Below are 288,358 nucleotides of genomic sequence, written 5' to 3' on the forward strand. Positions count from 1 at the left end.
GGTCTGCAAGTGCGTTGCTGTTGTTTCAGTAAGACTTAAGAAAAAGCACAGCAGATTGTATGTAAGCTTTTCTTGGTGCCAGACCTCTGTGTACTTCTTGTTAGTTTCACATTGTGAGGCTGAAATCTTGGCCCATGCCATACTTGTTACAACAATAAAGGCATTTAATAGTCACAAGTCAATAATATAATACTTACATAAAATGTAACCAAAGTTAACTAACGGAGAGTCTGTAAAGACAGTCAGATTTTCTTACAGCAGTATTTTTCTTGATTTTGCACTCGGGTTTTAGATACTTCAAGACTTCAAGTCCGTGCTACAAAGACTTCTGCTATTGTACTTTTTGGATTTATTCCATTCTCAAATCATTGATTGTGCAATCTTTTAAGTGTGCGATTCCTCTGGTGGGTCTCAATAAGCATTTCTAGTTTTGCCAAACGGTTGGATTTATCATTTCCTAAAATTCCACAATGGGATGGAATCCATTGCATCGTTCCTTTAGGCGCTCCTCGTATATCATTGCCTTTACCATTTGGATTACCCACGTCATGGAGCCATCGAAGGGTTTGTGATCATGTATTGGGACCCCTCAACTCAAGAAAACATTAAGAAACTGGAACAGACAAAAAATAGAGCAGTGAGATTCATAACAAACGAATATTCACATTTGACTAGAGTAACACCTTTAGTAAAATCACTAAATTTAGAAAGCCTTCAGGACAGAAGACTCAAAAGTAAAGTAGCAATAATACATAAAACACTGAACCATAATCTTCAAATACAAAAACAAAATTTAATAAAAATACTCTGAAAGACACAAAGATAAAGGCACATTCCTCGTCCCATATGCTAGGACAAATTTGTACAAATACTCCTTCTTCCCTAGTGCTATTAGAGCATGGAATGGGTTGCCTCAGCTAGCCAGGAAAACCAGTGACTTGGCAGAATTTAAGTCATTGGTTAATATGCATGACTCACAATGCATGACGCGTAGGACGTAATCATCTTCTTTTTTTGAAGTAACGTCTGTATATTATAAGATAAGATAAGATGTAACCATTGAAAGTGAGTCTGTGAAGAGGATGAGATTTGGTTGGCATTGGCCATCAACGCTGACACCTTTTCGATGTTATCGCAGCGCCTTAAGCCTATATTTTGTTTGTTAACAGCGCCCTATTATTATGCTAGAAACGAACTAGTATTCATTCTCTGGCGCTGTTTCGTTAAAAAGAAACAAAATTCATCGTAGGCCTATTATAAGTAGTATCATCATTATTATTTTAAAGCGTTCCTAACTCCTTCCATTTTTGCAACGTAGTTGCTTCCGTCTGCACATGCTTTCATTAACTAATTCGTCACTTTCAGTTGCAACGGGAATCTGAACAATGCTTCCTAACCCGACGACGTTATAATGCCTTGTTGGACTTCTGTCGTATACTCTTCCGTATGAGACGATGTTGGATCCTTCGGGGTATCGGGCTATGTCGCTTTAGTTACAAGAACTACATCTGCAGTTTATTTTCTCCCACTTCACATTCTCGGATCAAGTTGAAACTTATGACAACACATAAATCAATTTTTAAAAAATATAATTAGTTAATCTCTGTGGTATTTTACGTCTCGAGAGACGATCTTTTCCCTTTGCAACTTCTTGTGTGACTAAAGAGGCCAATCCTTGATACACAGCTACGATCGCAGGGGGGCATATATAATCATCAGGCGCCGTTGCATTTTCACCCTTCTTTCTGCTTCTGTTGTGTATGACATCTGCAATCTGTGACCCTTCCTTTATAATAATTAGTTAATAATTTATTACTAATTAATTAATTTGGTTTTATGTAGAAAAATTAGAGAAAATGCACTAAGCTAAGAGGCGATAAACCTTGTTTAGAATCAACCAATCGCACAACTAAAGAATTTATTAGGCCTATTGTTAATCTATATTTATTTTAAAAAGACCTATAAGCTTTTTTATTTTTATATTTTGTTTGTTTATTTTTAATTAAGAGATAATATAAATATAATTGTTTAATTCTTGACTAGATGTTGATCTTTTTTTTTTTAAAAAAAGACTTAAAATCTATTTCGACCTGTGTTAGTGTTACAGTGTTAGATCTTGACAATGTTGAATGTTTTTCATAGGTCATGGATATAAATTGTAATTAACTTTCGGTTGTCATTCATCTGCCAGGCTGGCTATTTATCTTGATCTAGATATCCTCTGTCCTGCACTGCCTGCAGACATCGGTCTAAAAAGGTCTTATAAAATAAAATAAAATGGTTTTTTTTTTTTTGGCTGAATCAGAATGGTAAAGAAAGCGCTATGGTGGTATGTAAAAAGTGTGGGAGCACTATCCCCCCCCCCCCGAGCAATACCTTCCTCTCCCCCCTCCCCGAGCAATACCTTCCTCCCCCCCCCCGGAGAAATACCTTCCTTCCCCATCCCCTCCCCCAAAGTAAAAAAATTCCGAATGTTTCAATTATCGTTTTGCCAAAGTTAACCTAATTTAACTTTACATCAACATTGCTTTAGGAAATATAACTCATACAAATGAAATGGAAATAATTTACGGCAAGAAACAAAGCATGAATGTAGATCTAATTGTTGATTACACAATAATTAGCACATTGATGTACCTTCTTAGAATGGTCTAATAATGTCTCTACTTGAAAAACTAAAATGCTTTTTTTTAACACTTGTTCGTTATATTATTAGCTTATGACTTCCAAGTCCGGTAGATACATCACAAACTTTTAAGTCATTAGTGTTTTAAAATGAAATATTAGTCCAGGAATGCAGATGAGAATATCGACATTTGTTTCTACAACCATAAAAAATAAAGCATATAATCTGTATACTACAATAACCATAAAGCAAAGAGAACAATCAAATTCTTCTTAGATATGTTAATTCGTTTATACCTTTGAAGTACAAAATCAGTATGGACTTTATAATGGACAATGCCAAGTTCACTAATCGGGTGAATGAGCCAGGAAATCCAGAAGCGCGTCTTTTGAGCCCCACGCAGCTCACGTTGCCAAGTTTTGAAATATTTATAAATAAATTCTATGTTAGACACGCAAAACGAGGACATCCCCAGTAACCGCATAGCTTTCAAAACTTAAGATTATTTTTAGATGAGATGGTTCACCACCACGCAGAGCCCTTTTCATGGGGCTGTAGAGAGATACCTATTCTGTAAACACATTCCCATCCACAATATAACGCATGTAAAAGTGACATTGGCTTTTATATTATTTTAATTAAATTACTAAAATCAGAAAGCGACATTTAAAATACTGACTCATTGAAGTCTGTAGGCCTATCATTGGAAAAAAATAAGCAACTAACAAATATTATTAGTTCGGAGGATATTATTAATATTTGTATACATCAGCTGGGTGGAGAGGAAGATCACAGCTAATGCCTAGACATTCATCTCATTTCTATCAGATGATTGTTATGTAGTGTGTGTATGTTTCTATCAGATGATTGTTATGTAGTGTGTGTATGTCTCTATCAGATGGTTGTTATGTAGTGTGTGTATGTTTCTATCAGATGATTGTTATGTAGTGTGTGTAAGTTTCTATAAGATGATTGTTATGTAGTGTGTGTATGTTTCTATCAGATGATTGTTATGTAGTGTGTGTATGTTTCTATCAGATGATTGTTATATAGTGTGTTGTTGATGGTCTATTTTGTTGATGAGTATATATATGTTACTGGTGCATGCGAGTCCATATGACACAACAACAGAATGAATCAAGAATATACTTAATAACGCAGGCTGATAACTTCAACAATTTAATAAACAATAAAAAGGGCACAGTCCTCTGTAGTCGCTAGCCTAGCGTCGTCCTCTTAGGCGTCTTGTCCGTTATTCTTCTTGTTCATCAACCTACTCTGTTCTTACTCGTCACATTACTTAGGAAAAACCCGATTCACATCAACTTCTACGCATCTTGTGTCATTACATATTTCCTCCCCCCTTTATCAAAAAAAAAATTTTGTCAATTTTTTTTTTTCAGTCTAAAACACTATCCCTACTGTCATATCTGTACAATATATATGGCCAAAATTTTGGGGAAAGACAAAACAAACATATATCTTGATCTTGATGGACATCATCATGTTTCCCATCTTCATCAGTTCCCTGGTGAAATTGTCCATGTTCCTATGTCACAAAGTTCACACTGTAGTTGAATGTTGACACCAAGAAAACAATACAGTTCCAATACAGTTATTAGTAAGAAAATATCTGGTATGCGGTGTTCTAATCATCACTCATTGACGATAAAATAGTATAGTATAGTGTAATAGTTTCACCAACCAATAGTACTAAGTCCATCAAGACATGTATACAGTCCCCATACGATGATGCCTTTGTCGATTCCACAGACATAAAACAGTTTTTCAGAGTAAATACACATGTATATAGTCCACATACGAAGATGTCTTTGCTGACTCCATAGGCATAAATCAGAGTTTTTCAGAGTAAATACTGTCATTGGCTGTATGTACGTTGGTGGTTGCCTCATATCACACCAAACCCCTCCTGTCAGACAAAATGTAATATTTGTGTCAAAACAACTTTCCAAATTATTCTACCTAACTTTTTTGTTGGGTACCAATAAGTATATTTTCTCTCCACTTACCATTTCCAAACTGACCTAGCCTTTTACTAATGGATGATAATGATTATATAAAAAAAATAATGACTGTAGATGATCATACTTACTTTAATTTACACCTTTGACTTCAATTATTGAAATTTTATAATTATCTCCCTTGATTTAATAAAATTCCCAATTTATATTTTACTGAGTTATCTTCCTTTAAAGGAAATAAAATATATATAGTCCATATATAAACAACTTATTCATACCCATTGACTAGAACATATACATATATATACATGCATAAACAAATCAAAATGAATAATCATTATTTACAACAGTTTATCTCACTGTAACTCTTGACAACATGTCAGCTACAATATTAATTTCTCCCCTAATAGCCTCCAATTGAAAATTATATTCTTGTAAAATTAGAAACCACCTGTATAATCTACCATTTTTAATACTTTTTTCTTGCATAAACTTAAGAGGCCTGTGATCAGATAACAATATGAATTTGTTTCCCAGTAAATAGCTTTCCAACTTAGTTACAACCCAAACAACAGCTAAAGCCTCCTTCTCTATGACACTGTATCTCTTCTCAGTATCAGATAATTTCCTACTTACATAAATTATTGGGTGTAATTTATCATACTGTTGCATCAAACAACCTCCTATAGCACTACCAGAAGCATCAGTAGTGACATAGAATATTTTAGAAACATCCGGTAATCTCAATATCAAATTTGTAGAAAAAATATGCTTAACTTTCTCTATAGCTTCTACACACTTTCTATTACAAGTCACTTTTCTAGGCTGTCCTTTCTTTAATAACTGGTTTAATGGATCAACTATCTCTGCTAAATTTGGTATGTATTTTCTATAATAGTTTATCATCCCTAGTATTGATTTAATCTGTTTTTGTGTTGTTGGTATTTCTATTTCTAATATCTTCTTTACATTATCTTCAATGGGACTGATAGTATTATTTTTAACTCTATGTCCTAAAAATGTGATTTCTTCTAAGCCTATCTCTACCTTTTCTGCTTGAACTGTTAGACCATTTTGTTTAATTAACTCAAAAATCTCCCTAATTCCTTTTAAATGTTCTTTCCAATCCTCATGAAAAATGCATATATCATCTAAGTAACAGATTACATTTTTTCTATAACCTATAACCGACATCATCATCCTATTAAAGGTAGCTGGAGCATTTATAAGCCCAAAACTCATAAAGTTCCATTGGAATATTCCATAAGGAGTGATAAATGCAGTATAAGGTTTAGCTTTATTGGTTAAAGGAATTTGCCAATATCCTTTTGTCAGATCCAATTTTGTAAATACTTTAGCATTGGACAATTTGTGTAATATGTCATCAATGTTAGGCATAGGGTAAGGATCAAATTCAGTTATTTTATTTAACTGTCTATAATCTATGCATAACCTTATATCCCCATTCTTTTTCTTTGCTATAACTATTGGTGAAGCATAAGCTGAATTGGATGGTTCTATTATTCCTAGTTTTAATAAGTTGTCTATTTCATCTTTAACTTTTCCCTGTAAGTGTAATGGAATCCTATAAGGCTTCATGAAAATAGGTTTGTCACTAGTTAACTTTATGTCATGCTTTATGATATTTGTTTTTCCTGGCAAACTGGAAAAAATTTCTTTAAAATCACTGATTACATTTATTATGTCTTTTGTTTTTTCTGGAGATAAATTTTCTAAATTCAGTTTTTCCCATGTTTGGTTATCTTTAGTTTCTAGTATAGGAATATTTTTAATATCATTTTCATTAGTTTCCTCATTGATTAAAACAATTAAACATTCATCTACTTGATTTTCATTTTCCACAGTTTCTGTATCTAACTTTTGAGTTTGATTTTCATTGTTTACTTCTGTATCCAAATTTTGAAATTGATTTTCATTTCTCTCATTGTATAACTTCAAATTATTTATATGATATGTTTTTATTTTTCCATTCATATTAATCTTATAGTTTACTTCACTTGTTTTATTTGTAACAACAAATGGACCCTTCCACTGTTTTCCTAATTTGTTTTTTAAGTCAATTACCAAAAGTAATACCTTGTCTCCTACCTCCAATGTTCTTAATTTTCTTTTTTCATTTAAGTTCTCATCTTTCTGTTTTTCTGCTTGCGTTTCGTCTTGTTTTTGACCTTGTATTTCAACCTCTTTCTCTTTATCTTCTTCACCATTAACTATTTCATCATTCATATCAATAAGTTCCTGAGTTTCTTGTTTTGGCTTGTTCTTAGATCTGGTTATTACCATATTACTAATGTAATTATCTGTTTCAGTATTCCTATTCTGCTGTAACCTTTCATATTTCTTTTCCCATGCTTCAATTTCCTGTCTTGAACATTCCTTCAAACCTGTTAAGTTTCCAATTAACATATCATGTCTCATGTTAGGCATGGCTACTCCTTCACAATGGCCAGTGTAAAAAGGTGTCTCAATAAACACTTTAAATACTTTAAATTCCTTTATACTGCCATCTGCCAACTCCACTTTCCTTGTATATCCCCTATAATATTGCGCCTCAATGAGATCAGCCCGAACCACGAGTGTGTTACAGCCACTATCTCGGATTGCCTTTATTGGAACATTGTTAATAAAAGCTGGGTAGAAAGCAAAATTGTTTTTATTTTCCCTAACAAAAAACACTCTGTCAGAATCTCTATTTTTATATTCCCTGCTTTTACTCCTATTGTATGTGTTATTATTGTAATTGTTGTTGTAATTGCTGTACCTATTCCTACTGTCTGCTCTGTAATTATTTCTACTATCTGTCCTATTGTAATTATGTGTACTACTTGATCTATTATAATTATTCCTACTGTTTGACCTGTTTTGTGTTCCCCTGCATCTCATAGCCATATGTCCTTTTTTCCCACATCTATAACATGTAACCTCCCTGTTGTTTGACCTATCTCTACTGTTGCTATATCTGAAATGTTGGCTATCCCTACTTCTATTTCTACTTCTTTCATTGTTTTCCTGTGTATATCCCACTAGATCAATATTCTTTTTATCTTTACATGAAAAAAGGTTGTTGGGATAGGCATTTTTATATGTTCTTATTATCTCAGTAACATCATCCAAAACTTTGGGATTCCTTTCTTTGATAAATGATTGTAATTGCGGGTCACACTTAGCTACAAAATTATCAAGTAATATAAAATTTTTTAATCCCTCAAAGGTACTGTCAATCTTCTCAAATCCCAGCCATTTATTAAAATAGTCTTTTTCCAAATTTATAGTGGTTTGTGGTTCTATCTGATTGGAAGGTGTGTTTTCAAAATATTTTTTTCTGAATGTGCTGGCATTGTGTCCATATGCATTCAGCAATTCCTTTTTTAAAATTTGGTAGCTATTTTGTACAGTATGATTATGGTTTTGACAAATTGTAAGAGCTTGCCCTTGTACAAAGTCTAACAAAATTTGAGACCACTCTTCCCCCCTTATATTGCAATTAACCATTTTAATTTCATATCTCTTTAGGTAGTCTGAAATACAATCTCTAGCCTCCTGAAAGGGTTGTAGTTTTTTCCTCAACCAATGGTTGTTATCACTTGAAATATTAGTGTTGTTTGTGTGATTATTACTATTATTGGTTTCAATGTGATTGTCTGGGGCATTGGTAGTATTAGTATTAGATCTATCATTAGTATTATTGCTATTAACTTTTTGTTTATTTTGTTCAGCTTCAATTCTCAATTTCTCAAGATCATATTGTAATTTCCTATCTGCTTCTTCTTTTATTAATTGTGCATCTAGTTTATTCTTTTCCATTTCTATCTTATCTATTCTATCTCTCTCTATTGTCACCATTTGCTGTACATAGCTAGTTAGGTCCTTTCCTTTAAGTTCTAGCTGTTTAGCCTCAGCAATAATTTGCTGGCGAAAAGTCTCCATATAATCAAAGTTTGGAGCTGTTGCCATTATGCTTATTTTATTTTAAACAATGTCTCGATATAGTTTTGATATGGCCTCCCTATTGGCCTAAATATCCCAATTTAGTTTTCACAAAAACTCACTTTCAAATACTTCTTGTAATATATATATATTTAAATACCTTTGCTCAATGTTATATTAACAAATATTACCTCAGTGGACTTACTCACAGCCACAATACTTGAATACAACTCAAAATTTTATATCACCTTAATTCAGTGGACTTACTTTAGACCACATAAACAAATATCAATACCTCAATACTTAATTCAATGGACTTACTTCTTGCCAATAAATACCCCTAGGACTATTCTAGTCACTAGTCTAGATTCAATACAACTTCAATACAACCTCAAATAGATAAATCAATATTATACCTCCAACAGTAAATCTCAATCCAGTGATACTGACAAAAATTATTATTCTGACCAATTAGACTGTGTTTAAACACATCTATAAAATAATGTCAACCGATTAATCGGGACAAAAGATCTATATATAAATAATTACTCCTTAGACTCAGTTGTCCTCAGGATAAAATAGATCTAAGGCTCTCATAGGTATAACAATTTAGTTAATACCTGGAAACAATCTAGAATTTATAATCTAGATTAAACGTGGCTTACCTTATCTACTTAAGATAAAATTACTAATATATAATAAGAATAGTGTAAAATAAACGTAATAAGACACAAAAAAAATAAATCTATTCTAATGAGATGAGACTTTTTAGAGGAAGTATACACTGAAAGAGACAAATAAAGATAACTTCACTTGACTTCTAAAAAAAATAAAATGTACGTGGATACGAACAAAACAAGACAATCTAAACAATCATCGAGACTTTATTAAATGGAGCAGGTCCACTTTCTAATGTGCCCTATAATGACGCCCTTATCAGGCAACCTGCTCTTAACAAAGATCTACTGTCCCTAATAGACTTAATTTAATAATAATGGAGAGAAAAAATAAACTTATCTTTAGTTAGATCCCCTTTGTTCAGTCCACGGAGCTACAACGGTCAGTTCCACACAAGTTCCCCACTGTCTTAGTCTTAGGCAAGGCAAGGTGTGCTCCCACAAAGGCTATTCGACAGGCAGTACTGAGTTAGGCCAATCTCTCCTGGTGCTGCCACGGTATGGTACGAATCTCAGATAAAGTCCTCTGGTCAGGTTCCAAGGTTCCGGTTCCACTTGATGATCTGTTGGTGCTGGCTTCTGTCTTCAGGTCAGGAACATAAGTCAATACTGAGACAAGCTGGTGGTGCTGTCTCAAGAGAGGTAAAAAAAATGACTAAGTCTAACTCTCTCTTTTGATGAATATAAATTAGTCAACTTTACAAGTTGAATAGATGGTCACGCAGTGTGGTAGTAGGGTATACCATCACTCGTGTGTAGATTAGATTGTAAGCTCAGCAACACTGCAACAGTCAATTAATAGCTTGAAAAACAAACCTGACAAGGTGACTCGATCCAACGGTCAGCTTGTAGATACTAGATATGTAGACTCAGGTGACTTCCCGTACTCACAATAAACAAATAAACCTGACAAAATGAGGTATCTTCACTCTTGAGGTATAGCCTATAGATAGAGGTATACTGACGACGGACTGCCCTAGATCACTTCAACGGACGAAATAGTTCTGGATTCAGACACAATAGATATACTCAATATAGATCTATATATAGATCCAGGTTCAATCTAAAAATATCTAACCTGGCTGACAAAGCTAGACGCTGGTAACGGTTTCGAATTTTCTCTAATAGAAAGTCTAGATCCACTGGAACAAAGATGCCAAAATCCAGCTGCAGTCCAGATAATTAGCACAGACGTAGGGTAGATCTAGTAGAAATAAACGAATGTTAATCCAGTACTTCTCCAGTGTACTTCGCCAAGTGTAGAATTGTAGATAGATATATCCAGAACACGAAGTTAACTAGATTGTAGATCAAAATGACGCCCTGGCCGTCGTGGGTCGCCACATCTGTTGATGGTCTATTTTGTTGATGAGTATATATATGTTACTGGTGCATGCGAGTCCATATGACACAACAACAGAATGAATCAAGAATATACTTAATAACGCAGGCTGATAACTTCAACAATTTAATAAACAATAAAAAGGGCACAGTCCTCTGTCGTCGCTAGCCTAGCGTCGTCCTCTTAGGCGTCTTGTCCGTTATTCTCCTTGTTCATAATCCTACTCTGTTCTTACTCGTCACATTACTTAGGAAAAACCCGATTCACATCAACTTCTACGCATCTTGTGTCATTACAGTGTGTATGTTTCTATAAGATGATTGTTATATAGTGTGTGTATGTTTCTAAAAGATGGTTGTTATGTAGTGTGTGTATGTTTCTATCAGATGATTGTTATGTAGTGTGTGTATGTTTCTATCAGATGATTGTTATATAGTGTGTGTATGTTTCTATAAGATGATTGTTATATAGTGTGTGTATGTTTCAAAAAGATGGTTGTTATGTAGTGTGTGTATGTTTCTATCAGATGATTGTTATGTAGTGTGTGTATGTTTCTATAAGATGATTGTTATGTAGTGTGTGTATGTTTCTATCAGATGATTGTTATGTAGTATGTGTATGTTACTATCAGATGATTGTTAAGTAGTGTGTGTATGTTTCTATCAGATGATTGTTATGTAGTGTGTGTATGTTTCTATCAGATGATTGTTATATAGTGTGTGTATGTTTGTATCAGATGATTGTTATATAGTGTGTGTATGTTTGTATCAGATGATTGTTATATAGTGTGTGTATGTTTTTCTATCAGATGATTGTTATGTAGTGTGTGTATGTTTCTATCAGATGATTGTTATGTAGTGTGTGTATGTTTATATCAGATGATTGTTATGTAGTGTGTGTATGTTTCTATCAGATTATTGTTATGTAGTGTGTGTATGTTTCTATAAGATGATTGTTATGTAGTGTGTGTATGTTTTTCTATCAGATGATTGTTATGTAGTGTGTGTATGTTTTTCTATCAGATGATTGTTATGTAGTGTGTGTATGTTTCTATAAGATGATTGTTATGTAGTGTGTGTATGTTTCTATCAGATGATTGTTATGTAGTGTGTGTATGTTACTATCAGATGATTGTTTAGTAGTGTGTGTATGTTTCTATCAGATGATTGTTATGTAGTGTGTGTATGTTTCTATCAGATGATTGTTATGTAGTGTGTGTATGTTTGTATCAGATGATTGTTATATAGTGTGTGTATGTTTCTAAAAGATGGTTGTTATGTAGTGTGTGTGTGTTTCTATCAGATGATTGTTATGTAGTGTGTGTATGTTTCTATAAGATGATTGTTATGTAGTGTGTGTATGTTTCTATCAGATGATTGTTATGTAGTGTGTGTATGTTACTATCAGATGATTGTTAAGTAGTGTGTGTATGTTTCTATCAGATGATTGTTATGTAGTGTGTGTATGTTTCTATCAGATGATTGTTATGTAGTGTGTGTATGTTTTTATAAGATGATTGTTATGTAATGTGTGTATGTTTCTATCAGAAGTTTGTTATGTAGTGTGTGTGTGTTTCTATGAGAAGTTTGTTATGTAGTGTGTGTATGTTTCTATCATATGATTGTTATGTAGTGTGTGTATGTTTCTATAAGATGATTGTTATGTAATGTGTGTATGTTTCTATGAGAAGTTTGTTATGTAGTGTGTGTGTGTGTTTCTATGAGATGTTTGTTATGTAGTGTGTTTATGTTTCTATGTAGACGGTGGGAGGATGTTAGCGATTGGTTGAAGCTTGTGACTGATGCAGCATAGGTGACATTGTCATTTGGTCTTAGGACAGACGACTCCAGAACGTGAGACTGAAAGGTTGCGTTATTGTCGTGAGTTAAATTTTGTTAAAGAATATTATTACTAAAGTCTAGTACATTTATTTTATCTCATATATTAACTTAAGACTAAGACTAGTTAAAGAATATTATTACTTAAGTCTAGTACATTTATTTTATCTCATATATTAACTTAAGACTAAGACTAGTTAAAGAATATTATTACTAAAGTCTATTACATTTATTTTATCTCATATCTTAACTTAAGACTAAGACTAAGACTGCTTTATTGATCCATATGGAAATTTGTTGTGATTACAAGGACGCTTTCTCATACAGCTTCTAGCACCCTTAAAACTCCCGCGGAAGAACTTCTCTTTCAGGTCGTAATTTGTAGGAAGCTGATTCAACTTCTGTACTAAATGGTGAAGTCTTGCTCTTTTCAACCATTTTACTAGAAATAGTTTCACCTTTCAGCAAAGGAAAATGGTAAAACCTGTTTTCACTTGCTTGCCTGGAGAAATGAAAAAGCTTGAAAAGATGCTCATAAATTTCATGATGTGCAAGTAGCCCACAGCAACACTTCATGAGAAACATTAGTAAGAAAGCCACTGTCAATGTCCCCTAAGGAAAAAAAATCTTCCTTGAGACCCCATATTCTTTTCATTCCCTTGCCCATGTGGTACTTCTCTGAACTGTCTGTGGCTCTGATAAGTTTGATCGCTGAGATGATAAGGTCAATAATATGTCTGATATTCAATGCAACCTCTACGTGTAGAATTTAACGTTGGGATATTGTTCTTTATTAAAAAAAAACAACTTTTTCTCAGTCAAAGCATGGGCTCCATCAGTTGTTACTCTTGACATCTTGTTCCAAGCCAACCCAACACTTTCAACATAGTTCTTCATAGAATTTATTAAATACTGGAACATGAAGAGACAATGTTTATTTAGCTTCTTCATCATAATTGATAAGAAGATATTTAAAATTATTTATTTTTAATATATTAGCATTTTTATATGTTTAATCTGTGGGCTCACCTGAATTCTGTAGGTTTCTGCAGGCCGCATGTGGCCCGCGGTCTGTAATTTGCCCACCCCTGATCTAAATGAATCAAGTTATTTTGATTCTACACAATCTTCTACTACTAAAAGTAATATCAGGACTACCAATGTACCTTAGTGTTTAACTAAATATTTATTTGTGCAGCAGTTTCAGATTTATTGTGACATTCCAAAAAGTTTAAATAAATTGTGCCTCTTATACATTGATTTGATTGACTCATTTTGATGTATATGTAGGCCTATACCTTGTAATCAAAGTGGCATTCATTTTTTGTTTAAATTGTAACTGGTCTGTGCTAAATTACTGAATTCGTATTAAGAGATAACTATTAATGTATTTGAAAGTTAATGGTAAAGGGAAGTAACTGCAACCAATACACCTTCAAATGTACAGTAATTACTTCAATCAACAAGAAGAATTTTAATCAGCAATGAAATTACCAAAAAAAGTCATGGCAGGAAATGCTATTAAGATCTAGTCAGTGATTACCCTCTACAAACTCTTATTCAACTAATCTAATTGACTTCAATATTCAATCATTATCAAAAAGAAACCATTCCAAAGACAAAGTGCATGAAAGACAAAAAACGGGAGAAGCTTTTTGATGTAGAGCTAAATAGTATATTCAAGTTAAAGTAAAGTTCCCTTTGCAGACTTTGCAATGATAGTCAAGTAGTCTTATTTCCTCTGTGTTTAGTACTGATGTATAGTACCCATGTCTCAGATCCATATAGAAAGGTTGAGAGAACGAATGCTTGGAAGAAACTGATTTTTGTAGGCAGGAGCGGAGTGATTTATTTCCCAACACTCTCGCTTGGTGACGTATAAAAGCGAGACGTCATTTGATACTATGCTTCCCAGATAAGTGGTCTACCACGGAAAGATACTTCCCAGGTAAGTGGTCTACCACGGAAAGATACTTCCCAGATAAGTGGTCTACCACGGAAAGATGCTGTTCATTCACAGTGATCTTTGGGGCTGAGTAGATTTTATTGCATGACCTCTGAAACATGACTCCTGTCTTTCCGAGGTTTACAATAAAATGAAAAGAGGCAGCGGTGTACGCAAGTCGTTGACCGCACGCTGGAAATAATTTTCAGTGTGAGCCAATAGGGCGCAACGTTCAAATGTCTTTTTTTTTTCACTGGCGCTCCATTGACATTTTTTTTTTTCTGAATATTTGAATTTCATTTCTGTCCTAGTTTTCCTGTACAGTTCAGATGTTGTACTTGTTACTTCAGTTGTGTACGATAAAAAGATAAGTTGTTACTTTAGTTGTTACTACAGTTGTTAAATCAGTTTTTACTTCAATTAGTTTCGTTTATGTTATTTGTTTTTTTAATAATTAATGAATGTTTAAAAAAAATGGAAGATTTCTTTTAAACCTTTGCAGAGAGTGTTTGATGATACACTGATACACAATTCTAAGTTGATTAAAATGTAATCGTCTCAAATTCAGTTCAAAGAAATATAATAAAACTCGATGAAATAAATCTTAATGATAAACACAGAGATAGAAACCTTAATACTAATCACAGCAAGTGATTTCACCCAAGGCAAAAGATAGGAAAGAATTGATAAAGACGGTCGGTCAACAGATCACATGTGGTTCCCTAGTGGTTCAAAAGACTTCGGGATAGGTGAATGTGACAGGTTGGCACGCGGCGTGGTTCCATCCGCCCGCCGAAATGCCGGCACAAATTGTTGAAAGTCACCCTTCAAAATAAAAAGTTTTCAAATGTAACTTGACCTACGTTGGGGCGTTAATTTTTCTCTGACGAATTTTTAACAACATTTAACATTTGTACGTTCCTGAAATGGGACTCTGAATGTAGAATCTACCAAGAAAAGTGAACGGGTCTTGCCTTTTTTTAGTGGAACATGATAATAAAGCAGTATGTTTGATTTGTAAAGAAAGTGTGGCTGTCGATATCTAAAGGGCATTACATTGAGCCACGTATAAAAGATTGTTAAACTACCCCTTGAGATTGGAGGATTGATGGGAATATTCTCCTAAAAGAGACACAAAAATGGGTCGGTGGTAAAGCTAGCTACAATGTTGCTCACATTATAAGTAGAGAAATGAAGCCTTTTTTTTTGAAGCTTAAAAGAGGGTTAACTTCAAATATCCCATTAAATTAATGTAAGAACTAGATCCACAAGTTGCTATTTTAATCAAATAGCATTTCATTTGTGTACCTTTTCAAGTGGCCCGGACACGAGTGTCGGAAATTAAAATGGCCAGCAGGTCGAATTAGGTAGGCTGGACATCATTGTGATAAGTCATGATCATCTTTTCTTTGCGTTCCTCGTGGAACATAGGGCCTCGAATGAGATAAGTAGACTTAAAGTATTAATGCAATAAAGAGATAATACAGTGAGGACTTAATGTACGAACTGATCAGCAATGACCAACAATGAACATTAAACCCCAATATCTTGCTCTGTCCTTCTTATAAACTTTAAAAAAGAAAACTTTAAAAAAACTGAAATAATTCTTGACCTTATTTTGTTGAATTCTCTTTTTAATATTCTTTTCTGCTGGTCAATACATTTGTTTTCACTGCAAGTGGTCAAGGTCTTAACAAGTTGTTTTTTCTGACCTACTTTGTTGAATGAACTGAATGTGCAATGGAGCGTGATCGTCAGAATTGTCATTGTGTCTTCCGTGTGTTCCAAACAGAGAGAACCAGAGAACGACGGTCAACCGATCTTGTGTGGTGCCCCAAATCTCAAAATAAACCATTCAACAGTCCTAACTAGATCTATAGATCATCTCAATATATCAAGCCAGATAGCCCGTTGTTTATCCTTTTTGTTATTTCTAATGTAATGTACTTTTCTTGTGTCTTCATTTTGATTTTTTTGAGTATGTTTTTTTTTATACTGTTATTATGTGTAATGACTGCCTTTGTAGTACTTGTGCTTTGTGGCAAAACAAATAAAATTGGTCAAGAAACTAAAGCGAAGGCTCACAACTTAATGAATCTTTTCAAACTGCAGATTTTTTTTTTCAATCTTGCAATCTAGCTGAACTGGGTGGTGAGGTCGTATTTTTATTCATATTTTAAGTCGCTGTTGCCCAAGAGAGCAGTTTTACACTTAAGTCTTGGTGGATACCAGGGCGTTTAGTCTAATTTAATATTTTTTTGTCCACAAATGTTTTGTTTGTGAAATGTTTTAAATGTTTCAGAGTTGAATTGAAGATAATCTACATTCTAGTCCAAACCTCCAAAAGGACGAAGCGGTATGGCAGCGGACAGGTTTGAACCCGGGGGCATCGAGTCAACTGTACGACAATCCAGAGCGCATACCGCATGACCTGGCTGCCAAGTATAATATGGAGATGACAATCAACTGATGGTTGCCGTGTTGTTATGTGTGTGTGTGTTAGGATCCTCCTCTCTAGTTCTGCAGCCAGAGTCCACCAAACACTAGTGACTTTAGTTTGGGGGGGGGGGAGTAAAGGTGGTTGGTCTTTGTGCAGGCCACATGACACTCTCGTAAACCGTTGGCCAAAGAAACAGATGACCTAAACATCATCTGCCCTATAGACCGCATGGTCTGAAAGAGTAACTTTACTTTTTAGTATGGCTGATCAACTAAGTTATTACAGCGTCATGCTATAGCGCGTGGGTTCTATCCTCGTACTGTTTAATTATTTTTCTCTTTTTTTTTTTATTCAATGAAAAGAACACATTAAAAATGCGTGACATCATTTATTAAAATTTCTGAGAAATTTTATTGTTTTTCAAAATGTAAACAAAAATTATTAACAGTTACTGTACAGTGTGTCATCTGAACATCAATAGCAACATCAGCTACTGTACAGTGTGTCATCTGAACATCAATAGCAACATCAGCTACTGTACAGTGTGTCATCTGAACATCAAAAGCAACATCAGCTACTGTACAGTGTGTCATCTGAACATCAATAGCAACATCAGCTACTGTACAGTGTGTCATCTGAACATCAATAGCAACATCAGCTACTGTACAGTGTGTCATCTGAACATCAATAGCAACATCAGCTTCCTAAAGACGAAGAAAGTAAGAAGTGATTTGAAACAAAGTTATTCTAAAATTGAAAAAAACAACAACTTTTCCCTTGTTAAATAATCTCTCGCATATTAGTCTTCAAACGATGGAGATTAGTAAATAGACAAGGTAAATAATCCACAAATTAACCATTTCTATGTACTGATTCTAGTATCCTCCCTTCTATAAACCTTTGGTGGAAAAATCATAAATATATGTATACCGGTATTACATTTATTTTTCATATTTAAAAATTTAAGATTGCATTACTACAAGAAAAAATTATTAATTTAATTGAACAATATAATAATTGTATTAATTATTTATTTTATCTTACAAGAATAAATAATCAATTTAATTGAACAGTTTAATAATGCTATTTGTTTTTTCACAAATTTAGTGATTTTACTAAAGGTGTTACTCTAGTCAAATGTTAATATTCATTTGTTATAAATCTCACTGCTCTATTTTTTGTCTGTTCAAGTTTCTTTATATTTTCTTGAGGGGTCACTAACAGAGGATGCATATTCCATAATTAGCCTAACAAAGGTTTAAAAAAAAAATAATTTTACATTCTTATTTGGAAAAAAGATGTGGCTGACCTGTCAACTCGGGCTCCAAATAACGAGACATTTTATATAAATAAACAATACATAAACAATGAATCTTTAAAGTTGGCATACCTATATTAAACATAAATGAACAGCAGCACGAGGGACCAAGTTTTTAAATGAAAGTAGCAACGAAAATAAGGGACTGCGCCGATCAAGGCTCGAACCAGTGACCCTGGAAACGACAACACCGCCTAAGCAAATTATTAACCTCTAAACCAGTGATGCCCAACCTAATTTGACCCGCGGGCCATTATATTTTATAACACTCATCTCGCGGGCCACATGAACGAAAAGTTATTAAATGAAATGAAATTGTTCTGAAACTTTTTTTGGTAGAAACCCAAGGATTTGATACTTAATTAATAGGTTATTTGACATTTATATATATTTTTTACTCGTCGGACAATATCTTCATTTCTCTACTTAAATGTGAGCAACACCGACTCCAATAGCTAAGCATAGTTTAACAATCTTTTATTCGCGACTCAAACCAAGAATGCCACCGTATTTATTTTATAATGCCGTTTTTATGTTGTTGTTTAATTTAACAGTCACACTTTCTTTACAAAATAAATATGTCGGCTTATTATCATGTTCAACCAAAAAAAAAAAAAGTAAAGAACTGCTAACTTTTCCTGGTAGATTCTACATTCAGAGTCCCATTTCATAAACACACAAATGTTAAAGATCGTGATACCAATCCATCAGAGAAAAAGTGAGTGCCCAAACGAAGTTAAAGGTACATTTTTTTCAACCTTTTTTTTTTTATTGGAACGTAGATTTCTACACATATTGCCGACGTTTCGGCGGGCCGGATGGAACCACGTCGCGGGTCGGATCTGGCCCGCGGGCCGTAGTTTGGGCATCACTGCTCTAAACCATCGGAATGTCCAAAAAACATTCTTCTGGTCCAGAGTCATTTCGCTCGTATGCAAATTACCACCCCATTGGTCAATAGTCACATGCCCTAGCTAGACCCTCCCCCCACCTCGCCACAACCGTTCACCAACAACTTCAATAGAGCCGACACAGACAGCCGTTAGGCATATATTAGACAAACAATGGCTCTATCTAATTGTGTCTCTCTCATAATGACAAGTGGACAACATAAATACATTACATATAGAAGCTTCACTATGAACGTTGGCCAAATATAGAGTTGAAGCAAGGTGCTGAAACTAATGTGATATTTACTTTTGGGCAGGGAGGGTGTGAAACTATTTTAGTGTAAAGATATATCTACGGACATGCTTGACCAGCCACGCCAGTGTGTTATTTTCTTTTCTGACCACTCCACATTAAGCAAACACTATTGCATAACGCGCAATGAAAACAAAAACGCAGGGTAGTCTTAAAGTATCATCGACTAAACACGTACAGTACACTAGGCCTAAATGTGTATGTCTAGCTGACCAGGTTGTTAAAATCAGTTGGACACAGTCTATTTACTTTATTGTCAGAGAGGGTATCGATAAAGATTTTTTTTTCTAGAGATGGTTTTCCTAATGATTTTAGATCTATATAGACCTAGCTCTTGATTTAGACTTTTAATATTAGATCTAATAGCTGCTAGAAAGAAAGACAAAACAGCAACAGAAAAAAGTTGGCAAGTAATTCAAGGGAGATAGTCTTAAAACCAAAATGGCGTATTTCAAATGACAATTTATGAATTATTATATATCCATAATATCGTAATAAGAAATAAAACTTAAAAATATATATTTTAAAAAATATTTATCTCCGAGGAAATCAAATTACATATTTGTAATCTGCATTTTTTTCTGCATATTCTTACAATATAAGAGAAACTTAATTTAGCGTGTACGTTTCAGAATCCTCACATCTCTAACCCGTGCGGTTTGCGCGCTGGACTGTCGTTCAGATTTATCAATGGTCCAGGGTTCAAACCCTGCCCGCTCCCATCCCCCGTCGTCCTGCGGGAGGTTTGGACTAGGAAGTAATTATCTTCAACTTTGAAGGAACATCCGAAACATGTAAAACATTTTACAAACATTAATGTAGTAATGATCTTATCAGTCTTATATAATACAGACGTTACTTCAAAAAAGAAGATGATTACGTCCTACGCGTCATGCATTTAGTAACTTAGTGACTTAATTCACTTAAGAGTCTAGTCTAACTCTAACTTACTCTGACTCTACTCTAACCATATGATAAACACTGTTTAAAACAGGAAAGTTTGAACAAACATCAACATATTATTGATCAGCATATTGTAGTGATCAAACTTATCGTCTTATCAGAGCTAGGGGTCTTAACCATAGGCAGTACCGAAAAGTACTTAAGATTTAGATATTCCGATACATCTGCTGGCTTAGCATGGGTAAGGACTACTAAGGTAATATGAAATCTCGATGGAAAAAAAAATTCCTTGGAGGACATTGACCATGACTTTGTTACTCTATAACCTGAAAGAGAAGTTCCAGTCATTACTTCCGCGGGTGTTTTTATGGGTGCCAGAAGCTGTATTTTTGCACTTCAAAAAAAACTCCGCTGCTAAATTTTCACATTGTTTGGGTCCACATACAATATCTGTAAACAAGTGTTTCTTTTTGTAAAAACTAAAGTGTAATCACAGGTTGATGCTGAGTAAATGTAATTTGACAGCAGTCACAATGATAACAATTAGTAAGATAGTTCCATAGTTCCAGAACATTATATGCTCAAGTGCAAAGTTAAATATGTCACATTAAGTAAAACGGTACATTCCTGGTGAAATGTTGTGATGTAAAAAGACAAAGGCAACTATTTTAAAATAGTAAAATTGGTTTCAGAAATGGCTGACTCTTATGGTAGTTCTTCAACAAGGAGTGTGAAATAAAACCCCCAAAAAATGGAATGCATAATACAGGATAAATATGAATCAAAAGACATTATAAATACACAGTTAGCTAGCGTATCTTTCTAAGTCGTAAGTACAAACACACAGACACATATATATATATAAGCGGCCCCCTATTTCCAAAATTTGTAAAATGCGTCCCTCAATACAAAAAGGTTGCCCAACCCTGATATATATAAAAGCTTGAAGAATGATTGACTTGACATTGGTTAGTTTGCCATCAGTCAATAAAATAAAAACACACACAGCATCAACTACTTTGCTATACATTTTGACAGGCAACACCACAATATTTTGGCACCTCTAAACATTTTTTTTAATCATAACTGAAATACTGATACTTCTGCTCTGTAAGGGACTGCATGTCATTTGTCAGCTCCATGTATTCCTATTTCCTTACACTACCTCTATTTACATTGGCCTAGTAATGTCCAGTTTTGTTGAGTCTTTTGTTAATTCAAATTGTTTTTAAGTAGGCCAGTGTTGTTGATCAGTTGTTGGATTGTAGCACCAAGTTGCTAGTACAACTAAGCCAATGTAGGCATATTATATTTTTAATTTTAGAACTTGAAATTACTTGAACAAACTTCTTTTGGGAACAAAACTTAATGAAATAAACTGATGTTTTTTTAAAAATCTTATGGTAGTTCTTCAATAAGGAGTGTGAAAAAACAAACAAAGAAAATGGAATGCATAACACAGGATAAATACACACACACACACTATGCAAAAACATATTTTCTCTTTCTAACCTCTGGGTCGAGTCCTGTTCAAATCTCACCCACATAATTACTTAACATAAACTGACAGAAAAGTTTATGGTTTCATCATTCCACACGACCAAAAATCAATCCTCAGTTTCTTCATTACCTTGGAAACACACATACAGATATCAACCAGTTAATAATCTCTTTTGAAGTAACATCTCTGTAATTTATAAGATAAGTTTATCAAAATATATAATATTATATATAATATTGATTTTTTTTTTCTATATTATAGATTCTTTGAATTTTACATTATGGAAATCAAGATTCAGAGTGCTTCTACAAGAACTTCTTTTATAGCTGTGTTCTTAGTGTGTTTTATGCACATCAGCTCACATGCTAATGGGGAAACTTCAAGAAGTTCAGACATAGACTTTTACACTTTTGAAGCTTATGATATTAACAATGAAAGAGTATCTCTGGAAAAATTTAGAGGCAAGGTATTTGACCAATAGTACAATTATCTTAAAAATTATCGTTTGAGCTGAGGATTTTACTTCTAAAAGAAATGGTTATTATGACCTATATCTCAAACCTTCTTCAGGTTATTAATGTAATCACTTGCTTATAATGTAGAAAATTACATGATCAGTACTGGTTATGTCATGATTCATATTAGTAACATTAATTTCTTTCAAAAACAAAATGTTAATCTAGCTTTTTAGCAGTTTGGTATAAAATAAATTGTGGTATTTAAAATACTTTAGTTCATTTATTTCAAACAGAAAGTTGAATCATCATTTTTTTTTTTAATTTATATTTCAACTGTAGATTTTTTATTTAGTTTAATGAAAGGATTTTCAAATGTTTGTTAATAGAAATTTAAGTGATAGACCAAACATGGACACAGAAAACTGCATAGTTTGGATCTTGCCAATGATTTATAGTATTTCTACTGTACATAGAAATCTGCATAGCTTTGATGTAACAAATGACTTTTTAGTGAGGATATAAAATATTACATTTTTTAAAATGAATATATTATAATTCTTTTTGCTTTATTGAACCCCTATTCTGGTTTGCAGGTTTCATTAGTTGTAAATGTTGCTAGCGAATGTGGCTACACTGATGGTCACTACACAGGCCTGAATTTTCTGCAAGATACTTTCAAAGACACTCAACTATTTAATGTTTTGGCCTTTCCTTGCAACCAGTTTGGCCAGCAAGAACCTGGGGTAATAACAGAATTTAAACCTGAGACTCATTTATTCGTTGGCTAACAGATTAAACAATATTATACTTTTTTTTTTTCATTATCTTATAAACTTTTTTTCTAAATATTAAGTCTTCAGAAGCTATCTACAACTTTGTCTATGAAAGGAAAGGAGCCAAGTTTCCTCTTTTTGCTAAGATTAATGTCATTAATAACAATGTGCACCCAGCTTGGAGTTTTTTGATAAGTAAGTATGGCACATCAATGTAAACATTATGAGTTTATTTTTTAAATTTGTATTATTTAAAATAAAACTACTATTTATATTTACAATCTTTTTTTTTTCAGTAATTTCAAAGTGCTTTGCTTGTTAAATTTAGCCTGGCATTGCCTGGTTTCAAAAAGAAAAAAAGCATAGTTAAAAGCCTAATTGCTATATAAATGAATGAATTTACATGCTTCTAATGTGTCATAGAAAAGTTTTGAGAAGTAAAATTTTCATTCTGTAGTAATATTTGAGTGTCACATTAGATATTGTGTATTAGGTATCCTTCTATCCACATTGGTTTAACTTTTGTTCAACATCAGGCTAGTAGATCTATGATAGAGTCTAGCTTTAACCAAATGTCCAATAAAATTTTAGTTTGATTAAATCTCAAGTCTCAAGTTTTATTCTTTATGTTGCTTTTATTAAACATATTTTTATGGAAATAAAATGACAAAAAAAATTACCCTTAAGGTAAAAGTGATATTAGAAAGTGTTTTATTTTGTTTACTTTTTTTTTTAGTCTTGATTTTTTTCAATAATTCATTATGATAGGTGCCTAATATTGATATTCTTGCATTGCACATTGTGAATTTCAGAACTTTAGTGCATTCTATGTAACACAGAAAAGAATCCTCTTATGTAATATTAATGGCAAAAATTATTCAGTTTCTTTTCTTTGAAATTATATTTGGTGTAACCTACATGAACTAATAAAATTTGTTTTTTCTTCTACTACAGATAATTCTGGTCATGCTCCAAATTGGAATTTTTGGAAATATTTAGTTGACCACAATGGACAAGTCATTGGTGCATGGGGTCCTCACACTAGCCCAGAAGATCTATTGGATATTATTAAGTTAGCAATACAAAACATTCCCTCAGTTAAGAAAAATTCTGCCCAATTTAGTCGAGGAGATGAATTTTAAGTATGTAAAATATTATATTTGATGCAAATTGTAACTCAATTCAGTTATAAAAATATTAAGTTTATTTTTTAGCATTACAGTGCAATACAGCATTAATCATCTGTATTCTGACATAACTTATTTCTTAAAAAAAATTCACAATAATTATGTCCAAAGTTTCCTGTAGTCAACTGCTTGTTTAATTTTTAACTTGTAGAGATAATTATTTAAAGTCCTAGTTTGTATTTTTTAAATTTCATATAACTATCATAAAATAGCTTTAAAGTGTAACATCTGACTTAAAGTGTAAAAAAAAAACAGCATTAAAAAAATCTTTTTTTTTAATATCCTGAATCTATATAAAGATTGAAAATTCAAACATATGTGCAATTAACACAATTGAAATGTAATGTTTTTTTTATTCATTGTTTTATTGATATATGGATGCCAGTACTTATACAATCTTGGTACTATTTATACAATGTTGCAATTCTTTTTTAAATGTAATAACTATTTTTATGGTTGATATTAGTTAACATATATCTTTTATATTTTATGTAATTAAATACTTGCATGAATGTGGGAAAATTCTATACAATAAAATACAATATTTACTTATTTCATTAAGCAATTTGTTTTTGAACTCAAAGACTTCCTATTTTGAATAACGGCAATAGTCATTTTTTGGTCCTATTAGTAGGTTTATACATTTCCTTTTTTAAAAAATCTCTTTCTTTTTTTTAACATTTTTTTATTTGATTATGTTTGTAAAAGTTTTGAAAAACATACCATAATGGTATAGAGGTAGCAATTGACAATCCTAAAAATTTAATATGCTCCCCTGAAATGTAGCTTGAAATTGTTTTTTCCATAAGCAAGTGAAGATTAATTGTATAAAAATAATGCTTATATACTCTTAATAATGTTATAATAAGAACATTGCATTGAAATAAATATTTCTTTGTTTACTTAAACATAGACAAAGCTGTAAAATATTACAATGCTGAAACAATTTTAATCCAAATTAATTTTGTAAAAGTAGCAATATCAACTTGCTTGGCTATCTGAACATGTGTACACATACAAAAGACCATGCAGTATCTGTATATCATTTATCGGTAGAGGCTTTGAGACAAAATGTCATCATCTTTTCATCCCCATGGTAGGCTGACTTACTTCATCTTTTCATATTTATTTTATCCTTGTCAATCATAATCAGGATTTAATCCACGAAAGTGGAGACATTTTTTGTAACCACCAGTTTAGAGCCCACAAATCTTAATGGCTTGACCCTTCACTAGTCTCGGCAGCTGATCAGTTCAGCATAAGCTATAGACACCGACAGACACAGTCTCTACACCAGACGAGCGTGCAGGGGCAATTTCAATCAGAGCTTAGCATTTTCCCCAAACCTCATCGGCTGAGCTCTGCACCAGGAGAGTGTGAGAGTCTGCTATGAAAGTTAAATCCCTCGCAACGTTAGCCCTTTTCGGAACACCCCTAGAGCAAGGGGGTGAACTTACTCCAGTTACCAGAGGACACCACGAGGAGGTCGGCGGGCACTATCCTCCAATCCTTTTCAGTTAATCTCTACAATTTACAAACAAGATAATAAACTCAGACAGAGCGACAACGTAACTATAATCATTATTCATAACCTTATTTAATAGGGTCTTAAAGCATGAGAAAACAGCTTAGAGAATGGGAGTAAATAGGGTCTAATATTTGAGTTCAACAGATGAACAAATATCACACTTTCAGTGTTTCGTCATGAGTAAGTGTTGTTGCTTGGACGTTGGCTTGTACCAGCTGCTTGCCTACATTCTGAACGTCATGCTCCTGACGTCTACAATGCCCACTAGTTCTCCTAGTAAGAGCATGGAAACATTTTATACTGGATTTGATTGTTGTTAGATCATCCTTGATCTGCAAGACGTCACACCGAAGAAATTAGATCCTTGTGGTGTTTATAAAAAGAAGGGATACTCCTAGAATCGCTTTTGGAGACTGCCGTCCTGGTCTGTCTGGTCGAAAGAAGAGATTGACAAATCCTTACCCAGTTCACCAAAACGGAAAACTTGGGCACCCGCTCAAAACCAAAATTCATAGTCTGACACTAACAACCGTCGGGCTCATTTTATTTAGGAATCTCTGAACCTCAAAAGGAAGTACCAATTAGGAAATACAAATATGGAATTAGATAAACAATACACACCTCCCTTCCTTCTATAAAAGACGGTATTAAAAACGACAAATAAATATGATTTATATGATTAAAATCAAACAGAGCTCAAGGAATCAGTGAACTTTGTTTTCTACAAAACCATTACCCCAACAACCAAATGGGTTGAGTTTTTGAGTTTACACGGATGGCTCATCTTACACAAACGAAGGAACTGAAAGAAACATTTAATGTCCCAATGAAGAAAAACTAGAAAAGTCCATTGCAACTGGTGAGTTCTCTGACAGCCACATATCAGAAAGGAAAGCACTAGAGCTAGCAGCAACCACGCTAGCTATCATCCAAATACGTTGAACATTTGATTGTCTGCCTCCTTTGTGAAAAAACTTAGATGCTCTTGTAAAGCTCAAGAAAGACGACGCTTGTTATAGTCTATCCCAACAGGACCAACGTATATTTTTTTTTTTGTTCAGAACCGGACACAGAAAAAGACAACGTATTTTGCGGAAGATGAAAATCGGGGCTAATGAAATTTGCATTTGCCCTTATAAAGTGTCACCAGAGAATGCCGACCATGTCCTTCAAAACGTCTCCATGAAGAGATCCGAACAAGACACTGGACCCATAACACCTCTATGGATGAAAAACTATATGGATCGAGAGCTGCCTGATCAGAGAAAGTGGAAACTACTAAAAATGAGAATGCAGAAGTGGGGGAAGACATATTGGGAACATCTGTTTCTATAATAACCAATACTGTGTAGTACTATTGTGCACAGCTCCACATAGTGATATGATAATTAAGATGTCGTTTTTTTACTTCTCAAATCTGTATAAATGTTTCAGGGAGGTGTCGACCTACCTTTTTTAAAAAAAAATACATCCGTTTTGTTCCAGCTTAATAAGCTAGGCTTACCAGACAATGTAAGCCCTACTGCCATAGAAGGACTAAAAGGAGAACAAAGTCTTAAAAGAAGCTTAAGTAGGCATATAAACTTTAAGAAATGATGTTCAAATGTGTTTGTTGAAAAACTCAAAAAACAAAGATTTACTGCTGCAGGGGTAAACGACTATATAAAATACGAAAAACATGCATATATGTAACCCTGCTGGAAAAATATCAGCAAATCAATTAATCAAATAGTAAATCATATAGGCTATAGGGCATTTAAAACTATTCTTGTTGGATGGTAGGCCTATATTTCTCGAGCAGTTGAAGCGGGTGTTTTGACATCCGCATGGACATGCATGTACATCTTCTTCAGATAATAGGCCCACTTAGGAACTTATTCCGCATAGGAGACGACAGCTTGCCAAAGGCGATCTTTTTTGGCGAGCTTAAAGGAGAACGAGGTAACAGAGATGTCCGCCGTAAGCGCTATAAAGATCCCCTCAGGTGCCATTCAACTCTTGGTGACATAAAGGAAAGTAGTTGGCAACAGATAGCCTCTGAAAAAGACAGTTGGAGAGCTTTCACAAAGGCCACGGCCAAAATAAAAGTCCTTGTAGAAGACAAAGCACAGAAGAAGTTAAGAAAACGTATACCTATAATATAGACCCATTTAGGACAACGGATTTGTTTGCATCAGATGTAAAAAGGTATGCAGGTCGAAACTGGGTTTGCGTGTTTCGGCCTGTGTGAAATACTTCTCTCATCCTTAGGCTAATCTTCGGAATCGAAAACATTGCCATACTTTGTGAAGAAAAATGCTTCTCGCTGGGCAGCGATCATGAGAAGTGAAGTTTGGCCTTGGACTGTAAACTCTATGGGTTGTTGGACGCCTTTATCTTGAACATAAAAAAAAATTCTTTGCAATTTTTCTACATATCATATGTAGGCCTATATAGATCTCTCACTATATATATATGATATTACAATTTCTAGCTATCTTTTATATATAGGTCTGTGGCAACAACTTTGCATTTGTGAATCAATCATGAATCAATGAGTGTCTTTGTCTTGTTTGGAACTGGAGCTTTCTTGCGTTTAGAGAATATTTTTGTCTATGACATTTAGAGCTACAGATCAATATTATTATTGTTATCGATCAAAAGACAAAAATTTACAGTTGTGTGACCCAGCTTAGAATCTTTTTAAGGAATTACATTAGGTTTTAGAAAACAAAGTAAGATCTAGATCGAAATTTCAACTAGATTTCTAGTCTATATCTACTGATCTTAGAATCTAAAAAATCTATATTTTTTCTAGGGCTCTAACTGAACTAACTCTATCTGAGTATCTCTAGACTCTAGACCTTGTCTAGGCACTCTGCTGACTCTAGGACTAGACTCTAGATTCTAGATCTAGGAATCTAGGCCTAGTTAGTAAAGTGACTTAGTAAAGTAATAGAATTATTAACTTAAGAATAATTCTAGATAGTTATACTAGGCCCCTCTCTAGGCCTCTGCTCTACTCTTAGTCTTAGCACTCTAGGAGTGAGGGCAGTCTCATCATCATGTCATGAGTCTGAGACTAGGGCACTCTACTCTAGGCCTAGGGCTTAGGTTAGTTTAGCTAGGAGTAGGAACACTAGAAAGTTAAAGTAGAAAGTGGCTAGGGCTAGGGTAAATTTCCGCAAATTTCTTTCGTCACTTGAACTAAAACTAAAGTTGAACTTGACTTACTGAGTAAGTTACTCACTCACTAGTCACTACTTACTGACACTGTCAGTGACTGACAGTGTCAATGACTGACTAGTGACTTAGGCTCTGGACTCTGGTCTTTGGACACTTGTCTTTGGTGTTGTAAATTCACTCTAAACTACTGAGTCTAGAGAGATTTATTATCTTTCTAGATCTAGATATATTATTTCTATATTGACTCTATATAATATATAATATAGATCTAGTCAATGTAGTCTACATATCTACTAGATTTAGATTCTAAAATGTATCTATAATTGTATAATCTAGATCTAGACTCTAGTCTAGTAGTCTACTCTGTAACAGATCTAGACTACTTTAAGAGATCAACTTTATAAGGGCTATACTCTATATACTATTAGTAGTACGAGTCTATGTAGAATAATTATAAAAGTTACTAAGCTAGATATCTATATTCTATAAATCTAGATCTATTCAATCTAGTATAGACCTAGACTTTTTTATTCTCATATTGACGAAACGTCATTTAACAGAAATTGAAAGGTGACATGAAACATAGTCTAGATTCTAATGCCAATAGTGATAGATCTAGTAGTAGTAGATACTACATACTTCATATTACTAATACTAGATTATATGTATATAGATCTCTAAGTTAACTTAAGATATTTATTTGAAAGCTTTTATTTATCCATATTCATGATATTGTATTATTGCTAATCTAGTTCTTATGGTGTTTTATATTTATTCATACAGAGCAGTTAGAGTGAGAGTTTATTTGATATTATTATATATTTACACATTTTATGCTAATGTAGAGTCTCTCTTAACTCATTAATTAATTGATGACTATTAATAGGTGAAGTTCTAATTTTATAATCTCTAAACTAACCCAAAGATAATTCTATCACATCAGATGCAGGTAAAGCTCATTTCACAGAAAGTCCTAAAGTTAGAATGATTAATTGACAGCCATGTTGCATTGGGAAAGTAGAGGAGACAGCAAGTTAAAAGTGCTGGTTCTTTTGATTCCTTTTAGTCTCCTCTGTCTCACCCCCGCTGAAACTGGTAAGATTTAAATAAGTGCATTAGTTTATACAACCATTGATTTCATTCTTTTTCATAAATAGAATGTTAGATCTATAGTGGTGAAATTCTCTTTATTCAGAATGTAAGGGAACTGGTTACTGACTTAGATTTACCATACAAGTCGAAAAAACTGAATTTTATGGATATCGGACAAAGTTACTTCTTTGTTAGAGATCTTTATTCTGTGTAGGGTGATAGTATTGCATGTTTTATGTTTGATATTTGTATTTTCTTTTCAAAGGACTTAGAATGGTAAAACTAGATAATGCATTTCTGTTTAGAATTTTAAAAGTATAGATATTGAAAGTGATGGGGATCACACTGTCTTGAAGTAAACAGTGAAGTAGTGGTTTGATTGAGTTGACTCAGTGATTACCATACATTGCAGGTGTGCAGTCACAAAGAGAGGGGATATACCCTAGACTGTGTGAGATGGACATAAGGAAAATAATACAACCCCTAAATAGCATTGTTTATTGTCATGTGTATGCATGATGGTGTGAGACAGGAGGGTGGAGATGGGTTATTTTTCCTCACTGGGCACACCTACCCAGGCAATGCCACTCATGAGGTGTGAACATACCTTAGATCATGCACAGAATGCAAAGTTAGAAGTTTATCAACAGCAGTGTGTTGAAGGACTGGAGAACACTACAGGTGACTGCTGGCTTGTTAATGAAAGTTGAAAAAGGCGTGCAGCATACAAATAATTCTTGTAGTGAGCTGAATTTCAATTATGCGAGTTTGAAATATATACACATGCCCACACACACACTTTCCGATAAAACAAAATCCTTATTAAAGGTCTTTTAAAAATTGTTTAAAAAATTTTTTTCAGCTATTAATTTCCCACGAACATTGGAATATTCAGAAGGGAAATATCACAGAAACTTATATGACTACAGATCTTATGGAGCCATTACTCTGGAAAGGATAAATATTCCACAGCACTCTATTGAGGCGGCTTTATCCATCAATATACTTACTAGTAGTGATGACTGTGATCAAAAGAAAGTTAAAATGTAAGTGCATTTTCTTTTTCTTTTGTTCCATTGTAAAGTAACTCTAAATACTTTGCATAGTAGATTATTATTATTATTATAAAACTTGTGAATGTAACTTTTCTTGATTTAAAGTGTTTGACTATAAATGTTTTTGCTGTTTTCTTAGCTACACCAATCAACATGGGCTACCTATGGTCAGTAGAGATGGCGAGGCCTTCCCAAGTAATTCCTATATCAGAGACAAAGACTTGAGAAATGTGACAGTCACTAATTCTAATGTAACTCTAGTGTTGACCAATCTGAAACAAGGTTACCTTTTCCTTATGGCTGTCATGCCGCCACCAGAATCTCGCATCAAACAGCAGGTTATTTTGTTTTTTTTCATTAATTCAAACCATAATATTAGCCCATGATTTCAAGAGATTGCTTATATTTATTATTTTTTTCATTGTATTTCTTAACTTTTTAGGGCCTGGGTATGAACTGTGATTATTTCTTAACCGCCCATTGTAAGATTAAGTATCTTTTGGATGAAGACATACCGCAGTTGATGTTCAATGCAACCAGAGTGTTTTCTTTCAATGATACAACCACATTCCTTTTAAGGTAAAGAATAGTATAAGCTTAATAGCCTTCAAATTTAATTTAATAAGTTTCTGGTATTCTTGTTAGATATGTGTGTGTGTGTGTAAATATGTATTGCTACTGAAAGTGGTTCTGTAGGTGTGTAGAGATGTGTCATTGTTAGATCTATTGTGATTCAGGAATTCTTGAGTTGTCATTCTTGACATTCTTAGCACAAGAAGACATAAATCATTTCATAATTTTGATTGTGTATTTTTAACTGAATAATTAATCCATTTGAGCAAGCAAATGAATAAAACATAAAGCAATGCACCAAACTTAAAGTAGGATGGATAATGATTAGACTCACAAACTGGCTGTCTAGTCTTTATTTACTCTCCTGTTTATTTACTATCAAAGTTGGTTCCCAAATTTTCAAGTATATTTTTTGGATGCATATTTGTTTTACAACCAATCTGTCTGGTTGTACAGTTTATTTACATAACTTAAGATCAGCCAATCAGAAATGCCTAACTTGATCATTTGTGAGGTTGCATTTTTTTTAGAAAAAATTTTATAGGGTATACAAATTATTTTTTTTTGAGATCTAATCTGCATGCAAGGAGTGAATTTGCATTTTATCCATCTAAGTTAGATAAAATTAATATATTCATAATAAATTTCCAAATGAAGATTTTTATTTTATTTTATCATTGATATATAGAGTATATACTTGTTAGGTTTCTCTTTGTCTGTGTCTGATTTGAAACATTAGTGAGGCAGTGTTGAATGTACTTTCCGGTAATTTAATATTTTAAATCTTTGAACACAAAGCTTGTGATATTCAAGTGAAACTTTTTTCTTAAATGATTCATATCATTAACTAACACATTTTTTGTTTTTAAAACTCCTCCTCATGCTGTTGAATACATACAGATTACAAGTTCCTGTTGATGTGGTGAGCTACACAGTCAAGTTGGAAGGATGTCGCCAAAGCTTATGTCCTGTGAATGTGTCTATCATGGAAAGCTTGAGCAGCGATGTATATAACAGTAGTATAAGCCAGTGTGAATGGGCCAACTTCTCTTGTATACTACAGGTATTGTTTGTTTTCTTTCTCACTTGCTAGTCTTTAAAAAAACCCATATTGTTCATTTTTGTTAACTAAATTTGTGTTTGTTTTAAGCATCAAAATATTTTTCATTTGATTTAAAATGTATTCTAGTGCCTATAAACTAGGAATAATATAAACATTTTAATTCCCTTAACTGTAGAAATTAGATGTTGAACTTTTAGTAAAATATTATTATCTATGATTTGGTGAAATATATCCGAATAAAACTTGTTTAGCAATTTGTATCTTACAGTGTTTATTTTTTTACATTCCAAAGTTATCAACCTTTTTCCCTTCAGGTGAATTATCCAGTTGTCAATTCTTTCAACTATATTTTAATGAAGTCATTAGTCAGAGAGGATATAAATATATCAATAACAACTGTACCCCACTGTAAGTATTTTAAAAGTGTCATGGCAAAATGTAATTTTTAAACCTTAGTATTACAAAATGATGTCAAACTACCAAAAAAATAAAAGAGATCTTGATAAGGAATTGCTCAAAATGTGCTTGTTTTGTTGGCTACTTTGAACAGATTTTGAAATAGCCTTTAAGAGGAAAGTTCCTTTAACAAAGGCTGATGGTTTGACAGAAGAATTTATTTTGGCCAGTGATTTAGGAAGAGAAACACCTTCCACTGCAGAGGAAGGCTCAAATTTCTATGATTACTTTGTTGACTGGGATGACAAAACTCTGCAGCCACACCCCACTGTTAACATAAAAGTTCTAGACACTGCAACAGTAGTCGCCAGGTTCAAACTGAGGACTTCTGACACTGGAAGTACTTTCAAGCTAATAGCACACGCCCCTCTAACAGTGGTGAGTGTTATTGTAGAAACTTTGCTGAGCACTAAATTATATAATTTTGTGTAATCAATAAATAGTTTTATGCTTACATAATAATATTGGCATTTTTGTTTTAAGCCTGAACCACTTGTTGTTATTTGTTAATTTTTTACTGTTCCATGATTTGTAGTGCTCCTCAAAACTCCTTAAATCTTCTAAAATAAAATTTAAAAAATCTATCCAAACTTTGTCATTAAAAGTTGATCCCTGTTAATTAATTAATCTTTACTATATTTCTGACTATAGATCTTTACCAGTTCTGTATGTTATTGCTGAGTTGGGTGGGGGGATTTCATTATATCATATTCTGTGTTTGGCACAGTAGATAGACACATCAACCTAGACACATCAACTTAAACTGAATGATTTAATTTTCAGCCATCCACCAGTGCCAGCATACAAATCTGTCTTAGCGCTCACCATCTCTCCCCTGTAGCCCATTGCGATGGCCCTTCTTTCAATATTACCACCAAGAAAGAGGCCAACAAACATTTTGTTTATGTGCCATATCCTCAGAGTGGACTTTGGTTTATCTCATTAAAGAGCCAGTGTTATCAAATACATGAAAACACAAGGTATTGGGCACAAAATATTTCTACATTCCTTAATGAATGAGTTATGTTTCTATATTTTATTTTTTAATGTGATGGCTTTTAGTTCTGTTAAATCTTCACATTCTTAAATTTAATAAAGCAGATAACATGGTCAGGATGCCTCATTTTTTATTATAAGAAACATGTTTTTTAAGTCCTTCTGGTTTATTAATAGATGTAACAGCTTGTTGAAATATTTTGTGAAAAAAAAACTTTTATAACATTCTGACATTTTGAAGAAAAACCTACATTGTTTTTTTTTTCTGCAATGTGTGTGTGTGTGTGTTTTCATATGTGCATGTCACTGTTTATGTTCATCATATTGATAATAGTTTTCTTTAGATTCTTTATAATTTATATATTTCTTATCAATATTTTTTTTGTAGTAAAGAAATCCCAGTCGTCTGTACTCAGTATCCTATTGTTAATCTGACCATCCACCTGTCACCTTGTCTTGATGGTGGTTGCGGAGCTTATGGTGGTTGTAAGCTTTACTTTGGAGCTGACCTACTTTACTCAGCATGTAACTGCTTTTCTGGTATGTTTTCAATGAAGTCTTATTTGAAACACATTAAGCTCCTAATGGGTACATTATTAAAACATGCAGGAATATAGAAATACTTGAAGAAGTGTAGGTCTTAAAAAGATGTTTCATTTTAATTATGTTTTATGATCATAGTGCTACTTTATTACATGTAAAATGTTTTGATTTGATACAGGACAAAGGTGTAATTTAGTACATATAATGTAGTATTTTAAGTACTACAGTATTGCTGTCATGAATGTGACTAAGAGGTATTGATTACCTTACTGCTATTGTAAATGATGTGTTAGAAATTATTTATAGGTTTGATCAGTTCACTTCCCTATCATTATCTGACTCACTAATGATTGTGCATTCATAGAAATTATATGAGCTAAGAATTTAAACATCATAAAGGCTGAAAGTTGTTTTTGACAAGACTATTTCCTCCTCTTGAACAGGCTGGCGAGGCTATGGGTGCAATGATGGGAGTGAGGCTGACTCCTCCTCCACAGAAAGAGTATCAGTCTACCTTCTCACTTTGTCCAATCTAGGGTTTATGCCAGGAATAATTCTGGCCATTTACAGGAAGTTCTATGTGGAAGCTTTAGTCTATGCTTACAATATGTTTTTCTCTACAGTAAGTAATTAATTTATTTTGTAATCATACATTTGGGTGTGTTGAAGGTTAGCAGCTAGTGTACATCTACTTTTAACAAAAAATTAAGTCAAAGAAAAAAGTTTTAAATTATGAATGCGCTGCAAGGACTAACCATATTTTTCTGCATTTTCTGTTATTAAACATTATTATAATATTTTTTGTTTATTTTTGTAAATTAATTCTTTTTCTTTTTATATATAGTAAGCTTTTTAAATATTCGTCTTTTTAAAATCTCTAAATAATTTAATGTCTCAATCTAAATCAATAATTGGGATAATTAAGCTCAGGAGGAAAGTTTAATTTTTACCATAAATTTGATACATTATCAGCATTAAAATGTGTTTGCAATACCAAAGAGCTGCTTAACTCTGTATGTTTTTCAGTTCTATCATGCCTGTGATACAAGTGAGGTCTATAAGCTGTGCATCATGCCATACAATGCCCTAAGCTTTGCTGATTTCTTTGCTTCTCTGCTGTCATTCTGGGTCACCTTGATGGCTATGGCTCGAATCCCTGGAGGGCTGCGATCATTCTTCCACATGTTGAGTGCTCTTCTCATCTCCCTTGGAGAGGTTTACGACAGACATGGGCTGGTTGAACAGTTGCTTCCCATAGTTGGGGGTGTAACTATAGTATTATTTTCATGGGTAAGTTAGGATTTTTTTTTTCAATCAGATTTTCTTTATTAAAATAAATATATGTAAGAGCCAAATTTAGAACAATGTTGGGATATTGACATTAAAGTAAATATTTTCTGATTATTATATAAGTTAGGTTAATCACAACTTAAATCTAGATAGAGAGGCATTATTAAAATGATTTAATTATTAACATATGATTCACTTTAAATGTATGTCTCCTTTTTTTTTCTTAGTTTGCCAAACCTTGTTTTTATGCAAGGGATACTAGTATTCATGGGCCAAAAGTACATAGCAAAACACCAGTATCAGCTTGTAATGAAATAAAGACAAGCTTATTTTCAACATCTAACCATATTTTAGTGATGATCTCTTTTTGGTGTTTGTAGATTTTCTCCGACTAGCTACAGCTCTTGTAGTTTTGTGTCAAGTCCCTCTTTACATACTTATTTCTGTTTCTCTTTTGTTATAGTTCTTGAGAAATGTGGGATCTGCCACATTGTCTTTATCAAAAACAGAGATATACTTAAGCTACATCTATTTTTATTTCAAGAAAGGATGAAAAATTTGAAAAAAAAAATTTTCCACAGGGCTATCAGTGCTACAAAAAGAAATCCATTTATCCTTCCAAAAGGAGACTGCTGTACTTCATATTTCCTGGTGTCTGCTTAGCTTGTCTTGGGCTCATATTGAATCTAGCCGTGGAAACAGTAGAAAATTATAAATATGTACATAGTGTGTGGCATATAGTGGAGTCTGCCTCCATTTTGTTTTTGCTACCACCAAAGAGAGGTCAAAAAGGTAAGTACATAATTATTTGGTATTCTTTAAGACTTCTTAGACATTGTTTCTTGTTAAAGTATATTAATGCTTTTAAATTAGAAATATCATTCTCATGGACAAGCTTGTTATATTTCAAAAAAATGTCTTCTGCAAGTTCATTTTTATGTTAGGAGGGCTCAGATAACTAGTCCTGTATCTGAGATGAACTGCATGTATTTTGGGGCCAGTGTCTTGTTTGGGCCTCTCAATAGAGTTTGCGCTTTGAAAAAAATACAAACTTTAAAGTATTAACCATATTTGAAGTTGTAACCTAACTGAAGGCGTATTATCTATATAACTATTTTAATAAAAATGTTTTATAGATTTTTGTTGTAAAAAAATAGCTTTGAGAAAATAATGAAATATTTTAAATTTAACCCAACTCAACTTATGGTTTTGAAAACCATCACCTAATTCTTTAGCAAATGCAGATTATTGTGTACACAATTTTTATTCAGTTTGTTTTATTACAAAAATATTAAGAAATAGAAGAGCAAGCTACAATTAAATTTTTTTTTCTAACTAAAGAACACACATAACCTTTTTCACTTTTCATATTCCTGGCTACTTTATACACTGACCTGTGGGTAGACTTAGTTTTAAAAAAAGCAAAGTATTGCTTTATTTTTATGTTCTGTTTGAGAGCAGTGTATAACAAATTGTCATTCAGCAATAAAAATAAACACATTATAGCGCATTAGGAGTCTGGCATAACATATTTGCATTCTTAGCTATTGGATGAGTAGAGTACCTCTTACAGTAATTTCCATCAATGACGCAGATGATATAAAGGTCATCTGTTTCTGTTGCGCACAGTTAATGAGGGTATCATGTGACCAGCACAAGGTTTAACCACCATTACTTTTCCCCAACTAGTTTCAAGAACCCATTAGAGTTTGGTGGACCCTAAAAAATCATGAAACCACAGTGTTGACCAGGATTTGACCTTGAGACTCCTCAGTTTTGAAGCCAAGTGATTTACCTCGGCCACAATGTCCCGAGCTATTGAATTACATCAAGAGTATTTCTAGTAATAATAAAAATGTTGAAAGTAAGCAAATAGCATTTTTTTTTTGTTCAATGAAACTGTTCTTGATACTTATTATTCCTCTGATAGATGAAATGAATACTTTGTCAGTTCAATCTGGAGACATCACACGACAGAGATTGCTTGACAATGATGAGCTGTCTGCCAACCTTCACAGAGCTGATGAAACTGAGCCAGGTGTTGCCTCAGAACCATCATCCCCTCCTGAAACACCAAGGGGAGCTCGAGGCTTCAAGCTTAGGAAAGTTCTCCACAAACCCAGCCAGAATTTGGTGCTGTAGCAATGTGTAGGGTGTTCTCACAAAGATACTAACACAAATGGCTTTTAGTAGGCTTTGAGGGATATCTATGCTTTTTCTTTTTTTCTAATAAGAATTTTATTGGTGATAACAAAGCATACTATTGATGATTTCATGTATGGTAATATTTGTGACAACACTGTGAAACAAATCCAGCTCTAACTTACCGAATCAAAATCAATAAGAGTTAAACAAGTTTAACAAATTTTTGTATTTGTTGGTACCATCTTTGTACCTTGTTGCTGTTTATAATCAAGACGCTTTTAGCACAAAAATAATATGCATCCTCTAAGTGGATTATTGTGTGTTTTGTTGAATGTTAGAGACTTTGTAATTTTGGTACTCTTTGCTTGCTTGATCGTGTCCTAGTGATGTAATGGCTCATAGTGTAGTTTTCTTGTGCTTTCAGCTCATCACATTTTGAACAGATATGTAATCTATGTGTAATATGTAATAGTAGTCTGTTTGGTCACAGCTCATCACATTTTGAACAGGTATGTAATATATGTGTAATATGTAATAGTAGTCTGTTTGGTCACAGCTCATCACATTTTGAACAGATATGTAATCTATGTGTAATATGTAATTGTAGTCTGTTTGGTCACAGCTCATTTTGGATTGCTTGTTAAGTAAGAGAATCATCTACTGTTTTTTGTTTTACTAACCATATCCACTATATTTATGAATCCATATTTTTGGTATTACTGTTGTTGGTTGGCCTCCTTCAGCCATAACGACTATGGATCGTGTGACTGTGTTATTTATTAGTTTTACTATATTGATAGTTATGTTGATGTGGACTTGCTCACTTCTTTCAGCATTGATGTGCAATTTTTTTTTTCATTATTTTTTTTTTTTTTAAATTTATTCTTCAGTCTAAGGAATAAGCTCAAAAAGCTTGTTGCTCACTGTGTTCAGTTTGCAACATGCCAAATGTGGGCACATCATTGTATCTTTTAGTGAAAGATAATCCGGACAGCAAAGTCATGCTCCTTGTTTATCTATGAACATTTGGCTCAGGGGATGTTCAAAACCATTTTAATATGTTTCCAAATTTCTGAATGTTTTGATGACATAACTAAAAACCACTGTAGTTTTATTTAAAAGCAATACATAAAAAAATACGATTTAGAATTGTGAGCATGATTGAGCTTACTTGAGCATAGTCAGAATTACTGATTTAACCAATGGAAATTATCATAATTTACAAAAACATCTGTGCACTAATGATGAATGTTGAAAAAACTTGATTAAATTTAAACAATGTATGCTTAATGTTCAATGTATTAGAAAAATGCACACTGTATATATTTATTTGTGCTTTATTATCAGTGTCAAATCTTTCAGAGAAAATAGAAAAAGTGATAAGACTAACAAAAAAAACTAGAACAAAAATACTTTTTTTTTGTACACATTTAAGGATACAAGTTTCTTTCCTTTAAAATTTAAGTTGACATAATTCTTTGATTTACTTTTATGTCATTGATTTACTTGTTTTCTTAGTGTGCTATGCAACAGCTGTACTAAATGGTAAAATGCAGACACTATGAATCGCAATGGCTAAGTATATATATATATAACTTTTTTAAAAAATCTGCATTTATGGCATTCAGAAAGAGCCATCAAAACAATCAAAACAACTTATGATGAATGTAGTTCTAGTTTCCTACCAAACTACCTTGAAAGAAATATTCATTAATAAATGGATTGTTCTTTAAAATAATAGTGAACTAGGTTGCTCTCAATCTTGAGGTTTGACTGTAGAGTACCATTGACTTTCTATTCACTGATATGATTGTTATACAGTTGTTCAAGCATAATAAAACTTAAATAGATGTTTATGTTTGTTATCATATTTACTTGTTTTTTCATTGGAAATCAAATGGAATAATTCTGTGTGTACATAATTCAGTTGAAATTTGTTTTGCATTTTCTCTGGACTTATTTCTTTGAAGTATCATTTGCTGGCTGTGATGTTGTTGTTTTTTTACTTTCTTACTGACCACAGAGTGACTTGAACTAGGATGTTGGCTGTCTTTGAAAGTATAGTTGCTAGCATTGTGGAATAGCACTGAAAGATGCAGTTCAGAATGTCATTCCTAGTTTCAGTTATGGTGTACTACAATTTGAAATGCTCTTAGAATCAAATTGTTGGATTGACGACATCAACTAAAAACAAATTATAGTATTTCCTTTTTTTGTTTGTTTCAGTTTTCCTGCACTTGTTTTCTATTTTCTGTCTTCATTACAAAAGAATCACTTTGTATTACTTTAGAAAGTAGATCTGTCTAGTTCAATCAAATTACACCAGTCTGTATGGTCATGAGCGTTGTAGTAGGGATGCAAAGAAGAAAAATGACCATTTTTTAGTTTTCAAAATTCAATGTTTCCCAAGTGAAGCATATCATAGTTACAAATATCAATTTTAGTTGTAAGCAAAACTATTAGCCTTTAGCTTTTTTGGTTGGTAAATTGTATACGGTGGATGTTTAATTTTAAAATAACATAAAAAAATATCTTGACAACTTTCTTAAGATTTTAGCTTTGATTGCCAATAGCCAATGTAGTAGCTACATCATTATATAATAAATGAAATATTTGTGCATTATTTTTATAAAATCAATTGTTAGTCTTATTGTTTTGGTGTCTTATTTCATTTCATTTATTTTCTTTTTGATGAAAATAAGTTCTTGTATATTTGCCAGAAATATTTTTCTCTTCACATGTACAAAACAGTAACAATACATGCTTTAAGTATATATGAAAACAGGAATAAAAAAAAAGATTGTATATATGAAAACAGGAATAAAAAAAAAGATCAATCTCATCACTGAGCTGTATTGGATTAGTTAAGGACACAGCTATGGTAAAAAAAATAAAAGTATTTTTAGTTTCTTTAAGGAGGCAAGGAGTTTTTTTGTCTTAAGTTGAGTTTTAATTTTCCAGGCACTGAACTGTCATGTAAAATTTTTCATTTTCTTACAAGTCCTATAATGATGTTTCGTCAACCATTTGGAAAACTTTGGAGAGTTTAATTGCTTTATAATTACTAGAAACATTGAAAAGTATAAAAAATCTAAATAATATAGACAACTAAATTAACAGTGTCAAAGGGAATAATTATCTTTTATATTTAAAAAAAAATGTCCTAAAACTGTATTTAATCAAATATTTACATGGCTTAAGAGTCAACTTCTGAAAATATATCTTTGTTGCAAGAAAGCATTGACTGTGCATACTTTCAATCCCTGAGTTGATGCATTATTTATCTCAGATTTCATTATTTTTTTTTTTACCATTTGTTACATTAATCAAGGGACCATATTTTTTTTTCCTAAGATTGATTTGATTTGTAATACAAATGTTTCATGCTTTTCATTGAAAATAGATATTTAAATACCAATACGCATTTCAAAACACTGGTGTGAATGTTGATTTGTTTTGACATGAGGTAATTGAAAATAGTGGTGTGAATGTTGATTCATCTTGAATACTGTTAGGTCTTTAAAAACACATGAATATTAAGACAAAAGTTCTATGTACCAGCACAGACATGTCTTAGTGTTTGAATGGCTTTGTTCTACCATAGTTGCCAGGATCTGACCAATGTTCTGATATCTGCTTTGACTTTAGATCTATTGTAAATTTCTCAAACAGTGGTCCTAAAACCTGTATCCACCTGGGGCTATTCCAATGACTAGTTAGGTATTTTGAAATACACCTGAATTCTCCTATTGTGTAATTTAGATTCTAGTTTATTTTAAAAAGTGACACGTTTTAGTAATGATTTGATTTCATAGACCACTTCTCGTTTAGAAAGCAATCATAAATTTGCTCTATAATAGACACTCACATACTATATTACGATGTTTAATTGTACAGTAATTTTTTAAAATTAAAACAATATGCATTTAAAATAAATATTTTTCAGTTGATGCTTTAAAAAATTAACTCTCTCCATATTGGGTTTGAAAGGAAAAGTGTTTATGTCTGGATATAACAAAACAAATGGTCCCCCTAGTATAATAGAAATAAAATGGGCAAAAGACAACAGCTGTGGTTGTGATCCCCTCTCTCTGCCCACTAAGGGTTTGTATCCATGTCATTTTTCCTTTTTAATACTACTGGTAATTAGACAATATCATGAAATGATATTAAAAACTGGATTCACCAATCAATATACTGCATGTTGTATTTACATAAGCATTAAAAGTCATGTTTTTTACTTGCATTTTCCTCCAAAGAGTGTCTAGAGTTATGTCTTCATTTATTCTAGAATTCATTTTGTACATTTCACTTACAAAATTGTATAATAAATATATGTATTGATGTTTCTAAAAATAAAAAAAGTCAGTCTAATGTTTTGTCTAATTAAACATGTTCTTAGTGTTACATGGCGAACTTTACCCTCTAGAGGATTGGGATTATTTCATTATGGAGCTTCTGTTTGTGCTGTCTTACTGTTCAACTCAAGTGAAAGACAAATGTTACCATTTTTTAAAGGGCAAATAATTTTTTTCTTATAATTAAATCATATCTAAAGAGTTTTGCATGAACTCTTCTTAAAACCTAAATAAAATATTTTAAAATTAGATCCTTATCATCATCTTGCTTAAAATAGGTGAAAACACATTGTTAAAATATTCAAACATCAATATTTATTGTTGCAGTAAAAAAAAAACATAAGATATACAATCAAAATGATTCACATCAACAGCTAAACCCCCACCCTCCCCACTTATATGACAAATACTTCATTGTAAACATTGAGGTCTTGTATCAATTAAACACTAAATACTATACATATACAATGTCAATTGATGAAGTCTTTTCACTAAATTGCAATGGGATGATGGTATTGATAGCAACCAATTAATCCAATTTCAAATCTTTGGTTACAAATAAGTTAGAAACAATATACAAATATAAAGAATGTATATAAAAATATTCTCAATACTTTGGGATTTGTTTTTGTAGTCCTATTGATAGTCCTATATTTCATGATCTAGCCATCAATTTACTTGTGGTAACCTGATAGTTGCAATTATTAAGGTTGTTATGTTACTACTTTTAAAATATTAAGAAAAAGGCTTCAATGTCATCATCACAAATATCTAGACTGAGACAAGAGTTATTTCACTGACAATAGTTCACCATCTGTAAATAATTGGCAGGTTATTGTTTCCCTTTTTTTTTTAAAAAAGACCAATTGTTTTCTGAACAGTTACACTTTCTACTACCATCACTAACTATTTCACTAAGCTATGTTTATAAATGATATAAAGAGTATTGAGAAATCACTAAAAAGTATAGATATTTATTTACACATGAGTAGGTTCTGTATATTTAATCAAATATTGAACTTTTTTTCATTTGAGCTTCAATTTCTTAGAAACAATTTTGGTGCTAAGGTGTGAAACAATTCATTTACATGTTCATTTCAAGCAGTGAACCAAATAAAACTGAAGGATTTACAGAATGAACAAAAGTGTTTTGGCTCTAAAATAAATAAAGCATTTTTGTTTTATGCATTAGCTTGGTATTGTGCTGCCATATGAAAGCAAGAAGGTCAACTAACCTGCGTGGTTTACTCCTAAAAATTTAATAAGACCACTTACAGTAGTTGGGGAGGAAATATTCTTGAATATATAGTGGTGTACAGGTATAGGGAAAATGTTCACTAAATGTATAACCAGGGTGGGGGTTGAAAAATGGTCTAGGAGGTAGAATAGATAATAAATCAGAAAAGGTTTCTTTTTAGAGATTGTCAGGCTCAAACATTATCTCTGAAGATTTATAATGCCGTTACTAGTTCAAGGTGGAGATGAGACTAAAAAAACTAGCATAAATGTATTGCCGTGTGACAAGATGGAGGGACCACCAGCAGATCATTCAATAAAACTTAAATATACTGGCATGAGACATCCTGCTATAAGAAATAGTTCTTCATAAATGGCAAAAAATATATATGTAATACTTTGGACTAGAGTTATCTACTAAAAATAAATAAAACAAAGTTAACAGTACAAGTCTATGTACTAGATGTACAAGCATCATTAATCCATGTCCTAGTGATCTTTTGTACAGTAAACTTACACAAATAATACTTTTTTTTTGTGTTAAAAACAAAAATTGGAGAAGGATCAATTACCACCAAATGTTGATAAAATCTTGACAAAAGTCATTACAAAATAATGGGATCAAATAGTAAGTAAACACAGTTTGACTGATCAATAATAACATTTTAAATGTAGAAAAAAAAAAAGAAAAAAAAAATGAAATGGCAAGTCCAGACTATAAAAAGTAGTGGTGCAGTAAATTACTAAAACAAACAAGACTTTGCTTATACATAGCAACACAGTAATTACCTCCCACCTCACCAGACATACTTAAGGTTGGATAAAAACATATATATACAAAAATACAGTTTTAAAAATGAGTTAACATGTGGTCTTAATAGAAGTGAGTTTTGTGCTATGTTTAGATTTTGCTGGACTAATAAGAAACAATAATCTTGATATTATATCACAATTATGTACTTGCAGTACAAACTAAGAGAAATCTTGAAATACTATACATTTTTTTCCCTAAAAACAAAATGTAAGGTTAGGGCAGTGACAACCCGAATTCCATCCAAAACCTAACAATTTCACATTAAAAAAAATGTTTAAGGTTTGGCTATCATTTTTTTAAAATACTAGTTATGAAAGAAATGAGTGTCGTCAGCATTAATTATAATAATTTTTATATTATAAATCCTAATATGACTAAACAGTATTTTAGTTTTTGAAGATGTGATAATCTGAAAAGTCTTCTTACAATGGAATTAATTGAATATCACCTACGATAACTTTATTAGAGCTAACTGCTACTGACTGTCTCCTGGAAAGCATTTGTTTCCATTTGACTGACTTGCTTGACCTACACAATCAAGAAAGAAATGAAAATAATTAGCAAAAATAATGAAAAAAAAAATTTAATTGACAATAAATAAAAGAGTAATGCTTTAACAAAAAAGGTGTTTTTTTTTAATCAATTCCTCCTTTATACAGATGACCGAACGTTTGTAAGAGCAATTATTTTGCTTTTAATAACTAAAAAAACATCCCCCTCCTAACATTCCTGGTTAAGTGAATGTATACATCTTAAAAGACTTATAAAAAAAAGATTTATGTTAGGGAAATTAAAATCCAACATATTCACATAATGTATACTTGAGTTGAGCCTTACCTCTGTCATACAAACATCTCCTTCAAAGTGGGTTAATGAAGTTCTTTCATATTTCCTCCGGTGCATATTATCTACTTCTGTCAAATACCAAGTGCCAGGGAAGAGTACAGATGTAGAACCAACTGGGTTATATGGGGCTGAAAACAATCATTAATTCAGTTAAACTACACTGGTTTAACAAAAAAAATAAGCAATTCAAGTTATAACAATAGTTAGATACATTGACTAAGTAATATTTCTTAAGACTCAAAAATCAAATCCAAATTCAAGATAATTAGTCAAACATAGTTTCATAAGTTATATTGAATGTGCTCCTGGATCTACTAAACATAGTAATGGCACTGATTAATGAAATTTAGTTTACAAAGTTAAGATTAAGATTGTGCTCCCCAACAAGTGTATTTGTCAGGTGCCTAAAAAAAAAGGTTCCTTAATGCTAACAAAAGTTTACAAATCAAATGACAAAATCAGACCTACCAAGATGGTGTGTTTGTTCTCTAAGTTTCATGTTCCTGTCAAAGTCCTCTGGGACGACACACTGCCGACTATCTAACCTAAGCTTCAGATCTGACAAACTATTAACTAGCCTCTCCAGGGCACCACCAGCACTTTTATTGTCAGTGAACTTCATAGAAAACATTGAGGATGCTAGACCAGATCCATAGGAAAACAGTACAACCCTCTTACCAGCTATAAGGTCCAAAGTGTGCCTGCAGAAAACAATCATTTGCAAATAAAATTAGGTTACCAAAACAAAATGTATTAGTGACATTACTGTAATGTTGTCCACATAATAATATAAAAACAAAAGTGAGTTTTTGTGTTTACATCAAATGTCAATTTGATAAGACAACTTTTAAAAGTAAAAAAATAATATTGATATTACTATATTTTGTTAGAGCACTAAGATTATTTCTGAAAAAAAAAACTAATAACTTGTCTCAGACAATCTAAATAATCTATATTTCAATCTATTTCACATAAAGCACTGATAATATTTTATGGGATAATCTAATGAATTAGATCTAAATTTGTTAAAATATTCTGTTTGAAATGGAGTTTATTAAGCTATTAATGGCAATTATGATAAAAGGATTAGCTAAACCCACACCAGAAGGAAATGAAAAACTATAAATTAAATTTACATTCATTATTTTCATTATGCATTTTAAAACAACTAAAGAAAATAATTAGAGAAATTTGACGTCAGCATTTAGTGCGGAATGGTGAAACTAATCAGAATTTTGTATGATTTCGCAGATCAGCACCACAAAATGTAGGAAGGTAAGTATGTCTGGGCAGATGCTGGGTCATCTTAAAAAAAATATACAAATTCTTTATAATTCTGTATCAATCAGACATGGTTATATTTTTCACATTACATTAGTACTAGCTAGAACATACATTTTAAAACTTCCTTACCCTTCTGTTTTCATTGCTATCTTAAAAGCACTAAGACTTCAGTTAGTGCACAGGCTAACAAATCCACATCATCATGTAACTACTGACTGTGCCAAGCTAGAAACACCATCAAGTGCATGATATTCATATTAAATAAAACTAGTCACAGCTATTGACTTACTGACTAATGTAGCTAGCTAGCCCACCATACAGTGATGGTGTGTACATATTCCCAACTTGATTCGCCACTAGAAGTGTTGGTTTAGTCTTCAGTTCAAACAGCTCTTTACTTGATGCCATCACAGCATTCTCAACAGATCTATCAAAGTAAGTCTCTTCCAGCTTTATGTCTCTGGGAAATCACAAATAGTTCAACTATAAATATCATACTCATTATCTTTTTTTTTTTTAATTAGTAAAAATAAATCAATGCTTCATCATTTAATCAAGAAGAAATGAAATATTCAAAATAATATTCACATATAGATAAATTTGACAATTTTAAACAAATAAGCAGAAGAGTGAATTAGTTTTCACAAATACAAAAGTTTTAACATATATATATAAATTCTTAAAAATGTTTTATTACAAGACCGATAAACACTAGTGATCTACTAAAAAAAACAATATTTACTTAAAGGCTTCTAAACCAGCATATCTGCCTTTGAAATCTGGAGTTTCATCTCTTAAGAAATCATTCAGAAGAAGTCTGGCAAAGGATTTCTGAACCAGTTTACAATATGGAGAATGAAATAGGAATCCATCAGCCATGTCTAGTGTGCTCTTACCAGCTAGAGACATTTTAAAAACAAAGTAAAATATAAATATAATATAATAAATATAAAATATAGATAATACAAGTATTCTTTGATTTCATATAAAACACTCTAACATTTTAAAACAAGCTAGCAACTGTTTTCTTTGTGTGGTGCTCATAAACATTAAATATCTTATGAATTTGACTTATGGATATTACACTATAAATAGTATCTATTTCTGGTTGATGAGGCTAACATCAACATTCCCTTGACAGTAATACAAATAGATAGGGTAAACCATGAATTGTGGGAAAGAAAACTTACTTCTAATTCCAGCAGCAATAGCTTTGTTGGTGTACCTTTCAAAACATTTATCAAGGGCATGAAGGTAACACTGGATGCTTAGCTTCCCATCAACAGTTGGGTATTCAGATGCCATGTCAGGTTTGTAGAAGTCATAGACATGCTGCATGTGTGAGCTGCGCACTCCTAGCACACACAAAAGCAGGACATTAAAACCATGCAAGTTTCAAGTAGAATTGTAAATTAATAACAAAAAAAAAAAAAATTAAGTGCAACAGGATAAATTAAATTTATTCACTTAAAAGTCTAATATCTATATATAGGCGTTACAAAATAAGGAGTAATATTGACACAAGTGCACTTCACCCCACTATATATATTACCTATCCACAGACCGTTGAAAAGCAATTAAATTACACTTGGATCAATTTACTAATCAATCTTAAAACGTCTTGAGAACACAAGAAAGTCATTTTCAATAACATTGTTGCTGTACCTCTATCTATAACAAGTGGAGCATCTGATCCAACAAGCATAGCAACTGCCCCAGCTCCTCCAGTACATCTGGCGTTACCTGTAGCATATACTGCTATATCACCAGCTACAACCAATGCATAGCGACCTGAGGAAAAAATACTGGTATTTTAAAAAATTAAACTTATGAAGTCCAATAATATTAAGCCTAGAAAATAATTAGTCTTTACATTGACTTTTTAATTGCAATGCAAAAGCTGTCAATTTAACATGTAAATGATGTTGATTAGAAGAAACTTAACAAGTTTGATCTACCCAAAAAATTAACTTTTAGGCTGAACAGTGATTCTACACTAATCTAAAGTGATGTGGAATCCATTTAATTTGCTAAATAAAATAACAGATGAAACTGCATAGCAAATAGTTTTATACTTAAACTTCATAGTTAATCACTTACAGGTTAAAGAGCTGGGCAACCAATAGCAAATGATGCCTCATTACAGAACATCTACAAGCTAAGTATTGTGCAAAACATTTCATACACACACACACACACTCTAAATAAAAGTTATACGCTTTCAATGTTGTATATTTTTAAAGAATGTAATTGAGACTAGAAAATTTTAAGTCAAGATTTAACTTTCAAGCTAAATTGTCAATCTAGTCATGCATGTTAACCAATGACTTAAATTCTGCCAAGTCTCGTTTTCCTGGCTGGCCCAGACAACCCATTCCATGTTCTAATAGCACTAGGGAAGAAGGAGCATTAGTACAAATTTGTTTGTGAGGATGGGGTCTAGTGAAGTCAATGCAAAATTTTAGAACTCACTGATCAGCTTTAAAATGGAAGAGACAAAGAAAAGCATTAAGTGGACTCAATGAATGGTGTAGTAAGATTCAAGTATGTCTTTTATAAAAAAAGACTTATTCAGATGTGGACTAAATGTGTAATTTTTAATTCTTTAGAGTGTTTTGCTTTTTGGTCTCATCCATGGGAAAAGTCTCAATTGGTTTAGATTGTTTGTCACATTTAGATTTCATGGGCACTTTATTTTTGTCACAATGACAATCACAATTGAAAATCTATCCATTCAATTTGTCTTTGACAAACCCTCTACCCTGTTAGTCCTGGTTTAGACACCAGTAGCAATGCCAGTCAGCAAAAATACTGTAGCAACAAAAGAGATAAGAGAAAGCAAGATGAACTTTAAAACATGAAAGAGAAATAAGAGCAAAATATAGAAAGTGTGAGAAGATGGAAAATTATATACATACACATACGTACAGCCTTCTGTGTAATCCAAAACTATTATGTGATATAGTTAATATGTGTATAAATACGTTTGTCTGACCCACAGTGGCCACCCACAGAAAGTCACTGTTACTTTGCCAATTTAAAAAAAAATTAAATACTAGATTACGGGTAACATTTAAATTTGTTTTTAATTAATTTTTTTTATTTTCAGGGGAAAAAATATCCCTATATTTACATTAATGCTAATTTGCCTACAAAAAGTCACTTGGTTATTTAATAAAGTTTTGATTTTTTTTATTAAAAACTAGATTAACTTTTTATACTTATTTGTAATGTTATTCATAAAAAAAAAAAAAAAGTATTTTCCTTACCATCCCAGGAACTTGATTCTATCCAATTGACAGCATTAAAAAGTGCAGCCGTGCCACCATAGCAGGCATTTGTTGTGTCAACACCTTCTATATCTGTGTTACCACTGTCTTCAAACAGCTGCATTAACACTGTCTTAGCACTTTTAGATTTGTCTATGATAGTCTCAGTGCCAACCTCCAGGCGACCAATGTCATTGTAGTCTATACTGTTCCTCTCCATCAGTCTTTGCACCACAGTTAGACATAATGTGTTGATGTCTTCTCTGTCAGAACAAAATCCCATCTTGTTCTGTCCTAGCCCGACTGTGTACTTTCCTTCAGAGACTCCGTCAAACTTTTCCAGCTGGGTCTGGTCAACATACTGTGATGGGAAGTAAATCTCAAGGGCAATAATCCCAACATCCTGTGGCCAGCCGAGGGATTTAGTTGCTGAGGGTCCAGGCATCATGAAGATGTGTAATAGTCTGAAAAGAAAATGCTCCTTTAGTTTGTTACATAATAATTAATAGTTTAATTTGTTTATGGAAACATTGTGAGATTTAATACAATTGTTGGCACTTATGCATGGTAACACTTGTTTTCAAAGTATTTCAGCAACCTTTTTTTTCTACCAGAGAGGCTAGATTCTAGATCTATAGATTGTCTAATAGAATGCTAATATGTTAGATCTTCATCTAGATCTAGATACAAGTTGAAGTTACCATTCAAAAGAATACAATACTTAGTGAGTTGGTACAAAACTCAAAAACACTTAACTAGATCTAAGGACTAGATTTAGAATCTATATATATACACATATACTGGGTATATAAATATATAGATCTAGGAATCTAGATTATATATAATAGATCTATATAGTAAATATACAGTCGTTTATCCCAGCAGCAGTAAATATTTGTTGTTTTTTTTTAAATATAATATAGAATATAGATCTATCTCTATTATTCTCTATAGACTATAGACACTATAGTACTATAGTCTAGTATAGTTATAAGTTAATTAGATAAAGTACAGTTATAAATCTAGATCTAGTATTGAGTATTGTCATACTCATAGTATGGTCCAAGATTATTTTCCAGGTTCTATCTAGATACACTGATACTAGATCTAGTAGGCCTATAAAAATCTATATAATATTACAAATGTATCTTCTAGATCTAGAAAAACTGGAGACTGGAGCTAGATCTAGATATTAGTAGAATGCTTGATTAAGACTACTAGATTCTAGATCTAGAATCTAGTGACAATCTAGTCATAATCTACTCTTCAGACTCTTGACTTGAGTCTTAGTTAAACAGAGATCTGGAATCTTATTATACTTAAGACTTAAATACTAGTTTAGTAGTTATAGATAGTCTAGATTCTCAGTCTAGATCTACTTATACTACTGTATTAGTTTACATAACTAGATACAACTAGATACCCAGAATCAGGTTTCTCTTATATTTATATTTTTAATTGTAAGAATATGCAGTGAAGTCTACTACTATGACTGATTGTCACTATGTAAGTAAGTATGTTATTTATATAAAGTTAAGTTATGTATGTTACTATGTTAGTATGTAATTTAATTAACTATCATTACTATGACTATGAGTATGATCTCTATGTCGACTATGTCTATGGACTCTATGCATGGCCTCCAGTCTCGAAGCACTGACTATGGATCATCTCATGGAAATGAGATGAATGCCTGGGCATTAGCTGTGGTCGGAACGATGTCGCCCAAACATCAGTTCCCCCCTCTCCACGCAGCTGATGTATTCAAAGGAACGGCAGTGCCGATACAGTTTGGGGTCAGCGGTGTCGCAGGTTCTGCCAGAGTGTAGCACTGGGTGCTGCTAACTGCCTATGACGCCTATGTCTATGATGATAATGATCTAGACTAGATATAGACTAGATAGATCTGGACATTCTGGAATCTAGATCTAGAATCTGAGAGTAGTGAGACAGTCTATATTATTAGTATGTATACTAGATATCTAGCCTGGAATCTAAAGTAAGTGCTATTAATACTTACCAAGAACTTAAGTTTAATTAGATACGGCAATAATGATAATAGAACTACAAGACAAGTTAATTCGCCGGTTCCTTAGTAGACACAGACTAGCAGAGTATTCCACACAAAGCATCAAAGAAATTCGTAGTGAATAAATAATGCACATAAACGAATATGCGCATGCGTGAAGGAAACCTCCACCAATGAACAACTTCTTTCATAAAGTTTTGGGTCATCCAACAGTCGTACGATGTTCCGGTCCAATGAGGATATCACCGATTTTACGCGTATTTATCGAATGTCTAAAATATCCGCTTAGACAAAAAAATAACATTTTAAATAACATTTTGATCGTAAATAGACGTAAAGAGAATCTATTTTTGGTATAAATTTAGTACTCAATCGACCTGACAGCTTCACTTCGTCACAGCCAAAGTCGTATAGTACATAAGGGGTAGGGTTAAAAAGTTGAACTGAGCTTAGAAGGTGCGGACGTGAAAGTGAGTCGTAAAAAAGTTGTCCTTATATCTATTTCAGCATTTCGGTGTAGGGGGAGGATTTTAAACCCCCTACGCAATATATATATATATATATATATATATATATATATATATATATATATATATATATATATATATTAGTGTGTGTATATGTAATTAATCTTCATTACATTCTTATCTTTCATTATTCTAAACGTTTTTTCTACCCTAGAATACTCTCTTCCTATAATTAGTGAAAGGCAGTACACACCGCCAAGGGACAGCTAGGGAGTCTGGGGGAGCGCTATAAGCTCCCCCAGTCGCCCAGGACCCAAGCATTATTTCCGTTATTTTAAGCTTTAAAAAATGCTTATTTTAAGGTATCTACAGTGCAATTAGCCTGCTACTCTTCCGCTAAAAAGATCAAAAACTAAATCTTCTATTCACTGGAGTTCAGCGACTGGTAGAAAATGGTAAAATGCTTTTAGTTTTGTATTGGAAAGGGGGGGGGGAGGGAAACCACAAACCCCCTTTTGGCTACGTTCATGAAATTTGGTGACTGTAGTTTGCTTAAGTTGGCTGCACTCAGGAAGTAAGTAAAGTTTCCCTTTCAGACAATGAGATCTGAGGCCAGTGATGGTTTGAACTCCTCCCCTCTCGTCTACGCCCGTGTGTTTTATCATAGGTGTAAGCCTAATGCTATTCAAAACATATAAAGTTTGATAACGCATCGAAAACTGAATGTATGCTTTCGTAGGCTTATATAATGTATTCTTTTTATACATGTATGTAGTCTGAAAACTATAAACACTACATCAGCAGCCTTAATGAGTTTCAAACTTTTTGGTATTACTTATAGATTACATACGTTTCTTCAAAAAAATAAAATAATTAGGTCCTATGCATTTCACGTGTCAATCTTGTCATGCATGTTGATCTGTGACTTAAAATATGCTAAATCATTGGTTTTCAAGGCTGACTCAGGCAACCCATTCCTTTAAAGTGGTATCACCACAAATACAAAACTATGGGTCTATCGAGCCGTCATCCTCCCTACATTGCTCTACGCCCCAGAAACATTCATTGGAACCACCAAAAGACGGGTGAGGGAAGGAGCAAAACAAAAACGGCAGTGCCATCAAAGGCCCATGCCGACCAGCAAAATGATCAGGCCAAACACAGTCTTGAAGACATCAAAGTAGTGTTGAAGCCAGTTGAAGGCCATGCCGCTCATGCATAGCAGAAAGTACGGTCTAACGTTTTACAAATGATAATACGTGCAGTGTATTGTGTAATTCTTAAAATTTCAAACAAAATTAATTGTAACAATAATTTACAAAAAAAAAACCCAAGAAAACTTGTTCGGGCCTTTGTGTCTTGCTGCTGTCACTTTTGTTTTTAAGTTGTCTGCATTGAGTTTTTTTTTTCTTTGGTCGCGACCAGACCGGCCCATTTGGCACCGGCCCACCGGGCATTTGCCCGTTTGCCCATATAGCCAGTCCGCCCCTGCTCGAACTGTCACAGCACCCCACCTTATCTTATAAAATACAGACGTTACTTCAAAAAAACAAAAAAATGATTACGTCCTACGCGTGTCCCCAGTTCAATCTAGTCATGCATGTTAAACAATGACCTAGATCTAAATTCTGCCAAGAATTACAAACTGTTAGTTTCGATTTTAGAAGAGCTTCATGTCGCTAAAATACAGATGGAGTTTGAGTTTTAAGTTTTTGGCACATCGGCACAATTTAGGCCATGTCGTGGAACTGAAATTGAAATTTGATGGAACTTTCCTCTTTATCTTATCTTATAATTGGCCTACAGACGTTACTTCAAAAAAGATGATTACGTCCTACGCGTCATGCATTCAGTCATGCATATTAACCAATGACCTAAATTCTGCCAAGTCACTGGTTTTCTTGGCTAACCCAGGCAACCCATGTTAAAAAAAAAATGTTTTACATGTTTCGGATGTTCCTTCAGAGTTGAAGATAATTACTTCCTAGTCCAAACCTCCCGCAGGACGACGGGGGATGGGAGCGGGCAGGGTTTGAACCCGGGACCATCGATAAATCTGAACGACAGTCCAGCGTGCAAACCGCACGACCAGGCAGCCATCCATTCTATGCTCTAATAGCACTAGGGAAGAAGGAGCATTTGTAAACATGCATGTTTCTTCAATACTAGTTCTAGATCTAATAAAATATAAGTTGAACCCAAACATTTTGAAACTTTGCTAAACAGTAACAGAGAGATTATAGGTAATCTTGGCTAGCCTACAGCACTTTGATGCCTTCAATAGTTTTATCTTCAAACATTGGCGGATTCAGTTGGAGGGGGGGGGGCGGAGAGGGCGTAACGGGAGATTCTCTTTCTATACATATAGGCTTATTATTTGTGTTGCACCCCCCCCCCCAATCTAGTGGGTAGCTGCAGATATATCTTTAAGCAATCTAAAAAGATCATTAGTAAGCCTTAATGCAATAAAAAAAATGGGAAAGGGGGGAACCGATTTTAACACTACTTCTCGATAGCTCCTAGCCTTCAAGCGCTAAAAAAAATATATAAAAAAAAAAAAACAAATAGATGGGGGTTGGTCGTGGGGCATATATATTCCTCAAATATTTTTAATCATGACGATAAGGAGATTTTAGGGCTATACTTTTTATGCCGGTATGTTTAATATTATTACTATATTTAATTAACGCTATATATATCCCCACGCCCATACATAGAATTCGACAAACTATTGAGTTACTAACTTTAGGCCTACTATATAACAGGTAGGCCTATGTATACATAATTTGCCTTAGCTTCGAAATGACCTTTTGACATTTTTTTTGAAAATTAAGATCCGCACATATGCACTACTTTAGATAAGATGTGGTGTGTGTACCAAGGTACGCATTGTTGAAAGCACAATCTTGTCATGACTAAATGGAAGGCTCCAAGCAAGAGAAGTCAACGACATTGAGATACACATTGGTTTGAAACTCAGGTGAACATGCTATACTACTGCCGGATTATTGATTGTTTTTTGAATCGAGGTCGTGATTGTTTGGACTCTGTACCGACTACCGAGAGACCCCCACCCTCCCTTTAACTAGGCTGTATGAAAGATGACTTTCTGTATGAGACGCTCCAAAGCATGAGCAAACTCCCCCCCCCCCCCCCCACCAAGACTTTTAACCCCGACTCCTAAGACTGGAGAGCGATACTAAAATGTCGAGAAACCATCATATTTTCCTCCAATGTACCACCACCAGTGCTGGATTTATCTATAGGCAGGGTATTTTTTTTTTGTGTGTGATGGTACGCACCGGTACGGCGTACCGGCACCTTTTTGAATGTGGGGAAAAATTATTACTTTTCTTGTATTTTAACGTATAGGCCTATTATTAATTTATTAGTAGGCTACTTAACATGACTTCTGTTTTCCCGAGGTTTATAGACAGACCGAAAGTGGCAGCATCGTATGCAAATTCGTTTGCCGCGTTCTGGAGATCATGTTCATTGTGAGCTAGCAGGGCGCAATCATCGGCATAAAGAAGATCCGTTATGACCATCTCCTTTGTTTTTTGTATGGGATAATAGACGTCGAAGATTGAACACATTGTCGTCTGAACGAAACCGGATGTAGATGCATTCGTGTAATCGCTGCCTCATTTGACCCACCATTACGCCAAAGAAGATAGCGAATAGACTAGGAGTAAGTACACAACCCTGCTTCACTCCATTTTCTATTGGGAAGTGATCAGAAAGGGCACTATTGTGTCTGATCTGGCCTTTTTGGTCCACGTGAAACTGCTTGAGAATGGATAGGAACGTAGGTGGGCATCCCAGCCTAGCCAAAATCCTCCACAAACCATCGCGACTGACCGTGTCGAAAGCCTTGGTGAGGTCCACAAAGGCAGCGTACACGTTTAGGTTCTGCTCTTTGCATTTTTCTTGTAGTTGTCGCAGAACAAATATCATGTCAGATGTACCTCTACAGGCTCTGACACCACATTGGCTTTCCGATAAGACCTCGTCCACTAAAGAGTGGGTTAGTCGGTCGAGCAACACTCGAGCAAAGATCTTTCCTGCTACTGAAGTGTAATGCCTCGATAGTTGGAGCAGTTAGATTTGTCAGCCTTTTTGTTTAGGGATATACTTACGGAATCTCGAAGTTTAGGTGGGACCACGCACTTCTACAAGCATAGAGCGAACAAGTCTGTTAGCCTCTCGGTTAGGGCGACACCACCCGTTTTAAATATTTCAGCAGGAGGTCCATCAGAGCCAGGTGCCTTGTGTTTTTTGAGTTTAGATATTGAGCTTTATCAAGTATAAGTCCGGCCAGGGGCGGACTGGCTATATGGGCAAACGGGCAAATGCCCGGTGGGCCGGTACCAAATGGGCCGGTCTGATCGCGACCAAAGAAAAAAAAATTCAATGCAGACAACTTTTTAAAAAAAGTGACAGCATCAAGACACAAAGTTTTTTTTTTTTAAAATTATTATTACAATTAATTTTGTTTGAAATTCATCAAGAATATAATTTTAAGAATTACACTATACAGTGTACGTATTATCATTTGTAAAAACGTTAGACCGTACTTTCTGCTATGCACGAGCGGCATGGCTTTCAACACTACTTTGATGTCTTCGAGACTGTGTTTGGCCTGATCATTTTGCTGGTCGGCATGGGTCTTTGATGGCACTCCTATTTTTGTTTTGCTCCTTCCCTCACCCGTTTTATAATGGTTCCATTGAAAGTTAACGAAAAAGAGGGATGGGAGATGTTAAATTAGAAAACATTGATATAACGCGGCAAAAGGGGGGACAATTAGCTCGTTAACAATACTTAATAGAAGTTAACTTAAACACATACACACAACCTCGAAATTGCAAACCACCCAACTTATTCATAACTCAATAAGGGTAAAAAGTTCTACTTTCTGCTATTTGAAAAGAAAAAGTAAGATTCTTGTTGTTTATTTGTAATAACATAGATCTAAGAATACTACACTTAAGGCTTACAAAAAAAAAAAATTTAATTAAAACATAAATCTAGATCTAAATCAGTAGTATACAGTTATGATTAATGGCAGACTAATGCTTAGTAGGCTATAAAGTCATTAATAATGAAAATAATTACAATAATTTATATAGAGCTGTCACATCCAATATTTAATGAAATGATATTTAGAATCATGTATATTTTAAATAATATTAGTCGACCGGCTGCGTAGCATACGAAGCTATTTTGCAGGGCCGGCCTTAGGCCACTGCAACCTATGCGACCGCAGTGGGGCCCGCACTTTCATAGGACCCGCACTTTCATAGGACCCGCTCTAATTCAAGGTGTATATATCTTTATTAAATTAAACAATTTTATAACAAAACAGATTTCCAGCGCCCTCCTGTCGTGCTCCTGGAAATCTCCCGAAATCGCAAAATATACGAAAAAGTCCTTAAAATATACGGAAATATATACACAAAAATCGTCATTTTGGGGTGTCATTCAATATGAAAAACGCCAATCTTACGCTCGGCATTATGCATCAGCCGTAATTGTGTAATCTGGTGAAAGAAGCTTCTCGCGTCTCAAACTAATGAAGAATTAATTGAGGTCAACAATTTTGAAAGATACATTGAAACATTCGGTAATTCTTGCTATTGAGCGTGATCTATGCAGGTAACAGAATTATTATGATATACTGTATGACTTTGCTACACGCAAGGCTCGTAAAGTAATTCTGTACGTAGTTTTTAAATAATATATTCGTATACAAATCGCGTTTTTGAGAATGTACTAGGACGAAGCAAGAACTTTTCACATTTAGAATTACCTCTCTAACCGTTCTGCTTTCTTTTATCTTTTAAAGGAATATATATAGATCTCTCTCTCTCTCTCTCTCTCTCTCTCTCCATCGTAGTTCGATTATGACCACTTTGTCATCCAGGGGGCTGAGGGCTATGCACTGGGGTTTGGTTTTATGTCTCCTTGTGTGGCTGGTGAGACCTATGTGACTATGTGAGCCTGGAATGTTCGGCCGCGCACTAGGCAGGTTATTCCAGCTGGAGCTAGTGTCATTGGCCTTGCTTTTCTTCTCTGGAGTTTTTCTTCTGCCAGCTTTGTTCTCTTTTCCTCAGCAACATGTGCGCCGGTTTTCACAGCGTCATGATGCTCTGTCATGTGCCTCTGTCTTCCAGGTGGCTGGGTCTATGTTGAACGCCTTCAGAGAAATTTTGAGGGTGTCCCTGAAGCGCTTTCTTTGACAACCTTGCGAGCGCTTTCCTTCGCTTAGTTGGCCATACAACAGTCGTTTATGAATGCGGTGGTCTTCCATTCTGCATACTTGTCCTGCCCATCGCAGCTGGGACTGCATCAGGATTGTGTGGATGCTTTGCAGATCCGCTCTTTGAAGGACTTCAGTATCTGGTATTTTGTCTTGCCATTTGACATTCAGTATTTTTCACAGACATGTCATGTGGAAGTGATTCAGTTTCTTTGCATGTTAACTGTACACTATCCATGTTTCTGAGGCATAGAGCAATGTAGGGAGGATGACGGCTCGATAGACCCCTAGTTTTGTATTTGTGATGATACCACTTTAAAGGAATGGGTTGCCTGAGTCAGTCAGGAAAACCAATGATTTAGCATATTTTAAGTCACATGCTTGACTAGATTGACACGTGAAATGCGAAGGACCTAATTATTTTGTTTTTTTGAAGAAACGTCTGTAATCTAAAATAAATAACAAAAAGTTTGAAACTCATTAAGGCTGCTATTGTAGTGTCTATAGTTTTTAGACTACATACATGTATTAATAGAATACATTATGTAGGCCAACGAAAGCACACATCCAGTTTTCGATGCGTTATCAAACTTTATATATTTTGAATAGAATTAGGCTTACACCTATGATAAAACACATGGGCGTAACCGAGAGGGGAGGAGTTCAAACCATCACTGGCCTCAGATCTCATTGTCTGAAAGGGAAACTTTACTTACTTCCTCAGTTTTGCCAACTTAAGCAAACTACAGTCACCTAATTTCATCAGCGAAGCCAAAGGTGGTTTTGTGGTTTCCCTCTCCCTCTCCAATACAAAACTAAAGCATTTTACCATTTTCTACCAGTCGCTAGACTCCAGTGAATAGAAGATTTAGTTTTTGATTTTTTTAGCGCTACTCGTGCACTGTAGATACCTCAAAATATGCATTTTTTAAAGCTTAAAATAACGGAAATAATGCTTGGATTACTGCGCTCCCCCAGACTCCCAAGCTGTCCCTTGGCGGTGTGTACTGCCTTTCACTAATTATAGGAAGAGAGTATTCTAGAGTAGAAAAAACGTTTAAAATAACGAAAGATAAGAATGTAATGAAGATTAATTACATATACACACACTAATATATATATAAATTGCGGAGGGGGGTCAAAATCCCCCCCCCCCCCGAAAATATATGACATGCCATTTGTGGGCCGGTTTATATGATAATGCCCGGGCCGATTTTGATACCCAGTCCGCCCCTGAGTCCGGCTCTGGCTACCACTATAACTGAAAAACGATCCCACCAAGAAACGTTGAGGTGGATAGTGATTTGGTGACGCTTTCTTTCATCTCGCCAGCCTCAATTGCTGTTAACTTGATAGGTTATCGTCCTTTTCCTTAAAATACATTGTTAACCTAAGGAACAGCAGCAGGGATGATCTTGCGCTATGCGCGCTGGGCTGTCTTTCGGACGTTCCGATGGTCCCGGGTTCATTCCCCATTCGGACCGGGAGATTTAGATTCTTTCTGAAGGAACATCCGAAACCATCAAACATGTCAAACATTTTACAAACATACAAAGCAATGGCGGCTATCGTGTGTCAAATATAGACATCTGAGATCATTTCTTAATTTATTTTTGGAGATTATTCTTTTAAACTTAAATCTATCATTATATCTACATACATAGTATTATAATTTTGGGGGTTTAATCCGGTCTTGGATTAATTTAAAACTCTTAGGCCTAATATTAGCATGGACTATGAAGTAATTAAAATAAACCTATCCAGTATAATGAGTTTATCAAACCTTCTGTTTACAATACATAGTAACGTCTGTAATATACAAGATAAGATATCGATTCCGAAGATGATTCGAGTGCTGTGTTTCACATAACTACACGCAAACCCAGTTGTGTGACCTGCATATTTTTCCACATCTCGCTCAGACAAGGTAAAAAGTAGAGCAGAAGATAAAAAAACATTTATGTACTTTATAGACGATAACTAGATCAAGAAAATAATAAGATAAGAATAAAAAGACATTAAAATATTAAAAAGAAACATTTCTAGATTTTCTCCACTGGTAAAGTTGACAACCATGGCCAGTTTTCTTAGAAATAATTATTATAATCTAAAAATAGATTTCCATTTAAACTTTCAGTTAAGTTTCGATGTGATCATAAAAAGGATAAGCCGATTTGGTATCTAGAAAATCTAGCTCTAAACTAAAAGGCTTAACACTAAAGGATAGCCGATATACCTATAGTTCTAGAATCTAGTAAGTAATTTAGTATAGTGGCCAAACACTAGATCTTATATACATCTAGTATCATCTAGTGAATCTAGTCAATCTAGAATGATAAGAATGTCTAGATCTAGTTAATATAGAATAGAGTCAAAATCTAGATCTAGTCTAGATAGATTATTCTAGATCTAACTAATCTAACTAGACTACTACTACTAGACTAATGTTAGTATAATAATAGTTAGTACTAGTAGTAGTAGCTAGTTAAGTTAGTAGTAGTAGGCCTACTCAAGAGGTCTATACAACTTATACTTTATACTCATTTACTGTCTATACTAGTCTATACTAGTCTATAGACTATAGGGACTTACTATAGTACGATAGTAGTCTAGTATAATTCTAATAGCTTAGTAAGTAATAGTATTACTATTACTAGATATTACTCATTTACTTAGTCACTAATGTATTAGTATTAATTTAGTTAAATAATTGAGTATTAAATAGTATTAATAATAATTAGTAGATATATCAAATAAATGAATTATAAATATGAATAATAATCAAATTTAGATCTAGAATCTATATATAATATTATCTCAACCCTTCTATATGGTTCTGAGACATGGAAACTATATAAAAAACAACTAAGACTTCTTGTGCGCTTTCACCAAAGATGCTTGCGCTCCATCATGGACATACGGTGGCAGGACTGCACTACAAACAGCGATGTCCTAGCGTACGCTGGTATGGACAGTATAGAGGGACTTCTTATGGTCCAACAGCTACGCTGGGCAGGGCACGTATCCCGTATGGGAGACGAACGTATGCCAAAGGCAGTCTTTTTTTGGTGAGCTAAAAGGTGGAGACAGCTGGAGGTCACTCACGAAGGCCCCGGTATACACATTTGAGACCAAAAGAAAATATGCTGCCAAGGACAAACGCAGACGACGAAAAGAAAATTATATAAATCGACCAACTGCAGACAATGGTTATGCTTGCCCTGGATGTGGCAAAATATGCAGGTCACAGCTGGGGCTGCGCAGCCATGGGAAATACTGTACTCCTCACTAATCTTCGGACTTGAAGACAAGCCTTATTATTATTATCTAGATCTCTAGACTAAAGTCAAAGACTATCAATATTCAATACTATCAAATAGATCTTGTCAGTAGGGCTATAGAGTATAGACATAGAGTCTAACTGTACGTAGGCCTATATCTTATTATCTAGACTCCTAGATCTACCTAGATATAGATCTATATCATTATATGTAGACCTTCCATCTCCCTGTACTAAATAATAAGACTCAAAAGTAAAGTAGCAATTATATATAAAACACTGAACCATAATCTTCAAATACAAAAACAAAATTTAATAAAATACTCTGAAAGACACAAAGATAAAGGCACATTCCTCGTCCCATATGCTAGGACAAATTTGTACAAATGCTCCTTCTTCCCTAGTGCTATTAGAGCATGGAATGGGTTGCCTGAGCTAGCCAGGAAAACCAGTGACTTGGCAGAATTTAAGTCATTGGTTAATATGCATGACTAAATGCATGACACGCAGGACGTAATCATCTTCTTTTTTGAAGTAACGTCGGTATTATATAAGATAAGAAGATTAGATATATCTAGTATAGTATAGCATGTATACTGGGGCTTTCGTGCTCCAATTTTTTTCACCTGTTATTTCGATGTGCCACACTCATTTTTACCCTCTTTCAGTCTGTAAAAGTATTTGATTTTAATTATTATCTAAATAATAATAAGGCTTGTCTTCAGATTATTTCTAAATATACTGCTAATAATATATGATATTTTTTATTTTGGCACAGTAATAATATATAAACACTGTTAGCAGTTTTTATACAGGCAAGATAACATTAGTAGCTTTAATAAGACTTTACTTTTTTCTTTCAACAAATCTTTCTTTCAACATACAATTCTTTAAATATGACAGTTGTGACTTCAGTTTGTTCTTCATCATTTTCATGGATAAAATGCTTGCTTGCATCTGTATGTTGATTGGAAATGACAGGCATAACTTGAAGAAAATTTTGTTAGTTCTGCAAAATGTTCACATAGTAATTATCGTCAAAAGTTAATAATTTCAGATGCATTTGGGAGTGAGAAAAGTTCCATCAAATTTCAATTTCAGTTCCATCTTATCTTATCTTATATAATACAGACGTTACTTCAAAAAAGAAGATGATTACGTCCTACGCGTCATGCATTTAGTCATGCATATTAACCAATGACTTAAATTCTGCCAAGTCACTGGTTTTCCTGGCTAGCTCAGGCAACCCATTCCATGCTCTAATAGCACTAGGGAAGAAGGAGTATTTGTACAAATTTGTCCTAGCATATGGGACGAGGAATGTGCCTTTATCTTTGTGTCTTTCAGAGTATTTTATTAAATTTTGTTTTTGTATTTGAAGATTATGGTTCAGTGTTTTATGTATGATTGCTACTTTACTTTTGAGCCTTCTGTCCTGAAGGCTTTCTAAATTTAGTGATTTTACTAAAGGTGTTACTCTAGTCAAATGTGAATATTCGTTTGTTATGAATCTCACTGCTCTATTTTGTGTCTGTTCCAGTTTCTTAATGTTTTCTTGAGTTGAGGGGTCCCAAACGGAGGATGCATATTCTATTATTGGCCTAACCAAGGTTAAATAACATTTTAGTTTTATGTTCTTATTTGATTTATAGAAATTTCTTTTAATAAATCCTAATGCTTTGTTTGATTTTTTTGTAGTTTCATCAATATGTGGATTCCATGATAGTTTTTCATTTATTATAACACCTAGGTATTTTGCGTTTTTAGTCTGTGTTACTGGTTTGCCATGAATAAGATAAGTGGAATTAATTTGTTTTAGTTTTTTTGTTACTCTTAACAACTGACATTTTTCTGGGTGGAAAGACATGCTCCAATTTGATTCCCATTTCTGTAATTCATCTAATTCTCTTTGTAAAATATCTGTGTCTTGTGTTGTTTTTATTGTTCTATATATTATGCAATCGTCTGCAAATAATCTGACTTTTGTTCCTGAACTAATGCAATTTGGTAAATCATTTATGTAAATTAAAAATAGTAGTGGACCCAAGACTGTTCCTTGAGGTACACCTGAGTTTACTGTTATCGGTGTTGATTTAGAGCCATTTATTATTACAGTTTGTTCTCTCCCTATCAGAAAATCTTTAATCCACTGATGCAGTGGACCATTAATGCCGAAATATTTTAATTTTTTAAGCAAACTATGGTGGTGAACTTTGTCAAAAGCCTTAGAAAAATCTAGTAAGATAGCATCTATTTGTTCACTATTATCTAAACCTTTTGAAAAATCATCAATTAGTCCTATTAGTTGTGTTTCACATGATCTATATTTCCTAAAGCCATGTTGGTATGGTGTGAGGACATTATGTTTGTCTAAGTGGTTTATGATGTTGCTACATATTATGTGTTCTAGGATTTTACATGTGATGCTGGTAAGCGATACTGGTCTGTAGTTTCCTGGGTCAGATTTTTCTCCTTTTTTAAATAGGGGGGTGACATTAGCTTCTTTCCAGTCCTTTGGTACTCTGCCCTGGTTAAGTGAAGCCTGAAAGAGTATTTTGAACACTGGGGCTAGCTCATTGCTTAGTTCTTTGAGTAATCTAGCTGGAATACCATCAGGTCCAGAAGCTTTATTTGGTTTGGTGTTGGCTAATAGTTTTTGAATTCCATTTTCTTGTACTACTATATCTTCTATGTTGTTTACTTGGTTCAAATTCAGTAATATGTCTTTGTCTCCTGGGGCTGAGAATGCTGATGCAAAGTATTTGTTTAGGATGTTTGCTTTAGTTTTATTATCATTATGTATTATGTTATGTTCATCTTTTAATGGCGCTATGCCTGTTGTTTCCATTTTCTTAGACTTAATGTATGACCATAGGTTTTTGTTGTTATCTTTAGATATTACATTGTTTATGTATTCACTCTGCAGCTGTCTGCTTACTTTTTGGGTTAAGTGTTTAATTTTTATATACTTTTTGTAAACTCTTTCTGCATTAGTTTCTTTAAATTTTTTATATAGGTTTACCTTCTGTTTACAAAGCTTCTTTAGTCTATAATTAAACCAGCATTTATTTATTTTGTTTGATGTGTATTTAGTTGGTATATGATTTTCTATAATGCTTTTAAGATGATTTTTAATGAAATTCCAGAGGTCATTGACTGGTTGGTTAATGTCTTTTTCTAATAAGAATGTTTGTTGAAAGTTTAGTGCAGCTTGGTGTAGTTGTGTCAGGTTACATTTATTCCAGAGTAAGATTTTTCTTTTGGGTTTTGTATTGGCTACTGCTTTTATCTGACTGTGTATTTTTATGATCTCATGGTCTGATAGACCAGGGATAATTTCATAATCAACTACTAATCCAGGTCTGTTGGTTAAGAAGAGATCTAATGTGTTGTTTAATCTAGTTGGCTTTTTAATGATTTGATCTAAACTTAGGTTGTGTAAAGTTTCTATGAAAAGCTCATTTATGTCCTTAAGGTTTTGGTGTTTATCTATGGTTAGTGTTTTCCAATTTATATCAGGTAGGTTGAAATCACCCATAATCCAAAAAACTGCATTTTTATTTGTCTCTTTAAGTGTAGTAATCTGATTACATAGTTCCTGCATGTATTCTAAACTAGAATTTGGTGGTCTGTAAATGCTGCCTATTATTAGGGATGTTGAGGTGGTATTAATTTTACAAAATGTTGATTCTACATTTTCTGAGTTAGGTAAGGTAATTTCTTCTGCTATAAGAGTGTTTTTTATTGCTAAAAGAACTCCTCCATGATTATCAGCCCTATCTTTTCTAAAAATTTCATAATTACTATTGAAAATTTCTGCATTATAAATTTCAGGATGCAGCCAAGTTTCTGTTCCTGCAATTATGTCTGGTTTCTCACATTCTAATAAAATTTCTAAGTCTGCTGTTTTGTTTCTAATGCTTTGAAAATTTATAACTAAGGTTTTAAGGTATTTTGGTATTACTTCTTTAGTAGGTTTGTTTAGTGAGGCTGTTGTATTAATTTTAGTAGATTTAGGTTTAACAGGAGTGGATCTGGCTAGTGGTTGGTGAGTTTGGTTCGGGATGGTGTTTAGGATGTTGTATGGGTTAGAAGTGTCCGCATCAAAGGAATCAAACAGTCCTGATGTAAACTGAGGTAACCCACACGGTACACAGTGCCATGATGCGTCTTTGTTGCCTAAGGCATAATACACAGGTGTATTCATATGGAGACATGATGCATGGTACCATTCATCGCAGGTGTCACATTGAATGGCTTTCTGTTTCAGGGTGCATATTTTTTTGCAGATGTTGCATCTATCTTTAGATCTAGGCCCTGGATTTGACTCTACATCTCCTGCTATTAATATTAACAGTGATAGGTATTTATTTCTGTTGTGTCTGATTGAGAACTTCCATTTGTGATGGGTAATCTTCTTTAATGTTATAGATGTGTATGTTAGGTTATTTTTGAAGTTGCATTGTTCTAAAGTGTGATGATTGATTATGACTGTTGTTTCCTTTTTAAGTATATATTACTAGACATCATCAGAATATTGCCTTCAGTAAGTGAAAATGGATTTATAAATGCAAGCATGAAGTTTTTTTTTCTTCAGCCAAAGCTTAAAACAATTAGTAAAGCCCTCTTGTAATAATTTGATTGACTTGATCTTGAAACACATTCACTTTGTTCTTTTAAATGTGGACATTGACTCATATATTTGTTGTTGTTTTCTTTTGCAGTTATATTTAATTTTTAAACCACTGATCATTTACTAAACTAGGAATCAATGTATTCTTACCTTGCAGTTTTAAATTTAGGTCTTTGAGATGTTTCAATGGTTGTTATATCTACTAAAAATACTAAATCAAATATCCTCTTTTTTCATCACATAAATTGTGCTTTCCTTTTGCAGCTCATCTTTCTTTTTCTTGTTTAATGTTTTTCCTTTTCCAGAATCTTCTGAGAACTTGTAGTCTAGAAAACCAATGTACCCCGCAATAAAGATGACATCATCATAATCTGTATCTAACAGTTCACAATATTCTCTGCATTGTTCTTCTTTTAATTTACATTTTTTTATTTGGATCAGATCTATACTTCAAATCAAATCAATCAATATTTCAGATCAAAGATTTATTAAAAGAGGTAAGAAACAGTGACCACTCACATGCAGTTGAGGTCATATCAGTTTATCAACATACATTTTCACAGTATTTTATATTTGATATGAAAATGTCGACTAAACAGTTCAACCCATTTTCACACTCTACTTTTTTCTTGGCAAAATAAAAAATGTGAAGGGAACATTTGTCATGCTTAACATAGATCTAAATCCAATCAAGTTGATCAGTTATACCCAAACTGAGGCATCCAGGCCGCAGGTTATATCCGGCTAGTATTATAATATATTAATTATAAGACATTTTAATTGATTCTTACAGTGACCAACATGGATGCTGCAAATCCACCACCAAAGACTAAAAGAAAGAGAAACAGACGATCCAGAAAGAAGACAAATCAGAATACAATTGGAGATACCAACCGAAATAGTGATCCTGAAAATGTAGACAAAACAGCATCTAAAAAGAAAGGGAGAAGGAGAAGGCGGCGGCATGATGACAGATATTATTGGAGATTCCATTGCAAGAAATGTAACAGACACTGGGACAGTGCTCATGTTTACACTGTTGCAGGTACAAAAAAGGTTGGTTGGAAAGTTGAATGCTCATTTAGTTGTTTTTTTTTTTGTTCTTTCCCAAAGGTGAAGTTCTAAGACATAATTTCATAGTCAAATTTATATCTCAGAAAAGGTCATCAGAAGAGAAGAATGGAAATATTTTATTTTCACACATATTTTCTTCATCTGTTTTCTATGTTTTCATATGTTCCTTCGGAAATGAAGGTTATTTCATCCTGCAAGTTGGCAGGGAATGAAAACCTTAAGGGTTTGAATTCGGCACCATTGTGATGAAAGACAGTCTGAAGCGCATAACACATGACCAGGCAACCATTTTTTTAAATTGACCCAAATACATTTATATGCATCTAAGAGAATGATCTATATATACTGTAATTGAAAGAAGAATCTTAATAAGTTTAATAGTTTTTATAGTTAAGAGATGCAAGCACAATGTCATATGTCTCTTTACATGTTTAAAAGCTCAGTGTTATTGAGGCATATATATATATATATATATATACAGTGCTTTTTTTTTTTGTAAAACAAAATAGGTGCCGGTACTCAGTGATTAGGTGTCGGTACTCAGTGATTAGGTGTCGGTACTCAGTGATTGATTGCCTAACTTTTAACTACTACTAAATTAATAATATACGTTACAATAAAAGAAAAGTAATATATATATATATATATATATATATATATATATATATATATATATATATATGCCTTAGTCATGCAAAGGATATGAGAGGTGTTTTATTTTGTTGAAGTTATAAAGAAAAAAAAAAGAATATCTGAAAAAGGATAAAATGCAGAACAAACAGATTTGGGAGTTAAAATTTCCCTAGTTTTATCAAGAGATTGCTTAATACTTTAAAATAATATGTCCAAAGTGCATAATTATTTTGATTATTAAGGGCACAACTAAATACGTTCATTAAAAAAGAATGTACATTATGATGAAACTAATGAATTTATAACAATATTTTTATACAAGATTAATGTAACTAAGCTAAGTTACATAATAAGTCATAAAACTATGAATTAACATAATATGTCAGTTGATTTTAACATTGATAGAACTAATAATATTCATTTCTATACAAAAGTTTGTTATTATGCTTATTTTGTTTATTTAAAAAAAATATTTAAAAAATGAATTAATTAAAACTGACATACATTTTTTATTTTGTTGTTGACCTAAATAAATTGGCCTACATTATCTTTCAGGTGAAATTCAGACAGAGGTGTAAGGATTGTGAAGATTCTTGGTTGTTTCCATACAGTCTACAAATGTTACAATGTAGTGTATGTGGTGAGAGTCAATGCACATGCAAATGTGAAGATTGTGGAAAACTGAGACACAAAAGGTTTATTGAAAATGACCAAGGTGAACTAGTTGGTAAGAAATCTTTTGTTTCTATGAGAAAAAAACAGCTTTGGTCAATATGTGACATTATATAATGTGAAAGTGAATACTGAGTGGAAAAAGATGTATGAAACATGTATATTAGTGTTTCTTAACACCCCTCCCCCCTCCCTCAGGGCACATTGTACTGACAAGAAGGGATCAAAACTGTTTTGTTTTCAAAGGAAAATAATCTTGATCAAGTAAAAAACTATACTCGCTGTTACCAATGTCTAAAAAAAATTCAATAATTAAATTTTGTTAAATCTTCAAAGTAGGACCTTTTATATAGTTTTATGTGAGCGTCTCATGTCTTTGTCAACCTGATTATACCCATCTTTCTCACAACACAATTTCATTTCTCTGCACCATTATTCTGTGTTGATATCTTTAATATGATAAAAACACAATTGCTACAATATGTCTTGCTTAACACACAAATAATCTTACTCCATAATGGCTAAAAAAATATTTAAATGATTCATGTTTAGATTTAAATATTTAAAGTGTGAAATGAAAAACTTATTGACAAGTTTAATAACTATTAGTATCATTTTGCCTTCTTGATCCCTTGGGTAGTCCTTTCTTTATTTACTTATTATCTTTAATTCATAAGAAAATACTAAAGCAAAATGTAAACATTAATCTTTAATCATTTATTTCACCCTAAACCATCTAACAATCATTCAACCTTACACAGCATTGTTGTCCAATTTTCTTATTCTTGTTATCTAATAAATGTAGTTTTTTCTTCTCTGCGGCAGTGGGACAGTGACACTTGAATTGGACTTTAAATCACTTGGGGGTTTTGATCAGTTTCATCCTCCTCCTTTTAGCTCTCCAAAAATAACCAACTTTGGTTTACGGTCATCTCCCATTCAGGGGGAAATCTAACATTTAGAATGAGAGAGTAGAATATATTGGTATTGGTGCACACTAAGGTATTCCCATGCAGTGGCTGCCTCATTTGATTCAGCTTTACTCTAAAGAAAATTTCTAAGAAAGCTGGAGCAATTATACACCTCTGCTAAACACCATTCTCTATAGTGAAATTTGCCTAACTTAACATTTGTTGACATGTATTTTTTTTAAATAAAAAGGGAACATAGACGTGTGATATTGTTACCAAATTTATGTGTCACAATATAAAATTCTTAGCTTTGAAGACTAACTGATTATCATTAATTCTTCCACTTGCCTTGAATGATAAAATGAAAAAAAAACTTGACCATTATTATTGAACAACTAGTTCATTTTCAAGATCGAAATTGCAGCAGTTAAATTTACCAAAAACAATTTTTATTTGCAGTTTAACCCCCTAATATGTTTTTTTAAAGCTGACACTTATATGTCTAAAGTATAAAATTGTATTTCCTTCTGCTTTAAGCACTTATTAACACTTTATTGGTGCGTAACTTTCTTTTGTTCGATTTTTTAAAAATTTAAGTTTATTTCTACATAGATCTAGATCTGAATCTTATTCTCCTCTAGATCTAAATGATTGTCAGAGTGAATGTGAAGGATTATCCTTAGATCAGCCTGATAATCAAATGTGTTTTTACAAAGAACATGAAACATCTGTATGAATGTGTGTGTGTGTGTGATTATAGAAAATTGCTACAATTGGAAATGTAAAGACTGTAGTTCATGCGGGTCATTTCAATGAAACGTAACATATACTAGACTACACTGGCCAAAAGGGAGACTATTGAAATACGGGCAGTTTTATTGACATTTGGGCAGCCTAAATTGTTGTGGTTGGGAATATGTGATTTTATTGCAATGCTGGCTGTTCCACTGAATATACAAGGGCCTAAAATGTGTTGGGGGAGTGGCGTTTCATTTAAAAGTGTGTGTGGCATTAAATTGCAGGCAGATGAGAAAACTACAACTGCTGGACCTAAGAAGTGTTTGTACAAAATCTTTATTATGGGATTTCAACCGTAGCATAGCATGGGTATCTGCTTGTGTATATTTTTTTTAAATTTTATGTATAACTTTTTATATTTACCTGTATAGAAAAATAATTTTGTTTATTTTGTTTCAGTAAATACAGAATTTGAATATTGTCGGTGTGAGAAAAGCAGAAATATCCCAGTGGGACAATACATTGATCGTAAGAAAAATCATCGTTCTGACCTGTGTCAGAAGGGTAGACCTTGCATTTATGTGCAATCACATGACTCAGCAGAAGATAATGAACCTTAAAAACTAGTATGTGCAATATTTTATTACAGTAGGAGCAGTCCAAGTTTGTATCCTTTGAATAAATCTGAAGCTAAATGTATTGATACATTATAAGCAGAATACCACACTTATTTTTGCAGCTCGATTAATCAAATAAGCAGAGCTTGTACGGAACCTATGCAGTTATGTATTTCCATTACCCTTTATACTGTTTTCATTTTATTGTGATCATTACTAAATCCAAAAAAAAATTTATACAAAATTTGGTGACTGTGATGGTTTTTAAGGTTCTATTTCTCTTCATGACTTGTTCATAAAATAATTCATTGATAATTATTTATTATTACTTTTTTTGAATAATAATTTTTATTATTTGAAATTTTTAAATTTTTTTTAATACAAAAATCTGATAATGTCTGCTACACAATATAAATATATTTCAATGTTTAAATATGTCTAAAGTAGGGTGCAAGATAAAAGGTTGCTGTGGCATTATATGTCTCGAGAGACAATCTTTTCCTTTTGCAACTTCTTGTATGACTAAAGAGGCCAATCCTTGATAGACAGAACTAGCACTCTCCATGTTTTTTCAGAGACATTACTGTCATAGATGGAGTGACTTCTCCATATAAAGAATCATTTATATAATATTTATTGGGTATTAAGAATTTTTGGTTTATATTCTTTTGTTTTATTTTGTTAGACAATTTATTGATGTAGTTGAATGTTATATCTTTTTTATTTCCCATATCAAAAAGCACTGTGATGTTTACTTTGTATTTTTTTTTTAAGAAAATTAATTTTGAAATTACTTTTAAATGAGTATTTTCAATGCAATTTCCTTTCTGTGATACATCAAAGTGTAACTATTTTATTCATTGGGATAAGATTATGAGTTGTACCTAATACATTTATTATACTTTTAGATATTTCCTCTAATTTTGTAAGAACGTTTATTATATGGTAAATCTGATACATTATTGGTACATGTATATAAAATCTCCTCAATTAAAATTTTCACAGAACAGTACACAATTCTGTCATGTTGATAGCTTGTTGTTATTCTACATGTTTTGTTTTGATTAATTTTTTTTTAATGGAAAACATAACTAACAATTGTTTTGGAGAAGGGAGATAATTACAACTACACTTAATAAATAGGTATACTTTTGAAATCATTTGTTTTGTTGTTTTTTTCCCCCAATTATTTAAAGACCAATTAGTTTTTGATTGGATTCAAGTTTACAAATGTTGCATCGTGATATTTATATTGATTCTTATCTTTGTACACCTAACCTGGGAACTCCATAGAGCTCCGACGGTAGGAGAGAGATTGCTTATAGTGTGAGCTTGTCCCTCTAATTCCAAACCCACCATCCTTGGTAAAGTTAATGACACCAAACAGAGATGAGCAAGTAGTATAGGGCAAGTAGATATACTTTATCAACATATATCCTTTAAAGTAAAATTATGATTGTTAGATTATTTCCTATCTGTACTTTAAATCATAAATAACTTGATTACTTCCCATGTAGTGCCTCTGTTTAGGTTCTCTAAAGCCAAAGCCCTGAGTCTCAATACAAATATAAATAAAATTGTATTAATAATTTTATTAAAGCTGATTGATAAAAAATCTACAAATTCCACAAGTTAGTTTGTATTGTACTGTTACAGGCACAATGTTTCAACGCCTAAACAAATAGGTCTGCATATTCCATTATCTTTTATCCTTTTTATTTCTGAATTACCTCCCTTCTATCATACTTTGCAAAATTACAACTGTAAATACATCTATTTAAACCAAACAGCCATGTCCACTGTTTCGATCCAGGTACTATTAGGACTAAGTATACTGAAATCTGTATTGTTAAATTTTTTAGCAGAAGAAATTCGCGATACAAGTGGTGAAATGAACGCGATAAAATATTTACTAGAAGTAATAATAATACCATCTTCTGCGTAGCCCTCTGACCTATTTCCTTTAATCATCGCTGCCGTTTACAGATGTAAGATTAAAAAGTGTGGTGGGTAGAGCGCTTGTCTTCCTAATCGAGAGGTCTCGGGTTCGAATCCCATTGAAGACTGAAATTTTGTTTTTCGTTATTCTTAGAGCGTACTTTTGAGCAGTGGCGTCACTGGGGGGTGCGGTCCCCACTCTAGCCAAGATGAAGGAAATGTTACAATGAATCAGTCTAATGATATAGACTTCAATATTTTAGGGGATAGTTTCTTTTTGTCGTGGGCCAATGTCACAAATAAAAGGTAAGCCAATTGTTAAAAGAATGGTGCTGATGCATGCTATTGAGGATGATTTAGTCACTTTCATGTCGACTGGTACATTGGCTTTGTGCCTGCTTTTCAGATTGTGTCCTATCCTCTACCAAAATAAGGAAGACAGGCATGACGGTACAGCACCTTAGTGACTGGGGGCTGCCCAGCTAAAGGCGCGCGGTAGCTGTCCATTGGGATCCTAGCATTTTTCCCACCGACGAAAGTGGGCCCCTGGCGCTCTGCACTACGTCAATAAAGCATTTAGTCACTTAATAGCAAGATGCTATAGAAATGAAGTACAAATTAGTAACTTAATAAGTGGTGGAAATAAAGTCCGCAATTGGAATATCAAAAGACGTATGAAGAATAGTCATCAGGATTGGAAAATCTGAAAACAAGGACATACGGCTACTAATACAATTAACATGGAAGTCGTTGCTATGATTGGTGTAAAGAAGAAAAACAATGGAAGGATAAATTGCACAGATTGTTTTCTATAAAATAAGAATCTTGGACATTTCGTGACCGCATTAACAAGTTTTTATTTCTTCTTTTTCTTTGTTCTCATTTTACACGTCGAAGGGTTCAGAATCAGATCAGTAATCCTATATCTGAGATGAACCGCGCGCAGGACATGGTCAGCATTCTCTGGTGATGCGCCATAGGGGCAGGTTTCGCTAGTCCCGACTTTGAGCTTCCGGAACATATGTTGTCTTATTCTGTTGTGTCCGGTTCGGAGTAGAAAAATTATGCGTTGGTCATATCGAGATAGCTTAGAATAGGCGTCCTTCCTTTTTCTTGTAATTGGGATGTGAACTGGTCCAATTCTCATTTATTTAGTCTTTATTGAATATAGAATGTCCATAAGATGATGGAAATGTTGTGTGGATAAAACCCCTAACTGAAAGTGTATCTATCATGGTGAAAAGTGTATACACGTTTGAGAAAACCACGTCAAAGTTATATTTATAAGAGTCAGCACATTTGTATTTTGTTTGACAGCACACATGACATAGCAGATACTGATCAGATTCATAAGTTACAAGATTTTAAGGGAGAAAAAAGCTGGTGATGTTTACTTAGTTACATTCGATATGTCTAGCAAGGGGGTTAACTTGAATTTATGTCGAGCTCAGGAAGATAAAAAATGCAGCTTCGGTGTATGGAGGCATAAAGGAGTACAAGAAATTTTAAGAACCAACAGAAAAGCAATTTAATAGATGTGTATAATATTCACTTAATCTACGTGGTCAACATTCTTTTCAGAAAATGCTTCTTGCCTAAAATTTTTGGTACAATGGAAATATTTTTTTTCGTTCTAAAATTATAGCCTTTAGAGGCGCAACTTAAGATCTATTGCCAGATGTCTTTTATTTTGCAGGGAAGATGTACTAGAAGGCCAAAGATACATACCTTTAAACTATTGACAAATTGGTGGCTAATTAAACGTTTTCTTTACCAAAAGCATAACTCATTCGACAATGATCAGACGACACTTTCACAACGGGCACATTGATTACAAATGAAATCGTTAAATACATTAATTGCAAGTGGTTGATACGTTTTCAAGTTTGAAATCCAGAAAAGAAAAAATCTTTGTAATTTACTTAAGGTTGCATTGTTGCAAAATTGAACTATAGATAAATTGTCATTTATACTTGTTTAACAATCAATAAATGTAGTTAATTATAAATCATGAGTATTATGTCACAACAGACAAATGAAAAACACGAAATTTTGTTGAGTGGGGGGTCTCGGAAATTACTAGCGATAGATATAAATGTAAGTGTCACGTAGCATAAAGCAGCTGTTACACTAAGTTTATTTTTAGTTTTCTGCGACTAAGACTAAGACGGCTTTATTGATCCTTACGGAAATTTGTTGTGATTACAGGGACTCTTTTCTCGTATAAAGACAACACAACAGAAAAATACACATAAATACAACAGACACAACATAAAGAGTTCATTCAACGACTACACACAGGTATCTTGGTGCATTGCATGTTCCCTGATCAATGAGTGGCGGATAGTTGATTGTCGACGGGTTCTTGGAACGAGAATGCTTTCTTGAAACAGAAGCGAAGTTAATTTCCTAAAAGGAGCGAGATTTGTTTTTGGTTTCTAGTTGGTTGTTGCTAAACCTAGTATAAGGGAGATAATAATTGGTTTTGGTAAGGACGGGGAAAGTCAGCTGTAGTTATGAACTTCAACGAAGAGACTTAACTGGTTTCATTATATTGTACTGTGTGTATACTTTTATGAAAGTGATTCCTAGTTCCAGTATTTAAAGCTTTGTATTATCTACAACCGACCTATGTTATTTGAATTAATATTTTGCATTTGAATCTCCGGGCATAACGATATTATTTGAGTGTTCAGTCATTGTTTCAAATAGACATCTACACGCATCAACACAATCTCATCGTAACTTGGAGACATCTTCACATCTAGCACGTTTCAGCAAGAAACCAACCTGCCCTATTGGCCCACTAATCTCTGACTCGAATTGTAGCCCACAGAGCTTTGTCTCGTTATTAGAGTTAAAAAAAAAATAATTAGTTCTTTTTATATTTAAGTCAATGAAATAAGTTAGCGCATCAAAGCCACGGAATGTACTCAAGGACTTTTCCCCTCTTTAAGTGTTTTCTGTTGATTTTTTAAGGGAATCCCTAACACCTGCTTCTAAACTAAAAGGAAAAAATGGGAAGGGAATGTTCCCCCGTGTAACGCCGCTGCTTTGTTGGTGAACGTACAAAGTCCCACAATCTGTCACACAAAACACAACAAATTCAATACACACATTCTCTCCCCTTGTCACGGAGGTGCAAAATCCTTGAGACCGCTCAGGCGTGCTGTTAAAGAGAAAAAGAAAACATTTTAAATCTCTCTCTCTCTCGCTCTCTCTCTCCTTCTCTCTCTCTTTCTCTCTCTCTCTCTCTCTCTCTCTCTCTCTCTCACTATGTTCCTAGATTTCCTTTTTTTTTATAAATGTAATGACGTGTAAAATAAACACGTAACCACATGTGGTCGAGGCGCGAGCTGAACTCCACATTTATTTCTATCGCCTGCGAGGCCGTATGTCGAGTGTCACTAGACGGTTAGTGTTTTCTTTTCATTTGATCCCAAAAGGTGACACGTTGACGGACACAGAAGACCTCGCACATATCAACGTCCCAGCTGACCCTTACACCGCTACTCCGTTGTGCTGAAGGCCTGGCTACAAACTTTCCAGAACTAATCTAGATCTATTTTTTTTATATTTTAATTTTTATACCTTTTAAAAATATAAAATTTACAAATTCTGAACCGTCGTAAGACATTTGGGACTCTATTGTTTTTTGAGGCATTTTTTGTTCTTTGAGGCATTTATTGTTCTTTGAGGCATTTATTGTTCTTTGAGGCATTTATTGTTCTTTGAAGCATTTATTGTTCTTTGCAGCATTTATTGTTCTTTGCAGCATTTATTGTTCTTTGAGGTATTTTTTTTTTGAGGCATTTATTGTTCTTTGAGGCATTTATTGTTCTTTGAAGCTTTTATTGTTCTTTGCACCATTTATTGTTCTTTGAGGCATTTATTGTTCTTTGATGCTTTTATTGTTCTTTGAGGCATTTATTGTTCTTTGCAGCATTTATTGTTTTTTTTGAGGCATTTATTGTTCTTTGAGGCATTTATTGTTCTTTGAGGCATTTATTGTTCTTTGAAGCATTTATTGTTCTTTGCAGCATTTATTGTTCTTTGCAGCATTTATTGTTCTTTGAGGTATTTATTTTTTTTGAGGCATTTATTGTTCTTTGAGGCATTTATTGTTCTTTGAAGCATTTATTGTTCTTTACACCATTTATTGTTCTTTGAGGCATTTATTGTTCTTTGAGGTATTTATTTTTTTTGAGGCATTTATTGTTCTTTGAGGCATTTATTGTTCTTTGAAGCATTTATTGTTCTTTGCACCATTTATTGTTCTTTGAGGCATTTATTGTTCTTTGAGTCATTTATTGTTCTTTGAGGCATTTATTGTTCTTTGAGGCATTTATTGTTCTTTGCAGCATTTATTCTGAAATGGAATTTTAAAAGGGTGTCAAAAAAATATCGTGGATGGTATTTGACTTGGACCATCGTCAGTATGGTCCGGAATTTGAAGCTAAAAAATCCAACCAAGTACTCTCTTCTAATAGAAGTAATAGCTTCTCAATAGTTCATCCATTTTTCATGACCAATGTATGCCTGTGTGTGAGACAGCAGGGTAAAAGGCAGCAACCGTAGCTTATTGTCGCAGTATGTACATGGCAACATCTGGGAACCTAGACTCATGTACATGAAATGCGTAGGGCGTAATTATCTTCCTTTTTTGAAGTAACGTCTTTAATATATAAGATAGGATGATCGGCTAATGTCCTGTAGTATGACGCCATATTTGTGTTTGAGGACGTCCCTTTCTATGATTGAGACAATACTCGTCTTGTATTGTTTAAGTCAGTGAGTACAATGTTTGTTTGCTAAATGTAAATTGTTTTACATGTTTCGGATGTTCCTTCAGAGTTGAAGATAATCTACTTCCTAGGCCAAACCTCCCGCAGGGCGTCGGGGGATGGCAGCGGGCAGGATATGAGCTTGGGACAATAACGTACGATCTGTAATTTCTGTTATCTGTAATTTCAGAAATATGAATAAAATGTTATTTTATTTTTTTCTGGAGAAATCGTCGTTCATTTCAAGACGTTGAGCTGAAAGCATGGCCAATGGTTAGTTGTTTTTTCTTTATCGAATGCTTCAATATTCGTTTCGAATTATTTGCTAGAGTTTTTGTTTGTTTGTTTGTTTATGCAGGACCAAATGAAATCATCCTAAACGCGTATTTATTCATCTAGCACTTAATCCTGCATCAGATCAAAACAGTTTTCAAAGGTAAGCAAGCCATTAGAGTATGTAATATTAGTGTGTGGAACTATAGCTGCATTCAACTTTCTTGATGACAAGAAACTAACCTTTTTTTTGTAAATCACGCGATAAGCTAAATAAATGTGTTAGCTTAGAAAAGTGGTAGGGTACCTGGCTTTTGAACTGAGGGGTCTAAGTTCGAATCTCGATGACGGCTGGGATTTCTAATTTGAGGATTTTTGGGACGCCTGATTTAGTGTCGAGGGCTATGCCTTTGTCTTTCCAGATTGTTATGAGTTTTGCAAGTGCTGCTGGTAGTTCAGGTTTGGTTCCTTTATCTGAGACAAGAGCTTCAATGAATTTAAAACTACGGACACTTACCTGCTTTTCACCTCCAATACTGATGTCCATTTAAAAGCCCTGTTGGCTATTGGTCATAATTTGTGTTTTTTCGGCTTTGATTTACATATGCTGTCTACGCGTATCACTAAGTCAGCTGATTCTTCTGTCCCCGCGATGCCATCTATATCGTCCTCAAGGTGCAAGATAGTAATTCTTCTTCCTCCGATTCTACAGAACCTTGGGGTCCTCCAGAGCAACTTCCATTATCCTTTCAAGGAAGATGTTGTAAGGGGTTGGTGAAATTGGGCAGTCTTGGCTTCCTCCAACTGTGGTTTAAGACCGGTGCCCAATGCTGTTGCTGAGGTGCGCGGCACTGGGGGTCTGCTTGTAGAGGTTCTGAGTTCCTTTTATTATTACTCTTGTGATCAAGATACATATGTTTCAGAAATATTTACTTTAGTCCTTTATATTAATTAATAATTGCTACTAAAATAGTTGTGCAGTGATATGTTTATATGTCCAAATAAAAAAAAAAATAACATGAAGCGCTCATTTGTTTTCCCTCCTTCTTTCTAAAATGATCGAATCATTTCTTTTGACCAGCATAGCTTACCAAAACATCGGACCACAGGGGCTGCAAAGCACCGTGAGCAATCTCTAAAGTTATTATTTTTAAAAATATTTTTTGAACAAATTTAACACTAATTTTAAAGGTCAAAATAAATAAATATAAATATATAAAAAAAAAGATACAAGAAAAGAAACGAAACAAAATGTTGCCCAAAGTTTATTGGTATTTTGAAACACAAGTCAAGGGAAATAACTTTGAAAAACAAATGCTGATCATTGAATAGATATTAGTAGCATTCATTCAGACACATTCGAAAAACAAACAATATTCGTCCAATATTTTACTTGTAGCCTAATTGTTGATATTTAAGTCTCTTTTGTCTTTCATGGATTTGAGAGTAAACATGGCGAACTATATTCTCAAAATAGAAGTTAGGCATAGGCTACAAATGTGAAACATTCGAAAAAAAAAACAAAAATAGTAAGAACATTTTCATACCGATAAATGGACAAATATTAAACAACTTTTAAAAAATATGAATTATTTATTTCGGTTTTGAATTAAAATCTTTATTACAACGATGTGTAACAAACTATAAGGACTAGATCTTTATCTGGACAACAACCCATTGCCAACACATCAAATAGTAAACATTTTTTGTCGGAGCAAAGTTTTTTTTAATAAGAGCATTACAAAATGCTGATTTATGTTGACATTGTTTCCATTTTTTAAAAATTTAACAATAAAATACAATCTACATGTTTCGATTCTAAAAATTAAGATCTTAGTGTGTAGAATTTTAAATGTACACATTAAAAAGCAGGAAATCAAATTCTTTTAGATACACGAGTTATGTGTTTACTCCATTGTAAATAAAATAATTTGCGTGCCACTTGTTTTGGCTACCTCACTTTGTTAACCCCTGATTGATCTCAAAAGTTGAAGTATCTCTTGCTTAGAAATAAATTTTCATGTACACAAATACAATAGTCATCGTTTCATATAATAACGGATTTATTTATTTTTTTTACATCGCGACAGACTGAGGGACTTCAATGTTCCAGTATCAAAGTCAATTTGACCATAGAAAAAAAAGTTACTCCTACCCATGATTTGTTTTCCTTTTCACAAAAAACAAAACAAACACACACACTATTTAATTGTTAAATTTCTTTTCGCATTAACTAATACATCAATACATTTCAAAATATTCACATATAGATCTAATGTTGACAAAAGAAATTTTGTTATCCATTTTGGTGTCGGAAATGCGTTGCTAAAAATTGAGAAAGTCTATTTCATCGCCATTATGAGCTGGAAGACTAGATCTACTATTTCTTGGTAAGCGGAAAATTTGGAAAGCCTACTTATGTCACGCCTACTTATGTAACCGTAGCAGCATGCTGCCACAACCTGGTGAAGATGTCTCTATTTGTGCAAGGCTGTCACATTCCAATACAATGTCATGGCCTGGTACAAAGGTTCCTGACACTCCCAACAAAAAAGACAAAGAATTGTCACAACCCAGGGGCCCAGTACAAATTAATAGACTGACTGACTGACTGACTGACTGACTGACTGACTGACTAAATGATGACAGAAAGTACAACTAGAAAACAAACATTTTGAAGTCAATCAGAAAATACGATCAGTGAATATTGAACTTCCACATTGTTTTTAGTTGTGTAAATATAAACATTTGCTACGATTTTTTTCTTTTTAAAGTAGATTTTAAAAGTAGATTTTGTTAAGTTTACTTTGTAACAACTCTAGAATCAAACTAGCATGCTTGTTTCATCCGTTCATAATATTCGGCTTCAAAATTTACTTTGAAATTTATTTGTATGTGAACTTCATTACAATTATTTAATGCAGAATTTAGACCAAAAATAAATTAATAATTTCGATCCCACTTAAAAATAACGTTTTGAATTTTGAGATTCAGATCAATGCCTATGGAACTGGTGTCCAAGGAACAGGAAGTCCAAGGAACTGATGTACTGGGAACAGAAGGTCCGAGACTGAAGTCCAAAGAAGGTCTAAGAAAGGCTATACAAGCTTCTGAAAGTTGAAACCAAGTGACAGTTATGACATAGCTTCTTTTAGTCTCATATAGTGTCAACACTTTTTGGCCGTATTCCAAACTTTGAAGATATGTCTAATAAAGAATGTAAGCCCTGTAACATAGTAAAACACTTACACTGTAACTGTAACATTTATTCATGTACATGTTGACCAGTTTACCATGTGTTTAACCTTTGTGTTTCAGAAACATTGAATACAAATTTTGATATGGGAATTCAATTTAAAACCTTACAACAAAAGTACATACGTATCAGCAAGTGTTTGAGTCACTTTTTCATTTACATTTATGGGCTCCAAATTAGGAAGCAACAAATAGTTCACAATCTCATTGGGAAAAAAATATTTCTAACACTATTCGTAATCACACCAATGTGAAACAAACTAGGGGAGACAATTAGTCACACAATTCTGATAAAACACCAGTTCTCACATACCCAAACGCAGTGTGCAGCTCTGTAACGCCGTGTGCCAAAATGGCACTGCGAGAATACATCACACTGGTCTAGTAAAACAACATTCTCTCCTAATATTAAGAAGACCTAGAAGCATTTAGTTGATTTGTTGAGTTCATTGTCACTAAAGTTCGCTATTGAAGGCCAATGTAATGCTTGCCTGCAAAACGCCAATCCACACAAAACAAAGCATTCCACATGGGGTGAAGGGAGATCAATCTCCTTTAGGGGGAGAGAATTCACCAATACAAGTATAACTTTTAAGTTAAAAAAAAATCTTGCGATAGAACATTTGTTGGCATAAAGGAAAATATACAAAATAAGTTCATACAAAATATTATCATTATAAGTATCAATAATAATTTTGGACATCACCGATTTACAAAATATATTATAATATTTAAATGGAAAAAGTCAAACATTTAAAGCATGACATGTCCGAATCTTTTTTTTTTCCCATACAAATAATAATAAAAAATGAAATGAAATGGCAAGAAATTAGAATGGCCGATGACCACATTGGACAGAGTGCAGAAACTGGACATAGTTGCCAAGTCCCTGGATAAATCAAAAACATCTATATTTACATTTGAAACGTCACACAGAGCCCAAAACCACAAACAGCTCTGTGACAGGCATCAATATGCAATTTCATAGGAACACATTCACAATCCACTTGAAACTTTCAAAAACTCGAGAAATAAGGGAGGGGCTGGGTGAACTATTTGGAAATATTTTATTAAAGTCATTTTGTTTTGATACTAAAAATGTCAAGCTCCTAACTATAGCTACAACAGAGAATTTTAAAGGTAAAAAGGTATCAGAAAACTAAACACTTTAATGAGACCATTAAAAATGTCACTTAAAATATTCAGTGAACTAGATTTTTCGAACATTAAGAATGCCCAAATTGCATTGCGGTAGAGTGTAGATAAGTTAAGGTTTTCACTAAGCAAAATAGTTCAGCTGGAAAAAAATGCTCAATCATGACCAAGATTGTTTTAAGGTTCTGACTTTGTATCAAGTCATTTCTGACTTTGTATCAAGTCATTTCTGACTTTGTATCAAGTCATTTCAGGGACAAAATTCAGTCATTATTTTGTTACGCCAAATATAACAGAATGACAAAAGAGCAATGTTCACTCATTAGCTTCTAGAACATCAACTCTACATGTGTAGGCGATGTATCCACAAATAGTTCGCAATCAAAATCCATGTAATATATATATATATGTTGCCTTGTTACCTGTCGACCCAATCACTCCCTACAACTCAAAAAATAAAAGCAAAATATAAGAGGAAAAAATATTTACAACAAAAAAAAAATATTTTTGGAAATATATCTGTTACTATGATACACTTTGACAGGATTTTCTTTTTAATAGTCTAGGACTGGGAAAGGGCAGGTAATCAACACTTTTATTGCAAGAAACACTCTTAATAGATTATTTCCTAGGTCAAGAAGTGTTGTTAAAGTTACACTGTAATGATTATTTCCCTTGTTGTTGACTGGCGTCATTTGAGCTTTTATTTTTCATTAAACACCTGCGATATGAAATCACGATAGACGAACTTTGTGCGGACCTTTTGTGCTTCAAATTATAGAAGCACCGTAACTTAACGTCACAGCACAGTAACTTAAAGGAACAGTTACGGTAACTTACGTCACAGCACTGTAACTTTAAATATAAGCAAAAGTTACAGTAACTTTCGTCACAGTGTACTAACTTTACATAACAGCTACAGTAACTCAAGTAATGGCCATGGACACTTTATGGAACAGCACAGTAACTTTACGGGCTAAGCCTAAACATTTTTAGTTGGGTTAAATACCTGTAGTAGGGCAGACAACTCTTGATGCCCAGATTAACCTACAGAGAAGTTTTGCACATTTGCCCCCAATAATGGTACAAAATGACTTTTTTTCCCCAATTCCAAAAAAATTCCACGTTAAAAAAAAATAAAATATATTCACTCAAAGTCATTTAAATACAACTGAAATTGGAGAAAAAAAAAGTGTATTTAAAAAAAAAAAAAAAAAAAAGAAAATCTAATGTCATTCTCGCCTATTCTCATCCTTGTCCGATTTAATCTTTCCGTCCATTCCGCTGTTGCCCAGGAGCTGCCCATTCGTTGGCTGCCCAGACTGCTGGCTGCCCCCGTTGTAGGTTTTGTCAATAATTTTCAGAGATTCGTTTAGGTAGTTCATAGCACAGTTCAGGGAGGCCAGGACAGCCGGCTGCCCGAAGCCGTGGGTCAGCAGGCTAAAGTGGGTCAGGTGGCGTTGCATGCCCGCATCGAGGACGATGTTGGGTCTGGTGTTGTTCAAGGGGGACCTGTCCTGCATGATGATGTCGATAAACTCCTTGAGGATTTGCCTGTCAGCAGAAAGAAAAGTAATCTTATATAGATTATGCTTATAGACTAATTTTTGTGATGTTATATAGGTTTTGCTAAAAGACTGGAATGATTTGTGATGTATATAGGTTTTGCTAAAAGACTGGAATGATTTGTGATGTATATAGGTTTTGCTAAAAGACTGGTATGACCACAGACCTATATTATATATATGTGGGTATAATTTATTCTGTTATATAATTATATAGACAATGATAAAAGACTGATTTGAATTGAAAAAGAATAAAGAACAAGACTGACAGATTGATATAATATGTGACTTTTGAGATGACACTTTAGATAAACCAATACTTTATAGAGAGAGACTACATGAAAATTCTGCCACTCCAGAATTGGCTTGATTAGCCACACCAGATTCTGCCCCCCTCTCAAGACAAAACCAAAACCAGTGACTTATGTCTACTGAGACAGAAGGAGCCGTATATATATATATATATATATATATATATATATATATATATATATATAATAATATATATATTGTTGTAACCCTGTTCCTCCCTAACTAACCATTTTTTGTTTCCACGTGCAAAGTAGGGTGATTTTTGTTTATGCTGTTGGGCGTAAATGACCTTGACTAAGGTAAAATGTGTGAAGAGACTTAAGTTATGATCGAGGATTTTTTTCAATGGAGGATTGTTTTTCTTGAATCGGTTTTTGTGAATAGTTGTATGTACATTTTGATTAGGAGAACTGTGAAGTTATTTCGATTACTTGGATTATTGACTGTCCGTAGTGGATTGTGCTTCTGCAACCAGAGGGATATCGGCGACCTGACAATCGGTGAGTTACCTTTCTTTAGTCTACTCCAAAGTCGTAACAGTATATATATATATATACACATGACAACATTGCACGACTGTAAGAATAGGGCAATAACATAAATTAATTTGGTCTGCATTTTGGGAAACACTTACTTTGATGCTAGCAACATATTCTTCCGGTTGTGAAAGTCTGCAGGATCAACATGTCTGGAGTTGTACTCGGCAATTTGGCGGGAAGGGAACTCTGTCTCACAAAGGTAAGAGTAGTCTCGTGCCAGTCTGACAGTCTCCCCTGGACAAACACAAAATACATTTTTTGTTAAAGAAAATGATTAGGCCAATATATTTAATAATAAATATTATAAAATATAAAATATTATATTAAAAAAAAACTTGTTTTCACATATTGTTTAGAAACGCTATGCATCTGATATCAGACAGGGAGAGAATGGAGTCTATCTAGATTGGGATGGGAAGGGGGAAGCAATGTTTTATATTGTAATTATTGTCTTGTGTTTTATTGTGTTTTAAATCGGACACTAGCTGGTGTGATGTAAATGCAATGGCTTAGCAAGGGATTTGGGAGCATGGTGGCTTGATCTATTTAGGGTCCCTGCATTTTGACTTTCCACATCATGAGACAATGGCGTAATATTTAATGTAAAAACAAATTTCTGACACTCATTTGGTGATCCCCTCAACTGGGGAGCGGGGGGATCTTCAAATTTGAATCCTTCTCCCCACCCTAGATACGCTACTGTATAAATGTCGTTCATATGTTTATTGATGGAAGCTTTGAGCACTCTAACCACTTGATCTCTGACAGCAAATAGATATAGAGGTATAGATTTTTTTTCAGGAGCCCCTTTTTTCTAAGTCCAGATAATATATGTCAGTGTTAAATATTTCTTGGAAGCCCTAAGCTAAAGTTCATTTTGCCTACAGGAAAATACACCATATTCCTATTTAGTTGTAAACACAGCACAAGAACACCATGCCCAAGAGTGAGCCACTCTTTACTAAGGTACTCACCCTCCACTAATGAGGTCAACAGTGTGACGTTAGCGGCCTTCCTTCGCCCTGCCGGAAGACTTAGACCAATCTTTTCAAGTTTGTCTCTTAACGAGCGCCCGCCATTTTTAGATTTGGCTCTGTGAAAAACATAGAATAAAGAAAACGAAACAATGATAACTTTTGCTGTAATGCATATTTTAAACAAATTGACAAAATGAGTTCTGTTGAACAGCTGCATGACAAGTTGACATAACTAAACGTTTTAAAGACACATCGCATAATCCATCTAAAGACTTTATAAAAACATGTGATATATGCTCATCTAGGTTTACTTGTTGTACAACATTCATTGTATTCTATTTGAAAATTCTTTATGAAATGAAATATTCTCTACACACAACGTGCATGTCCTGTATTGTTTGAAATCCATTAAGACACCCCAAAAAAAAACCCAACCCAAACGAATGAGAGTGGCATTAACAAAACGCACCATTTAAGTTTAACAGCTAAATATTTCAAATTCAGATCTGAGATGGTAGGGAACTAAGGATTTTAGGTTGTCAATGTGTTTGTTAGTCTGTTCTCACAATTAAACGGAAAACAAAAAAGAGTTACGCATGTAATCTGTCTTTGAGCAACAACAACAACAACAAAATACGAATAAATATTTCGTCTGTGGTGTTGACCGTTCCGACACGTAACGAAACTAGACTTTAGGTCTTATCAGCTAAATATATTAGAGTAGGAAAACACCCAGAAAACACCCATTAGCGGAACAAGTAGATGGATGACAAGCAGACAGATATGACATGCACATGTCACATGGCATCCAGGATTACAGACCATAATGCCAGGAACAAACGTAATTCACTGTCTATAATTAGTGTTCCTAATCGAGCATGATCAATGAGGCTTCAAAGGGAAACGTCACACGGCGACATCTATGAGAATGTGAGTTATGTTGTATGTAGCGTCACCTAGCGTAGTCGTCTTCCCAAATGTCATTGATGTCTTTTCGACCCCCGACAGAACACAACACATACACACACAAAGGAGGCGATTGTTTGAAGTAGTGGGTCGTAAAGAGAAAGACACAGAACGGACGAAAATAAGAGAAGCGGGTAAGAGAAGAGAGTTCGGAGCGAGGGGAGAAAGAGAGGGGGGTGGATGTGAACGTATAATTGAACAAAATGATCAGGTCTGTGTTATTTCAAGCATGAAATGATCTTCTGAACGCTCCATGCGACTCCATCTGAGCTGGGCTAGTTGGTCTCCTCAACCCAGAAGCACTTCATGGATGGCTCATCATTAGCCCGGGCAAGACGAGTGTCTTCATAAGGCGCTCGGAAAACAGAATTTAATACAATTAATGCATTCGAAAAAAAAAAAAATACACCAAAGCTAAATTTAGATTTGGTCAAAGGTCGGTTTTATTTGTTCAGATGTGAGTACACAAATTTACATGAAGTTCGACTGTCAAGAAGTTGTTTTAAACATTTTTACTTAGAGGCTTTAAAAAAAAAATCTTTGTGAAGACTGGATGTTTAGTACGCCCCTGAACCCACCCGATTCTAATAGGTAGCACATATACATTAGTTTGGGAAAAGTAAAGGCGGTTCCTCGTTGTGCTGTCCACATTTTGCAAATTCCATTTTAATTAACAAGTTTTCGGTGCATAATTAACAGCTGTAGACTATTGTTTTCAATTGTATGTCAAATCAATCATTATTTTAGAAAAAAAAACTATTGACTTGCTTGAATTAGTATCGTTTAGTCGTATTAAATTATCGCTTTGTACGCTAGTTAGTTTGTGGATGATAGCAAACAGTTCATTAATATCCGTGGATTGTCTCCCTTGTTACAACACAGAGCTGCTTGAAGGTGAAGTCCCTCCAGGCCAAACCAGTATCTCACGCTATTTTGGTCACTCGCTCTTTGAAAATCGCCATCTCGCTAATTTCGTTAAAGCTCAGTAACACTGCCCAGTGGTCATCGCCACCCTTTTAAAGGCCGGCAGCGATTGCAAAACGACACAGGCGGAGTTCCCGAGGGCCATTTGGAGGATTTAAAACCACTCCAGGGACTGACCGATTAAATCTGCATAATTCCACACTTGAGTCTAAATAGCATCTGCTGTGTCCAGGCTGGTGAACGTTGTGTGTATACTTACATGTGCTACTTTAGAAAGGTCGAGATAGGATTACTTAATTAGAAAGAAAATAAACAAAACAAAACAAAAACCGAAGCTGCTAATAGGGCAGATGATGTAAAGCTCAACAATTAACAAGGCCATTATCTTCCCTGGCAACCCATCTGCGCAGTGGGTCAACTCAGTCCTGACCTCTAATGTGGATGTCTCTTACAATAAGTGTTACATTTTGTGTAGTGTTCAGATCCTTTTCATGTTATTTCCATCTTGTTTTTTTTTTCTATTGGAAGGTTTTTGTGTTTTTCCATAAACTTTATAGATCTATAAGGTTTTAGTATTCTTCATTTAGTAAAAATAGTTGTATTCTTGTGTTAGGTCTGTTCATTTCTCTTGTTTGGACTAACTTTATTGTTCTATTCTAAGTATATTACTTCAACTTTACGATTGCCTAGTTCTATATGGATAGCAACCGATTTAACTTTAGCATTTTCTGTTCTAATTAATCTTGTTTACTGTGATCAAAATTTGGTTCTTTTCTAGATTTTTCTGGGTTTTTTTTTCCAAAGAAACAACAAGTGTTTTTTTTTTATTGTGTAGCTTTTCCCACTAATTATCGTTTTCTCTGTCATTTATCTTTCTTAATCACAATCTTTCTTTCTGTGGCTAGCACTGAGTTTAATGTATGGCTTTATCTGTGTTTGGGGGTGCGCTGGCTAAGTTGTTAAGCGCTTGGCTTCCGAACCTGGGGTCCTGGGTTCGAATCTCGGTGAAGACTGGGATTTTAAATTCCTGGATTTTTTAGTGCGCCCCTGAGTCCACCCAACTCTAATGGGTACCTGACTTAAGTTGGGGAAAAGTAAAGGCGGTTGGTCGTTGTGCTCGCCTAACCGTTGGCCACAGAAACAGACTGACCTTAACATCATCTGGTCTATGATCGCAATGTCTGAAAGGGAAATTTTACTTTTTTTTTTTTACTGTTTTTATCTGTGTGTCTATGACTACGTGTAAATGAAACGTCACGTTAACAATGCTGACTCGGCTCATCGCATCTTAATATCTTCAGATCAAAGCTGCACTCCCCACCCCCCCCCCTTCTTATTCCACATCCAGGAAGTAGTTAATGGGTCGTCCGTGTTGAAGCCGCATGTGCCCAAACAAAAAGAAAGCGATAACAATGCTGCAGTGGGCCTCCTAGACCACTCGAGCATCCAGCGAGAATTGGGTGCGAAAAACTGCAGCCAAACTTTGACCCCCAAACGTCCAAACATTTGGTTCAGTTGAAAACCTCTAAGACAAGAGAGTGAAGGAGGGAAAGAGGAAAGGTCTTGAAGATGAGTGTATGCTGAGAATGTGAGCAGGAAAGGAAACTCACACTGGACAACAAAGTTGTGTGCAACTCAATAACACTCAAGGATTCTCGTGCCACTGTGGACATGGGACACACATTTTTTAACTCCCAATCAATCCCCCTGCCCCCGTTTTCTTATTTTTACTAGCTCCTTTCGGACACTCATCCCTCCCCTTTCTTTCGACCATTTTTTTCACACTCTTTTCTTGTTTTTTTTTTTTTTTGCTTTCTTCCTTAAATTTTCTTCTTGAATGTATTTGTCCAGATTACCACTTCCTATGACCTGATTTCACTCCCCTTTCTAACGGGCGCCGTGCTCTGTGTCTTGGGCGCATGGGGACAGATCAGGCTCTTGAGATGTGCAATGGGGGCCGCGCTCCAGCGCTGAGCAGATACAATTCGCTTTTTGTCGCAAGCGACTATTTGCAAACCTCTTGGACCGAGGCGGACACGGATGACGAAAACAGCAGGGGGCTTGTTTTGAGTGTAAACACCCGCGCAGTGATCAGTGCCGATGTGAGAAGAACACGTTTTTTTTCTTCATCCATTTTTTTTTCTCCATTTAAAAATCAACTCAGAATTGTTCGGTGATGAACGCATTGTCAGCCATCTCAGAACGGATTTTATTTCGTTTTATCAAATAAATAAAATTTAGAAAAAAAAAAAAAGACAGGGAAAAGGGGGGGGGGGGCGTTCTCGAAGGGAGATAAATAGATTTCAGTGAGATGTTGAGAGTTGGGATGAGTTGAGGGACTTTGACATGGTGGTGCATTGTGTTTCTAATTTCGAGATATGACGACACTTAGCTAGGCCCAACTGTACCGGAGAGACGAGGGTTGGGGGGCAGTGGAAAGGGGTGAGGGTATCGGGTATTAAGCTCTGATCTGCGGGGTGCTAGGAGAGCGGAAATGGGATGTTTTCAAGAGCAGAGAGAGTGATGTGCGTATACTTTTTAATATTTTTCTAAGCGCTGAAGAAGGTCGTTAATGGAATCACTTCACAGATAAAAAGTTTGGGGAATTTTTAATTTCGTTTCGTATTCTTTATCTCCCAGCATTGCAACAGAGACCCAGATACAGCTCATCCGATTAATGGGCTAAAGAAAGAGCTCTGTTGGATATTAACGTCAGATATTCTTTGTCATACTATCACTTTATCTATTTAGAAGGATTATTTTAAAGTGTATATACTCTTTTAAAAGGGACATTATTTCATATTCAGAGAATAAAGATGGTCTAGCTTAGCTGTAACCAATGCAACAACAGTGTGTCTCCTATTTGAACACAGGGATGCGAATGTGATCGAATTTTTAATTGCGCATTTAGCTTTTGGGCTCTGATAATGACAGACCTGCAGTCAGGCAGATTCGTTGGAAATGACAATATGTGAAATGGTCCGTACCAAGAATGTCTCCACCTCCGCCCACCCGTAGAATTGAGCTGTTTTGTCTCTTATTGATCCTCATAATCTCGGTTTTCGTTTTGTTGATTAGAAGTCCAGTCATTAGATTAAAAGTCCAGTCATTTTCGCTACTGTGGGCTCACATAAATATGTAAGTAAGTAAGTAAAAACATGACAATAATAATAATAATAATAATTGACTATATTCACAATGAAATAAAAAAAACTATCCATCGGAAATATATCGGACATCCATAAGAACTACAATACGATATCAATACGGTACTGGTATGGTAACTTATATTTTGTAACAGGTCAGTTTAGCGACGATCTTAATGAGTTGCTCCTGCAAGCCTATACCATCCCACACAATATCACAATCAATGCTCAGAAATCCGAGAACAATACTAGTTAAAAGACCCTTCATCGGAGAATTGAAATTTGGTCTAATTTTCGATTTACTTTGTCGATATCTCTATTAAAAGTGGAAACTTTTTTTCTTTTGCAAATTGTTTTTCTATCTCTAAGCCAGTACGTTTTCAATGCGTAGGCCTACAATAGAAGTATCTTAAGTAAGAGCTTCTATACTGCTAGAGATCGCAAGTACAAATATGGAAAGATCTCTTTAGCTGAAAGGATTATTGCTTTAAAACAAGTAGAAGAGAAAAAAATAGTCCACAATATGGAGTTCAATGTGAAACTACTCCGCCCTGAATTGTTTTTCAATAAATGTTTATAAGGCGCGTTTTCCATTCTTAAAACCAAGCGTTCCTACCCGCCCCTTCATTTCCTGTTTCCATAAAGCTAACACAGAGGACAGCCTGAGGAGGAGATCAGGCGTAGTTGTCCTAAGACTGGACAGCCGTTAGGCTGATGTATCCACCCTCTAGTTGGGTTCGATGTGCTCGCTGTGTCAACATTATAGCTGGTCCGTCGTTCTCCATAGCAATGGCTGATCCATTAGGTCTGCTGGTTACTTCCTTACTCACTGCGCATGTACCGGGCAAGACGCACCGGAACCGTCATAATCGATTACTGCGATACTCGCGCGACCCCGGGTTTCCATTCAGTGTAATCGATTTGTCCTTTTATGATGTTGGGGGAGAGAAATAAAAAAAAAACTAAAGTATTTGATCGAGCAAGGAAAAAAAATGCATTACTATTGGAAGACTGCACTATAGACGAGTAGCTCATGAGATGGGGCATTTTGTGTGAGTCTCTGTTCGCTTTTAGTCTTCGGGTGCTCTCATACCATGGTTCGGTCTTTTACTTAATTCTTCCATTGAGCAGTCGGTTAAGGAGACTTCACTCACGACAACCAGCCGTCCCCACCCCACCCCCCTTGCTGCCAGGCCATCTTTATTTATCGCCTACGCTCATTACAGAGACATTGACTGTCACTGGTTCAAAACTTCTTTTCACATTCAATCTTTCCATTTATAATTTTCCGAATTTGGAGATTGTATTACTTCCGTTTCAATGGCAAAATCTTGCTACAATTTTATAAGACAAACATGTTTCAAAGGTGTGTAGATCAAATATTTCTCTACCATCAATATCTTGGACATAGTCCCTATAAGAAATAGACTTTAGTTGTAGGTTTGGTTCTTCTGTTGGAACAAATACAATGTATTTCTATTCTCAATCGACTTGTCAGAATGACGATGAATGTACAATGTATAGACTTTATACCATGAACTAATTTCCTGCCTCTATACATATCAAGTTCGAGAAATATTTGGATCAGAATTTCAAGAATATAGAAGATAGCAAAAAAAAATGTTATTCACTGATAATAAGTGCCATGAAAAATGTTATTCACTGATAATAAGTGCCATTTTCTTTGATCTATTTACGATTCGATTATGTTGTGATATTGTCATTCCAAAAGAACTAAGATATTTTCTGTATATCTAGACTGGGTCGGATCTAGACTTGATGAGGCCCTAAGCTATTTGAGATATGGGGCCCTTTCTCAATCCACCTTCACTAGCAACTCCCATTTTATAATCAACATCACTTCATTTGCCCCTTTTCTCTTTCTTCTAAATGATTGTGAAATATCACTGAACTTTTTTGGGGGGTGGTCATAAGAAAAGGGAGGGGGGGGGGGAATTAAACTCAAACTTATTTTGGCTATATGTAAATCCATCGCTGTATCTAAACTATATCTTCATTAAACTTTTTATTAGATAAAAAATATCTTTGGGGTTGAAAGAATGGTCGCAACGAGCATTTTCAGTCAAGTCTTTCTAGGTTCGAACTCTTTTCCCCCCACTATGGCTGTTGTTCAAGCGCACACGCACACAAGCACGCACAGACACTAGTTTCTGGTTTGGAGAGTTTTCACAAGAGACGGGAAGTGAAAGGCGAAACCCAAAAGTCTGTGAAAGTTGTAGTGAGAGAGACAGAGAGACAGAAAGAGACCGAGAGAGAGAAAGAGAAAAAAAAAAGTAAAAAGAAGAGAAGCGTGAAAGAAAATGGAGCGCCCCTTTAATCATGTTACCGCGAGGGCGCCGAGCATAAAGGATTCCCGCTGCACGGAACACGGGGGCCGTTTGTTACCGGGTGTTAGGCGGGAGGGGAGGAAAACTGTGAACCCGTTTCTCTCATAATTTGGGAAATTGGTGGTTCAAAATATGTATATAAAAAAAGGGATGGAGTTATTTTCAGGGGAAAAGAGATTAAAGACACCCCCTGTCCCCCCCCTTTTTTTTTCCTAAATGCAATGTATAATAATCTACATTGAACTTTGAATGGTGTTAACAGTTCAGTTCCAATTATGTGCACCCGTTGTCGGCAAATTAAAAAAAAAAAGGAGAGCACCCCTTTCTACTCTTCCTCCACCTCTGGTTACCTCCCTTCCCTTTTCTTTTTATAAACGATGTAGTTAATGAATATGTCTCGTGTAGTTTCCAAAAAGGGGGGAAAACTCGTGTCGGCGACAAATGGGCGGTATTGTTGCCCAGTGAATGCCGTTTTCCACGCTAGATTAGTAGAATCCACGGAGGAACAAACGATGAGGTCCCTCCCGCACTGTGCAATTTGCGAGGTCTCCAGGAGCTAGCGACAAAGGCGTGGGTGGACCGTGAGAGCTTTGGGAGGTCGAAAGTCGGATCTAGAAAATAAACTCCCCTTCCCCCACACTTTACTTCCATTTTTTTTCCCATAACGACTAATTTGTCCTTGTTTGCTTCATTACGTCAGATTGACATGTTTGAGCTTCAAAGACATTCGGTACAGCACGGTAGAAAGTCTGGCTTCTATTTCTTGACCAACTCTTACTGTGCCTGGAGTGCTACTGACGGTACCACACATCCACGCGGAAAGATACTAAAGTCAACTTTCTTGGTTTGGGACTCCATGTTGTCTGAGAAACCATCTTTATATGGCACCAGTTAGCCGGGTTTTACCCGCGGTCTGCGACCTTAGTTTGGGTATTACTAATCTAGTGGATTGGATTCTTATCTATGTCAAACCTGGCTAATGTTCCTTTCAAACTTTTTTTTCTTTCGCCAAGAAAATAAAAGTAGGTTGTGAAATCGGGTTTACCCGTTTAGCCGATACATTCATATCAAATATAAAATACTATGAAAACGGATTTACCCGATTTGTTAAAAAGTTTCGTTCTTTATTAGAGATAACTTTAGCTATTTTTAAAATTTATTTTCTAGCGCCCCCCCCCCCTTTTCACGTTGTGCGAGGGACCATAAACATACAATACGGTCTCCGCCGTTATCTAAGGAACATTTATGCCAAGTTTTATCACGGTTTTGATTTCTATGCGGGACATAAATGCATATATACATACAAAAACCTTACTTTCTGCTTTATATATTAGATATATCAGACTATATCCTGTTATAGTTAGAAATATTACAAAGAAGAGGATATATTTTTCCTAATTTTCAATTATTTAGAAAAGAATCATGCCATAAACAAATGATATCTATGTCTACATATACAAATGCTTATATCCAATAGAATAGACCTGTGTGTATGTTAAGGTCATGTATTTTACTACTTTCGAACGCTTTACATAATTCACGCCTGCACCGCAAGTCGTAGCGACGATGCTGAGAGAACGCCGACAAGGCATTAAGGTAACACGGCGAGTTGGCTATGTTTACACCGCCCGTGTTTACATCCCAGCCCTGGCGACAGGGTACACAACTCGCAACGCTAATTACACAAACATTTGCAATTACTTCCCTTTATTTAAAAGAAAATATTTTGAAGAGTTTTGTTTATTTTATGTTTTGTACTTATGCGATGGAGCGCGGTAAAACTATTGATTATTTGCAATAATTCGTAGGCCACAACTGGGCATGGTTTGGTTCAACTACAAGAAGTAAGGATATTGCCTAGCCATCACGTGGACAATGAGGAAGATGTAATATAAAGAAAAAGTTTTTTTTTCGCATTACAATTCTAGATTGGAACAATTATCGAAAAAAATAGGCCAAAGTAACTAAAGCACATACATCTGCAATAGAGACAGACAGACACAGAGAGACACAAAAAGTGAGACACAGAGACACAAAAAAAAGAGATACGAATAGTGACAGAGTTATGAGGGAGACATGAGTAGAGACAAAAATAGAGAAATTGAGAGATACAGAGACACACAGATACATAGAGAAAGACACAGTGATATAAATAGAGACACACACAGGGACACACACAGAGACACACGTAGAAAAGAACATACAAAGAGAAAGAGAGAGAGAGAAAGAGAGAGAAAGAGTGAGAGACTGAAAGAGAGAGAGAAAGAGAGAGAATGAAAGAGAAAACATGAAAGGCTGAAAGAGAGAAAGAGAAAAGGTGTATGAGAGAGAGAGAAAGAGAGAGAGAGAAAGAATGAGAGAGACGAGAGGAAGTTAGTGTGTGTGAGAGAGAGAGAGAGAAAGAGATGAGTAAGAAGCAAGAATGAAGGAGAGGTAACTCCCGTTGTCTTACCTTCTCAAGACACCTCCTAGAAGAGACGCATTGAGACATTCAGGGGGCGATAACCTTCTCTGTACTTCTGCCACGGTGACCTTGTACTTTGAGGTTGAGCTGAGTAGAGACAGACGTCCTGGTACAGAGCAGAAGACGTCACTAGGGGATGCAATGTGTGACGACACGATCAAATCTTTACTGTTTTCGTTTTTAGGACGAATTCCTAACCAAAAAAAAAAAGATTTATATTAGAAATATTTCTTGTCATGAACCACGAAACATTAGAGCATACACTTTTTATGACACACACACAAATTAGCAATGCTTCCTTTATGTAACTAATAGAGAGATTATTTTGATCTTAATCACTAATGAATAAATATATATCTACTAGACTTTATAATAGTCTAATGACAGCCGTAGGCGTAGAAGACTGCGCCAAATATTCATGAACATGAATTTATTCAACTCTTCAAGGAATACAGCCTACACACCGACTTACCAGAAGAGGTAGAGTCTGTTCAAGATAAGTATTTTCTCTAAGCAAATTCTTTGAAAAATTATAACGACCAAACTAGAGTGTGTGTTTTTTTTTAGTGTGTGTGGCCAACAAGCTAGTAATTCTTTTTCGAATGATATACAGCAACAGACGAATTTCTAGGAAAATCGTTAGAGCCATTTTCGACGTCCAATTTAATCCCGTCCACTCACCCAGAAGTCTCCCCCAGCCAGGTTTTTGAAGTTTCCACAAAGTTACGAATTGATTAGACATTGTAAAAAAAAGTAAGACTAAAAGACAGCATAAAAGCTCACTAGTTTTTATAGAAAAAACATCCAATACAACTTTTATTTATATTCTTGATTCTGTATACCAGGTGTTCTGTCCTGAAATAGCATGCTCAGTGTGTTCTGGTGTAATCTCTTATTTGGACTTGTGGAGGAAGAGTTTCTAGACATAAAGATTCCAAGTCTTCATCGGAATTTGAACCCATCCCAAAATTATTATCATTATCATGGAATTGAATTAATTTTCATTCGTCACAGGTCTGCATGACGTGGCAACGGACAATTGGTCTAAATTGCCCACAGGTTGCGACATCGCAGGTCAGTGTTCAGGCCTTCTAAGACGATATGGTCTCGATGTAACCCCTCAGGAAAGTAGGGCGGATGTGTTTGGTTGTGTAGGCTGAAGAGTTTCTGATGAAGCCACGATGTGGCCTGTTGTAATGGAGGTTAATAAACTAACAAGGACTGGTGTGAAAGTACAGCCTTCAGTCTATGACGACATTTTCAAAACCTAACTGAAGTCTTTCCAAACTCCTGCCTCTCCCTCCCCTCGATCACCCTGACCACCTCCATAATCCCCTCCCACCTCCACTGACAAAGAAGGCCAAGGAGTTAGTGAGCACAAAACACAAATACAATACTTAATTGTGAAACAGAATGGAAGGAGAATGGTGTTGGTGACGTCAGGTTAGTTTCGGAAAAGAGGGGGGCGGACATGGGAAGATGAAGGAAATGGGGGGAGGGGGGAGAGGAGAAGGAAATCGGGATCGACAAAGTTGTTTAGCGCTGACAGAAACAAGGCTAAGACTCCCCCCTCTCTCAACACACGTGCAGTGAGCTGATGCTACTCACTTTGCACTGGCTAATTCGTCTCTTCAGGCCCATTACTGGCCATCAGTGAGTCAAGCTGGAACTTTAGGCCGCCATCTTGCGGCTTGATTTGACGCGCTCGACAAATTAGCGTTTGTGATTGGCGGAGAAAACATGGGGCGAGAGAAAAATTGGAATCGGGTAAGAAAAAAACAACAGAAAGATTTTACATGCATTAGACGAAACAAAACAAGTTTGAACAAACAAAGCAAGCCAACGATAGAACCACAAGGTGCTCTGAACGAAACTTGGTACATCTAGTCAGTTCGGTTCTAGTCAATAAGGTTCTACTCAGTATGTTTCTAGTCAGTATGGTTCTAATCATTGTGGTTCTAGTCAGTTCGGTTCAAGTTAGTTCTGTTCTAGTCATTTCGGTTCACGTTAGTTCTGTTCTAGTCAGTTCGGTTCAAGTCAGTTCTGTTCTAGTCAGTTCGGTTCAAGTCAGTTCTGTTCTAGTCAGTTCGGTTGAAGTTAGTACGATTCTATTTAGTAGGCCTACCGTTCTAGTCAGTTCGGTTCTAGTCAGTATGGTTCTAGTCAGTATGATTCTAGTCAGTATGATTCTAGTCAGTACGGTTCTAGTCAGTACGGTTCTAGTCAGTACGGTTCTAGTCAGTACGGTTCTAGTCAGTATGGTTCTAGTCAGTACGGTTCTAGTCAGTACGGTTCTAGTCAGTATGGTTCTAGCCAATTCAGTTTTATAAGTTTCGGTCATCTTTTTGTTTCCCCTTTCTTCCATTGTTAAGGGTTAGGAAGTATTTCAATGTTGGACAATGCTGGGAAAGTTACAATTGGTTCTCAAACGCTACGTTTCCCTTTTTTAAAAGGTATCAAACCTTGCACACAAAGCTCGATCTCTAGGATTCATTTTTAATGTTTCTAGATCACATCAATTTTATTTTCCACCATCTTATATGTATCAGCCCTTGCCAATAATGTACTGTTTAGAACTCACTATGCCAAATAAATAGTAATATTATGAATAGCTCGTGTGTGTACTAGTTCCACCATCTTGTTTGTATTGACACACTTCAAAAACGCGCCAACGTGCAGATCACGTTATTAAGTCACGTGACATACTATAATCAGCGAGTTTAATTTGTTTCGATTTGTATCATGTTGGACACGAATGTTAAAAAAAAATAATATATAATATTTATAGTAGCGTGTTATAAAATCTTTAACTTCACATAAACTGGATGTAGGGGTTTAGCGTATTTAGGGCATTGGTCCGATGGCAGTCACTTGTATGTACTTTACAGCTATCTCAAACTTTTTTTTTTTGACAAAAGAAAAACTTTCTTAGCATACAACTGTTTCCCTGATCCAAGGTTGTCACACGAATGTTGTCACTCTTAGGTGACCATGTCATGTGCCAATGTCACGAGGCGAAAAAAAAAATGTAAAAAAAAAAAAAAGGCCGATGTTAGCTCTTCGCATTTTCTTCCATTTATTTCTCTTCCGGAGTTTCCCGAACAGACTAACTGGATTAACCCCCAATCTAGTTAAGCCCTGCAGATGCATCTCCTGATAGAATTACGTGTTCCAAGAGGATGAAGAGGAAAGCTGGAGCCATCTTTGAGGGGCGTCGACACAAAGTGTTAGGGACAAGCTAAGATGACGGAAAGTTTGTTTTAAAACATGCCCCCCCCAGTCGTTTTTTAAAAACAGTTCCCCCCCCCCTCCCCATCGTCATGATATTTCCAAAGTTCTGTCTGCTTGAGAGTATAGAGACGCTACTCACTCACAAGTCTGTGGCTAACTTAATCTTCAAATAAGAACAGCCTCCCCCATCCCTCTCCGAAAAAAAGTTCGAATTTTTTAGGTCTCTGTAATATGTGAACGTTGAGTTTCTTTTCTTTTCAGTTCATTGGGAGACAGCCACCAAGTTCAATTGTATTGGTTACATATTTGTCACAACAAACTATCAAACGTATAACATGGTTACACTTTTAGAAGATTTTGGAACGTTGAACCATTAAGGTTCTCAATAGGAAGTAAAAAGTTTTCCTTTCAGGCCTTGTGGTCTATAGGGCAGATGATGTAAAGGTCATCTGTTTCTGAGGCATACGGTTAACGAGGGTGTCATGTAGCTAGCACAATGACCAACCGCCTTTACTTTTACCCAACTAAGGTCAGGTACCCATTAGAGCTGGGTGGATTCAAAGGCGCCCAAGGATCGGGACATTAAAAATCTCAGTCTTTACCAGGAAGTAGATTAAGGTTAATCGTAAGTGGCGTCGGCAAAGTACATATATTGTATTGTACAGTATGTACTGTAAGCTCCCTTATAGAAATCATCTCTTTTAAATTTAAATTTGGTTTCTATGTGTGAAAATATACCCCCAAAAATTGTGTGAAAAGTATAAAAAAAATAATTATGAAACAAGCAAAATATTAAAAAATCCTTTTTAAAAAAACAAAACAAAACAAAACAAAAAATAAAGCTTATCTAAGGGAAAGAACTCCGCACTTACAGCTATATATCTCAATAATGTAGAATTTATTTCCGTCATTCACTATCAAACAAGATAATTAGTTAGCAATAATTGACTGACTAATTGATTAATGCTTTAATTGATACACGTTTTGTTAGAGACAATAAATAAGTGTTTAAAGTTTTAGCTTGATCCGAGAAATATCGTGTTCAATTATCTAACGGGACGAAACCCTACATATTTAGCTTTAAAGGTGAATACAGAAAAATCAATTTCCCTTGTTGCCATCAAACAAAATAATAAATTACCCCTAATTGACTAATTGGTTAATTTCATGTCAATAAATAATTGTGCAAAGTTTCAACTTGACCCGAGAATCCTTCTGGGCGAAAAAACGTGTACAAACTTTTTACCAGACATACAGAGTCATTTAAGTTTTGTAAAAAGGGTCCAGAAGCCATTTAAAATGTATACTTAATATTCTTCTACTGGAATCTGGCTAGGACATAAAGCTATAATGTGAAGATGTTTCTCCAGTAATTGCTAAGGCTAAGAGGAAATGACGTCTTGTGAAGCATTAATAGCGTAGTCAATACAATTTACTCATTTACATAAATGCACTATCATACACACACACACATACTTTTATTCCATCAGGGGAGCAAATTGTTGATTTTAACTTAATGTAAACCCATACAGGGAGGGGAGACTACAAGTTATAATGAAATCTACTGAAATGAAGACACCGAGAGTTTCGGCCCCTCTCCCGCCAGGGAAGTTTTGGTGGCCTGTCAACTCTGATAACTTTCTTTGATAGCACTAAGCATGGTCTAACAATGTCATTATGGATATCAAGTTACTCCAAACTCGTTTCATTGATGGTAGTGTTTTTTTTTCCCTACCCGCTACAACCAAACCTTTCCCCTTCCAACTTTTCAAAGTTTTTTTTTTGTATGCTGTGGTGGCCGCGGGAAATCGGGGACAATGCTGAGAGCTCGCCCCGAGGGCAGGTCTCCAGGGCGCCAGGGATGATCAGGCTCAAACAGAAGTTCGCAAAGGTGTGAAAACTAGATTGTTGTGTTGGCGCAGTCAGACAATGCCAGGAGGCTTCGAGTTTGTCAACCTGGGGTGAAGGGGAGGGGTTGAAAGGACTTGCTGCGAAAAAAAAATGGGGAGGGATTGTTATACGGAGAGGGAAGGTGCTCAAGATGAACACTCCAGAGCTCAAAACGAGACTGCGCGTGAGTAGAAATGTTCATGTTTGTGCGTTGATGTGAATCGCACAAAGTGAAGGTCTAGATTACTAATGAATAAAGATATTGAACTTAATGGACTTTGTACAGAGAAGTCAGAGACATACAGACAGAGAGAGTGAGAGAAACGTTATTTAAGTCCGTATCTAAATGAGATTCAACTGTCAGGTGCATTCCGTCTCTTCAATAAGGCAAAGTCTTGAATAAAATCAAAGAAGAAGAAAGACATGGAGATATGTCTTCGATATTTGCATGGGATATGGTGAAGAAAACTTGACAGAAACAGTCGTATCGTTGAAGTCCAAGTAAACATTCCAAAAACTGATTCAAATACAAATCATTACAAAGAGCTAGAAACAAAATATATACTACCAGGCCTAGAGCAACTTCTTCTAGAAAAAAAAGGAAGGCTACTGACCTTTACGTATCACTGAATGTTCTGTGTGTAAATATCCACTTCCGTCATCCATCTGTGGCTGGAGAAAGGGAGAGAAGACAACTTGATTAATAAAAGATTTCATTGATTGATTTTGTACATTTACTTATGAATGTAATCTGCACTGAGATATTTTTTAATTGCGTAAACACATCGGCTATATTTCATCAGTGCTTCTTTCTCGTCTAATCACATAATTCTGTTTAATTAATAAATACAGACACACAATAAGATACAACATGATTACCACTAAAAAAACTAAGTTTTATAATTTTAAAATTGCGAATGCATCGAAATTTAATACCGCAAACAGTACATGAAACATACAATATATTGATATACACAAGTGTTTTACATTAAAGTGAAATATTACCTATACTGCAACTTAGATGCTAACACTGTTTGGGAAATGATATGATGATAAAGACATAGTAGTATCACTAATGTGTTTGGATATAATGATAAAGACAAAGAAGTATCACTAATTTGGTTGGATATAATGATAAAGACAAAGAAGTATCACTAATTTGGTTGGATATAATGATAAAGACATAGTTGTATCACTAATTTGGTTGGATATAATGATAAAGACATAGTTGTATCACTAATTTGGTTGGAAAGCAGAGGAAATAATCTGTACACGGGATGTAGTTGGAGACTTTCAGTGTTGGCAATGTTGGTGGCATAAATAATTGACCATATTAAACTGATCATTTCACGTATGTATTTGTCTCAACTTCGTACAAACCAAAGAGCAAAAACAGACGAGGCCTCACATTTAGACCAGGCCTCACACTTAGACCAGGCCTCACACTTAGACAAGACCTAGACCATGCCTCGCATTTAGACCAGACCTCACAATAAGAGGAGGCTACACAATCCAACCCAATTGCAATACTGTTTTTCCTTTAAAAAAAAAAAGGTGTCCAGTGGTAGTAAATGGACATGTATGACGCAGATTGAGGCGCGGCTAGCACCAATAAACGCGGATTGGAAATTTGCTAGATACTAAACTAATTACCACTAACTGATTAACCAATTTTTTTTTAAATTGATTCATTTGTTGTTTTATATTATGAACGATTTGTGCACAATTTCAACTTATCCAAGAATTAGAAGAGGAAGAAAAAACGCGCAAATGAGTCTTCCGAGACAGACATACAAACTGACAGACGGAGTAAGTCTTCCCAGACAGACATACAGACTACGGAGTAACTTAATATGAGCTTTGTAAAACAAAATTCTTATGGGTCAGAGGATGAGAAAGCATTATGTGCTCGTCTTGCCTTTAAGACAAGAGAATCTCATTATGAATCAGTTTTAGTTTCTTGACGAAGAGTTTATTGTAGCTCTTATTGGTCATTTCTTTAGCCGCCTGCAGTGTGTTCTAACATTAGTCCTACTTGTAATTCACTGTACCGAGCTGTTTTCTTCATTGCGCAGCGAACAGTTAAACCATATGTTTGTAGCTACTCCACAGAAAATCTTTTCCCTAGAGACAGCAGACGTGAAACCTAAATGCCCAAGCCTCCATTGTTTCATTTTCTTCAAGGCGCCTGACTGGACGAAATGGGCATAGGGATAGCGAGTGCTAGGGCCAGGTCGATGTGGCTAAGTGGTAGCTAATCAATTTACTTTCCACCCTCGACCTTCTCCTCGTACTCTGCTCTACACTTCAACCAGGTTCACCCTGCTCGATTTAAACCAAGGGCATACATAAAAAAAAACCCAGACGTTCTTTGATATCGAGGACCTATTGTTGTAGGTGACTTAAACAACTGCTGTCTTGATTTTCTTGTTTACATCGTCATACACATACAGAGCTTCTCTCCCTCTCTCTCTCTCTCTCGCATACTGAACCTGGCAACTTCAATGTAAACTGCAAATAATCTCTCACCAAATCACCGAAGCGTAAAGTGTAGCAGACGACATCGCACAAAGGCTACAAGAGTATGAATTCATTAGCACAATGCTTCGATGTGTCCGTATTCAATTTTACTGACAATCAGAAAACATGACTATATTCTCCAGCGACTAATGTAACAACAAGTATTTGTAAAAGTTTAGCAAGAGTTCAGATTTAATTTACCCCTGGTGTAAATTGAAAGTCTCGAGAAGAGCTACAAAAGTCCTGAGTTTAAATCTCTTTACACATTAGGCTATGACTTTTTATAATTGCCAATGAATGTTTCAAATGGTGCTTACGGCGTCAATTCTTATTGGGTCTTGCTACAGGCGCTCGAACTGTACTAAAACGCACTCATAACTTGAAGTAATGCATTATGGGAGGCTTAATGGGAGGTGGACACTGCAAAGTTTGAGGTACCTTTTATTTTTAAATAATCTCCAGTTTCAACCAATATCATGAGGTCCCTTTCAGCTGTCATTGCGACAACATTTTCAACCATGATGGGGCTCCTGTGCAGCCCCTTAAGTTAAATGCTTCCACAGTGGGTAGGGAGGGAGGGGGGGGGCAGAAAGCCGACAGACTTACGTTCTCCGCAGTGATTGGATGAGGGCACGTGCGATCAACGCATCTTTTGGGCGCTCGTGTTGACAACAAACATATCCCATGATGTATCGCTAGTAAAAAAAAAACAACAACAACCAAAAACTACAGGGTGTGAGCTGCTGCTGTTGTGTTCCAAAAGGCGGGAAAACGCCTTGTTCTGTCACCCGTATGTGAACATTCATATGCGGTAGCACCATTCACCATCCCTTTACCCTAAGTAGCCTACACACACACACACAGAATGTTGCTCCTTTCACCAGGAATGAAGTGCTAATATAAAGGTGTGGAAAGTCAAACAGTTGTATCTCACTCACGCATCACTCCTGCACACACACAAACACACACCATCACCTCACCGCCCCCTCACTTTTTTTTTTAAACAAACGACTTTACGCACTTAATCAAAATTCAAACATCAATGGAAGGGGAAAAAAACGCACGCGCGCACAAACAAGCTGGCCTAGGGGGCATTTGGTCTAATTATTGTACACGGGTAGCCGTTTGGAATTCAAAAGAGGAACTAAAAAATGGTAGTGTGGGGGGGGGGGTGTGCGAGGATGGAGCTTGTGAATCAAAGGGTCAGAAACATTTTTCCCCCTTGGTAATGAAAATGTATTTTGACGCGTATCGGAGGGCCCGTGAGTAAAGTCAAACTGGAGTCCGGTGAGTGGAGCCACGTGAAAATGAGTCTCGGACAGTGATACCAGCTAGTAGCCTGGGGTCAGTGTGAGCCCAGTGTCACAGGATGGTCAGTTCACACATACATGTAAACATAACCCTGGTCCACGATCTTGTCTTCTAATGAAACACATCAGAAGGTTGGTTCGGTATGTAAATTGGATTCTTGGGGACATCACAATGATGGGACGACAATGGTCAGTTCTGATGTGCTAGATCAATGGAGAGACTGAAGGACTGGTCAAATCGTTTCACAGACCCGTGATAAAAATTCAACGTTAATGAAAAATGTTAAAGTAGTGTTATTGGACTGAATGACAAATTTTAATGTGTTGATTTTTAATATGATCAGATTCTGTTTATAATATGGTCAATGCTATTTATAATAAAATTACATTTTCTCTAACCCATTAAAACATTTCAGATGACTAGATCTAGATTTAGATTGTTAAAACAGATTAAAGACAACATCGTTTCTGAAATTAGCCGACAAACTCTGGTGCTTTACAGTCTATAGCATCCAGAGTGACTGGTCTCTTTCCTGGTGAATTGGAGAACCACTGCTTATCAAATGTAAATTGACCTAATGTCATTTTGCATAACTCGTAGTCACGTGATTAACTCTCAACAATAACATGTACAGCTTTGTTCATCTTAATGTGAAAGTGATCAAATATTGACTATTCATATATATTATTATTAGAGATTGTCCAGGTGATAAGATTTAGGATTCAGCTCATTAGATCATACATTATAAGAGATTAAGTACAACAAAAAAAAAGTAGAGAAAAAATGGAATGTCTATCTTTGCATAATATGTATTAGGGAAGCCAGACGTTCGTCAATAAGTTCATTAACTGACTCACAACTCCCATACAAAGGTCATAGAAATGTGCTGGTCTAGAAACACACTCAAACATGAACACTGTTGGTAGACAACAACACAGTAATGATCATTGAAATTGTTTTCAAGTCCCAGTAAATGACAAACTAAGAAATCTCTTCTTAAAATATCTAATAAACAAGTAAATGTCTTCTTAAGATATATCTGATAGACAAGTAAATGTCTTCTTAAGATATACCTGATAAACAAGTAAATGTCTTCTTAAGATATATCTGATAAACAAGTAAATGTCTTCTTAAGATATATCTGATAAACAAGCAAATGTCTTCTTAAGATATATCTGATAAACAAGTAAATGTCTTCTTAAGATATATCTGATAAACAAGTAAATGTCTTCTTAAGATATATCTGATAAACAAGCAAATGTCTTCTTAAGATATATTTGATAAACAAGTAAATGTCTTCTTAAGATATATCTGATAAACAAGTAAATGTCTTCTTAAGATATATCTGATAAACAAGTAAATGTCTTCTTAAGATATATCTGATAAACAAGCAAATGTCTTCTTAAGATATATATGATAAACAAGTAAATGTCTTCTTAAGATATATCTGATAAACAAGTAAATGTCTTCTTAAGATATATCTGATAAACAAGTAAATGTCTTCTTAAGATATATCTGATAAACAAGTAAATGTCTTCTTAAGATATATCTGATAAACAAGCAAATGTCTTCTTAAGATATATATGATAAACAAGTAAATGTCTTCTTAAGATATATCTGATAAACAAGTAAATGTCTTCTTAAGATATATCTGATAAACAAGTAAATGTCTTCTTAAGATATATCTGATAAACAAGTAAATGTCTTCTTAAGATATATCTGATAAACAAGTAAATGTCTTTTTAAGATATATCTGATAAACAAGTAAATGTCTTCTTAAGATATATCTGATAAACAATCAAATGTCTTCTTAATATATCTGATAGACAAGCAAATGTCTTCTTAATATATCTGATAAACAAGTAAATGTCTTCTTAAGATATATCTGATAAACAAGTAAATGTCTTCTTAAGATATATCTGATAAACAAGTAAATGTCTTCTTAAGATATATCTGATAAACAATTAAATGTCTTCTTAAAATATCTAATAAACAAGTACATGTTTTCGTAAGATATCTGATTAACAAGTAAATGTCTTCTTAAAATATCTGATAAACAAGTAAATGTCTTCGTAAGATATCTGATAAACAAACAAATGTCTTTTTAAAATATCTAATAAACAAGTAAATGTCTTCTTAAATTATCTGATACAAAAGTAAATGTCTGATAAACAAGTAAATGTCTTCTTAAGATATATCTGATAAACAAGCAAATGTCTTCTTAAGATATATATGATAAACAAGTAAATGTCTTCTTAAGATATATCTGATAAACAAGTAAATGTCTTCTTAAGATATATCTGATAAACAAGTAAATGTCTTCTTAAGATATATCTGATAAACAAGTAAATGTCTTCTTAAGATATATCTGATAAACAAGTAAATGTCTTCTTAAGATATATCTGATAAACAAGCAAATGTCTTCTTAAGATATATATGATAAACAAGTAAATGTCTTCTTAAGATATATCTGATAAACAAGTAAATGTCTTCTTAAGATATATCTGATAAACAATCAAATGTCTTCTTAAGATATCTGATAAACAAGTAAATGTCTTCTTAAGATATATCTGATAAACAATCAAATGTCTTCTTTAGATATCTGATAAACAAGTAAATGTCTTCTTAAGATATATCTGATAAACAATTAAATGTCTTCTTAAAATATCTAATAAACAAGTACATGTTTTCGTAAGATATCTGATTAACAAGTAAATGTCTTCTTAAGATATCTGATAAACAAACAAATGTCTTCTTAAAATATCTGATAAACAAGTAAATGTCTTCGTAAGATATCTGATAAACAAACAAATGTCTTTTTAAAATATCTAATAAACAAGTAAATGTCTTCTTAAAATATCTGATACAAAAGTAAATGTCTGATAAACAAGTAAATGTCTTCTTAAGACATCTGATAAACGTATGAAGATGTGTGGGGTGGTAAAGGCGATCGTGTATTTTAGACCTCGGCCTTTAATGCTGTTAATTACTCGAGCCCGGAGGGAATTATGGGTTAAAAGTATAAGAGAAACAATGGGCGTAGCTTTTAAAAGAGGGCAGCAGGGGCGCTGGACATGAATGGAAGATAATCGTCGGGTCTGGGGGCCAGCCTGATAATATAGGATCATGGAGAATAACACTTGGGAAATGTCGGAACAATGGCTGAATGGAGATGATTGGAACGTCTCTCGAACAGAGATCCTTCTGCTGGGGCCACAAGGAACAGGGCACTCTATGCTTTGTAATGAGCATCAGTAATTAAGTCATGTAGACATATAGAAACAGGCAATAGTTTCTGCAAAACTTGTTTAAACAGCTGGGTCAGTAATTTTAAATGTTCCATAACAGAATAAAGAAGAGAAAAGGCTTAACACTGTAGAGACACACATGTTTTCGTGAGAGTCTGATATTGGCGAAGATGTTACACTTAACAGATATAAATATACTATTAAAACTATAGACCTATACTAGAATATGCATCATCTGTTCGGTATTCCTCGGCTCTAATAAAACAAACTAGAACCGATGAAAACTATAGAGCTGTTCGTTTTATCTTATCTTATCTTATATGATACAGACGTTACTTCAAAAAAGAAGATGATTACGTCCTACGCGTCATGCATTTAGTCATGCATATTAACCAATGACTTAAATTCTGCCAAGTCACTGGTTTTCCTGGCTATCTCAGGCAACCCATTCCATGCTCTAATAGCACTAGGGAAGAAGGAATATTTTCACAAGTCAAAACTTAACTAGAGTAACACTACTGGCACAACCATTGAACGCAAGAGACTTTCCTAGAGAAAAAGTCAAAGTAACAATAGTACATAAAACGCTGAATTATAACTTTCAAATAGAAAATGCATAGCCGAATAAAGAACTCAGAAAGGCACAACCATAATGGATAAAAGCATATGTCTTAATCTATAAGTTAGGACAAATTCATACAAGAACTCATTCTGCCTAGTGCATTTAAATCATGCAACGAGTTTGAACCAGCAAGAAAAACAACGTTTGTGTCAATAGCCAACATGATATACTAAGTTGTTTTTTTTTAATATAGTGTAGGACACGGTAATTATCTTGGTTTTTTATTTTATTTTAAGGAAAAGCTGCAACTTTTAAGAATTCGCCATAATATTTAAAAAAATGGTGCTTAAAATTGACAGAACTCATTGTCAGAGATAAAAATGAGTAAAACAAGTTATTTCTTATAAATACATAGCAGCTAAATTTCAGGATAAAATTATCATGCAGAATAAGCTTTTCTTTACCACAGCTAATAGATATAGTTAAAGATAAGTATCAAAGTTGGCAATGTAACTTTTTAGCTTTGGAACTATATATTGACGCTGCCAAATGTGACACTAAATGTTAAAAAGCCGGAGGAGGGGTGAGGGGAAACTGACCATGAAATAAATATACAAACAACCAATAACAATGTGGAATTATGTTTAGAAATAAAAAAAAGGTGACTCTTTTTGCATCCTAAACATTTCAGCAACATCCTTTTTGTTCAAGTCTTCTCTTGGAGTCGTTGAGTGTGTATATGTTTCAAATAAAGCAATAAAAATCCTTTTAAAACCATAAGGATCGCGCTGTCCGTCCACTCAATAGCCAACATGATATTGTGTTTGTTTTAAGTAATTTGTACGACGTCTGGAGCAGGGGATGGGGGCGGTGGTGCACTGTGGGTGAGCGCTAGCGATCTGCTCATACAATGACATGCTTTTATTCACAGCTCACTTTGGACAATGACCTGTGACAGGCTCAACACGAACTTTTTAAAGGACGAGAGAGAAACTAAAAATGGGCGAGTGTCCAGTGTAAAAGCTTTCAGATCATTTGGTCGACAATATTTAAAGAGGATGGAAGAATAGCGGGCGCTGAGAAAGTAAAGGCCGGACTTGAAAGTGGGAAAGGAGTAACAGAAAAGGGAGGGAGGGAGGGAGGTAGATAGCGCTAGTTGTTGAAGTTAAAAGAAAAGCTGAAATTGAAACCTTTTTTTTAAACAAAACAAAACAAAACAAAAATAGAAATACATTTTAGATGTGGATTATGTAAGGGGCATTAACTCGCTGAACTATGTCAAGCAAAGTGAACTCTGTCAGCTAGTGACGTTCTGTGAATGTGTCTGAATATTCTACTCAAATTGATTTTTTACAAATAATTATATAAGTAATCATAATAATACAACATTTTCAGTTTTGTATTGAGTGCCATAGAATGAAAATCAGTTCAAGTGTTAGAAATGACCAAAAAAAAAAAAACTTTGACTAAAAGTTGCATAGTAGAATATTCGCTTTGGGACAACAACAGGGGACTACATGAGAAAGTGTACATAATTCTTAGAAGGTCCTAAAAGTTTAAATGAGCCCATGCAAATACTTGATTCGAATTGTTGGTTATCCTCCAGGGAGCCTCGATGTTGAGAAAACTACAATGACATGTTTCTTTTAACAAATCTCGTTCCTGTGAAGTTTCAGACACTTATCATTTTAATTATAATTAAATGCATTTTAAAATTTATTTATTTCGAATGAAATATTTTGTTTTCCTGTTGGATGATGCGAGAAATGTCCTAGTCCGTCAGTAGGTCTGGAACCAAAGCCGTCTGGAACATGTTCACGTGTAGAAGGGAAACAAAACACCATGACAAGGTTATGTTCACAACTGCCTGGTCGTGAGGCATGTGCTTCGGACTGTGGTCACGATGGTCTCGAGTTCGAACCCCCCTCGCCTCCATCTCCCCCTACCCCGCCGTACCGAGGTCTGAACTAGGACGTAGTCATCTTTATTTCTTCTGAAACTTGTCCAACAAACACGACAAAATAATTCCAAAGTTTTAGCTTGGCACTCTGTTTTTTTTTTTTTTTTAATATCCAAGCTTGTTCGGCTTTGATTTGAAACTTGAAACTACTTGTACTTGGTCATTCTTAGAGTGTGTGTGTGTATACGAAATATTTTGAACGATGTAAAAGTATAACTGAGTTACTGAGATGCTATTTTTAGAGAATGATGGATATACATGAACGTTATTTTGAGATGCATGCCCTACGTGCGGTGCTTAGACGAAGCTGAAGAGAAGACTCTGACTCAAGAGAAGACTCTGACTCAAGAGAAGACTCTGACTCAAGAGAAGACTCTGACTCAAGAGAAGACTCTGACTCAAGAGAAGACTCTGACTCAAGAGAAGACTCTGACTCAAGAGAAGACTCTGACTCAAGAGAAGACTCTGACTCAAGAGAAGACTGACACAAGAGAAGACACTTGTGGGTGTCAACTGGGGGCAGCAAGTAGATTAGAATTAATTGAAAGTAGATCTCAAAATCCCATAACACTTTGAGTTAAATTGAGTTTCGGATTTTTTTGTACACTGATACGAAAAGTCGTTTGATATCTATGAATAAAAACTGATTTTTTCGTTTAAAAAAAAAGACTTTCGAACCTTTAAAAAAAAAAAGGTGTGTTTCATTTCAGATTATATAAGCGGCTACTTGTGAGATTTTGTTGAAGCTAAATCAAAACCTTATCACAAATCATTATTCTGGCTAAGCTGAAACCCGAATTCACTGTGAAAATCTACCATCCTTCCATAACTTCGAAAATTTGTCGGCTTCTTCTAATCATTTATTTTTAAAAATCTGTACGCCACCCCATCCAACGGGGGCGTATCCCAAGCTCTCAGCTCCTTCAACTTTCACCATCATTATCCCCCGGGAGTTTGCATTGTTCGCCGCCCACACCAGATCCCTTGGACGGGATCAAAAGTTTTTTGAAACCCGAGCACATGCTCGCCAAGACCGTGAAGATTTCTTAGAGAGAGGGACAGAACTCTATGGGTAGGGAGAACAAAACCGTGAGAGTGACTCGCCCCTTGTATTCAACAAAAAAAAAATACAATTATTAACTCTACCTTCCCCCTCTCTCCTCCAGACTGTGACGGAACAACCGTTGATCAGACTATAAAGATGCTCATCAAGGAAAGAGTTTGAGAGCTAATAATTGGCACTATGACTATACTGAGTACGTCAAGGTCTAAATGAAGCACCGTTTTATACCACAAAAATAAATCATAGAGTTTTGCGAATGATGTGTTATGCCTTACTTAAGAGTTTGAAATTTGCTGGTATATCAGACCGTAAAGAAAGAAATAAAATAATAGGCTACTAGAAATATGCAAATAATGAAAAGCGTGACAACTACAATGAAATAAAACTATATGAACAATAAGTTGCTTTATTAAACATACACCATCTCCTGAATACTCATAGTTAAGCATGCCATGTATCGAAGAATAGGCCATGTAGGTAAGTGACTTATATAAGACTAAGATCAAAGAAAAGCTCGCTCACAAAATGACAACTCGCTTTAAAAGATGGCGGTTAACTCCCGGTCCATTCACTACGTCGCAGTATGGAGTCGTGTCCCTTGTCGCTGATGGGGTGGTTGGCTCTTTGATAAAAAGATCGAGCTTTTGGATATTCTAGCATTCAGCCTAGTTAAGGTCTGGAACCCACGGAGAAGCAAGCCAATCTCTCACCACGAGACTTAAGCCAGGCTATTGAGGAGTTAGTTTTCTCAGCTCCGCGGTGAAAAGAACGCTAACTCGAGTGATTGCTCCGCGAAGCAGTTGTGTTTCCTGTCAGCACCAATTTGTACATTTTTTGTTAGAAAGGATGATTACACTAGCATAAGAACCTAGGAAGGAGAGGATGTAAGAATGGTGCACTATTTGGGGATCCTTACGACAAACCAAACAATGTCAAGGACGCCAATTTAAACTTTGAATGTTGCCTAAAAGAAAAGCTACAAACTGAAGAGTTCAGAAAATTTGATTCTGCAGAGTGCTAAAAAAGTGCACAAAATTTTTTTTAAAATTATAAACCACAGACCTATATATATTATATCTAGACTGGACATGGAGATCTTTTGACACTACAAAAAATGTGATTTTTTTTTTTTAAAGTTGAAACAAGGCGTTGTTTTGTAAAGTAGTTATAAGAAGTAAATTTTTTTTTCTCAACCATAACCTATGTAACATAAAGATCTAGATCTAGTAATTGAACATCGAAAAAAGAGCACTCTCGTCTCATAATTATTATTTTGCAATTTTTAGATACATAATCTAAAAATATCTTCGTAATCAATCTATTTAAATGTACAGTTGGCATAGGATGACTAAAATCAATAGACGTGAATTATTTCGATCTAGAATTCTGCACTCTTGGTCTTAGTGGAAACTAACAGGAAATGGCTTTATTTCACCAATATCGCTTGAATATTTAGTTGTGTGATTAATACATAACAATCTATATATATATATGTATATATATATATATAGGTCTGTGAGTTGATCAATCACGGATAAGAATTTGTTTCCGATTTCCAGTCTAGATATAATATATATAGGTCTCTGTTAAAAACCTTTAAAAAAAATAAAGTATCAACACTTTTCTTTATTCTTACACCGGATACACCGCAAAAAGCTGGCTATTTAAATTTTTTCGCCGTATATGAAAATGTTTGATATCATAAGAGATCATAAGATCATAGATGTTGGAAGTATGATGGTGTGAAACCTAAAATAGTGGGTTGGTGATAGAATGTACAATATTTGCCTTCTTTCAAGCACAGTGTGGTAAAATAAGAGAATATTGAATTTATGTGAGGAATGTAGGCTAATATGATCAGAAAGAACAGATTATAACAGTTAACTCCCTTCTCTAATGCTATATAACTCACGCAATTCATTAATATATATACTTGTAAGTGTGAGTGAGAGAGAAAGAGGAAGAAAGAGAATGAGATAGTGCATTTGCTTATGAACTGTTGGTTCTTTATGAACATACGACTTCCTATTATATATCGAACTACTCTTCGGCTCTTTATAAATTCATATATAAAATTAGTGTAGTACATCAGCTCATTGGTTTTATGCATATAATTTTTTTCAGAAAACAATTAAGCTAATAAAGAAAGAGGTATTAGATTGTTTGTTTTGTTTTTTTTTAATTAAAAATGACAGGTCTTCACGATTTTTTTTCTATAAAAGAAAAAAGAAAGGGATCAGGTTTTTATTTATAGCACCACAAAATGTAAAAGAGATGTCAAGAAATTATGGTAATTTGTTTTGTATTGGGATGAAGTATTGGTCCAAATTGGTGGTTCTAGAGTTCATTGAATAAAGAAAGGATAGGAAATGGACAAGCGTCAAACAACTGGACAAGGAAAGACAACTGGACAAGAGAAGACAACTGTTGCCCCAAAACTGAATACAAAGGCGAAGTTTCGCGTGACGAGGTGAAAACTGGTGTAAAGGTTGATCTTGATTGGCCCCATCCAACAAGGTCCTTCAGCCCCTCCCGGCTTGAACTCTGACCTTAAATTTGCTGACACTTGACCCCTACAGATGTTACAAACGAAAGTCTGGTCTTTCGAAATACAGGACTGGTAGGAGTTATGGAACTTTGAAGAAAAACAAATTATTTTTTTAACACTTTTAATTCTACGAATATGTAATAGTTGAAGCTATAAAACGTGGACACAAATTCCAACATTAAAAACAGCGTAAATCCACCTAGGCAATATCAACGCAATACTCTGTCAAAAAAAATATAGAAGACAGACACACACGTAGTTTGGTTTTATTACGGAATGGATTGAATATGGTTGCACATTTCATTCTAAAAAGCTAATACCCGATGTCATTTACTGGAGACGAAAAAAAAAAGTAACACAAACTCGTGGCCGGCCCCTGTGGGTTCGACGTACTCTCACATTAAGTCATAAACAAACACACAGGTGTAGCACATAGGCGTTGCTGATTATTATTTTTGTTTACTAAAAGAAAAAAAAAACAATTGCAGCTTATTCCAACGTGGACTGGTATTGCTATCTGAAACATCGGCATATTTATGGGGTAACTAAAAAAAAAGGTGGTGGGAAATGGGTAAGAAAGATTTGTTGCGACAGCCTATTAATTTATATATTTATATCTTGATGTACCCTATTTATATCTTGCGATTTATGGGGCAGCTTATGTAATGGTCATCTGTTTCTATGGTCGACGGTTACCGAGGATGTCACATTGTAAGCACAACGACCAACCGCCTTTACTCTCCTCATTAGAGTTGGGTGGACTCGGGAAGGTCCTAAAAATTCCCGAAATTCAGATTCCCAGTCTTCAACGAGACTCGAATCCGAAACCCCTCGGTGTGGAAGCCAAACGCTTTACCACTCTGTCACCACATTCTCCTACATTTTAAGTCGTACAGGAAATTGTAAAAAACTCAAGATCCCCTCCTCCCCCTCCACACAAGCTAACAACTCCCAACAGTACTATCTGAAAGACGCTCACACACAAACCTACCCCTTCCCGTCCTTTCCAACTAGTCAATATTGATAGTTGAGGGATCGAAGAGCTTCCACTGTCACCAGTGAGCGGCCATTTGGGTACAGCTACCACATTGTGCACCTCGCGCAGCAAACCTACGCGAGACTCTCGGGGAATCTGCTCCGAGACGTCCGAGGGAAAACAGAAAGCTTGACGGTCCCGTGTGTACACAGCGTAATGTGGACACACGGTAATGTGTCTGTTGAACTTCGCTTCGTAAAATAAATAAACTCTAATACAACATAGGAACTCACAAAAATAAATACAACTAATCTACCTCCCCTTCCCCCCCACCCGCATATTTTTTTAAATATATTTCTCTTCTCGCCTTTGACACGCATGGGAGCTTTCCATAAGCAAACAGAGGCACCATAAAAGATGGCGCTATAAAAGATGGCGATATATCCAATAATTGCTATCAATGTATATGATCGACAATGTTCACGTCTGCTGGGACCTCTTTGTTTCCGGTTGTTATGTAGAGCCATAAAAGAGTTGGACCTATAACGTCAATTCAAATGTTTCGCTGTGCATTGTATAAAAAAAAAACCATAAAGCAGAACAAAATATACATACATGTAAAATAATTGTCTTATTCATTAGGCAGGGACTTGTGCCTACACGTTCGAGCATAAAACGCGATGAAACATGAAAGCTATCCAAGAAATATATGTAACTAGCCAGATATTACACGCGGCCCGCGGGTCTTAAATTGCGTATCTCTGATATAGTCACTGATCCAGTGTATAATAAAAAAATTGAACAAAATAATAATGTTGTAAGTAAAGCGAATGCGTGAATATACAAATATTATGAATGGAGCTAACAAAATAGCTAGCTTATCCACCTAATTAAGACTTGTAAGTTTTCTGTTCGGCGCATGCTTGACCTTTCGGTAGTGTCTAATATAATAAGCGCACGATATCGAGCTATTGGTCTAAGTCGCAGCTATAGCGAACGAATGTATGTAAAAATGCTTTAGAAAAACAAATTTGCATGTTCATTTGATCATAAAATGAAGGACTATATTTAGTATGTTCATTGCTATGACGTACTATTGACTATGAGAATGGATGTAATTATAGCTAGAATGACACAATGTAGTGTCTAGAAAATGAAATTTAAAGACTATATCTAATGCCAGGAAATGTCTGGTTTTTTTTTTCTTTGACACGCTTATTTAAAAAAAAAAAAAACGAAATGTTTTGTTTTAATCCTTGTTAAGATTGAAGACGAGGGGTCAGAACTGGCGATGGCAGACTGGTATTGTGGGATCATGAAGAAGATTATGTAAAGAAAATAAATCGATGTGGCTCGGAATGAAAGACTATTTGATTTGGACACACAGCTTGGACACACAGCTTGGACACACAGCTTGGACACATTTAACGCATTTAAATACATGGGAACAATAAAAACAATTACCGCTCTCAAGAGAGACAACTCAATTAATTACTAGTGAATCCATCATCTAACGAGTGGAAGACATAAGCATACAGATCTATATAGGCTTCATGCAGTAGCGTAGTGAACCATGTGGCTAAGTGGTTCATTGCGACCGGACCCAGGGGGGCGCTGAACTTACATACGGACAAGGTTTACTACCATTTTTAATGTCTGATATCTATATCATGTCTTAGGTTAATTGTACGAAGTCATTACTGATTTAAATGTCAAGAAATATACACTAAATAAAGATTCTAATTCCATTGGTATGTCAATTTTTGCTATGCTCAATCTACGGAAGAGCACCTATACCCTGGCCGACGGGTACCTTGCTTACGACACTGGCTACATGCATGTACATTAATAAGCTCATTGACTCATGCCCACTATACAGACAAAATAAAGGATTTTAGAATTTAAAGAACTTAATTTTTAAGAATAGATCCATTTCCCTTCAAACGCATCCGTTCTATATAGATGTAGATATTTTAAATAATTATTTCAATCATTGATTATTAAAATGAATACATGCACGCGCATTGCAAGCTCCAGTCCATTCCAAACTTTCAAGCTACCAAAATTCTCAGACCGGAACTGTTGACCTCTTTCTTTTGTTTAAACGCGCTGCGCAGTAATACAATAAAAGGCCAGGGGGCGCAACTACATCATCAAAGAACTCGCTGCACCAGTGCAGTCCCTTGGGTTTATTTTGACAAACAAGATAGCCCTGTGCTCCCGAGTGCAGCCGACGAAGGCTGTGGCCGAACCATTGTTTGCTCTGCGGGGCCGCGGTCCAATCTGCAAGTGTTACTCTTACGAGAAATGGAAATTGTGGGAGGGGCAAGACTAAACGGGGGCCCACCAATGTGCCTGCGGTAGGCCCAGACTTTAAAACACAACAAAAAGTCCCCCGCAGACGATCTGTTTATTTCATGGATGAAAAATTATTATTTATTTCCCGCCTTTTGAGTTCTGGGCTATCGAGTGACCAGGAAATGTGTTGACGGCGCCGGCACGAGGCCGAGTCTGAGCGGAAATTCTTTGGTCATTTGTTTTGGTCTACGACCTTCAGTGTGGGTAGGGGAGAAGTTTGTTTGTTTCTGAATACAGTTGAGACTTAAATATGTATATGTACCACATGATTTTGAAATAAAGAGAGAGGATATAATTTTTGTGATGAGTAATATCAAGATTGCCCCCATGTGGATCTCCTGGGCCACAAATTTGGAAATGAATCAAACAACTAAATTTAGTTTGGTTTAAAAAAAGAATTCCTCAAACAAAATTGGTATTAAAAACAATTGCATGCGCCATCTCTGGCGTCTTACTTTCATTGCCACGTTCATGGAAGTGTTAGGACCACCCTGCATTATTTCACCAACACTGGGACAATAAAATAAATCTTTGATATGCGTTACAGAATAGTTATAGAACAAATCATTATTAATCATCTGTAGTACTGAGTGTACTTCAGAGTCCTCAAAGACTCAACATGTTTAGAATAAAGTCTAAGTGACTCAGTTTAAAAGAGAAAAGACAAATCTCAGAGGCTCAGTGCAATAGTGACAAGAAAAGTCTCAGAGACTTAGTGTGCTCAAAGAAACTCTCATAGGCTCTGTTTTTTTTTAACAGATACAAAAATAATCAGTTAAGAAAAAATAAAGTGTAAAAGAAAAATAATCCCAGTGGGTTTATGAGAAAAGAGAGCCTCGGAGGTCAAATGTCGCAAAGTTGGCTCTCAACGTTAGCTCTAATCAACGTTAGCTCTAATCAACGTTAGCCTAATCAACGTTAGCTCTAATCAACGTTAGCTCTAATCAACGTTAGCTCTAATCAACGTTAGCTCTAATCAACGTTAGCTCAAAGTTGCTGTCCGTGTGAGCGAGGAGCTCTATAAGGAAAAATGTGTACAATCAGACAATATCTGAGTGCAGAGTGAATATTATAAACACAATGCACTGAACGTAACGTTAATGACGTGACTACGTTCGCACGCTAAATAAGGAGTTCACCACCCTTCCATCCCCCTCTACACTCTCTGGTTGCCTCTACATATAAATCCATGTCTATTTTGTTATTCTATATATATATATATATACATATATAAATGGCCCTTAACTATCAATAAGGAGTCATACATAATGAAAGTTAGCCCTTGAATCCGTGTTCGAGTGTGTGTGTGTGTGTGTGCGTGTGTGTGTGTGTGTGTGCGCGCCTGTGTGTGTGTGCCGACTTTGACTAAGCCTAGACCTGCAATATCTCGTTCTATAAGCCTTCGCCGCCATGTTGTGACACATTGCTGTCATCCATCATGGTCCGTGTGACAAGCGATGTCACTTCATTACAAGACGGACAACTTCAAACGACAGAATTCCCCCCCCCCCCCCCCCAAACGGACTCTATCTAACACTTCCTCGCCACTTTGTGTCCCAACTCCCCCGCTGATACAAACCTTTGTTATTGGGACTTATTCTTATGTTCGTTTGTCAATAAGAGATGTTTCATCTATGCCGTCTATTGCTATAAATAGATGCCTTTTTTTTCTTCTCTTGGTGTAACCGGTGGGCATAATACGGAAGTAGTGATAAGCTTTGTTTTTTAAAAGGTATTTATTAATTATTTTAATTTTTGCTCTTTTTAGCAATACAGATTCAAATTTGTAAAATCTTTCGTTTGCTGCACAAAATATTAACACTTTAGAAGAAGTTTTACACATTAGTTCTATTGGAATAGCACAACCATTAATTTAAAAAAAAAAACGCATTTAAAAACAATAAGTAACTAACTAACTAATCAACGATCTTTTAATTTAGCGTCCATGTCAGTGCTTATAAAGCTATTTATTCCACTATTTAATCCAAATCTTTCCATATCTTCTTTTTCATTTTCTTACTTATATTTTCTTTAGCTTCCTAAATATCACCACCACATTACTCCAACTGGCTTTCTCTTCTTTCTCTTCTTAGTCTAGATCTTGAAGGTCAGAAATTACTGCTCGAGAGTTATCTAGTCAGTTCAGTCTTGTCTATAATGGACACAAACCTGGTTCACTTGGTTCGTTCTACTCATAGTACTACTTTGGCTTCACTAATCTGTTTTATGGGCTTTCAATATTTGTGATTCTAATTTGTGTAATTATTGTTGGATTTTTTTTAAATTAAAGAATTTGGAATTCTATCCCAGTTCTGTGCTTTCTTCATTCCTAAGTTGAGTTATTGTTTTCAGAGAACAAAGACTCCGATGTTGTCTACCTTTGCAACTGGGATGAACACAATCAAGAAAAACAACTCTGAATCGTTCAGTAATAGAATAAAGGGCGACTGGTAAATAGCCAAATAAACTGAGATCTTATTAGGCATGTAGACTAAAAATAGAAATCACGGCAGGCTGTTCCGTTCTAATATTAAATTTATCTAACGCTCATTCGCCCATACCCCCTTTCTTTATCATTCTAAACTAAAAAAAAAAAATGCTTGCTGACGCTGTATAATCTTGCACAACCCAGATAGAGTGTAGACTTACCAACCGTTTCTTGATAATTGGCTCCTTTAAAAAAAAAAAACATTGGGTCCAGGCGTCCTAGAAAGTCTAATTCATTGTTGGGAAATGTTTCTGTTCTAATAGCGCCGTGTTTAGTGTCTAAACAAAATCAAATTGATCGCATAAATACCATGCGCGAATAATGTTACTGCTACCGCAAAACACGAGCCAGTGGTTGCCATGGCAACACACTGATAATTCCAAAGGGAAATAATATGACGGGCTGTAGCAGCGAGCAAGGTGACTTGACTTTAAAAATTTGACAAAAAAAAAAATCTTTTTAATTGGGGTTTAATGAGCCTTTTCCCTGAATAGTTTATTACGATGTTGCCATTTATCTGCCTTAGTGTATGGAGTGTTCAAACTATCGTTGCCAACTATGTTGATATTGCCGACCCTTCCCGCGACACATGATGTCGCCTTGTGTTGCTTCTGAGTCAAACTTGTCAACGTAAGTACTACAACGAGGTTCACTTTTTTTTTACTAGAGATTTTCATTTGTGGTGAGAAAATATTTTTTTGGTGTATCCGGCGTGCAGTTTTGATAAGTTTTTTTTTTTTTTTTTTAAATTATATTTCAAAGTGTTTGCACTTTTCATCACTGCAGAATCGTATTTCCAAAGTTCTTCCGTTAGCGGCTTAATTTTCTATTTAGTTTGTTCAATTTAGAGTCTCTTACAGTGTTCAGTTTATCGTGAACATTTCCAGTATTGTATAGACCATTGACAATATATAAAATAAGATAAGATAAGATACTCAAGTCCTAATGTATACGTATATATATGTATATTACGTATATTATTCAACATGAGTTTATTTGCTTTCCAGCTGGCCTTTCGCTGATTCCTTCTAAAAGCCCCCCACCCCACCCTAACGCCCCCCTTCTTCACCGAAAAAGAAAAAAACTTTTCCCAACAATAAAAATAAATTTGTCGTACACGGAGGATGAATCGCGGCCCTCGCCTCTGTTCGGGAATCTCTCGCTGGATCTACACTCAGAGGACCTAACTATAATATCATTATGAATCGGTTTAGCTAAGTCAACAGACAAGGCTCTCGCGGGAGTTGGGGAGGATGTCGTTGTTCACGAGGGGAGCCCACATCGTGGAAGTCGCTACAAACATAAGAGACCAAACTATATAAAAAAAAAAAAAAGGAAGTACACAAGGGCTTTTATGGTCCGCAATTTGTACGGAGGACTCTTTCAATTGGGGCCTTTCTAAAGAGAGGTGAAGCGTGGGTAGGGCCTCGCCCAATTCACACCGTAGTCTCTTATGAACTGAGAGACGGGAGTACTTCAAGTCCGTTGTTGGCCGTTATGAAACAAGGCAAATCGTTTTTCATACTCCCCCGTCCCCCCCCCACCACCCTTTTTATTGCCTTATTATTTAAAGCTTGGTGAAATTTGTCAAGGTGTTTCGTTGCCAATGTCGCCTGCGACACTTCATTGATTCATGGTCTCGCGTAAAAAAAAAATGAGAGAGAGAGACTGCTGAGCAGGTGTGAAAGAAAGCAGTTCTTGTATCTGGCCCACGAGAGTGTGTGCGCGCTACTATTGATGAAGATATTGTGTAGAATTAATCAAGGCAGGCGGCGTGTCGACACAGGTGTGTGTCGGCGGAGGTCAGCGCGGAGATATCTATGTGTGTGTGTGTATAGATCCAAAATTCTCTCTGGATTTGCCCCCCCCCCCTTTTATCGTCATCTTATTTAATAAGTAAGCTATGAAATAGATAATAACTTATACAATTCTGTTCGTACACAATACATTCGTAAGAAACGATCAGCCAAGAATTGACTGACAACATTCCAGATAAAAGCATGGGTATAAAACTCGGGGAGAAACAGAGGCAACTGGTCAGCTGAACAAGTATAGCACCAGTGGTTAAGACTGGGACATTCCATGTTGAATGCTGTGAACTTATCAAGTCTGCTTATGGTATACTCCTACTTGGCATGTACATTATGTAAGCTATAGCCTCCACAAGCCCTGTTCGAAGATCTCCAGTATTCATTTAATATCTTGCCAGAGAAAAACCCCAACTTAAGAATACCCCCACACACACACACACACAACTAATAAAATACTCAGAAAGACACAAAGATGAAGGCACATTTCTTATCCCACATGCAAGGACTGGTTTATACAAGTGCTCTTTCCTTCCCTTGTCTCATTAGAGCATGGAACGGGTTGTCTGAATCAGCCAGGAAAACCAATGACAATGAGATTAAGTCTCTAATTAACATGCACGACTAGATTAATGTAGATGTAATGACTATACATAATGTTCTCTTTTTTTAAAGTAACGTCTGTAATTAATAAGATAAAGTAAAACAAAGTTTGAAATATAAGATAATTGTAAGTATAAAGTAAAATACTTACTTGATTGGCATCTTCGAGTCCTGCCAGAGGGTTTGAGTGAAGGTTGAGCAATGTAGGATCCTGGTCCAGGCCGAGGCCGTGGTGTGAGGGGTGATGAAGTACATCAGGCCGTCTCAGGCCTGTCATATAGTCCGGCCGACGTGTGTCGTAGCCCCCGAGGCCCGGGTGCATGTTGAGGGGGTCGTCCCGGCGGGCCAGAACATTTCTATCCGACGGGTGCAACTGGTTGTAGTGCTGAGGGGTCTGTTGGAAGGGGTTGACGTGACTGTAGGGGTCAACCTGGTGATGATGAAAGTCCTGCTGAGGCTGGTAAGGGGGCGGAAAGTACGGAGGCTGGAAGTCGGTGGCGCCGCCAGGCGTGTGGCTGAGCCGTGGAGCCGAAGAGAACGATCCTGAACCGGAGCTGACTAGATGACCGAACCCTCCATGTGAACCTACCAGATCTGGGCGCCGATCCTGAAAAGGTCAAAAAGAAACATTATTGATTTTGTGAAAGTGAAAAATAAGAGCCTTGGCTCTTACAAATTACTCCCGTCTTTGAGATTTCACTGGAATGTTCTAGAGTCTATCAGGTCTAATCTTCCCGCGGCGTTAAGTCGATGCTAATTGGTTTGGAAATGGTATGACGGGCAAGTATCATTATAACTGGCGATTATTAGGCGGCAACTTCCATGGGAAGACAATCAGTTCTGCTAATTGATAGTTATCTTGTACTTGTGTGCATCTCGTTAGAGCAGTAGTGTCTCATCATTATCCTCAGTACCAGCATTAGAACACAAAGATCTAACCTACTTGAGCTCTATTTTGACCACACAGTCATTAGTCTCATACACGAGAACAACACATTTACATACATGGGGTGAAGGAGCTCAAGAACGATTTTTTTTTTTTAAATTTGGGGCCACTGATAAAGGTCTGAGAAACACTGACATAAATACCTAAAATACACTAAATATCTTTTGTAGGTTTATTTATGGTTAGTAAATTATATATCTGGGGAACTAACAATGCTATGTAAAGCTGCGGAATGGAAAATATTAAAGGGAGATTCTCAATACAGTTTTTAACGAACATGTTTTATTTTTAGTAATAAATAATACTGATAAGAAATAATTAAACATAAATAAGTAAACAAGTTGAAAGTTGTTTTTTTCTAAAGATAGTTTTAAATTTATATTAGGTACACATGTACCTTTCGAGATACACAAATTAATAAAATAATTTGACAAGTAAATCACATATCTTTATAAGTACAAGAGAGTACTCGAATTAAAATATAGAAGTCTAAGACTATGCACAGTGTAATTAGAAAATTGTATTATCTTAATTAATGTACTATTTAATTTAATGGTTTGAATACATTTAAAGAGAACATATTAATTTGACAATAAAGATTAAAAAGGAAGCCCGAAAAGAGACAAGCCCAAAATTCCTGTGATGAAACAAACATAAAGCAGTGGCTGTGCAGTTCAATATAACAGAACTTTAATGAGAACAACAAAGATAGAGCTAGTAGATATCAGTCCTTGTCAGTGCTTGTTTTTTTTTTTCGTAATAGGTGCCGGTACTCAGTGATGGATTGCCTAACTTTTAATTACTAATAAATTAATAATAAACGTTAAAATACGAGAAAATATTTTTTTTTCACACATTCGTGAATATCTTAACACCGTACCGGTGCGACCCGTCACAAAGAAAAGCACTGGACTCCTTGTTATACAACAGCTTTATATTAGTATGAAAGCCGTTGAAAGAATTTGACTTTCGATATATAGAAATCTGTAGATCTACAATGTAAAAATTACTTCAAATAAAATTGACAGATAAATACATACGTCTAGAACATTAGTTACCTGACCCTTTAGGGAGTACGGGCACGACATGGCCTAAAGTGTGCCGATGTGCCAAAAACTCAAAACTCACATTGTTCATTATTTCTTATTATTATTATTAAAGGAGACTGATAGACACTGTCAGGATCAACATTTGTTAAAGGGAAACAGAATGTATTGCGGTCTCCTTAACAGTGTCCACTTAGAATGTTTGATACATTTGTTGTTGATATGACGTCATCAACATACGTGTTCATAGCTCATCCACATTTTCTATTTTTTTGTGAGTGATCATTCTTTATCATAGAACAGATCGAATAGAGTCGTTGGTGTGGAACTTTTACTTTTTTTTTTGACTGGCTGTGAATGTCAGCAGGAAGTACGAGGTACACACTTGTCTATTTGTCATTCTTTCAACATTCAGGTAGTCTAGACATCCATTAATCGATGACCAAATTACGTTTGATTGGTTTAAAAGACCAATCCCTAAACATTTGACGACTCCATGTCTACCAATTTGGGTCTACAATTTTTCCCCAAATCTAAAATCCTTTTTCGAGGTGAAAGAAAATATAGTCCACGTCATTTCGGGATATATTTTCCCTTTTAGTCACAATGATCCTCCCTTTCGCGGATGAATGGTTTTTTGTCTAGTGCTGTGAAGTCATATGGATCGCTTTCAAACAGCGCCTAGCTAATCATTGTATATAAATTTGGCGCTAAAAATGGAAGTCAAAGACTTAAACGGATACAAGTTATAGTTTTCAATGGTATGGTTAGAGGCTATCTGGAGTTATTTTTAACACAATGTATTAAGATCAATTAACACACACACACACAGAGTGAGAGAGAGAGAGAGAGAGAGAGAGAGAGAGAGAGAGAGAGAGATGGGTTGAGAACGACATCCTATTTGCAACTTATTTATATTTTATCCTGAGGAGCAATCAGGGGAGGTAAGTTTAAATGAGTATGTATAATTCAATGCACCCTACAGCATCTTAAGTACCAGTACAGAACATTTGGACTTATGAGATAAAACAGATACAAAATTACAGTGCCTTTACGGTACTCAGTGATGGATTCCCTAACTTTTAACTACTAATAAATTAATAATAAAGTAATAATTGTTTCCCCACATTAAAAAAGGTATCAGTACACTGTACCGGTGCTTATTGTTTCAAAATAAAAAAAACATTATAAAATTATTATGTGAAGCCCAAGCTGTGAACACTCAGAAACGGCTATCTATAAATCTTTTTTTTTCCAACCTAGAAATGAGCTCCTATAGTCTCCTCTGCCGCTAGTGGCGACAACAAAATAAGAAAAAGAATTTCAAATTTATAATAATGAATAGGTCAGATATTTTGAATGTTTAGTGGTCAAACAAAAAGTTTAACATCCACAAGAAAAAGTATTAACGTCTTTTACTGTTGACATCAGATTGACTTAGCCGATGGAGAACAATAACATTGAGCTCCTCCATTAAGATTCGATGACCACTTCCTTCAGTGAAAGAAAAAAAAAACTTTTTTTGGCACTAAATCAATAATGCCTATGATATACTCTCAAAGATGTACACAAGTCAATAATGCCTATGATATACTCTCAAAGATGTACACAAGTCATTAATGCCCATGACATACTCTCAAAGATATACACAAGTCAGTAATGCTCATGATTTACTCTCAAAGATATACACAAGTCAGTAATGCTCATGATTTACTCTCAAAGATATACACAAGTCAGTAATGCCCATGATTTACTCTCAAAGATATACACAAGTCAGTAATGCCCATGATTTACTCTCAAAGATGTACACAAGTCAGTAATGTCCATGATATACTCTCAAAGATGTACACAAGTCAGTAATGCCCATGATTTACTCTCAAAGATATACACAAGTCAGTAATGCCCATGATTTACTCTCAAAGATGTACACAAGTCAGTAATGTCCATGATATACTCTCAAAGATGTACACAAGTAAGTAATGTCCATGATATACTCTCAAAGATGTACACAAGTCAGTAATGCCCATGATATACTCTCAAAGATGTACACAAGTCAGTAATGCCCATGATATACTCTCAAAGATATACACAAGTCAGTAATGCCCATGATAAACTCTCAAAGATGTACACAAGTCAGTAATGCCCATGATTTACTCTCAAAGATGTACACAAGTCAGTAATGCCCATGATTTACTCTCAAAGATATACACAAGTCAGTAATGCCCATGATTTACTCTCAAAGATGTACACAAGTAAGTAATGTCCATGATATACTCTCAAAGATGTACACAAGTCAGTAATGCCCATGATTTACTCTCAAAGATGTACACAAGTAAGTAATGTCCATGATATACTCTCAAAGATGTACACAAGTCAGTAATGTCCATGATATACTCTCAAAGATCTACACAAGTCAGTAATGCCCATGATATACTCTCAAAGATGTACACAAGTAAGTAATGTCCATGATATACTCTCAAAGATGTACACAAGTCAGTAATGTCCATGATATACTCTCAAAGATGTACACAAGTCAGTAATGTCCATGATTTACTCTCAAAGATGTACACAAGTAAGTAATGTCCATGATATACTCTCAAAGATGTACACAAGTCAGTAATGCTCATGATATACTCTCAAAGATGTACACAAGTCAGTAATGCCCATGATATACTCTCAAAGATGTACACAAGTCAGTAATGCCAATGATCGCCCTGCCTTCTAAAATCAATGCATTTTTTTTTGTCCCAATGATTTCCATGCTTCAACTGCTTGCTAGTATTTGTAGTCTCAAAACAGAAGTAAAAGGAAAGGTAATTAGCTAGTCTATTAGATTTTCCGAAGACCCGCCGTGAAGGTCACCGAGTGAATCTCTATACATTGACAAGGTCATCATGGAGACTCTCTTCGTCTGTTTCACCTCGTCGGGTGAGAAATCCCAGGAAAGGACATTAAGAGACGTCGCCTAGCATTGAATACAAAGTAATGATTCTAGACCCCATTTATCTCTAGCTCAATGGCCAGTACATATGTAATAAGATCAAGAGTCACGTGATGCAACGCAAGAGGTCATAGAGTTCACTTTGGACATTTATGTACCAAACAGAAGCCGTTATTTTCTGAGAAGTCCAGGGTGAATAGGTCTCGATTTCATTAAAGAAGTATTTTAACTGATATTGTTAAAGTGAAATTACATCAGTGATGACAACTTAGTCACTTGCAACGTGTTACAGTGAAATATGTTGCTTGTTACAGTGAAGTTGAAAAAGTGATGACAACTAAGTTGATTTTGGGCAGAATGGGGATGAACATGTTCAAAATTTTTAGGAAAAAAAAATCCGTATTGAATCCAAAATAATAATAGCATTCTTCTTCTATCAACTTTTTTTGTTGTTAAATCAACATCCTCTTCTGCAGTCTGCACCATGCAAAAGTATCATGCTGCTATTCCCAGCACTACTCTACGGGGTTTTGGACCGTAATACACTGTAACTAGGTTTATAATATGTTATTCCAAAACTCTGTCGTGATTGTAAACAAAGAAATCTATCAGCTTTTTTTTTTCAATAAGAATTGTTTTTCAAGTCTTGAGTCACGGAAAATGTTGTCACTAAATTGTAAAGTTTAAGATGGTCTGTGCTATTACCAGATGCATGCCATAATTTACACGGATCACATTTATTGGCGACACATTCGATATACATATATATTCATACTAAAAGTTATTCACCGTTTACAAGTAAAATGTGTCAATACTTTTGTATTCTGTACACCACAAAAAAAAATGGCGGTATATGGAATCGCCTCCATTTTATGAAAATCGCCCTGGATGGATGTATGGACAGATAGATAGATAAAAAGATAGATAGATAGATAGCGATTAAATTACACCTGTTGCATTTTTCATTACGCCTGAACTTTTTTTTCCTAAGACCTACCAATCACCTTTTTTTTCTCCTTTAGACCCCACGTGCAGCTATTTCATGCACATGTCATTCACAACCACCCACACACTTAAACACACCATCATGGCACACACACACACACACCACACCAAACACACATACCCCCACGGCACACATATACACACTACAGCCAGAATGCCAGCTTCCAATGACTTGAGCCGATTGAACAAGCAGTTGTAAACATCATAATGGCACGCATAGATTCCATCTCACAGTGATTCTCACATTATAAAAACCTACTCTGGACACCAAAAAAAAAATAGACAAGCTTTCAATTGAACAGAATCCCCCTAAACCCTTCCCCCTTTTCAATTCTACCTTAATTTTTTTTTAAAGGTATCCACCAATGCCCCTCTCTCCCCACCAGTACAGGTTCAAATCCTCATTTGACGCGCTGCCATGGAGTTTGTATTTAATAAACTTAAAGGCCGGCCACAAGACAGTTTTAAACAACTCGTGTCGGCAGTGTGCAAACCTTTCTATTTTGTAGATGTCACGGGGAAGACAGGGGAGGAGGGGGAGGCTTAAAAACCGCGGTGGGTGGGTACACTGGGGTGGGGGGGCATTTGAAGATTTTGATAATTTGAAATGTTCTGCATGCATTATACACGCGGGCAGTATAAACTGTATATCGAATTATCTCAGCCATCTTTCAACTCAGTGTTGGTCTAGGCCAGTGTTTCCCAAACTGTGTTCCTTGGAACCCTAGTGAATAGGAGTGCCACGAAGCTACTGGAATAATTAACTAGTTGGCCACCACGTGAATTAATCTCTCTCAAAGAAAAAATAAGCAAAGTGTTCCGTTAGGGAAAACGTTTGCGGTCTAGGGAATGGTTCTCAAAGAATAGTGTGGAGACATCGCCAAAACCAATATGACAAAAACATTCTGGCTACATAGAACAGCATTTTAATTTTATTTTTCTGAAGGATAATAGGTCCCGGAGTTGGTTAAAAATAATTATAAGATCAACGATGAAAATAAAAACTTGGTCGTGAAGCGTTAAAAATACTGGCCACCAGAGATCCAACTTGCCTCTTTGGTTCTAGATCTGATTGCAGAAGTGGAGATGTACGAATGGGAGGGGGCGAGGTGTAGGGAGGAAGGGGAAAAAAAGGTAAGGAGAGGGATAGCGAAAGAATCGGGGGGGGGGGGGACAATATCTCGATATGCAGTGAGTTAAGTGATATATAACGCAAGCTTAAAAATACCGGGCACCGGACCATGGTAAATCTACCTGGCTCAGTGCCCACACGACAGAACAGTCGATCTGACATACTTGTAAACAATTCTATCTGTCATCTAGCATTATGGCATCTGTCAGTCATGTCTACGGGTGAGCAGCAGAGAACGGAGAGAGACACACAGGGCGCGTGTTTTAAACACTGGCTCGCTTAAACAGTTCGGTCTAGAGAGTTTACTACACTTTGACCAAACCCTAGGAAACAGTTTTTTGCTCTATACTGAAAGAATAAGGCCTTCAAGAAGAGAATTATTACTTTTCTTCTATATGTAAACTTTAACTTTAACTTTATCACAGTAATCTGCTCTTTCTTTACGTTGTCATATTGAAGCAGTACGAGAGAAGAAGGCTAAATCGATATGGAGAAACAGGGTGGCGATATAATGCAACTTGAGGGAAAAAAAGTTTAAAAAATAAAAAACGCATAATGTAAATTAACAATCTCAAGGACGCTATATTGAAATTGAAACATAATTTACGCGTTTATAAATAGTTTTATTTATAAGAATAAATAAATGTATTATTGTTAGTTATATCAGTTAAAAATGAACTATGTTATTGATTCAATAAAATTATGCTTTGTTGTTTCAAAAGTAAGCCTATGTTTAATATTTTAATGGTTAATTTTTTTTTAAAGTAATCTTTCAATAGAATGCCCTTGACAATGTTAATTTTCTTTATGCGTTTGAAAATTTCTCAGTCTTTCTTTTCTTTTAACTTTTTTTTCTCAATTTTAACGCATCTTCCATACTTAAAGCATGTTTAGTGCGCTATGGTACAATCACTTTTGTGGCCCATAGGCGTAACTGGGAGAAGGTTTCCGTGCTGCCCTACTAAAAGCAATTTGAAAAAAAAAAATTGCTCGATTCTGAATTCGAGCTCGAGCCTCCATGATTGGAGGCCTGCGCGCTAGTTACCGAGCACTTACAAAAATAGAAGATTAGTTTTAATTTTTTAGCGAACGAACTAATTCTCCACACATTACCCCATATAAAGCTTATTACATTTTCTATGTAAAATAAATAAACTAATTCCGACTAATTTATGAAATAATTACGGAACTTGATTGATTCAGGTGTTGTCATCGACAATGAATAATTGTGCAAGGTTTAACTTGATCCGAGAATGGGAGATAGGGAGAAATAATGTGTACAATATTTTGATAAGACAAACAGACACACAGTAAAAGTAAGTCCATTGGATATAAGATTTGTCATTACTTTGTGATACAGGCATTGTAGGATAGACATTTCATTCAAAATGTATTCGAAAATATTTGCTTTTTAAAATCCCATAGCTTATCAATAATTCTGCATTATATACACCACTTACGCAAACAAGATAGCTGTTTATAATATATCCCCAATGAAACGGATTTAATCAAGAGAACTATTTCACCAGAGTTGTAACAAAGTTACTTTTCGTTTTTAGTACAAATCAAAGTGCATCTATCACAGTTATCTTCCTTCTGTTTACCTTTTGATTGTTACGGTACCGCTAACATTTAAAAGACTTTCTTGAAGTGGTGAAACACAGTAACACACAGAAAGAAACTGATAAGGAGAAATGTGGGGAAGCTATAATGGAAACTAAAGTGGAAAAAAAAGAGAAGGAAGACATAGACTAATGTCAAGGACGCTAAATGCTGCCAACTATAAAATAGTAACTATCTCTTAAATGGGATTTCAGTTTTGAATGTTTAAAATAATTCACATATAGCTAACAATTCGTTATAAGCGTGAATGTGTCACATGTGTGTGTGTGTGTATAAATTTATTGTTATCAGTATTATAATTTTATGTTTATTTTACTTTTAAAATTGGCGCTATGTGTTGATTAATGTCGTGTTGTTTTATTTGTTCTGCGAGCAGGAATGTGTCAATAATGTCTCAGCACAGACACGGCCAAGGAAGCTGTCTCGTCTAATCTCGTCTAATTGACAACACGCATGAACAGACGACACGCCTTCACGATCTCAGGAAATATTTTAATGAAACTCGCAACTTAAAAAAAATTGTTATGAATGTTTAAAAAAAAACAACAGCTCATTAGAAGACGCGAGACGTCATCAATACTTACGCCATTATCGTCTGCGAGAATACAATGACTGTATCGTTACTCAAGATGAAAATAGCCTTAAAACTGATAAATCAGAATTTTTTCTCCGAAGTGCTTTTGGTCGGGCGTATAACTAGGTTATTGACCATAAAGGATAAATATGGATTTGACCTTTAGAGGTCTATATACTCTGTTCTATATGAATGGAGATTTCAAATATTTATTTGGTTCAATTTTTAGTTACAATAACCTTCAGACATTTATGGTGTCTATGGACGCTCCTGACGGAAAAGAAAACTTGCTTTATCATTGTGAATAGCCTACAATTCATCCAGGGCCGGTCCTACAGATTGCTGGACCCTATGCGAAACGGATTGCGCGGGGCCTAGTCTGGGTAGGGATAAGAATAATAACTGAAAATTAAGACTTTATGTTAGAAAATAAATTCGTACTTGCATTTTATTCAAACTTTACTAAGTGCAAAATCACGATCAAATTAACTTTACGAGCCATCTACAATAGAAGGTACATTTCCAACATAAAGCCGATAAACATTCAGATCTGCCTTTTAAATTTACTATCGACTAGCAAAATATCGCTTTTGATTTTTTTTAAGAGATCGAGATAGATTTAGATCTGTATCTAAATCCCATTGACTATTAAAGTAAATTAAGTATTGGAACTTACTGTTATAGTTAAAATTCGCCTCATTATTTTTTATTAAATGAAAGATGACAATGACGTTTTTTTTAAATCGCGAGTAGGATTGGCGTTTTCCAATTTGAAAGACACACCAAGATTACAATTTTTTATATTTTTTTTAGAACATGTTTTGAGTTTTCAGGATATTTTAAATAATTATTAATTATTGTTACCTAATTTAATCTGGACCTGAATAACATTCAGGGGTACACATGAAAAACAAATGCTACCAGGAGGTGTAAATATGATTCTTTGTATATTCCGAAGCTAAAAATAAATCTTGTGGTAAAGAATTGCCTTAGTTCCCGGGGGGGGGGGGGGGGAATCACAAGATGTCGATAATGCTCAAGGTTTAAAAAAAAAACATCAATGAAGGACCAAAAAAAAAGTTTAAATAAACTGTTAGAGAAAACGTGTGTGTGTGTGTTACAAAGGTCATGGCTATAGTAAAAGAGAAGGGGGAGAGAGAGGGGTGCTATGGTGAGCAAACATCCCCCCTCCACGACTGCTTCATTCAATCCAAGGAAAGCCTCCAGGCCATTCTGCTGGAGATGGGAAGTTTTGCAGGCAGAAGGAACAGATTTGTGTGTTGTTGTCAAGATGAATGTGTGTGTGTGTGTTTAGCATGAACGTATGAGTGTGAGTTGTGTGTTTTCATGTGTGTTTAGCATAAGCATGTGTGTGGATGTGCTAATATCGTTTTCATTTCCAATGTGTTCATTCAACACATTATTATTATGAGTTTGTAGCTGTGTTGTAGTGTTCGGCTGGTTACACCAAGACATTTTTTTATAACTAGTGTGTAGTGTGTAGTGTTTTGATTTGTAATGCGGTGTCTGTGTTTGCGGAGTAAAAATAGAAAAAAATAGGGGGGGGGGGAAGGCTAGTGCTAGTGTCAAATCTACTCAGCAGAAGTGTTTTAGTGTCTACGACCTGACCAGACTATGTTGTTTGCATAGGCCTAGAATTCTTTAATGTTCATTTTCAAATGACTTTTCTAAAACAATAACAAAAAATAGGTCACGATATGTTATCATTTTAAAGTCTCAAGTTAGAAATGTATTGTTAGATTGTGTATATTGACCGTTGAGGACTTTATTTAGTTTAGATCTACTAATTAGTTGTATTGACAATTTTAGTTTAGTCACAGGTCTTTCTTGGGGCCTTAATGGTGATACGCGTACATGTTTATTTACAAAAGTAATTGGAACGATCCCGTGACCTCTCAACACAAGGGCCGGGTGTCCAGCTGGGGACAGAGCTATGTTTTTGGCTTTAGTCTTATTGTTGGGTGTACCAGGGATAGACACTATCCTAAACATGAAATCAAACAAGGAGCCTTATAACGAGGCGCTGGTTCATGTAAAGGAGTGTATGAAATCTCGTGTGATCAAAGAAACTGACCCCGACCGTGATCTACGCTGATCCCACACACACAGGCTTAATTCTGTATTGTTAAACCAGGTGCCGATGTAAACACTAATTAGCTTTGATCCAAGGCGGCAGTGGACACTGGTCAGCGGTGGGAGATTTTAATTAAGACGCTTACAACTGGTGGGATAGAGTGTTTTTTTTTCTAACTAGGTGAAGGACACACCTAAGTTAATTGACGCATTACATTAGTCTTACAAAAGGCGTAATTCAATGTCTTTTTAAAAAAAAAGTAAAATACGCCCTTTCAAACCTTGCGATCTGTTACCAAGGTCATCATTTCTGTGGCCCATAGCTAACGAGGGTATCATGTGGCCAGAACAACAACCAACTGCCTTTATTTTCCCCCAACTAATGACAGGTACCCATTAGAGCTGCGTGGACTCAGAGGCAACCCCAAAGTTTCCGAAATTAAAAATCCAGTCTTCGTGAAAAGTGTATTCCAATTTTTTTCCCGTGCCATTATCCGGTGTCCAGATCGGGTTGCGAGACATTGTCCATGTCACATTAAGAACTGCAATAATTGTTTAGTGAAATTGTAAATTAAGAATTTTTAACAAATGAAAACTTGACAATGACGCCAATTTTTTTTTTAGACTTTCTCCTTGTGATATTTGTATTTCAGTGGACATATAGAACTTCACTTGATGGTTTCAAATTATGTAAAGGTCAAACAAAAGACAGTTTTTTTTTTTACATTTACATCGGCCAACATTCACACAATGAAATTGTAGACATTGTTGTAGTCTAGAGACTTAATCTAAATATAACCCTGATTGTAAGAGAGCATAATTAGCGTTTAGCAATTCAAATACAATTACTATCAAATTCATTACTTCATCCGTGTTAAGTTTCTTGGGAAATAATACTTTGAAAAGAAAAGACTTAATATATTTTTAAAGTTCTGAACTGAAAATGTTTAACTTTTTTTCTAGTTATAGACCTGTACGATACAGAATATATGACAATAAAATCACCAACGATTAGAAAACTATACTACCATCACATTATGGAATAGTACATACTAACCATATCTGCAAATTTTAAAAGTATAAGGGATATAAACTAAATCATAGGATACAGTGCAACAAAAAGATTTAAGCCGCATTTTGCATTGTTGGGTGAATTTATGTCAAGACTTCAACTGACTTAACACAAAACTACAAATATTATGGTATAATATAGTCTTGCTTTTAGAAAGCAGCAGACGTCTGGGACACGCGCTGGTAGGTTTGACAGATGATCTAGGTCAGTGGGTTCAGGTGGCCCCCATACTGTGGGTTGTGCATAATAACTCATCTTGTCAGCTCCCAATGTCACAGTGACTTCAAGAGTTTACATTCGAGGAAGCAAAAAGTGAACAACTTCTAAACACAAGATAAACACGCGCAAATAAGTCTGACATCAAGTCAATAAATACCCAAAATAACATTTGCTTCCAGGGATAAAAACAAATACCCAAAATAATATTTGCTTCCAGGGATAAAAACATAACCTTTACTCTGAATGATAAAAATATGAGCACACCATATAGTCTTCTTTACAATGATCGATGAAAAAATGAAAATAGAGACACTAGACAAAGTCTTTACACAGAGATAATCCAATCCATCATTTTCAATGTGACTCAAATGTACTTTTTGGTCACGTGTTTCCAGCAGCAATACAAAACCGTGATCGGAGAACTAAAAAAAAAAGTTTATCCAAAACTAATAACCAAGTAAACAGAAACAGGTGACCTTCTCATCATCTACCCTGCAATGTCTGAAAGGGGAACTTTACTTTTTTAATACTTATGTCATCTATTTGAAAATGTGTGAAGAAATCTAAAGATGGCCAACATTTTTTGTTTTGGAACGCAAGGAAAGCTTTAAAGAAATACCCCCCACAGCCATTTATCTATTTCAACTAGTTGTCAGCCAGGAGGAGACACCATGTACTAAATGTATTTTAAACATAATTAGGTTCAAAGACAATAGAAAAGAACCAGATAGCAGTGTAGGGTAAATATTAAATTTCTACGGATAAGAAATCAAAACTAAGATGTCATGTAGTTAAACCAACTGTTATGTAGTGAGGCCTTCTTTATTTTCTGTAGCTACTGAGAAGGATGCAGAATGTGTGAAATTTTTTTTTTTATTCTCGGACAATATTGCAGTTTTAAATGTCGGAGTTTATATTGAAGGAATATGTAGAAGTTCGGCATTCCTCTCGCACCTCCCCTTTTTTTAAAATGGTAAGCGTGCATTATGTAGTATACAAAATATAATTAAAGTTGTAATGAATATTATGTAACATTAATGTGGTGGATGAAAGTTCATGCATATTTTGAATTAATTAATATTCAATATAAATAAATTTACATTAAAAAAGACAAAAGACTTCACCTCTGACCCGTCCAGTGGACCGAAAGCTGAAGGCATGTTCTGTGATCCGATATTACCACCCAGCACAGGGGCGGCGACTGGGTTCCCGTACAGGTTGCTACTCCTATGTCCCCGGAGGTCGTGGCGAGGGTACTGTGGGTAGTGCTGGTGGTCTTGGGGGAGATCAGGCGAGACGGAGCTGATGCTCTTAATATCCGTGCTGTCCCTGCTACTGTCTCCGCAGCTGCTGTTCGGGGTGCTGTTGTACAGGGAGTGCGTGCGGTCCTGCTTGAGGAGATGGTGGTGGTGGTCGCTGTCGAGAGCGTAGTACTTTGGTGGTGAGGAGGATGTTGCTCCGATTGGGACGTGAGCGACGGCTATCGACATTCCTTTTAGCTACTTGCAGACGAGGTCATGGCCTTTTAGTTATTTCCAAAAGTAGGTCATTATGAATCAGAACCGACACTAGCCACAAATGAATAAATTGAACACAGTATCTACACGAAGAGTCCTTGAATTTCAGAACAGAAATAAAACATCCAAAACAAATCATGGAAATGATTATACAATACGGGGCAGTGGTGGTAAAACCAAGCTACCTAGAACTAGATCTAGCACAGATGCTTTTCTCAAAGAGCTACATAAGCTAATTCTACGATTTGTTGCAACTAAATTATAGCTAATGTTCGTTCTTAGCATCTACTGTTTAATTAAATTGAAATTAATGATGTTTCAATCATAAAGGAAAATTCGTTTTTAAATTCGGCAACTCTTATTTAAGAATTTTTTTTCAAATTAAAGAGCTACTTTAACAAAAAATGCTTTCACTACGTCAATCTAAATCTATTGATCTGTTGTCTTCAGTAAGTCACTATTTAAAATATAAATCTGATTTCGTACTCTGTAGGTATAAACATATTAATTTATATTAGATTTTAATCAAACCTACAGCTGTTGTATAAATAAATTATTCGAATAGAAATGTCTGAAAATCTAAGTATTGGTCATAGATTAAAGCCAACCTTGACATTATCAACAATTATTTGGAATCAAAATCGAGCATGTATTAAATTAACTCGTAGATTTCAATTCGTCTGCTTAAAATGTGTTCTACGAAATGACCAGTTGACTTTTGGCTAGTCCTCTAATGACTCTAATTATATATAAAGCTTAGCAAAGAAATTAGTTCTTATAACTCTGATATCTACTTGTTTCGGAATATTTAAAAATATGATACAACGAAATCAGTAACAGTGATGCTAGTTATAGTAAGGCTACTGCTAAGAAGTACTCTTTTAAAGCAACGTCTGTAATTTATAAGATAAGAATACAAATTTACCGTCAAGTTAAAACTGCCAGGAAATATTAGAAAGTATGAAATCTAAAAGTGAAATCCTTGAAACCAAAGTGAACTAGCTACACAGCACTGAGGTATCCTCCGTAGTGAAATACAACTATAGAGCCAAGTGTTATCACAATGACACAGATGAAACACAAGAAGTTAGTCACCACTAGGTGTGCTCCTCACTGCGCGTCCAACTGGACCCGAGGGCGGACTGCGTGTGGCCTTGTGTAGTCACACGTCACTTGACGAAGAAACAGGTAGAATAGGACGGAAAGTTGTTTTTTTTTGTCTATGCTGCTGTCTTAGCCCTCCTCTCTTTCGACCTACTGTGGTGGGGTGGTGTTTTCCGGTCCAGTGGTCAAGTCTACTATATCGTATCAGCGCAAGGCTGTAGTTGCTTCAAGAACTAGGTAGATGGAATTTAGTTCTCAGGAGAGAAAGAAAGAGAGAGTTTGTTCGTCTCCTCTTCCCTCGGGCTGTGAGGCGACTTTCTTATTCTTCACTTTGATAGCGATACACACTTTCTGTCTTCCTATTTGAAAATTATGAGACCGAGGTGGGGAAGGGGGGGGACGTTTCTTCTTTTTTTAAAAAACGGATTGGGGGATGGGGTGGGAGAAAAACATTGCAGAATAAAGAAAATAAGGCAGTTCCCCCCCCCCCTTTTTTTCCTGCTCCCCCCCCCCCCCTTTCATTTCCTCAGTTCGTTTTGTTTACAGTTTTTCTCGGCAGCTCTCTCTTTGGCCTCGGCGAAGTCGTCGACACAATGCTCGCTGAGCCGTGGCCGAGCCTGGCTGTTACGAGGAATCCTATTGGCCTAGAGGCAAACGAGCGAAGGTCCCGTCCTCCGCTGTGCAGCCTACGGGAGAGAGAGGGCCTGCCCACTTTCGATCTTTCTGCCCTCCCCCCTCCAGCCAGGACACCCAGCGAATGAGTGGCATTGAGGCATGGTTCTAGGTTATTCACTCTTGCCTCCTTCATCTCTCTCTCTCTCTCTCCTTCTCATTTGACCCATGCACTCTCTTTATAATAATACAATGCTATAAATACAGACTACATTATAAGTAAGACTTTTCTAGTCTGGATTCCAGTTTCACATATAATATTAATACGATATACCAAAACGTACTGCCAGGGTCTGATTCACGGCAGTGCTGTGGGGCAGATCAGAGCTTCACCCTTTAGGGAGGGAAAAAAAAGGGGGGGGAGAGGTTGCATAAAATTAAAAATATATAACTTTAAAACATACGCTTGGTAACGATACAGAGTAAAAGAAAGTCTTCGAAATTGAAGTTACAAGTATTTTGTTTCTTGCTTTCGAAACAAACAAACAAACATGCCTTTGAGATCTACATGTATTTAGTGCAATTTTTTAGTACAGCGCTAGAAAGACTGCTGTCATAAGTCCTTCACAAAGACTGCCCAGAGCTTTTACTTATTTACACCCGGCCCTGTACATAGTGTAAAGCAACAGAGCCGGGCACGTTAACAAATAGTTTTTAAAAGCCTGGTTTGGTTGCCATTTTGTGTCATCCAGCTTCCGTGCAGACTTTCTGACGATTCTAGTTAGTACTATAAGATGTAGTCTCGCCATTGCTGACTCCTCCACAGAGAGATCGATCAGAAATAACCCAACAATTCAGTTGACACAGTATGGTTAGCTGGAGCGTCTCCCTTTGACCGGGGTGATGCTGGTTAAGAGAGACAATTTCTTTAGCTTCACGCTCCGGTGGGTTCCCACACTCTGCAAACCAAATTCATATGTTGATGTTTCTAATAACGAGAACTTAGAATCCATATTAGTTTTATTCTTCTTGTTTTAAACCAGCTCTAAGGGTATTTAGAGATCTAGATCTTTTTTTTTTTTAAATGCATCCTAATTTTTTTTATTCTGGTACACACAAAATTGTGTGTGTGTGTGTGTGTGTGTGGGAGCAATAGTTATGTTTGTATTGATGGACTTGGTACATTAGTGTAATATAGTGTCTTTGATGTCATCATGTATTTGATGACACCATGTATTTGATGACATGTATGATGTCTTTAAATTGTGAAGAACCAGAATGTTTTAGAATAAGACTTTACTTATAAATGGACAACAAATGTCATGTAATGCGAGTGTAGGTCTAGACTAGAGGTATATCTTGTATGGTGTATAGGTCTAGAGGTATATCTTGTATGGTGTATAAGTCTAGAGGTATGTCTTGTATGATGTATAGGTCTAGAGGTATATCTTGTATGTTGTATAAGTCTAGAGGTATGTCTTGTATGATGTATAGGTCTAGAGGTATATCTTGTATGGTGTATAGGTCTAGTGGTATATCTTGTATGGTGTATAAGTCTAGAGGTATGTCTTGTATGATGTATAGGTCTAGAGGTATATCTTGTATGGTGTATAGGTCTAGTGGTATATCTTGTATGGTGTATAAGTCTAGAGGTATGTCTTGTATGATGTATAGGTCTAGAGGTATATCTTGTATGGTGTATAGGTCTAGTGGTATATCTTGTATGGTGTATAAGTCTAGAGGTATGTCTTGTATTATGTATAGGTCTAGAGGTATATCTTGTATGTTGTATAGGTCTAGAGGTATATCTTGTATGATGTACAGGTCTAGAGGTATGTCTTGTATGGTGTATATGTCTAGAGGTATATCTTGTATGGTGTATAGGTCTAGAGGTATATCTTGTATGGTGTATAGGTCTAGAGGTATATCTTGTATGGTGTATAGGTCTAGAGGTATATCTTGTATTATGTATAGGTCTAGAGGTATGTCTTGTATGATGTATAGGTCTAGAGGTATATCTTGAATGGTGTATAGGTCTAGAGGTATATCTTGTATGATGTATAGGTATAGAGGTATGTCTTGTATGGTGTATAGGTCTAGAGGTATATCTTGTATGGTGTATAGGTCTAGAGGTATGTCTTGTATGGTGTATAGATCTAGAGGTATATCTTGTATGATGTACAGGTCTAGAGGTATGTCTTGTATGGTGAATATGTCTAGAGGTATATCTTGTATGGTGTATAGGTCTAGAGGTATATCTTGTATGGTGTATAGGTCTAGAGGTATATCTTGTATGGTGTATAGGTCTAGAGGTATATCTTGTATGATGTATAGGTCTAGAGGTATGTCTTGTATGATGTATAGGTCTAGAGGTATATCTTGAATGGTGTATAGGTCTAGAGGTATATCTTGTATGATGTATAGGTATAGAGGTATGTCTTGTATGGTGTATAGGTCTAGAGGTATATCTTGTATGGTGTATAGGTCTAGAGGTATGTCTTGTATGGTGTATAGATCTAGAGGTATATCTTGTATGGTGTATAGGTCTAGAGGTATATCTTGTATGGTGTATAGGTCTAGAGGTATGTCTTGTATGGTGTATAGATCTAGAGGTATGTCTTGTATGGTGTATAGATCTAGAGGTATATCTTGTATGGTGTATATGTCTAGAGGTATAAAGTATCTTGCAGGCCTTGAAGATTATAAATGTAAGTGCTCAATTTGATTTCGTTCTCCCTTTTCTGTTTCTTTTTATCTCTCCAACAACTTCCTCTATCTATCTATCTATCTATCTATCTATCTATCTATCTATCTATCTATCTATCTATCTATCTATCTATCTATCTATCTATCTATCTATCTATCTATCTATCTATCTATCTATCTATCTATCTATCTATCTGTCTGTCTGTCTGACTGTCTGTCTGTCTGTCTATCTATCTGTCTTTCTGTCTGTCTGACTGTCTGTCTGTCTGTCTGTCTGTCTGTCTGTCTGTCTGTCTGTCTGTCTGTCTGTCTGTCTGTCTGTCTGTCTGTCTGTCTGTCTGTCAGTCTGTCTGTCTGTCTGTCTGTCTCTCTCTCTCTCTCTCTCTCTCTCTCTCTATATATATATATATATATATATATATATATATATATATATATATATATATATATATAAACGCTATTGATCCAGATTCTCTCATCACTGTGACCTTCTGGTCTACAATTTCAACTTCAACCGTGAAGAGTTCAATGAAACAAATCAATATAATGAGAAAATCGATAGTTGTTCGGGTAATTAAAATTCAGCTAATAACGTCACGCATCATCGCATTTGGCTAATGTTTCTTCAAAGTCATCTTCACTGCGCTGTTTGTCAACTGTCACGGCTCAATTGTCACCTTAAATACCAACTGCTCCTCAGTGTAAGAAATGTTTTACCTCAGTTCATGTCTACCTGGAGGGGGGGGGGATGTCCGCCCCCACCCCCCACAGTAGGGATAAAGCAAAAGAAAGAAATGAAAAAGTAAGAATGGGATAATTAGATGCTAATCTTTAGAGAGAAGAAAAGAATTTATTAAAAAAATATACAAGTGGAAAAAAATGGGGGGGGGGTGACTAATGTCTTGGTACACAAAGGAAGATGGTAAGCATATTAAAAGATGATTTCATATAATTTCAGATCAATAAATAAAATATAAACGAAACTGAACGAAAGTAACCCCTGACCCCTATTCTAGACACGTCACAAATGGAGAAAGTCACCTCGTTTCTAGGTGTATGTATCTGTGATTATATGTGTGTGAAAACAGAGTGGAGGGGTCCTTATCCAAGGTGTTAGGTATTTTTAAAATGGGGGTGGGGTGGGGTGGGGTGAGATCTAAGATCCCACGTGAACGTATTTTTTTTAATGTGTTCTCTAGTTGTTGTAGGCCTTTACTAGAATGAGACTGACCAAAAAAAAAAAGAATTGGAAAGAATGAGACTGAAGGAGAAAGAAGCGAGAGAGGGAGAGAGAAAAATGTACAAGGGGAGAAAGAGGCAGAGAGAGAGAGAGAGAGAGAGAGAGAGAGATCTAATTATAAAACCTTGGCTGTTTTCAAGTTTTTATCAACATTGAAAGGAGATAAAACAAAAACAAAGTAAATGAGGAAAAAAAAAAGGTATTGGACTTGGACCCTTCTTGCGCAATGTTTTTTTACATTTCTCTTGCCATTGCTGGTCGTCAGAGGAGCCACTATTGACAGACTGTTGACAGTTGGACAATATTGGTATCTTTTATTGTCACCAGACTCTTGTGCCCCCCAGGTAAGTCGACACGGTACAGCGCCCCATCCCACATGCCATCCCCAAGCTAAGTCAATACTGATAGTCCCAGTCCATCGCGGTAAGTGGTTTATTGGAAGGCTTTAGTCAAAATATATACTGGACAGTAGTACGCCATCTGGGGCAGCCCACACCCTTACCTCACAACGATAACGAGGTGTTTTATACCAACATCCCTGTGGCCTCTAAACAAACAGCTTGACTGGACAGTGGTCAGTGTGTATTGTTAGATGTTACAAAAGCGAGAATTGAATTCAGAGCATTTGGGTCATAGATAATGTGGATTAGCAAAAATGTCAAATGTGAGACCACTGACCACTAGACTGTACTGTAGACTAGTAGACAGTAGACTTGTGGGCAGTAAACTTGTGGACAGTAGACAGTAGATTGGGCAACCAGATGGTTGGTATCAAAATTGTGTTGTATTGAAGTCGTGCTCACGGTTAAATATGTAGTTAATGCGTGATTATTTAATTATGTTATCAAAATATTTAAATCTTTGGTGTAATTAAAACTAGAACTAGAATGCTCCAAAATATTTCATGGCCAGAATACTGTGGGACATCTCTTCACTCACACCCCTCCCTAATTAATGTCACACAAGGATGAGGGCTGTTAGGCTCTAGGCTAAATAAAACACTTCTAAGCTTACTTGTAGAGAGAGAGAGAGAGAGAGAAATCAATATGGTCCATATGGGGGAAAAGTGAAAGAGACAAATGTATTGAAAGATTTAAAAAAAAAAAAAAACAGAAATTTATAAAATGGACAAACAGACAGATTCTCTGAGTAAGCCTCAAACCAAACAAATACATGTAAAACAGACACCTAGATCTACATCCCATATCAAATCAAACCAATGTCTATTGTAATCTTAAAAAGCTCAGGAAGAAAAAAGAAAGAAAGAATGTAAATAGGAAAGAAAAAAAACCTTGGGGGGTGGGGGGAGATAGAAAAAGGGTAAGAAAAAAAAAAGATATAAATTATTGTTCTGTAGAAAGAATGTGAACAAAAAAAAAAAAGATGTGATGAAAAAAAATTAAAGATATAAGCATTTGAAATACGAAAAAAAAAAAGTTCAACAATCCCGACATGCAATGGGAGAAACTGGGGAACTGGGAGTGGCATGGGAGGGGTGGTGGCGGTGAAACTATAGACATTGGTGAAGTGGATCTAAGAGTCTCCAGATGGAAGTCCTCAGCAGACGTGACCCAGTAGCTCCTACTGCTGACAGAACTCGGACTTTAATGCTATGCTCTTGTGTTTTCTCTCTTTCTCCCTTCAGTGGAACTACTGGAGTAGATTGGGTGGATTCTGTTTTGATATCTATAGAGCGATCTTCTTAGATCAATACATTTAACACACTGTACACATCGCCATCATAATTAGCAGAGTAGAGTGAAAGAGAGAGAGAGGGGGGACGAGAAAGGGAGCAAGAGAAATAGTTATAGGGGAGAGAGAGGGAGAGAGAACATGGCCGTTTTATACTACACATTATCTACCAATACTAGCAGTGTACGATATATGTTTTGTCTCCAAAAGCTATAGCTTTAGGCCCCAACTTTCCTCGGGGGGCTCTAAAAATTGTCCGAGTTTGTTATGTATAACAATGATATGAAGTTACAGATGTATTATTTCCCAAGCCTTTCCATTAACGTAACATTCATACATTTCGAATATTTAGCGGAACCCTTTGTTTATTTTTAGAGAGACTAATTCACGTGGAGGGAGGCCTACTAGTTAATTATCCCAGTAGTTCGTAGAACACCTATTCAGGCCTCGAGAAACACACATAGTTTCTGTAAAAGAAAATGACTGCTCACAATTTCCCCAATTCTTTTAGACTCCTGATGGAGGTGGAGGAACTGAAGTAATCAAATGTTCTTTATATTTCATCCATCTTCTTATTTAAAAAAAAAAAGTGATCTACGCCCTTGATCTGAAGCAGGTGTACATGCGTACATCAGTCAATACATCCATAAGATAAGAAAATAACATAAGTCAAAATAGAGATAAAATAGTGACATTTGGGTAGGATAGAGAAATCAGCGTCTTTCGCAAGATATTCTTCTCTCTCTCTCTCTCTCTCTCTCGTTCACTCGCTAGTTGTATGTTATCCATCCTGGTGTAAGTTGATCGAAGAGTATTTTATTTATTTGTTTCATCCGCCCATAGTTACCGACCCTTGATGGGTGAAAGCATAGATTGATTTACCTGTTAAATATGACGGGCCTAAGGATCGGGGCCTGGCTTTTGTTACGACTGGCCTTTAGGGGGCCTCTTTAGAGCCCTCAATCTAGTGCTTCCAAGTGGCTCCATTGTCCTGGATTCCGACCTGTTTATTTGTAGTGCCGTATCTCTCTATGTTCTAGTCTCAGATTTGATGGCAGATTCTAAGATCTAACGAAGAAAAACAAAAGGCAGAAGCGGCGGTACAGGGACGAAGGCGGCACCTCTCAACTGTTTTCAGCCTTCTCTTTGTGTGCTCGTGCGACTGTTTGTTTGTTTGTGCGTAAACGTGACTTATGATTGACGATTTAAAAGGATTATCTTTTGTTCTTAAGACTCCACACTAAATCAGAACTGAGGAACTCGCAATTGTAGCAAACTTTAACATGGCCACGACTATATGGGGGTCAATTCAAGTCAATTATCAAGCGAAAACCTTGTATAGATCTGAATCATTGTTGAAATTAAAAAAAAAATTTTTGTAGTCGATAAATGCCTCGCGGCCCAAATATTTTTGCAAGTCCGGTATTATACAAAAATATAATCTTCTAAGTATGTTTATTCTAGTTGTACGTAATATTAATGAATTAAGTATAGGCCTACTTGATAAGTTTCATGCAATACAAATGTAGAGACTGATGCTTTGACATCTGCTGATTATAAATTAATTTTTTGTTTTTGTTTGGTTGTTTATTGCGACGATCACGTGACAGACTCGTCATATTTGAGATCCCGCGAAAAAGTCTTTTAGCCATTCGTGCATATAACGATTTATAAATAGGATTGAAATAACAAAATAAAAATTTACAAATATTGTTTCCAAAGTATTTATGATTTAGCTAAAAAAAAAAAGCTTACTTTTTAGTTGTCTAACTAATCTAAACGCTAAGAAATATTTCCATTTGCTAGATCAAGATGGCATCTATTGAAAAGTCTTTTATTTTCAGAAAAATTGGATACATCTGCGACAGTAGTGGACTTGATGTCTGAAAGATTTGACAGAAAGCGTGTCCAATGTACACACACAAACAAACAAGAGTGCAACTGTCAAGTCGTGTCTGACAGTTTATTTGGCCACGACGATTTGGTCGGGCGCTATCGAAAAAGGCGTATAAACAGTGGCGCAGAAATTAACCAATTTTCTTACAACATCGGTGTTTCCCCAGAATGCCCAGTACTGCCCATCATGATAGGATCGTAAGTGCTGGCACGTTCTGGTCGAATTCCAGGCCAGACGATCTTGGTCAGTTGATGGCTTGCAAACTTTGGGGGCGCGGCGCCCCCCTCCGAGTGACTAGCGTAGAGACGTACTGCACGCGGCTACTTACTTTCGTACTTCCGCCTTTCTCTCCCCCCGCGTACAGCATCCGGGCCTTGTTGTGACACGATAAAAATACTCCAGCTATGTGGAAGCAAGTTGGACATTTAGAACTGCTCACTCCAAGTAATTATCTGCTCAACTAGCAGCAGCACGACGGGGGCAATCAATGATTCGAATACACAGATAGACACACGGGTCTACCGATAACTGAAGAAAATTGTGCAGGGAGGTGGGGAGTGAGGGCGGTGGCACAGCAGGGTAACTTAATTACAATTGTAGGTTTATTATTTAGTTCAAGTCTACAACAGTCATCACTTGACTGCAATGAGCAGTCATCACTTGACTGCAATGCTCACTGACAGGTATCGCGTCATCAGCCACTCTTGTTACAAGTCTGAAGAATAGATATTTAAAAGTGTGTGTGTGTGTTGATTTGCTGTACAAGATAAGATGATAGTTATAATAATAAAATACAAATTTGTAGTCCAAAAAGAGTATTAGAGATATAACTGACTGAAGTGTTTATGATTTTAGTGTCTTCCTGAATACTTCTAGTTTATCGTGTCATTATCGAAGGTACAATTGTGAAGAGATAGAGAAACAGGATCTGAACTGGAGGTCAGGGAAAGGCTGGGGACCAAAGCAAACATGGAGGAGATCAGAAGCAAAGACCTCAACAGTGACCTGCAACGTCACAACCTGTGGGCAGTTTAAACCAATAGATCGTTGCCACGTCGTACAGACCTTAGTGAGATTTCTAGTCTTTGTACCTTAGTGAGATTTCTAGTCTTTGTACCTTAGTGATATTTCTAGCATTTGTACCTTAGTAAGATTTCTAGTCTTTGCACCTTAATGAGGTTTCTAGTCTTTGTACCTTAGTGATATTTCTAGCATTTTTACCTTACTGATATTTCTAGTCTTTGCACCTTAGTGAGGTTTCTAGCATTTGTACCTTAGTAAGATTCCTATTCTTTGTACCTTTGTGAGCCTTGCGATCCATGGAGACAAGATGTTCACCCCGACAGCTAACGAGGGTGTCCAACACAAGGACCAACAAACTAATTCGCTTTAAAAAAAAAACAAACTCTCTTGCGGGAATACCTGAAACAAACTTTTATCAGACACGTGACTTGGGGAGGGAGCGCCAGTGGATCCATTTATTAAATTCTTTTTTTTAGTCACAAAACTTAAAGTGACACGAAATCTTGGAATTAAACAACACACACACACACAAAGTATGTGACTTCTCTTTTGACTTTGGGTGATGACGTCTGGCACCGCTCGTGCCGCCGCTCTCTCTAATACCCCGCAGTCTGCTGGTGTGAACTATCTGTGCGTTACGCTTGACTAATTTCCGGCTCTGGTAACCAGTCATTAAAAGTTCTGGATGAAAATATCTATGTTTAAAGTTTTGTGTCTGCTTTTTTTTTCTCTCTTCAACCTCCCCCCCCCCAGTGGACAATGAGACATCGACCTGGTGACGACAGCCACTTGAAAGGCACGAGCGGGGCAGGTTTGGGAGAAAATGGGGGGTGGGGGAGAGACACTGGTACTTGGGGGAGTGTATAATTAACCGTTGCTACTTCCTAAGACTTAAAGATGCTGAGCGCTCTCATTCAGATGTGACAGCCCCGGTGTTCTATCCAATCTTTATCCCTAGTATAATTACCGGGAACGACTGCACACTGCAAGATTCGGAAAAGAAACAAGTAGAAAGGAAAGATAATACACAGACAAGAGGGGACAACTCAGAAACATCTTTTCTTTTTATATTCTTTTAATATTTTTCTTTAGCATTGAAAGGCTCAATTAAAGAACCAATTCTTAATCAATTCGTTAAGTTTTGTTTTTTTATCTTCTCAGAAACCCCAGATGGGCACATGTTCACTTATAGAAGATGTCTTTAGAAAACTGAGCGAAATGCAAAGAAATACAAAGATATATAAGTCAATATGAGGGAGGATATTTTTTAAAAAAATAATTGACATATTTAATGTTCTATTTCACAATACAACGTGATGCTGGTGGTCGGTGACAAAGTGGGGGGGGGGGGGGGGGAACTATTCTACATTCAATATCGATCAGCAAAAAATTAACATTTTCCAATAACTGAATATTTGAAAGAATTGTGAATGGCTTCTAATGTACTTCTAGGCCTTTCTGTTTGTTGTAATCGAAAAAGAGATGATGTGTGTATGGCCGCGCGGTGCACTTGCTGATATTGTACTGTGCGTTCGTAATTATTGAGAAGATCATTTTATCAAAATTGGTGTCATTACCAATGAATATTTTCACTTGATGATAGTAGATATGCACGAAGACCCAAACTTCAAACAGAGTTTAATTAATAAACAATATCCTAATGTGTTCTTATTTCCGGCCCACCCCCCCCCAGCCCCATCAAAGTGTACCCCTCCAATCTCTCATTTAAGCAGCCCTTTCTTCACTGGCTTGACAATAGACTTTAGTTTTACCGCAATCTCCACCCCCAGCCCCCCTTTTCCTTCTCCCACCCCCATCTAGTTATAAAAAATTTTTCTTTGTTTCAAAACTCACCACCTGACTCGCATGTAGGGACTGTTTCTCTCCCCCCCCCTTTTCCCCGCCACGCTAAACATCTTTTATATTTCAGTAAATTCACTTTCCAAAATGGCGTTTTAATTGTTTCCACTGAATATATATTAGCTTCACTTTTCATTGATTTGGGTGAAAGCAATAGTCACAAAAAAAAAAACAAAAACAAAAAAACTTGTCATCAGAACAAAGTAAAACTCATTTTCCAAATCGCTCTTTGAGTTTTTTCTTTTTAATCACTAAAATATGAAGGCGACGTCTGCTTTGTCATCCTTCAGCAGACGATCAAGTACGGCACGTGACCATCGAAGCCGGTACGGAGCAGGTAACGAAACAAAATGGAAACATACTACGGAAAGTGGAAGATAAAAAAAAAAAAAAGACAAACTTTGCACCGGTGTTGGCGGGAATGCGCGAGATCGCAATCTGCAGACTATGACAGGCCAATTTATCAGACGACCTGTGGGGACGATATTAATGAACTTGGCGTCTAAATATGATGCAGGAGCGGGAGAGGGTGAGGCTGAGAATAAAGGGGAGGAATCGGGGGAGGCGCATTCTAAAATGGCTAATTTGGTACCAGCCGCCATTCTTGTCAAAGTGATTGCCAATAAAATATCAGGTGAATATGTAAATTTGGAGCGAGAAGACAAGGTCGTCTTGGTGTGTTGATGTTGTGTCTGTGATGGGGGAGTGTGTTGATGCTTTGTCTATGTCCGAGCGTTGAGTCAATGGCGCGTGTTTGCGTTTGTTAAAACAACTTGCAGAATTTTAAAATATATTTATTTTCTCAAAAACCTCAACACTAAGTAGGAAGACAAGAAACCTGACCTGACCAATGGGTGTTAATGATTCAATCACGTGATCTGCATATTAGCGCATGTGCGACATGGATTTAATTAACTTTACTAACGCGCTTCAGTCAGCGAATCGGTCACATGGGCTGAATTACGTAACATTGTGAAAAAATCACGATAGAACCAATAGTGAAAGTAATTCTTAGATCGCGAGCATTGTTCAAAATGTTTGATACCTTCAAAATGGCGGAACGTCGCGTTAAATGTAGGAGTCTATATGCTGCAGCGTGCGCCATCCACTGTACTATCCACAATAAAAGTTAAAAATATATCTTCCTATTCTTTGTTTCTTATATATACATAATCAAACACACACAGACACGCACTCTCTCGCACACATATAAACTATTTTAAATGTTACCCGAGTCATCAAAAACTAATTGTACTGCTCATTAAAGCACTCCAGTACGAAAATACAAAGTTCCACTAATTAATGAAGAAACATGTTTTGGGCATAACATAAAATGTAAGAGTGCTCTCCCCTGGGGTTTTAGGAGCTTTTTTTTTGCTTCTTTTTTAAAAATCCTTCATGACCTTATGGCGGCTACTACAGGTACTCCCCCCCCCCCCCTCAAATATGTGACTTGCTTTCTTGTGCTGCATACACTTGCCGTGTACGTCTGATTTGTAGACTGTGTATGTAAGAAGCGCTGACTATCAAGTGGGTGATTTACTTTCAAATGTGGCTATGGAAATATAATAGAAGAGGGGAGCGGGACAAAACAAAAAGGCAAACAGGCGCAGGGGTGTGGCTTTAAGGGGAAGAGGGGGGAAGGGGATGGAAGAGATAGAAAACAAGGGGGGAGAGAGAGCGAGAGAGAGAGAGAGAGCGAGAGAGAGAGAGAGAGCGAGAGAGAGAGTGAGAGTGAGTGAGAGAGAGAGAGAGAGAGATGGTTTGAGAAATAAAAACAAGTAAAATGAAATTAAAAAACCGCGCCAGGCCACTTGCCTATTCCCTAGTCCTTGGCTGTCGCCATGTTGTTCAAAGGGAGGCAACCGAAGAAAAGAGCAATCCACTTGACGAGGCTTTCCCGAGTGACTTCTTCATGTCCGCTCACCGTGTAACCCGACACTCCGAGAGTGTGTATTGGACTGTGTGTGTGTGTTTGTACTCCAATGTGTCTTACTCTTGCCTAGCTGTATGTCCTATAATATTTTTTTTGTTTCGTTAGTGAATACATTTATTGTGTTTGGTAATTCAGAAGGGTTTAACAACTGTAATTATATTAATTATTACTAATAATTATTTTCAGCTACATAAAGAAACATCTACTATCACGAAGCTTTTAAAAAACATGATAAGACAAATACAGGATTGATATTTTAAAATACATAGACAATATGGGACATTATTAAAACGCCATAATGAAATGCATTGGACGTAATTATCGTCTCTTTTGAAGTAACGTCTGTCATCAATAAGATGAGAAGATAATGAAAGAACACTGTCGCCTACTAATTAATAGAACCTACTTTGTACTACAAGCGAATGAGATTCAAGCTATTTCATTCCAAAGTGCTGCAAAAGTGCTACAAAAAAATGATCGTAAATCTTTGAAAATACATCAACACTTCCTCTGCACACCAGATACACCAAATAAAAAGCTAGCTATTTGTAATTATGCGCCATAGAGGAAGATCTCGACTAAAACGAGGGTAAGTGCAGTACGAAGGGGAGTAAACTCTAACGGACGCTTGAATGCAAACAATACAAAAACATACAATAAGAACACGATTGTCCGATAGTTTTCAAGCAAGTGTTTTCAATTGTCTGTTTGGAAGTTTGCTCAATAATTGACCAGATTGTCTACAGCAGTGTTTCCCAAACATTTTCCTTAACGGAACACATCCCACATTTTGAGTATTTAACGGAACACATCCCACATTTTGAGTATTTAGCGGAACACATCCCACATTCTGAGTATTTAGCGGAACACATCCCACATTTTGAGTATTTAGCGGAACACATCCCACATTCTGAGTATTTAGCGGAACACATCCCACATTCTGAGTATTTAGCGGAACACATCCCACATTCTGAGTATTTAGCGGAACACATCCCAAATTCTGAGTATTTAGCGGAACACATCCCACATTCTGAGTATTTAGCGGAACACATCCCACATTTTGAGTATTTAGCGGAACACATCCCACATTCTGAGTATTTAGCGGAACACATCCCACATTTTGAGTATTTAGCGGAACACATCCCACATTTTGAGTATTTAGCGGAACACATCCCACATTTTGAGTATTTAGCGGAACACATCCCACATTTTGAGTATTTAGCGGAGCACATCCCACATTTTGAGTATTTAGCGGAACACATCCCACATTCTGAGTATTTAGCGGAACACTTTGCTTCATTTTTTTTAGAGAGGTTAGTTCTCGTGGTGGCCAACTAGTTAATTAGTCAAGTAGTTCGTGGAACACCTATTTAGACCTCGCGGAACACTCGGGTTCCACGGAACACAGTTTTGGAAACACTGGTCTACGGCCAACTACGATGGATTGTTTTCTTAACACAAAGTTGTCCGCAATCATTCTGCGTCATTCTTGCCCTTTGGTGTCATTTTTAGTACGTAAATAGGTTATATTTTATGACAAAGTAAATAGGTTATATTTTATGACAAAGTAAATAGGTTATATTTTATGACAAAGTAAATAGGTTATATTTTATGACAAAGTAAATAGGTTATATTTTATGACAAAGTAAATAGGTTATATTTATGACAAAGTAAATAGGTTATATTTTATGACAAAGTAAATAGGTCATATTTTATGACAATATAAAGCGGCCATATTTGTTGACAATGTATAGCGGTTAGATTCTATGGGAGTTCACACCTTTTTATAATGACGTCATCAAGATGTTTGTACTAGCGCCGCATTTGAGAAGTTTTTCATTTATTTACCGCATAAATAAATTGTCTAGGACTCTAGATACACGAACAACAAGCGGTCCCTACTGTATACAAGAAGACTATTTTTTTTTCTTCTTCCTATTAAGACATGTTGGCTGCAGGTGGCAGAGATACTAGAGTAACTGGGGGTCTGGTCACAACACTGAAGTGGAAACTCACACACTAACACATATTAAGGTCCAATAAACACACCGGTTGTAATACAAGATTGAAATCAATTAACTTATTTCCTCTTGAACTGAACTCTAAAACTCGGTCAATTTATTTTTTTAATTACTTTATGTGTGAATAAAAACACCATTTTTATTTTGGAGTAGCTTCCCCTGATAGCATCTCCATTGAGTACTGAGTAGGTCAGTTGGTTGATCTCACAGACCTATATATATTATATCAAGACTAGACATGGATCTTTTAACCCTAAAGCTGAAACAAGGCGGCTGAAACAGGGCGTTGTTTTGTTCTGTAGTTATAAGAAGTAAAGTGGTAAATGTACATAAGTGGATTAAATCAATAGACGTGAATTATTTCGATCTAGGATTTTCGAAACATTGTTTCATTATAAACTAACAGGAAATGGCTATATTTCATATACTTGCGTGAATATATATTTCTGTGATTTATAGCCCATTCTAATTAAAATCCGAGGAAATGGTATTGCATTATTTCTAAACTTTGAAAACTAAATATCATTACTTTACTAAGACAGAAAAGATAGATTTTCCTAGATTCGGGGCGACTTCCCTCACAGCTTCTGATAGACTATATGCATAGCAATCTCTCTCTCTCTCTCTCTCTCTCTCTCTCTCTATATATATATATATATATATATATATATATATATATATATATATATATATATATAGGTCTGTGAATTGATCAATAGTGGGTGGATAAGAATTTGTTTCCTTTTTAAAAGTTGAAGTATATATTGGTCTGTGGTTGATCTCTTAGTTGCTGTGATAACGGACTGTCCAACAGTGTGATGGTGTGTTCACTAAAGCATGGTTCAGGTTGTGTACTTGTGGTGGATGGTCGTTTAATGGATGAATGTGTGGATGTTTGGGTGCATTTGTGTTTTTGTGTATGTGTGTATCGTTATATGGGTGTATGGGTTCACTGCATCTTTAAATATTTCGTGTAGATTCCGATACTAAAGACTTTCATTACAATCGATGTAAAAAAAAAGGGGGGGGGGGAAGGGTATAGCGGAGCGAGGCGAGCATAGAAAAAAAAAAAGGGGGGGGGGGTCTTCCTTGTTAACAGCTGGCTGTCATTGGGAGGTCAGCAATAAGACCGAAATCCAAAAGGAAATGACTCCTTAATGACCGGGAAGGCGACCAGTGTCCCCTCCGGGCCCGCCGAAGATCATCTTCTTCTGTACAGAGAAGAGCAATTTAACATGAAGTTCCTGGTTGATAGAGGTCTACCATCGTGATGGTTGATTTGGGAGCGTGTGTCCAGTTCCTGGTTGATTGAGGTCTACCATCGTGATGGTTGATTTGGGAGCGTGTGTCCAGTTCCTGGTTGATTGAGGTCTACCATCGTGATGGTTGATTTGGGAGCGTGTGTCCAGTTCCTGGTTGATTTAAGTCTACCATCGCGATGGTTGATTTGGGAGCGTGTGTCCAGTTCCTGGTTGATTTAAGTCTACCATCGTGATGGTTGATTTGGGAGCGTGTGCCCAGTTCCTGGTTGATTGAGGTCTACCATCGTGATGGTTGATTTGGGAGCATGTGTCCAGTTCCTGGTTGATTTAGGTCTACCATCGTGATGGTTTATTCGAGAGCGTGTGTCCAGTTCCTGGTTGATTTAGGTCTACCATTGTGATGGTTGATTTGGGAGCGTGTGTCCAGTTCCTGGTTGATTTAGGTCTACCATTGTGATGGTTGATTTGGGAGCGTGTGTCCAGTGCAGGGTACTGAGTGATGTTTCCAATGTTTGGTACTAAATAATATGTTTTGTGCCTAGTACCGAGTGCCGTTATGTCATATGCTTCGGGTACTTGATCAGCCTTGTGAGAAGTACTGACTTTTGTGCCCAGTGTCGGGTATCTGTCGGTCTGCTCACACGCCGGGTATTCTCGCTATTCCGGTGTCTTTAAAATGTGGTATGTTGATGTGATTATTTTCTACCTGTATTTGTACGTCACATAACAGGTGATGGCTTCTGGTATTACGACTCATTTCTCAACCATTATACAGAAGAAGACAAACCAGTATTCGATCCAGTCCAATCAGCCAACGTCCGGAAACTTATTCAACACGATTGGTCAGGCATACACGTTGAACAAATGTTTAATTTGTCACTTATTTTTCAAGTATGAACCAGTCAATACAATTTTGCCTACTTAGTATATTTTGACCAACTCTAAAATAATAAGGATTAGGCTATCAACAAAGATTGTCCGCTATGAATATTGTTATCGTGATCAACTTTTTATTTATGATTGGTCGCCTGGGCTGATGCTGAATATCTAAAGTAAAAAGTTGTTTACAAACATAATAGAGAAGTTATCAATAGTTGATCTCAATATGTAGCATTACTACAGTTCAACAGCCTACAATGTCAACATTTGTGTATGTTTGAATTATACAAAGAGGCTATTGTAAGTTTCCTTTTTTTTTTTTTCAATGTGTTAACATTCAGTGGGTGTGTATAAATGATGTTTTTTAAAAGCTTACTGACCTAATTCTGACCAAGTCAGGGTGAATGATTTCTAGATAAAATGTTAGATAGTGTAGGTACTTATAGAAGACAATTGTTTGGAGAAGAACTTTATTGGGAAAAAAAAACAAAAACTCATTTACCAAAACAAAAAGATTTGTCCTCATTGAAACATCTCCTCAACTCACACACACACACACACACTTATTGAAACAATAAGAGGGAGGCATGGGGGAGGGGAGGGAAGATAGTTCTTGGAATATTGATCTGGTCGTCTTTTGCACCCCCCTCCCACCGGAAATCAGAGGGAAATCAGCCCACTTTCTCCCATCTCCTTCCTCTACAATTACTGGTAGACCGGAAGTTATCATGTCATTGATGGGAATGAGACTCAGTCACATCGTCCGCACGTGACGTCACAAAACTTGACCAGATCAAACTTAAGTGACAAACCTTTGACTGACTGAGACAAAAAATCTTGACCAAAACAAACATTGTCCCCCAACATTGAAACCAAAAAATGTAGACACAAACATGGACCAAACCAAACTTTGATAACATATACCAAATCAACTATTGCTAGAAACGTGTACAAACTAAATCTAGTTAGGCCTACAAACATTGGACGAACGAAAAATAAAATAAAAGCAACAAGAAACAAACCCTAAAGAGTACGTCGGAAATGTTCATCAAAGGTAGATGGCAATTAACACCGGAGATATCCGCAATCACAATATTTAATTCATTAGTTTTAACCACTGATCAGCTTTAACTAATTATGATACAATGAAAAATATTCGTTACATAGAAACTAGATCTAGGTTGAATTGCAAAAGACTGTTAGAAATAAAAGTTAGCAATGTCATTTAGAGCCATATTCTCAATTTAGTTTACTCCATTTATTTTGTGCTTTCAAAATTATGCACAAACTTTGTGACTTATTTTAGTCAACACTTAGGAAGTGTCTTTAAAACTATTTTTAGACAAAGATTGATGCAGACGGTAAGTAATGAAAGTGTCTTTAAAACTATTTATAAACAAAGATTAATGCAGGTAATACATAAACTAAAAGTATTCACTTCATTTTAAACAGTAATTGGAGTTCATTTCAAACGGTATATTTTTGTAAAACTAAGGTATACAGATGTGCTCAGTGTTTTTTTTTTATTATACAAATGTAATAGAACTGCTTTATAGATGGTATAAAAAGATACAGAAATGGTTTATAAATGTTATACAGCTGTTATAGAAAAGTAATTAAAATGTTATTAAGATGCTTTCTGATTCAAAAATAAAACTGTCAGAACCCCCATTGTCATTAGACACCTTAAAAGCAGTACCACCACCCTTATGGGCTTAATATTTCACCGCTAATGTTTTTTGAAAATCACACACACACACACGGACGCACAAACTCACTGACGTTGATTTATCAAAATACGTAGATTTTGGCATGACTTTAGTTTCTGATAATGGTAACGGGCGGGGAATGGAAGGTGGGATAATAGCGTGGGAATGTGTGTGTGTGTGTGTCAGTGTGTGCATCTTTGTACGTGTATGCTCTGCGCGTGTGTGTGTGTGTGTGTGTGTCTCAGTGTGTGTGTGTGCTAAAGGAGCTATGATGACACTAAAGTCCGGACATGGAGAGTCTGTAACTGAATACCGCCGTTAGTAGCCTTTAGTACCAACGTTGGTCATCTTTCAATACTTTAGTTCTTTTGATACTCTAAAATTGATTTTATTAAAAAAAGATAATCCACAGAAAACTCGAGGCCGCTACATCGGAGGATGGGTTTGAAACGGGAAAACACAAATGTTTAAAGATAGTAAAAGAGGCGTGTAAGAATAAGTCCAAAAAAAAAAAAAAGATTGATAGCTACCGAAGAAAATGTTTGTGTTTTATATTTAGCATCAAAGTGATCAATGAACTTGCCATAGAACTCAAAGACTTGACTTTATTTCTAGATTTCTAGACCTTACACTGTTTAACAACACTGGCAGAGGAAGGGGGGAGTGCCAACAGATCAAACTTGATCATCTTTCCAGGCCCCCCGCCCCTCCTCAACTAGGTCATAAAGTCGTTGACGTTGTTTTGTGATATCTAGAGCTGTAGATACTTCGTCTATAGTGATGCGATGATAAACACATTTGTCCTTCATGGAACTCCTGACTTTGCACTGAGGTTCTGTGCCTACTCATGTGACTGGTGACACCTATGTCAGCCTGGGATGTTTGGCTGCACATTTGGCAGGTTATTCCAGCTGGAACTTGTGACAGTTGCCTTGATTTGTTTTCTATGGCGTTCATCTTTTGCTGTTTGTTTTTTGGTCCTCTGCTATTGTTTGTTAAATATCTGCTAGCTGAAATACATCTTTGATTTCTGTAGACATTCACACACACACATACACTTGTATGTTTTTGTTTTTATGTCGAGATGGTTTGTATTTTCATATAACAGCAGATTCAGTTATAATGTATAAAAGGTATCCTGGCACACCATGATACTGTTTTGTATCTCCCCCCCCCCACACCCACTGGCGCCAACCCCTCCTGCTCCCTATCTCTATACTACTTTTTGTGTCTCTCCCCCCACCCTCTTTTGTTTGAAGCCCTCTCACTCATTATTGTCATGATATGCTCTTCATAATGCCAATCATTGCAGCTGTGCTGACAAGAATAGAGGGGACAGGGGGAGAGGCTTCAGATATAAGATGGGGGGTGGGGCGGAGGCGAGGACGTAAATAGTCTATTCAGTTCGTCGGAATGGGCAGGACAGAGGTGTCGGAGATAAACCAGGGGACATAAGACACGTAGCACAATCTCTGGTATTATCTCCCATTACAAATTAGCCAAGTCAACAAAATGAGCGCATTATGATGTTCAGCGGTTCTCAGCACTTCGGTTTAGATGTCAGTCTTTTTTTCTCTGACTTTAGTCCCATTTGTGTAGCCTAGAGGCCAGAACAGCTTAGCTACGATTTGGCTACCAGACAATGGCGCTTGAGTTCGAATCCCGACCTGTGTTTACTGAGCACGGAAACTTGCTCCCAGACACCACCCTACCCCTCCCACTCCAGAGATTGGACCATAACCCAGTGTGAGCACGCTGCAAGCATGAACGTGGTGCTATATTGAAATGCAATAAAACAAAATAAGTGACAGGAGCCAAGAGGCGTGTATTTATTTATTGTTTTGTTTACTTTAATTAGTTTTGAAGAACTATCATACACAAGATTATTTCTAAGAGGCCCACCTGACACACTTAAGCACCCATCTATCTATCTATCTATCTATCTATCTATCTATCTATCTATCTATCTATCTATCTATCTATCTATCTATCTATCTATCTATCTATCTATCTATCTATCTATCTATCTATCTGTCTGTCTGTCTGTCTGTCTGTCTGTCTGTCTATCTATCTATCTATCTATCTGTCTGTCTGTCTGTCTGTCTGTCTGTCTGTCTGTCTGTCTGTCTGTCTGTCTGTCTGTCTGTCTGTCTGTCTGTCTATCTATCTATCTATCTATCTATCTATCTATCTATCTATCTATCTATCTATCTATCTATCTATCTATCTATCTATCTATCTTTCTACCTATCTGTCTGTCTGTCTGAGTGTATGTATGTGTAAATGTGTATTTTATGTTTCATGAGTATGCAAAGTATTGACCCTTCACCTTTCATAACCCCCTGTTGAAGATAATTGAACACATTTATCAGTAATGACGAATAATTGGATAATTTGTCCAGCAGTATCTTTATGATGCCAAGCCTAGAATCAGACTACCAAACCTGAGATCACTGCTCCCAACCCTCCTTAAGTCCTGCGTTCTCGATGCCAATTAGAGTTCACCACCCTCCCCCGCTTTTAATAATTGTTATAGCTTAGTAAGCTTACAAACTGTTTCTTGTTTGACAAAGAAAGTAAAAAAAAATGTTTGTGTGTCCTATATTTTATTAAATTATTTTGACCTTTTCCCCTTTTCAACGTTTTTTGCCATTGTTTGGAGTGATACACGATCAAGTGCCAGATGTATCATTGAAAGATCATTGTCAAGGACAGCGGATACCAGAAAGTTCGAGATAGCAATAAGATAAGATGAATAAATTAAAAAAAAAACAACAGCGAACACGTGAAACTGCTATGCAATCAGACGAAGAAATGATCTTAAAAGATTGACAGGAATGAACGTGAGATGGATGCACCTAAAAGATCAAGATCTGTTTCTAGAACGTGAGTAAAACAAGACGCCCATAAAGCTCACTGACGTTTCCGTGACCTCCTAGTACTATAACTTGACCATCTTGCAAGTACCTGTAATCGTCATATAAACATATACCATATAAATATCACAGTTCCGCCACATTACCATAAGACTACCAACATATATTAATGTTCGTATTAATTCAATCATCTAACAATAATCCTTAAACCCACCATATGATCGTCGCGTTTTCTTATCTTATAAATTACAGACGTTTCTTCAAAAAGAACGTAATTACATCCTACGCAGCTTGTTAATTGGAGACTTCAACTCTGCTTAATCATTGGTTTTCCTATCTGATTAGAGCAACCCGTTCATTGCTCTAGTGACACTAAGGAAGAAGGAGTACTTAGACGAATTTGTCTTATCATATGGAATAAGAAATGTGATTTTATCTCTTGTCTTTCTGAGTATTTTTTTAACATCCTAGCTAGACCTCTGGACAAAAGGTTCAGTATTGTCCAAGCACATATTAATGTTGTCCTTTAGCTTGCCCACTGGACAAATAGATCAAAGCTTGGTCACACAACGTCCAAGCACATAATAAAGTTGTCCTTGCATTAAAGAAACATATTCGCCATCTCTCTCCCGCCACCCAGATAGTGTCATTAAGGAGCTTAATTAAACATTTCTCCTGAACATGGAACTCATTTTTGTCCCACATCCATTTTCCGAGTTGTCTTTTAATGAAAGAACATTTTTTTTTATTATCAAAACTTTTTTTTTGTATTTCCCTCTTTTATATTAATTTTTTTTTTCCGTTTACAATTTGAGATAATTAGATGGCCTGAATGTTTTTAACTTTGTAACATAATACCTTGATTTTCAACCAAATGGGAAGGGGAGAGAAATCAAACATCGATAAATGCATTTTTTTTAAAATAATTTTCTTTCCTTCATTTGTGCAACATCAAACTTTTTTTTCTTCTGTCATTCCACTGAACGGCGTAGCCCCTTTCCATCTGGTAACCAGCCCTCTTAAAGATAGAGTTACTTTCAAATTACCAGCAGCGTCTCAAGGCTTTGATTACGAGTCTGGTCACACGTACAGGGATTCCATTATTTCACGCGCGAACCATGGCGCTTCTTACGTGGCCCTTGCACACATTTTATTATTAATATTCATTATGGCTAAACTTTTAAGCTTTTTTAATTGCATACTTGAAAGGAAAATTAAAACAACGCTGGAATATGAAATATTTCAACAGTAAATGAGATAGATTATCTCCCATCACATATGAATGAACAAGTTACCACCCTTTAATCGTAACTCTTTTTTTTTATTTCTTCAAACATTAAAATGACGTAATTAAAAGATGGCAGACATTTTAATCTGGACTAACGACAGATAAACAGAAAAAAAAAATGCTTGCATTGTTATTACTAGCGCTGCATTTAGCAGTTGTTGTTGGGTATTTTTTTACCCGCTTTTTATGTTTGCAGTTAAAGCAGAAATTCGATAGCTAGCAGAAGATGATTATTAACTGTTAGGAAACATTGGCGTATTTCCCGCTTTGTTTTTAAATCAGATAAAAAAAATAATTTACATCGTTGTTTTTTTTTTGCCTGTTAAAATGAAGATGAATAATAATAATTAAGTTAATGAATTAAATAAATAAAAATGCGATATCCTTCAGGAACGTTATTTCATCTAAATTAAACTTCGTGTTTTTCACTGAAGTCAAACATTAGTCTATTCTAGAATAACAAACAAAGAAATGATAAAAACATTATTTACAAACAAATAAGATGTTGGATTGAAGGCGAGGTGGCTTAGCGATAAAGCGCTTGGCTTCTGAACCGGGGGCCCCGGGTTCGAATCCTGGTGAAGACTGGCATCTTTAATTTCGGGATCTTTGGGCACCTCCTGAGTCCACCCATCTCTAATGGGTACCTTACATTAGTAAAGGCGGTTGGTCGTTGTGCCGGCCACATGACACCCTCGTTAATCGTATGCCACAGAAACAGATGACATCATCTGCCCTATAGATCTGGATTTTAAGTTATTGGATTGATTTACAGAGCGGTTGTTGTTTTGTTGGTAAAATGTCAAGCGCTGTCTTAGGGACTGAATAAACAGGTGCTGATTGTTCGTAATCTTCATATAGCAAAGGGGATTAGCATACTTAAGTTTATCACAGGAAACGGCTTTTTGGTGATATTTTGACTTTTACGATCTGGTTCACGTTCTCTCAGAAAACAAAAACATTTAGAGAAATAAAGAAGAGAAAGCGATATAGAAAGCAATGGGAGGTTATTGTCAGATAACCTGAATAATACCTAAATAATACCTAAATAATACCGTTGGAACATGAAAAGAGGAAGATGGAAAACAGATGTTGACATATATAGACAAACTAAACAATGTCAAGGACACTCTATTAAAAGTTCAAATATTTTGTCCACTAAATAACAAAACTTAGTTTGTGCTACTAGTGAAAGTGCTTAAAGATTGTATTCTGCTGGGTTACGAAATGCACTAAGATTATTTCATGCTATTTAAAACACATAGCTTAGTGTTACTTCCGTTTTGTGTCATCCCGGATACGCCGGCGACTCCATTTATGACAATCCCACATGAAATCTAGGACTGCAATGTGATTACTGTTTTAATGCGTTTTTTTAAAACCAGGAATAATAGTCAGCTAGTAAAGTAAAGCTCCCCTTTTAGACCTTGTGGTCTATTGGGCGGATGATATAAAGATCATCTGTTTCTGTGGCCTACGGTTAACGAGGGTGTCATGTGACCAGCACAAAGACCAACCGCTTTTAAGTTTTCCCCAACTAATGTCAGGTAGGGATTAAAGCTGGGTGGACTCAGAGGCGCCCGAAGATCCCGATATTAAAAATCCCAGACTTCACCAGGACTCGAACCGCGGACCCGGAAGCCAAGTGCTTTACCGCTCAGCCACCGCTTTCATTAATAGTCAACTAATAACATGTGTTAAGTGAGCGGGAAGCAGGGACAAACACCTAACGCCCTCATACCAGGCTCCACTCACCATGATTTTTTTTTAATTTGTGTTTGGATATTCTGAAGGCCCCGAATCTCTATTGGCCCAAGGCGTAGCATTCCTGTAGCGCGAGTAAGGTACCAATAGAAACAAAAACAAAAAATATGGGTGCAATCTGTTTTCTTTTATTTAATATACATCAAACACAGACATACAAATACATGTACACACAAACACGCTCATATCATGCGTTCTCTCTCACACACACACACATACACAATAGATTCCATCTCGCGATCACACCATAGCGTTGAAGATAACATTATCTATAAGTTACACCTGAGCTGCTGCCAGCCGGCACTATGACGGATCACTTAGCTAGTAAGTCATTCTACGGGACATGTGGAACCTCTCTCCAAGTGGATCGCTTGCCAGAAAGCCACTTCAATCATATTCTGAGACATATCTTACAGCAGCTTCGACCTAAATTACTTCATTCTTCCCACCTTCTAGAGCTTACATGTACTTCTAGAGTTCAATCTTTCATTTCTGTATACTTGTTATACCTCATCAACTCCTCTGGTATTTATCCTTATTGACTTATACAATCTTCTTTGATGATTCCATTCAACATTTGGTTAAAAAAATTTAAATTTAAATAATTTTGCTTTCATTCAAATATTTTTGCTCATTTTGTATTGTTTCGTATATATTGAATTTATTGCTATTAAATAAGTAAGCATTTATTCATGATTTATATTTTATATTAATTTTATTTTTTAGTTTTATGCACATTTTGACAAGCTAATTTTTATTTTTATTTTTTGCCTGCCTGCATGTAAGTCACAATCTGCACAACAATGTCATACCACAAAGAGTGAGACTTCTTAAAAGTAATTGTTACAGCAGCGACATCATGTTCTTATTAAAGTTTTGGTACAAATGTTGTATTTAAGATTTATGTCACACATCAATTAATATTTTTTACACTAAGAAATATTCATTTAAAAATGAAGTAGATTTTTTATTTTTTTTAACTAAGACTGACCCCAGTTTTTAGACGGACACGAGAAAGAGGGGAGTTGGCAAGAGGTTACTCCGCTGTGTTTATTCTTTGTTTGTTTTTTATTTACTGGATGATAAAGTCAACAAAAGCGTAGGTGTTGGCAGTTAAACAATCAGGTGGCAGACTCCCCTTTTTCGCAACTGACAATATTTATAATGCTTCCCCCCCCCCCTGCTACCCCGTCCGACTCCTGACCATGTCCCTGTTATGGACAGTTTTCCATTTTACTCCCACCCCGTTACCTGTCCTCGTCATCCACAGCCTATTGAATAATTGCATGTGAAGGCGTTGCGTGCTCGCGTGTGTTTTTCCATCCCATAATGTGGCCACTAAGGGATGGCCAGAGGCACTGGCCATGGAAAAACCCTCTCCGTAAGCGAAATGGCTTTAGCACCTTGTGGTCGGCGAGCCGCACTGACCAGATGACAATAAAACCATTCTACCTGTCACTCAGGTATTCGCCCTGGGATACATTGGAACAGCGTGGGCCAAAGGATCATTAAACTGAACACTATATGGAGGCCGGTATTTTAATGTCCATCATGGCGATAGCAAACCGTTGAGAGATAGTTGCAGAAATCTTTTTTTTTTAAATTACACCCACTAACTTAAACAAGAAATTGGCCTACTGTTGTTAAAAAAGTAAAAGCTCAAACTCATAGGCGGGCCCTAAGGGTCAAATGGTAAGCAATACGAGTGAAAATGAATGTAAATATTTTTAGCACGCCGATTTTGAGAATGAAATTATACTAAAATATTGCTTTCGTTTTTTTTTTATTTATGTTGTTTTTGTAACATTATATAGTATACTGATCTATTTGTTAATAACAAAAAATAACTTTGTTTACATTGAGGATAACAAACAGTCACAGTCAGTAGAAACCTTCAATGTAAATATCAATAATCAATAACAACAATAATTATACAACGTGATTACTAATATGATGCTTTTTTAAAATATAAATTTGCAACTTTTAAAGTCTTGTTTCAAAATTGGTTTAACTCTATAGACAAAAAAAACAACAACAAAACTTTGCAGATATTTAAAAGAAAATTACATGATTTTCAAAAGCCCCTTTGGTTTACGAAAGCTAGACGTTAATGACAGACGGACAGGCAGACACGCGCAAGAGGACGCTAATAATTGATTCTCATCTATCTCGTGCATGTAATGGTTGTGTGTTAACATTTTAGGTCAATAGCCAAATTCCTTAAGATAAGTAATACATTATAGGCTAATAGTAACATCGCAAAATTGTTCACTTTCAACTTACATTGGTTTACTGAGATGCTAGAATAATAGTATAATGAGTCTAAAATGGAATATTCTAAGGGAAGAATGACAACTCATGTATCAATGGACAGTATTAGTTCAGAGTTGTCTCCGCTCCGCCTATCTCATCTCTGCCATATTAAAACAAAGACTTGTCTCCCTTTTTCATTGTTCTTCAACCTCCATCTCTCTCCTTGTCCCTACTCTCCCCTCTCTATATATACATCTCTCTATTCCTATTTCTAAATGAAGTAAAACTCCCAGGTTTCTGGATATTCAACCCCGAGGCCATGACTGCAGGATAAGAACATCCTGATAGGCAGGGATGTGTGCGCCCTGAACGCCCCCCCCTTTTTTTTTCACTTTCCCCCAACCTCCTTTTCTTTTTTTTTTTTTTTATTGCTGTGGTGTTTTGATGGTTTTTAGGATGTATGCATGGCATTTGAACTGTGTGCCGATGGTATCAATATTTAGCAATCTCAATGTGTATGTGTGTATCGGGAATGGCTTGAATGTTGTGTGTTTATGTGGATAGGTCTGTTCTTATGACAGTACACCTTGTGCTGCTGTGAATTTTCTGTAAGCCATATATCAATGTGTGTTATGATTGTAGATATGATTATGCAACGTCACGTTTCACTTGCCAGAGTGAGCGCTGGGTTAGGTGTCGGTCGTGCCATGAGGTTGTGACACTAAATGAATGGCAAATCAAGGTCATCGACATTTCAGGATGCTCGGACTTCTGTCACATTTTGAATGACACACGTCACGTCACTTGCATGTCACGTTGAACTGATGTAGACGTCCAAACACACACGCACACACACACAAGAAAATCTACCAATATTGTCTGTCCAATTCAATTAAGTAAAAATGTGTTGTTTTTTTTTGTTTTTGTGTGGCCACGAAAGGGAAATAGAAGCTAATAGTAATGTGTGGTCTGTCTGTCTGTCTGTCCGTACCGTTTAGATCTCAAAAAATGGAAAAGATATTTTCAAAATTCGATATCATTATATTTTAGATCTTTCAAAGCTCTGATTCAACGGCTACCTTATTTTTTTTAATTATTATTGTCCTATTTTTTCTTCACCGTAAATAGAAAATTAATTGCAGTCCTAAAAAAGTTGATATAATTGGGTTCCTTAATTTAAATAAAACGGAAGACAATATCACTGAGAAACAGTTTCTACATTTTTAAAAAATGTGAGGAACTATTTATTTAATGTACCAACAGTTTTATTATATACGTGTCCCTTTGAAACAAAAACAAATTCTGTCTACGCCTCTGAACATAGTATCTTGTCCTTCAGATATCATTATCCCTATAATTCAGATATTAGAAATAATTAGAGGACTCCCCGCGTGGAAACCACTTCAGAACTCTGAGACAGGCTGTGCTGTGGTATTGATGCTTTGCCTAGTCAGCGAGTAAATGATGGTAGATCAAGACTTCTGCAGTGAATGCAAGGAATTCTGGGGGATTTTTATGAAGTTGTCTAGTGCTGTAGAATTGATATTTGGGGGGGGGGGGAGAGTTTGTTTGTTTGTTTGTTTGTTTGACAAGTCTCAGACGTTCCTTCTTATATGAAGATTATTTCTTAGTAGTCCAAACTTCGCTGCAGGATGGCTGCGGAGATAAGCAGGGGGTTCGAACTCGGGACATTCTTGACGACCAGTCCACCACCCAAGAGCTAGAGAGAGAGAAAGATAGAGAAAGAGAGAGAGAGAGAGAGAGATGAATTATGGAGTCTGCAAGAGCGGAGGAAAAAAAAAGCGGCTTTGTGGAGGTTCTAGAGAAATAAAAGTTGCCTATATTTTACTAAAAGTGGTTATTAAGATGAAAAATGTTTTTACACACACACTCTCCATTACCCACACAAACACACTGTTTTGGAGCTTATGGTTTAGATTAGATCCAATACTGAATCCTCATTCCAGCCTAACACTCTTTCACAGCATACAGTCTTACTGGACAATCAGCCTTCTATCAAACTAATTAGCCGATTGTATAGACTTGTGTAGTCATCATCCTGATTCCACGGAAATCTTATCTTATATAATACAGACGTTACTTCAAAAAAGAAGATGATTACGTCCTACGCGTCATGCATTTAGTCATGAATATTAACCAATGACCTAAATTTTGCCGAGTCACTGGTTTTCCTGGCTAGCTCAGGCAACCCATTCCATGCTCTAATAGCACTAGGGAAGAAGAAGCATTTGTACAAATTTGTCCACGCATATAGGACTAGAAATGTGCCTTTATCTTTGTGTCTTATAGGTATATTCTAAGAGATTGATTGACTGACACTTAATATTTGATACAAAAAAGACAAATACTGAAAACACCCATAAACACACATACATATTGACATAAACACTCAGATACACAAATATATACAGTTACATCCACACACAGATACACATGTTCGGGTTTCATCCATTCTTTGTTGTCCTTCAGAACTAAAGAGTGTTACGTCGTGGCCCTAACAGTCTACATTACACGTGAACACACACACACTAGACGCTTGATGTCTTCAAAGATCAAACAAAAACAAAAAAAGGGGTGCTTCATCGTTCAGGATTCAAACCTAAGACACAAAATTGGTCTTCTAAACTTAACTTTTAACCACCAAACATCCAACCATTTACACACGGGTAGACTTATAGTCGCCATAATGTGTTCCGAAGCTATTGGTCTTCTAAACTTAACTTTGAACCACCAAACATCCAGCCATTTACACACGGGTAGACTTATAGTCGCCATAATGTGTTCCGAAGCTATTGTATTTATTACACACTTAACACACACACATAACGCACACTTAGCATAGACACACACCCAAACAACACACACATACACATAACACTATCACACTAGCACACACGAATGAGATAGAGCATTTTGAAACAGAAATATATTTGATTGCAATCTCCCGCCCCAGGGAGCAGAAGATGAATTGTGTATTATTCCGTAAGACGAATACTTGTATTCATGCCCCGGATCGATATCCCAGCAAACTTGAAGACGTCTGCTTTTCAAAATAAAAATTGACCAAAAATCCTTAAAACTACTTGAAAATAATGGTTTAGATTGACATCTACTATGAGAAGTGAGACACAAAAAAAAAATCGCAACTTAATTGGCGGGTGCAGAGCTGATTACCTTGAGTAGAAAGTAGTTAACTTTTTGCACAGCGTACTTACAATGATTCTCATAGCGTGTCCTGATAGACTTGGAAAGTTTTTGAAGCTCTTGGATTAGAGTTTTATATTTCGAAATTTAAATTAAAAAGAGAATCTTTGTTGTTTTTTTTCGAAAGGATATCTACGTGTTGAAGTAGCCTAATGGAACTCGAGTGAATGTGTTATTTGGCATGGAATCGAAAGGACACACACACACACACAAATATCTATCTATGAATGGTGCCAAGAAGTAGTATTAGGAGAACCCGTCTGAAGTACAAGCAGAACTTGAGTCTAGAATGAAATTGTGGAAGTCAATTTTGAGGAGGCTAATGGTATAATGATATAATACATTTAATCGTTGGATGGGGTTTGAGAAGACTCGATGCTGGCGGTAGTTGTTGTTGGTGTGTGTGTGTGGGGGGGGGGGTGGAGGAAGATATCATTTATTAGACTGCAATCTACCTTGGGTAGTATTGACGGACTGTGTCGGGGCTAGACGATGAGCACTTGTCACGATGAGTTGGCGTTCTACTCTGTTCACGTCCCCAGTTGAGTAAATCTATGAACTTGGCTGCTGCATACACACTAACAGGGGTGGCGACCGAGTGAAAGGTCAACCTGAAGCGGCGACTATTTGAGAAACTACTTTCATATAGAATTAAGCGATCGCTAAACTTTTATACTTTTCTCTTTGTTCTTTCCCACTGCCCCCTAACACATGCTTTAATTTAATTCAGGTCTAGTCATCAAATGGTAGTCATCAAATGGTAGTCATCAAATGGTAGTCATCAAATGGTAGTTGATATCAAAGTATTGAAATTTGTAAATGCAATGCAGGTCGCAATTGGGTTTCCATAGTAATGTGAAACGCAGAGAAAATCCTTCTCTTGGTCGTGCGGTATGCGTGCCGGACTGTTGTTGTCTTTCGATGGTCCCCGTATCATACTCTGCCCCGTCGTCCTGTGGGAGGTTTGGACTAGGAATTAGATTATCAACCATTTTACAAACCATCTTCTGAATCATAGACATTTCAATTCATTCAATACAAATAGTTAGCTAACGGTATTCTCATACACGATTATATCACTGTTATGTCAAGGTTTTGTCACTGTTATGTCACTGTTATGTCACTGTTATGTCAATGTTATGTCACTGTTATGTCACTGTTATGTCAATGTTATGTCAATGTTATGTCAATGTTATGTCACTGTTGTTCAACTTTTTTTTTTAACTTGAGGGCCACATTTATTTCCAATATATGTCACTGGCCGCATCATCTCAAATTTCGTAGAGCACAATAGAACCAGATCTTCTGGGGCGTCATTGTAGATTGTAGACAGAAGTTTCGAGGACCATATAAGGCCCGCGGACCAGTTTGGGCACCACTGTGTTCTATGGTTGATGCACTCCTGACATTGAGCATAAGCATGAACGTTACTCTATATAAAAGCTATTATTATTATTATTATTCGTACAACTGGTAATCATTTTCGTATATTCTTTTTTCGCCTTATTTAATTTAAGATTTGTAGACATGATCTAGACTCGTCTGTTTTTATTATAGACATAGTCTAGACTCTTCTGTTTTTATTATAGACATAGTCTAGACTTGTTTGTTTCTATTGTAGATATTTTCAAGACGATAAAACCACAACTTGTCATACAGTGACTTTCAAGATACAGACCAGAGGAAATATGTTCTAGCTTCTACTTTGATCTGGGCAACGTTATTTCATGCCTAGAAAACACAAGGCCGTAAGTTGGAAGCAAATCCCACTAAACGTGGTCACGTGAGATCTAGTCAGATGTTGGCTACACCTATTGATTCCTTGGGGTGTTCATTTCACACACTGAAAGTTACTCCTACGTCTAGTCTACACGAGTCAGGCGTAGTGTACGTCTAGTCTACGCGAGTCAGGCGTAGTGTACGTCTAGTCTACGCGAGTCAGGCGTAGTGTACGTCTAGTCTACACGAGTCAGGCGTAGTGTACGTCTAGTCTACGCGAGTCAGGCGTAGTGTACGTCTAGTCTACGCGAGTCAGGCGTAGTGTACGTCTAGTCTACACGAGTCAGGCGTAGTGTACGTCTAGTCTACGCGAGTCAGGCGTAGTGTACGTCTAGTCTACGCGAGTCAGGCGTAGTGTACGTCTAGTCTACGCGAGTCAGGCGGAGTGTACGTCTAGTCTACACGAGTCAGGCGTAGTGTACGTGTAGTCTACATGAGTCAGGCTTAGTGTACGTCTAGTCTACATGAATCAGGCTTAGTGTACGTTCCAGGACTAAAGGAGATTGTATATATTGTTTGAATCAAACCAACTCATGAGTATAGCGAGGATCGATTGGAAAATAAAACAAGGAAAATGTAAAAAAAAAAACTTTATAAAAAAAGGCTCTCTAAGGAGAAGAACTACAAAATCACTGCCATATAGCTCAATGCTGCAAGGTTTGATTTCCCTTTTCTATATAAAACAAAATTGACCAATTACCACTAACTGATTAACTAATTCATTTATTTTTTCATGTCAATGGCTGTACAAAATTTCCACTTAGTCAGAGAATGTAAGTGGGAATAAAAATGCGTACAAAATTTGTATGAGACAGACAGACAGACAGAAGAGTGAGTAACTGTAAGCTTTATAAAAACAAAATATATTTCAACAAACTGTTGATGTGTGTGAGTGTGTGTATGTGTGCGTGAGAGTACGTATGCGTGTTTGTGTATACACGTGCTTAAAAGCAGTCAACTAATTTTGAAAATCACGTGACTTTGAGTGCAGTCAATTATTTACCGCACTGGTTGCCTCAGATCTAAAGACAATGTTTGTAGCTTGGAGAACGCACTGTCTTTAATTAGTTATAGATCTAGATGAAACAAACAACAAATGTTTTTTTTTTGTTTTCGCAAAATAAATATTTAATAGTATCACGTGACCATCTGTTTTCAATGCCAACTTTGATGCCGTCTACACATGATTATGATGGCGAGGTTGGGTGGAGGGGGACGGGGAATGGGGTGCAGTTGACACTCCCATTTATTTTGTATGAACTTAAACATGGCTGGATGGTTGTGTGGAACGTTCTTAACACTATCGCCCCCATGGTCCCTGGTTCGAACCCTTGACTCCTATCTCGTTAAGGAAGCTTAGACCAGGACGTAGTTTAATACTCTTCATTTCTGAAGAAAAATTTTAAGTCAAATCGACACGAAAAACGAAATACACATTTTAAGTCTAATCAATCTTTTTTTTTTTCCTCAATAAAATGTTTTTTCACGGGTGATCAATGACATGTTTTCCGCTTGATAGAACACAAAATCAATTTAAACTTTTCTAATCTATCTCTTTTTTTCTCTCTTTCTCTCCCTTTGTTTTCTCTTCTCTTCCTCTGATGGTTTATTTGTATTTCCAGTATTTCCTCATTCGTTGCTTCCACTGCATTGAAAGTAACTCACCCGTTCACCATCTTGTTCCCGAGCTGAGAGGCAAGTGATGTATAGGCATCGGCTACCGCTGACAGGCCCGGTCATCCGTCAGGGCACTAATTAACTTCAGAATGGGATTAAGTCAGAAAACAAACATGGCCGCTGTCGGGGGAGATAATTTAGAAAAGTTAAACTCTCTTAGGAAGTGACGTAGCTAATTGGTCGGATAAAAAGTAAAATACCAATTTATATCGTTTTTTTTTTTTGTTTTTTTTTGAAGGGTTGTAAACAACATGATTATGATTAGGGTTAAAATGTCATGGTGTTTATGGTAATGTTTAGGGTTAAGAGGTCAAGTTATATAAGGTGGTGAAAAGATCTGTATTTAATATATTTGTTAAAGTCATTGTTTTGTTAATCTCGTTTCCTAGGTTGCGAGTTTTATTTGTAACTCTCCTCGTAGAGAGTCCATCACTTTGTCTTTCAGTATCAATAACCATTCTTTTTTTTTTTATCTAGCCCCTGGGCAAATCTTCGAGTGAATGATGGCGTCATTTGACCTAGATAAAAATAAAGTAATTATACACAAACAGAGGACGCCACTATAAGGTTCAATTGTAGATTCCGTCGTCCAAACGATACACTACTTATAGCTGAGGTCTTCATTTACAATGAACTAGTCACAAATCACCGACTCGTGTTATTTCATTTTTTTTTAATCATAACATTCACATTTATACTGATGTAGACGGTACCCCAACTAAATAGCGCCAACAAAATAGCGCCGACGAAATAGTGCCGACTAAAGAGCGCCGACAAAATAGCACCGACAAAATAGCGCGAACAAAATAGCGCTGACAAAATAGCGCTGACAAAATAGCGCCGACAAAATAGCGCGAACAAAATAGCTCAGACAAAATAGCGCTGACTAAATAGCGCGAAAACTGAATTGTTTGTTCGAGGTACATTGTAGTGTACTCGAGCTCTAACATTCCGTAAGTGATCGCCATCTTAACTAATTCTGACACACCTAAGTTTGCCAATGTTGCGGCAAAAGACGCCCTGGTTTGATCTAAGATGCCTCAGATAATCAAGATTTCTAATTATAACACACGCACTTGTAACACATCAACATCAACATAGACCTAGTTCTTGAAAAGGGTCCACACATTTCAAAATCATATGCATTTAAATATTGGTGAAAAGGAGTACTCTCTTTCTCTGCAAATATGGCCAACTTTTAGATCTAATAATATTGAAGAAGACAGAGACCTCAACAAAACATGCTGCCCAGGACCTTCACTTACTAAAACCCATTACTTTGATACACATCATATTTTAGTCCGCGCTATTTTGTCGGGAAATTTCGCGCTAATTTGTCGGCGCTATTTTGTCGGTGCTTTTTTGTCGGCGATATTCTGTCCGCGCTATTTAGTCGGGTCACCGATGTAGACAGTAGAGAAGTGTAGATAAATGCAAATAAGTGTGTGTGGATTAATGCATAAAAGTCTCGATTTATGTAAAGAAGTGTAGATTAGTGCAAGGAGTGTAGACTAACGCAGAGAAGTGTAGATTAATGCAAAGAAAAGTAGTTTGATGTAAAGAAGTATAGATTAAGCAGAGAAGTGTTGATTAATGTAAAGAAATGTAAATTAATTAACTCTTTCTCTCCTAATTGACGATAGCAACATTGATTTAAACTCATTAAATTAAATTAATGTTTAATTTTATAAACTCTACTTTGTCTTATATAAAAAGAGCCTGCATTCTCCTTTAACACTATACCAAATAAAACATTTTCTATTGACAAACGAAACCGTTATTGAAGCTTAATCTTAACAGAGTAGTGAAATACTACTGAGCAAAATGAAGAATTCCGTCCAAACATAGAAAATAATTACGGAGAGAAAGAGTTAATGCAAAGACGTGTAGATGAATGCATAGAAGTGTAGATTAATGCAGAGAAGTGTAGATTAATGCAGAGAAGTGTAGATTAATGTAGAGACGTGTACCCTAAGACAGAGAACTCTCCTTTTAATACCCCCCCCCCCACTACTAAGTAGGACTCCTATATAAATAAGCGTAGCTTCAATCTACCTGCTTTTAAATGACTTAGTTCCTAAAAGTCAAAGACAGTAGTCTAAAATAAACGATAATCAAAATAATTGCTTATAATGCCAGTAGGGTTTGGGTTTAGGTATACATCTGAACTATATAAATCTCTACATCTTTTTTCAAGTTTCGATTTGAACAATTCGAGTATACTATAATTCGTTCTTTTACATATGGAAGGATTATTATAAACCAAATATAGTTGTGAATCTAAATGACGTGAACAATTTATACTAAGCAATTAGTCTATGAGAAACGGTAGGATATATTTCTATTGGGTGCTATACACTTTGTCTTCTCTAGAAGTCTTGACATTTAGACGTGAATTCATAACTACACGTAGAGTAAGAAACAAAAATGCCAGAGATTTTCTTTCGGCAGCCACGACCAATTATGGTATGTGCGTGCGTATGTGCGTGGGGTGAGGCAATTAAGCTTAGGTTGGAATCGAAGTGTTTAAGAAGCCAATGATAAGTCAAAATACTGGAGATAGCAATTTAAAAAAAATACCTCTGAATCCTCTGATTATCAAATAACGATTATAATAACTAACAATTATTTTTATATTGAATTATTGTATTAAAAATTATTGTACATCTACACAATTGAATCATTATATATAAGTAAAGTACCCGATTCAGATCTTGCGATTGATAGGCCAGATGATATAAGGGTTTTTTGTCTCTATGCTTAACAAGGGGTCATGTGGCTAGTACTACAACCTACCATCTTTACTTTCCCAAATTAACATCAGCTACTCATTAGAGTTGGGTGGACTCAGAGCCTTTCTAAAAATCTCTTCACCGAGATTTGAACCTAAAACTCATTGGTTCGTAAGCCAAGTATTTTGTCATGCAGCCACCGCGCCCCTTTATATATAAGTGGTATAGTATTATTTTATATCTATTGTATTGCATTTTCATACATCTTTTCTATTATAGTGTAGTATATCAATAATATTGCCGTTATTGCGTTGTTGTCATAATAAAAATAATGTTTATTATCCATAAGGACATTTGTCTTACAATTTGTGCATTACACCAAACAAAAAATTATAACTATAGAAAACAAACGTATTCATTCACACCAGTACTGTATTGTTGCATTGCAAGTCTGTACACATAAAAGTCTGTACACATAAAAGTCTGTAGTGTCATAAGACTCTGTTCTTGTCTCATACTAATTAACATTTTAGCCTTAGCTTGTCCCTCTAATCGGACGATGAGGCTCTCGGGGCGCCGCAGGGGCTGACTTAGGAAGTGAAAAAATAAACTTTTGGGGAAAAGGGGTGTGGGGGGAAGTTCGTAATAAAAGATGAAGACTGCGTTCTCAACACTTTATAAGATTAGATATTGTAGAACAGAAAGCACTATGGGACAAAGGGGGGGGGGGGCATCAGAGAATGGGGTCTCCCCAAACTTCGATCGACCACAGATTCACAGCTTTATCTTTTTTTTCTTCTTTTCTTCACAATAAGGGTGCGACATTGGCGTGTGTATTTGTCCACTTGTTTTGATTCCATTAAAGTTTGGAGAGTTTAGCGAGTCAGGGAGGAAGTAGGCATGCTGGGATTAGGATGGCAGCGTAGCCCCGCCCCCTAGGGTCCTCGATTTCCTCCTCGGCATTTGAATTTTTGATGCTTGGAAAATATTTGGACCTAAATTGTGTACAATCGTTTTAAAGACTATTGAGGCGGAAAGCGAGCAGAAATTTAAGACCAAAAATAAAAAATTAGGGGCGGGGATAGCGGAGTAAGTAATTTGGAGGATGCTGGGAAATAAAAGTATGTCACAGGATACAGAGTCGTTGTATCTTCTGTCAGTCACATTTTGTTAGCTGTAGGTTCTTCTGTAGACTGTCAGGGGTCAGGACAACAACAAAAGGGTTTTATTAACGTCGAGCACAGTTGTGTGACAGGACAATACAAAATAGACAATTTCATTAACAAGTCAAATAAAACAAAAACAAAGCTTATATTCAGTGAAATTGCATCTCTTATTTTGGAATCAGTCATATAATATAATTAAGTTTAATAGATCTAGAGTTCTAGACTAACAATAATAAATTTGTGCGATTGGAAATATTTTTATAGTCATTGTTTTTAGTTTAGTTTAATTTTCATGCTTATAGCATGCTCAGTACGCAATGGTCCATTACTTTCCTGGATCATCTTTTTTTGTTTTCGGGGAGGGAAGGGGAGGTATCTGAGAGAAGGTTTCCGTGCTGCCTTTTCAAAAGCAATTTAAAAAGTTGGACAAGTCTGAATTCGAACTCGAGGTCTCGACCCTCCACGACTTGCTAGAATTTTTAACATGCAATTGTCTGTTTTTTTTTTTGTTGTTTTTTTTGTTGGGGGGGGGGGGGAAGGGCGAGATTTAAGTTATCCACTCATCCAAGCTTCGCAATCTTCTAATTTTTCACTCTAAAAGAGATACATTCGTGTTTGTTTTTCTCTCACGCTGAGTTTTCAAAGACTCGATACAACAGCCAGACAGCGTCATTCATGGTGCCAACTTTTTAATTTAGTCATCTATTACCATCATACATAAAGTCTCTTCCTACGCTGAACGGCTAAGTCCTCAGACGGTAAGGCATGCTGGGATTGTGCCTATTGAGAAAAAAGCACTGTATGCAAACAAATGATTTACCTTTTATGTCAGTCAAACATCTCCACCCCTCTTAGAATACGCCCCTGGTCTATTCACTACAAGGTTGTTACTAGGACTGAATGGCTTTGGGGTAAATCCAGAGCAAACACAGCGGAAGGAGAAAAAGGTGACCAATTGTTTTGTTTCGTTCGTGTGCCCCAAATGTATTTCTAGTTTTGTAGTTTGTATTTTTAAAAAGAAAGATCTAAACTGCTTTCGTTCAGGGCCTTCCATTTCTTGCCGCAATGTTATTCATGGTACATTAACTAGAGCGCTTAAGTGTCAGAGTGTGTTCAAATTATTATTATTTTTTTTTTAACATTCAGAGAGTCGTGGATAGACGACAAGCACAGGTGGAAAACTTTTGATGAGTCTCTTATAGAGTTGTATATTATTATAAACAGTTTTTTTTTAATAGCGTTGAAAGAAAGTAATGAAATTCTTAATTCTTTTTCCATTAAATGTGTGTCGCAGGAGAAAAAAAAAGACTCGATAGGGCTCGATAGATAGAGAGAGCAAGGGGTGGTCGAGGGAGGAGATGGGTGAAAGGGGTTAAAACGAAGAGTGTGTTCGTGGTACAGAGCTCCTAAAGTTCTACCTTCCTCCCCCTCTTCTTCCTCCAACGGCGTGTAGACTGTAAGTACCATGTCGGAAGTCTCCGGAGAGGCAGCGGCCGTGAATCCAAGGAAGTTACATTGGCAATTTCACGGCTCTTGCACTCACTCCACCGGGGTCTTTGTTGTCGTGTTGATAAGACATCAGCTGGAGGACAGCGGTGGTTATGTGACGAGAAAGGACGGGAAGGGTGGGGGGGAGACAGGAGGACACGCTTTGTGAGTACGTCACTTTTACTATGGCGACATATTTAATTGACTGGCTCCCCCCTCCCTCTCCCATTCCATGTTAAGTGCATTGTACTTGGTCATTCTTTCTGAAAGATTTAAATTCAACTCGCCTTGCTAACAAAGTTTAGCTCTGCCGCCCGAACCCTTTGACGCAGATAAGATTTAAACTCAACTCGCCTTGCTAACAAAGTTTCGCCCTGTCGCCCGAGCCCTTTGACGTTAGATACATCGAATTAATATTAATATGAAATGTATTATGCAAATGATGTGTTTTACTGATGCTGTATTCATCAGCTGAACAGCAACACTACGAAGCAGGAGAAGTGTTTGACCCCTATCTCGACTCCTAGTAGAAAAACAGGATTAACATATTAGCATTTACATGCATACTTTGACCTTGCCTCCTTTCCACACACACACACACACACACACACACACACATACACACATATTTTTTCCCGACGCTCCTTGATCCACATCCACGTATACACCCAGAAATGCCATTGTTTGATCTATAGGCAATCTATCGAACTTTTAGAGTCTTCAATGACTCGGCAACCACCTTACCTTTCCCCATCTCCGGCCAAGAACCCCATCAGATAGGTGCTCTCAAAATGGTTATTGCTGGGGCGTCTAGGGATGACAAGTACCCATAAAGATCGCCCTGCCGCCATCTAGTCGTCAAAATGTAATCCCCCACAACCCCCTCTATTTTACATTGCCTTGTTCCCCCAAACGTCTCTCCCCCCCTCCCAACTTAAAAAAAAAAAAACTCAACGCCATTTCAGAAACATCCCCTGAAGCAAATCAGTTTGACTGGATTGATATCATCTGACACCGTTAACGCTTGACTAGGTCCTGGCTTATAGTGTGGGGGCCATTGTTGGGGCCCTTGCATCACATTGCTTTGTCTATATTTCCTAATGTTCCAACTGAACGAAATAAGAATAAACCCAATACAGAATGTTCCCTCTCAGTCTAATAGAATACAGTAAAACTTTCCCTTTTTGTATTGCTTTAACGTTCTGCCACAAGTGTAAGTGGTCTCCCAACTCGAGGGTGTACAGTAGTTTAAGAATAAACAAAAGATGCTATCTACTCTTTCAAAGATGTCAGCTTCAGCTTGTCAAACTTGAAATGTAATTTTAAATCTTTACCTTTTAAGCTCCAACTGTAAGGCTCTAACAATTTAATAGGAAGCTCTCTAAGCTGTCATCTAATTTTTTTTTAGTAATTAAATTGTACAAAGATTGATGTGAATGTTGTTGGTATCTGCATCTATATTGTTATTGTTACAGTAGTTAATCCATTAGTTTGGATCAAGAACAAGGTTACAAAAACAGTTGGTGTGGAAACACAAACTGAAAATCGGCCCCCGAAGTGGTCCACCCAGGCAGGTAAAAAGGCAGGTATCAATATTTTCAGAAAGAATGTCAGAATTAAATTCTATCAAAGACAAATGACACAAAAGAATGGAGAAAGAAGGTTGACAGATCTTGTGTGGTGCCCCAGCGGTCCAGTAGAACAAAGGATAGGTGAAAGTGAATGTGAAGTTACATGTGAGCCTGGCAACACTGACGTCTTATAATGAATATCTAATTGATCTAATTGTTTTGTAAAGTTGTAAAGGGTCAATCATTTATCCAAATCCTCAAAAGAAAAAAATTTCTGTAAAAAACAATTTTTTTTTAGTTAAGTCCTTTACGGTTTCGATTTAGCGCTGCAGTCCACGCGATAATATGAAAAACTAATTATTAATTATTGTTTTAAATTATGTCATCTTATATGCAAACTAAAAAGATTTTTACTCTAAAAAAAAAGTAAACATTATTTTTGGGTATATGTAGCAGTTAGTGTGACAGAACAATACAAATGTTTAAAAAAAAATAATTTTGAAAAAAATCTAAAACCGTTAGCATAAATGTGCTAGAAATATGGTATTGTTACGAATGAACAGTGACAGGTAGAGGTCACTATGTGTGACCCCGGCGAGATGACACAGCACCGAGTGTTATCTGGAATCTATGCATGTAAACAAAGACAGGATGGGACGTGCCTCACGTGTTGTTCCAGAGGACGAACAGATTTACGAAGGGGGGCATTGTGACAAATGAACAGTGACAGTTAGAGGTCACTACGTGTGACCTCGGCGAGATGACACTGCAGCAGGCATACTCTGGAATCGACATGTATAAACAACAACAGGATGTGATGTTTCCTCCCATGTTGTTCCAGAGGGTACTAGCAGTGTTTTTGCAACAATAGACAAGCGATTAGGGACTCTTTATAAACCAGAGATGTTCATGTGAAAAGAGTCAGTACAGTCGTCGATACTGTTCTCTACTGTGCGAGACAGTAGAAGAGAGTGGACTTGAGCCGTTACAGTCGATACAGTCGATGTAAGACGTATACGCTACATGTTACAGTGACGAATTGTTATAGTTATAATTCAATAAAGTTATTTAAAGCTGAAAGTTGAGTCGTCAAGTTCTTTGCAGTGTTTCTTTTATTTGTGTGCCTAGTACATTTAGCCAGAAAATCAGAAATACGTAACAATTGGTGTCAGAAGTGGGATGTTTTCTGGCTGAAATGTCTTCGAGGAAACTACTTAACCAGCTGTTGGTCAAAGAATTAAGGCAAGAACTTCGTGAGAGAGGTCTGCAGCTCAATGGTAACAAAGAAACACTAACAGAACGCCTAAGACAGGCCCTTATTGAGGAAGATCAAGATCCAGATGAATACATATTTGAATTAAACCCAGATATGACAGAGGTCCTGAGTAACATGCAGGGCCAGATGGACTTAATGAAGGAGAGCCTCAAGAAAATAAACGCCATGAATGAAAACGTAAATGAACTGATGAGCTCTATGAACGAGAAGATTGACCAGAGAGTCAACACTGTGGAAAAAGAAATGGAAGAGATAAGGACTCATGTCCAAGAACAACTGAGTAAGGAACGGGGTACTAGAACAAAAACATTAGTGCCCGAAATCTCTGGGAAGATAAAGCCGCCTGTGTTTGATGGATCCATCTCATGGACTGTTTACAAAAGACAGTTTGAGGCAGCGGCCAAGGTTAATAACTGGAACACTGAAGAAGAGAAAGCGACTGCTCTGGTGTTAGCTTTAAGAGGGAAGGCAGCAGAACTGCTTCAGTCAATAACAAATCAACAAGATTACGCTGCCATTGTTAAGGCTATGGAGCTCCGTTACGGAGACGAACATTTACAAGAAGTTTATAGAGTTCAGTTGAAAACCCGACAACAACGCTCCGGTGAAACCTTGCAAGAGCTAGAGGCGGACATAGAACGTCTTGCTCATTTGGCATATCCAACAGCAGCACAAGACTTTCTGGACGTCATTATCACTGATGCATTCATTGATGCTATTCGAGATCCAGAACTGAAGAAGGCAATAAGAATCAGTGGTAAGCGCAAATCCAGCGAAGCTCTGGTCTACGCCCTCTCCTATGAAGCCGCCAAAGACGCCTCTAAGAATATCCATCATGGGCGTATGCTGGAAGTCCAAGAAGAAGATCTTACACAACTTCTCAGAAGGGTAACTGAAGTGCTAGAAGAACGCAGACCAAATAAGAAGCAAGAAGGACAGAATAGAACCAGTGTACGTTGTTGGAATTGTGGAGAACCTGGCCATCTACAAAGGAACTGCACGAGAAGATTTCCCCGACAAACAGAGTATCAGCACAGACCGGAGACAGATGCAAGGTCAGGTGCTCATGTCTACCAGGGAAACTAACTTTCGCCGGTTTTATGGGGCAAAAATCGGCGATCAAGAACATGACAGCCCCTGCAACTATAATTCCAGTCGCTGTGTTAGGGAAGAATAAAAGTCTGTACATCAATGGTAGAATTGGATCTCAAAATTACCGTTTTCTTCTAGATACTGGTGCCTCACGTTCAGTCATTCGTCCAGACATTGTCAAAAAGAACGAAATCAAGAGAGTGAACTCTTACTCCTTGAAGACGGCCAGTGGAGAGATGATGCCTATACATGGACTGACAAATATAAACTTTGAGCTCGGGCATCAGTCATTTATACATGAATTTCTGATCGCTAACATTACGGATGACTGTATTATTGGGCTCGATTTTATGCAGAAATGTGAATTCTCTCTGAACATCGGAGGTGGTACTTTGAAATGTGGTGATGTTGAGATTCCCTTGCTCGGGGATGAAGATGAAGAGAATGGTCAAATAAGAAGAATCCTTCTAACAGAAGATACAAGTTTGCCAGCTCAGTCTGAAGCAATTATCTGGGGAAAGTTAGAGCATGGTCAAACTGCAACGATGACGGCGATAGTGGAAGGCATTGAAAATGACAACAGCGGAATGGCAGTAGGAAAAACATTGGTCCTTGTCGGAAAAGATCAAAAGGTGCCCGTCAGAATCATGAACCTCGGCCTACAGGAGAGACATCTAGAGAAAGACAGCCCCATCGCAATATGTAATACTCTTGACCTGATAAGAAACTGTAATAATGATATCACGATCGTTAATTCCACCAAATCTTTCAATCCACAAATTACCAAGCTCCTGACAGAAATGAAAGTGAATTTATCAGATGAGCAGTTCAGCAAAGCGGAACAGTTGATCATTGAGTTTGAAGATATTCTGCCATCTGATGAAACAGACTGCGGACGGACAAACATGGTACAACATCGAATAGACACTGGAAACACCAGACCGATTCGACAGCCACCACGTCGCTTGCCGCTAGCAAAGCAACAAGAAGCTATGGACATGATAGAGGGCATGACGCAGCAAGGAATCATTGAGCCCTCAAATAGTCCTTGGTGTTCGCCTATTGTCTTAGTAAAGAAGAAGGATGGATCTATGCGATTTTGTGTAGATTACAGAGCTCTGAACGAAGTCACACATAAAGATAGTTATCCACTTCCTAGAATCGACGATACTTTGGACACGCTTGCAGGGTCCCAGGTATTTTCTACTCTCGACCTAAAGAGTGGGTATTGGCAAGTTGAAATGCATCCCAATGATAGAGAGAAAACCGCCTTCTCTGCTGGCAATGGCCTCTGGCAATTTACTGTGATGCCATTCGGTCTCTGCAACGCACCAGCCACCTTTGAACGATTGATGGAGAGGGTTTTACGAGGACTTCATTGGACTACATGCCTTGTTTACCTTGATGACATTATTGTCATTGGCAAAACGTTTGAAGAGCACCTTGCAAATCTGAAGGAAGTATTTCAACGGATAAGAAGTGCGGGAATGAGACTCAGCCCAAAGAAGTGTTCCTTATTCAGGAAAAACGTTAAGTACCTTGGTCACATTGTGTCAAATGACGGAGTCAGCACTGACCCTGACAAAGTTGAGGCAGTGAAACGATGGCCTACGCCAAGTAATATCCATGAGCTGAGAAGTTTCTTGGGACTCTGTACATACTACCGACGTTTCGTGCCAAATTTCTCAAACATCTGTAAGGTCCTTCATCAACTGACAGAGCAAAAGAGGCCATTTATTTGGACATCTGAATGTCAAGAAGCTTTCGAGAGGCTGAAAAACACACTATCCTCATCACCAGTATTGGCCTACCCCATTCCAGGGAAGACATTCATACTCGACACAGATGCAAGCAACACTGGAATAGGCGCAGTCTTGTCCCAAAAGGTGGATGAAACTGAACGAGTCATCGCATACTTCAGTCGAAGCCTATCGAGAGCTGAAAGGAACTACTGTGTGACGAGACGTGAATTGCTGGCTGCTGTGGATGCAATAAAACATTTCCACAAGTACCTATACGGGCAGAAATTTATCTTAAGGTCAGATCACGCAGCTCTGCAATGGTTGCTTTCGTTTAAGAGCCCTGAAGGTCAGGTGGCAAGGTGGATCGAACGTCTTCAAACCTATGAATTTGAAACTAAGCACCGAAAAGGGCAAATTCACCAAAATGCTGATGCACTGTCTCGACGAACCTGCAAAGCAGAATGTAAGCACTGCAAGAGGGCTGAATAAAAGGAGGTAGCTGTCAATTGTCTTCGGCTCGGAGTAGATGTTTCCGGACCCTGGTGTGATAAAAGGATTCGAGAGGACCAAATGCAAGATGAAGATCTGGCTCCCATTCTTCTATGGAAAGAAGATGGACAACGGCCAGATTGGAAAGACATCTCTGAGAAGGGGGTAGCCACCAAGGCGTACTGGGCTCAGTGGGACTCGCTGACGTTAGTCAATGGTGTCATCAAAAGAGTTTGGGAATCTGCTGATGGAACATCCAATCGCCTTCAGCTGATGTTACCGAAGGTGAGAGTTGCTGAAGTACTGAAAGAGATGCATAATGGCGCTAGCGGATCTCATCTTGGTGTCAATAAGACTCTGGAAAAGGTTCGTCAGCGGTTCTACTGGTTCAGATATAGAGAGGATGTAGAGGAATGGTGTCGAAGGTGCGACATATGTGCGGCAGCAAAAGGCCCTCGACGCAAAACTAGGGGTCTTTTGCAACAGTATAATGTTGGTGTTCCATTCGAGAGGATCGCAATAGATGTAGCAGGCCCATTTCCTGAAACCAAGAAAGGAAACAAATACATCTTGGTAGTCATGGACTATTTCAGCAAATGGCCAGAAGCTTATGCCATACCAAATCAAGAAGCTATCACAGTGGCCGAAACACTCGTGGATAACTGGATCAGTCGCTTTGGTGTACCTAATGAGTTGCACTCTGACCAGGGCAGGAACTTCGAGTCCAAAGTTTTCCAGGAGATGTGCAAGACACTTGGCATCGAAAAGACTCACACGACAGCTCTCCATCCGCAATCTGATGGGATGGTGGAGCGATTCAACAGAACCCTAGAACAACATCTGTCTAAGGTTACTGATGACCGACAAGACGACTGGGACAGCCATATCCCCATGTTCCTCATGTCATACAGAGGATCCGTTCATAGCACCACAGGATATACCCCAGCGAAGATGTTATTTGGTCGTGAGCTTCGTCTACCATGTGACCTGTTATTTGGGATTCCGAGAGATACGCCAGTGTCTTCAACTGAATATGTCACCAATCTCCGAAGACGATTGGAGAATGCTCATGTATTGGCCCGCAGAAACATCAAGACCAACAGTGACCTGATGAAAACGAGGTATGACAAACGGGCCAATACGTCGGGGTTCCATGAGAATGATCTAGTGTGGCTCTATAACCCACAGAGACGAAAAGGCAGATCCCCGAAACTCCAAAGAGACTGGGAAGGTCCATACCGTGTCGTAAAAAGAATAAACGACGTGGTCTACCGGATACAGAAAAGTCCACGGTCCAAGCTGAAGGTTGTCCACGTTGACCGACTCCATCAGTACCGTGGTGAAATAGAATCTGTTCGGGACGAACAGATCTAAGAAGGGGGCAGTGTTACGAATGAACAGTGACAGGTAGAGGTCACTATGTGTGACCCCGGCGAGATGACACAGCACCGAGTGTTATCTGGAATCTATGCATGTAAACAAAGACAGGATGGGACGTGCCTCACGTGTTGTTCCAGAGGACGAACAGATTTACGAAGGGGGGCATTGTGACAAATGAACAGTGACAGTTAGAGGTCACTACGTGTGACCTCGGCGAGATGACACTGCAGCAGGCATACTCTGGAATCGACATGTATAAACAACAACAGGATGTGATGTTTCCTCCCATGTTGTTCCAGAGGGTACTAGCAGTGTTTTTGCAACAATAGACAAGCGATTAGGGACTCTTTATAAACCAGAGATGTTCATGTGAAAAGAGTCAGTACAGTCGTCGATACTGTTCTCTACTGTGCGAGACAGTAGAAGAGAGTGGACTTGAGCCGTTACAGTCGATACAGTCGATGTAAGACGTATACGCTACATGTTACAGTGATGAATTGTTATAGTTATAATTCAATAAAGTTATTTAAAGCTGAAAGTTGAGTCGTCAAGTTCTTTGCAGTGTTTCTTTTATTTGTGTGCCTAGTACATTTAGCCAGAAAATCAGAAATACGTAACAGTATTATCACCTCTTGCCTACTGAAGAGCTTTCCGTGTTTGTTACTATTAATAGTGAATAGTTGTATAAGTGGTGTGTTTTTATGAAAAATACTGTTTGCATAAGTGATTTAAAAAATTACATTTTTCGATTTTAGAAAAGAAAAAAGTAGCCGTTGCATCAGAACTTTGAATGGACTAAAATATTATGATGTCGGATTTTCACTATCTTTTCTAAACGGGACGGACAGACGGACAGACATTTCACACAAAACTAATAGCGTCTTTTCCCCTTTCGGGGGCCGTCAAAAATTATATTATCTTATTATTTAAGCTTGGTTTTAAGTTTTTATAAGACTTTTTTTTTTATTATTTCAGAGAGATTTTTGTAATTAGAGATTTAGATTACTGGCAGCATGGTTGTGTGGTATGTGCTCTACTCTTCCATCACCATTGTCCCGGATTCGAACTTCGCTCGCCGCCACCCTCAGCATCAGGAGGGTTAGGTCTAATAATTTTATCTTATTGAAGGAACTTCCAGAACTTTAACGTCAAGAAATTAATATTAATAATAATAATTAATAACTTTGCCACAAGCAGAAGAGCTAAGAAATTTTATCAACGTAGTAATATGTGTCAAGGTCGTGGTGATTGTGTAAACATGTTTACCTTTCCAGAAACAACAGTAAGTTTCCAATAGAACTAAAGTAGTCAAAGGAGTTTTTAAAAAATAGCGACGATCTTTGCACTCGAAGATACTGGTTCTTTCCTGTCTATGCGTGAAGCTATTTAATGGAAAACAATAATCGGAGTCAGTCAATAAGTTTCAAGTTTCATGTTAGGTCTACTTTTGTGAGTCAATTATTGAAATTAAGTTCTACTGCATGTTAATAGAGCGTGTTGTATTATTTTATGATTTCTAATTGAAGGATTATTATTTTTTTTATTTCGTAAAGAGGCATTATTTCCCCATCTAAACCTGGACAACTGGACTCTGTGTCATCAGATTGGAATTCATTTCAATTGTAATCTTGTTTTTAAGATTACAAAGCAGTCAATGTCTTATATAGTTTGATTTTTTCGTCTTAATACAATTGAAAAAAAAACACCTCAAAGACAAGACAGAGGACAAAGACAAGACAGAGGACAAAGACAAGACAGAGGACAAAGGCAAGACAGAGGACAAAACAGGACAGAGGACAAAGATTTTCCGTGTTTGTTTATCTTTCTCCTAAAACTTCTCTTTCTTTCATTTAAGACAACAAAAAAATGGCCGACAGGAACTTATTTAAAAAAAAAATTCTTCAAATGATTGTTTCTGTATGAGATCTATATGGTGAAAAGTACATTTCTTCATCTGCTTTGTTTAGCTTTGATTTCACAAAATGATTTTTTCTTATTTTGTGAGATTGTTGAAACTTCTAAGAGATCTTGATTTATAAATGTTACACAACTAAACCCTAAATCTAGCCCTATCTCTTCATTGAACTGATCCCTAAAATAGATCCCCATTCTACATCCCTTCTTCGCTAGCCTCCAAACTGAGACACCGCTTTAAACGTCAGCTACGTCGCCCCAAGGGAGATGATAGGTATAGCTATGTTTTCCAGTTGCCTTCTTTTTGGTCTCTCCCTCTTTCTCTCTACTATTTGCCCCCCCCCCCTAATGACACGATGGGCCTGACACCAGGAAGCTAGAACATGATCGATAACTCCATGTCATTTAACAATCACTGTTTCTCGTACATTCTATATCTGTCTTCTACTTATATAATTTCTCTTAACATTTGTTATTGTAAGTGTAACTTTTTCTTGGTCTATTATGGAAGAACTCATAGATAAAAAAAAATCCATATATTTTAAAATGGATTTCGTAGCCTAGCCCTAGACTACAATAACTCGGCTGTTCTACTTTTTTTTTACAAAGCTTATATCAACTCACTCTATCTGTCTATCTGTTTGTTTGTCCTATTGTCTGGCCAATAGTTTGTACACGTTATTTCTCCGACACCCAAACTCGGATCAAGTTGAAATTTTGCACAATTATTTCTTTTATCTGACAACACAAGAATAAATTTAAAATTAACCAATTAGTCAATTAAATATTGGTAATAAAATTACATTGTTTGGTACCTCAGCCAAGGGAAACAAATAGTACTCGACTGAAGTTATGGTATAAGCTGAATTAGTTCCCTTTTCAATAAGGCTGCCGTCTCAGGCTTAGTGAACCCAAACATGAAATAGAAACAATAGATAACTAGACAATCCTCCATGTTCATAGACTCTTCGCTAGCAAAGTGGTTACTGCGTTGGCTTGCAAATCCTAAGAAGGCTTTAGCCCACGAGTTCGAATTCAGGTCGTTCCCTTTTTAAAAAGCGATCACCCAGATACCCCGTTTTTTCCTTTCTAACTGGTCCAGATAAGTGATAGGGTCATAGCGTATTGAGAACGCTAAAAGCATGAAATTGCACTAAACAAAAACAATTGTCAAACAAAATATTTCTAATCGCACAGATTTATTATTGCTAGTCTAGATGTATTACAAATTTAATTATTTGACTGACAGATGCACATTAATATAAGCTTTTGTTTTTAAAAGTTTTTTTTTTGTTTTACGTGAATGTTATTAAATGAGTGTAGATTTAAAATTGAATTTCAGTTTCTTATTGTGATGCCAAACTCCAGTCTTTGGTTTTATTTCTTGATTTAGTCTCAGTATTTTTGTGTAATTGTATTTTCAGGCTTGGGTTATAGCCTTTGGCCGGGGAAATCGAATTGAATTTGTGGCGAATGGGGGCGGTACGGGAGCGAATGAGGCAAACGTAATAACTAGCACCCAAGAAAAGAGAGAGAGAGAGAGATGGGTGGGGTAGGGCGGGGGAGTCAAACGATCTCGTTTGCCGATGGTTCATCGAATATCTTTTTAGTTTAGTTTCTAGCTGATCGTGAAAGGAGATTTGTTGGCCGTGCCGATGCAAAGAGGTGACAACTCCCCAGTCTTGTCCGGCCACCAGCGAGAATCTCTGAAGGCTAGGAAGTGGGGAGGGTGGGGTGGGGGTGAGGGGCTCAAGTAATGAACGTGGAAGGGCCGGAGCACGATCGACTGGTCTACATCCTGACATGGTCGGAGATGGGGAAAAGGAGGGGGGGGTGTTAGTCCTGGAGTATCGAACCGTAAGAAGGTTATCGAGTGAGCACTGTTTGCTAATTTACTCCACAACAACCAGGCGCGAGACCGCGCGTGCGAGCTCGATATTTCGACTCTGCCCTTACAGACCAACACCGAGTAAGACCTGACCTAGACGGCGTTTTATTGAAAAGTTGGACTGGGTATTCGTATGACACAATAACTGCATACAATGTTTGGTGTTAAAGAAACGAGCTTGATCGGCACTTAAAACAAATATTTGGGTTTTATTTTGAAATAGGACTTCTCAAAGCTGTGTGGTATTATTAATATTTCTTCAAGGCTCGTAACGATTCATGCATAATTTTAAATGGATTACAGCTTCTCAACGCAACCACATTAATAAAGTCAGGGGCGTATTTGGGATGATATGATGGCTATTGCCTAGTTTTCATTTTGTAAACCGGATTATTTTGAAAAAAACTTTAAAACGCTAGTTATGTCTTTGTAAATTAAAGATAATTATCTAGCCCTCTGCATATAAATACACTCCAATGTCAACATGTAACGCAAGTAGACATTTTTTTGTTCGGGCATGACGACCGCTTAGTTAAGTGCTCGGCTTGCGAGCCGAGGTTCGAGCTCTAATCCTCTTGAAGTTTTTGAGGTTTGAGGACGTCCACGTGTCCATCCAAGTGCACTGATGCATGACATCCAGGGGGAAAGTACTACCGGATGAGCTAAGGGACATAACACCATAGTTAAAAATAAGAATTTGACAACGTAAGCATTAAATTTATAGACACCCCCCCCCCACACACACACACTTTTCACATGGTCGTTAAATGTCAGAGAGAAAATGTATTTATTACAAAGAGCATATCAATTCATTCTGTCTGCGTGGAATCTTGTACACGTCATTTCTCCCACTTCCCATTCTCGGATCAAGTTGAAACTTTACACAATTATTCATTGCTCATAACAAAACACGAATAAATACAAAAAAATTAAGCAATCATATTAAACAATTAGTCGTAATTTGATTAATTTTGTTTTATATAGAGATAGTAGGGGCCTACTAGCCTACTAAGCTAAGAGAATGTGCAGATTGTACAGAATTAGGTCGTTCGTTAAAATTTAGATTATAGAAATTTTTACTTTTATTAGTATTTGTATAGCTCAGTGGCTTGAGGATGTTGTTTTTTTTGGTTGTTTTTGAAAAGGCAGCTCGAAAATCTTCTCCCAGATAACACCCCCACACACACACCCCCCCCCCACACACACAAACACACTCACAGTTTGCTTGCTATTAGGATGAAACCCTAACCCCTAACCCTAAACAAAAAACAACTAATACAAATATTTCTAAACGCAAAAGTTATTGTTAGTTTCGATTTACTAAAATTAAATACATGTTTGATTCAAAATAATTGATGCCATTTTACTCAATAAAAGCTCCGTATTTTTTAAATTTATTTTTTATATTGCACTTTTTAACCAAATTTGCGTTTTGTTTTGTTTTGTTTTGCAAGTAGGACGGCATGGGAGGGCAGGGTAGAGCTAGGACCCACCGTGATGACAGCCAGAACCGTATATATGACAACCAGAACCGTATATATGACAGCCAGAACCGTATATATGACAGCCAGAACCGTATATATGACAGCCAGAACCGTATATATGACAGCCAGAACCGTATATATGACAGCCAGAACCGTATATATGACAGCCAGAACCGTATATATATGACAGCCAGAACCGTATATATGACAGCCAGAACCGTATATATGACAGCCAGAACTGTATATATGACAACCAGAACCGTATATATCACAGCCAGAACTGTATATACGACAACCAGAACCGTATATATGACAACCAGAACCGTATATACGACAGCCAGAACCGTATATATGACAGCCAGAACCGTATATATGACAGCCAAGCAACCTTTATTTCGTTAATTTATTCCTTAACGTTCATTACTAAACGTAGCAGTGTCCGAAGCTAATTAAGAAAGCGCAAGAGCCGTGGCCTTAATCATATTAGAAACAGTGAAGCATTGAATAGTATCATCCAGACAGTGCCACACAATACCACACAGAGCCACACTGTGCCACACAATGTCACACAGTGTCACACAATACAACACAGTGCCACAAAATGCCACACAGTGCCACACAATGCCACACAGTGCCACACAGTGCCAAAAAAAATCCAACCCAAGATCTAAACAGATGTGTTGTAAACTATATGGTGCCACCTGGAATGATATTTAGTGTAAACAGTGGCAGTGACATGCGCAATAGTGAGCGCAGGCTGGAGGAAATGTTTTAGAACGAGACATACTGCACTCCTCCTTCATGTACTCGAAGTATTATACTAAGCACTTTTCGCTGTGGCTGAGTGGTTAAGCGCTTGGCTTCCGAACCTGGGATCCTTGGTTCGAATCTCGGTGAAGACTAGAATTTTGAATTTCGGGATTTTTAGGGCGCCCCTGATTTCACCCAACTCTAATGGGTACCTGACTTTAGCTGGGGAAAATAAAAGCGGTTGGTTGTTGTGCACATTGCTCGTTAACCGTTGGCCAAAGAAACAGATGACCTTAACATCATCTGCCCATCATCCCCGCATGGTCTGAAAGGGGAACTTTACTTTTTTTTTTAACTAAAGACATCTACGTGTACACACAGTGCAGCCCAAGACAAACACGTGGGACTACGTCATTCCTAAAGCAGCTCTAAAAACACGTCGTGAATCGACTCTATACATTGTGGACTAGGTCAACGAACAGATCTAGTCAGCCTTGAGAGGGATAAAAAAAAAAAGAAGAGGCGGAGAAATAATACAAATAAGAAAGAATCCTGAAAATAATTATTCCTTCTTTCCATTTCTTTCGCCTCCCTTTTGAGGACAACCTCCCTACCCGACCCGTTTCTTTTTCTCCTCGTTTCGACTATACCACCCCCCCTCCACACCACTACCAAAGAGACCTGTTCAAGTGGAAACTCAAACTGCTGATTTATTTAATATTCATATTAATTCCTTGCTCATGGTTTTAAAAAGATCTTCCCCGTGGGGTGTTTGGTTTGTCGCCGTAATTATTTCTTTATTATCTCAAGATTGGGTATGATTGGTGAGGCAGGGGGGGGGGGGCGCTAGAAAAAAAACAGAAGAGGGGGCGGGACATTGCAGCACAATTCTAGAAGAAAAAAAAATACGTGCATCGAAATCGCGCGGACAAAGGAATTACGTCTTACATCTTTATTTCGAGAGAAAAAAGCACGTTTTTTTTTTTCCTTTCTTGATGATTTATATCAGATTGCATTAGTTTCGTTTCTTTTTCCAAGGTTCTGACTTTTTTTTATGTCGAGTTTTTATTTTACGAAACAAAATGTAATAACCAAGCCTTGACGTGAATGTAATAAACAAAAAAAAAAAAAAAAGATAAAAATGAAATATAATCATGAAGCCAGAGTTTTTAGATCTACATAAATATTTGAGTTGTCCATTTAGACTTTAAATTGATATTTTTAAATGTAAAATTTATGGAGCATTTTTTAAATGTATTTTATTCTCCAAGCGTATTTTATGCTCAGTTTGTGAGAAGATGCTGTCCAATTACTCCTTGTATTTTTTATCTGTTAATAAGAGTCGGCTGTAAAAAAAAAACAACAGGTTGTCATGTCATATAGGGCTGTCATGTCACATAAGTAATGCGTGGTGGCCGAGTGTAAAGCGCTTGGCTTCCTAGCCGAGGGGTTCCGAGTTCAAATCTAGGTGAAGAATTTCGGGATTTTAAGGGTGCACCTGAGTCCACCCAACTCTAATAGGTAGCTGAAATTAGTCGATGAAAACAAAGGCGGTTGGTGATTGTGCTGGTCACATAACACCCTCGTTAAGAGTCTGCCACAGATACAAATGACCTTGTCGCAATGTCTGAAAGGGGTATTTCGATTCAATGTCACAGCGGAAAGTCATGACACATGGCTGTCATCACACCGAAGAATGTCATGTCACATAGAGCTGGCATGTGACAAATGGCTGCCATGTCACAGAGGACTGTCACTTAAATGCCAGCAAGTTTAATAGTATCAAGGTAGGATGTCAAAGACACCAGACCACGTCAACAATGAAATCATGTTACAACAGTTATACAAAATCGACACGTTTTACCAAACTATCTCATTTGTATGTAGGTGTTATAGATCTAAGTTAAATATACTTCTGCCTACTTTAGTCGTGGCTGAGTCCTAGACTGGGCAGCAGGAGAAAGATAGTGACCAAGAAAGCTCTGTGCAGCGAAAAGCATTGATTTTCATGTCTGGAAGAAAAGCGAGCCAAGTGAAAAAGAAATGGTTGTTTCCTCAACCGCCAAAGCAAATTCTACCTTTACTTGCGTTACTTGTATACAAGAAAGTCGCTCCAGAATAGGGCTCTTCAGTCGCTCCAGAATAGGGCTCTTCAGTCGCGTAAAAATGTGCTCTACGAAAAGATCCAAAAAGAACCTTAGTCGATCTACGACTGAAGGAAACCAACCAACAAAACCTACATATTTATATTGAAATTTCAGTTTCAATGGTTAGGTTACTTTTGGAAGCCAAGTTAGAATGCCAGCCAATCCGTTAACTTTAGTAGTAGGGACGAATTAGACAAGATTTTCAGAATTAGGACCAATTGTCTCAAAGCTTGAATGTGATCGTCTTTTCCGGTTTCTCTTGACATCGTCGCGTGCTTTTTTTTCTCTTGAAGGCATCTTGGATTAAGAAGAAATGCGTACAGTTCGTGGTTACAGACGCGCAAATAACTAACAACACTCCACAGCCAACAGGCGTATGAAGAATTATAACTGTTTAATTCAGTACGGGAACAGACTAGTCTCAGTCACTACTATGTACGATGTTACCTCTTTGAAAGCCTAGCCTCAACTGTCTGTTTCATCTATAGCTAGTAGTTACCTTACAGTTTCCCTTTTGTATTAATGTCGTCATAATAGTGCGTTCACTAACAGTCACCTAAGGTGCGTCTTTACAGACGTTATATAAAGATTATAAATATTGAAGGTGCTAATAGGTGATTGAGTTATGTGTGAGTGTAGGATGAGATTTGAAGTGTGGACAAGCCAAAAATAAAACAGTTTTTTTATTGAAAATTGTTGTAAGTTTGTGGTTGTTAAAGTTTTGTTCCAAGTATATAAATGTATGTGTGTCTATATGTTTCAAAAGTCAGATAAAAAATAAAATAATTAATGCATTATATTTTTTTTTTTTAAATATGTGTGTTTGTGTTTAATTTCATCAGAATAATTTCTAAGCCCTAGCCAGGTTAGCGTACGTTTAAACCCGGCACTGATTTTAATTTGCTACGTTAAGCTATTATAGAAGTAGCCCGTACAGTGACGAGTTTTGATCGAACCCTATCGCTAGTTCTATGCAGAAACATTATTGACAAGAAAACATTCAAAGCTGAAAACATCTTAGGATACGCCTGAATTATTTCCCAGGATACTCTTTTGTCCGTTTTCTCTCTCTCTCTCCCTCTCTCTCACACACACACAACAGATTCCCGCACACATGCAAGAGGACATTGTCATCACATGACCTTGTTTGTTCTATTAAAGTATTACCCATTGGACAATTTTAATCTCGACAAACTTTGTGGTCCATGAGAAACAAAAAATGTGTATCTTTCTGCTATGTGCAATTCAAGTCGGCCATCTTTTTTTTTGGCTCGCCCGAGGGTCGGATTTGAAGACGCCTCAGAATGTCTTATGCTTTCAATTGTAAACTTTTTAAGTAAAAAAAAAAAAATCTCCGAGGAAGAAATAAAAGACTACGGAGTCGTGGCATCATGCCAAATATAATTGCCATTGTGATGGGGGAAGTTTTGTGGCTTTCAAAAAGACAACCCAATCGTTGATTGTTGGGATTGGTTGAATGTTGCGATTGGTTGAATGTTTCACCGCTAATTTAAGATTTCACAAGAGGGGATACTGTCTTAATCAGACGATGTTTCATCCGACATTCATCTATAATCATGATTAATCTAATGTTTGTCTTCTGGTTGTGTGTGTCCGTGTGCTGGTCTGTGTATTTAAAACTTAATGCAAATCTAAAATGGTTTTAATCACTAATAAATTACCTGCCATTTAAAGAAAGATTATTTTTTTTTAGTTTATTATTATTTAAAAAAAATGATTCAATCCTTTTTTTTAATGATAATTAAAAACTAGAATTAATTATTTTGTGGTCAATATTATTCTTATTAATATTAATGACATTGACTTAATTTATTGTCTTCAAAAATAAGCTAGAAAAAAATGCTTGTGTTTTTAAATATAAATAACATTTTAAAAAACCTTGAAAAGTAATAAAAAATTTAATAATACAGTTAATCAAGTATAAATTTCATTCATACCACCTTATTGAAAAAAAATGTATATATTATAACAACAAATATTGAAGGTATTTAATTAATGTTAGAGTGTTTCTGTTAATATATAAAAATTATAATTGGGATGATAAATTATTCTTCAATAGTTCAATGTGCCTATAATATTTATTCTCGGAAGGTATGAAATAAATTGTTTGTAAGTTCCTAATGAAAATATTTTGTTTGAGTTTTCTGTGTAATTTGGTCTTGATAATCTTTATCTCGAAGAGACAGCGGATTTTCCCGCATGTGGGTTCTATTCACTAAGAGTTAACTAAATTTAACATTCGTTTTAACCATGATTTTTTTTTTCGTGGGGAGGGGGCAATAGGGGCGGGGAACAAATGTTCATTAGTGTTTTTTTTTTAAATCTATCACTCGTGATTTATCAAGAGTAAACTATAGGCACTTACGAAAGTCATCAAAATTTTAAAGGAGGATTTTTAAAGGAAAACTTTTTTTTTGTTACCTTTTTTGTTCACAATCTGAAAGCAGAGAAGGAGAAGATGTGAGGAAGTAGATGTGAGGAAGTAGAGATGTGAGGAAGTAGAGATGTGAGGAAGTAGAAGATGTGAGGAAGTAGAAGATGTGAGGAAGTAGAAGATGTGATGAAGTAGAAGATGTGATGAAGTAGAAGATGTGAGGAAGTAGAAGATGTGATGAAGTAGAAGATGTGAGGAAGTAGAAGATGTGAGGTAGTAGAAGATGTGAGGAAGTAGAAGATGTGAGGAAGTAGAAGATGTGAGGTAGTAGAAGATGTGAGGAAGTAGAAGATGTGAGGAAGTAGAAGATGTGAGGAAGTAGAAGATGTGAGGAAGTAGAAGATGTGAAGAAATAGAGATTACATGACGACTTGTACTCAATGGAGGGAAATGTGTTTAAAGGTTTAAAGGACTAAGTTTATTACTTAGCATTAAGTTTAACTGATCATTGGATCGATGCTGTATACGAAAAAATGTGTCTGGGTCATCAAGCAGTTAAGTAATTAGTTAGTAGTTAGTAATTAGTTAGTAACGTCGTAAAATACTAGTGGACAAATACATGGATCTTTTCAAAACTGTTTCCTGCGTTGACCATCTGTGAAATGTTTACTGAGCGGAAGCTGGAGGAGCACGGAGCGTCACTGGCTCGAGGTCCACCTGTTCTCACTACTACCCGCAACTTTCTCATTCTGTTTTGTGGTCTTCATGCTTTTGTTTTAAACGCTAACTGTGAAAATGGAGGTTTCTTGTAGGACCAAGGAAGGGACATCACTCTGTTTTTTTTTTAAATACGTTTCTGCTAAGACCTACAATAAACTTTATATAGCTTTTATATGAATAGATTATTTGACATCACGAGAGATGGATTCATACATCTACTTACACAGAAACAAATCAGATACTATACTTGCAATCATCGTGTGAATTATCCCCACTTCATGGGTGTGTTTGTGAATATTCTTTGATTTTCATGACTTTTGTCGTTGGAATATTTTCTCTTTGTTAACATTACTTTTATTTCTTCTAATGGAGATTGCTGAGCAGCTCAGACTCTCATTTATAAATGATGTGCTCTAGGTATTCGAGCCATTTATTATTATATTGTGCCTTTTCTTTGGTTGGCAAAGATTAAACTTTTTAAAATTTCAAGATATATATATTTCAAGCAGAAATCCTTCTGTTTTCTAAAAACTCGAATCAGAATAGAAGAAAACAAAACAATAACCCGAGGAAAATACAAATAGTGAAACGCTCCTTGACTGGTCTTAGACTCCACACTGTTGTAAAGAACATTTTCAGAAGTATGACTTGAATAATAAATACGCTGGTTTCATAGAGCCGAGAACAATGGACAGTTTCTGATTCGAAAAGGTTCATTGCGGTCAGCCCAGAACGTATGCGCCGTGAATCACAAGAAATTCTAGAGTTAGCCTTGTTCAATGTCAGGTCATTGTTTACCAGAGGATTGTGTGGACAACAGACGAAACACAACAGACAAAAGAGATAATCGAGTCGTTTCCAAAGCGTACCTGTGGGACTTATTTAGTTTAGCGGGTTTCCTATATAAACGCTACGAGCGTTTTTTTTTCAACTCACAAAATATTTAGCGCTTCTTGGTGTTTGAAGAAATTCAGACTTTTTGTTAACGGTTGTGCGGTTGTGCGCCCCCAGCAGCACGTGACCCAGCGTGAATACATTATACACTCCCCCCTCCCTCCAACCAAAGAAAGAAAAAAAATGATGACCTCTTAATCTATCGATAGTTAGCTTTACAGTCGTAAGTGGCCGAGTGATTACAATAGACACTGTCATCATAAATGTCCCCGTTTCGAAACCAACTTAACTGTTTCCTCTTGTTTTGAAAGATATCTAATTAAAACTTTGTCACTCGTATCACAGGGTCTTGAAATCATTAATTAATTAATTATTTAATTATTTTGCTTTGTTACCCTTTCAGACCCTCGCGATGCCTCAGAGATGATCTAAAGCTCATCTGTATCATGTGGCCAGGACAACGACCTTCACTTCCTCAACGTCAGGGTTGGATGGATTCAAGGATTTCCTAACAATCAAGAGGCTAAAAAATCTCAGCGGGATTTGAACTCAAAATCCTTTACGTTTCAGAAGCCAAGCGGCCATCACGCCACCACTACTATTTTCTAATACATTGCATATTAAGATGCGACAGTAGGAGGTGACTAGCACTCGAGATTATGAAGGCGATACTAAAGTATCCCATTCTATTAGCCTTAATCAGGTCTTTTAATGGACTCCGTGCTTCTAGGAGAATGAACAATGAATTCCTTAAATTTTCATTTTACATTGTAGATAATGGAAGAGAATGTTCTGTATATTTCTATACTAGCTGTAATCATGTAGGATTACAATTTCAATAAATCACAAAGTATCTTTATAATATGTATGAATAGAATCGTTTAAATTAATGTAACATTATTAGGAACATTTGTAAGCTACAGAAGTAAACGTCTCAAAAAGTAATAAGCGGATTATATATATATATATATATATATATATATATATATATATATATATATATATATATATATATATATATATATATATATATATATATATATCCACATCTCTCATTAAGTAGCATTTATTCCCCTCGATTCGATATCAAACAATATGATTAATCACCAGCAATCAATTAACTAATTGGTTAATTGTGTTATTGATTCATGTCTTGTCAGGCTCAATGGATAATTGTGCAAAGTTTTAACTTGATCCCAGTATGGGAAACAAGAGAAAAAAAAGTTGAAACTTTTTACCAGACAGACAGACAGACAGACAGAGTGAGTTGATATAAGCTTTATAAAAAATGACAACAACAAGAGTTTATGAACACATACCACCAAGTATAATTGATAATAAGACAGTTTTTCTATCGCCTTACTGGATAAACCTTTAGTAAGGTCACATAAGGTATAGCTTAGGGCCTCCAAGTCCCGAAAATTGTTTCGGGGATGCAAATGCATTTTGAATAACATTTGAAAGGAAAACTTCCCTTGTGTCGATTACAAAGGGCTTCATATCTTAAAAAGCTTGGAGCCTTATCATGTCTAAATCCGGTCCTGCTTCTATATTGTTAATTTTGATTTTAGTATTAGGTTTTAATTAGGTTAATTTAGATTAAACTGTAAAATTTCAAAAGACTAATACTTAAACTGTAAACAAACTAATGTAAAGAAATAGAAGAAAGAAACAACTGGTAAAACATGTCCACCCAACTGTTTCTTCCTTCTATTTTTGTCTTTACTTCAAAACTTATGCTAAAAAATTCAAATGTTTTTTACTTTTTGTTTTTACAACTTTCATTACAAACGATTCTTCGTCAAATTCTCTAATTATCCATCAAACAAATTTTTCATTGAAATCTCTATAAAATTTACCATCGAATTCACTATGTAATTTTTATATCAAATTCTCTCATTCTCCATTAAATTTTGTATTCAAATTCTCTTTCATATTTCCAACTTCTCTGTCGAATAGTCTCCATCCTCTCCATCAACTCCAAAGCTGTTTCATAGTTATATATTGAAGTTTCATTCTTGTCTTTATAGACGTTAGTAAAGTATGCAGTCTGCTACTCTCGTGACGCTAACTTACTGAATTTATTTATTTTGCTGGTTTCCTCAAGCGCGCATTAAGTTCATGTGGCTCTTACAAAACTACCATTTCGCCGAACCCATGTCTTGTTTTTAGAACAAAGTGTCCAGGTAAACACTCACACACACACTATTTCAGAGTATACTCGTGTACAGAGTGTACAGAGCAGCCCACGGGGACACGACATTTCGTTCACAACTTTTCGTTCACCCGACAATTCGTTCACAACTTTTCGTTCACCCGACAATTCGTTCACAACTTTTCGTTCACCCGACAATTCGTTCACCCGACATTTCGTTCATCGGACAATTCGTTCACCCGACAACTTGCTCACAGACAACTTGTTCACCGACAGCTTGTTCACCGACAACTTGTTCACCGACAGCTTGTTCACCGACAGTTGGTTCACGACAAATCGTTCACACGACAAATCGTTCACAGACAATTCGTTCACCGACAAATTAGCCAGTCCAGATCTCAATCCAAGTATCTTCAGAGAGCCAAGTCATCCGTTCCAAACTTGCACTTGCTAAATGCTTTACGTTGACATTAGGGTTTGGGCTTTTCACTCGGATTCTTTTTTTCGATAACTACATTTTTTTTAAATAAATATATTACACATAATACATCAAATATCACGCACCATCATCGCACATCATACATCACTATACATAATCAACCATCACGCATCAAACATCGCACATCTTACAGCACCACATCGTACTTTATGCATCACACATTATACATCACACCTAATATCCCACACAATGCAAGACTACCTGCAAAGTTGAAACTAACCCAAACTTTATAGCTAGTTCCTAAAGTGGTTCATTTGTGTATTGTGTGAATAGCCGTGTGGTCACTTGATGCTCACATTTCTTGGTTTGATTGTCCTGCGATTCTCTTCAAAACCATTAGTTCTATGACTTTAACATCACAATGACATTGTCTCCCCTTTTTCTATTCTCCACCAGACCTTTCTTTCTTATACATTGGATTGAAATGTCAAAAAAAAAAAAAAAAGAATAAAATAAAAGCAATAAAAAAATTTTGAAACATCTTGCGCGCTTTTTTCTTCTCTCTCACACGCATATACAGACACACACACACACACACACTCACAGACACATACGCCTACATTTTATTTTTTCTGAACAAATTTCAAATGTAATAAAAAGAAGAAAAATAATAATTTGTTACGTTTTGTGCCTTGGGCGTTCTGTGCGTCATTTCCGGTCTTAATATCGCTTCCACCATTCTCCTCCTCTGTCTTGTTCAGTTCATCATTGAAAGATCTCTGGCTGGCGTTAAGTCAACGAGAAACAGAGTCGGAATCAGGGTTGTTATTGGGACCCAAGTATTTACTACCATGTTGACATTTGATGGCCCTAACTTAGACAATAATATTGACATTTGGTGGCTTTTAACTTAAGCAATAATGTTAATTTTTGGTGGCCCTTTTCATTTATAATATAGATTTAGGTGGCACTATCATTCAATATAATGTCGACATTTAGAGGCTCTAATTTTTGCGGTTCTTAGCCTTAACTATACATTAATGTTGAATTTCGGTGGACCCCTATTTTGATAACATTTGGTAGCCACTAGCTTTCACTACAATAGTAACATTCAGTGTTTCAATAAATTTAGGATTAAACCTGTTTAAAAACACTTTATACAAATATTCAAAGCAATAATGTTCAATATGCTAAAAATTTTAATGTATTTATTTTTTATTATAAAAAATTATGATGAATAGACTTTGATCTTCTTTGCTTAGGATTGTTGAATTTTGTTGAATTGAACCTAAGATTAAAAACAAAAAGTAAAGTTATACTTTCAGAACTTACGATCTATAGGGCAAAGGATGTAAATGTGATTCATTTCTGTGTTCCGAGGGTCTCTAAGTCCAGCACAACGACCAACCACCTTTACTTTTCCCCAACTAACGTCAGGTACCCATTACAGCTGGCTGGACTCAGATGCGCCCTAAAGATCCCGAAATTAAAATTCCCAGTCTTCGCCAGGATTCTACTCCGGGACCCTTCGGTCCGGAAGCCAAGCGCTTTACCACTCAGCCGCCGCGCCTCCCAATGGCGACCTAAACAACGAAATAGTCTTGTAAAGTCTTTGCAGCGAAGAGAAAGAGACAACAGCTTGAAGATTAGAAGTCATAGATGAGAAGAAGATTGGTCGACCAGAGGACTCTCACAAAGTAGCTGACACAGAAATAGATCAAACGTTTTAGAGCGACCGACAAGATTGCAAGTCTACATGTCATGGCGTGGTTCTGGCTGGTGTTAAAATAACAATACATGTACTGAAAATAAGCTGTAATTTTACACTTAACATCGCATTTATATGTTGTTGTTGTTTTGTGTTTTTTTTTTTTTTTTGAGAGTCACAATTGTGTAATAGATTTTCCTCCAGGACAATCAAGTTTATTATTATTAATATTATTATTATTATCTTATCCAAAAAGGAAAAGACGTTCCTTTAATAAAGACGATTTAAACGTCCTAAGGGTATCCCCGTGTTCATCGAATGGTGCTTGTTAATTAGAAACTCTGCCAAGTCATTGGGTTTCTCTGGCTGAGAACCCGTTCCCTTCTTCTTATCTTCTGTTTTCAATGTGATTCTGTAAAGTATCAGGTATGATTGCAAGCCCGATTTGTTACCTCTCTGCGCTGCAATGTCTACAGACGTGACTGGAGGTACAAACTGAAACACACCAGAAAGTGTTTCACTAAGCTGCCCTACTTTACACTCAGCCACGGATGCGACAGAACAAACCAATCGACACTTTGTCCCTACACAAGAACTAGCGGGGGCGGACATACGGTGCAGCTCCGGTTGTACCTGGGCCGTCAAGAGAGTATTGACCAGTTCCAATCGTCACCCCCAGCCGCAGCCGGTGCGTAATGAGAGGACAAAGTAGTCAGGTGTGCTTGTGTAGATGGGAGTGCAGTGTGTAACGTGTGCTGCGACTCTGTGTGTGTGTGTGTGTGTGAGCCAGTCAGCGCGCGTGTGTGAGTAGAGATAAATCTTGGCAAGACTTTGATCAAATTGACACAGGGAGAAGGGCACAGAGAGGCGGAGGGAGTGTGGAAAGTGGTCCCCCCCCCCTCCTCCTCTCATCAAATGAGTAAGTTGATGCATTAGGTAAACAGAAGACAAGTCAACACATTGCGCCAAGCGTGTGGTAGGATGGGGGGGGGGGGTCTAGTTGAGTGTGAGTTAACGCCACGGTCAACTGAGCTCATTTGGATGAGTTAAAGGTTGAGTTCAATGTAGACCAATGAGATTGTGCGCGAGTGCGTGTGTTTTAATGGAGATGAGCACGCTGATGAGTCCAAACCAGTGGCCATTGATTGGCTATTGCTGCTGCTCAGAAGTTCAGTTTATGAATGTCAATAACTTATCGATGGTAAATGGGGAGTTCAAGAAGCCCAAGGTGTGGCGCTGATGGCAAACTGGGGTAGTGTTATGAGAATAGATGCAAGTGCATGACCAAATCATAGGCATTAGTAGTGGACGTTTAGATGTCATACACATTTGAGAAAGATTTGGGAATCGGGTGAGAGGGGGGTGCTTTGAGAACAGACCGACTTTGAGAAAATATGTTTCCAAATGTTTACACTGAATACAAAGAAAAGCGACGACAAGAAAAAGAGAGTCACAGAAAAAGAGAAAGAAGAAAGATGGAAGATTGTCAGAGGGACAATAGAAAACTTCCATAAAAATAATATTACTTCTAATCAAAGCTTGCTATTTAATCCGACTACTTAACAGAACAAAAAAATAAACATGGGTAGACAACTTATCACTGTATGTAGACAACTCGCATCCAAGTTTATCATTTTACATAGAACGCTCTGTACCAGACCAAACACAGACAATGGGATGGTATCACACTACAATCAAAACAGATTGAGTTTAACTAGACGAATGAGAAATTATTGATTGGACTTCTATGAATAGAATCCATCCATAGGATGTAGTTATGGTAATAAATAGTTGACCTGCGAATTTCAATAATTAATTGTTAACGTATTGAAACGGATCAATAGCAGCCATCTTGTCTTCAATTAGAAAGGCTAGCTGGACTTGCGGTAGGCTGATGACATGGTTGATCTAGGTTCAAACCCTGCCCGCAGCTGATGTTATTCTAGAGCAGCGGTCCCCAAACTACGTCCCTGACGTGATGCTATCCTGTCCCTCGTAACTTCAGCCCACAGTGTTTATTGAAGTCGTGAAGGAAGCACTGGACTCGAAGATTTGTTACTTTCATGCAGCCCGTAACATAGATATGTGTCTGAAATATACATAGGCCCGTGACATAGATAAGTGTCTGAAATTTATATAGGCCGGTGACATAGATATGTTTCTGAAATATATATAGGCCCGTGACAAAGATAGGTGTCTGAAATATTATATATGGGCCCTTAACATAGATAAGTGTCTGAAATATTCTATATATAGGTCCTTGACATAGATATGTGTCTGAAATATATATAGGTCAGTGACACAGATAAGTGTCTGAAATATATGGAGGCCCGTGACATACATGTGTCTGAAATATTTATACATCACTCATTAAGTAGCATTTATTATTCTTAATTGGATATCAAACAATATAATTAATCACCAGCAATTAATGAACCGATCTAGGTTCAAACCCTGCCGGCAGTTGATGTTATTCTAGAGCAGCGGTCCCCAAACTACGTCTCTGACGTGTTACGTTCATGCAGCCCGTATGATAGATATGTGTCTGAAATAGATACGACCCCGAACGAAACAATGTTAAATAACATTGTTGTTGAGTAATTGCTCCAAATCCCACTATGTACAAATTAAATCATGGCCTAAACACTGCAAATCAATATTTAAGTTTGTATTTTTTAAAAAATGAATCCAGATGGTTAGCGTTCGAATCCAAAGCAATTACCTAGTGTTGAACTTTGATAAAGTGACATTTAAGTATAAACTACACGACTAAATTCTACAAGTTTTTTCCCTCTTGCTTCATTGTATGTACAAAACAAATGTGTACACATAACAAAACAAACAGTGTAGATATAGAAGTGTCCTTGCAGAAAAATTATTGAGCTTGTATAGAACTGAAGTTGAACTCGATAAACTGCCACCACCAACACTTTCAATAGCCCGAATAAAATGTTTGTCTAAAGTAGATACTTCTTTGCGTTCTATAGTTCCGATGTATAAATTATATTTTTTCTGAATATAAATAGGACTATCAAAGAACCTTATTTTGGTGGACCTCTTTTTACATACAAAATGATAGTTCTGCTTGCTTCTAAATCTAAACCCTAGAGCCCTAACATCAACTCTATCAAAGTGCCTTCTCTTCATCTATATCATTTATTTATTGACATCACGACATTGAACGGAGAGTGACGTATTTGATCGCCGAACCCGAAATAATTGCTACACCCTGAGTTCTGTCGTTGTCATATTTTTTCCTTAAACAAGAGTGAAATAATAAAGATAAGATAATTACTTCTATTCATGACCTTTTAAGATAGTGAAACAATTATGATTGTATTCAGAGTTCGGCGCAATACAAACACTCCTAAAAAGTTAATTGTTCTTGTTACATGAATGTAGATTTCAATTCTTCAAATACATTAGTTATATATGTGCGTGTGTGCGTGAGTGTGTGTGTGTGTGTGTGTGTGTGTGTGTGTGTCAGGTTTACCGAATCCTCTTCATAGTAGTAAACATTTCATGTTGGTCTTTTTTTTTTTATCGGAGGTAACCTTTGATTGGACTAGATCAGATTGTAGTGTATTTTGTTGCGCTAGATTAGACAGTTGAAATGAACTACCAATATTTTTGCACTAACAAAGTCAGAGACATTGAGACAATGACTCACTAAACATAGGTTTCACTGGACATAGGTTTCACTGGACACAGGTTTCACTGGAAGTAGGTTTCATTGGAAGTAGGTTTCACTGGACGTAGGTTTCTGTGACAAGTTGATACTCTTGTGAAATCACCAAACTTGAGAGAGTTGAATTTGAGCGACATCCATTCATACACACACACATACACATATATCTATATGAATCACACACACACACACATATATATCTATATGAATCAATCACACACACACACAAATATATTTCAATTCGATTAAAGGAAACGCTGTGATTCGGTTTTCTTGGCAACGGGTTTGTTTGTACTACCGTTTCTGTTTGTCAAAAGTCTTTGATCTGAAAACTAGTTGAGTGGTCAGCATTAACGCCCATGCGTTGTATTCCTTACAGTTCAAATCTTTTCATTTGTACTTTTCCATTGAATTAATATGGAATAATTTCAGGCTTATCTCGCTCTAAATATGTTCCCGGTCAAGAAGTGAATATCTATTTCTTAGTAGTGCATTCGTACTATCACAATTGATAGTTTTTGTTATAGCCGAAACACATGGTAATAATAATATTAATGTAATTTCTTTCTTAACTTTAAGGGATTTGGTCTTACAACTTGTGCATTACGAATAACAACAACAACAACAACAACATCACAACGAAAGAGAAAGAGATGTATATTCATACCACAAATTTTTACCCAAACATTACATGTGAAGTTTACATCAGAAAGTTGTTGGTTTTATTCAAAAATGTAATTGCAAAAGGACAATAAGAACTCTTGTGTTTGTATACAATATCTATGACCTATATATCTTCTCAACGAAGGTAAAATGTTATAGTCGGGTACCAATAGGATGTTTTTTTTATGGTTAAAATATTTATTCAGCGTTTGAGATTATTTGTACGATTTCAAAGTCGATGCTTTTAAAGGGTTATTTTTTTACTATGAGATTGTGGTGGTAGGTGTGTGCTCTATTATCTTACCTGCCAGGGTTGCGGTGTCTCCAGTGCCAGGAAGGACATGATGGCGTCAATGATGTATATCCCAGCGCCCTACCGAATTCTTAACTGGACACGACTGGACCTTACTCGCCTGGAAGTCAAGCCACTGGGGATAATCCTTTTTGAACGTTTTCTCACCTTTAAACACTGAACAAGAGAAGCGTTTAGAAGCGTTTAGAAACACACAATCTGAGATTTAATTACGGCTCTTGTTTAATTAGAGACAGGTGACAACAAGCATACAGGTAATTCTCTGATGACCTCTGAACTCATTAATGACAGCCATAGTTCTCTGGCTTCTTAATGAATATACTAAGATGTCAAATCGTTCATTATTGTACCAACTACTTATTTATACTAATAACCGAACACTAGCGACTACTAAGTACTGCATTATGTGTTCACAGTGACCACTTCTAGTGAATGGGACAGCGCCAATAACGAGTGGATTTAAATCCATCAAATCACAAAACACATCTGTCCGATCAAGAACAACACGGCACGCTTAGTGGAATACAGCACAAAGTAAAACACGCAGCCAGCACAAAGTAAAGCACACGGGCCAATCAAAATGTATAAATGCATATAAATCACAACTGTTATTCCAATAGATAGACTGCTGACTTCACACGGTTAATCGTTGAATGTTTTTTCTTCAAAACATCTGCTGGAAATTTTCGGCTAAGTCCCGTGCATTGAAATCAAGCTAAGTGACACATAGGCGTATGCAATTAAGAAGACGTTCGGGGGGTTCCGCGACACCTTAAGACGCGGTATGATCCTCCATGGCTCAGGGGCAGAAATAGCTGGCAGCGAGTGATGTCAAGTGTTGCCTAATCGCCTGAAGTGATGTCTCCGACCCTGCGACGGCGGCGTGCACACGGCTCTTCGCGGATTCTTTAACACATAAAAATTGGAACGACGAAAATTAATAAGAGAAGAAAAAAAACAACTGAAAATCTCGCAAGTCACTTCTTGAAGTGCCGATGTTGATGGTAGCTAACCTCGAGCGATCCTCGAACCCTGCGTCTCACCTCGGCTGCTACGACTAAGCGCGGTTAGTTCCCCTTCTCGTCCAGCGCTATAACCATTCAAAGATTTTGCCTGTCATATTTTTTCACCTTTTTTTTTTTTATTCAATTCTCTCTATTTCTCTCTCTCACTCTTTCCTTTTCCTCAAAACAGTTTTAGAAAGGGGTGGAAGGGGTTTATCATTTTACCTCTATTATTTTTTTTTCTTTCTCCACGGCTAGATTTCCACCTAGCGAGCCAGCCCTCTATCTCGCCCAGTCAACTGTCGCTTATTGACTGATGCCAGCATATTTGGAGAAAAGGGCGGAGCGACATTGTCCAGCCCCGCCCACATTTAAAAAAAAATGGACGCGTACTGTTAGCGCGAGATATGCCTTTACCATTTTTCCCCCCGTTTCTGCTGTTCTCGCGTCTGCCAATACTCGAGACCTGCCTGTCAACCGAGGCTTTGGTTCGTATTGGAGAGGGGTAGAACTATAGAGGGGCTTTATTTTTTTCTCCCCCTCACTCTTATTCCAGATAATGTTGTAACAAATAAAATGTACCAACAGATCTGGCAGCTAGCAGACTTGAGGCACTGACTTTGCGTCATGGTGTTCAGAGCCAGGGAACTCGTGTGGCCGGCAACACCTAGTCTAAACACCAAGGTCACCTCACCAAGTGCTGAACAGATGGGAGAGAGAGGAAGCGTACAACAATAAACAATATAACCGTAATTTGGTCATTTTCATCTTTTTTGAGACTTGACAGACTTGAAAACAAAGAGATTTATTGACAGAACAAACAACGGTGTAACCAGGCGTAAAATATGCCTCTTATAGTATTTTATTGTAGAGCCCCACATGCCATGGTAGCTTGTTAATAAAGTACAAACTAGATTAGGTCAATAATTCAGTGTTCCAAACTTCCTTCTAAAGGTAAGGTTATTTCCTTCAACAATAGAAAACTGGAAGGAGCCAAGACGTATCCAAAATAAGATTACTTCTTAGGTAAATGATTATTCAAACAAGTACATAGATTATGATAGATAATTCGTAATAAGCAAAGGATTATTCAAAGTAGCTAGATAGATAACATCATAAGAAAAACAAAATAACAAAGTAGACCGTCTTGCAAGTAGTTGCTTGCGGAACTCTTCAAACAAAGAGGCGATGAAGAGTCTCCTTTCATTCTATAACGACTGGTCTCGGTTAGTGTCGGAATTTCTTAAAGCCTTTTTCTTTCCCCGTGGGTTTTAGTCCAGAGTTACAAGAAGTAAAGACGTCAGTATGGACATGGACCCAGCTGAGTGGAATAGCTTTGAACAGAGTCTGAGGGCGAAGTACTGTGGCGGCTCTATCTTCCACTAGGTGTCAAAAGGACTAAAGTAAGTCCAAGGTCTCAAGGCGCGCTCTGCCGAGATCTTTTATGGGCATTCTGAAACTCCCTCATGTGATACTACCAAATCAGACTCTGAAACTCCCCCATGTGATACTGCCAAAACAGGCTCTGAATTTTTCCCATGTGATTCTGCCAAATCAGACTCTGAAACTCCTCCATGTGATTCTGCCAAATCAGACTCTGAAACTTTCCCATGTGATTCTGCCAAATCAGATTTGACATTTCCCCATTTGATACTGCCAAATCAGATGTCTAGTCACAAAAACTAAGAAGCAGATACAATGAAAATCACAAGATCTATGAGACACACAGAAGTCACAAGATCTATGAGACACACAGAAGTCACAAGATCTATGAGACACAGAGAAGTCACAAGATCTATGAGACACATAGAAGTCACAAGATCTATGAGACACACAGAAGTCACAAGATCTATGAGACACATAGAAGTCACAAGATCTATGAGACACACAGAAGTCACAAGATCTATGAGACACACAGAAGTCACAAGATCTATGAGACACATAGAAGTCACAAGATCTATGAGACACACAGAAGTCACAAGATCTATGAGACACATAGAAGTCACAAGATCTATGAGACACACAGAAGTCACAAGATCTATGAGACACACAGAAGTCACAAGATCTATAAGACACAGAGAAGTCACAAGATCTATGAGACACATAGAAGTCACAAGATCTATGAGACACATAGAAGTCACAAGATCTATGAGACACAGAGAAGTCACAAGATCTATGAGACACAGAGAAGTCACAAGATCTATGAGACACAGAGAAGTCACAAGATCTATGAGACACACAGAAGTCACAAGATCTATAAGACAGAGAAGTCACAAGATCTATGAGACACACAGAAGTCACAAGATCTATAAGACACAGAGAAGTCACAAGATCTATGACACATAGAAGTCACAAGATCTATAAGACACACAGTAGTCACAAGATCTATAAGACACAGAGAAGTCACAAGATCTATGAGACACACAGAAGTCACAAGATCTATGAGACACACAGAAGTCACAAGATCAATGAGACACAGAGAATTCACAAGATCGATAAGACACACAGAAGTCACAAGATCTATGAGACAAATAGAAGTCACAAGATCTATAAGACACACAGAAGTCACAAGATCTATAAGACACAGAGAAGTCACAAGATCTATGAGACACATAGAAGTCACAAGATCTATGAGACACATAGAAGTCACAAGATCTATGAGACACATAGAAGTCACAAGATCTATGAGACACATAGAAGTCACAGGATCTATGAGACAAGATCCCCAACTTTATTGCCTGAACATATTTAAAATGCGTTAGCAGAAGTGAAGCTCGAGCCGTCGAGGGCGTTTTTTTTTTTTACTGCAATGTCACTTATTTTCTTTTAGTTTACTCGAGACTTCTTATTGGATAAAGAAATGACAACAGTTGGGTCAGATAGATGCTAGAGAGACATCAGTTGGGTAAGATAGATGCTAGAGAGACATCATTTGGGTCAGATAGATGCTAGAGAGACATCATTTGGGTCAGATAGATGCTAGAGAGACATCAGTTGGGTCAGATAGATGCTAGAGAGACATCAGTTGGGTCAGATAGATGCTAGAGAGACATCAGTTGGGTCAGATAGATGCTAGAGAGACATCATTTGGGTCAGATAGATGCTAAAGAGACATCAGTTGGGTATGATAGATGCTAGAGAGACATCAGTTGGGTAAGATAGATGCTAGAGAGACATCAGTTGGGTCAGATAGATGCTAGAGAGACATCATTTGGGTCAGATAGATGCTAGAGAGACATCAATTGGGTCAGATAGATGCTAGAGAGACATCAGTTGGGTCAGATAGATGCTAGAGAGACATCATTTGGGTCAGATAGATGCTAAAGAGACATCAGTTGGGTAAGATAGATGCTAGAGAGACATCAGTTGGGTAAGATAGATGCTAGAGAGACATCAGTTGGGTAAGATAGATGCTAGAGAGACATCATTTGGGTCAGATAGATGCTAAAGAGACATCATTTGGGTCAGATAGATGCTAGAGAGACATCAGTTGGGTAAGATAGATGCTAGAGAGACATCAGTTGGGTCAGATAGACGCTAGAGAGACATCAGTTGGGTCAGATTGATGCTAGAGAGACATCAGTTGGGTAAGATAGATGCTAGAGAGACATCAGTTGGGTCAGATAGATGCTAGAGAGACATCAGTTGGGTAAGATAGATGCTAGAGAGACATCAGTTGGGTAAGATAGATGCTAGAGAGACATCAGTTGGGTCAGATAAATGCTGGAGAGATTTTTCTAGCAAATTGAAAGATTTTGCTTAGGGAGCAGAATAAGTGTACAATTTCAGATGCAGAGCTGCCGGTCTAGCTCTATATCAATGAAAAAATCTATAATGTGTGATGTAAGGTCTGTGTCTGACTACAGCACACACACACAGATACCCAAACATCCATTGCTACAAACAATTGTAATAGTTTTCACTAGCTTGTCACTTAAGTAAATCGGAAGTTAATTTGAAACAAAAATACTGTACAAGAAATAGGACGATACGACATTGCCTGGTCCACATTACATGGTCCACATTACCTGGTCTAAATTGCCTGGTCCTATTTGCCTGGTCCACGTCACATGGTCCACATTGCCTGGTCTACATTACCTGGTCTAAATTGCCTGGTCCTAATTGCCTGGTCCACGTCACATGGTCCACATTGCCTGGTCTACATTACCTGGTCTAAATTGCCTGGTCCTAATTGCCTGGTCCACGTCACATGGTCCACATTGCCTGGTCTACATTACCTGGTCTAAATTGCCTGGTCCTAATTGCCTGGTCCACGTCACATGGTCCACATTGCCTGGTCTACATTACTTCAAGGACACGCGAAATTAGAGTTAAACGACGAATTCAATATCAGTCTCAATCTGGATTCGAAAGCAGTTAGTCCAACCTCGTGTCGACACCATTACACCTCGACCACCTCGCCACATGGTGGTACACTGAGACGTCTAGCCCTAAAAAAAAAACGTGAAGATTAGAATCTTGTCTATATCTATGTCCTTCTATGAGCCATAGAATCGTAATAGAAAATATGAATGAAATAAGTCCACTTAATACTGTGTATTGCTTAGACTATATCTTCCCAGCCAGTTCGGTGCATTGGGCGGCAAGCTATCTCCAGTGAAATCAGTCTGCAGCCTATTCCCAAATGGTGTCCACTGCCTTGAGGTCCTTCGTGAAGGTGCAGCACCATATTTTACGAGGACGTCACTGTTTGCACTTTCCTCGATTAGACCTCCATGGTATTGGTTTTCTGTATATTGCTAGAGTAAAACTTAAATATAACAATAACAATAATAATAATATACCGACCGAAAGGATAATGACATGTCACCTAACAGACACAATTGAAGCCCCAATCATTCCTAAGAGGATCCTTATTACCTGTCAAAGTGCAGCACTGCTTCAAACCTGTCTCATCATCAGAAAATTTCTCAGTGGACACTGTGACAGGAAGTACAATGACTCTTGTTTTCCTTGAACAAAGCTTTGGCAGTACCAGAGAATGAAAATTAATTCATTTTTAAATCACATAAATAGGTCTAATATTAGCCAGATATACCCTATCGGCACTTATAGCACCTTTGCAGTTTTTTTCAACGGGACACACCATGGCCCCCTTTCTTGCAGTTATGAGACTCTCTCTGTGACACCCAACGAGAGGAGGGAGGCTTGCTTAATGTCCATTTTAAGCCCTACACCAAAATAAGTTTCAAAGCTCTCTCCCGCCCATGCGAATCGCTTTGATGTGTTATTTAAAACACAAATTTGACCTGGTTCTGGGCACGTTCAGCATCATCACCTAACCCGCCCCATTCTGATATCCATTGACATTGTTTCTAAAACAGTGATATATTTTATTATTATTAATATTTTAGTATTTATAATTGTCAAACATTGGAAGAGGTCAAATAATTTTGTACTTACATTGTTTTTACAGTTTTCCCCATATTTTTCAAATCATTCTTTCAGTCAACAAGCGATGACAACAATACTCACACCACTATGTAATATATATAACTTAAGTGATATTTAAACATGGGATGGTGGCTTCAAGAAATCTATCGGCCTGTGTCAATAGTTTAAAGATTTAAAGATTGGAGATTCTCATATATGAAGGCAAATACATTATAGTTTTGTGGCGTATCCGGTCACACCCAGAGTATGGGATACGGAAATATTGATAAGCGAAGAGTTTTAATTAATTATATGATAATTTGTTTGTACTTTTCAGCACTGTATAATCAAATTTCTAGGATATTTCATTTGCAACACAAAGGTACCGGTATTACAAAGCTAAAATCACTTCACTCTCTGCGCCTGTCTGTCGGGTAAAAAGTTTGTACACGTTAGTTCTCCCACAGACAATCTCGGATCAAGCTGACATTTTGTAACATTATTCCTTTTATCTGACAAAATAAAAATCAATAAAAAAAAACAACAATTAGTTAATTAACTATTGGTAATTAATTATTTTGTGTGGTATTGAACTCGTACTTGACAGATGTATAAGTTGAATTAGTTCACTTGACATTCTGTAGAGAGAAAGCTTTAACGTTCAAACTAACAATAGATAACTATAAAACTTTCTATTTTCATAAGCACTTCCCTGGCACAGTGGTTGGTAAGTAGGCTTGAGAAGTCTTGAGCCCTTGAGTTCGAATTCAGTTCGTTTACCTTTTTAAATTTATAAATGCATTTAAAAAAAGATCACTGTCGCATTCACCCAGATACCCCCTTCTTTCACCTCCCTCCCCCCATCTCAACGGGCCCAGACAAGTGATAGGATCATAGGGTACTGAGTAAGCTAAAAGCATGAAATTGCGCCAAAAAAAAACATCAGCCCTGGCTCAATAGCTCATGAAGGGCCTTGGCTTGCTCTAGCACATCTTTCAATTTTGATCTATCCTGGGCTTTACGTCTCCATACCCGGGTTCTTAGCTGTTATAGATCTGCCTCCATGTCATCAAGCCACCGTGCTCGTGGTCTGCCTTTGCGGCACCTGCCTTTTGGTTTTTGTCGGTGAACAATCTTTGCTTCTCTGTTCTACGACATGCTTTCGAGGTGACCAGACAAATGTCATCTGTCCCTTTTTATTTCCGTTACTAGAGAGGGGTCTTCATAGAGCTGGTATATTTCTTAATTGCTACGATTCCTCCATCCGGTTTCCTCATGTATTGCGCCATAAATTTTTCTGAGGATGCTTAATAGTCTCTCTCTCTCTCTCTCTCTCTCTCTCTCTCTCTCTCTCTCTCCTGTATATTATTGCTCAAAAGAAAGTAAACTAGATCTTCCAAATCAAGATTAACTTTAAGTGTGAATGACTTCCATCATAATTAAAAAGAAAACTGTTCACAATTAGTTAGCAGTAGTTAGCCTGTGTTTGGTAATTGGGTTGGGGGGGGGGCATATTAGTCCTGAACATATTCAATGAATCATTCTAACCTGAAAATTCTCCTTTCAGACCCCAAATCCTTCTTGTTTTTATTCAATCATCAGCATTATTATCCACGGACCTTCGACTTGTGTCTTGTAGTTGATGTGACGATGCGCAATGTTCCCCACTAGTGCTAGTCTGAGGTTATCAGCTCGAGAGACAGGCAGGTCAACTTCAGATTTTCTGAAGTCATTGTCTCCCTACTATGACATGACCTTTGAACCTAAACTATTTTAGATTTTAGTTGCTTCGTGATATCGATTGTTTTTACAGAGCGCATATTTCATGCTTATGACATGCTCAGTTCGCTATGGAGGGGGGTATCTGGGAGAAGGTTTCTGTGCTGCACGATCAGCATACACAGCTCTGCTTCAGTCGGGATTTGAACTCGAGCTCCTTTGTTAGGGGGCTAAGACGTAGCCAAGTGGTTTTATCCTCTCAGCCACACATCTCACATTGAGATACAGACTTGTGTTCCATCGCAAATCCAGCGATTATCTTTTAACTATATTCAGGAGTACGGAAAATATCAACGATGAGTGCAAATAGGTCTACAAGTATAACATTATGCCACTCTTCTGAATTCTCACTAGGTTCACCATCCACTTTTGCCACGTTTCCAAATTCTCATGAGTCTGAATGGGTAAAATGTTTTTTTTTAGGTTTTAACAATTCTTCAACCCATTTTATTTTGTGTTCTACCTTAATTTGTCCTTCGGTATATGCAACGACACCAGTTCTCAAGGCCTGTGAAAAGTATTTATTTTATTAATTTTTTAAATTGTTATCTTTATTATTATTATTATTATTATTATATGACATTGACGCATTCTAATCTAAGCTTGCACTCTAGTTATTTAAACAACTTGTGTTTTATAGCACCCACTAAGCTTATGAAATGACTATGGGTGTTACTTATTATAGTATAATTAATATTCAATAGCATCACTGATTCTCTATCTTTGTTCGTATATCACTAGACACTGTGCGCAAAAGTAGCCCCCCCTTTTTTTTTTCCCCAATCCCCCATAGTTAGACAAGTTATCTTCCCAGCCCTACCCCTCTCCCCCCAAACCAAAGGACAGCTCCATAACGACATCAACTCCTGGGGCCCCACAGGCAACATTTTTTCCCCTCTGCCTTTCCCGCCCCTTCTCACTAAATAGCTTGCGCTAAATTACGACGGTCCTGGAAATCGGAGGGGGGAAACTAGGGGGGAGGGGCGCCGCTAGAGAACAGTGTAGCCCGAGGGGGTCAGTTCCGAGATTGCTTTGTTAATATTTAATTCTAATCATAAGGGAGAGAGAGAGAGAGAGAGAAAGAGAGAAAGAGAGAGAGAGAGAGAGAGAGAGAAAGAGAAAGAGAGAGAGAAACAGTGGTGGTAAGAAGAGAAAAGGAACAAGAAAGAATACTGCGGGATTGTATGGAGTTCCCACCGCACAGAAAACTTGTTATTCTTCATTCAAAATCTAAGAATTGAAGTCTACTTCCACTTTCTATTTGCAGTCACGAGTCAGTGTCTTGGCTCTTCCTAATCTGTCCACATAAATATTTATCTCTGGAATACTATACCTACCCACTGAGCCACCCCTCAGGGTGAACGTGAAAAACACAGCATCAACTTAGCTACTTTAAAAACTTTACAAATATTAGAATCGATTGCTAGGTTTTTATTTTTGTTTAACCCAGATTTTAAATCTTTCTAAATATATCGAGTGCTGTTGAAATTTATTTATTTCATTAAAGAATCTTTTTCTTTAAAGTATATGGAACAATGTAACTGTGAGGCTAGTACGTCTTTGTTTCCAGTCTTGAGATGCTAGAATGTAGCTCTCATGACCCGATTCCACCGCACTGGCCGAGATATTTCTCTAGGTGAAGAACTGATAGAAATTCTTTAATTAATTTTAATCTTTAATTCACCAAGTTTAATTCTTGAAAACATCGAAAACACAATATTAGCACTTAATTTTTTTTTTTCAATGAAAGATTCATAAGATCCAACATCTTACACGAAGCTTAAAACTTATTAACTTAAGGACTCTGATATGAACCAGACCATTCTTAGAAAAGTATTTAGGTTTTAAATATCTCGAACAGGAAATAAAATAAAACTTTTCATTTCTAACTAACTCCCTTTCATTCTGTTTAAAAACTTGAATGTGTAATCGATTTGTAGGTCTAACTTTCTGTTTACATGACCTATACATGACTATATTAATTACAACCATAGTTTTATTTTTATATTCTCACTTTGACCGAAAATAGGACGTTAAAATCTATGATTACCAAAACAATAACATTACTGACGTCCACTTGTCGAATTTGGTAACTATACATTGACTTAGTTCCGATGAAAATCAAAATCAAAATGGTAGAAATTGGACTCTTATCATGTGGGATCCTTGACTACTGGAACTTGAAAGCTTCTGTGATTAGCAATATTATATGTTGATACGAGGTTGTTCTTGACCAGCCTGGCCTATATCAGACCTGGATTAAAACTGTTGAAAAGTTTGTGAAAACACAGTCCCTCGATGCTCAAAGTGCATGAACATTTTTAGATACAACCTTGACCTAATCAAACGTTAGAATAGGCCTAGAGTGTTGAGGGATTTTTTCTAATGTCGTACGTTAGAGTGGTAGCCAAATGATGCCTTTTTACAGCTAAGGAAATCCTTTGGAGCCCTGGGCCTCCTTATTGCAAGCGCGGAATCCCCAACGAGGTTCTCTCACTGAAGCATCCATTGCCAATTTGAAAAAGACCCAATGTTTAGAATCATGGCCTACAAATATATTGTCATAACCCTGCTATGCACACCGCCATCCAAGCTAGTGCAGAAGGTGCGCACTTTGAGAGACTAGACTGAAAAGGTGCGCACTATCAGAGACTAGACTGAGAAGGTGCGCACTATCAGAGACTAGACTGAGAAGGTGCGCACTGCTAGAGACTAGACTGAGAAGGTGCGCACTGCTAGAGACTAGACTGAGAAGGTGCGCACTGCTAGAGACTAGACTGAGAAGGTGCGCACCTAGAGAGACTAGACTGAGAAGGTGCGCACTGCTAGAGATTAGACTGAGAAGGTGCGCACTGCTAGAGACTAGACTGAGAAGGTGCGCACCTAGAGAGACTAGACTGAGAAGGTGCGCACCTAGAGAGACTAGACTGAGAAGGTGCGCACTGCTAGAGACTAGACTGAGAAGGTGCGCACTGCTAGAGACTAGACTGAGAAGGTGCGCACCTAGAGAGACTAGACTGAGATGGATGTTGACTTATGAAAGAAGAGAACGGAGTTCCGCCCAAGTCGAGAGTTCATGAGGAGGCTCTGCTCAAGGCAGACGTTGTTCTATGTTTTTGTGATGGCCCCATGTAAATAAGTATGTATTGAGTTGCCTCCCTTAAGTTATTACAATATCTTTATTTTCATCTTGAGCACACCTGCATACAAACACATGCACATATAAGTCATAAATATAATCATCAAACAAATGTTTCACTCTTTTTTGTTGTGTCTTTTTTAGAAGTTTTAATCTAAATCTGAACGTAAATCGTCTTAAAGAGTGTAAAGATTGGTGCAAAGATGGGTGCAAAGATTGGTGCAAAGGTTGGTGTTGAAGATACTGACTCTAGATTCTAGATAGACTGGTCTATAATGTTTTTTGTGATATTAACTCGTTATTAACTTTTGTACGTTAGGCATCTATTTTTAACCTCTCTGCGACTTTGTCTGTCTTGATGTCTGTTTCAGTTTCTTACTGATTTGTCTTTCTCCGTGTCAGATCGTGGCTCTCACTCTAAAGACATTCTCTCTCTTTCTTCTGTCTCTATCATCTCCTTTCTCTCTCTTTCACTCTATCTTTAATCTGTACTTCGTTCCATGTCTCTTTTCCGTTCCTTTTTATCTTTACCATTTTTTTTTCTTCTTCTGAATCTCTCTCTCTCTCTCTCTCTCTCTCTCTCTCTCTATCTATCTATCTCTCTCTCGTTTTCTGTCGCGGTCTCTATTTTTTTTACAAAGCTTTTATCAACTCATTCTGTCTCTCTATCTATCCGGTAAAAAGTGTGTACACGTTATTTCTCCCACACCCATTCTCGGATCAAGTTGAATTTTTGCGCAATTTATTCATTGGCGTAGACAAGACATGAATCAGTGAAAAAAAAAGTAACCAATTAGTCAATTAATAACTGGTAATTAATTATTTTATTTGATACCAATAAGGGAAACTAATTCTTCAGTATTCACAGATATGGCTAAATTTTTTGGGTTTAGTCCTCTTAAATAATTATTAAAGCTATTTCTCCCTCCACATTCTCCCATCAAGTTAATACTTTAATAATTTATTGTACTTAACAAAACATGAATCAATTTTTAAAAAAAATTAATTAGTCATTAATTATTGGCAATTAATTATTTTGTTGGGTGTCAAATAAGAGAAATAACTTGTACATTATTGATACATATATAGCTATTAAGGCAGCGTCCTTCCCCTCTACATAAGGTTTATTTTAAAGGATTTTTATGTTCTGTTTTGTTCTCTTATGCTTTTGTATATCTGTTCTCATAGCCTCGTCTTCAAGTGTACGTTACCTTGAATTGTGGGTCACTTTCTTGATTCAGTTCTATCATATTGTCCCCTCCCCCCCGGCATTGTGTGTAAAACCATCAATTCCTCTGCTTTCTCTCACATTTCTCTCCCATATTGTGTGTAAAACCATTAAATTCTTGGCTTCCTTTTCTTCACAATGTTTCTTTGGTCCTAATACCAAAAAGCTACAAATTTGTGGTTAGAAAATAAAATTTTCCAAAACGAATGAACACGTGACCAGTGTGTAATGACATTACTACACATTATCATTTTTCCACGTGTGTAAGTGACCGAGAATAAACTAATTCTGACTCCCTGACCATCCCTCTTCCTATAGGAGGATTTAAATGCTGTGGACTCAAATTATCCCCACCCCCAATTTTTTTTTCTCAATGTATTTTTCTGAACTTGTGCTTAATGGGGGGAATAAATATGTCCCGAGGCGTTGAAATCATAGGATGGGGGAGGACATTTACGAACTGTTCAACTGACGAGATGACCTTACTAAGTGTCCATTATGGCCTGTATCATTAGGTGTTGTCTGTCACAAGCTTTTATTTCAACGGTGTAGGATTTAAACCTAGAAAACTTTCAAAAAATCTACCTAAGAAAAGTCCGAAGCTACAAAATAGATCCAATAGAAGGGACATTAAGTCTCCGTGATAACTCTGTCAAGGTTCAATAACAGTTGTGAAAACTTGCACTACAAACAAAGAAGGTTTGGAAGACTGTGATAATAAGCACAGCAGAAAGAAAGCTCTAAACAATGAAAACATTAAATTACATTTTCAAAAGACAATGCGTCTTTTAGACAACTTATAGATTGATTGTTTTTCTCTTAATAACTAATGGATGTTAGATTAAAAAAAAAAAAAGAATGCAACATTTTTTACCCATTTTCCTATAGATCTAGACTTCGAAGACGATGTGTAAAATGAACCTAAACATTTGAGGAATGCGGAAATACCCGAAGACTCATGGTCTGTTTAAAATACACTTTTTCTCGTTCTCTAGCTAAAATTTATTTATTTTTTCTACTTTAGAAAATTATAACGGTAAGCATTTCCCATCGTGACCAACACTCTAGTCATTCTTTTCCCAACGATATACAGCCTGTCAGATTTCTAGGAGCCGTTCCTGAAATCCGTTTCCAGCCAGGTTTCACCCACCCACCCACGAGTGAAATAGAGCCAATAGAGGTAATGTAATAACAAAATACAAATGCAATGGAAATGACTTTAATGCAAGAGTGCGATGTTAGTAAAATGTTTTACATATTTCTGATGTTCTTTCAGTGTTAAGTTCATCTACATCCTAGCACAATACTCTCAGACAACGGGGGATGGCAGCGGGCAGGTCAGCAGAGTCCGTGACCACCGAACGACCAGCTATCCTGTGAAGACGATGATGACTAGAATAAGAAAACAACAGAGAGGTTAAAAATGAGGCACATGGTTCAGAAGGCCAAGATATAGGCTACTTGTACGCACATTTTAATAGATACGGAGTCACGGACACACAGAAACATTAATTGTGGTGTCATTTATTAATAAACATGAGGGGAGATTACTTAGCAAAGAACACTCTCCTAGATTCACGTTCATTTATTGTTACACAAGATTTTTTTTAAACAGAACATAACGATTTTTTTTTCAATAATATTTTAATACATTTTGCAACTAAAATTCATAACTAAATGTCATCTTAGGTTTTTTTCTAAGGTCGACGCTTAACAAGGATATCATGTGGTCAGCACAACGACTAACAGCCTTTACTTCCCCAAGGTAAGCTTGGTACCCATTGGAGTAGTGCGTCCCAAAAATCCCTAATCAAATCCTGATATTAGCCAGGATTCGAATTCAAGGCTCCTGGTTGGAAAGCCAACCGCTTTACTACTCGGTCATCACGCGTCCCTTTAATCTTCTTGGAATAAGTCAAAATTTCATATTTAGATTAATGTAATCTTATAAAATACTTCATTTGAAAACATGTGGCACACTCGATTAATAAGGCATTTAGGGCTAAAGAAATAACTACCTGTTACTTGATATAAGTTTTAAATCTTTCTTTTTAAAAGCATATTTAATTTAAACCGTCACATTTCTTTGTAAATTAAATTTAATTTTAGCGCAGACTTTGTTAGCATTAATATTGTTTATGCCCCCTTGCGTGTCAACCTTGCGCAGGGGGGGGGGGCATGCTAACCTTCTCTGTATCGCTCCAAATTTAGTATATGTACTGCGTTAACAGTACATAATGGTATATGACATGGCAATATAATCTAGTGTTGGAGCTATCTCGACAACTTAAAAACAAAAATGTGGATAATTTAAATGGAATATTCTTTTTTGTTTTTTGTTTACATCAATACAGATATTTGTTAAAGGATGGGCTGGCGTCAGTGCTGACTGCCCACCTCTTGAAGACGCTCCTGCAAACATAAAAACATACATATTAACATTTGAGGTATTAATACTCTAAGCCCGGTAATGCCGCAGTGTAATTAACACCCCGCAGTAAGTAGAGTAGATATTTTCTGTACTGCGCCCGAGTGGGCACACTGGTGAAAGTTGTGACCCAGCTTCATCAGTTGGCACGTCTGTGACTCGTGATGGTGTCACATGCTGTCATAACTTACAGTCACTAAACCTACTTAATGTCATGGATTTAAACTTTAACTGCCATCATGTGATGCTGTCTCCAACTGTTACCATTGATTGGAACTCACAAGATAATCACAGCCTGTCTGTCTGAACATGTCTCCATTCACGACATTGGCCTGGATCGTTTCCCGATGTATTTGTTGTTTTTTTTTTATTTGTAACTTTTGATTATCAAGCCCGCACATGGTACATATGACAAGTGTGGGTTTTTTTTTCCCTTCATATTTCCTGTGTAAGTGTCTCTCTGACATCGATGGTGACTCTTGTATAACTTTTCTCCATTCTGTTCCGGTTCTTTACGGTTACTCAATGTGTAGGGGAAGGATATAATGGTCTTTTCCTTAATGGTATGCACTCAGCTTCTGTCCGTCTCACTGTCTTCACCACTGTCTTCGTAAATGTCTTCATCACTGTCTTCATCAATGTCTTCATCACCGTCTTCATCAATGTCTTCATCACTGTCTTCATCAATGTCTTCACCACTGTCTTCATCAATGTCTTCATCAATGTCTTCATCACTGTCTTCATCAATGTCTTCATCACTGTCTTCATCAATGTCTTCACCACTGTCTTCATCAATGTCTTCATCAATGTCTTCATCACCGTCTTCATCAATGTCTTCATCACTGTCTTCGTTAATGTCTTCATCACTGTCTTCATCAATGTCTTCATCACCGTCTTCATCAATGTCTTCATCACTGTCTTCATCAATGTCTTCACCACTGTCTTCATCACCGTCTTCATCACTGTCTTCATCAATGTCTTCATCAATGTCTTCATCACTGTCTTCATCAATGTCTTCATCAATGTCTTCATCACTGTCTTCGTAAATGTCTTCATCACTGTCTTCATCAATGTCTTCATCACCGTCTTCATCAATGTCTTCATCACTGTCTTCATCAATGTCTTCATCAATGTCTTCATCACTGTCTTCGTAAATGTCTTCATCACTGTCTTCATCAATGTCTTCATCAATGTCTTCATCACTGTCTTCATCAATGTCTTCATCACCGTCTTCATCAATGTCTTCATCACTGTCTTCGTAAATGTCTTCATCACTGTCTTCATCACTGTCTTCATCACCGTCTTCATCAATGTCTTCATCAATGTCTTCATCAATGTCTTCATCACCGTCTTCATCAATGTCTTCATCACTGTCTTCGTAAATGTCTTCATCACTGTCTTCATCAATGTCTTCATCACCGTCTTCATCAATGTCTTCGTAAATGTCTTCATCAATGTCTTCATCAATGTCTTCATCAATGTCTTCATCAATGTCTTCATCACTGTCTTCATCAATGTCTTCATCAATGTCTTCACCAATGTCTTCATCACCGTCTTCATCAATGTCTTCATCAATGTCTTCATCACCGTCTTCATCACTGTCTTCATCAATGTCTTCATCACTGTCTTCATCAATGTCTTCATCACCGTCTTCATCAATGTCTTCATCACTGTCTTCGTAAATGTCTTCATCACTGTCTTCATCAATGTCTTCATCACCGTCTTCATCAATGTCTTCATCACTGTCTTCATCAATGTCTTCACCACTGTCTTCATCAATGTCTTCATCACCGTCTTCATCACTGTCTTCATCAATGTCTTCATCACTGTCTTCATCAATGTCTTCATCACTATCTTAAACATTGTCTTCATCAATGTCTTAAACACTGTCTTCATCACTGTCATTATCATTGTCTTCATTACTAAAGTCACTACTTGTAGTCACTACTCTCAGACTTTGGTTTCTATAAAATAGACACACTAGCTAGTACCACTATCTAGACACGCTATTTAGTCGCACTCAATCAAGGCACATTATCTAGCCACACTATCTAGCCACTCACAATCCAGACAAACTATCTAGGCACGCAGCCAGGCACAATCCTATAGAATCCTTTCAAACAAATATCGTGACGACTTTAAAAAGACAAATGTGTATAAGTACATCTCTTTTATTTTTCGATGTAATTTCAAGCATTCAAATAAAAAAACAACAAATTCATTTTAAACATATTTTTTTCTTCTTGCTACTCTCGGATTTGTTTCTCCTATTTCCTCATTGTGCTGTATCTGTGTATCCCCTTCGTTCAATTGGTCATACCGTGCAACCTAATCATCTCATCGAGATTTACAAATGGCTAAATATCTGCCCAGAAAGGAACTCAGATCCATGATCTTTCACGAATAGCTGATTTTGTTTTTTTTTTTAATTTCTTCCAAGATACAATTGCAATCTCTTCTTGATGTTTCACGGTGAAACTCTCATGGCAACAAAACTCACAAACATTTCAATCTTTAAAAAAACAACAACCCAGAAAAAGATACTTCAAGTCGAGTCATCGGAGCCCTGGGCGATGTAAATATATAATTTACAACATGAGCTCAAGTATTATGGAGCTTCTGGAATATACAGTTTGGCGCCCAAGGCCAGATACCCTACGTTTAGCCAATCAACTGAAAGGACACTCTTGGCCCGTTGAAATTCCAGCAACGGCGATAAGTAACACTGGAGATGATTGGTTGAATGATGCAGTCGGTGTTGGCGAAATGGCGCCATGAATTATTCACAGGATTATCTTCGTATTATGTTATCGTTAATCAGACAATATGTGCACAAGAGAATGTTAATACTAGCCATTATATAGAGCATAAGATTCAGCTGTCAAGGACAGATTAAAAAAGAAACAAAAATAGATTCATAATGAGAATTATTACTATTGTAAAACTCTCGCCAAATTATATCTACCCTCAAAGTGCGAAAGGCAGGCATTCTATAGAATGTTTGGCGTTTTGGGAGGCAAAGTACGAAATGACTCTCCATTTCCTAATTTACCTAGTCATTCTATACAAAGTATAATCTGATTTAATTAGAAAGATATTTATAATTTTTTTTTTAAAGTATCAAAACAACAACACAAATGAACATCAGGATTTCTCAAGAATAAAAATACATTTGTCATCACATGTTTTCTTTACTCTACGCTACGTGCAATTTCAAGTTTCAGTATGTTCAATAATTCTTTAACTCAACTAATCGTATTTTAATATAGTAATACACATGAGTAATTATAACATTGTTCATTTCATAACTAAAGTAAAATGAGAAATTATAAGAAGTCGAGACATTAAAAGTGTTCAACTGTCGTCTATATGCATTTAGCTAGAGAGGTTCAAAGGGATTCATAATAGTTAAAAAAAAAAAAACTCTTTAAAACTGCTTTAAAAAAATATATTTTCTTCTTAAAAACAAATATAAAATCACTATTATGATGTTCCAATGAGATGAGTCTGAACTTATATAATGAAAGTTAGTTGTTAAGTTCCTCGTTCTGACCTTGCGATCTATTGGGTAGATGATGTAAAGGTCATATGTTTTTATGGCCCACGGTGGCCAGCACAACGACAAATCGCCATTACCTTTCCCCCAACTAATGTCAGGTACCCATTAAAGCTGGCTGATATTTGAGGCGCCCAAAGATCCCGTAATTAAAAATCCCAGTACTTACTAGGATTCTAGCCCGGGACCCCGGTTTGGAAGCCAAGCGCTTTACCGCTCAGCCACCGTGCATCCTATCTAATGTAAGGGTCATAAAAATGTGCCGATAAAGAAACGTCTCGTCTACCAGACATTCTATTTGTACGCGTTTTTATTGCGTTTCTCAACTTTTCCCTTTGCCTTTTCTTATAAATTATGTTGAGACCAAACCCACAGTGGCTTACCAGAAACCTTCAAACTCATAGGAGACAAATAAAAGAGACAGGGTCCTATTAGTGAGGATAGAAAACAAAACAAGACATAGTGAACGTTAAATAACTTGTGCTACAAAGTACCGGTATTTCATGAAACATGCTAGTAAGACATTAGCTGCGCAATTAATTAGTATGTTTATCAAACGTTTCTCAGACGAAGTGACTTTTTACAACTGTTCATCATTCAAACGAAACAAAAAAAAAAATTGCAAGGCATTCCCGATATGTTTTCCCACAGCTTTTAGTAGAACAAAAAAGCTTTTCATTGGGTAATGTTATTCTATGTTGTGGTTGTTTTTTTCACTTTTTATCTGGATGGGACTTAAAGTCAATTCCATCAACATGATAGTCAGAATTGAAACTAGAAAATATTTTATTAGAATTTGTTTTCAACGTCATTTCTTTATAACAGCATCCACAAGACGGGTTTCAAGACGTTCTATTGTCTTTCATGTTGCATACAACAACAAATATATATATATATATATAGAGAGAGAGATAGAGAGATTTCTTCATATCGCTTTTATTTTTGATCTAGAACGTCAACAGGATCCAAGAAATCCAAGGCGTAAGCAAAGAGCAGGTTATTGAGATGAACTTTTGAAACCCTCCATGCACTAAAGCTCCGTACTGGGATTAATCCCTTACAGCACGGTTCGGGTATGTGTATGGAGATGTGGAATAGGAGGGCCGCCATATTAGAAATGAGGTAGTCAAATTTAAGAAACACAGAATCGAACTTAACTTATAGGAAAATACATATTATATATTGTATAGATACATATCATATAAGCTATTTTTAGCCCTCCCCCCGCCCCCATTTCCAGTCTCTCTGTATACCGCCTTTTAATTTTGCATTTGGTTTTGAAGTGGTCTCTGAAACAAAATAAACCAGAGCCGCTTCCATTTCACACGTGCCTTGCTGGACAGAAAGAAAAACAAATAAGAAATAACAAAACAATGAACACCCCCCCACCCCGCTAAACAATTCAAAGCCGTCTTCCCAGAGTTCCTAACACCCATTAAGTAGGCAACGGTGTATACAGATCTGAACCTATTGTCGGGGTGTGGGGGGGGGGGGGGAGAGGAAAAACGTTCTGTTCAGTGTTACCCTTCATACAGGTGGTCTACTCATGGGGCGTCGTGCACCCCCCCCCCTCCACCCGTCTGCTTCAGTAGAACATGCAAGGCCACGTGTGTCTAGTCTATAACTCTATTGTACATGTCAACACCCCCCTCCCCCTCGCTCCAGTCTTCTGTTTACTTCATGGTTCTTTTGTTTTAGACAGAGTTGTTCTTCCTGTCAGGATTTCAAAGGAGGTCGAAATAAAACTCCAACTAAAAAAGCCATTAATACAAACATCGATGCAAACACTAATACAAACATTGATGCAAACATTAATACAAACATCGATGCGTTGTTCATCATGTATTGCATAGCACAAGACAAACAAGATTACTTTTAAGATAGATTGTTATGTACGTAACTCTTCTTTCAAGCTGTGAGGGAAGTCGCCCTGAATCTTGGAAAATCTATCTTTCCTATTTTTTGGTTTTCAGAGTTTAGAAATAATGCAATACCATTTCGCAGGTTTTAAATAGAATGGGCTATTATTACTATTAATCACAGAACTATATATTTAAGCAAATCTATGATATAAAACCATTTCTTGTTAGTTACCTTTGAGGAAATGTTTCGACAATTCTAGATCTAGATTTATTCTAGATGTAGATTGAAATAATCCAAGTCTGTTGATTTTAATCATCTTATGATTTTAGATTGTGCATTAAAATAGATTGATTATCTAGATCTTTCTAGATCTTGATTATGTATCTAAAAATTGCAAAATAATAATTATGAGACGAGAGTACTCTTATTTTCGATGTTCAATTGCATAGGTGGGGGTTGAAAAAAAAAAAAACAACTTTACTTCTTATAACTACTTTACAAAACTACGCCTTGTCTCAGCTTTTTTGAAGTTTTGTGTAATGTTAGAGATCTCCATGTCCAGTATAATATATATAGGTTTGTTATAAGCTCTTCCATTTGTAGGATTGCATTAGTAGGCAACATTAAAGTTGAAAAGTTCAATTTAGAGTCCTTGACATTGATTAGCTTATCTTGAAAATCTCCACTATGGACAACCTAACAAGAACAACATAACTAGAAAAACATTTTAAAAAATACTTTAAAAAAAAAACAAAGGAGAAGACAATATCTCCGTTATAGAGCTCATAGAGTGACTATTTTGCTCTTAATAGTTAAGGAAGGTTAGATTTTTGAAGCGAATGAATAAATCTACTAGACTTTTAATATTCTAATAATATCCTTTTAGATCTAGACACGAAATTATGCGCAAGCTAATCCTGAATATGAATTTATTCAACTCTTGAATGAGGAGCCTACATGCGTAAATATCCGAAGACATTTAGTCTGTTCAAGGTAAATATTTTCTAGTTCCCTAGCCTAATTGTAATCAATGTGGCCAAACCAGCTAGTAATTTCTTTTTATCCAACGATATACACAAACTGTCAAATTTGATTTTAGTACTTTTGCAATTCATTTCATTGACTAGCAAAACAGCACAACATGTCCTAATGAAGGACTAGCAGGACATGTCCTAATGAAGGACTAGCAGGGTTTAGAATGTAATGAAATGTTATGTAATGTCTTGATCTTTTGTGATCATGTTCCGCGGAAAGGACAGTAATAAACCCCAGCCGCTGACATGGACAGTTTCACACTTGTCAAGAGGATCTATTTACATTGCGTACTTCACTCAACTAGTTTCACACACAGAGCGCTCAGGGATTCTCAATTTTTTGTCACATTCTGTAGTAATTACACTATATATCTTTTGGCCTATACCCTGTAATGATCTTATATTGAACTGCTTTATTTACATAGCTTGGAACAGAACCAGAAAACAAAAGCACATCGATCTCTTGTGTAACGTTTCAATGTTTGGCTATACAATATAATTGTACATTTGTTAACAATAACGTTTTAATGTTTGGCTATACAATCATTGTACATTTGTTATCAATTCTAAAACTACTAGCCGACCATTTATTTCTTTTCATCTACTTTGGAATTAGAAACCTCGATATTACATAGGTTAGTTATCTTTGTTGTTCTCACCAATCATTGGAATTTGACCAAGAAGGCGACTCGGGAAGAGGCAGCACACGTTCCGTAGCTTGACGTGAGACCTTCAAATATAAAAACAAAATATAATAAAATACTCAGAAAGACACAAAGATATAGGCACATTCCTCGTTCCATATGCTAGGACAAATTTGTACAAATGCTCTTTCTTCCTAAGTGCTATTAGAGCATGGAATGGGTTGCCTGAGCTAGCCAGTAAACCAGTGACTTGGCAGAATTTAAGTCATTGGTTAACATGCATGACTAGATGTAGGACGTAATTATCTTTTTTTTTTTTTTAAGTAACGTCTGTATCATATAAGATAAGATAAAGCTTGAGATGTATAGATGTTTTCTTCCACTTCATCAATCCAACTTTTTCTTGACCTTCCCTTTGAATGGTATGCTAATTATGATGTGCTTCGTGCTCTTTGATTGGTATTCTCACAAAATTTTTTTTAAAAATAAAATTCCTTGATCTTTGGGACTTTCCCAAGATTAAGGCGTAGACTGTACCGCATGGAGAATCCCTGATCAGGGCACACACCCCATCTCCCATCCTTGCCACAACACCACTGGCAGTACTGGAAGGCGATGCTGTGCGGTGTTGGGTGTTTATGGCGTGCAGACGCTGTGTGTATGAGCAGATGGGGGAGCCAGACCCCCGACACTATGTTTGACATGATCCACGGAGCAGGCACGTCCGGGGTCTCCATGTTCCAAATAAATTCCCTTGTCTCTAGCTTTTATTGATAGGCGTTTGAAAACTCGCTCGCAATAGAAACATCCGCCCCCATTACCTACATACCTCCCCCTCCTACCTTTATTTTTATTTCCTCCTTTTCTTTCCATTCTATCAGCTCTTCAGATGAACAGCTCGCGAGGAGGGGTGGAGTGGAGAAACAATGTTCGCCAAACACCTCCCCTCCTCCTTTGATATAGTCTTTGTATCTAGTAACTCTTTTGTCTGGAAAGAAAATAGGAGTCAATTTTAAATTTGAAGTTGTCCAATATTTATAGTTTCTTTTCATTGTTTAAATATTTAGAAAATATCAAAGTATCCAATTTTAATTTATTTCGCTCAATGAAATAATGCTATCACATTGTATCTTATATGCAGTTGCAATTTCTATCCTAAATGAGTATCTATAATTGGTAAACAAGGCAGTTAAACTAATTTACAAATAGAAAACAGTCAGTCAGATCGAGACTAATCAATATAGAAGGTCTGGACACTGGCCTGCAACGTCACAACTTGTGGGCAGTTTAAACCAATAGCTCGTTGCCACATCACAGGTCTGTACGACAACGTGTTATTGGTCTCCACTGCCCATAGGCTGTAACGAATTGTCTCGGACTCGGTCAGATAGACAGGCAAAAGAAATTAGATAGATAGATAGATAGATAGATAGATAGATAGATAGATAGATAGATAGATAGATAGATAGATAGATAGATAGATAGATAGATAGATAGATAGATAGATAGATAGATATCCAGATGTGATCAAACACCAGTCAACAAACGCCCTTTGTTACTAACAACTAGGCCACCCCACAAAGCTCTGAATGTCTCCTGTAATGTCTGTTATCCAATGCTTAATGTCTTTGTTGTTAAAATGTCGAAACAAAGAATGTTCAAATAGACTGTTCTGTGCCGTTTCCCATCAAGCCTCAGTCTTCAAACGTCCAAAGTTCACTTCCGGACAGATGTCATCAGCTGTTGGGGTCTATCGCTTACAAGCAAACGTTACCCATTCATTCAAGTTTCATCGTGTTTGAAAAGAAGAGGCCGATTCTAAGAAGTTGTGAAGTCTCGGTTTGTGTAGATCATGATGACCCCACGTTCAAACTGTTTTATAAAGATCCATTGTGTCGTCTAATATCTCTGTTGCATGGTGTTTGGACCAACAGATTTTTGAAGTATTTACTAAAGTATCCAACCCGCCGACAGAAAGATTTGGGCCCCAGACAACTGGATGCGTGTGGAAGTGTGGACCCCTCTGCCTCCACCCCCACCCATATACCAAAAACTTCAAATACATAATTCAAATACATAATAATACATAATAAGCTCTTTTTGTCTCCCCCCCCCCTCTCTCTCTCTTTTACTCTAGCTTCACCTCCTCACACTCTCTATTTCCCCCCGTCTCTTTCGTATTCACTCTTGCTTTGTTATTCTTTCTCTCTTTGTTTCTCTTTTTTTTTAATATTTCTCTCTTTCTCTTTCTCCCTTTCTTTCTATCTTCCTCTTATTCTTATTCCAATCCTCTACCTTCCTCTTACTATTTTACTCTCTCTCTCTCCATCTCTCTTTGTTTCTCTTTTTCTCTCTGTTTCTTCTTTTTTCTATTTTTCTCTCTCTCTTTCTGTTTCTAACTTTCTCTCTCTCTATTTCTTTCTGTCCCTCTCTTTATATTGTCTCTTTCTGCTTATGTCTTTATCTCTCTCTTCTCTTGTTTCTCTCTTACTTTCTCTTTCTCTCGTTTTTTCTTTCTTTCACTCTCTCTCTCTCTCGCTTTTTTCCAGCCTTTTCTCTAGACGTAAGTTACAGAGATGCGTGCATTATCCAGAGTAAACATAGCTCCCGCTTGGCACGGAGCAGGCACGTGACCCGACTGCACAGGTCCGCGGGTTTGATTCGACTCCCCAAAGTGTCGGACCAGCGAGGCCGGTGTTAGTATTTACACCTTAGTTCCAAAAACGTCACCGAAGGAAATTGTAAATCTGGCGCACCTCCCACGCAATCTATGATAGTTCTTATTCGTTAGTTGTTTTTTTCAGATTGAAGAGAGAGAGAGAGAGAGAGAGAGTAGGAGGGAGGGGGGAGTCAAAAGGTGTTTGACAAGTAGAAGGGGGTGGGGGGCATTAAAATGAAAGAACGTATTATTAAAAAAGTTTTTGAACTGAGTAAATGATTCTTCATTGTATTTCGACTCATTTTTCCCTTTTTTTTTTAATGAGTTATCTTCTCCTTGTCCCCCTTCCTCCCGCCTCCACCCCCCGCCCCAAGACTATAAAGATAATATTTATACGTTTCACCGCTTCATTTGTCTATTCAAACGACTTTTGTTTTCGTTGCTTTCAAATACATTTTTTTTGTGTTCATAGTCTTCATGCAGCCAGTTCTCAGAACGAGGCTACAATTTTAACCTTTTGGAGATGACAGCGCGTTTGTTTCAAACTGCTCACCAGATGAATTATAACAAACGAAATCACTGCTGTCAACTTTATTCTAAAAATTCATTTGTGATGATCAGCACCTCTTGTTTTCTTTACAACAGATACTCCAAAAAAAATGCTAGTTATTTATAGTTATCCGCCATAAATGGAAATACCCAATACCATAAATTGTTGTATTTAAATTTACTTAAAATTAGAAGCACAATTTTTTTTGCGTTCTCAATGTATAATCAGAGAATATGTCTATCTGTCTGTGTGTCTTTCTGTCATCAGTGAGTACGTTTATGAGAAATACAAATACATTGCGTCTATAAAATGTGTCAAACGTTTTCTTCAATGCTTAAGTATTCTAGCGTTTGGAAAAAAAAACATTTGGTTAAAGACAGCAGATGACATCAACATTTTAAAAATAGTTTTATCTATCTTCTTAGAAGCACTAAGCATTTATCTAAGTCCAATGAGTAAAAACCCAATACCAACGTCGCCAGACATTTTGTTGTCAAGTCGTCTGACACTAAAGTCAAAAGAGATGACCCTTGTGTTGTATCCAGGACCGGATTTAGACTACATAAGGCCCTAAGCTATTTTAGATGTGGGGGCCCATTGTAAGCCCAGATATAGGTCAGTGCCAAATATGATTCTCGGATATGTAAAGGGTTAAACTGATAAGCCATTAAGTAGCAGAAAGATAGTGAAATAATACAACTTAAACTAAAGATTATTAATACTGTTTAATTTTTAAAGCTAATTCACTCGAACAAATTTTTTTGGGTGGGGGGGGGGGTCTACAAATGTGGGAGGGGGTCTTTAAGCTCTAACCTGTCTAGCCTAACTGTACTGTTTGTATCATTTTGGTGTTAGTCCTTTACAAGCAACGGTAGGAAATATAATCCTAGTTATTATTTATCAAGCAAGCTTCCCTGAATCCGTATTAAAACTTTATCTCTGTTACTATAAGATCTCTTGTTGGAAAGAACAGCTCTAACTTAATGACATGAAAGATGATTCTAAAACTTCTGGATTAAATTTGGGAACTTCGTCGTTGTCCCGAATCACGAGCAAACTAAAAAAAAAAACAAAAAAAAACAGGACAGATCAAGCTCTGCATAGAGAATAAAATAAACAACTAAAAAAGAAAATCAGAGTATTAGTTTTTTAGCTTCTTTTTTCTTCCTATTATTTCAACTGGCCCAACGCCGGCCAAGCACTGACCCAACAGCCAATTCATTGATGCAACACATTATTAATCCAATGCGTCACATCAGGGGACCAGTTCAACAAATTAATACTAAATATGATAGGAATTTCATTTTAATTTTTTTACAAAATTAAAAAGTATTGATTTTTTTTTATTCTGAAACAAATATAATTTTAAGATAAAGTCAAGGATAAACAAAATTTTCAAAACAATTTTCAAATGATTTTCTTTTCTTTCAAATTCCTTTTTTTTTTCTTCTATTTTATTTAATTTTTCATGCGAAATTTTAAATAATCTTATAATTGTTTCGTTGCGTAACTATTACATCAGAGCGTGAAATTTTGTTTCAATCATGGCTGTGTCGCGGTTAGTTTCTGTTTTCTTTTCAAATTAAAGTCAAATCCTTGGACAATAAGAGAAATGTAAAATAGTGCTGGGTTTTTTGTTCTGGAAGTTTCTTTCGGTTTGTAGTCCGAGACGCTGTGACAATGAGCCTCTCTCAGTAATTCTCCCAAAGGGACACAAATTTGGCAGGTCCTTAAAGGGAAGTCACTCCGAAGACGACTCACCTACACGTGTCCAGAAGAGGTTTACAAAATGAAAAACACAAAAGTCTTGGCCGAGTTGCAGACGACAAAAAAAAGATGGAGGTGAAAATCCCGCGGCTAAAGGGGAGCGGGAAGTAGCGTGTCGGGTTTCTGGGAACAATACAGGCGGGTGTCAAAGAGCCACAACTTATTCACGAGTTAATGCACCGCGAACGGTAATCCGACCTGGGAATTAGAACACAAAATTAAGGGAAAAATGGAGGGCTGACGTTAAAAAAGAAGAAAAATGAAAAAAAAAAAGGAACTTTTGGAAGCCGTTCGAAAGTCACGTGTCCCACGAGATTTGGCGGACTAATACAGAACTAACGAGACTCCAAACGCACGACTTTAGCCCTGCGCAATCTTCTCGCGCAGTTGGTCCTACTCGGGGGCAAAAGAAGGAACTACAGGAACTCTGGAGAATTGTTCATTTTCTGTTCATAACTGAACGTAAAACTGATTATTCATTATTTCTTCATTTCTGCGATGTTGCTTTTTTTTTCCTTTCCAAAAGAGAGACCAATATAAACCTAATTTAGAAAAGATCACAGAATTTGTATACGTTGATTACATAATTTAGACAGACTATGGAAGAAGAAAGTGAATTGGAATTTTGAGGATAACAAAGTTTTTTTTCAATGCACAAAATGTGCAATAGCAAGACCATAAACAGTAGGCGTGATGGTTGAGTGTTAAAGCGCTTGGCTTCCGAACTGTAGGGGTTCCCGGGTTCGAATCTCTCTGAAAACTGGGTTTTGAACTTCAGGATTTTTAGGACACCCCACCCAACTTTAATGGGATAGATACCTTACATTAGTTGATAAAAGTAATTGCGGCTGATCGTTGTGCTGGCCACATGACACCCTTGTCAACAGATGATCTTTACTTCATCTGGCCTATAAATCGCAAAAGGTTAGTCTACTTTACAAGACCATAAACATACATATTTTAATTAGAAAATAAAAAATCTTATTGCGAGCCATCTTTCCCGAGCTATTTACTGCATGACAATTAGTACTACAATAAAAAAAAATGTGGCCTCTTAGAGTACAGGGTCACAAGAGGTCACCTAGTGTATGCTTTAGACTTGCCACTGAGATGTGAGTAAGAAGCTTTTTACACTTTGGTTTCTAGTAGCTTCGAGCTTCTATACAGAAAAGAAAATACTATACAGGGAGGTCATTAGTTTAGGGTAATAGTAAATAGACAATTTTCGATCTCAGTGTTTTGGGAAGTCTATAAATAAATGAGACGAGATTATATTGTGGTCCCTTCAGTCTATGAGTTTCAAGCTTTCTGTGAAGTCTATTTTTGTAAATCAATTATTTCATTTGAATTATAAAAAGTGTTATTGCTTGTGTGGTCTGTCTTTTCGTCATTTCTACACGAAGGATGAATATTATTTTGTTTCGTCGCGAGGATTTCTTTTTTTTTCCCCACTAACTAAGAATCTCCAGCACATAACTAGATCTAGGGTCGTCATAGTTAACTCCTGAAAATACTGTAACAAATGAACCTCTCTAAAACCACTGCAACAAATGATAGAAAGTCCACTTCCTCGCTCAAGGCACACTGTCTTTAAAGAAATTCAGTAGCTATTGACTAATTGACGTGAATAAACACAGTGGCGTAGCTTGGGATTTGGGAGCCGGGGAAGGGGCTTAGCCATTTTCGGGGCCCCTGCATTTTGACATTGGACATCATGACACAAGATAATGTACTAAATAAATATATGACTTATTAATATATAACTCAGGTTGAGAGTAACCCCCCCCCCTTCGGAAAGAGTTAATCTGTGTGGAATACATGCAAGATTGTCAATTACTTATATAGTAACATGAATGGTAAGATTGCATGGCAGTTTTTTATTATTTAAAATTAAATGTAAAAAAAATTAGGACAATCGTTTGGAGGCCGGGGGGGGGGACTCTCGAATTGTTGCCCCCTCCCCCCCCCCCATCCTAGCTATGATACTAAATAAACATACAAATAAGGAAACCAAATTTAGGCATCTATTTTAACATTACAATTCAACATTCTTAATGGATTCTTTCTATGATATAAACAAATTGGGACTATACCAGAGAGGAGGTTTAGAAGGAAATGCCCATACAAAATGAAGAACACTTCAGGAATAGACAGACCAGAAAGGAAGTTTACAAAGATGGTATTTAGACACAACTAAAACATCAAATGATTTCTTAGCAGATAAGAAATGAACAGAGTGAACGCTTCAGAAACTTACAAGTTGGCTTAAAGAAAGAAACAAGATTTAAAGAACACAAAGCAGGTCAGTTGAAATGGAAGATCAACAAAAAGGTCAAAGAACTTGACCTGTACTGTAGAGACATTGAAACAAACAAAAAAAATGAATGTAAGGAAAATATTTTTTTTAAATGAAAGTAGAAAAAAAGAAAATTGATGAGAGTACAAAGATGGAGGACGAAGCCAAAAAAACTAGATTGTCCTAAGAAGGTGTCTCCACGAAACAAACTGTGGGCCGTGAAGTAACCAAGACAAAAGCAATTACAGACTCAGACAATCTCCTGCCTGTCGTCTGCCCCAGGACATAGACCAAATCTTTGGGTTCCTGCTCGGTCTTAGGCGGCGAACCCCAAAATTGATTGGTGGGGCAGCACGCCCCCCGTCTCTTTGTTCCAAAATCTTTTTTTTTTCTTTTTATTTTGTTTGCTTCTTCTCTCTTTCTCGCTCGTTCATTTTTCTTTTTTTTTTACGTTCTCTCTTTCTAATTCTTGTTTCTATTTGTTTACTTTTTACTTTCTCCCTACTCCCCTTCTCTTTCTCTCTCTCTCTCTCTCTCTCTCTTAAATCTTTTTCTAGTATCTTTCACTCTCTGTTTCTCTGCTCCCGTCTGTATCTCTTTAAATCTTTTTTTTTCTATTTTATTTATTTATTTCTCTCCCACTCTCCCTCTCTCTCTCTTTCTCTCTTTTTCTCTCTTTCTCTCTTTCTATCTCCATCTATTTCTAATCTTTTTCTGGTCAGGAAAGTCTAGTTAAAACTCTTGGCCATTTTTTTTTAAGAAATCTAAATTGAATTATTTTTAGCCAACTCGTGGCGATTTTATTTGTCCAAATACTTTTTATCCTTCTGTTACGACAGGTGAATATTTATCATAACAGTTATCAATGGGTTCATTTGAAGTGAGATCAGCAGAGAGTCAACAAGCCAACTTCCCTTATTCTGCTATTCATAAACAGCTCAACCATTCGTGTATCTTTTTGTCTCCAAAGTACTCCAAACACAAATGCATGTATTACAGGGACCATACGAAATCTAAATATACTGAAAGAGTATACAGTAAGGATAATGGAGAATCCATTTTTATGCGGCTACGTAATTCACGTTAAGTCAAACCTGTGGCATGGTCGAGTGGGTTGCGCCCCGGACTGTCTTCTTGATGATCCAAGGTTCGAACGAAGCCAATCGTTATATTGGTCTCCACTGCCCACAGGTTGTTGCGACGTCGCAGGTCAGCATTGAGGCCTGTTATAACGATTGGTTTCATTTTCCACCCTGCCCACCGCCGCCCTGAGAGACGCTTGAGCTAAGATGTAATAATCTTCAATTCTGAAGGAACATCCGAACAAAAAAATATGTTCTAAAGTTACACGTTAAAGACTTTGTCACATCCAATGCCTTAGACATAAAACAGATGTGTAACAGTTATAGTGCACATTGAGAGCAAGCCATCACATTTCATTACAAATGGTGAAATCTCTATAATGTGACAATTTCCTTTTAAAAAAAAAAATTAACAAAGTCACTAAAGAGCCCATAAACAAATACGTTTGTTAAGAATTCAATCAACAATTATCCGATCTTAGACAGTATCAATACTAGATGACCACCGTATATAGGTCAAGCGATCATTTACCGATATTTGCCGTATACTCCCTTGTAAACTATTTCTGAGATGTCAAAACATGTCTCCATTTTAATAAGGAGTCAAAATTTTAGTAAAGAATGTGTCGCGTGCTCCAATTGGTCAGTTTCTAAAGAATTAATCCTCGTATTCATTTAGTCCTTACACACACAAAAAAGTGACCTCTGATTATAATTAGTTGGGCGTAGCGTTAAAAACACAAACAAATTTGATTGGAAGTCAGAAATTATACCGTTGTCTCGGCGACTGAAAATAAATCTTAATTATCAACAGTGACTTTCTGCCCATTTCTTTTTTTTTTCCTTTTTATCTTTTCCTAGTCTTTGAAACAAGAAGAGTTACAAAAACAAAGGCCCAAAGCAATTTTTTTTGTTCATTCGATACCTGAACAGCACAGACGACTCGCCCAACACCACGTGACATTTTCCTCCAATTTTTTTTTTTTTAATAGGCGATACGGTCGGGGGGTGTGTGGAGGGCGCCGTACAGAGAAGGTTGTATAAGCGAAGACACTAGTCAGGTAGCCGCTGTCTCGGGAGTTCGGGGAGCGGCAGACTGGAAAACCATCCTCCCCAATTTCGCAAAGGTCATTATTATCGGGCTATGACGCTGTGGATGGTCGGACGAAGGCTGGAACCGTAGAAATGCCAATTTTCTCGTCTGTTTTAGATGACGAAACCGCGGAAGGTTTAATCTGTTAATTGGAAATGAAATAACCAAAACTGAATCTTGGCGTGTGCGAGGGGGGGGGGGGGTGACCGTGGCTTCGGCGCCCCAAGGTAGACTTGTGGGAGTCAAATTATGGAGATACAGACATCAAACTTGATATCAATTTCTTGATTTTTATTTCAAACACTCTTAAAGATATTAAAGATTACAAAAAAAAAAAAAAATTAAAGAAATGACTTTTTCTCCATAATATATATTTTTATTTATTTGTAATACAACAAAATGTGAATGTTATTTTTTGTTATTGGCATTTGACTCTATTGTAAAAATGAAAAACATACGATAAAAATACTTTTGTTTGACACTTGTCTGTGGGTTGTTTTGTGAGGTAACACAAAATAGTGAGAAAAAATAGCGCAGAACAATTCTTTTTTAATTTTATCGTTTGTTTTTTATATCCTATTTATTTATATACAAAAAATGCACTTCAAAAACATACAAACATAATTCCATATTTGTCGGATTTACAAAAAAGGACTTTCACAAAGTCAAATTGTATGTCATCAGTGACTTGACTCCAGGGCCGGTCATAGCAATTGCGGGGCCCTATGCGAAACGGATTGCGCGGGGCCTATTCTGGGTAGGGATAAGGATAATAAGTGAAAATTAAAATTTAGTATTAAAAAATAAATTCGTCTTTGCATTTTAAACATTCTTAACTAAGTTCAAAATCACGATCAAATTACTTTACGAGCCTTGTGTGTAGCGCAGTCATACAGTAGATCATCAAAATTCTGTTTCTTACATAGATCACGCTCAATAGCAAGAATTGCCACATTGTTCAATCTCTCTTCGTGAATTGTTGACCTTAAGTAATTCTTGATTAGTTTAACAGCAACTGGTCATGGCGTCTAAATGCCTTTGCGATTATTCCTGCTCTTCTAGCCTTGTGGTACAGCTTTGCCACTGGTCAAATCCTTCATTTAAAAAGCAACTTTTTTGTTTTTCCAGTAGACGACAGTAGAAACAATAGATCTTGTCTGCTGACACAGAATATATCAGCCAAGGACGCAAAACACATTCACCCTTGCTCAGGTTTGGTTTGCAATGCACTTAAGAGAAATGTCTACCATCCTTATTTTTCGGAAAATTCTCCAAAGTAATCTCAGGTGGACATTTTTGTAATAAATAGTCAATACAAGATCTTTCCATTTTTTCTAGACACATGGCAGGATAATCCAGATTTCTCAATGAATCGACCACATTTAGCTCATTATTTATAACTACATGTTGATCAGTTATTACATTATTGCCTTCATTTCTTACGACATGTTGATCAGTTAGTGTTACATCATTTTCTTCTTCTCTTACGACATTCACCACTGCAGTTTTTGCATTCTTTATAGAATCTGTTTCAGCTGTCTCACTAGAAGTGATTATGTTCTCATTTTCGGGTTTTGATCGTTTTAAAAACGTATTCTAGTTCTATTGGAACTTTCGTTTCGGTTAAAATTCGCACTATTATTATATTTTTATTTAAATATGAAAGCTGACAATGCTTTTTTATTCGCGAAAGGTTTGTGTTTTCCATATAACAATTTTGTCTAATTTTCAGGACATTTTAAAAATAATTTCCACGACTTTTTCGTATATTTTGCATCATTATGCAATTACAGATATACTTAGTGCGGGGCCCACTGCGGGGCCTATGAAAGCGCGGGGCCCACTGCGGCCGCATAGGGTGCAATGGCTTAAGACCGGCCCTGCTTGACTCCATACATTGGCAACATAGCTACAAGATGTCTGTTAAGCTGGAGGTACTTTGTCTTGCTTTCAGCTGTACTTCATTCTCCAGTATCGTACCTAAGACTTTTTTTTTAAGAGATCTGTTCTCAGTGTGCTCCTGTTCTCAATGTCAGCCTGTTCTCAATGTCAGCCTGTTCTGTCAAGAAGTGAGTTTTTCAACAATGTAGACATTGGGGCGATGACCGTCAGTAGATAGCTAAAATGATGGTACCATCCCTCCACTGCATTGTTTATTCGATCTCTAGGTAAGCAATAGATCTCTAACATTCCATAATGTTATCGGAAATCTTGGAGATACTCGGCGGTTTTGTCTCTGGCGACCAATAGTGTTGTCCTCACAGTGGTCATACGAATCCCCTACATGGCCTACATCTGGCCGAGCATTATTTAGGTCTTCGAAGGCAGTATTTACATATCAGATGGAACAAATGAAGGGGCTATCAGCATCTTGACAAACATACGTATATGTTTATCATTACGATATATTGCTGCAATATTTGTATCTTGTACTTGACGCCAGAGACTTTGTCCAAGGCGGAATACACAACCGACACGCCTGGTCGCCGGAAATACTGTGTTTACTGTGTTTTCGACCTAACCCTAACCCTCTAAATCAAACGTCACACTCTGTGGAGAAAGAGTTGGTCTTTGCTCCAACAGTGTCCTTAAGTGTCAAACATGCTCGGCTTCCTGTTTAGATGGCGGTAATGCATATAACAGAGATACCGCACAGTGATCAATGAGTACATGTATTGTGAAAGCCTGTATGAATAACTCAATGGAAACATGAACCAGTGTGGTAGAGAAGGTAGAGGCCTCAACAAAACATCCTGCACGGGACCGTCACTTACTCAAATCGCTACTTATACTTAATTAGAAATAAGTCTGCGCTGTTTGGTCTTACGTTGATGTGCTCAGAAAGTTGGAGCTGTTTTGTCGCTGCTATTTTGTCGGTTAAATACGCAGTGTTGCTGGTGGAAATGAAATTGTATAATCTTTCTATGAAAAAAAAACAACAAACAACATTGCTACTGTTTGGTTGAATTCACTTGAACTTTAACATCATCCTCATCCAAAGGCCGGAGTTTGTTATCTTTTTCTTTCCACACACACGCTGAATAACAGGCCTACGTCATTATTATCATTGTAATTTACGATTGTTTGGGTGTAATTTGATTACACGAGCTAATTATCATAAATTATTTTCTCTGTTAATCACGTGACAAAGTCTAAAAATAAAGACGCATTGCTTTGGTTTCATCTGTATTGACAACTGTGCTTATAACTTATAACATCTGCAACTATCTATTGATTTAAGGTTAGTTTTTAAATTTAACTAATTTTTGGGTGTTGCACATTTGGCATTACTTATTGGACAAAAGCTTAATAGTGTACATCAGTGTAACCATTTCATAGGTTTTGTAACGCCTAGTACACATCGCCCCCACCCCCCTTTTTCCTTGAATGTATGTGCAGGAGAAGAAAAAAACAGTGTTTGTGCTGAGATGACAGATCAAATAATTTGGTTCCCTGGTTGTTAATTTTAATCTGAGACGCTGTTCCACGTCTAACTGGCTGTTCCTTATTTTCCACTTAATGCCTACAAATGCTGAAAAAACAATTTCACAGAAATATGAAAGTGGAAAAGGCAAGATGTATTTCAGAACTTTTTTTTGTCAAAACCGGATACACATGTTGCATTTTGTCACCAGAATGCTGTTAAAGTACACGTCTTAAGTCTATTTCTAAAACTCCTTGTGAACCTATTAAGTATTCAAGCAATGGCCTTTTTGTGCGGTTCTTGGGTTAATTAAATTAATTGTCTGAAAAAAAAAAAGAATATTTTTGATGTTGAAAACCATCCTTACTCATTACTTGATCTTTGCAAAGTATATTTTTAAAATGTAAAATAACACCGCTAATTTGTATAAATATAAAATGAAATAACATTAAAGAATGCGAATTAAAACTTATTAATACTTTATTTTAATTTATTAACTGTACATAATGATGGGTCAAAATCATCATAGTAATTGAGGTGCATGGCGTTCCCCCCCACTCCCACCCCCCCCCAAAAAAAAAAAAAAAACTCTTGCCATACCCCTAGGGGTATGTACCCCACTTTGGAAAACACTGGTGTACACAAATAGAAAGAGTTTAATGTGAACAATGTATGACTTCAAACTGTAGCATATAACACAATGACAAGTTAATAGGAGATATGTTTGTGTTGTTTATACCTAGGAACTGTGAGGATAAGTAATCTACAGTTGTAACTCCTGTGGAAAGTCTTAAGTTGAAATGTTTTGTCGTTCTCATTGGTAGATATACGACAAGTGTCAGCTTCAGACTAAGCTATCCAAATATTACAGTCTACTCTGCTATAGTATACAGCCATTATATGAATGACAATCTGGATTATCTTACTTCTGTCTTGTAGAGAATCAATTGAACTATTTTTGTTACAAAAAACTTTTAGAATAGAATTATAAATAGTTTAATTGGAAGAACAAGCTAAATATTTGATTAATGTCACTAAATGTCTCCACAGAAGCCAACACAGACTACTTTCGCTACGTTGCTTGACTCCATCAAGGTTGACTACATCGCACCATTCGACGGGCCGCTCCTCCGCTGCTATAACCAGACTCAAGAGAGCGTTTCTAATGATGACAGTTTCCTTCTTTTTAGCCCTTGTGACGAACAGACGGACCCCCATCCCAGGCCCTGCCCACTCATTAGACAGCCCCGAGGAGAGAGGCTGTAACGGGGCCCTTGTTTGGAAAGGCACACGCCTCAGCCTCGTTCTATGATACCTCCGGCATCTCTCGTTTTTTCTCCCTCCCTCGCATCGTCTCCCTTCCACAACGCTCTCTCATTCCACTGACGCTATTGCAATCGTTATCGCTGGCTCTTCCTCTCCTGCAATCCTCAAGCCACCAGTAGTTGACGCCAGGGGCCAATCTGAGCTGCCACAGTTCCCCCCCTTGCTTCTTATAATTTCTTTAATTACAAACCAAGCGATACCTTAATTAAAATGCCAGATATTCGGAACTTTTTCCTCATCTTCTCTTCTCCTTCCTTTTGCCATTTTATTCAACTTTTTCTTTGGTTCGTTCTTGGGTTCCCCCCCCCCTTTTTTTTTTCTCTACCCCCTTTTCCCCGTGACTAGATTACTGGTGTCTTCATTTTGGGAAGTAGTTGGTGCCATCTTGGGAACAGCGCCCAATTAGGTGTCCACTGGCTGTTGGTAGCCAGAGAATGTATGCTACACTTACAAGCCCCGGGGGCCCAGAGGTTCGTGTCAGGACCCTCAGCGCCAAACTCAACGCCCGACTTCTTTATCGGTCCAGGAGACTGTCGAAAAAAATGTTTGGGAGAGGTCACGGCTGGGGGGGGGGGGGTTAGAACGGGAACGTTACTGTCACATTCGTCTATCCTTCACCCTCAGGGCAATAAATCCAAGTTTCGGCTTACATACAAACGCCTTGTCCCTTCTAAAGCCGGCACTAACGAACAGTCGTTTATGTCAGTCCCGAATGATTAGCTTTGGTAACTAACTGATGGAAGTCCTTGCCGAATAAACATACATACACACACACACTTTTCTAGTTTCATACCACCAAAAAAAATCTGCATCTATTCCTATTAAAAAAAAACTCTTCGGGAGAATCATCAACTTATTTTCAACTCGAATCAAATCGAGCTGTGCCCAGAGGAACTGTTCCATTGAACCATTTTTAAAAAAGTGCTGTTATATAGTGCAATGTTTATGCTTATAGCATTCTCAGTCAGTGCGCTTTGGTTTAATCTCTTTTGTGGACAAGTTAGGGGGAGGGGGTATCTGGTAGGTTCCCGTGCTGCCTTTAGACGCTAAGCAAGCATCTCTGCTGGAGTCGGGATTCGAACTCGAGCACCCTTGTTAGGTGGCCAAGCTGTTAGCAGGGATTGTAGCCTCTCTACCGCACATCCCAATTTTCAATGTAATTGGAATTTAAATATGGGAAAGTATCGGATTATTTAAATGTCATAGTTCTATATGTCTACATGTATTATGATGCTTCTTATCAAAAAAGCTGAAACACAGGATGTGGAACGAAAGCTTGAACTTAACTTGGTTGAAAGACTTTTGCATAATATAAAAGCACACCAAAGATGTATGGAAATAGATCTTTGTATTTGTTGAAAGAACTAATTGACTAAAACTGAAATTAAATTCTGAACCTTTGTCACTTCATAGAAGCTTTCTATAATCTAGTTCCCTGGGTACCCCGACAAAATAGCGCGGACAACAAAGCGCCGACAAAATAGTGAGAACAAAATAGCGCAGAAAAAATATATTTAATTCATTTTGAAAGAAATACTTTAGATATCGTAAAATATGAATAGAGCAAATATTTTTTTTTAATGTTGTCATTATTTTTCAGTCATTTTGCAGGTAACACTTTAGATATCTTAAAACATAAATATGCAAACCGTAAGCAAAAATTATAATAAACTAAAATGAATAATTTCAAAATATAATTTCAAAATATATCATTTATTTACATTCTAAAAGTGTAATTTAAAAACATGCAAAGATACTTGTCAGATTTATACACACACACACACACACAAACTTTCACAAAGTTAAATTTTAGGAAATGTCATGTAAGAATTCCATAACTGACTTGTTTCCGTACATTGGCAATATAGCTGCAAGACGTCTGTTAAGTTGGAGGTATTTTGTCTTGCTTGCTTCTCCTGCATTGTACCTCAGAATCTTGTTCTCAGTGTTCTCCTGTTCTCTGAGGAAGTGAGAGATTAACTTGTAGACATTTGAGTGATGACCGTCAATAGACAACTGAAATGCATGGTGCCATCCCTCCACTGAATTGTTAGATCGTGGTAGATTGTCCTGTACACGATCTCTAACATTCCATAATGTTATCGGAAATCTTAGAGTCACTCTGCGGTTTCGTCTCTGGCGACCAATATAGTTGTCCTCCCAATAGTCATACAAATTCCCTACAGCATCTGGCCAAGGGTCATCTAGATCTTCGCAGTATTTGCATTGGCAGGTGGAGCAAATGAGATTAAACAAACATTTGGCGAGAGAAGTTTCCGCCAGTATAACTAATCCTGACACACCTAAGTTCACCCTGGTTTAATCAAAGAGAGATGCCGCAGATAATCAAGATTTCTAATTATACTATATAACACACATGTGTAACACACACATCATCATAACTTACCCTTGAACAGGGTTACCACATTTAAAAATCGTTATTATATTTTTAGGAGATTGAGATAAAATTGTATGTACTCTCTTTCTCTGCAAATATGGCCTACTTCTAGATCTATTAAACTTCAAGAAGATAGAGATCTCAACAAAAATGCTGCCCAGGACCTTCACTTACATAAATCCGGTACTTTTATACACATCATATAGAAGTCCGCGCTATTTTGTCTTACGCTATTTTGTCGGGAAATTTCGCGCTATTTTGTCTTGTGCTATTTTGTCGGGAAATTTCGCGCTATTTTGTCTTGCGCTATTTTGTCGGGAAATTTCGCGCTATTTTGTCTTGTGCTATTTTGTCGGGAAATTTTGCGCTATTTTGTCTTGTGCTATTTTGTCGGGAAATTTCGCGCTATTTTGTCCGCGCTATTTTGTCGGGTCACTAGTTCCCTGTCAACACTAAGCTTCCGGAAGTTTCTCAAAATTGATGCTTAAGTTTTTTTGAGTTTTTTTTTGGGGGGGGGGGGGACTGGACGGGGGAGGGGAATCCCTATTTTGCTTTCATCACGTAATCCGCTGTGTAATTTGTTCTAATGATTAAGATTGTATAACTACAGTATGTCACAATTATTGTTCTTTTTTTTTTTGTTTTCTTTGATTTAGACCCGAATAAGGTCGAATTTTTTTAGCTTTCTTTATATATGTATCTCGTTTGTGTAAATAAAGTTGTAATAGATATTAGATTTAGAATTCTAGACTAATACTAATAAACCTGTGCGATTACAAATATTTTTACAGATTGTTTTTGTTTGGCGCAAGTTCATGCTTTAGCTTTATCGATACCCTATGACCCTATCACTTGTCTTGACCAGTTGGGGAAAAGGTGGGGGAAAAAGAAGTGGAGTACCTTGGTGATCGCTTTTTGAATGCATGTACAAGAAAAAAGTATTTTAAAAAAAATTGGGGTGGGGGGAACGACCTGAAATCGAACTTAGTTCTCAAACCTGCCCAAACTGACACTCTACCACTGTGCTAGCGAAGTGCTTATGAAAATAGAAGTTTTTACAGTTATCTATTGTTATCTTCAAACTTTATAACGGCGACATATAAACCGGACTAATTTGTCTTATACCACAGTCGATTTATTTCCCATGTTCAAGATACCAACAAAATAATTAATTACCAATAGTTTATTAAATAATTAGTTAATTTTTTATTGATTCTTGTGTTGTCTGGTACAAGCTAAGAAATAATTGTGCGAAATTTCAGCTTGAGCCGTGTATGAGTGTCGGAGAAATAACGTGTACAAACTTTTGACCAGACAAACAGACAGATAAACAGACAGACAGTGAGTTGATATAAGCTTTGTAAAAAAAAAGGTATGTCATCGCCTTACTACTTGAGACCAATTTGCTTTGGTCTAGTCTAAGTGTATAGATCTGTGCTGTTGTGAAATATTAGTTGGGTACAGTCGTAGCAATTATCCCAGCAGGTTGATGACAGATAAAATATAATGGTTACTCCCAGCTTTCGTTGAATAGTATTGATTGCATATGTCAGTGCGCATATTCCGCATGGCTGAACACTGACTTGAAAAAAATTATCTTCAATTACACTCTCCCACCCCCTTTTTTTCAACAAGTTTATTTCGGAATAAACAATATAGACCCGTTGAGGGGGGGGGGAGAAAGACATTAGTTAAAAAAAAAAAAAAGAAAGTGGGAGGGCTGCGTGGACGAACTAGAATACTGTACAATGATTCAATGATCTGTCACCAGTGTTTGAGGTGAGGACAAAAGGTAAGGGAAGTTTCTAGTAAAAGTGGAAGGAAGTTTTAAAGTTACATAAGATCTTTAGGGCGGAGTGTAATGTCCACAGTCCATGTTTCGTAGAAATGTAGTCCATACTCCATCAACTCAACTCTTATCTTATCTTATCTTATCTTATATAATACAAACGTTACTTCAAAAAAGAAGATGATTACGTCCTACGCGTCATGCATTTAGTCATGCATATTAACCAATGACTTAAATTCTGCCAAGTCACTGGTTTTCCTGGCTAGCTCAGGCAACCCATTCCATGCTCTAATAGCACTAGGGAAGAAGGAGTATTTGTACAAATTTGTCCTAGCATATGGGACGAGGAATGTGCCTTTATCTTTGTGTCTTTCAGAGTATTTTATTAAATTTTGTTTTTGTATTTGAAGATTATGGTTCAGTGTTTTATGTATGATTGCTACTTTACTTTTGAGCCTTCTGTCCTGAAGGCTTTCTAAATTTAGTGATTTTACTAAAGGTGTTACTCTAGTCAAATGTGAATATTCGTTTGTTATGAATCTCACTGCTCTATTTTGTGTCTGTTCCAGTTTCTTAATGTTTTCTTGAGTTGAGGGGTCCCACACGGAGGATGCATATTCTATTATTGGCCTAACCAAGGTTAAGTAACATTTTAGTTTTATGTTCTTATTTGATTTATAGAAATTTCTTTTAATAAATCCTAATGCTTTGTTTGATTTTTTTGTAGTTTCATCAATATGTGGATTCCATGATAGTTTTTCATTTATTATAACACCTAGGTATTTTGCGTTTTTAGTCTGTGATACTGGTTTGCCATGAATAAGATAAGTGGAATTAATTTGTTTTAGTTTTTTTGTTACTCTTAACAACTGACATTTTTCTGGGTGGAAAGACATGCTCCAATTTGATTCCCATTTCTGTAATTCATCTAATTCTCTTTGTAAAATATCTGTGTCTTGTGTTGTTTTTATTGTTCTATATATTATGCAATCGTCTGCAAATAATCTGACTTTTGTTCCTGAACTAATGCAATTTGGTAAATCATTTATGTAAATTAAAAATAGTAGTGGACCCAAGACTGTACCTTGAGGTACACCTGAGTTTACTGTTATCGGTGTTGATTTAGAGCCATTTATTATTACAGTTTGTTCTCTCCCTATCAGAAAGTCTTTAATCCACTGATGCAGTGGACCATTAATGCCGAAATATTTTAATTTTTTAAGCAAACTATGGTGGTGAACTTTGTCAAAAGCCTTAGAAAAATCTAGTAAGATAGCATCTATTTGTTCACTATTATCTAAACCTTTTGAAAAATCATCAATTAGTCCTATTAGTTGTGTTTCACATGATCTATATTGCCTAAAGCCATGTTGGTATGGTGTGAGGACATTATGTTTGTCTAAGTGGTTTATGATGTTGCTACATATTATGTGTTCTAGGATTTTACATGTGATGCTGGTAAGTGATACTGGTCTGTAGTTCCCTGGGTCAGATTTTTCTCCTTTTTTAAATAGGGGGGTGACATTAGCTTCTTTCCAGTCCTTTGGTACTCTGCCCTGGTTAAGTGAAGCCTGAAAGAGTATTTTGAACACTGGGGCTAGCTCATTACTTAGTTCTTTGAGTAATCTAGCTGGAATACCATCAGGTCCAGAAGCTTTATTTGGTTTGGTGTTGGCTAATAGTTTTTGAATTCCATTTTCTTGTACTACTATATCTTCTATGTTGTCTACTTGGTTCAAATTCAGTAATATGTCTTTGTCTCCTGGGGCTGAGAATGCTGATGCAAAGTATTTGTTTAGAATGTTTGCTTTAGTTTCATTATCATTATGTATTATGTTATGTTCATCTTTTAATGGCGCTACGCCGGTTGTTTCGATTTTCTTAGACTTAATGTATGACCATAGGTTTTTGTTGTTATCTTTAGATATTACATTGTTTATGTATTCACTCTGCAGCTGTCTGCTTACTTTTTGGGTTAAGTGTTTAATTTTTATATACTTTTTGTAAACTCTTTCTGCATTAGTTTCTTTAAATTTTCTATAGAGGTTTTCCTTCTGTTTACAAAGCTTCTTTAGTCTATTATTAAACCAGCATTTATTTATTTTGTTTAATGTGTATTTAGTTGGTATATGATTTTCTATTATGCTTTTAAGATGGTTTTTAATGAAATTCCAGAGGTCATCGACTGGTTGGTTAATGTCTTTTTCTAATAAGAATGTTTGTTGAAAGTTTAGTGCAGCTTGGTGTAGTTGTGTTAGGTTACATTTATTCCAGAGTAAGATTTTTCTTTTGGGTTTTGTATTGGCTACTGCTTTTATCTGACTGTGTATTTTTATGATCTCATGGTCTGATAGACCAGGGATAATTTCATAATCAACTACTAATCCAGGTCTGTTGGTTAAGAAGAGATCTAATGTGTTGTTTAATCTAGTTGGCTTTTTAATGATTTGATCTAAACTTAGGTTGTGTAAAGTTTCTATGAAAAGCTCATTTATGTCCTTAAGGTTTTGGTGTTTATCTATGGTTAGTGTTTTCCAATTTATATCAGGTAGGTTGAAATCACCCATAATCCAAAAAACTGCATTTTTATTTGTCTCTTTAAGTGTAGTAATCTGATTACATAGTTCCTGCATGTATTCTAAACTAGAATTTGGTGGTCTGTAAATGCTGCCTATTATTAGGGATGTTGAGGTGGTATTAATTTTACAAAATGTTGATTCTACATTTTTGAGTTAGGTAAGGTAATTTCTTCTGCTATAAGAAGAACTATAACTATGCTATAACTCTGGTGGAATCCACCTAGCTTCTGCACCACTGTTTGGGGGATTGTAATGTCCACAGTCCATGTTTCGTAGAAATTTAGTCCATACTCCATCAACTCAACTCTGGTGGAATCCACCTAGCTTCTGCACCATTGTTTGGGGGATTGTAATGTCCACTGTTCATGTTTCGTAAATATCTAGTCATCAACCTAACTCTAATCAAATATGTTGTAATGTGAGATTCCAGTGTAAGTGGGCTTATAACTTAAGGAATAAAGTCGTATTAGAAATGCAAAGTAAATGACTGCATGCAATCTACTCTATCCATTGCTTCGTTACAAGTGAACAAGATTATATAATGACTTCACTGTAATAACGAGAATGTAAGAGCGAGGATTGACAAGACGTCATTTTCTCTGGTGCACCAAAATTGTTGACGATGATAAAACAAGGTAATTGTTTCTTGAAACTACAACAGCTATATTTATCTACAATCGAAATGTCAATTATCAGACACCAGCTGCTGGTAGAGAGAAGAGAGTCTTTTATTTCATTCGCTTCTTACTGTTAGACATTTAGAGAAGTGAACAAAAAAAATGCATGTAATTTGAAACCTCTTTTGAAAACAAAATTTAATAAACTGATTCATTTTGCATCTTATTCTGGCCAAAGCAACAGTAATCATTAGGCCTTCTAGTATTCCATTAGTAGGATAAATTGAATAGTACTTTTCTAAAAGTGAAGGTCTTATAGCTCAAATAGTTGTTCTAGTCGCTAGTAGTAGTCTAGTTGCTTTAGTAATCTATTATCTTATCATATCTCATATATTACAGATGTTACTTTAAAAAAGATAATTACGTCCTACGCATTTCATGTGTCAATCTAGTCATGCTTGTTAATCAATGACTTAACCTCTGCCAAATCCTTGGTTTTTCTGGCTGTTTCAGGTAACACATTCCATTCTCTAATGAAACTATGGATGAAGGAGCACTAGTATGAATTTGCTCTAGCATAATGAATAAGAAATGTACCTCTATCTTTGTGTCTTAGTATTTTATTAGGTTTTGTTTTTCTATTTGTAAATTATGGTTAGTGTTTTATGTATTATAGAACATTACTTTTTATTTTTGTAGTTGTTGAAATGTCACATGTACACGACCGGGTGGGTGGGGGAGAAAAACGGAAATTTTTAAAATCTAAAAATAGAAGTCGACTAAATAGTAATGTATTCTGAGAATTTGTGTGAAAAAAAAAACAAAAGGATTTTTTAAATCTAAAAATACCATTTTAGAAGATGGTAAAGTATCTATATATCTTCCGTAGCATAGGGAATGCGTAGATTAAGAATGTGCTTTCGGAGGTCACTTGTGATTTTGATTTTAACCAGTTCAGTGCTTTCTATAAATACACTTTTAGTACAGTGAATTATAGTACTTAATACTTAGAGAAGTTTCTTGTCTATGTAAATAGATTTTTTCTCTTTAAAAAAAAGTAAACATTTATATAATATAGTTATATAACAGAACTTACTTAACTTAGCAATACAATGTAAAAAAAAAATTGACAAAAAATCTAAAACCGTTTGCACATGTTAAAAATATGGAAAATTACTATCTCCCCTACTAAGAAGCCTTCCGTATTTGTTACTATTAATAGTGAATAGTTGTAAAAGTGGTGTATTTTTATGAAAAAAATGCTGCATAACTGATTAAAAAATTAGATTTTTCGCTTTCAGAAAAGACAAAAGTAGCCGTTGCATCAGAACTTTGAATGTACTAAAATATTATGATGTCGGATTTTACTATCTTTTCTAGTTTACGAGATCCAAACTGGACGGACGGACAGACGGACAGACATTCCACAAAAAACTAATAGCGTCTTTTCCCCTTTCGGGGGCCACTAAAAAGGGAAAGACTTTGTACGAAATAGCCTTACTCAAATTGTGAACTTTGACCCTAACTGTAGACCCTTACGCTGTCCATATTTGAGTAACACTACCGCCTAGCGATGTGACCAGCTCAAATGTGTGATATCGGACTTGAACATCGGCCCTCGGGACTATGATATCGCTGACCACCGCCACCCCACCCCCCTCAACTCACTGCTCTCCCAGAGAATCTGGTCCCTGTCCTGCTCACACTCAACAGTCTGTTGTGTTCGGTCTCCGCCCCCGCAACCTTTTGTCTTGACCAAAACCTTGATTTCCATAAAGATTGTTGTTGTCCTATCCCCGATGGCTGTTGAAAGTGAAGTGCTCATGAAGTGGTCAGCTCTTGTAGTCGCAGGGTGGCCGTCGGGAGAAGACGGGGAGGGACATGGGAAAGGATGCGTCTCCATTACACAGAGGAAAGTGGGTTTTTTTTTAAGGAGGGGGAAGCTGGCCAGACATGGACATTCATTAAATTTAGACTGACGACTTCGTTGAGAAAGGGGTGAGGAGAGTCTTGGTGTATCTGCCCACGACGAGTAACAAAGATGTCCAAACAAACACCGAGTTTTTGAAAATTTGGTTTTGTTCTTGGTAGAACAATGGTACTGAAGACTCTCGAAACCATGCGCCTCTCTTCCCCAATCATATCCTCCACACACGCACACACAGACACACACCGAACTCCTCATCTCCTTCATCGCGCCGGTATCAAGAACAGAAAACCTCCCGGAAAGTTCACAAGTACAGCAAGGGCCTTCCTCCTTACCTCGGGGGCATGAAGTCTTCAAGGCGAGCTCGTGGTCGGAATACTTGGACACAGACAGAGAGGGAGCAAGATACGATCTGTAGCTCAGACTATGAAGGTCTTGGAGAGAGAGAGAGCGAGAGAGAGAGAGAGAGAGAGAGATGACTGGTGCCAGAATGTTCTTATGACTATATTCCAGCCTGCAGCACACCGACAAGTTATGTCTGGAAAAACATCTCTTGTATCCTAAGCGCCGTTCTACATACAAAAAGAAACGGGTAGAATGAACAACAACCAAAGGACCACCATGACTAGCCGCCCACACTACGCCCTTCCCCTTTAGGTGAATCATTAATTGTAAAAGTGCTTATAACTATATCATGTATACTTTTGCCGAGACCACATTTTGTATCAAATTGTTTTCTTTAAAACATTTGAAATGTCAGAACATACTATTGACTGATACTGGTAGACAATATGTAAATATTGTAACGGTCGCAGATAACAGTCACAGCAGAAAATGTCATTTATTTGGAAACCTTATCTTATAAATAACAGACGTTACTTCAAAAGAGAAGATAATGACGTCCTACGCGTGTTCGTGCGTCCATCCAGTCTTACATGTTAATCAGTGACTTAAACTGTGCTAAGTCGTTGGTTTTCCTGGCTGATAGCACTAGGAAAGAATGATCTTTTTTGTACGAATCAAGTTGTATAGTATAAATAAAGTACATGCGTTTGCTCAATGCGAGGATACCTTAGTTATTTTCTTCATCATTGGCCACAGCAACAGATGAGATAAGCTTTACATCACCTGCCACACAGACTACTAGATCCCTAAAGACTGTAGTAGGCTACTAATTTGTTATATATCGAGCATTATTTAGCCCCATTTCATCCTTAACTGACAAATATGAACAGGCCGAAGTAGAAAAATGCATTCCGATAAATAATTACAGCTAGTCTACATTTAGCTGCTTGAGAAATCGCCCAGGGCTTTGACATGTTCAAATGGGAGAAAGAAATTCAGGTCGCCAGGGATTAGACTTGAACGTTAACCGTTCGTTAACTGTCTAACGCGTTTCAACGACTGTCCTTTGAACTCCCCCTGGGGCGCTGATTAGATTACCTTTCTAAACCTATCCACGGTGACTGGTATCTGTGTCCTGGTTGAAACGAGAATTTAAATGACACCCCCCCCTCCCCCGATGGAATCTTTCTTAATGTTTGAGAAGTAAGCACACAAGCAGACGGTAAAACAAAAAGCGGGCATATTATGCATGTGTTGTTACTCAGGGCTACGCTTTGACTTGTCATAATGTACACACATAGATATTGTCGAATAACTTAATAACTTACATGCTAGCTTTACCATAAACAATACAAGTAAAAATACATAAATATAAAGAATAATAAAGTGTTGGCCGTTGTGTGGTTATTAAGTAAAGTAAAGTTCTCATCTCATGCAATATATAGGGTAGACACTTGTGGTCTACAGGGCAGATGATGTAAAGTTCATCTGTTTCTGTGCCCACTGTTAACGAGGGTGTAATGTGGCCAGCACAACGACCCACAGCCTTCACTTTTCCACAACTAATATCAGGTACTCATTAGAGCCTCGTGGACTCAGAGGCGCTCTAAAGATCCCAGTCTTCACTAGGATGAGAACCCTGCACCCTCTGGTTTGGGGGCCAAGCGCTTTACCACTCAGCCACCGCTGTGGATTTTACTTTGTAGTCATTCTGATTGTGTATAGTGTGTGTAAAGAGGATTCGTTGTTAGGACCGAATTTACAGAACATAAATTCAATTTAGATTATTTAGTAATAGAATAAGAGAAACTTCATTTGTAACCAACAAAAAATATGCATGCAAATAACTTAATCCATAATGATGCATTAAAGTCACAATAAGATAATACATTCACTATGAAAGTATTGAAATAAATCACTGTATTCAACTCAATCACCTTGAACATTCTTGTCTCCTATACCTATTACAAAGCATATATCAACTCTGTCTGTCTGTCTGTCAAAATTTACAATATTTGTACACGCTATTTCTCACACACCAATTCTCGGATCAAGTTGCACCATCTATCCATCTCAGTGGCACTACAGCCCTTGGAGGGCCATGGCCTGCTCTAGCACAACTTTCCATTCTGATATTTTCTGGGCTTCACGTCACCATGCCCGGACTCAGCTGTTGTAGATCTGCCGCTACAATAACTCTACATCATCCGTGTTCGTGGTCTGCCTTAGGGACGCCTGCCTTTTGGTTTTAGCTGGTGAACAATCTTTGGTCCTCTGTTCTCTGGCATTCTTTCGAGCCAACGTCATCGGTTCCTTTTTATTTCCGTTAGTATGGAGGGGGGGGGGTCTTCATAGAGAAAGTTGCAGCTTTACACATTTTTTTGTACCCAAAGTAAACATGAATCAGTAAAAAAAAATAATAACTCAACCAATTCATAAATTAATTATTAGTAATTAATTATTTTGTTTGGTATCGAAAAAGGGAAATAAATGCTATTTATTGAGAGATGTGGCTATGAGTTTCTTTAAAAAAAAATGACCTTTTTTTTATACATATATCTTTACCCGTGAGAATTCATAAAACTGACACATTCAGGTAGGGCGAGTCACGAGAGGCCAACGTGACTTTAATTAGCTTAATTATACTCAAATTTTAAAGTAGTCCTGATATTTTGTATCCATCTTATACCCATGTGTTATAAGTCCCCTGTCACTTGAGGCTTCTTTCTTCAATAGTTAACAAGAGGCTCTTCAATATAATGCTGTAGATGGTACTTAACATTTGCATAAAACGAGCCGCCATGATCAGAAGCAAAACATGATTATATGTGTTGTTTCACGTGCTAGGTTCGAATTGTGTCCAGGCAAGGGAGGGCTAGAAAACAAGAAAGGATGCGCCCTTAGAAGTGGTTCGTCAAGACATATGTTAATGACGCAGCTGTAACTCACCCCCGTGGGCAAGGAATCCTCGCCCCTTCCCGCCACATTCTCTCTCCTATTCTTTTTTTTTGTCTTGACACTACTTTGACCAGAGAGCTGAACCGTGGAGAGTGTACGGGCTTTGAACTCTGGACCGCTCACATAAATATCTCCGGGACAGTAATATTGATACAGGCCCTAAATTTGATGGACCGTCGAGACACACCGCATCCTTTCTCGCCCCCTCTCCTCTCAGCTCCTCTGTGCCGGCATTTGTTATTTAGAGGCCATTACGGAAAATAGATAGTTTTCATCCTGCTTCGCGAAATTAAACAATCAAGTGGCCGCATTTTCGCTGACCATGTGTGAAACTGACCATGGAGTGGACAATGGATAACGGGAGGGATATTGCAATTAAGTCCCCTAAGTTTATAGGCATGACTTAACGGGTCTGGACTGAGTTAGCACCTTGCGGCTGTGGTCATCTTCAGGCTCGTACAACTGATTCAATATTGGAGAGAGACCAGTCAATGGTTAGCTACTGAGACTACTTAGAAGCTATTATAGGACTGACCAACGTGGTCAGAGCATCAAATAGAACTTATGTCATACATTTGCGTCTACTTGTATTCAAAAACACGTAACACATTGCCACAGAGGAACTTTAATATCAGAGCATAAGTCTGTCAAGTTTAAATTACAAAATGAAAACCATAAATAAATCAATGAATAAAGTTTGATTCGATAAGGTGCAACAATTTAAACCATTATATATGGTGAAAAGTATCCACTAAGCTACCCAATAGTCTAGTGTGGAAGGCTGGCTTATTGTGAGAGACTTATAACAAGCTGCTGAAATATATCATTACATTTAAAAAGGCTTATTACGTATGTCTATATATGTAGAGGAAAACCCTTTAAGGAAAAGGGAGAAGGAACTGTAAGACGTTAAAATGTTTAAATACCATTTAAGTTTCAATTATCATTGATTGTTCTGTTCCATTATCTATTGTTATTATTATAATTGTGTTAGCATTTTTTTTTAAATAAATATTTTTTAAAAAAAGTTAACAAATATTCTTTTTTTTTCCCTGTACAACTTTGAACAATTGAAAAATACAACAACATGCGTTTGATGCCAATGTCTTGCTGTCTATACTCGATAAAAACATACATTAGAATCAATTACTATATGACTATAATAAACTTTCTTTCTTGTATGTGTATTTGTTAATTGTCAACTAATAAACTTTCTTTCTTGTATATGTATTTGTGGATTGGTCAACTACTAATAGAGACTATATACCTTATACCATCAAAAGAAACATGAGGTATACAAATTTAAATTCAAAACAAAATTTTAGATTTTGACGTTCAGTTTAAAAAATCATCGTAATGAAAAGTTTTAAAGTTTGATCGAAAAAAATTACAATAGCAATTTTTTAAATTATAAAATGAAAAGTTGTGAATAAAGTGGATAAAAAAAATTCGTCCCTGGGTGGGCTCGAACCACCAACCTTTCGGTTAACAGCCGAACGCGCTAACCGATTGCGCCACAGAGACACATGTATTCGACGAAAGATAATGGTTTTGTTTTAAGCACAAAGAAGCTTTCACTTCTTTAAAAGGTTAGGTTTTTTTTAATGCCTGGAGGCGATAACTGACATGGAAAGCTCAATAAAAAAAATTAGAATATTCGAAAACATAACACAGCACACCAGAATATTGCAGAAGTTTTTAGTATGGAATTTATGTTTCCATTTACAAACTTTCACAGATGGTTAGACATGGGAAGGTCATTTGTGTACAAAGATAGAGATATCTAGACTAGAGACAGACAGACAGACTGACTGACTGTCAGATTGATATATAAGCATAAATAGATAGATAGATAGATAGATAGATAGATAGATAGATAGATAGATAGATAGATACATAGATACATAGATACATAGATACATAGATAGATAGATAAGTAGGCTGATGGTTGCGTAACTAGCAGGCGACTGTTTGACGACTTTGGCCCAGGCATTATTTATTATCTGCCCACATCTTGCTAGTCATTCCATGGGTAAACAGTCGTATCTTTCTTAATAAGTAAAGATTGATAAAACATCAGGAATTGGAATCGTGCATCGGTTTACGTCACGTGTCGATAGTATGTCGATAGTCTTAAAATATACCGTAGAATCGCAACTTTATCAACAGCACTCATAATGAAAGCATTGAAAGGAAATATTATCGTTTACGGACTTACTGTTATTTAAAAGGGCCTATTCACCGGCGACCCCACCCACTCATTGGGTGTCGTCCCGCCGGGCATTGGCCCGAAATCCCATATAGCCAGTCCGCCCCTAGCGCCCCTGGTAGGTAGGCAAATAGATGCCATGACAATTTATATCATTAAAAATATACATATACGATATTGTTACGAATCTCACTATCCAGGCTCTCTGCAAACTGCACCATACACCACCAACTTAAAGAACTTGACAACTCAGGGCTCCAAAGTAACGTAACACTTTAATAGTTGAATAAGTAACAGCCAATACTGTACAATTGGCAACACGTACACTGTACAAATATCTCTCTTGTTAATAGCCGTTCCGCCGTATCGACTCTTGCACTGGCCTCTCCGTCTCGTTCCGGGCTTGCACTGGGTTCAACAGTTCAGGACTGACTTCACACACTAGGCTCGTTGTGTCGGACTCGATCACAGACCAAGATCAAGACGCCGTTCGTCTCAACTGTACTTGATAGTACTCCGCACTGAACCGTCGTAATGCTCCGTACAGAACCACACCGCTGAACTGTGCTGTAGTCGACCGGACTGTAGTGGACCTTCTGTCGTAAACCTCCTTTCTGAACCTTCTGTCGTGAACCTTGCTGTATTGAGCCCCTTTTTTCAACCGACCGTGACTGCGACACCTCCGCTCTTTATATAGGGTCCCTACTGGCCTTCTCGAACCGGACAGAACGCCGCTCGACGTTTCTAGGTGGTCAGATGACTACAACTCTCGTGACGCTCATGAGCTCTGTTCACGACGGCGATCCTTCCCGTACCGTCCTGTTGATACTCGACTCGGTTGACCGTCGTAGCTCGTCACGGTTGACCGCTCGTCTAGCGCTGGCCTGGGGCGAATTGCGTCGGCTGACTACACACACACCACTACCCCTCTCTGTGCCACCACCAGGTTTATAACAATATTTATTACAATAGCCTATAATGTCGATATTCTATTATTAATGTAATAATATTTTTTTTCTGATTTAAATATGAACTCACTGTTGTAGTACTACTGAAGGTCGTAACACAGACAACAAAAATGTCTAGTCTCTTGTCTCGCGCACTAGGTCCAGGTTCAGTTTTTACTTTAAAGATAAAGAAGTAATATAACCATTGAAAACGTCAATTGTTTACATTATGTTTAAATATTATTGTAAATTAAACATTCATATTTTATTTGGTATTGACTAATAAAGAACAAAAAAAAATTACCTTAATGGGGATCGAACCCGAGACATTCACTTCAAAAGCTTAATTAGCAAGACGTCAAGTGAGCTATGATAGTGGTGAATTTTAGTTTGAAATAATTTATTCCACTTTTTTTTTTACTTGCGTGTAAGACCAATTTCCAACCAACGTTTTACAAAGCTTATGTTCTATACACTCACTCTGTCGGTCTGTCTGTCTGGTACACATTTTGTGTACATTTTATTATCCCACTTCCCATTCTCGGATTAACTTGAAATTTTGCTCAATCATTCATAGTCAATCACAGTACAGGAAAATCAACAAATTAACCAATTAGTTTATCAATCAATGGTTATTAATTTTTAATTAATTAATTTTGTTTTATAAATGACAAAAGTGAGTTAAACATTGCAGTATTGAGAGATATGGCATTGATTTTTTTTCTTCCCCTTATAAATTAAAAAAAAAAAAAATTTGTTTGTTTACATGCACATCCCCTAAGAAATTTTAAGCCAAAAGTAGGAATTGTATATTTTTCTTCTTTATTTACTGCTAGTCTTCCAAAATAAATTTTAACATTTGGATGGGGAGGGGGGGGGGGGATTAATTGTGATTGTACTGCATCAAAAAAAAAAAGAAGGTGTCAAGAACGTGTTGAACCTATGAAAGAACTGTTTTAAATGGTCATCTGTACTAGATAGCTCTCCCTCGATTTTAATTGTCTAAATAAAGCACTCCCATGCTTATGTCTTCATGTCATATTTAGACCAATAAGATCTCTTCAAATTAATGTTATATCCAAATCTGAAATATACACCATATTGACGTATGATATGGAAATATGAGATCATATAAAAATACTATTAACGTTCTTGCTATTACAGACATTATCTCCTATACTCCATACATTTAATATGGCATGCACATATTATAAAACATTGTTTTTTTTAAAGTGAAACTATCATTTAACATGTTTTCAAAATGGATTGGTTGCTGTCTTTGTCTGTTTGCAGTTCAATAACACGAACTAGTTTTTGTGTTTGTTTCAATGTCCTCTCCTTACTTTTGAACACAAGAGCCCCTAGGCAACTGTTGCGCAACTTGTATAATGAACAGAGGTGAGTCAGTGCGTGTCTGATATCTCCGTTGATGTTTGTGAGTGAGTGCGCTAGAGAAACAGAAAGTAAAAGTTCAGAAACTCAAAACCTTAGGAGATCATGTAGCGTGGGAAACCGGATACACCAGCTGTAATCATCTAAGTTTGGAAAAGCATGATCTAACGAGGCATGGGAGTAATGGTAGATGACTGACACGCGCATGACTGACTACTCACCGACTTGTTCAACAATGGGTAACGTTATCTGGTCTGGTGGTTTGCGGTTCTTGAGGTTAAAGATGATTTCAGGAGCCGAATCAGACATGTGCCTATGGTCAGTAGATATCATTTCATAAACCAACTATCCTTTTCAGAGTTGGCCAAGTTGAACACCGTACAAGGAACATGGTGACAATTAAATCAGTTTCGGAAGCGAAGGTCTTGTGTTTAAATTCTGGCGAATGATGAAAAGTCAAATTCAAGATTTTATAATTGAAGTCCCAACTCGACCGGACAGGTTTATCCGAAAGTAAAGACATTTGGTCACTGAGCTGGCCGCATTGTACCCTCGGAAAAAGCGTTGAGACAAAGGAAGTTTATGGGGCAACACAGATTGGAAGGCGGCCTCTGCAGACTTTGACTATAGCGAAAATTGTTAGTATATGTTAGGGTATGTGTATTTCGGATCATGTCTCTTTTGATATCACATACATGCGTTTTTTTTTAAAGTAGACTTATAGACTTGAGACTATTAAGTCTAACTACTTTCAAAATGCCCAGTTCTTATCAAGTAGATCTACTTTTAAAATGCCCAGTTCTTATCAAGTAGATCTACTTTCAAAATGCCCAGTTCTTATCAAGTAGATCTATTTTCAAAATACTCAGTTCTTATCTAGTAGATCTATTTTCAAAATACTCAGTTCTTATCTAGTAGATCTATTTTCAAAATACTCAGTTCTTATCTAGTAGATCTATTTTCAAAATACTCAGTTCTTATCTAGTAGATCTACTTTCAAAATACTCAGTTCTTATCTAGTAGATCTATTTTCAAAATACTCAGTTCTTATCTAGTAGATCTACTTTCAAAATACTCAGTTCTTATCTAGTAGATCTACTTTCAAAATACTCAGTTCTTATCTAGTAGATCTACTTTCAAAATACTCAGTTCTTATCTAGTAGATCTATTTTCAAAATACTCAGTTCTTATCTAGTAGATCTATTTTCAAAATACTCAGTTCTTATCTAGTAGATCTACTTTCAAAATACTCAGTTCTTATCTAGTAGATCTATTTTCAAAATGCCCAGTTCTTGTGAGGTTGAAATTGCTTTGAGACAGAAATGTACTTTGAAGTTTCTAATTATTTCCAACTTAAGGATCTGTGACTTCTAATTAATCTATTATCTGATGTACTTTTCCCTGTTTCCAAACAGATCTAATATCTAATCCTATTTCAAGTAAAAAAAAATAGAAAGCGCTTTCCATTAAAAACAACAACAACAGCAAACCTTTAATCTGACTACACCATAAAGTATATCCACAGTACACCAGCAATGAGAGAAGATTATGTTCTGTGGGAGAAAGAATTTTACATTGTTTACTTTCATGTTTAAAGTCAAACATTGTACAGATGCTGGTAAAGTTTTAGAGTTGTTATACTTGTCTGTACGTAAATACTGTGAAATAGGTTTTTATCAGACTTCTACGTTCAGTTAAGATTAGTATTTCAATGAGCTTTTGTGGTCAAAAGTTTCTCATGAAAAATACGAATGTACGTCTCTGACACCCACTTCCGGAAATCTTCAACCCCAAAGTCTAAAAAATGTATGTCCATACCAAATCCACTTGGACCACCTACTAGACTGACCATAGCCCGGTGAATACAATACGTATAACTAGACTCTAGAGTACACGTGGATACACTGGTACACAGACATATACACACAGACACAAGCCAGTCGTGGTCTTTCTATTCCCTGGTAGCCCCTGATCTACCGCCAGAGAGATGCCCGAGTCTTGGGTAATGGAGATAGCCTTGACGACCAGCCGTCTCATCGTATATTAATGAATCTCTATACGTCCCTCGCCTTCGGGCCCCGGGGACACAGACCGACCGTCCGTCTTACTGGTTTTAATGACGCAGAAACAAAGAAGGGGGGATAAAAAAAGGTCAGTTTTTAAGGGGAGAAGAAAAAGTCTCGGGAGGGTAAGGGAGGAGGGGAGTGTATGAAGAAAACACAAAAAAAATGGAAGACTAGATTTTTAGACTTTTTGCCATTGCGATAATTATGATAAGTGAAAAGGCGTGGTCTACGCAATGTGGGCGTGGTCTGTCAGAACTTGATGCTTTATTATATTACGTCAGCTTTGTTCATTAATTGTCAATATGACTTTTAGTTTTACAAGCAGTAGGGTAATACTTGGGGATGTAATACAAGTGTACAAAGGGTACACACGCTCACGCTATCACACACACACACTCACGCTATTACACACTCACTCGCGCTAACTCACACACACACATACAATAACGCTAACACACACCAAGGCTTGTCTTGTAGCTCTAAGGCAACGTTGACAATTAGCGAAACTAAAAATATATTTTAAAAATAAACAGGATACACAATTCACCTTGAAATTTTTTTTGGGGGGCAGTGTAAAACAAAGGCGTAATCGAGTGCGCGTGGACCTCTGTTTGTTTTCCTCTGACTGGCTCACATTTCAACAGTTTGGCTCTAAGACATTGGACCTTCTCCCCCCCCACCCCCACCCCCATCCTAAGATCTTCTCAAGTTGAATATTTGTCAACCATTTCTTTCAACGAAATTTGGATTTCAATCGATACAAGAACATTTGAAGGAAGCAGGGTTTTTTTTTTAAGCCATGTCTAAGATGCAAACAGGTGCACTGTCAGACACGTACACAGTCACACAAGCACACATGACCACTGATATAAATGTGGTTGCAGCACACAGAATACGTTGAATTTTTTTATTTATTTATTGAGATATGCATGTGCGTGTGATAGCTGTAAACAGCTATTTCTATTGATGTTTCTGGTGCACAGAATATAGAAACTATTAATTTTAAAACATCAAATCATTTTTTAGCAATGTCGAAGTTCTTTCGCTTGTAACACAAAGTAATTTTTTTGTATTTGGAAACAGTGGTTCATCGAACAGCGTCCTTGACATTGTTTAGTTCATCTATGTGTTGAGAAATCTCTCCTTATGATCTTCTTTTCATTTTATTTTTACCCGTGTTACCTTATCTTACCTCCACGTTTCTACACATAGCTTTCTCGTCTTTGTTTTTTTTTTTTTTTTTAAGTTATTTATTTTATTTAATAATGTGAACCAGAAGTAAAATTGGAATAATTATCAAAGAATAGATTACTGTTTTTAAACTCGATTCCACAATGAAAAGGAAGTATGCGGTGTTACCATAGTGTAAAGAGAAAGGGGGGAAAATCAACTTTTTAAACCGTCACCCAGTGTTTGGATAAGAAACTTATTTATCAGTGTCAGTCACGTTTGGATTTCAAGATCTAAAAGCGCTTTTGGAAATTAACATGTTTATTTAGCGTACAAAAAGCATGTCCAAAATCTTCTCTTGGTCTTTTGAAATAGACTCGTTCAGTTTATTAATTGAACACGACAATACTTAAACAAAACGTCGTCCATAGTATGTGCTACTAATCGTAATGACGGTGTACAATAAAGCAAAAAGGACATATTAATAGGTCTCCTCCACAGGTACATGAAAAAAAAGTGTTCTTCGAGATGAACCAAAGTCGTTGTACTATTGAAATAGGCCAGTAAACATTTATCTTTTAAGTTTACTGTACATTTTGTTTTTAAAAACAACATCTGAATATTTGTTAAATAACACCATGTACATTGGTTATGTGATTTTATAAATATTTTTTTCTACCAGGTCATAGATGAAAGTATTCTCTGGTCTTTATAATGGTATGATTTTAAATCCCTTTTATTAAATCAAGAGAATTCTATCAACGAGCTTTGATTATCTTGTCACCTCACAACGTCGTATGTAGTTCACGATAAATACAAAAAAAAAAAAAGCCCTCTATTTTAAGGTATCTGTCCCTTGGGCAGTTGCTGTCATGTGACTTGTAACTGGCCGTTGGGCAGTTGATATAATCATTACATGAAGCTGTCCATTGGACATTAAATCTATAAATGATCCAAAACATGAATGTCACCACAATATTGTCACAGTGATGCGTGAGATGCATCCATTGTTAAATACATTCCTTTAGGGTACTATAGTAGTATAGACATGGGGAAGTCAGGATTTGTTTTCGCTGGGTGGGCGGGGGATTTTTGTATTTCATTTCGGGGGGTGGGTTGAATCCCCCCCCCCCCCGGCTACTAAGTATTATGTTAGACTGCATACATCTTTTTCATGATCGTAGCATGTTACCCATCACAAAGAAGACGCCGATCACAAGTACAACTAGACACAAAACTCTTTTGTTCCCTTGGCAGTCAAATCGTTGAACAATATATAACGAACTTGTGAATTTAGCATGTAATGTGCTCATATTAAATAGAAGCTGGGCTATTGGACAAATGTTTTCTCTAAACTGACTAATCATGTATTGTTGTTTTTGTAATGCATAATTGTAAAACAAATTCACCTCAAGGATAATAATGATTATTATTATTTTTATATTATTATTATTATGTTAGAAATGAACGAGTAGTCATTCTCTGGCGCTGCCAGGGTCGAGTTTCGCTAAAGAGAAACAAAATTCATCGTAGTCCCTTTAACAGTTTCCACTGAGGAATTTTCTGGTGATGTGGCAGGTCTGCAGCAGTACCGCCCTCTGACAGGCAACGAAGATGTTCCTAGGAATGTTATTATTATTATTATTAATATTATTATAAAGTTTGTAGGCTATGAACATTCAAAAGTCCTAAATGGATCATTGGGACCTATTTCTTGCCCAATCAAACATACCATTAGAAAGTGAAGAGATTAATGTGGAGTCTGAGGAGGGTCATCATGACTAGACACCACGAAGAAAGAGGAAGTAAGGAAACATTTAACCTTTAGATAGTTTGAAAAACATTTCGTATGTGTGTCTCCCACGTTATGGTTTTCTACAGCTTTACCGTTGTATAGTCTTATTAATGTAGTTGTTTCCCTTTGATCTCCTAGTTCTCAAAATAGTCTGCTAAGAGTTGCTCTCCCTTCTTTCTCCAAGTGGTGTTTGGCTTTGTGGTCTATAGACTATCACTTAAGCCTGTTGTACATGACAGTTGAGTTGATTCCCACCAAGCTTACAAGGAGTAAGGAGCCAGACCCACGTACTCACACAGATGAGACCTGCCTTCCTTTCTTGAAGAAAAAAAAAGGCGAACCGGCGCGCCGCAGACGATGTTTGAAGAAGAATCTTGACTTCCGTCTTAAAAGGAAGACCCGTAGTTCACTTTGAGGCTAGAGTTACGTCCCGTCTTCTCCCCCAAGGGAGGAAACTACGGGGTCGCCACAGGCCGTTTAAGAACAACAGGGGCAGCGCCGTAGCAGTTGGTTCTTAGATATGGTCAGGAGATTGCAGGGCGCTCGCTGGAGAGCAGCCCGCGTGAAGAGTCTTCCAGTTGTAAAGTGCGATATTACACCCCAGGGCGTAACCTGTCTTGGAGATGAAGGGAATAAATGCGCACTACTTTGGTGGTATGCGGGACTATTAGTGGTGTGGGCTCTGTCTGGTGTACCACAGCATAAGTTACGACTGCTACTAGGCGTACGTAAGAAAAACAAACTACAACAACACATCCAGGTTTTATCAGTCATTATCATAAACTGAAATCAAGAAATCTTAAAGAATAAAACCTTCAACACACACACACACACAGATACACAACAAAGAGTTAAACATTAGACTCGGGATACATATAATAATGACAAACAACAAAAAAAAAACACTTTATTTTCATAAGAACCATGCTGTTCGTACAAATATTGCACTTGAGTTTGTTCAACTTCGTTCCAAGTTTGAACCCTGCAAACCTTTTTATTTTATGCCGTCTCGCAGCAGATGTGAGCTAGAACATATGATTATTCAATTTTAACAGAGCTGTTCAAAGTCAACTAACGAGTTGTTTTTTTACATGCGAAACTTTTAATTCAGGGAATGTCTATAAATGAGATTTTTAAAACTATAAAACCATCTTAAAAGCATAATAGAAAATCATATACCAACTAAATACACATCAAACAAAATAAATAAATGCTGGTTTAATAATAGACTAAAGAAGCTTTGTAAACAGAAGGAAAACCTCTATAGAAAATTTAAAGAAACTAATGCAGAAAGAGTTTACAAAAAGTATATAAAAATTAAACACTTAACCCAAAAAGTAAGCAGACAGCTGCAGAGTGAATACATAGACAATGTAATATCTAAAGATAACAACAAAAACCTATGGTCATACATTAAGTCTAAGAAAATGGAAACAACCGGCGTAGCGCCATTAAAAGATGAACATAACATAATACATAATGATAATGAAACTAAAGCAAACATTCTAAACAAATACTTTGCATCAGCATTCTCAGTCAGCCCCAGGAGACAAAGACATATTACTGAATTTGAACCAAGTAGACAACATAGAAGATATAGTAGTACAAGAAAATGGAATTCAAAAACTATTAGCCAACACCAAACCAAATAAAGCTTCTGGACCTGATGGTATTCCAGCTAGATTACTCAAAGAACTAAGTAATGAGCCAGCCCCAGTGTTCAAAATACTCTTTCAGGCTTCACTTAACCAGGGCAGAGTACCAAAGGACTGGAAAGAAGCTAATGTCACCCCCCTATTTAAAAAAGGAGAAAAATCTGACCCAGGGAACTACAGACCAGTATCACTTACCAGCATCACATGTAAAATCCTAGAACACATAATATGTAGCAACATCATAAACCACTTAGACAAACATAATGTCCTCACACCATACCAACATGGCTTTAGGAAATATAGATCCTGTGAAACACAACTAATAGGACTAATTGATGATTTTTCAAAAGGTTTAGATAATAGTGAACAAATAGATGCTATCTTACTAGATTTTTCTAAGGCTTTTGACAAAGTTCACCACCATAGTTTGCTTAAAAAATTAAAATATTTCGGCATTAATGGTCCACTGCATCAGTGGATTAAAGACTTTCTGATAGGGAGAGAACAAACTGTAATAATAAATGGCTCTAAATCAACACCGATAACAGTAAACTCAGGTGTACCTCAAGGTACAGTCTTGGGTCCACTACTATTTTTAATTTACATAAATGATTTACCAAATTGCATTAGTTCAGGAACAAAAGTCAGATTATTTGCAGACGATTGCATAATATATAGAACAATAAAAACAACACAAGACACAGATATTTTACAAAGAGAATTAGATGAATTACAGAAATGGGAATCAAATTGGAGCATGTCTTTCCACCCAGAAAAATGTCAGTTGTTAAGAGTAACAAAAAAACTAAAACAAATTAATTCCACTTATCTTATTCATGGCAAACCAGTATCACAGACTAAAAACGCAAAATACCTAGGTGTTATAATAAATGAAAAACTATCATGGAATCCACATATTGATGAAACTACAAAAAAATCAAACAAAGCATTAGGATTTATTAAAAGAAATTTCTATAAATCAAATAAGAACATAAAACTAAAATGTTACTTAACCTTGGTTAGGCCAATAATAGAATATGCATCCTCCGTTTGGGACCCCTCAACTCAAGAAAACATTAAGAAACTGGAACAGACACAAAATAGAGCAGTGAGATTCATAACAAACGAATATTCACATTTGACTAGAGTAACACCTTTAGTAAAATCACTAAATTTAGAAAGCCTTCAGGACAGAAGGCTCAAAAGTAAAGTAGCAATCATACATAAAACACTGAACCATAATCTTCAAATACAAAAACAAAATTTAATAAAATACTCTGAAAGACACAAAGATAAAGGCACATTCCTCGTCCCATATGCTAGGACAAATTTGTACAAATACTCCTTCTTCCCTAGTGCTATTAGAGCATGGAATGGGTTGCCTGAGCTAGCCAGGAAAACCAGTGACTTGGCAGAATTTAAGTCATTGGTTAATATGCATGACTAAATGCATGACGCGTAGGACGTAATCATCTTCTTTTTTGAAGTAACGTCTGTATTATATAAGATAAGATATAAAAACTGTAAAGTTAATTGCTAACATTTCCAAAAATATAGGCCTATAACTTACGATTCAACTGAAGTGAATTACTGTCAGTACAACGGGAAGAAAACGCTTATAAGAAGTGTAATTGTATCAATTAGTTTGGATCAGTCATGTCATTACATTTGCAATAGATCTAGACTTAAAATTATAAATCCGTGCTATGAGAAATATTGTACCAATTGTTTAAGCGCAATGTCCTGCTTTTTGCGCCCTCAATACGTTATGATCCATGATCCTATCACTTGTCTAGACCTATTTGAAAGGGGTGGGAGGAGAAAGAAGGGGTATCTGGGTGATCGCTTTTTAAATGCATTTATAAAAAAAAAAAGTTGAAAGACCTGACCTGAGTCCAATCTCCCCCCCCCCCCCCTCCCAGCCTCCTCAAGAAAAAACTTTAACCACACTACCAGCAAATCGCTTATGAAAATAGTTTTTATAGTTATCTATTGTTAGCTTCAAACTTCAAAGCTGCGACCTACAAAGTATGAAGAAGGCTTATTCAGCTTATAACACCACATCAGTGGAGTACAATTTCTTTCCCTTGTTTAAGATAACAAACAAAATAATCAAATACCAATAGGTAAATAACTAATTGTTTAATTTTCTTTGTTTATTCTTGTATTGTCAGGTAGATGAAATAATCAAGCAAAACTTCAGTTGGATTGGGTGTCGGAGAAATAACGTTTACAAACTTTTTTTTTACCAGACAGAGTGAGCTGATAGAAGCTTTTTAAAAACTCAGTGTCTCCCTTCTGTCACATGCAAATACGTGACTGCATTAGGGTCATGATTGAAAGGTTACTTTCATTTTCCGAGCCCCTCTGAGTAGCAGTCGATCGTGACCTCTCATTCAGCGTGTCCAGCCAGTGTCGCCATCCAAACAAACCAAGTCAAAGTGTTATTCATTAAAGTCCATCTAGAGATAAATCACAGTTCCGCCGATAAGTGACAAATAGCAGAACGCCCATGTGTACATTATGAAAATACATGTTGCGTTTCAAAAATAATGTTACGGTTAAAAAAAAACAACTCCCAATCACTCCCCCCCCAACCCAAAACAAAAATGTCGGTAATAAATGCACGGGCCATTGACAGCAGCTGGAAAGGATGATTTGGGGAAGAGGGGGGTCAGAAATGGATGATCTCCCGTTAACGCCCTCCCCTCTCCCTCCCGAGTTCTATCCCCTTGGTAACAGGATTAAACAAATGTAATATTAGAGGCATGGTGATTAGAACAACAAGGGAAATTACCCAGCAGGGATCTGTACTTTTGAATCTCTTGCATTAAAGATCTGAAGCGGGAGGTAATCCCATTATCCTACAGCAAGTTTGTCTTTTCCTCATTCCACGTTGAATTTGGCTTTTTTTTTGGTTTTATTTTCCCCCTTCCATTTGTTTGTCAATTAATTATTCTGTTGCTATGGAGATGAGATGTATATGTATATGTGTCTGCCCAAGTGATTTATGGACCAATCTGTATGACACACACACACACACACACAAACAAACAAACAAACAAAAGTTATTAGACTAGTTTTAGCTTTAATTACACATAAGACATGTTAACAATCGATGAAATGTGGATCGTACAAAAGGGTATTTACCAAATGAAAAAACAAACAAATAAAAAAAACTTAAATTAGTTAACCCCTAGACACAGGTTAAACGAATGGTCTTGCTCTTGCATTGATCCATTTGGCATACAATAATCACCTTATCTCATTATCTTCTTCAATATGAAATTCCTGGTCTTGATGACTGATAATCACAAATTCTCTCACTTGCTGTGGACGATAAAATACGAGAATGTATTGTGATATTACTTTTCGGGTACATAGAACAACTAAGCCCTTTCGCTGCGATTAAATTTACAAAAAAAAAGAAATAAAAAAAAATATTCTCAATTTTGACTTAATGTTTTTTGAAGCCTACATATAAATGTCCCAAGTATAAAACAATATTTCCTTCCGGTTTGAACACTTATTAGCACTTTTTTGTTTGGTGCGTAACTTTATTTTGTTCATGTTTTACCTACCTTATTCACCATGCGTAAATGTACATCATTGAGCCATGTGTTTCCCTATCTCTTCTATACTAATTACGATCTAATTTTAATCAACAATGGTTATCTTTTAATCAACAATGGTTATTTTTTAACCAACAATGGTTATCTTTTAACCAACAATGGTTATCTTTTAATCAACAATGGTTATCTTTTAATCAACAATGGTTATCGCGTAACATTTTTTTACGTTGTTTTATCAATACTATCACGTGACCATTCATTCTGGTGAATGAGTTCCATTCTCTTCTAGATCTAGGTAAATGTCTGATTGAATGTTAGGAATTATCCTATGATCAGTGTAATAATCAAATGTGTTGGTACCAAGAACATAAAACATCTGTATGACAGCGCGCGCGTATATTTATGTACTACCATGTTGCGGTTTGAAAATGTAAAGACCATAGTTAATAATAATGTGTAGAATGATTTAAAATGACTAGAAGGTTTTGTGCATATTTTATTTTAGGAAGTTTCAAAATAGCGCAACACGGGTATGTGTTCGTTATTATTATATAAAAAAAAATGAATGTCATTCCCTGGCACTGCCTCCATTGAGATTCGTGATAAGGAAACTTGGTTCATTGTAGTCCCTTGAATAGTGTCCAATACTCTGATGATGTGGAAAGTCTGCAGCAGTACCATCCACAAACAGACACAAATCTTGTAAGGATTATTCGGGACCTAAAAGTTCCCACCTAGTCTTAGATTAATTTATGTAATGCTCATTTCTTGACGCTGTAAAAATAAAGATTATATGTATAAATATAATTATATCTTATTATCATTACAAGTTTGTGCGAATTGGCGAACTGAAAAAAAAAAAATACAGGTAACCCTTTCATCTTTCTCTCTCTCTCATTATCTTTTCTCTCATTGCCATTATCTTTCTCTCTATCATCATCTTTTTTCTCTCTCATTTCCTCGAGATTTGAAGCAGGCAGAGTGGCCAGGGTGAATGAGCGCCGAACCAAACAAAAGGCTGAGAAAAGAAGCAGACCTATATGCAACTGACCAAACCTACCCATGCGGCGCCCATGCCATGTATGCGGCCGGCTTTTTAAAGCGAGGATTGGACTTTACAGTCATCCTCGGTCCATAGGATATGAAAAATGTGCTCCTCTTCGATCACGAAGGAGGCGCTATAATAATATATTTTTTCTTTCTCATTATCTCTTCTACTATCTTTCTCTTCTTCTCTCTTTCTCTTTATTTCTCTTTCTCTTTATATCTCTCATTGTCTCTTCCTCTATCTTTCTTTCTCTTCCTCTCTCTCTCTCTCTCTCTCTCTCTCTCTCTCTCTCTTTATATCTCTCTTTCTCTTTATCTCTCTCATTGTCTCTTCCTCTATCTTTCTTTCTCTTTCTCTCTCTCTCTCTTTATCTCTCTCTTTCTCTTTATCTCATTGTCTCTTCCTCTATCTTTCTTTCTCTTCCCCTCTCTCTCTTTATCTCTCTCATTGTCTCTTCCTCTATCTTTCTTTCTCTTTTTCTCTCAATTTCTCTTTATCTCTCTCATTTTCATTATCACTTCTACTTTCTTTCTCTCATTTTCTCCCCCCCCCCATCCGGCTCTCTCTCTCTCTCACACACAATCCAGGCAATGCAATCTAGACTGGCCCATTGAGAGCATGCTTGATGTACAGCAACCCAAACTTAAACTTAGGTAAAGCATTAAAAAAACAACAACACGTGACCGCCCATCCCCCTCCGTGTATATAGCATGGCAGGTCTTCCATCAAGCACGTCAAACGTTTCGATAGCCATCGGCACAGATCAACAAGCCCTCATTGATTCTATTAAGGAACATAATTAATAACGTTAAAAAAAAAACAAAAGCAGAGGTAGCGCCGTAATGGGGGGGGGGGCTAGGTAAAGGAGGGTTTCACAAAATCAGACCTACCCCAATTTGTACTTTCTATTTGGACTGCTTAGTGTGTAACATCAATAATTTATTTTCATTAATTAAGGAACTAATTACTGCCTATGACAAGCGTAGCGTGGTGACAATGTTACAAGTGATTGATGACGACAGAGTTGGGATTGGACGATGGGGCATTGGTTGACAAACACGTGACTCGTTGTTGCTGGGTCTTGTTTTGAATTGTTGGGGTTTTAATTAACAATTTGTCTGGGTTTAGAGCTAGTCAATAGCACTGTCATAGAGAACAGATAGAAGTTGGGTGGCTTGTTTGATGGGAGAATGAAAAAAACATTTTTTTTCCTTTATTGACATATTCACATAATTAAAATCTTCAAAACATTTATTCGAAAGTTAAATAAATGGACGAATGAGAAAATACATTTTCCGGAAGATAGAAATCGGTATAAGTGAAATTTACCATAGTGGTAATGACGACCATGTGTTCCAAAATCTGTATTATCTATCGAGAGGCACGAACAAGACTCAGGCCCCTCCCATGGAAGACAGAATATTCGGAGAGCTGCCAAGTTTACGTGAGGCTGATCAATTAATGAGAAAGTTGTTTGACAAAGTTGTAGTGTAAAAGAAGATACATTTAAAACAAACAATTTAAACAAATTATTATGTTGGAAAGATGAAAAAAAAAAAGATATTTTCAATGCACAATTGGTAATCCTCACTCTAGTATGGTTGAAAAAAAAAACATTGTACATTTTTTAAATATTTTTTTTCTGCTTTAAAAAAACACTTTTAAAAAACTTAAATAACATTTTTAAGCATCAAGGAAAGACAAAAATAGTCAGAAAAAAAAAGATGAAGAACACAAAAGGTCAATAAATATAAAAAAAATATAATATACCAATAATTAAAATAAATAGTAGGCAAGCCAAAACCCAAAGAGAAGTGAGACAAAGGCAGACGTGGAACTGGGAGGATGTAGTGTAGTCAATAAGACAACAGCTGGGAGAACAGTCTTTAGAAAGAAAACAGCTGGGAGAACAGTCTTTAGAAAGAAAACAGCTGGGAGAACAGTCTTTAGAAAGACAACAGCTGGGAGAACAGTCTTTAGAAAGAAAACAGCTGGGAGAACAGTCTTTAGAAAGAAAACAGCTGGGAGAACAGTCTTTAGAAAGAAAACAGCTGGGAGAACAGTCTTTAGAAAGAAAACAGCTGGGAGAACAGTCTTTAGAAAGAAAACAGCTGGGAGAACAGTCTTTAGAAAGAAAACAGCTGGGAGAACAGTCTTTAGAAAGAAAACAGCTGGGAGAACAGTCTTTAGAAAGAAAACAGCTGGGAGAACAGTCTTTAGAAAGAAAACAGCTGGGAGAACAGTCTTTAGAAAGAAAACAGCTGGGAGAACAGTCTTTAGAAAGAAAACAGCTGGGAGAACAGTCTTTAGAAAGACAACAGCTGGGAGAACAGTCTTTAGAAAGACAACAGCTGGGAGAATAGTCTTTAAAAAGAAAACGTCGGAGGGATCGGATTGTGATTGGGCAGTATTCGTTTTAAAGTCGCAGTGATACATTGATGACTTGAATCTTGGTTTGAGAACTACTTTGGCATTAAAAGTGTTTCATCGAATTCAAATAGCAGTATGGCATATATATTTTTTGTCTACTGGTATACAGGGCCCACTAGTTTACGTGACGTTTGCCTATTCGTATCGTGTTTCTTTTCAACAAGAGTTAGGTTTGAAAATATATAGCTGAAAAGCAAACGCCTATATATCTCTATATATATAGCCATATATATTTATAATATTCACTTTTACATTTCTAATCATATTCTCCCGTAGTGGGATCTTGATTAACTTCTACTATTTCAAACAAGAAAACGGCGTAGGGACATGTGACTTGAAGTGTCCTAAGAAATAATGAATTTAACTTATTAGCAATTAGATAATTGCAAGACATTGGGGAACTTTCTCATGGTGTTTCTGACCACCCGAGGGACCGGAACATCAGTCTGGAACGAATTCGCTGATATATCGGATGTTATCCTATTGAGCATTTTTATAAGAGGGAGTGGGGATAATGTCAACATCTTTGAAAATATTATTGGTCTTGAATGACTCCATCTAAAAGCCAGAGGTTCATGTATATTTGCAAAAGTTAAATCATGTCTAGAAAATCAGTGAATTTGAGTAAATCCTTAAGTGTCTGTACTGATGGAGCACCATTATTAACTGGTAGAGTTTGCTGGAACTGTAAACTTGCAGGAAACATTTTTATACTTTTTTTTTTCTCTAAAAGTATTGCCTTGTACACCAAATCTCTATTTAGGAAATATTTGAACTTGCAGCATGTTGTACAATGATTGTAACATGAAATTAGAACAAGAGGATGAAACAGATGAGAATTTAGAAAATAGTATGTACTGTTAAATATACAATATGGTGTCAGGGGTCTAACTTTATATATATATATATACTGCTGCTTGTCTCTTGTTCTTGTTGTGTTTCTTAACTTGGTTCACTAGGGGTTTCTTGAATATTAAATAATACTTGCTTGATACTTTCTCAATTATAATTCATCAATACTTGCTTAACTCAAATACGAACACTTAATATACATCAACTCTAACTCCTTATATTCATGAATATCGATAATACTTTAATACTTGATAAAGCACACAATTATATCACTCTTATGAAATAGTAATACACAAAACACCAGTCCAGGAAGTAAACGTCCAACCTTCCTGGACCGGGAGCAAGACCTTACTGACTTAACACACTCTCTCGCACATTCAACGAAGACTCAATCACTCAGTTCACAACACGTGCAACACTTGGCATTCATAACAAGGAGATATAACAATCATATCAAAATATTAAACTAACATTCATTCTCGCCATACATCTCCCTGACATATGGTGATCATATCCTTTATAGTGTGTTGTCTTTCTAGAAAACTAATGCTGAGAGGATTCTGGAAATGGAAAAATTTAAAAACATTGTAGGCTACATGATATTCAAGAAGAAACAACATGAGCTGACCGAGGAAAGAGCACTATTGTTTGTTGAAAATTGGATGTTGGATTCCTAATTTTTTGTTGATGTTACTAGCCATCTAAATGAGCTAAATTTAAAATTGCTGGGAAGAACAAAGTGTTTCCTAGATCAGTAAATGATATCAGCAGATCAAAAATGAATTTAAAACTATTAATATCTCAGAAAGCAATACCACGAGTCACGTGACTACATTTAAAAAGTGAAATCATTGAAGATCAAAACGTTTTTACAGAACAAAATGTTCAAAATGCTAATTAAGAAAGGTCAATAAAGTAGGCCAAGGTAAAATTTATTTTTAGTCAAATTATTTCCTCCACAACTGCTACATCTGTTTTAAAACTTGAAATGAAAAAAAGTGGATAAAAGTTTATAGGGCGCATCTAAATACATAATCAGCAAGTGTCCCTTTCATGCTAGAGGTACTGGCCTAACCAAGTTCCTCAACTATTTCAGGTAAGCAGTTGTTCTTGGCAAGGTATCAAGGAGAGAGACCGGTCCATTCTTGCACGTGATCCAGTGTCTTTCAACGCAATCCATTCACTGAGCTCGAAGGATGACTTTTGATACTGAGTCCTGTTTTACACTATGACCGAACCAACTCAGCTTTCGTCTCTTCAAAGTACTGAGGAGTTCCTCCCCTTTTCGCCAGATAAAGTCTTGAATTGTAAACGTACATTTACTCTATTTCCTTATTCTGAACTCCACCCCCTTGTCTAGATTTCCTATTGTGCATTTATTCTTTATTTTATCGATTTCCTATAAAAGAAAACATAATTGTGACCTATTGGACCTCATTCACCAATCGTAAATAAACACATTTAGCCACGTCATAATATTGAGAAAACAATGAAAAATACGTATCACGTGAGAGCCTTTATGGATTCCAGAATTTGTACAGAAGATATATAGAATCACGTGGCTAAATGTTGTTTGTTTACGATTGGTTAATGAGGTCCATTGAGAAAAACAAAATTGAACGGCATTTACTGGTTTGGTATTTTATTTCATTTATTTTATTCTGCCCTTTAAAAAAATAAAAGTTCCTGGAAGAGTATGTTCTGTTGAGAAATCTGTTCCTCTCTCTTGATTTCATTCACACGAAATCGAAAACAGAAACGCTAAGGAATAATTCTCTCCCATTTTTTTATCAAACGAGATGTCAGGAGAAAGAGAAAAAAAAATGGGAGAAAAATTTGAGGGTACAAGATTGTGCAAATTGAAATAAGATTCAAATGAAATGAAATTGAATCAGGCGTCTCAACGCCCTGTGGCCATCGTGAAATGATTTACGAAACGACATTACCTCAAATCTAGATCTTGGTCGGTCGTGCTGCCCAATAAGACCTGACCATTCCGGTCTCGATTGGACCGCACAGCCCTCCGCCCTAGCCCTTTCCAATCTAGGGGGTGTGGTCGTTCAAGCGATTAGGTAAGGTCGCTAATGAGAGACTGGGGGTCAGTTCGCTTCCAGCTTTTCGCGCCCCGTTCGGCAGATGGAGCGTTTATTGGTTAACACGCCACTTCCGGCCTCGCCGCTTCGTATACCGCTAATTAATATGCAACCCGGTGGAGTCCCCAGATCTGTGGTAGCTGGAGCGCGAGGCCTCGGGCCCCCCGAGGGTTTGGTTTCGAACCCTCATCTCTCTAGAAGAGGAAGGGGTTGATAGTGAGTCAAATGTCTAGCGTTACTCACGCCCCCTTTGTGTGCCGGCTAAAAGAATGGATTGGTACGATCTTCTGCCCGCGGGCCAGCAGACGACAGTGTTTGAAGAGTGAAAGCTCAAGTTCTTTTGAACATGCGCGTTGGTTTGAAAATGAGACACTATCATGGAGCCGGTTCCGAATATTGCTGTTGTCCGTAAGAGCGACACATCCAGGGGATCTCATCAAGGAAGAAGAGATGAGAGTTTCTATCCAAACTATTTCCCTTCATTAGACAGCAGAAACAACAGCCACTTCTACAGGAGAGAGAATCGTTGAGCTCAAAGTCTTTGTTAGCAGTGGCAAAGATGTATTGAAAATTCACATTGAAATAGAAGAAATGTTATCTAGTTTTTTTTTAAAGATAATATACCGGGTAAATCTGTGCTGTTTTATTTTCTTCTTCTTCCAATTATCTGATTACGGAGAGTAAAAGTTACAATAATTGTTTTTTTTTCTTTGAATAAAAAGAAATTTAAAACTGGATACACAATGATATCTCAAAGCCGACAACTTTATAACTTGTAGGCCTACTAGCTAGTTTGATTACAGACAAAATAGTTTTACTAAATAAAGAGTCTACTCTCAGGCATAAGCTAATTAGACGACCTCTTAAAGGACCAACTGCCAATGGGAACGCCCACAGTTTTTTTGTAGACGCTTTTCTGATAGCGGAATAACTAACATGGCTGCTAAACATATTGATAATTCCGAATCCAGTAAAATTGATGGGGGGTCCAATCACTGGCGGATCCAGAATTTTGGAGTGGGGGGGCGATTTTTTTCCAAACCCTAACGCCCAGTAAACCCTAACCCTATGCATAAACGTGCGTACAGCATATATATATATATGTATATTCGATATGTGAGAATAAAATAAGACTGTTTCTCAATCTTCGGCGAAAAAAAAAACAGAAAAAAAAGTCATGTTGAGGCCTTTCTCTTGCAAGCTTGGGGGTCTGGGAAAGCGCTGCAAGTTTCCTCGGGTTCGGCAAAGCCCCGACACCCAAAAGCGATTGATGCCATCGCCCCCCTCCGACCCTACGAAATCGGCCAAAATACTAGAAAGGGGGGGGCGAAATAATCTAAAAATAGGTTGAAATATAAATAATTAGTATATATTATTAACATAAGTAATAAATTCGTATACAAATTGTGTGAATTCTATACTAAAATTCGTCCGCACCCCCCGCAACTGCTAAGTACGCAATCCACAGAGCTTTACATCTGCAGCATAATCTCTTACTGAAAGTAGGGCAGTGCCAAGTTTAGTCACTTTTTGTCATCACCAATTTATCTTTCTGCATCTGATGGGAAGGTACCGCATGGCGAGGTGTCAAAAGGCGAGGTGTGAGCCTTTTGTCGATTCACTCTTTTCTTGATCTTCCAATTGAAATGATAGAAAACGCTGCTGTCTTTTCTTGATCTTCTTATTCAAATGATTGAAATAGCAGCTTAACAGCTTTAATCTTTTCTTGATGTTCCAATGTCTCTCGATTTAAAAAGCTCACTTTCTTTCTGATTGCTTGACGATCACATCAGATGTTCGAACCAAAAGATATTGTTGGTCTAGGCAATAAGCTAGCTGATTGATTTATCATCAACCTTTGCACATCCCCCCCCCCTTTTTGAGTTGTTTGTACAATTTTTTAAATTAGCAAAATCACAATGAAGGTTAGTGGTAAAAGTTACAGATAGTAAACCTTTAACAAGTTTTTAGTAAACAATTCAAAGAATTATTATTGTTAGGAGACATTTAAATGTCATTACCACACCATCTAACATTGAAGCTTTTTTTTTTGGTTAACAAAAGAGGGGAGAGCATTCAAAATAAAAATATATAAAAAAAAAACTGGGAGAGGAATGGTGAGAACTGGGGAATCCAATCCCCACTTTGTCAAGATGGAGTCCCTGATCACCACTGAACCGTACAATTTTTACATTTTTTTCTCTGCCTTTCGCGCCCTCTTGCCAGTCACCCGACTATTCGGGGCGTCTCCCAGCTCCCACCAGCCCCCCCCCCCCTTTATCCCCCCCCCCCCCCTGTGCGTCGCTAGCAAGTCCAAGACGAAACGCCAGTAAGACACTAAAGATGCACTCATGCAAGTAATGATGACATGAGAAAGGACACCTTCCAAGGCAATGGACCAGAAGAGTTCTGTCCCTTCTTCTATTTACTCTTCCTGCTAACTTTACAAATGCTCAAACTCAAGATAACTACCCCCCCCCCTTTTTTTTTCTAACCCATCGCCCCCCCCCCCCCAACCCTTATTCTCTTTAGATGTGGGGGCGCCCCTCAAACACACGTACAGACTTTCTCCTATAATTCCCTTGTCCTCTATCAGGCCATTGTTGGTGTCTTCAAGTGAAAGGGAATAAAAAAAAAGGGGGGGGGGGTGAGAATCACAATGGATGCAACATGCATAAGTCTAGATTTTAGCCTCATTTTGGATTGAAAGACTCGTAGTGGAATATCCCCCAAATCGATGAGATAACATTCAAGTAAATGACACGTGCAAGTCTATAGAGATCTAAATGATAACAAGGTTACAAAGACAGTTTGTGTGGAAACACAAACTCAAAATCGGCCCCCTAAGTGGTCCAGCCAGGCAGGAAACAAAGCAGAAGAATGTCGGTATTAAATTCTATCAGAAGTGATCCACCTAGACAGGTAAAAAGGTAGGTTTCAATAATTTGAGAAAGAATATCATAATGAAATTATATCAAAGGCAAATGACAGAGAAGAATGGAGAAATAGTAAATGACACTTCCCCTTACCAAAAAGCCTCCAGTGTTTGTTACTATTAATTGTGAATAGTTGTAAAAATGGTGTATTTTTTATGAAAAAAAAAACTGCTTGCATAATTGATTTAAAAAGTTAGATTTTTCGCTTTCAGAAAAGAAAAAAGTAGCCGTTGCATCAGAATTTTGAATGATCTAAAATATCATGATGACCGATTTTCATTTACTCTTCTAGTTTCTGAGATCTAAACGGGACTGACGGACATACGGTCCACGGACAAACAGGCCACACAAAACTAATAACGTCTTTTCCCCTTTTCGGGGGCCGCTAAAAATTGACACTAGAATCAATGAAGATATATGTAGACAGACAAATGAATGAATTTCAAATTCAATGAAGATATATGTAGACAGACAAATGAATGAATTTCAAATTCAATGAAGATATATGTAGAAAGACAAATGAATGAATTTCAAATTCAATGAAGATATATGTAGAAAGACAAATGAATGAATTTCAAATTGAATGAAGATATATGTAGACAGACAAATGAATGAATTTCATATTGAATGAAAATATATGTAGACAGACAAATGAATGAATTTCATATTCAATGAAAATATATGTAGACAGACAAATGAATGAATTTCAAATTCAATGAAGATATATGTAGACAGACAAATGAATGAATTTCAAATTCAATGAAGATATATGTAGACAGACAAATGAATGAATTTCATATTCAATGAAAATATATGTAGACAGACAAATGAATGAATTTCAAATTCAATGAAGATATATGTAGACAGAAAAATGAATGAATTTCAAATTCAATGAAAATATATGTCGACAGACAAATGAATGAATTTCAAATTCAATGAAGATATATGTAGACAGAAAAATGAATGAATTTCAAATTCAATGAAAATATATGTCGACAGACAAATGAATGAATTTCAAATTCAATGAAGATATATGTAGACAGACAAATGAATGAATTTCAAATTCAATGAAGATATATGTAGACAGACAAATGAATGAATTTCAAATTCAATGAAGATATATGTAGAAAGACAAATGAAAGAACAAAATGTCCAACTATTAAATCAGCAATCCTTAGCCAATGAAAACACGCACAGAACAGAATTTATTTAATTTATTTTTTTTACGTTTGAATCTAAAGAAGGATAGTTTAACAAGGTGTAGCCTTCAGGTAGCTGATCTTTTCAATGTCTAGCCTTCAGGTAGCTGATCTTTTCCTTCAAAAGCTTAAACAAATAGGCTACTGTAAATGATTAGAAACTTTTTTGATATTGATTGTGTTGTGTTTGATACATATAACATGTGTAGGCTGCTAGTTCTAGAAATGTTCGTTCAAGGAGTCCTGTTTAAGAACTGAAACTATCCCTGAAGTCTATTTACGTTGCGTGTCAATAAATATAGAAACTGCTACATATATGGCGAGCCTGGGATATTGTTTATACAAAGCTTATATCGGACTCACTCTGTTTGTCTCGGATTAAGTTAAATCTTTGCACAATTCTTTATTGTCGAAGTTATAGTTAATTAAATAGTGATAATTACTTATGTTTGATATCGAGCATAGGAAACAAATCATAAAGTATTGAGATATATGACTGTAGATATGGGGTTCTTTCCCATAGATAAGCTTTGATTTTTTAAATATATTTTGTTATATTTTGCTTGCTAAGAATTTGGCACGCATTGCCGTTTCTAGAATATAATTATTTTATTTTGAAGGGGGGGGGGTTGGAATTAAAGCGCTTTATTGTTGAAATAATATTTAAATATAAACAATTTCAATAATCTAAACATGAAATGGTTTCTATATTGTTTTCCGTTTCTGAGGCAAAGCTTGTAAAAAATTATTCAATAATATTGTTTATCTGGTCAATGTCCACTAGTCAAAAGGATAAAAAATGATAAAAAATTTCGGTAGATTTCATTCAAATAACACGAGGCCGTTCTCTACAATTTGGTCACACCCAGTTGTACTAGGACATTAGAGTATAGTCTTACACAGTTGTACCAGGACATTAGAGTATAGTCTTACACAGTTGTACTAGGACATTAGAGTATAGTCTTACACAGTTGTACTAGGACATTAGAGTATAGTCTTACACAGTTGTACTAGGACACTAGAGTATAGTCTTACCCAGTTGTACTAGGACATTAGAGTATAGTCTTACACAGTTGTACTAGGACACTAGAGTATAGTCTTACACAGTTGTACTAGGACATTAGAGTATAGTCTTACACAGTTGTACTAGGACACTAGAGTATAGTCTTACCCAGTTGTAATAGGACATTAGAGTATAGTCTTACACAGTTGTACTAGGACACTAGAGTGTAGTCTTACACAGTTCACGGTGAATCGGATATTTATTCAGGCTGCACTAAATGTTCAGCTAGAGTCAAAAGAAGGCTGTCCATCATCCTACCTTTTTATTTTCAACAACCATATCTCACTCCCATGCATATTATGCGTACTCCCCCCCCTCCACCCAATTCATCACACACACGCGCATACACATGTCAGTTACTGATTTCACACCTCAGTCTGGGCGCCCTCTATTAGTTTTGTGGTGCGAGATGGCAAGGAAGAACAACATTGATCGCCCTGATGACTGGGCGCCTTCCAAACGCTGGACAATGCCCAAGCTGTCTTGATGAAGAGCGGACAAGCTGGCTCTGAATGTCTCCACCAGACTGGACATAATGGCATTGTGGCAGAGGAGGAAACTGATCCCCCGGTCAGCCAAGCAAATAGAATTCCAACCAATTAGTTGGATAGACTCTCCTTCTCATCCCATTGTGGGGCTGTTAAATAGCCCTTAAAACGCCGGTGTTTTGCTTCCTCATGAGACAGGTTAAACATCGGTACTCTGCCAGGAGAATGTAATACATGGTGAAACAGTCGATGAGCAGAGAAATGTAATTGTTGAGGTAGAGAGTAGGTATGAACTCTTTCTCTCCGTAATTATTTGTCCATGTTTTGACGAATTCTACAAGTTTCTCATTACTATTTCACTACTCTGTTATGATTAAGCTTTAGAAACTTTTTCATTTGTTATCAGAAAATGTTTTATTTGGTATAGAATTAAAGGGGAATGCATGCTTTTTTTATAAAACACAAAGTAAAGTTTATAAAATCAAACATTGATTTAATTCATTGAGGTTGAATCAACGATGGTATCGTCAATTAGGAGAGAAAGAGTTAACCTGAAGAATACTCCAATAGGTATCATAGAGAAGGTGACCTATTTACGTGAGATTGGAGGGAATTATATTCTAGAGTATTATAATTTATAGGCCTCTCTCTCTCTCTCTCATACTGAGGTTGGACTCTTATGATACATAATATACGAGCAGAGCCAGATTTAAGGACTAGGAGGCGGGGCTACTGCACCAGGGCCTCCACAAGAGAGGGACTCCCACAAAAGAGATTCCTAAAAAAAAATTTAAAAAATCCGAATTTCGATGGATCAAAGACTTTTTACTTTGAGACATTTTTACCGAGAATATTTTAAATCTTACGTTTGGCGACACTGTCGTAGTTTAGAAGTGTGTCCGCTTGTAGCGCGCTCGTAATATAGAAATACAGCTCCGGATTTACGGCAGTGCGTCAACCTAGGGCCTTATCCTCCACAAACTTAAAGATATACATTTTTAAAACCAAAATATGCATATTAAATATTTTAAAAAATAAGAAGGAAAATGAGAAATGATAAAATGCTAGTTTGACCGTTATAAATTATAGTATAAAAAGAAATAAATTTAATTTTGGCTTGAGAACTAAAAAATATTTATCTTGAACGGATTTTTAATCTAGCAATCATAAGATGTTAAGAGCAAAGAACTAAATTGCTCTATAAGTTGTATAAAAGAGATACTGTCTTTTTTTTTAAAGTTTTTCAATAATGTTTTTCTAGTGTTTTTTTTTTAACCACCTCACATTCATGCTTCAACATAAGCTAAAAAGTCCTAACATGATTACTGTGTAAATACTTCTCTCGCGTTTTCTTTAGTGGTCTTGAACCATCTTTACAAAAAAAAATGCTTTACATCATCTTGGGGAAGTGTCTTTGTCTTACAAGACATGACTATGAACAACTTTTAGAAGAAAATGCGTGAAAACAAAAATCATTCTGACCTACTTAGGAATTTTCTTTTCAGCGCTAATAGATTATTTAGGTTGTTAGACCATGGAACTATACTAAGCAAGGCCAATTAAAACTCTCAATTTTTGATTTCCGGTTACATACAGCTTGATGCGATTGATATGCCTCCAAGTAAATAGGAGAGACAAAGCGACACCTTCGACATAGTCACGGAGGTCACGACCACTTTTTTTTACTGTAGGCCACGGCCCCCAAAGAGGACATCTAGTAATCCAATAGTGAAATCACTCAGGACAACTGCGGTGTCGTCAGGGCCGGATTTAAGAGAGGGTAAGCAAGGGGACTTCACCAGAAAGGGCCTCCTCAAAAGAGATTTAAAAAATATATACCGAAATTTCGACGGGTCAGAAATGTTTAAGGTTTGTTTGTGTTTTTTTTTTTAGCATTTTTACGTCTGTTAAAAATGTCGTGATTAAGAAGTGTACGCTTGTAGCATGCTCAGAATAAGTAAACGCAATTCCGGATTTACGACAGTGCGTCTACCAAAGGCCCCACCCTCCACAAACTCAAAAAATATGCACTTTTTAAAACTAAAATATGCCTATTAAACATTTGTTTAAAAAGGAAAATGAGATTAAATGTACAAGAACACTACGTCTTTCTTCTAAAATATGACACGCTTTTAGATAAACTTATTGTCTTTCATAAGTGGATCTTTAATAAAGCTTTTGAAAAATTGAAGGGGCCTCCACATATTTAAATCTGGCTCTGCGTGTCCTAAGTCGATATTGTTTTTGTTGTCCTGAGCCCGTTATGACAATTTATGCAGGTTCCTTGACTATTGATGAACAATACACTTTCAATGTATATAATGATTCAGTTGTATACAGCTCCAGACATACAGCCTAAAACGTAAAGGTTTTATAAAACATAATCACTGTATGCATGCTAGTAATGATTTTGCGTCTGACCGTTTGCCGGTGAAGCGGTCAATTTCATAGTTAAGATTGACTAGTCACAAAGGAGATTGACTTCATTTGGTGATCGAGAATCAACAAATACGGTAAATTAGAAATAGATGCTCTTTGTTTCCGACTTTGCTACTTGGAAGCTCAGAAAACAGCATCAGTAAATAAATATAGTGTACAGTATAAGATTGAGATTCTTAAGATCTACTGATAAATAACGAATATTGTTAATTTTTAACAGTTCTGACATAGGACTTTTTAAAAGCCTAAATATGAGTAAAAAGAAAATGTCAAATTTGTTTCTCAATATGAACCAGACGATAGTGTTCAAGTACTTGCAAAGATGATGTGTAGGTCTAACCATTGGGCATCATGCTGTAATTAGGTCTAATCGTAAGAGGTCGCAATTTGAATGTAACGTTACTATTACTTGTGAAAGGTAGTAAGACTACTTGTCTTGGAGTTGGCCAGAACAATGTCGCCAATACAGCAGTCCCAACCCCCTCCCTCACGAGGCTGATGGGTCCAAAGGAACGGTAATAACCGGTACAGTTAAAGATCAGAGGCGTCGCAGTGTACGCTGCAAGCTGCTTAAGGGTCGCCGGCTTCTGATTTTCCCCAGGGTTTTCCTTCTCCTATGCTGTTGCTAGCAAGGCTAACGAACCGCTCCTGCCCGAATGTAATTGTTTTCAAAATGTAATGTATGTCATGGAAAGCCATAATGTTTTGATACCTGATAGCCGTTGATTTCTTTAAAGACGTTGTACAATTCGTCAAACGTAGAAAGAGATGACGCTATTACATCTACTTGTAAGACGTAATAACGGAAGTGATTGTATTAACACTAGAACAAATGCACGAAAATGTCATTTTGTGAAAAAATACTTATATTTCTACAGGCTGGCTCGAATTTGTTTTTATTTTTGTCTCACTCAACCTTCCACCACCATATTCTTAAACCCGCCCGGGCAGAAGGGTAAGGTACCTTACTATGCCACTGCTCGGGTTCAAGAATACCTTACTATGCCACTGCTCGGGTTCAAGAATACCTTACTATGCCACTGCTCGGGTTCAAGAATACCTTACTATGCCACTGCTCGGGTTCAAGAATACCTTACTATGCCACTGCTCGGGTTCAAGAATACCTTACTATGCCACTGCTCGGGTTCAAGAATACCTTACTATGCCACTGCTCGGGTTCAAGAATACCTTACTATGCCACTGCTCGGGTTCAAGAATACCTTGCTTGCCACTGCTCGGGTTCAAGAATACCTTGCTTGCCACTGCTCGGGTTCAAGAATACCTTGCTAAGCCAAAGCTATTGAATACTATTGGTGTGTCCTTTGTAATATAAAAGTGGGAAGGGTCAACGGGAGATAATTCATGAATTCATTTTTTTTTAATTCGGACATTTAAAAATAAATGATGTCAAATTTGTTTGACAATAAGTTTTCAAAATACGCCGGTATATAGTTATCCTTACTATATTCTATATTGAGTCGATATATCTTAGTTTAAAATGTTTAAAACAATGTTACAAAAACAGTTTGTGTGGAAATACAAACTCAAAATCGGCCCCTGAAGTGGTCTGCTCAGGCAAGTAAAAAGACAGGTTTCAATATTTTCAGTAAGAATCAGAAACTATGAACTACAAACTATCAACTACAACCCTATCTCCGAGGATACAATAAGAAGAGACATACACCTACCGAAAGTTTTGCAGATACTGTTGTAGTGATGATTCGACTAACGATTTAATACCACAGAATATGGAGATTAAATAATGTCATTATTATTACATTGTTAATTATCCATATGTATTCAATGAACTGATAGTTATGAAGATATAAGTAAATGTGAACCTGGCCTAACTGATATTATTGAATGATTATCTAATTGATTTGTTTTGTAAAGGGCCAATCTCTTATTCTAAGACTGAACAAAGAAACTTATCCATCTTTGCTATATGTGTACCATCATCACACAATGTGGAACACTACTTATTAGTTGTTGCTTTTATTCTTATTTGACTTAAATGCATATTAATTAGATTTAGTACTTTAAAGAAAAGTAAATATTTTGTTAAAAATGTAAGTAGCTAGTATGACAGAAAGTACTTAATTTAGAAATTAGAAATTTTTTTTAAAATATTTCTTTTATACTAAAAAAATTAAAACCGTTTGCATAAATGTGTTGAAATATGCCCGATATTCACTTACTAGTCTCCCATGTTCTTTACTGCTAATAGTTAATAGTTGTAAAACTGCTTCCATAGTCGATTTTAAAAATTAAAATTTTCACTTTCAGAAAACAAAAAATTAGCCGTTGCATCAGAACTTTGAAAGCTCTAAAATATCACAATATGGGATTTTCAATTATCTGTTCTTGTTTATGAGATCTAAATGGGACGGACAAACATACGGTCAGAGAGACCACACAAATATAATAGCGGCTAAAAACACATTTGATGTCTTGATAGACATAAATATTTAGATGTGTAAGATCAAACACTACATTGATACAACTTTAAAGCACTACCTTACTGGCCTGAACATCACTATAAAATTATGCTTTTGACCAGAATTCTACTGAATTTAAAGAGCATAAAATATATAATTATTGCTTTTAAAATGACATACGTGTGCCCATGAGCAATTCCTAAAATTGATTAGTGCATTGTAGCTAAACTAAAATCATGATGCATCCTCATTAATTGCTTCAGTGTCTCAGGGAAACATACAACTCTAGAAACAGACCATTGTTTTCACTTTATTTATTTATAAATTGTGGTAAGTAAAAGATGTGTTTATAAACATACATACATACATATATGATTGGTTTAGAGATATCTCTATATCTAGTCTGCAGCATGGCTGCCAAAAGGTCACCAGATTAAAACAATCATCTGTTACAACAATATTTGGTTCAAGATCGAATTTTGGCTTTAGTTGAGTTTCTTACATGTCTAAATATGAGAAATTCTCAAGGTAACACTTCTAGTTAGAATTGAACTATTGCATGCTCAATTAAATCAAACTTGAAAACAAAACAAAAAAACATATTTTGGTAGAAATAGTTTAATGAGAACCAAGGTGACGATTGATGAGAGATTATATACAGATGACAACAGCGTGAAACAAGACTGGACTCTAGACCAACTCTCCACAGTTTGTGATGACTACTTTCTGGGAAGGCTTTCCCCCTTTACTTCCAACAGCCTAAGAAAGAATTAGAGATCAACATCGTTGGCTAGTTTAAGACATCAAGACATTTGTATTTTTGAAGAAATTTAACAAAGTCTGTTTTTAACACAGTTAACAGGGGAGGGGGGGGGAGAGAGGGGTCATGTGGCCAGCACACTGAGCACAGGACCAAACGTCTTTGCTTCCCTAATTGTATAACATGCACCTGTTAGAGTTGGGTAGATTCTGGGTCATTATAAAATTCAAAATTTCAGTCTTTAACAGGATTTGAACTTGAGACCTTCCCCAAAACTCAGATGTCAAGTGCTTTACGACTTGGCCATCAAGCTCCAAAGAAACAGGTAAGCCTTTTGCCCCATAGATTGCGAGGTCTGAAATAGGTACCTCATACAGAGAAAAAGAAGGTCTTGGACTAGAGCTTGGTGGAGAGGCTAGCAAGGTTAGTTTTATGGAGCGATGTATGTGTTTCCAAGGTAACAATTAGGAAAGGTTAGAGGTTGTTTTGGTCCATCAGGTTTCCATGAAATGGTCAATCATAACTGATGTTAATATAGATCTAAGTCATGTGGGTGAGAATTGGATAAGAGACTAGTCAAAAGACGAGACAGAAAGACATGTTTTTGTAGTGAGTGAGTTTAAATAGAATTTCATTCTATAAAATATATTTTTTTTATTATATTATATTAAAGTTTTCTTAACAATAAAAACATTAAAAATACTGTACTTTAAAAAAAAAAGCTTATTCGAAGTGTAGTTGTATCAATTAGTTTGGATCAGTCATGTAATTAAATTTGTAATAGATGTAGATAGCAAAAGATCAACAATAAATCTGTGTGATTAGAAATATTTTTACCAATTGTTTTTGTTTAGCGCTATTTCATGCTTTTAGCTTTCTCAATACACTTTGACCCTAGCACTTGTCTGGAGACCAAATGGGAAAATGCGAGGGACGGGAGGGGGAGAAAAAAAAAGATATCTGGATGAATATTACCATAATCGTTTTTTTAAAATTTCAAACTCAATTCTACCAAAGCCGACATTCTAACCACTCCACTAGTGAGGTGTGTATGAAAATTAAAGATTGTTGAAAGTGACATAAAGGGACTAATTCCGCTCAAAACTACCCCCCCAGTCAATTACAATATCTTTTCTTGTTCGAGATACCAAACAAAATAATTAATTACCAGTAGTTAATTAACTAAGTAGTTAATTTTTTTTAGTGATTCCTGTGTTGTCAGGTAAAAGAAATAATTGTGCTAAATTTCAGCTTGATATGAAATTGGGTATCGAAGAAATAACGTGTAAAAAAATTTTAACAGACAAACCGACAGAGTTGATATAAGCTTTGTAAATATAAGTCTTTTCAAGTTTATTTAAAAGTTCTTTACTAAAATAAAACACCTGTAGCAGTTTAGTTGAACTTTCTGGGACTACAAACCAATGACTAAGCTTAAACAGTGAGAAACAGTGGAAGTGATTTGAACAACTTTTGAAT

General features: G+C 36.3%; 6 protein-coding genes and 2 non-coding genes across 16 annotated transcripts in view; 3 read left to right on the forward strand and 5 right to left on the reverse strand.

Annotated features, from left to right (window-relative positions):
• Window positions 1-19,645: 19,645 nt before the first annotated feature.
• On the forward strand, window positions 19,646-25,859 carry LOC106063608 (glutathione peroxidase 7-like). 6 transcript variants are annotated; one of them, XM_056031108.1, is made up of 5 exons: window positions 19,646-19,940; window positions 21,985-22,189; window positions 22,775-22,924; window positions 23,035-23,149; window positions 23,909-25,859. In XM_056031108.1, exons 2-5 carry the CDS (start codon window positions 22,004-22,006, stop codon window positions 24,094-24,096), a joined length of 639 nt encoding a protein of 212 aa, XP_055887083.1. In that variant the 5' UTR covers window positions 19,646-19,940; window positions 21,985-22,003; the 3' UTR covers window positions 24,097-25,859. The 6 variants fall into 6 exon arrangements, with proteins under 6 accessions (XP_055887083.1, XP_055887081.1, XP_055887082.1 ...); XM_056031106.1 differs by having other exon boundaries at window positions 19,646-19,810; XM_056031107.1 differs by having other exon boundaries at window positions 19,646-19,883; window positions 23,909-25,858.
• Window positions 25,860-28,202: 2,343 nt separating this feature from the next.
• Window positions 28,203-44,343, forward strand: LOC106063620 (post-GPI attachment to proteins factor 6-like). Of its 2 annotated transcripts, none has more exons than XM_013222058.2 (14): window positions 28,203-28,383; window positions 29,778-29,929; window positions 30,789-30,972; window positions 31,121-31,319; window positions 31,424-31,560; window positions 32,455-32,617; window positions 32,932-33,025; window positions 33,168-33,451; window positions 33,857-34,053; window positions 34,458-34,609; window positions 35,056-35,234; window positions 35,639-35,902; window positions 36,484-36,694; window positions 37,854-44,343. In XM_013222058.2, exons 2-14 carry the CDS (start codon window positions 29,836-29,838, stop codon window positions 38,042-38,044), a joined length of 2,349 nt encoding a protein of 782 aa, XP_013077512.2. In that variant the 5' UTR covers window positions 28,203-28,383; window positions 29,778-29,835; the 3' UTR covers window positions 38,045-44,343. The 2 variants fall into 2 exon arrangements, with proteins under 2 accessions (XP_013077512.2, XP_013077493.2); XM_013222039.2 differs by having other exon boundaries at window positions 28,215-28,383; window positions 37,833-44,343.
• Window positions 44,323-52,275, reverse strand: LOC106063645 (hydroxymethylglutaryl-CoA synthase 1-like). The gene is made up of 9 exons (XM_013222071.2): window positions 51,875-52,275; window positions 49,855-50,318; window positions 48,251-48,376; window positions 47,776-47,940; window positions 47,328-47,484; window positions 46,875-47,045; window positions 45,770-46,002; window positions 45,293-45,429; window positions 44,323-44,983 (listed from the first exon to the last, which is right to left on the reverse strand). Exons 2-9 carry the CDS (start codon window positions 50,300-50,302, stop codon window positions 44,924-44,926), a joined length of 1,497 nt encoding a protein of 498 aa, XP_013077525.2. The 5' UTR covers window positions 50,303-50,318; window positions 51,875-52,275; the 3' UTR covers window positions 44,323-44,923.
• Window positions 52,276-66,407: 14,132 nt separating this feature from the next.
• LOC106063652 (zygote arrest protein 1-like) lies at window positions 66,408-72,327 on the forward strand. Its single transcript, XM_056030549.1, has 4 exons — window positions 66,408-66,438; window positions 67,319-67,581; window positions 68,788-68,959; window positions 71,013-72,327. Coding segments are annotated over exons 1-4 (597 nt in total). The 5' UTR covers window positions 66,408-66,437; the 3' UTR covers window positions 71,174-72,327.
• A 7,087-nt stretch (window positions 72,328-79,414) lies between these two features.
• On the reverse strand, window positions 79,415-206,637 carry LOC106063662 (transcription factor AP-2-beta-like). Of its 2 annotated transcripts, XM_013222105.2 has the most exons (8): window positions 137,477-137,968; window positions 136,159-136,648; window positions 122,534-122,989; window positions 101,552-101,609; window positions 95,805-96,009; window positions 85,966-86,084; window positions 85,087-85,225; window positions 79,415-84,129 (listed from the first exon to the last, which is right to left on the reverse strand). In XM_013222105.2, the coding sequence occupies exons 2-8, from the start codon at window positions 136,522-136,524 to the stop codon at window positions 83,808-83,810; spliced, it is 1,665 nt and encodes a 554-aa protein (XP_013077559.2). In that variant the 5' UTR covers window positions 136,525-136,648; window positions 137,477-137,968; the 3' UTR covers window positions 79,415-83,807. The 2 variants fall into 2 exon arrangements, with proteins under 2 accessions (XP_013077559.2, XP_013077571.2); XM_013222117.2 differs by lacking the exons at window positions 136,159-136,648; window positions 137,477-137,968 and adding an exon at window positions 205,440-206,637.
• A 13,480-nt stretch (window positions 206,638-220,117) lies between these two features.
• Window positions 220,118-220,226, reverse strand: LOC129926545 (U6 spliceosomal RNA). The gene has a single exon (XR_008778254.1). It is a non-coding gene; the product is annotated as a U6 spliceosomal RNA (small nuclear RNA).
• A 35,551-nt stretch (window positions 220,227-255,777) lies between these two features.
• Window positions 255,778-255,851, reverse strand: Trnan-guu (transfer RNA asparagine (anticodon GUU)). Its single transcript has one exon. It is a non-coding gene; the product is annotated as a tRNA-Asn (tRNA).
• Window positions 255,852-286,721: 30,870 nt separating this feature from the next.
• The window catches only part of LOC106063684 (peptidyl-prolyl cis-trans isomerase E-like), a 9,703-nt gene continuing 8,066 nt past the window's right edge, over window positions 286,722-288,358 (reverse strand). For both annotated transcript variants that reach the window (XM_013222128.2, XM_056030905.1), the window contains exon 11: window positions 286,722-286,878. In XM_013222128.2, the coding sequence (XP_013077582.1) occupies window positions 286,810-286,878 (69 nt within the window). In that variant the 3' untranslated portion in view covers window positions 286,722-286,809. The remainder of the gene's footprint in view (window positions 286,879-288,358) is intronic.

This window comes from Biomphalaria glabrata, chromosome 5 (genome assembly GCF_947242115.1).
Source record: "Biomphalaria glabrata chromosome 5, xgBioGlab47.1, whole genome shotgun sequence".
NCBI classification, from domain to species: Eukaryota; Metazoa; Mollusca; class Gastropoda; family Planorbidae; genus Biomphalaria; species Biomphalaria glabrata.

Coding starts and splice junctions, on each gene's coding strand:
- LOC106063652 (XM_056030549.1), top strand. Junction 67,582..68,787: donor CTGTTGCAGGTACAAAAAAG/GTTGGTTGGAAA, acceptor ATTATCTTTCAG/GTGAAATTCAGACAGAGGTG. Junction 68,960..71,012: donor TGACCAAGGTGAACTAGTTG/GTAAGAAATCTT, acceptor ATTTTGTTTCAG/TAAATACAGAATTTGAATAT.
- LOC106063608 (XM_056031106.1), top strand. CDS start 19,785: ATGAATTATTATATATCCATAATATC. Junction 19,811..21,984: donor TATTATATATCCATAATATC/GTAATAAGAAAT, acceptor TCTATATTATAG/ATTCTTTGAATTTTACATTA. Junction 22,925..23,034: donor TTGGCCAGCAAGAACCTGGG/GTAATAACAGAA, acceptor CTAAATATTAAG/TCTTCAGAAGCTATCTACAA.
- LOC106063620 (XM_013222039.2), top strand. CDS start 29,836: ATGTTGCATTGGGAAAGTAGAGGAGACAGCAAGTTAAAAGTGCTGGTT. Junction 31,320..31,423: donor AATCTCGCATCAAACAGCAG/GTTATTTTGTTT, acceptor TTAACTTTTTAG/GGCCTGGGTATGAACTGTGA. Junction 35,235..35,638: donor ACAATATGTTTTTCTCTACA/GTAAGTAATTAA, acceptor TATGTTTTTCAG/TTCTATCATGCCTGTGATAC.
- LOC106063662 (XM_013222105.2), bottom strand. CDS start 136,524: ATGTCGATAGCCGTCGCTCACGTCCCAATCGGAGCAACATCCTCCTCA. Junction 122,990..136,158: donor GTCCACTGGACGGGTCAGAG/GTGAAGTCTTTT, acceptor TGACCTTTTCAG/GATCGGCGCCCAGATCTGGT. Junction 84,130..85,086: donor AATATGTTGCTAGCATCAAA/GTAAGTGTTTCC, acceptor TTCTGCTGACAG/GCAAATCCTCAAGGAGTTTA.
- LOC106063645 (XM_013222071.2), bottom strand. CDS start 50,302: ATGATGCCTGGACCCTCAGCAACTAAATCCCTCGGCTGGCCACAGGAT. Junction 47,046..47,327: donor GCTGGTTTAGAAGCCTTTAA/GTAAATATTGTT, acceptor GTGATTTCCCAG/AGACATAAAGCTGGAAGAGA. Junction 46,003..46,874: donor CTAGCTAGCTACATTAGTCA/GTAAGTCAATAG, acceptor TGTTTTCTGCAG/GCACACTTTGGACCTTATAG.